The sequence below is a fragment of the Alligator mississippiensis genome, chromosome 2, assembly GCF_030867095.1.
Source record: "Alligator mississippiensis isolate rAllMis1 chromosome 2, rAllMis1, whole genome shotgun sequence".
Taxonomy (NCBI): domain Eukaryota; kingdom Metazoa; phylum Chordata; order Crocodylia; family Alligatoridae; genus Alligator; species Alligator mississippiensis.
Window position 1 is genome coordinate 83,234,434 of NC_081825.1, and position 243,793 is coordinate 83,478,226.

Below are 243,793 nucleotides of genomic sequence, written 5' to 3' on the forward strand. Positions count from 1 at the left end.
CTGTGCAGTAACTCTAGGTACATGCATTTAGTTACTATTTTATTAAGGAAGTACTAAACTAAGTGCAAAGTATCTAAGGCAGACAAGGTTCTTTAGGTAAGTGTGATATCTTTTATTAGACCAACTAAATAGTGGGAAAAATTGTTCTTTGAAAGTGTAGACATGCCCACTGTGCATGTAATATTTAGCATAATTTTACCCAGCTAAACTTTATTTTATGTGAAGGTAATCCTAACTGGTGCTGCTTTCTCAAGTTGGACATTTTGGAGAGAAGATTATTGAGAGAGAAGGAGGAAGAACAGCATGGGGGAGCAGGCAAGAGACGATGCATGATGTTGTTACCTCTTGAATTGAGAAGGCATGAGAGGCAGATGGAAGTCATGCAGATGTCATTCCAGATAAACTAGGGAAGAGAAAAGCACAGAAAAAAAATGATATGCTCCTCTAAACTGCAATCATTAAAGGAAGAACATTCATATTAATTTAGAAAGTTAGGGATGCTTAATTGAACTTATTGAAGTCCATGGGGGTTTTTTTCAGATTTTGGGAAATTGTTTAATAAATGAAGTGATCTACATAAAATCTCATTTACAGTTTGTAATTGTAGATTGATTGTGGTCTAAAGAATTAATTTCCATACAGTCTTCATGGCAATGTTTAACAAGATTGTTAGCTCTTCCTGCTTAGGTCTTTCCCAACCTGTGTGTTAAGAATGCAATATGTTGCTCTTTAAATGAGTAATACTGCAACAATGGGACTAATATAGTTGCTGCAGGCTTACTTCATAAAAACTTTATGATTAGCAGAGGATTTGTATCAGAGGTCAAGATTAAAACAGGAATGTTCTGCATTTGTGAAGTTGTACTCCCAAAGCAAAAGTATATAAAGCGTTTAGTGATTTGTGAGGGCACCAAGCATCCAACTTCATTGTTTTTTAAACACTTGTAAACATTTTCTTGCATACAAAATAATGTGCCTCTAAGGATCTTTAAAAGAATCTGACTGTTAGCAGGAAATTACATCAGTTTATCTAGGTATGCCTTCATGGTGGGGCTCCAGGTCAGTACTTCACTTCTAATACATTCCTAGATGTAGCATGATCAATAATTCACAGGAGCAAAATGCTAAAATTTAAAATGTGCTTGTTTCTGAACAGAAGGGATAGAGAAGAGAAGGTTTAAGGTACTATCTCTGGTCTATTGCATGGTATTTGGCAATAGCAGAAATTTGTGTGTGGCTTAACATGGCAGAATTTACTTCCATTTTAAGTGTCTAATGTCTGTGCATACTGATCCTTGCTGTGCAGTTTGGTCTAACCCTGGGTAATTCTGAACCATGCCATATAACAGAAGGACAGGAAATTAAGGGTTGAATACAGGTGAAACCAAGTAGCAAGCAGCTACTTTTGCCTAACTAGTAAGGGTGTGCAAAGCTTCAGTAGCTGATTTGATTCAGAGGAGATTTGGCCTGATTCAAGAGCCAAATCTCCAAATCCTAATTGAATCAGGAGACCAAGTAAAAGCTCCGAATCAATTTGAAGCATCCGAATCGATTCAGAAAAGCTTTGGGAAAAGATTTGGCCATAGACTAAACAGGCAGCTGACAGCTATATCCAGCTGGTAAGTCTTTTGGGGTTGGGGGAGGGAAGGGGTGTGGGGGAGAGAGGGATTGGGGCTGGAACAAGCTGCTCAGCCAGTTGGGGGGGGGGGTGTTACTCAGGGCAGGAGGTGGCAGGATGTGTGCACAGCTTGCTCTAGGTGGAAGGGGGCAAGCAGAGGCATGGCATAGCCCCTGCTCCCAGTGCTGCTGTGACCACATCTTGCACCCTCCGTGCTGGCTGGCAAGTGGTGGCAGGGCAGAGCCCCTGCTCCCAGTGCTGATGCAGGTGCAGCAACTGGAGCAAGCTGAGCTTGCATCGCACTCTTCCCCCACACCCATGTCAGCCAGGCAAGCAGCAGCAGGGCAGAGCCCCCGCAGCTCTCCCCCTCACCAGGCCAGAGGCAGGCACAGCCAGAAGCTGTCCTGCCTGGCCCCCATCCCCTGCCCAGCCCCAGCCTCCCAGCACTTAAAAAAAACACCAAAACAACCAAAAAACCCTGCACTCGCCAGATCTGGCAGCAGGGATCAGGGCTTCTGAGGGCTCATGGCAGAGTCCCCCCCCATGCAGCATGCAGCAGTGGGGGTCAGCAGGGATCCCCCTCCCTTGCTTGGCACCTGTCCCATGGCACAGGTGCAGTGCACCTCGGCAGGGTGCCATGCACTGCCTGGGAGGTTGGGCTGCTGGGGCTGAGCAATGCCAGGCTCCAGCTGACACATGGAGCTGCCTCCGGTCCCAGGCAAATCAAACCTGGGAGCTGGGGCAGCTTCATGTGTCAGCCAGAGCCCAGCAGAGCTCAACCCCAGTGGCCCCAGCTCCCAGACAGTGCACAGTGCCCTGCTAATCAGCACTGCACCCACACCATGGGGCAGCTGCCGCACAGGTGCCAGGTGGGAGGGGGGGCTATCCCCGCTGCCCCTCTCTGCCCTGCACTGCACAGGGGCTCTGGCACCAGTGCCCAGAGGCCCTAATCCCTGCTGCTGCAGCTGGTGGGTGTGGGGCTTTTTAAGTGCTAGGAGGCTGGGTCCAGGCGGGGCAGCCCTGGACACTTCTGCAGCTCTCCCCGGCCGATCCGAATCACTGAATCTCTCTGTATCGGCACCGAATCTTCCAAAGCTGATTCAGCCAAATCAATTCAGGACAGTGATCCAAATCTCTGAATCAAACCACTGTCCTCTGAATTGGCCGAATCTCAATCTAATACTTCCCTATTTGCATAGGCATACTAACTAGGCTAGGTAGTGTGATCTTTTTGTAGGACACGAGACTATAGTCTAGACATTGCTACTCAGATTTGTAGCAACTTTCAGCCTCTCGTTTGTTACACAATGGCATTTACAAAACAAACTGTTGAACTTCAGCTCAACCAGTGTGCTTTACCAGGTGATCAATCAGTAGAGGCAAAAAAAAAATGTACTATAATGGAACATTCACATTAAGGGCACCACAAGCTGATGGGAGTGCGATGATATCCTTTTCAGGGTGATGCAGTAAAACTGTTAGGTGTGCAAATGCCTACATATTCACAAGGTAAACCCAGAAATTTCAGATAGGAATCCATAATTTCAAAAACGCTTCTGACCGACTGTGGGTTGTCACCTGCTCCCCCTGCCCCGAGTTCTTTGCAACAGGAAGGCTGTTATTTTTCTTCAGTCAAAAACAGTGAAAGCTAAGAGCTGGCACTTCCCAAGGAATGTTTGAGTCTTAATGTTGAGAACCACTGACAACCCATTGTTCCATTTTTATTGGACATGTACTGGAATGAACTGGTAGTAAGCAATGTTCAAACATAAATCAGGTTAGGCCATTCTGTTTCATGTTACTATTTGCATAGCATTACATTGCTTCTCAACAATTTTATCTGATGGCAAATTTGCAAAATCACATGTACACAAAACCTAATTTGAACCCAATGTGGAAATGTAAATTGATAAATATGTAAATGTAAACAAAAGAATGCAAAAATTGTGTGCAAGTTAACATTTATTTAACGAATATGTACTAAAACCTGCTCACGTACAGTGTACCTGACATTTCAAATCATGGAGGACTGAACCAATTCTTCTGGCAGTCATTCACTCACAAAGGCAAAGGTGTTGATTGAGCTGTGCAAGCTACCATAACAGTGAAGAAGAAATGTGTGTGACTTTAGCTCTCCCCTCTCAGTTATTTAGAAGCCTACCTCTGCTTCAAATTCTGGCCTGTAACTGTGTTCTTAAGTAGGCACCTAATTAATTCTTCTTAAATAAATTACCTTGTTTTGAGCAGTGGGTTGGAGTAGATGACCTCTAGAGGTCCCTTTTAACTTTATTTGTCTGTGTTACTATAAAAAAAAAAAAAATGAGGGTTCACTTCCTCCTTCTAAATTAAAGGAAGCAGAAGAGGAGGTAGTGGTCCTGTCACCAATGCCTTACTTATTTGTATAAAGCCTTTTTGGCAGGTATGGCACAATAGCCCCACACCCTCTATCGTGTGTGCTGCTCCGATCCCCTTCTCCTGCCCAATGTGCTTCTCTGCTTTCTGGTCTGTCTTGTGCTTCCTGCACGATTTGCTGCTCTGCTTTCTACCCTATCTACTGTTGTGCTGACTGCGATCTGCTACAACACACACACGTCGCCTGTGCCACCTTGGCCACTTACGGCTATCCCTGGCTCAGAGCACTCATCCACAGTGTGAGACACTTGGGCTCAATGCCTTCTTTGAACTAAGGGGAATCAAACCACATTTCCCTCTTCCTGGTAAAGTGCCTTTACCACCAGATTAAATTGGCAACTTTGGTGATATCCTCTACCTCTCTTGAAACTGTGATACTGCATGAAAGAAATCACAATTCATTGAACCAGAGAGTGTATGCACAAGTGTGAGCAGGACTTTGTAGCCTATTGTTCAGAGCACCTGCCTTTCATACAACTAAGAGTGTGAGACTGGTTCACCTTCTTATACCCACACTTCAGCGTTTTGTCTGCTGCCTTTTGGTCATTACATTTTGGGATTTGACACCAGAATAAAAAAATATGGACACGCAAGTCTGTGTACTGTATTTTTTCTTTGTTCAGAGATCTTTTCAGTGCAGTTTTTAGTTTAGTATTTTTAGTTCATTTATCCCATAAGATTATTTTAATTCTTTGGGATTTTATAGAGGGCAATTATAATTACTAACTTATACTTAGCGGGGAAAGCTTTTTTGTAAAATCAAACCTGGAAATGTGTATCAGACTTATGCAAGGTAAACTTGCAATAAAAAAATACTGTAATTTGAACCAACTTCAAGCAAAGATGAAAATTTGTTTGTGAACTTTATTCACTATTATGCCTGAGTGTCTCTCCTTTGTAGTAAGCTATACACAAACCATAGTGGATTTCTTTATAAATATGTGTTCTCTCTTCAGATTTGTCATCAATCTGAGACAGAAATCCTGCACTAATGTGCTCCTGCAAAAGTTGTACATCACCAGAAGTCAAAACAATTGGAAGGAACTTCAATACATTCTTAAATTTGCAATTTTAAAAGCACTGCAGCTTGTAATACCATGATTAGTAATAAAACTTCATGCAGAATTGTCAATAAATGCAGCCTTTGGAGCCAGAGAAGTTTCACATTCCAGACCAAATTGAAACTCCACAAGGCAGCTTTCCCAAACCTCCTTGCTATATGCTTATGAGATGTGGATGATGTACCTCACCATATGTAAAAGCTGGATTGTTTCTATCTGGTTATCTAGGTTGTCTCAGCTTATTTTAAGAGTACATTCAAGGTATATGACACTGACCTCCATTACAGGGAATAGCTCATGAGACAGGACAGTATGGTGATAGCAAACCCCCCAGTTGTTGGCATGAAGGACTGTCCTGTTCCATGACAAAAGCTGGTGAAAAAACATGACTTGCCCAGAAGGGCGAGACCATTTATGTATTTATGAAATGGTCCCTTGAGCAGGAATAAGATCTACATTTCCACTTTCTGAGCGGAGTGCCTTAACCACTAGACTTGAGTCACGGTCGCTTTATCTTCTCTCTCGAGCTTAATTAATCCTACATACTTTTTTGCAAGATAGCAGCTATGACACCTGGGGGTTGGGAAGAATGCCCCCCACTTCAAAACACCCTGGGGTTGGCGTACTCTTCCGCAAGGTGAAAGATGGGTCTGATCCCCTCTCAGGCTGAGGAGACAAATCTGGGACTCTTATTTAATTTTTATTTTTTTATTTTTTTTTAATGAAGGGATGGAATCACCATGACAATCTCTAAACAAAAGTGGTGATCACAGCTGCATTTTTATGCAGGGCCTGATCTTTTCTATCAAGTTGGACCCTTTCTCCTCTCACTCCCTGCCCCCTGAAAACCGTAGACTGAAGAGGGATGCCAAGACTGAGCAGCCCAGTTGGGCTGAGCTGTGAGATGGAACTGAGACAGCTGCTCAGCCCTGCCAGCTCTGTGATGCTCAGAAGTGGAATTGTACCCACCTAGTGGAGTTTTAATCCACCCTGGTTAAAAACTTAACCTCCTCCAGGTTTGAGGTGGAGTTGAGGGGGGTGCACTATTGGACACAGGTGCCTAAATTCCTGGTAAGTTCCATTTTAGGCAACTAAATCCTTATCTGGGTTTGGCCTTTGGTTTGTCTCAGTTCTCTGTGTGTAGTGTGGGTTAAATGGCGTCTCCCCACCTCACAAGGTACTACTGTAATATCTATTACCAAGCCGTAAATAACTTTTCTCTGACACATGAAGATGCTATATATATGTAAACCATACACAGGTGACTCGCATGTATCTTACATTTGCTTTATTTTTTTTAATTGGTTTCAAAATTACTACTTCTCCCAAGTCTCTGTGGGGTTTCAATCTCCAGTCTCCTTGGCAATATGCTTACCTGCTTCACCTTATACTTGGCTAACTCTCCCTTCCCGCCAATAAATTGGTTTGCAAAGTGTTTCCAAGCATTAGAATCAGCTACTGGAATGTACAGAGGGGAATAACTGTGGTGCCTGGAGTTAGTGATAGTAAAAAGTGAAGCAGCAATTAACCAAACTCTGAATGTTCAGAACATGGAAACTGACTTCCACAGTTCACTAACTATGGTGCTTTTAAGCTTCCTTATGCAGTCACAGGGTGGCAGCATAAACTTGGGGAAAAAACCTGCACTAAAGGAATTGGTAACAGTCCACTACTTAATTGTAAACATCATGTGGCAGGAATCCTGTGTAGATATTTAGTAATGAACACTGCCATCCTTCCCCAGGGCACTATATATTAATGTTAAATACTAACATGCTACTGTTGTGCTGGAACTTTGGAAGGGCTTTAAACCCACATGCTTCAAAGCCAGAAGGTGTGCTCTGCATTTCAGCTGTGTGTGTATCCAGCCTCAGAAAGTCCGAGCCTCAGAAAGACTTGTTAAGCTACTAAAACTATAAAAAGTTGTTTCAATGTATAGACATTTAAAGTAATTTGTGATAGTCCTAAACTAATGTTTCAGAGGTACTGGAGGCAAACACTTCAGCTGCTGAGCTTTTGAGCTGCTTAATTTTTTCTTCAAGGTGTTTTTAATCCAAAATAAAAGTTGTTCACTAACTACATCCTACTGCCCAGCCTTAGAGTTTAAAACTCATTGGAGTAGGTATCTGGATGCATTCTGGCCCTTTTTGCAATACCTAAGCAACAAAAAGCAGCCAGATTGTACCTTGATACAACGGAAATTTTGTCTGGGTCAGTGAAATGGCCCAAGACTGCTGTAGCCCTTCTCCAATCAGTTGTGCCCAAAGTGAGCAGTGTCAGGTGTGCAGCTGAATCATGATGTGGTCCTGTTCTGTTCAAAATGACTTATGCTCCCTTAGGGACAATAGCCAGCTAGTGGAAATTAAAGTGCTACTCTAAACTGTACTGAGCACAAGCTGGTGCAGATGTGCTCAGAGCATAAGGGAGTCATAACCAGATCCCTGATAGCCCTGCATTTTTGCTGCACTCAGCAGAAAATCCTGGCCAAGTAGACAAACTAGAGTATGTGATCTGAATTTTCCCTAGTTTGCAACTTCAGGCAAAATACATTGAAATCTGTCTCCATCTTAATGTCATTTCAAATCTCAGGCTCTTTGTTTAGGAATGGCATTCTTTCATTCCCCCTCTCATCACTGAGGAAAAGATTGCATTACATTTTGGTTTATTCTAGCTAGAACCACTTTGAATGGACTTGTTACCAGTACATAGAATTGATATTATGATAAACAGTAGCCTTGGAAACAAATGTGATAAGGCAGTGTGCAGGAATGGATTGAAATGGGAGAGCAGAGAAGGCTGAGAAAACTTTGCGAGACAAACAGCAGCAACTCAGGAGCAATTAACTGGATCTTTATAAAGTAGATCCATACTAATTTGACTGCTACTAAAGTGCCAGATTCTCATCTTGTATAAACCAGTATACAGCTCCTGGCTCATTAATATATTGCTGCATTTGGTTCTGCCTGTACATTTGGGCTACAGCAACTCTACTGATAAAGATGTCTAGAAGATTAGTAATAGATTACATGTGGCTTGTTTGCCATATCACTTTATTGTAGCATGCATGCAACTAATTAGCGTAGTTCCTTCCTAGCATCTGGCACTGTGTTATAAACATTCCACTGACGTTAGTACTGAAAGCCATTAACAACTTAAGAAAATGGAGAAGGGATGGAAACTGCTTTCAACAAGTTGTATATAAACTACTGAGCCTAAAATGACTTGGGTCTGCACTGTTTTACAGTCTTGCTTTCCACACTGGGGCAACGTGAATGAAAGTCTCTAAAGGTGGAAAATTATACTTCGCCATAACATGAGTTTGAACTTACATTTAAGATTTTTCTACATTCTCAATTTAGAACTTGACTGTTAGCAGTTTCCAAATACCACACACACACACACAGTATGTACGCTCAGACCCACTAATGTGAGCAAACACATTCTTCAACTTACAAAATTGTTTCCACATTAATGAACTACCTATGATTTGATTCTTAGCCTACAACAAAAGGTAAAATTGTCAAATGTTCCTCCCACTCCCACCCCCTTCTAACAAACCCAGATCTGACCAGTGGTGATAGAAATCCCTCTGAAATACAGTTTAACTGGTTGGATTTATTTTCTTCCTGCATGGGCACCAATGCTTAAAAATTTGCTTCTGGGTATTTGGCCTAATGGTCAGATTTTCTTGAGGCAATGATTATGGCAAAGCAATGTGAAACAGATTTACAGTGCTTTTCATATGGAGGGGCTCCTCGTCTATTAACTTCTGTCTCCTGCATATGACAGCGGTAGGATGTTTCTACCATTGGCAATTGTTACACATCCACAATGACAATGCAATGGAGAGAACTACTGCAGTAAGGAATCATGCAGTGAGTGGCTTTATTCAAAACCAATCTAATTCAAGTAGGGCGTGGGACTGCCTGCATGCTATTAAGCGAGAAATTTTGTATGACCCCACAATGTGTCATATACATGCTGGGTGGCAGGAGCGGGGGTAGCAGTGGTTATTGTAGTTAAGGTCTTAATGTACTTGCTTCTCTAGTGTAGTTAAAGTCTTAATATACTTGCATAAGAATCTCACTAGGAGTTTATTTTTGCTTTCAATTGTTGGTAAGTGTATTATGCTGTTAAAAGTTAGTGCTCTGTGTTAGCTCTGTGATTACTTTATAAAATCTCAGTAATGTTACATCAGTCATAAATGATGGCTTTTTCACACAGATTTATATCTGGATTATGAAACCAGCCAAATCTCTTCAGCACTATATCAGGTTCACATTTTTTCAGGTATGTTTTGGAAAGCTGGCCATGCCATTGAGGCAGAACTGGGGACTAAAAGCAGGGGATCTCATTTCTAGGCCCTTTCTGCATGCTTTCTGCCAGATCAAGTGTTCCTCCACAACTCCCACTGCTGTCAATGGATATTTCAGGTGCCCAGCATCTTTTGAAACTTGGGCGATCAAACTCTTGGTGCCCTACGTGCAAAATGAAGAAAAATCATACTTCCTACGTTTTTGCAATTTGCCTTGTGTCGTGACTTAAGTTCCTTAGATAGATATTGCAGAAGTCCCAGCTATTTTTTTTTTTTTTTACAAGAGAGATTTTCAAGCAAACCAGGATAAAGTGTGTTTTAAGGATCTCAGATTTGTAGGTGAAAATAGATTTCTAAACGCATATGCTTTCTGTGACTCAAGCTCTACTGCTAATGGGGAATAGAATTAGTCAACCAAAAGAAAAAAGAACGTGAAGTGAAACAGCAGGAGGGAGCCAACCCTCCATCTTCCGCCCCCACTTCTTCGCTTGCAGTCTCTCACTCTCCCTTTCTAATGCAAGCTAGGGGAACAGTAAGTGACAGCCCTCATCAGCTGAAGAAAAACATAAAAAATAGCAGCAGGGAGGCCTAAGTTTCAACCTCTCTCCCCATTCCCTGCTCAGGAAAACATAAATGCCCTTTTGATGCATCCCATGGGAAGCATGCTTTGTGCTTTAAGCAATTTTAAAATGACGTTAGCATTTGCCAGATAAATACAGAAAATGACATTAAAACAGCGTTTTTCTGACTTAACCTCCAAAAGCCAGCAAGAGTCTGAGTTAAGGTTCCCACAGCACCTATAACATGCTAAGCCCCTTTTGGACAGCCACTGCAGCAGCACACATGAGTTTGTGTCACAGGAATTGTAATAAGCAGCCTCAGGGTTCTTCAGAATCCTGCAGAATCCTTTTGAAACTGAAAATAAAAGCACCGAAAATAAATTACAGCCTGTCCCTTTATTATTGTCCGGGAGGTCTAGTGTTTCCACTAAAACTACCATGTGTAGTGTTATGTAATTCTATTTATGGTAAAAACACTGGATCTGGTTGTTCAAATTCCTGTGAAAATAAGAAGGGAAGTCGCTGAAAGTAATGATATACCTGTTTCCTCTTTCTTCCTTTTGTTTGGCTGGCTTATCCCTGAGTGATCACGGTATGGTAGGGGAATAATGTCTTGTTTGTAAGCTAGCACCTGTTACTTCTTTTGATTCTAATGGTCAAATCAAGAGGGGAAGGATTATCCAGGGTAGTAGTTCTCAAACTTTTCCATACTGTTATCCTCCAACAAAGACAACTCTGACATTTAAGGAAGGGTGGTGGTCATACCTTCTCCCACCCCCAGATATTTAAGAACTTACATTCTAATGCAGTGGTTCTCAACCCTTTTAGACTCAAGGCACCCCCCAAAAAGTGCCAGCTTTTAATTTTCACGCAATTTTTGGCTACAGAAAAACAATAGAGCAATTCTTCTGTTGCAAAGAACTCATAAGGCCCAAACAGGTCAGAATGTTTTTAATGCTATGGATTCTTATTTGAAATCTCTGGGTTCATCTTGTCACTCACATTTGCACACCTAACAGTGCTAACATCGCATGGCCCCCTGCAGCCCCTGAAAATTTCTCAAGGTACCCCTGAGTGCTGTAGCACACTGGTTGCAAATCACTGTTCTAATGGCTAGAGAATAAGACTAGACATGGAAGGCTTGGAGTCAATCCTCCTATGCAACTTGGATATATCACTTAATATACATTGTGTCTAATTTTCTCAGGTGTAAAATAAAGATAATCCTTTCCTACCTCATAATGGTTGGATAATCAAATACTAAGGTGATGAGAGCCACCTCTAGAAGTTAGCTAGAAATTAAATGTTCTGAGCAAAAGGCTTACAAAATACTGTTTATTTAGTCATCTATAAAAAGTAATTCCAGGCACTTTAAGGGATATCTTCACACTGGACTTAATATTAAGTGAGACAGGACATGTCTACATATGCAATTACTGTGTCTGAATAAACTCTGGCACAATTTGAGCCAGTGTAAACTAATCCAGACATCACTGTCTATGTGTGTGTGTTTAAACGCAGTAATTTACTCTGGGGTGGGCAAAATGCAGCCCAGGAGCCGGATGCAGCCCACCAGGCCATTCTATCCAGCCCACGGAGCCCCTAAAGAATGTAGAAAATTAATATTCATCTGTTCTGAGCTGCCTGTCATGTGGCCTTCAATGGCTCCCTAAAACTCAGTAAGCGGCCCTCTGCCCAAAATAATTGCCTGCCCCTGCATTGGATGGTACTTGTGTCTGATGGGGCTATCTGATAGAGCAGTAAATTAGTCTACACTGGCCTAATTGCTGTGCATGGTTAGATGGTGACACTTTGCTGTGCAGAAAATTAGTTTATTGTGCAGTAAAGTGTGCATGTAGATCTGCCCAGTTTATTGTGCAGATGTGGAAATGTCCCATGTTTTCCCAGTTTTTGTTTTTACATTTATAAAATGTACATGCTCTCCAAATCTGTTTCAGTTGCTGCAACTCTACCCACTTGCCTGGTATGCCACATCCCTTTCCCCATTTTTATCTTTATAGAATATATATTCTTGACCGAAACTATGTTTTCCTGCATATCTGAATAGATCTTTCACAAATGTAATATAAATAAAGAAATAACATACTGCTGGATCTAGGTTGAAATAAAACCCGTGCGGAGAGATCCAGTACCAGGTATGTGGGAGTGTAAGTGAGATGACACGAATTTACCACCGTAATGTTCTGGCAATACTAAGATGGCTCCAGTACCAAGATGCTAGACATCTCCAAGTATTCATCCTGTGTCTGAGTAATATGAATGTCTCTATTTGAAAGCTCAAGTTCCATACTATATGAGAAGTGTAGTTCCCTTTTCTGATGCACCCATCTATTAAATTAGGCAGTCACAAGCAACTTCAGAAATGAAGGGGCAAGATGAGGATAAGAATTACTCCCTAGTTACTTTTTTCATCCTTAAGATAGTATGGTTCCCTCAGGCACCAAGATATAAAGGGGATTCAGCTTCTATCTAGCTCCGCATATCACTTACAAGACTTCAGACAGAATAATGCTACTGATCTGGTCATTCTTACCTTCCATATTAGCAAATGCCAGAAATGATGCAGTGGAGAGTGAATCCCACCTGAGCCTCCCCTAAGATGTTTCCTCACCTGTACCCAAGACTGAAGAACCAGAAGCTAATGAAGTATGCATTAATATCTCATGCAGGGTCTCCTCACTGCTGAAGGTGTATTCCAAGGGGACACATGCACCCTTCAAATAGTTTGATTCTGCGGAAACACCATAACATTTAGAGCTGTGCGAAATTTCAGGAGCTGTTTCATTTTGGAGGTGTTTCAGCTTGTTTCAGCACCCAAAACACTGAATCCAAAACTAAATGGAAGGCTCTGAAACATCTCTGAAACGAAACAAAACCATCTGAAACATTTTGGAATATTTTGGAGGTGCCTCCTGGGAATGGTCCGGCACAGCCCTGCAGTCCTCCTTTTAAAGTGCCAGGAGGGTTTCTCCCATGGTTCCCCCCACCAGGTCTGAGGCAGACACAGCTGGAGGAGCTGCAGGAGAAGCCCCTGTGGCTGCCCTGTCCGGCCCCAGCCTCTTGGCAAAAAAGAAAAAAAAAAAACCCGTCTGGCTGCAGGAGCAGCGATCGGGACCTCTGAGAGCTTGTAACTCACTGTCTAGGAGCTGGGGAGGCTCCATCTGTTAGCCAGAGTCTGGCACCGCTCAGCCCCAGCAGCCCCAGCTTCTGGGCAGCCTGCAGCCCCCTGCCAAGACATGCTGCACCTATGCAATGTGATGGCTGCCATGTGGGTGCCAGGCTAGGGGGCAATCCCTGCTGCCCTGTGCTGCATGGGAGGGAAGGGGGGGGGGGGCTCCACCATGAGCCCTCAGAGGCCCTGACCACTGCTGCTGCAGCCAGTGAGTTGTTTGTTTGTTTTTAAAGCGGGGCTTTTTTTTCTGTGCGCCAAGAAGTTGGGGCCAGGCAGGGGAGGGGGCTGGGCAGGGCAGCCATGGGGGCTTCTCCTGCTGCTCCCCCTGGTGGGGCAGAGGCAAGCCTGCCAGAGGAGCCAAAGGAGAACCTGCAGCCGCCTGGCTGTGTCCGTCTTTCCCCAGCTGATCCAAATCTTCGAATCGGTGTCAAAACTCCAAAACAGATTCAGCCGAATCGAAACAACACTGATCTGAAACACCAAAATGAATCCGTGTCCTCCGAAACGGCTGAATCCAAAACTGAAATGAAACGGCTGTTTTGCGTGGCCCTGTGCGGCTGAGATGTTTGAAAACTCAATTATCAATGTGTTGATAATTGCATTGTCAAAGACCTCATCACTACACAGTTTTAGGAGGAAAATACCATATTCCAAGTCACAGAATCATAGAAAATTAGGGTTGAAGGGACCTCAGGAGGTCATCTAGTCCAACCCTGTGCTCAAAGCAGGACTGTCCCCAACTAGATCATCCCAGCAAAAGCTTTATCTAGCTGAGTCTTCAAAACCTCCAAGGATGGAGAGTCTACAACCTCTCTGGGTAACATGTTCCAGTATTTTACTACCCTCCTAGCAAGAAAATTCTTCCTGATATCTATCGTAAACTTCCCTTGCTGCAACTTGATATTGTTCCTCCTTGTTCTGGCATCTGCCACCACAGAACAGTCTAGCTCCATCCTCTTTCGAACCCCCCTTCAGGTAGTTGAAAGCTGCTATTAAATCCTACCTCGGTCTTCTCTTCTCTAAACTAAATAAGTCCAGTCACCTCAGCCTGTCCTCATAACTTATGTCACATGCCCCAGCCCTCTCACCATTTTCATTACCTTCCGCTGTACTCTCTCCAATTTCTCCATATCCTTTCTGTAGTGGGGGGCCCAAAACTGAACACAGTACTCCAGATGTGGCCTCAGCAGTGCTGAATAGAGGGGAATAATCACTTCCCTTGACCTACTAGCAACACACCTACCAATGCAGCCCAGTATGCTATTAGCCTTTTTTGTAACAAGGCACACTACTGGCTCATATTCTGCTTATTGTCCACTGTAATAAGCCTTTTACAGAAACTAAGAACTGGCTTAGCATTCTTTTAACAACAAAAAAAAGTTGAAGTTTTCTCTTTTCCTTCCCTAACTCCCTGCAAGTCTCTTCCTGCAACAACTGTGACTTGGGCTAGGGACAGATATTACACATAAACTGGTTTAAGTAATCAGAAACTGGTTTAAGCCTGTAACAGACCAGACATTCAGTGCACATAAACCAGTTTCAAAATGGCCAAAACCAGTTTGAGATAAACCTGGCTGAATATAGTATCAGACTTAACTGATTTGGCTCAAACCAGTTTATGCAATGTTTCACCCAGACCCCTTTCTGATTTAAGTTAAACCAGACTCCCCCAGTATCCCAACATGCTCTCTGGGCTGGGTTGGGCAGGGCTCTCTGCTCCAGCTGCAGGGTAGACTGTGCCCCTCTGCTCTCTAGCCCAGCCCTAGTGGAGACACTGGCCAGCATGGCCTCATTAAAGCAAAGTGGGCAGAGAGGTGGTTAATTTTTTCCTCCTTCCCCTCTTCCCCCATCCCAGCTGGGGTCAGCCTGTTTGCCGGGGAACAGAGGGGAGGGGGCTGCAGTGGTGGCTCTTGGAGCTGGCAGAGCCTGACTGCAGGGAAGGGATGGAGGGAGGAATTAACCCTTCTCCCTGCCTCTTCACCTTAACAGGCCCCATACTGGGTTGGTTGTCCCACAGGGTGGGGAGGGGAACTCTGTTCTGTGCTGGTGGGGACTCTTTCCCCTCCAGGACGGGGACTCTGTGTGGTCCCAGATGGGGGCTCTTCCTCTTCCTCCCTTTCTCCCCCACCGCCATGGGGCTGGGAGTGGGGGCTCCATGCGATGCTGCCTGGCCCCAGAGCGGGGGGTGGGTGGGCAGGAGGAGGCTCTCTCTATGCTGGGGGGGAACTCTTTCCCCTCCTCCTCCTTCCCCCGAAGGGGCAGCAGGAGCATGGAGGTCAGCTGGGCAGGGTGTGTGTGTGAGGGTGCGGGGTGTAGGGATGCCCACACACTCCCCTTATGGCATGCAGCCCCCACTGCCTGGCAGCAGCAGCAGGCAGGGAGGTCAGGGTAGTCATGCCCAGTGCAGGTGTGGCTCCAGCCTGCACTGCGCTTAGGGGGTGGGAGCAGAGCCTGCCTTATCGCTGGGGCTCTACTCCCCATGCCTGCAGCTCCACCACTCGCAGCAGGGGAAGCCCCACACTGGAGCCTGCTGCCTCTCCTGCTCCCTGCTGCCTGCGCAGGTCCCTGCACTGCTGGGAGTGGAGGGAGCCCCACCCGCTGCTTCCCTGGAGAGTCCAGCATGGGGCTCCCCTCTGCAAGTGCGGAGCTGCAGGCATGTGGCATGGAGCCCTGGGGATAGAAGCAGCCGGGTAGGCTGTGCAGGGCTGCACTCCTCGCACCCAGCACAGTGCTGGCTGTCTCTATCGCAGGGGCTCTGTGCAGCACACTTGTAGGTCCACACTTGCAGAGGGAACATCCCGCACTGGACTCCGCAGGGGAGCAGAGGGCAGCAGGGAGCAGGGGAGGCAGCCTCACAGAGCCCCACTCCCCACCCTACCACAGGGAGGGGAGAAGGAGGGAAAAGAACCCCCCCCCCAGCACTGAACAGGGACCCCCTTCTGGCCCCATGATGGTGGGAGAGAGGGAGGCAGGGGAAGAGTTCCCCTCTGGGGCTGGGCAGCCCTGTGTCCCCAGATTGCTCCCAGCTGTGAGGGAGCTGCTTGGGGGGGGGGGGGGGCAATGCCCCCCTCCTCAGCTCAGCTCCCCAGCGGAAGAGAGGGCTGCTCTAGCACCCCCAGGGTCCTGGCTTGAGCCACTGCAGGCATGTGTCTGCATTTCCTGAATAGAAAGGGAATGTCTATCCACTTGGAAACTGATTCACTCTCTGCAGGTTAAACTAATCTGCAAAGATTGAATCATTCAGGCTTGGGTTTTTTGAATGTCTGTCCCTAGCCACAAAGTTAAAATTCTATAATGGCTTGTAATAACCCAGATACTTGTGTAGGACTTGCTATAAGCAACATTCAAGCATAGTATGGAGAAAGATACCCTATCAGCATTTTATGGTACTATATAGCTTAACAGTTATCTCACACAAGCAAGATCTGTTGAATATGACATGCATATATATATAAAATTAAGATGAGACATGGACTTTGGAACAGATCTAATCTTCTTGCATGATGTTTTAATCCATCAACTAAAGTATTTGAAGATATATGCATATGGGTTAAGATGGGAAGTTAGATGACCTAAAGGAGGGGTTGTCAACCAGGGGTACGCGTATCCCTGGGGGTACTTGGGAAGGCCCTAAGGGATATGCGTGGGTGGGCAAGGATGGAGCACTGCCGCCCATCACGCCACACTGCCACCTCCTAGGACCAGGGCCAGGGTGGGGTGTGGCGAGGGCAGCAACAGCTCTCTGTGGGCTGCATGGGCGTTGCCTGGCCAGCCGGATGCGAGGGGAGGGGGAAGCTCACATGCAGCAGTCACCACTGCCACCCCCTCCTCCCCCACTGCCATTGCTCCGCATCTGGCTGTGTCCACCACCCCGCCCCCATCCAGCCGCCATGGGTACACTTATTTAAAAAGCTTGAAAACCCTGACCTAATGTGATCTGATTTACTGAAAGTACTGGGATAGTAAAACCCTGATACTGAACATTGTTGCTAGACAGAAGGCAAAAAGCACTAATGCCTTGTATGCTGTGTAGTCATTGATGTATATGCACCCAGGATTCATACAGTAATAGCCCTCAGAATTGTTAAGGGTATTATGTGGGTTAAAAACACTCTCCTTTGTTAGGGACCATGGTATTTTTTCTGAGCTTCCTTTGTGCTGGAAGCGGCTTCATACAAGGAAGGTAAATGCCAAGTCACCTTTTGCAGGTCAGACACTGAGGAAACCCTTGGGGTTTCCCTGAGTGTGAAGAGTAGTGGATGAGAGGAGAAACTGCACAATAAAGTGTTTTAAAGACTTATCATGAGTTTTGTGTGATTTCTGGAGAGAGATGCAGCTTTACTGCAGTTGGTTTATGCGAGAGAGCAGCTGAGCTTTACATGTTGTTTCTTCAAAGGGAGTTGTCTGATTGCAACTTATTACCATGTCCTTCCAAGGAAATGGGATTTGTGTATCCTTCACATGCAGAAGATACCAAGTTCTGATTTTTGCTCCAAAGATAAAACTCACCTGTCGTGTTCCAAAACATGCTACTGTTTGGGAAAGGATAGCACAGTTATCACTATTTAGTCTCTTTATGATGCCAACATAATGTCACTCATCCAAGTACAAGAACTCACTACCTAATGGAGGAGAGTTGTTAGGCAACAAGAAGCCTCTTTATTTATGCCTTCCTGTCCAGTATCATAGTTTAAATCTAGACAGTAAAACAAATGGTTGGGGGGAAGCCCAGCTTAACAGCTCCTTTGTACCCATGTCAGAGACTTTGCACTCCCTTAAAGTATTATAGAAAATTGATTTGGAAGCCATGTGAAAGGCACTTTGTGCTAGGGACAGTCCAAACTAAAAGTCTGTTATTACAGCTATAAATCTTTAATATCTTTATCCCATGCACACACATCTTGTTTATGGCAATGCACCTGGCCTCAAACTTTTGTTTTAATTTTACAGCCTCCATGTTTTAAACATCTAACAGGCTATTCTTTAATACCACATCAAATCATACTTCTGTTTAATCCTTCACGAGCACTATAAATTATCACCAAAGCATAAGATTTTTAATGCATATACAGTACAAATGTATAAGTCCACCTTCATGTCAGCATATAACAGCAGCTCATAGCAGCAACTGGTCCATCAATATACGAACACAATCCTCCCCCATAAATCTCTCTAATTCCAGGAAATAAGAGAACACAAATTAATAAAATGTCTAATGCCATAATCACCTCAGCATTTTTGCCTGGACAAAATAAAGAGCTAAAACTGGTTGCCAGCAGCATATAAAAAACGTATGTGTACCTTTCTTCTACACTCCTGCAGGCTCTCATACACAATAACAGACGAGTGACAGCATGACTCTGTGGTATAGAATGTGAGAAAGCCTTATGAGTATGTCACTACTGTAGGCTGAGACTGCAGCTTGTGTAAGCACAGCCTACTTAGCTTTAACTAGCTTGATTAGGTGCTGGTAGCAGTTTAACCACAGCAGCACAGAACACAGCACAAGCTGCAAATCTTACTGCTGAGATGCCAGGTAAGTCATCAGGAAGTTAGCCAATACTGAGTCCTGTGCTACAGTGGCTAAGATGCCAGCTGCACCAAAGCTAACTGGTTAAGCTGAAGTCACAGCAGTTACTGCAGCATAGACATAGCTGGAAAAGCGATTATCTGACACGATCTTCTGAAATCTCTTTAATGAGAAAGGAATTAAATCACTGAAGAGCATACTTATCCACTCCCACCAGGGACCACAGAAGAACTGGCCATACTTCATCATACATGCCTTTGAAAGTAGCTGATGTACATTCAATTATATCAGTATGGGCACCCAGGGTGAAATTCTATTTTATTGAAGTCAGTGGGAGTTTTGCCTGACCTTTAGCTATCAGAAGGAGATCATTTCCATTGTATTATGAGGAATCATTTTGCAAAGAAATTACTTTGTCTATGCATGACTGAGGTTACATAGGCAGTTTCATTTTAACAAAAATATTACCTGAATGATACAGAAAAAAGATGTGTAACCTAAAACATAAAATATTTTTTATTTTAATATAATCATATTCAGTTCAGAGCACTGTTAAAGCAAGCTCAGGCTTGAACCTACAATGAAGAAATTCAGACTTATGTCTCCTCTAAGACTCTAACCCTTTGCATGGAAGCATTGTGATAGGACCTGAAGCCTTTCGTTACAACTTCTGAACGCTACGGCTATGGGTCATGCACTGTGCAGGCTGTGGGCATCCAGACCTCCTGTTGCATGGGCTACAGCCAGCCTCCTGCTTCCCCAAGATCTTCTGGGCCCCCCCAGGTTGTGCTGCCTTACCTTCAGGGGCAGAGGCAAAAAGCAGAAGCAGGAGGAGGGACCAAGAGGCCTGAGTTCTCAGCAGCAATAGCAGGAGTGATAGGGGGAGAGGGGCCCAGGAGTCAGTGGGCTGCCGGTTGGACAGCCCCGTGATACATGATTGTATTACAGAGAAAGTGTGACATACTATCATGCAAATGACAAACTTGGCTTTGAGTCACAACTGTGGTCTCAGATATTTTACCTAGAATTCCCTATTAAAATTAGTTTTACTCATTTTTGGTTCCTTGGACCTGGGTCTCTCTTATCCATTGCTCATGAATCTTAATATACTGATTCCTCATTTGGTCTTTCCATACACATTGTCTGTCCTTTTACCAGGATTGTGAGATCACCCTTTACATATTAAAGTGAAGTTCAAACTTGTTTTGTCTTGTGCATTGTATACTTCCAAATGACAGTACATTTCACAAGCTTTTCAAGTTAACAAGGAGAAAGGTGTTCTGGACTGTCATAATCTTTTTCTATTTTGTTCCTCTCTCATACTCACTACTCTTCAGCTCATCCTTTTTCCAAGATCTCTTTCAGCTACACATTTTCTGAAACTTATACTATTGGTCCTTCCATCCATATAAACTGCTATAGATTCACTTAATCATATTGCTTCACTTGCATCAGTTAAGTAACATCCTATTATGAATATTGGACCATTTCATTTACTTTATGCAATTTTCCAACTCTACATAAGACTTCATTGCCTCCTTTAATTTTCTGAAGAGCAAATTCTTGGAGGACAAAGATTTGACAGATCCTATTACAAAGCAATTGTAATCTTTCAAAAACAGGAGACAGATGGTATATATTGGAAAAGGAAGAACGTCTGCATATGGATACTAACTTCTGAAATGCAATTTAGTAAATGGAAAGAAATCTGTCTGTGTAAAATATTATTTTCATGGAGATTAAAAAAGTTTAATAGAATTTAAAAGCAGTCCAACTTCATATTTCTACAATTTGAACAACTAGAGGGTAATACCTACCTTCTGCTTTTATTGCTGGGTTCCTATTGCTTCCCTGAGTTATATAGGCTTACAGTGCTATAATAGTCTAGTTAAGCAGGCATGCAATTGCTTCTTTAATAGATTGGTGCCATGTCCTAACTGGTCAGATATCAGAATGAAGTAGTTAGCCATGGTAGTCTGAAATCAGACAGAAAGCAGGATAGATATGCACCTTACAGACTTAACTAAATAAGAGAGATATATAGCAAAAGCTCTTGTGAACTCAGGTTCACTTCATCGGATGCTATGAAAGGACATCATAGAGCAATATATAAAGTGGAGTGAGAGATTTTAATATAAAAGGTGGGAAAAAGGGAAGGAGAGGAGAGAAGAACAGTGCTGGAAGAAGCAAACATGCAAAAAATCCATAGGAACAAAGGCATCACAAAAACTAATCCAGGTAATGGAATAGTACTACATAATCCCTGTTTAAGCCATACCTAACACAAACCAGTCTTAGTTCCACAATTTTCTTGTTCTATAATTTTCCATTCAAACTAGTTTTTAGAATTTTGCTGTATGAGCAAATCACTCATTCTACACACTGCTCTGTGTTGTCCTTTCTAACTGAATCTGATGAAGTGAATTTGAAGTTCATGAAACTTTGTGTCACACCCCCCCCCCCCCCTTAGTTAGTCAATAGGTTTCATATATAAGAATAACAAAGACAGGAAGGGAGGAGTGCTTTCCTTGTTAAATGTTTGTTGCATGTGAATTTTTAGGATAATTATTGAGACTAAATCATGCATAAATACTATGGGCCAAATTCTGCTCTTACCTATATTGGTGTCAACTGAGATTATTTCCACTGATTCTAACAATTCTAAATCAACCAATTTATCCAACAGAGGGCAGCGCTGTACACAAACACATACTATTAGCTTATCGTGTATATTGTTTTAAAAATCAATTTCTGTGCAATAACTTGTGCTCATTAATACATTTTTTATGACAGCTCTTAAGCATAAGGCTTCTGTAGTTTTAGTTAGTATACCATGATATACTACTACTTTAAAAACTTAGTTCGAAAGTGAGTAGCCCAACATTCTTTATCATCATTCCCAATTATTTCTGAATATTCACCTTACTTCTCTAGAAAGCTTCCCTAAACGTAAATATCCTTGCTGCATTAATGGATATGCCAAAAATCCATATAAAATAAATTGCGTTCGTTATAAAACCATTGTATGATGGTAGTATTCAACCTTGAAGTGAGCTTTTGAGAAAAAGTGATGGATGATAATGAAATTGAATTACAAAATGGACGTTTACTTATGGAATACAGAATAGAAGTCAATATTTTAATTTCTTGGTGATCCTCCTCATTCTTAGTAGTGCTGGTTGTACAGCAGGATGTAGCACTGCTTTGAGAGAGAGAGTATTCCTCGATGCACATTGTGTTTATCTAGTCAACTTCATGCCATTGTATTATTTATATTGTGGTGTTACCTAGGAACCCCAGTCACGGAGAAGGACTCTATTGTTGGACTAATTGTATAAAACAAGGGTTAGTGAATTGTTTGTTTTTAAGAAACTGCATATATTTACACTGTTTCATAACAAAAGAATCAATTTAAGATTTGGTGGCTATTTAATATTGCATTGCATATTCAGGAATACAACAGGAAGCATTGTGTTGTTTTCAGTCATGTCAACATTAGGTAACTATTCTGTAAAAGGCAATTTCAGAAATAAAATACATAGTATTTTTAGGCTGTAACTCCAGGAACCTGATTTACAAAAAATATATGTAAATAAATTTAACATTCCACTAGAACCCAATAAAACAACAAAAACATAGGTTAATATCCCAAATCTAGACACAGCAGGACAGCTCTTTGCATCAAGATGAGAGAGACTATTTTTCACTAAAAATCTACTGGATTATACCACCACTTTCATTCTCCTTCCAATTGCATCCCTGCTAAAAAGAGGCTCCTCATCAATATTTGCTGTTTTCTTCTGTGGCTTGATTTAAATGAGGTTTAAAGTTTGTTTCCTCCTTTATAATTTATGCTCAGGGACAGATACATTTTACAGGTTTTCTGCAAAACCACCACTTAGCATTCTAAGTCTCAAGGTGTTTTTAAAGTGTATGAATGTCAGAGAATACACATTATACAGAAGGTTTCTGGGATTACTTAATTGAATAACACTAATAAATAATTCTGTTTCCTTTCCTCATCTTGACAGCCAGAGCCAAAGGGGATTAACTCTTTGTGTTACACTTGTCCTTATCCAGGTTGGCTCAAAAAGATAAAGAAGAAACAGAATCTAACTATATCAGCTGGTGCCATCAATGTCCCTTCTGTCTCAAACCCTTCCCGCTGATTCCCTCTCCTTATTATTTATCTATATGGGTTCTTACAAGGCTGTCATCAGTATCTTGAGTGCCTTCCAGTAGTCTAGTCTGTCCTATGAGAACGTATGATTTGAATGCATGTCTCATCTTCACTTTTCAGAGACAAGGTATGTGCAGTATAGGATCTTGTCTGGATTTTTTAGCATACCAGTTATGTGTTTATGGTAACGGAGCAATTCTTAACCTGGGTGTCAGGGCAGTCTGGTGTGCTGTGAGATCCTCTGAAGGGTGCCCTGAGGTTTAAGGGGGTAAGCAAAGAAGTGCAAGCTCAGGCTTGTCCCTGCCTGGCCTCTGTGTAAGGAGGCGAGCACTGTAATATATGTTAGTTTTTGGAATTGGGTGCTGCTTAATTCACAAAGTAATGGAAGGGAAGTGGGGGTTGGAGGCCAAAAAAGTTGAGAAACACTGTGCTAGAGAAAGCAGGTCACCGAAATCTGCTGTGGTTTTGGAGCAGGAGGTTGCGAGGTGTGCAATGGTTCTCAGGTCCTGAAGAAATGCATTTTGCAGGTTTTGGACTATTCCCCCCAGAAAGCTCCCTCCTGATCTGCATCATACGGAGGGAGGTTCATGGGGCGAGCGCAGTGACTCTCAACCGGGGCTCAGGAAATCTTGGGGTGCCCCCCCCGCTCGTGTGAAGGGTGCCCCGAGGCATGAGGAGGTAAGAGAGGTGTTATTAGGAGACAAGCTGATAGACTATGCAGCTAAGCACAGGCTCCTTCCCCATCCCCACTGCCCGGCCCCTCTGCAAGGAAGCAAACCCTGTCACGCAGAAGCCTGTTTTGGAAATGGGGTGCCACCCAATTCATAGAAGTTATGGAGGAGGACCCAGTCGAAGGAGGGGGCCTTGCGCGTGAGAAGGGGGTCTGGAGTCCAAGGAGGGGGGCTCGAGTATGAGAGGTGAGTCTCGAGTCCAAGCTGCACGGCCTCAAGCCCGGGGGCTGCCCTTCAACCCGGGCAGCCTGGAGGGCGGGGCGGGGCCTTCCCGCTCGGGCGGCCCCAGCTCGGGGGGAGGCGGGGGCGCCCCTCGGCCCGGCCCAGCCCGGCCCGGCCGCTCGTCGGGGCGTTGCGCTGCGCTGAGCTGCGGTGCCGCCTTCCGCGTCAGCCCATCGCGGCGGGAGGGAGCGAGCGAGCGAGGCAGGCAGGGACCGAGGCAGCGGCTGGCGGCGGCGGCTCCTCCCGGGAACAAAGGGGGCAGCGCGGCGGCGACGATGGTGAGGCGACTTCCCCCCCTTCCCTCCCCGGCGGCAGGAGGCGGCGCCCGCCCCTGCCCCGGGCACCGCGCCCCCGGCTCTGCAAACCCTCCCGGGGCGCGCCCTGCACACGCGTGTGTCCTGCTTGGGGCCGGCGGGGCTGGCGCCTCTCGGCAACCGCCCCCCCCGCGCGCCCACACACACACACACACACACACACACACACACACGTAGGTACACAAGACACAGACACACAAACATGTGGAGACACACTGATACACACACCCTGATGCACCCCCCTGATACACACACACATACAAGACACAGGTACACAAACATGTAGCTACACACACACATTACACAGGCGTGTCTTCCTCCAGGGTCTGATCTCCAAGTACTTTCCAGTGCAACCCCCCCCCATTGCCAGCCCCCGTCTTCCTCCCTGTAGCCCCCCCACCCCATGAACTCTAGCCAAGCCCCAGTTACAAGGTGCCACCCTGGGGGGGGAGGGAGGAGGTTCAAGCAGCCCTACATGAAGCCCCCCTTCCCCATCCCTGAGCATCAGGGGCTGCTGGCTATCTGCTCCCAGCTTGCCCCTCAAAAGGTGTCCGTGGCATGCGCCTGTAATCTCTGGTTGTGGATACGTTATCTGCACCCTCAGTAAGGGATGCTGAGAGAAATAAGTGGCTCTTGCCTGTTGAGCAGCCTTGATCTGACTTCCTGCCGAATGTTTTCTTTTTCCTTTTTCCCAGCAGCTTGCTGTATAAATTAAACTGGTTGAATCCCGCCTTTGCTTCTGTTAATGGCTGCATTGCCTTCGTGTTCCACTGGTTATATTCCAGTAGTAGATCTGCCATCAGATGATGTTGGTAATAGTTCTGTGGTATTTCTGGAATATATTACCAGCCTTATGATATATTGTCTTGCTTAATGAAGAAATGAACTTTAAGGCTTGTGAATGAGTGGCTGCTTTCCATAATAAAATGCAAGATGTGCTCCATTTCTGCTTCCCTGAAGCTCTGTGAGTTAGCTTGTATAAGATCTAATTCTGTAGTGTATTAATGTTGCTAGCTCTGTTGTTCTCAACTTCCTTAGACTCAAGGCACCCCTCCGAAGGTGCCAGCTTTTAGTCTTCTCTGTTGTTTTTTTTACTACAGAAAAAATACTAGAACGATTCTTCTGTTGCCTTTCAGAGTCCCAATGGGGAAGCAATTTTTTGATGCTATGAATTCCAATTTAAAATTTCTGGGTTTATCTTGTGAATCAACTTTGGACACTGTACACTGCTAATATTGTGTGGCACCCTGCATCACCCTGGAAAGGATCTCAAAGCATACCAGGGTGTGGTGTCACCCTGATTAAGAATCACTGTTCTAGCTACTTTCTGTGGGACCTTGCTGTTAAAGAGAATAGCTTGCAGGTTTGAAGTCGTATTTTGGTTCCTTTTTCATTTCAAGGGGTTAATTGCTAATTTGAAACAAACTGTAAGCTACACACATTTATTTATTAATCTTGTTTTCCGTATTTAATTCTTTATTAATCTGCTCTACAAAGGATAACATCTTAAACTCTAAAATGGCCTAAGAAAACCTGGAGCTTGTTAGAACTGAAAAGCAGACAGAACTGCAGTTTAAAAAAACCCTTATTGTTCCTGTAGATCCTCAGGGTTGAGCTAAGCAGCTGAGTAATGCAGATAAGACAGGCACTGTAGTGACCAGTGGTGTTGTGTGTTTTATTGCTTTTCATAAATCTTGAAATTTACAGGAAACTTTCCGTTATAATAATTTAATCTACAAACTAAATGCCTAAATACCTTTAGGGATTTGGGTTGAATTAGACTTGAAATCTCTCAATTTATTATGCTTCTCCATGCAGTATTTTTTCAGAGGAAATACTTTTGTTGATTTTTAAGAGCTAATTATTTTTTCTAGATTATTAATGCTTTACTCCTTTTCTTTTTTTCCCCAAGACTTTCAGGGGAGAGTCTGAAGAGGCATGGACGTAACCTGATACCCTTGAAGTGCTCAGAACAGAGATGAATTTTGTCAAGGCTTGTTTTTGCTGAAATAGATGAAAAATGGATGAATCAGCTTTGTTGGATTTGTTGGAGTGTCCTGTTTGCTTAGAACGTCTTGATGCTTCTGCAAAAGTCTTGCCTTGCCAACACACCTTTTGCAAACGCTGCTTGCTTGGCATTGTGAGTTCTCGAAATGAGCTTCGATGCCCAGAGTGCAGGACTTTAGTGGACTGCAGTGTTGATGAACTTCCTAGCAATATTTTGCTGGTTAGACTACTGGATGGCATCAAACAGAGACCCCGAAAACCTGGTACTGGTGGTGGGACTGGTGGCACAAATTCATTAAGAGTCCAGAGCAATGCTGTTGTTAATTGTGGTTCAAAGGACCCACAGGGCTCTCAAGTTGGACAGCAGCAGAGAGTACAAGCACGGAGTCCCCCTGTTAGGGTAAGTATCCACTGTAAATGATAAGACATAGTTTCAGGTATCCATCTATGTCTCCAAAACAGTTGCTTCACAAGAAAAGTAATCAAATGTTTACACTGAACAAACAAAAAGCTTGGAGCAGCTGTTGGAAATTTCTGAAGGAAAAATATTTATCAGTTTTCATAAATATACTGTACTGGGTTTAGAATTCATAAATTTGTCTTGCTGGTTATTGGTAAAAATGTTAAAAAAATAGTATGCATGACATCTGTTGAAAATCAAATTTGTTTAATTTAAAATAGTTGAGAGAGGAGAGAACCAACACAACTGTAATATTACCATTGATTCTGAAGAGGAAATGAAATAACTTAAAGACCACTGGTATGAAATGATTAAATAACTGTTAATTGTAAACACTCTTGTGAAGAATATTTAAAATTGTTCTCCACTTGATAACTGCAACATTGGAAATTTTGTTCTAGGTTGTTGATTTTTCTTTTAAGAATTGTTACCAAAATTACAATATTATGCAACTCATATAGTGGATATTAAATACCCAGCCCCATTAAAGGGGTTGTTAAATAGGAGTTTTCCTATTTTTCCCTAAAATTGTATAGTTTGATTTTTTTTTTTTTTTTAAACCTTATTTCAAATTAGGTATGTGGTCTCAGCGTTTTTTCTCTCTTTTTTTTTTTTAGTATTTTAATGTATTGGCTGTTTTTTTCCCTCCGATTGTTTTGCCTTCAAATTTTATTAATGTCTTTAAAAAATACAAATTTTTAATTTTAATGTTCAGTGTAGTACGCTGAATTAGCAAACCTATTAGATATTTGCAGGTGTTGCATTCAGGGTCTTTTATTTATGTTACTCTATGCTGGTAGAGAATGTCCATCTGCCACCCGATACTGAAGTTTGAGATTGTTTTGTATTTATAAAGTCTATGCCCTGAGAGTTAAACATTAGCTTGCATTTTTGCCTCTGTTTTTTCTTGGCATTTGTTCAGATTGTAGGATTTTTCATGCCTTATAATCAAGACTTCAATAGCTTAATTTATTACTATTTCTCCTAGAACTAGTAATTGAGAAGAATGTTTTATGAGATGCCTGACCTAGCTCCACTTTATCTAATGACAGGGCAGATTAGCGTCTTTGAAAAAGTTTTGTTGCGTGTTTAATGTTGCTTTTACATTCAGAGCTTCTGGGTATGAACTGAAATTGTCTTAATGATTTAAGTGCCATACCTGTTCTGAAAAATGCACTGTATTTTGAGAAATGGCCTCAGGAATTTGGAGAAGACTGTTTAAGTGTTCATTCTGTATATCTTTTCTTTACCTTAGGTACATTTTCTACAGTATGACCATTGGTTTTCTTTGCAGCCAGGGGAGGAATCAGTGCCTTGCACTGATTAGGTTTAAATAATTACTGCTTACCTGATATTTCTCAAATCAATTTAGGTGTGCCTCTGAAGGCAATCTGCCTTATGTTGTAATATTTACACTACAGTTTTCTGTAGAACAGAAAATAATGCATTATAGCATTCTCTTGTACTGTGTTTCATGACCTCTGTGTAATATTGCCCATAAAAAGTAGATAAATTGGTGTGAGTAGAAAACCAAGAGGATATTGCATTTTTACATCAAATTTGAAGTTTAAACAACATTGCGAAAAAAACTACAGCAGTTTCAGAAATAAACATAATCTTTTTCATTATCTTGAAAATGTACTATGATTTCTAAGCAGCTACCAAAAATCTTCCATTGCAAAAATGCAAAGTATCAGGATATTTCATTACACATCATCTGTTAGTCTTTTCTAAATCTTTGCACTTGTAAGAGAGTGCCCATTTTTCAGAAAAGTTAGAGGCTTATAGTGCATTGATGTACTGTGATTTTTTTCATAGCTTTCTGAAGATTTATTGCAAGTGCAACTGAAGTTTAATATTAGATATTCTCCTCTTTTATATTCTTAGACTGAAATGTTCTGCAATACCCTGATATTGTGCAATGTTTGTTTCACATGTTGCACAGACCAGAAAGTGATAACATATGGAATGTTGCTTCAATTTATTAGTTATGTTTTACCATGTGCCATTTGAATTGTGACCATGTGGTTCCCTCACGCAGTTAACTGATGTTGAAAGAACATTAGTGGCAGACTTGAGCACTTACAATATACTGCACACATCTTGTTTCCCTAGTATTAAGGTTGTCTGGTTGACATAATGTAGATGTTCTCATTCAGCTTGGGGAAAAGAAAGTTTGACCTGCAATCTTTCACCCATCTCTGCTAGTCTAGACTCCTTTTTGAGCTGAGAGGAAATACCTAACCCCCCTCCCCCCCCCCCCCACAACAACAACAAAAACCAAAAAAAACCCACCAAACAAAAAACAGGTGCTTATTCTGGGAAGGAAGCAACTCCCTAGGATTTTTTTCTTTTTTTAATTAAAAGTACAATGAGCAAGAGACAGGAAAATGAAATAGTTTGTGTAGCAGAATGCAGTAAGTCTTTCTTAAAATACTGGAATAAGTTATACTCACTGATGGTTGGTGATGAAAGAGTAATTTTTCTAGATTAGTGCTAGAATCAGACTTCTTGAGCTGTGGAATTTTTCTAAGGGGCAGCTAATAAATGAATATTGCTGTTACATTAAGTGAAGTAAACCTAGATGAGAGCTGTCAAGTCACAAACATTCTGCTTATACCCTAAAGAAATACTAAACCAGTAAATATCTTCTTTTTTTAGAAGATGCAATAATTTGCAGGAAAGGTTAATGCATCATATGCTGTTGCATGAGTTCCTGAACTAAGTCATTGATGTTAGAATTGCTATCCCTACTGTTATACTGCAGTGTGCACTGCCTTTTACATGTATACATGAAAACACCATCTAATAAGCAAAAAAGAGCATGTCCCCATGTGCTGAAAATTATGTTTGTATTGTGAAGGTTGTAGTGTAGTTGGAGGCTGGCATACTTGTTTAAGAAGTCTCTCTGCAGTTTTATGGGTGGGTTTATGTTCATCTCGGATCTGAAACTAAGATTTCAGTTGTACATAATAAATGTCTTTGTTATAGTCCTTTAAAAATTATTTAGAAAACTATCCACAAAAATACTTCAGCAGCAGCTGAAAGAAACTAGAGATGTGTCTTAATCTCTTGACAAAGGAATATAAATAGTTGTTTTTTACTTTCTGTAATTTATCTTTCTTGAATTTGTGCACTTATAATTCATCACCCAGTTGCATGCTATTTTTTTCCCCATATTTTCATGGTGTTTCTGGTTTGAACCATTCCTGTGAGAGCATGCCGTGCACAGCTTAGCTGGATATACAGTTTAACTTCATGTATTTAAAGCAGTGGTTTCCAGACCTTTAAAATTCAAGCCCCGCTCCCTCTTATTAGACTCAAGGTCCTTCTCCATAACTCTTGAGAACTGAGCAGCACCCTGTTTCAAAAACTATTTTCTTTAATTACAGTACTAACCTCCTTGCAGAATAGCCAGACAGTGGGGGTAGGAGAATGTCCAGGCAGGGAAAGCCTGAGCCTGTCCTTATCTGCTTAACTTCATACTTATCACACGTCCCTTATCTCCTTAGACTTTCTAAGGGTCTTGTGACAACCTGGTTGAGAATCACTGGTTGAAAGATAATGTCATCTCTCAAACATCCTGAAGCTGGCTTAGACATCAAGACTTAAAACAAACAAAAAATATAAGTTTTTTTTAGGATTCATATTTTCAAACTCTTCTTTGCAAACAGGAAGCTTAGAAACTTATTTTGAAAAATGAAAGCTAAGATTCTCATCTGATTCAGGTTCTGGGACTTGAAGAAAAATACTAAATATCGCAGGATTTGGAACATCTAGCATATAACTCTTTCTTGAACTGATGTTTGTGGTCTATTTCTAGCATATTATATATATCCCATGCCTTTGAACAATATTTACCAGGCAGTCAATAGAAGAGGTCTTGACTGTATTTAAATATATATGGATATCTGGTTGACAGTGTAAGACCTCTAGCGGTAATGATATCCATATTATGGAGAAAAGGGACAAGGACCATAATGAGGACTAGTAGGGAAAAATGTTATTGGAGTTACTTGAATTAGTTGTATTACATTACATTCTTGAAACTTATTTTTCTCTAATGCTTCAGGTGTTTGCAGAAGCTTTTTGAAATAGAGCAGAAAGAACACACATGGTCATAGAAATGCCTTTTTTTGTTCCATGAAATTATGTTCAGGTTTAGCTGAATTATGAAGTAAAGATCAGATTTTTTTCCTTCTCACTTGCATTCTTAAGGAAAATAATAATGTAATGCATTATAAAGTGCTGAGCCAATACCACCACCAAAACTAGTAGTTCATGGTACATGGGAATGTCTGGGAGAGACAGAAGCAGTGACAGGAGAGGAGAGCGCATTCAGGCTCCCCCTTCCAACCATCTCCTATGGACTTAATGTTGTATGGTCCATCACCTTATTCCCTTTGGTGAGGCTACCATAAAGGCCAGAAGCTCCTCCATATTCTAAAAGGTGAGGAAGAAAGAATTGGACCAGCTGGACTCCCCTGACCATTAGCTTGACTTAGGACTTGACACTAACAGCCAATTTCCTTTTGCCTTCTGAACCCTGGGGATATCAACTTTCTCATGCTTCCAGTTAATACATCTAGTCCTGTGGTAGATGTCTGACCTGATGGTTCAGAAGTCAAACCCTAATGATGATACATGATTCTGAAAGGGGAAGATTGCAGTTATATGAAATAAACATCTTTGTTTTAGTCCTTTAACAATTATCTAGAAAATTATCCACAAAAAGACATCAATGATTAAGGCTCCAAAGTCAAGTGCTTGAAATTAGGCAATGTCAGATTTTCAGTTGTCTATACAACTTTAATTTTGGCAGATTGTATGTGTTTTAATGTAGTCTTCCCTTAAAAAGGTCACAGGCTATTTTCCTCCCGGGGACCTCTGTGTCATTTAGTGTACATTTTGAATTTGCAAGGAGGCAGAATTAAGGTGGCACAGATGATCATAAATTAGGAAATGCTTGCAGGGGCTCAGTACTGCAGATTAACTTTTTAATTTTTGTTCTGTATAGTTCCTTAAACTGTTTTTGTGAGGTGGTGTGTCTGATGCTGTGATTTAAAAAGGCTGGGACAGAGAGGCAAGTTAACATTCAGGAATGAATGCAGATCTGTGGAAGCTCTATGGGCCATATACATATGCTGTTTTTTCTGCCTTGCATACTTTTATATCTACTAAATGCTGTTTTTTCACATAAGGTTTCTGGCTATGTAATTTCAAGTTTTGAGGTTGAGGAAAGTAACATTTTAACTATTTCTGTATAACAGTTTTGTATCTTGTTTGATAGGACTTCAGTGGAAATGGTATCTCTAGTAGGAAAACTAATTGTCTCTTGCATTGCAACTTCTAAATAATTTACTGTAAGCAAGGCAAAAGAGGAAGAATAATTTTGGCACTTGAACACTAGATTGGGATTCAAAACATCTAGGTTCAACTCCTGGCTCTGCCATAGACTGCCTTTTATAAGTTTGCACAAAGTCTTTCAAGTTCCTTTGTGCCTCTGTTTCCCATCTGCAAACAGGAACAATAATACTTCCTTTGTTTGACTCTCTATTTAAATTGGATGCTCTTTAGAGTAGGGATTGCCTCTTACTTTGCAAATATGCATAGTGCTTCCTGCAATGGAGCTCCAATATCAATTTGGGCCACTAGATACTACCATAGTAGAAGCCCTGTTACACACTTTTTATGGTCAAATTAAATCTCAGTGTGATTTGCTGATTGTGTTAGGGAACTCTTGATAGTATGTTTCATGTGACAAGGATGGTCCTGTGGCTGGTGTTAAATTGTTGGAGGGATTTCACATTGCTTTTGGACAATTAGTAGTAAATAAGATCAATAAAAGAAGAGCCAGAGACTTTTTCTTCTTTTTTAATGTCTGGAATCTAGTACTTCATTATCCTTTGCTAAAGAAATATCTGTCTGACTGGAACATTAGTGTGGTATTGATATGCTTTAAAAATTAATAGAGCAAATATATACTGTGAATGATGCTACTAGTTCAGGAAGGTTTTATTCATATTAACTGCATGCTAGCACTACTTTTGAAATAAGATTAATAATTGGTGTAAACCATTCATAGAGACGATAATTAAGTTTTGTATGTGACTTTAAAATGTATAATGATGTCAAAATGAAGACAGTTTTGTTTGAAAATAACAAACTATGTATGTGATGATAAAAAATGCTACATGCTATTTCCTGTTGATAAATTGTTCTTTTATGTATCATTGGAAAGATACTCCTGCCTGAAAAAAACACATTTTAATAACCATCTTCACTGCAGTATTTCTAGTATGCCTTACTGTTTTTTTTTTCTCATTTTCGTCTTCTTTGAAACAGGAAATAGTTTAGTCTGAAATGGAATAGTACTTTTTTTTAAAGGCGAGTGTAATAAATTGGCAAGCGTGGCACAGGTTTCTGTTCTACAGATAAACTTTGGTTATTTAGAAAATGTACAGTCAATACAAAAAAGAAATGTTAAATGTGACTGTTTAAACATTTTGGGGGGGTGGGGGCAGTTGTTAAAGTAGGTTTTCTTTTATTACCATAAAACTTAGGCATCATTAGAAATGCTTGGATAGACAGACTAGTAAAACATCAGTCAATGAAGTTATTGAGCCAGTGTAATTTGTGTGCAGTGTCTAGCCTTTTCTTGTTGTTTGTTACTTTTTTATTTTATATTTATATGCAGTAGGGAGAAACAGCTACAAAAGTAAACAGATAAGTAAAATTGGGGCCACTTGGGACCTCTTCTCAGACCAACCCAGAACAGTGCAGGGGAGACCTCCTACCACCATATCTAGTAAACTAGGACCCAGGCAGAGCCTCTCCTTTCCTCTTTACCCCTGGCATGCAGCCTTGGGGAAAAACTGCAAAAAAGAGCCAGCTGGAAATCTTCAGACAATAAAGCAGCTGCAGAAATGGGCATCTTTATACAGTCAAAGAACTTTCTATCATTTTAACTGAACTTCCTCTGCATGGGCTGATTTGTTTACTCTAAAAATCTTATTCTCCCTTCTTCAGCTTCACATCACAAAAGCTTGTCTCACCCAGTTTCTTGCTGCCCTTATCTGATGGCCTTGGCACCCAAGACTATCCCATGGTTTATCTGTTCCCAGAACAAGACCATGATCCAGCTGACAGATGAGTAACATCCTACTGATGCCCTCCTCCTCCTCTCTAGTTGTGAGGTTTCCCCAGGCACTTCACAACTGCATGGCTTCTAAGACTTCCAAGAGGGTAGACACTGCTCTTTCTATCCCCGTGGAAAAAGTAAAGGATTTAACTCACAAACTATAGACATTCCTAACTTGGCCTCAATGTGGGGAGAAAGTGTTTTAGCCCAGAGGCTTCCAACCCCTGAACTGCGGCTGGGTACCAGGATTCGAAGGGTTTGCTTCCGGTCCACAGGAGGGTTGGCTGCCAGACCGGAAGTCCAGAAGTGACCAGTTGGCTGTGGAGCGGCAGCCAACCCTTTTTCACATCAAGTATAAAAAAAGGGTTGGCTGCCGCACTGCAGTATACCAGTCACTTCTGGACTGCAGTTTGCCGGTCCGCAGCCACTTCCAGTCTGTGGTCTAAAAAGGTTGGGATCCACTGTTTTAGCCTATAAACAAGGCAGTTATGGCAAGTTGGCAAACATTCTGTCAATGGCAGTCTGCAGAGTCAAGTAAAGTAGACAAGAAATACCAACTCTCCTCTCCTGGGACAGATTAATTTTGCACATAAGATGTGTCTGACCTGGTCATCTCTGAGGCTCCTGCAGCAGTAATAGAGAGGATGCAAGTATGAAATAGATGGCAATAACCACTCAGGCACCAAACTGGATCTTTGTAAGATGGAGCTTTGTATGTTTATAGGTGAACTCCGCTAGAGCTCAAGCAGCACTTGCATATCCAGGCTAGACATCTAGAAATAGTCAACTTGAAGCTCTGTCGACACATTTACATTTTTTGCAACTCTTGAAGCCTCTAGATTAGAGGCTGTATTCAATAAGCTGTTACTTCAGTTGCTAGTCTCCTCCTTCCACCTCCAAATGGGCTGGTCATTGCTTTGAAGTTACTTGCAGTAGAATGTGCAGCACCGTACTTAGACTCCTGGTGGCCTTAGGTGAACTTATAATTTTGTCCCTTCATCAGAGATAATCACGATAATACTAATAAAACTTACCATTTTGGGGCCCCCTTTCTGTCCCGGCCCCGGGCAGCTACCCGGTTCGCCCATGCCTGTGTCCGGCCCTGAGAGTTTGGAAATGGACAGTCACTTGAAGTAGAAGACCCAGGTGCTTACCTTTCTCTTTAAGATTTGTTGTCTGTTTGTACATTGTATGACCCGCCCCCACACCTCCATCCTCAGTTTAGAGGAAACTGAAGTCTAGTAGGCGTGCTTTACTCCTTTCTCCCAAGTGTGTGGCCAAGAATTGAGGCATGATGTATACTGGTCAGATGCAACCAGTTAGACATGTAAGTTTGTGTCCATGAGGTGTATGTACATCCACAGTGGCTGTACATACCAGCACTATGGCTTAAAGAATTTCAACTATTCAACATGAGTAATTTTTTGTAAGGTTCTCCTATGAAGAAAAATCAAATATATCTGCTCTCTGTGACAAAACGCAGATATCTTTAAAAAAGGATTTATTAATTATAATTTCTCAGGAAGGTTATAGAAGCTGGAGTACTGTCTAGGCCTACTATTTGAGCATACTCGATTCTAAATAGTAACCTTGAAATACAGTAGAATAGGGATGTCGAACACATGGCCTGCAGGCCAGATCCAGCCCATGGAACCTTTTCAGTCAGTCTACAGGGTTCCCAGAGGCACCAGGAATTCAGGGATGGGACTGGCAGGTTGGGTTTGCTGCCAGGTTCCCAGCTAAGAAGCTCCCCTGGGGATGTATGTTGCTGATGGGGCAGGGGAAACTATGGCTGTGTTAACCCCCACACTGCTACTGGGTCAGTTCTGCCTGGGAAGCTCCATGTGGTTCAGATTTGGCCCTTGAGGAGCCCTGCTGTCTGGATCTAGCTCGGAGGCACAGATGGGTTTGACACCTCTGCTGTAGAGCATAAAAAAAGGCACTGTTCCACGTACCCAAACAGCTTATGACTGTAGCATACATTGTGTTGTTAGAAGTCAGATTATTTTGGAAATATTAATACTTTTAGAAATATTTAAGTGAAGTAATTCTTTTTCCAGTCCTGTGTTCCCTATCTGCTATACTTGTTACTATCCATAGTAGAGATACTTGCATAGTCCAAAAATTGAACCAGTATGCACCTGCAGCTGTTTCCAAAACAGCCATAAGTCTTTTTAAATTAAAGGATTAATAATATTGATTGCAAAAGTGCTGGTAACCTAAAAGGTTGAATATATCTTTAAAAATATGGGGCTGGGTATGTTTTGATACACTAGCTCTGATAGGAAGTGTGTTTAAGTTTGCCCTTTGCACCTTCCAAATGCATGTGATTCTTCAGACAGTTCAGGGACAATATGTTGGATTCATTGCTCATGTACATTTATGAAGTATTGTTTTATAATTTCCAACTGGGAATATATTTGTTGAACATAAATACATTTTGATCAAAGGTCAACATTTGAATAATATTCAGGATAAAATTAATACATTGATTTTTCTTTTTGTGTTTGAGATTCTCATGTTGCAGATTTTTTTATTTTTTTTCATCAGCAGCTAAAAATAAATAAAGAACAGCAAAGCCCAGGATAGTAATGATTTCCATTGGACTGCAGATACTTGAAGCATTCAAGAGCATTGAAGCAGTTTTCTGAACCTGTGTTGTTCCTTTGTAAGGGAAATCACCTTTGTTCCATGTCACTGATTCATTTCTTACAGGTGAGGTCACCATACTCTGCTCTGATTGTGTTTTCTGTTCAGCATAAAAAAAACCCATGCCACACCCTTCAGGTCCCATTTCTCGCAGTCTCCTAAAGAGGTTCAAAATGTACCTGTGCATTAACAGTTTTTTCAAAGACTAAAACCAGGTTTTTAGAGGTTTTGTGAACCATGAATTGACAAAAGAGAGTATGCCTCTGTGAAATACTTTGCTGTAGGACAAAAGAACTATTCAGTCCTATGAGACTTAAGTTACTGAAATAAAGGGAAAGAAGCTGGTCATCTTGTTTGAGTAAAGCTGTAAGAGCATCAATAGTTAAATAATTTGAAACAATAGTTCTCAGTTATTCGTCATCATATGCTAACTTGATTGCTTAGGTGTTAATATGGAGTATAATCCCCTTTATACTATAAGATTTAGAAAAGCTGAAAAATTTAGACTGCATTGTAAAGATTTTTATAAGTCAAGGAAGTCTAAAAACTATCAGATGAGTATCTGACTTGGCATATGTAGGGCATAGCTGTTCTAGAAGTGTTTTTAAATAATCACAGGAAAGACAAAGGCAATGCCTCTGAATGTAAATGAGGCATTTGCATTAGATCCTTGAATTAAAAAAAAAAATAACTCCAACTATTGGACAACCTTCATACTTTCTTTCTGTGTTGATTTAAACAAAAGCCCATAATATCACACGCTTTCTCTTTCTCTCTTTCTTGCTTGCACTAGATATATCTAGCTATCTAGACAGCTGTAAAGACCTATCTTTAAAGTAGCTTATTAAGGTCTATCCATACCAATAGAGTTAAGCTATTTTGAAAAGATTCTTGATGATAGGATAGGTAAAGATTCTGGTCCTTAACTAATGACTTAGTGGGCATGTCTGCATGTGCATATTAATGCACTTGAATAAACTCCAGAACTTATCTTCACATGCACCCGGGACCTCAGCACCTTGAACTGGGCCCAAACAGCCCTAGCAGGCAGGGGGCCCAGAGGGTCAGCCTGCTAGCCAAGGGCTGCTGCCCTTGGCTTAATGTGATGGGCAGAGGCTGGCTGGAGTAAGAAGATGCTTCAGTATGGGGCTAGCCGGTAGACAGCCCCTGCACTGAAGCACCCTCATGCTCCAGCCAGGCAGTGCATCTTCTACATGTGCACTGCTGTGGAGTTTTTTACTGTGGATAGTACTATCCTGCTGTGGAGTTAAATGAGTTTGTTCCAGCCTAATAGGGGCACATGTGCAGATATGTGACATTTACTGTGCATCTAATTAGGCTACTGTGCAGTAAACTTCTTGTGTAGACATGCCTGGTAGGTATGCTGTTAAAAGTTTTGTGTTATAGAAGTGGCATTTTTTCAGAAAAAGACATGCGATCTATCGTCTAACCATTTGTAGTCACTAGAAGGTATCCTTTGAAATACAACTTGGGTAAAAGTAAGATGCTTCTAAACCTAAGAAATAAAACAAAGTTCAGAGTGTTTACCTGAAACATGTACTTGAAAATGTAGAAGTGATATTTTCTAAATGTTTTTTTTTTAAAGATGGATGCATACTTTTCAGTGTTTATGCTTTTCACTTTATGGATTTCTCTATCAGTTGAATGTGAAAACAATATAAACTGGTGTTTGTAATATAGATGAGGTATTATATAAGAAATATAGGGCCTAACTCACCTAGACTGCATTAGTGTATGTACAGTCCCCTACCATGTCCAAGGAAGACACCCTGTTTTCACTGTTGTCCTCACTGGATATTCTCCTATTAGGGGAAGGTTAGCTTTAATTTACAATTAGTAGTCCATGGCAGCTGTGCCAGTGGAGACTGCCTGGAGGCGCACGGTAAATTGGGGGTGGCCAACCTGTGGCACGCGCACATGCTACAACCTGGCTTTTGGTGATGATGTCTCTCCCAGCAGTGATGCACCATCAGAGACTTGAGTCCCCTGCCTCCATTCTGGTATACCTCAGTGCAAACTATTAGATATGCATCTTGGGAGCAGGGATCAGAGTGGCACTCAGGGAGGGTGGGGGCTTAACTTATGGCACACCTGCCAAAAAGGCTGGTCACTACTGTTTTTAGGCACTTTCATTCTAACCAGTCCCCACCAAGTCTCTGGATTGTTTAGTCTGTCTGTGGGTCTTTGAAGTGTGGGAACGTCGGGGAGGTGGTTCTAGATTCTGAGCAATACTAATGGTTCCTTCACCCATCTCCTCTGAGTTTATCCTGGTTGAGGTCCAGTGTCCAGGTTTTTGCTGATGGAATCCAATGATGAATAGAGCTTGTAATTTGTACCATCAGTGTCTTCTTATGGTCTCAGTGTTTCTCTATGTAATGGTGGAGGGGTTTTATTCATTGACTCTTCATATTAGCATAGCATAGCCCTGTCATGTATAAGAAGCCTGTTGTGCTAGGTGCTGTACCAACACAGAACACAATGATACAGAGAAGGCAGTCCAAGCATAAGATGAGACAACAGGTTAAAACAGACTGAGAGGGGAGTACCACAGTAAATGGTGAGATGGAGAAATACAAGCAAACAGTGAGAAAGTATTAGTCAATGAAAGCTTTTACATTTTTATTGTAGGCAACACAACACACCAAAGGACATTTTAAGGAGGATTTAGAAGTAAATAATGAAATAGCTCTGTGGGTGTTTATAGGGCACTTCACACAAGTGTGAAGGATAATGTAAGAGAAAGCACGAAGTTGCTCCTTTGCAAATTTAAAAATGGGTGGTGGAGGTCAGTATCATGGGCCAGTCAGATGTGGGAACTAATATTTTGAGAGTAAATTGAAGAGGGAAGTTGGATAGGGATAGGCTATGAAGGAAGATGAAAGTGAAGACCTTACTGTGTTTGAAATAAAATGGAGTGTCATTCTAAAGATGTAAAAAGAGGAATGACATGGTCAAAGCAATCAGCAAGGAGCATGGGTGCACCTTTGAAAGCAACAGCATGAATAGGTCTGAGCACAGCAAGGTTGCTTTTTTCAAAGTCCCCAGGAAGGATGTTGCCGTAATCAAGATGAGAGCTTGGACAAGAATTTTAGTAGTATGGATCAATAGGAAAGTTCATATCTTAGAAGTATTATGCACAAGAGTCTATAAGCCTTTAGGATTAGCCTGGATGTGAAGACATAGGAAGAGGTCTAAGCTGAAGGTGATGTCAATATTTGGCTCTGAGTGATGGGATTGTGTTGCTGAGAAAATAAATTGGTTTGAGGTGTGGTAGGGGGAGGATAGGAAAGTAAATTTAGAGCTCTGTCATAGGCATGTTAACCTTGAGGTGATGGCTAGGCCTCTATGAGATGATATTATTCAAGCTGAGATGGTTACTTTTGGATAAAAGAAATGGGTGTGGGGTAAAGAGGTAGCTCTTGTAAATCAACATAGAGATGGTTGGATTTGTTTTTGTAGATGGTACTATCCAAAGATAGGGTATAGAGGGGGAAGAGGGGCCAGAGACCAAAAGATAGATTGACAGGAAGAGGATCCTTCAACGAACATGAAGTCCTAAGATTCAGGTTAGGAGAGAACAGTGTTGTGGAAATCAAGGGAGGAGAAAATTTGAAGAAGAGCATGGTTGATGTGTTGAAGGCATTTGATAAGTCAAGGAGGATGAGGATGGAGTACTGGTTCTGAGCTTTGATTAGGAAGACATAACTAAACACTTTTGCATGGCCAGGATCTGTGGAGTGCAAGTTGGAGAGGATCAAGTAAAACTAGAAGAGAGGAACTCCAAATAGCCATTATGAACATTTCATTGAAATAACAGAGATGAAAGGGAGAAGCAAGTGGGGTCAAGACTTTTGTAGATTGGGTAGACTAAAGCATACTTGCCTTGCATGCGAAAGAGCCAGAAAAGAGTAAGGGAGAGCATGCCAGTTGGTGTAAGGAAGAGCAGGACCCACTGAGTCAAATGGGAAGCATTAGAGAAAGAGAGCAGGTGAGAAACTTTTCATGACTGTAACAGAAGAGGAGGAGTTAAGGGGAGGGGTCAATTGCTTCTTGCGCAGGAAAACTGAAGGCAGGATGTGTGAAAGATTGGCAGGTGAGGAGGGGATTGCCAAGATTTGAAATCAGAAAGAAAGTTGAAGGGGAGCAGTTGAGTAAGTGACAGATGATAACAACATGGGTTAACTGTTGTTAAGTCATACTTGATGTAGATTTGTCATGTATATTTAATAGTGCAGTATGCTCTATTACTTGTTACCTTTCAAATAGTATCTAATGTTCTGTGTGGTTTTGGACATCCAAAGTATTTTGTTTTCAAGGTAGAAAAAGTTCTATGGCAGTTTTATCATCCTGTTCTACTTATTCAGCAGTTTTGTCACCATGCTTTCACATTTGCATGCATCACAGACTTTCTTTTACATGTGCTGTTCTTCATAAACAAGGATCTAAATGGTCTTTTGGGTTTGCTGGAAGATGTCACAGCTTTACAGACTGTGTTCTTTTGAACCTATTCTACATGTTAGTAAAATGAATGGGGGTAGCTAGCAGCTTCTGTAAGCATGATTGCAGGGTATTTTCAGTGAAGTTCTAGTTTCTCACTTCCATGAGATACTCTGTAGGAGAGCTATCATTCTAAGATTCAGTTTCCAAAGAGTGTATTTTGTGTTCAATAAGGTAAATTGCACATACATTAAATTTATACGTTTTTATAACAACAATGTAAATCTTTGAATATAGTTACATACTTGTATCTGCTACTGAACATGCGATTGCATAATGGATTGCTAAATTAGTTCAAAATTTTACATGCAAATTAAGACTTTCAAAAGGTTCAGCAAGGTTTGTTTGCTCAAATTGCACAGTACTAATAATTGCACTTGTTCTTATATTTATGCCTAAACTTATGCTATGAAAATGTTTTTAAGCAATGTTTCTCTCTTTTCTACTGTAGTCTGTCCACCAGGAAGAGCATCTATTTTTATTTCTAACTCTTGTTATATATTATCCATTTAGTGAAGCAAACACATTTTTCTTTCATTACATTAGATTTAAAACTGGTTGTTTTTCACAAAAAATGGCAAACAGATAAGTGTTAGGTATAATATTAACTCCCTGATACCTTACCATCAAAAAGAAAACCTGGATGAGAAAAGCTAGATGAATTTTTGTTATCCTCCAAAACCCCTCTGTAGAGTTGATAAACATTTCCCTTTATGAATCCAGTGGTTTTTACTTTAGACTGGTCTAAAACATGAAATATGTTAAATAATTCATCTAGGATGCTGTTAAACTTGTGCTGATTCTTGGAATTGTCATTATCATTTGATTATGACATTTACATAAACAGCACTTCATGTGGTTCACACTTCCCGGTTTTGCTGTATAAGGATCTGAGAACAAGTGAAAGAGCTCTTCTTATGACTGAAGGGCACTCGGGAAATATTTGAATTTTTTTCTTTTTTTTAAAATAGCAAGAATTTGTACATGCAAATTTAGAGTAAAAATTTCAAAGGCCCGCAAGTTTCCTTTTCAAAGTGATACTGTATTGACCCAAACCCAAAACAACTCTTGAATAATTAGATTCTATATATGAAAAATTATAAATTTGTTACAGTCTTCTATATATTGGAAGGCTGTCTTAAATTTGTCCCTCCACCACTGTGGCATGAAAGGTAGTGGCAGGGGAGCAAGCAGTGGGGAAGCAGTAGTGGCTTGGCAGGCAGCTTGCCCCCCTCCCCCAACTCTCTTTTCCCCCCTCTCTTTCTCTCTGTAACACCAATTTTGCACTTAAGGGCTGTATCCAGACGTGGAGATGTGTGGTTTGTGGTGCCAAAAGCCTCTTGGTGGCAAATTTGCAGAGTGGGGCTAAAATTTGCTACTAGGATTTCCCAGTAGCAAAAAACAAACAAACCCCAAAACAAAAAATCCCCAACAAGTGTGTGTCAGCACACATGGAGGCCAGGCTGTCCAGTACAATGTTCTGGCTGCTGGCCAGGCCTCTGTGCTGCCTGCCGTGCCCCTACTGCTCCAGGCCACCGGTGAAGACTGCTGGGGCCAGCACCGGTGCTGGCCCCAGCCTTAAGCTGTCCCTGGCTGAAGAGCTTGGAGGAGCTGGGCAAGGGTAAGTTTGCCCATTGTGGTACAACTTGTCCTGCAACAAAAGGCATGTACAGGGGCATGCACTGTTAATTTGCGATGCTGCAAATTAATTTGCGATGCTGGGAGTGCACACCCCTGTATGTCTAGCCATGGCCAAGAGGGATCATTTGAATTTGTGTCATTTTGAGGCTCAAACCTGTGAGCAGATCTACACAGACATCAGCTCTGTTCTGGAGTGCTATTGACTTCATTACAGTACAAAGGTGCAGTTTCTTTAGTTGGGAGGACTGGAGTCAAAGTTTGTTTATTGCTTGTAATACTGGCAGGGTAGATTTGATTTAAATCAAATAGATTTTTAAATCATGGTTTAAATCACTGGTCAGGAAGCATTGATTTAATCATTGTTTTCAACAAAAAGGGCATTCTTGTTTGATATACTCTATTCATTTAACTTCTTTAAACTTTGCACTTCTAGAGAGAGGTAAGGGCTTGACTCTACACAAACTTGCAGAGAGATAAGAAGGCTGATCAGGTCTGTAATCTTTCATCTTCATATACTGCTGTTAATAAGGATGTTACCTCTGGAGACACAAATCCACAGTTTGAGAACTGAAACTGAGCATCACAGAGATGCTTAATGGGATCTTCTAGACTGAGCACTGACTTCCATTGGGTAGAGGGGGTTTCTTTAATCTTTACTAATCTATAGAGGAGCCTCTGAGAACCCCATAAGATTGGCCCCCCAATATAGTCCATGGCCTGTTGTGACCTACTTATAAAACTTTTCTAAAAAAGTTACACGAATATATTGTCTCAAATAGTATATACAGTAAAAGCTCTGTTATCCGGCATCCCCTGGGAATGGGGGATGCCGGATAACAAAATATGCTAGTTAATTGAGTGGCCTGAACAGGCATCTTTGCCTGTTCAGGCTGCCGCTTATCCAGCCGTGTCTGGGGCATCGCTGCCCCTCCCGTGGCATCGCCGCCCCTCCTGTGGGCCCTGTGGGCCTTGCGTTACAGGGAGGGGGGGCCCCACACAGCCTGCTATGCCCCAGGCCATGGGGGCTCAGCAGTGCAGGCTTAGCCCCCATGTGAAGTGTTTGCCATGGTGGGCACTTCTGGTTTCACTTTACCTTACAAGCCGGGATGCAGGTTAATAGAGCATGCTGGCTTGTAAGGTGCCGATTAACAGAACTTTTACTGTAATTAGAAGTTATAATCCCTATTCCATGATGATATCTTTGAGCTTTAATGTATCTTAAATTAAAACTATCATTATATAGGTTTACTATCTTTATATAGTTCATTTGTTTACAAAAGTATCTTAAAAAATACAATTAAATAACAAAAAATCTGATTTAAAAAACCTGATTTTTTAATTTTTTTTAACTAAAAAAAAAAAAGAAATTGTTGATTTTTACCCACCCTGAATACTAGTGGATCAAACAGGGACAAAGATTAGGCATGTGTTACATTTGTAAAATATTTCTATTTAGTTCCTTCTTTGTGGCCTTTAAAAAACAATAAAAAACACTTGCCTTTATTAAGAAATAGCTTGTAGGAAGTGGAAAACAAAGTATTATAACTATACTTCTAAAGCAAACTCGAGACAGTCTTTACAAATGTATTGATTGATTCAGCATGTTAATTAAATATCCAATCATGCTGGAAAAAACATTTTCGTGCTTAAGCAGATGACCATGCCCTCAAGCCTGGATATTTATTGCTATCTCATTTAGCAGCACTAAAAGATTGTTAAAAAAAAATCACCTACTTTATATGTTGAAGTATATGCAACAGAACTTGGGTGCCATTCCTTGAAATCAAGTTTCTGCTGTCTTCAGAAACATCAGGTTGATGAGAACAACAGCAGGAGATGAGCTGAAATCACGCTGGTTCTATTATCCACCACTTTGAGCATAAATACATGTATTTAAAAACACCACCTGAGAGTTCTTCTTTTTCTCTGGGAAAGCAGCATTCATAGATGAATGCTAGAGTGAAGGTTATGGAACTATTGGTAAAATATATCTTAGTGAAAACCCACTGTATTTTAGGAATGACAGACCATCAAACTTCAGTTATAGAGATCAAGGAGTTCAAGTGGAAGTGTCATCGCTCACATTGCAGTACAGTAGTTTTATGTGCAGTCTTAACCACTGCTAAATTAGGTGTTCAGCTGCTGCCAAAGTTGTGGTTTCCTTTACAGTTTAAGGCCATTGATTCTTATAAAGGTAAATGAACATGGAAATTTTAGTAGCAGTATTTGATGAATGAACTGGCATATAATTTATACTGAATTTTAAAAAAGATATTTTGATTTTTTTCATTCAGCATGTTAGATTTTATGGGTAGAAATCTATCCAAGGTGGTGGTCTTACATACATACCCATTGTGTTTATATTTTTCAAAGTCTTGTAATTTTAGAAACAAATTTAATTTTCCAGTTGTCCATCAAAGTTAGGTCTGGAAGTTCTGAGGTCATACGGCTAGATGGTTATGATGGCTGCCATCAGTCACAGACCTTGGTAAAGTTGATTAGTGTACTGGACACCCTTCATTTATCACCCACCATGACAGAGCTTGAGCAGAAACTAAGCTACATGGACTGCAGGAACCAATTGCAAATACTAGGGAAGGGCAACTAATTGGCTGCAGCTGTGCATAGAACAGGGGTGGGCAAAATGAGGCCTGGGGGCCAGCTGTGTCCTGCCAGGCGATTGTATCTGGCCCACAGGGCCCCTAAAAATTTTAGAAAATTAATATTAATCTGCCCTGGGCTGCCTGTCATGCGGCCCTTGATGGCTTGATGAAATTCAGTAAGTGGCCCTCTGCCCAAAATAATTGCCCACCCCTGGCATAGAGGCTGAAAGAAGAGAGAGCCAGTAGACCGGAATTGAGCCTGGCTCTGAAAGGTAGAGGAGACAGAACTTCTTGAGGACACAACTTGTTGGTAGGGCAGGCTTGGCAAATGCATGTAAGGAAGCTGTCTACTGTAATTGCTCTTACTTTTTTCAGAAAAATAGGATTTTTTATTTATTCTTTGCAAGTAAATAGGTTTACACCAAAGAATTACCTGACTATTTTTAGTATTTCCTTCTTTTAATGGGAACAAAATAGCATGTTAAATAGGTACTTTGCCTCGGTCTTTCATCAGCCCCATGGGACGCCTGTGCCCACTACAGGGCCGGGAAGTCCGGGTGAGGGTGATCCCCTGCCCTCCATTAATGCTGACTTTGTGAAGGAACATATTGAGAAGCTGGATACCTTCAAGTCAGCCGGCCCTGACAATCTTCACCCCAGGGTACTCAAGGAGCTGGCGAGCATCATAGCCCATGGAGCGCGGATCTTTGAAAACTCTTGGCGCTCTGGTGTAGTGCCCGAAGACTGGAAGAAGGCCAACGTGGTGCCTATCTTCAAGAAAGGGAGGAAAGTGGATCCGGCTAACTATAGGCCCATCAGCCTGACTTCTATCCCGGGGAAGATCTTAGAAAAGTTTATTAAGGAGGCCATCCTTAATGGACTGGCCAACGCCAACATCTTAAGGGATAGCCAGCACGGGTTTGTTGTGGGTAGGTCTTGCTTGACCAATCTCATTTCCTTCTACGACCAGGTGACCTATCACCTGGACAAGGGAGATGAGATTGATGTCATATATCTTGACTTCAAAAAAGCCTTCGATCTGGTGTCCCATGATCGTCTCTTGGAGAAACTGGCCAATTGTCGCCTTGGGTCCCCCACGATCCACTGGCTGGAAAATTGACTCCGGGGTCGGACCCAGAGGGTAGTAATTGATGGAAGTCACTCATCATGGTGTCCTGTGACCAGTGGGGTCCCCCAGGGCTCTGTCCTTGGACCCATACTGTTCAACATCTTCATTAACGATGTGGACACTGGAGTCAGAAGCGGACTGGCCAAGTTCGCCGATGACACCAAACTTTGGGGCAAAGCATCCATGCCAGAAGACAGGCGGGTGATCCGGGCTGACCTGGACAGGCTCAGCAAGTGGGCGGATGAGAATCTGATGGTGTTCAACGCCGATAAATGCAAGGTTCTTCACCTTGGGAAGAGAAACCCGCAGCATCTTTATAGGCTCGGCAGTGCTATGTTGGTTAGCACTATGGAAGAAAGAGACTTGGGGGTCATCATTGACCACAAGATGAACATGAGCCTGCAATGCGATGCTGCGGCTAGTAAAGCGACCAAAACGCTGGCTTGCATCCATAGATGCTTCTCAAGCAAATCCCGGGACGTCATTCTCCCCCTGTACTCGGCCTTAGTGAGGCCACAGCTGGAGTACTGCGTCCAGTTTTGGGCTCCACAATTCAAAAAGGATGTGGAGAAGCTTGAGAGAGTCCAGAGAAGAGCCACGTGCATGATCAGGGGTCAGGGAAGCAGACCCTACGATGACAGGCTGAGAGCCCTGGGGCTCTTTAGCCTGGAAAAGCGCAGGCTCTGGGGTGATCTGCTGGCCACCTACAAGTTTATCAGGGGTGACCACCAGTATCTGGGGGAATGTTTGTTCACCAGAGCGCCCCAAGGGATGACGAGGTCGAATGGTCACAAACTACTACAAGATCGTTTCAGGCTGGACATAAGGAGAAATTTCTTTACTGTCCGAGCCCCCAAGGTCTGGAACAGCCTGCCGCCGGAGGTTGTTCAAGCACCTTCATTGAACACCTTCAAGATGAAACTGGATGCTTATCTTGCTGGGATCCTATGACCCCAGCTGACATCCTGCCCTTTGGGCGGGGGGCTGGACTCGATGATCTTCTGAGGTCTCTTCCAGCCCTAATGTCTATGAAATCTATGAAATGTTATCAAATACTGGCTAATAATGCAGGCCAGGGGGCAGCTATACTCTAAACTGCATTCAAGCTCCTCCCCTTTTTTTGGTCATTTTTAATTGTTTTCAAAAGGTACCAGAATTATAGCAATGAAGTTGAAATAGTTTTTCAAATTCAAATGCCCACTCCAACTAGTGTACTCCAACTTTGTTCTGGGAAAAGCACCTTTCAAATGTAATTCAGTCTCCATTCAGTTTTCTCTCTGCTGAGAAGGGTTCAAGTTATGATGGTGGTTTCATCATGTCAGCTAACTGCCTACAAGTAATACAAAATACTATACATTTTTCTCAGATCACCAAACAGCAGCAGTAGAAACAAACTGATAGTTTTGCTTATTATTTGATAAAGTCCAGGTTCATAAGGATCTAGATGTTTGGTTCCATTTTATAGTTAAAACATCTTTATGCCCTCTTTCTCCCCTGTGTTTAGTACAATTTGAATCAAACTGTAGATTTAACTACTTCTGTATATGTCCTGATAGTTTTGAATGTTCATGAGAAGTAACTAATTTTTAAACCATTATTTATGGGAGTAGTAATAATCGGTAAAATGTATTTTCCTTTCTTTCTAGAGAGGAAAAACAACTATTTAAAAAAATTGTATCACATCTAAGTTATGCTCTTTGGACTGAGAAATATTGGGATTCATCCCCAGGGGAAAGGTTCCTACTTTAACTTCATTTTGGTTTTAACTCTCATTCCAGATGACCTTAAGAGAAACTGAAATTTGCCAGCTTTAAACCAAACTGAAAGTGACCATATGGAAAATTTTGCAGCAGTTAAATTCAATTGGGAATAGAATAGTTAAATTGTTGCAACATTCTTGTACTAATGAGTTGCTCCTTTACTTTTGATACAGATCTCCTATACTGCAGTCTTCACTGTTAAATTACAAAATAACATTTTCATATATGTTAAAAAATGTCCTACATACATATGAATGTGTTTTAATATCACCAGGAAAGAGAGAAATGCTATTTATAATTTACAGACAAGGTTCTTTGGATGAATATAATTTACTGCATAATGACGTAAAAAATCCCTTGATTTAGAATCATGTACATGAAAAACGCTTAACTATTATGTGCTTGGTGGGTGCGTGAACTTTTCTAATTGTTTGATTAAAGCAATATTAACTTGTACATCATTCTCTCCAGTAACATGATCATCAATTGCATTGTTTGTTTTTCAAAAAGAGTACTGTATGCTTCTGACCAGATAGAGTTAGTGGTATTCAGACCTCTCTGAACTAGTAGACAGAGAAAGAACAGCTTATTATTGCAGGGATTTATTATATAAATTTGAAGATGTTTGACTCATTTCTTGATATTTTTTGAGGAAGAAAACATGCTGAGGCTGGTTAAAAAAATGTTAGATCTCCATTTCCTCTAATCCTTCTCCTACCTGTGTACCTTTCATTCTATTACTATATTCACCTATACCCTGACATGTTATATTAAGTGGTATTTTCTCTTTTGCAATTTTGACAAATTGTAGATTTATCCAAGGTCTGGCCAAGGTATAGGCAGGTCTTCATGCTGCATTGATTAAGGCATACTAGTATCTGTAACCATGAAGCACAATGTGGCAGCATTGAAGGTGGGCTGCCTTTGGTTCTCCATCCTGTTGACCAGGTAACCTCTAACAGATGAATCAAATAGGGGCAGCTTCCATGTGAATCCTGAATAAATCTTGAACTCAAGCCTTTAGATCCATAATGAAATGCTTTAACTACTCTTTCATCACATCCTCTATAGTGCAGGTCAGCAACTATGACTCACAGGTTGTATTTGGCCCAGGTAGCCATTTGATCCAGTCCTCACATGTGGGGCTGCAGCACCTGCCTGCCAATGTCTCCTTGCCTTGGGTTAGAGGTGAGCAGACATTGGGAGGCAGGTGCTATGATCCCGTTGCCACTGTCACCACTTCTCCCAAAGGCTGCATAGGGAAAGTGCCTAGCACTGCTGTTTTTTCCCACCGTGGCCCAGGTAGTATCCACAGCTGATGCTTTTCACTGCAGCAGCAGGCTTCAGTACCATTTTTTTCCCCATGCCACCAGGAGGACAGGCACTGGTTGTGGACAGGTGATACTGGACTATACCTTCCCTTAAAGTAGCGCTTCCCAAACTGACAGATTGTGCACCACCAATTTAAAACTATACAACCTTAGGTACCACCAGCAATTTTTTTCAGTTCATCCTTAAGTACAACCGGCGAATTTTTGTCATATATAGTAATTACAATAAATCTGTTAATGCGTACCACTGACAGGTTGTCTGCATGCCATTGGTGGTACCCGTACTACACATTGGGATTCATTGCCTTAAAGGACACACATGGGAAAATTACAGCCTGATATATGTATAATGGGAAAAAGCGAGAGGAGGAGGATGGCTAAATGTGAAAAGTATCGGTGTAAACACAGATGTGCAGTGTTCAGAGCTGCTTTTGTTTGTGAGACTTAACATTTACCATGAAGGTAGTACTAATACTTAGTAACTGAGGACATGCTCTGTTTTTCAGACTTAAAAATCAAATAAATGAATGAGTGCATAATAATTTATATAATAAGAACACGTGATCCCCAGCTTGCTTCTGTAAATGAGATTTTTAAAGGAAAGATGTCAGGCTGTGCTGCTGTAAATATTGTACATTTGTATTCCTCTTGTCTTAGAGAGCGCACCTGTAGGAACCTAGTGTCAAATCTGAATTTTCAGCTAAATGCCAGAAATACTAAATAATTTAGTTTTATATCCTCTAGTCGCCAGATACTTGGAGGACACAGTTTGCAGGTCTGGACACCGGATCTCATGTTGAATGCAGGGGTTGTACATAGTCATATGCTGTAGTATTGCCCCTTCCCCCCCCCCTTTTTTTTTAAAACAAACAAAAATAAAAAAGGAAATTAGAAAAATGAAAACTATACAAATGTAACAATTATGGTATCATATGAATTTTAACTTACCTGTATTAAATACTTGGGTTAAGGCATAAAAACCCCACATACAATGCAGGGAACAATTTATATTCTAGGGGATTGGTATACAATTATTCTGGCAGCTATCACTTTACATGTACTAAGGTACATGTGTGTGCTATCTTAACTTAAATGTTGCACTAGCTTCTTTTGTATATGTATTTTATCATGTTCTTTTTATTTGTACAAATGACTCCTTGAGTGGGTTACTTGACATTTATATTTCTTTATGTCTTCTAAAGTGCTAGGGGAGACATTTTGTCCTTTCATAGCCACAGCAGTTTGTGAACTCACGGTGGTGTTTCTGTTTGCTTTGCTGGTGGCAATGATTTTGTTGCAATAACAGTGTTTGGATTTGTTGAATTCTAAGCACTAAGTAGAGTGTACAGAAAATACTGGTTGGCTTGACATTTTGTGATATAGAGTCTATTCAAGAATAATTACCAGTATTATAGCAACTTCCAGTAAAGCTGCATTTACAGTGACAAAATTGTTTGAAGCGTTGGTGTAGTGGTCCCGTTGGGGTGAGTAATGGCAGATGCATGGCACTGTTGTAGGCTGGCCACTGGTATTTTTATCATAGTGCCATCTCTCTATGGCCAGGGCAGATTTAGACTGACAGTGTTAAAAATGTTGACAGCTGGTCTATACTAAACTTTCCCACTGTTTTTCATGCTGGTGGAGTTGTGTAATTGTGACTGCTCTCATAATGTGTCTGGAAAAGGACAGATTTACTGACCTTTTTGGGCACACCCTGAACAGCCCTTTAGTTGGCTGGGTTCCTGAACAGGACTACAGGAATGCTCCCCAGATCAGAGGTAGGTAACTTTTTTCAGCTATAAGCCTTACCCCAGTTAGAGATAGGCAGACACGCTGGTACCCTGTCACTGCCTCTGCTCATCTCCCTGTTGGCATGGGGAAAGCAACTGCAGTTGGCATTTGTACCCATGGCAGCTTAGGGAAAGTACCTGCAGAAGGTGTTCCCCATCACCAAAGCCCACATCTTCAAGCCACATCCAAAGGTTCTATGAGCTGGATCCAGCCTGTGGGTTGTAGGTTGCTGACCCCTGCCCTAGACAATGAAGGGATGGAAAAGAGTTGTGGGTTGGTAGCTGAGATCATGTTGAATTAATCATACAGTGATTCTGAAACGTAATTATACTTGTGTGCCTGGGACCTGAGGTAGTTATTTTTTTAAATTATTTTGTCTTTTTTTCCCTTATGATGTGCATTATGATATCTTCTCTTGTTTTTTGAGAAGATGGTTCAGATTTCCTGTCAGGACTTTAGCCTATAGGTCAACCCTATTAACTTTTCAGTCTTCTATCAACCTGGTGCTTGTGTTACATAGGCAGACAAGGTTCCTTGGGTGAATCTGATCTCTTTTATTAGACCAACCCAAATAGTTGGAAAATAATTATTAAGCAAGCTTTCAGGTTCAAAAACCCTTTGTCAGGCTAAGGGTTTTTGAACCCGAAAGCTTGCTTAATAATTATTTTCCAACTATTTGGGTTGCTTTAATAAAAGAGATCAGATTCACCCAAGGAACCTTGTCTGCCTATGTCCTTAGACCAACACGGCTACAACCTACACCCCTGTGTTACATAGGACACAGAATGTGGCTTTCAAGGGTTGGGCTTCTTGTGGTCTGTCAGTGAAAAGCAAACGTTAGCTGGGTAGTGGTCAAAGGGTAGCTCATGTGTGTACCAAAAAAAGTTCTCCTCATTTTGCTGCATGGACGGTGATGTGTTGCAACAGTGGATGGGGATTAGAAATACAAGGACAAATTGGTGGCAATAATGAAGAAAAAATCTGAAGATTACATGAAGACTACAAAGAATACTGTTAATACTAACTGCTCCTGGATTCAGTGTTTGTGTGTATAAAGACAGGGTGCATGTGGAAAACATAAAAATAAACCAAACAACTTTTGTAATGAACAATTAGTGTTCTTTAAGAAATGTCATAATATAGTTTCAAAGTGGGTGTGAAGACTGGATGCCATTCAGTTTCTTGTGTAGAAGAGCAGTTTGTGCAGCCAAAGGGAAATAATTGGTTTCAGGAAAAGGCTTTGAAAAAAATCTTTAACAGGGACAGGAATGGAAGTAACTGGTATATAAGCTATATTCCTTAAACCGATCCTAATTTTAAAAATATTGTCAAAACTAACTTTTACTACTTAAAATATTTTCCTAAAAAAGATTATAAATCCACTGGGATTGACTATTTAGTAGGATTTCCCATAGATTTTGCTTTTATTGGGTTTGTACAAGTAAAATATTGGAATAGTTAGGTTGTCCTTGAAATGGGATTCATAAAACAGTATAAAATGAGCTAAGGAAACAGTGGGACATTTCTGTGGATGATTTCTGTAATAACAAATAGCATCTAGCAGAATGTATCTTAGTTCATTACTGGGAGTCCTAGATGCTACAAAAAATTATATAAAAATCAGGTTAGATACAGAGTTGTGTTTTATGGTTTATTTCGCTCTTCCATTAAAAATTATTTAAAAGTAAAAATAGAGCTTTGAAAATACACTCTGACTGTATTGTTTCTAAAGAATGTGGTAATCTTACTTTGTCAGTTAACCTAAAGTGTTGCTGAGATTAAGTAGGAGGAACTGTTAATAAATAAATGCAAATTCAGAGTTTGAGAATACATGTAGATATAATGATAAACTTGTTAATTTAAAAACTGAAACCGTGCTCTGCACCTCCATTTATTTGAATCTAGCGTGCATGTTCAGTGTAGTCTGTGTAGGAATTACTGTTAAGGATGAGCACTTAATGTACATGTTTATTAAGAAAATTAGCATTTCCATTGCAGCCAGAGACGACCTGAGCAGGTTACAGGCCCAGGGCAAATCAGCCCACGTGGGGCCCTGTCCCTACTCTGACCCCAGACCTGAAGAAGCTGCCAGGATGGGGGAGGGTAGCAAGCAGCTGGATGTAGAGACCAGCTCTGCGCCGCTGCTGCTCTGCCCGGCTCTGCGGGGCCCCGCAAAGCACGAGGCCTACGGTGGTCGCCCCGAGTCGCCTCCCCCTAGGTACGTCCCTGATTGCAGCAGAAGGAAGCAGACTGGAGTTACCATACTCACTGTTACAGAGCACCTCTTCCTGGAAAGACCTGACATTACAGCTTCTTCCTCAAACCCCCTGTGATCTGGATTGTGGCATTACATTGAGGTTCTTCTCTCATTCAGAGTACCAAGAGTCATTTAGGGCTAGATCCACAAAGGAACTTGGGCACTGAGATGCCCAGTTTTGCAAAACCTAACTTTTAGCTGCCTGGTGCCTGGCACCTGGTACTGAGCAGAGAACCACCTAAACCAGTGGTCTCCAATCTTTTTAAAGTACAAGATCGCTTTTTCAATTAATGAGCAACCCAGGATCTACTTGAGCTGCACCCCCTGCCTGCCCGGTGGCAGGACACACGTGGCATTGTGCCACTCCCAGGGCAGCTGCAGCAGGGTTCAGGGCTCAGAGACCAGTAGTGCACAGTGGCAGCTGCCTCTGTCCCACACACAGATTGGGGGGGCATGTGCCCCCTGGGCCTCTGCTGGGGTGTGTGCAGTGGTGAGAGCCGCCCCTCCCCCCCACGCCCCTGGACAAGCTACCCAGTCTCCGATTGTCTCACCACCCAGGGGGAAGGGTATATGATGGGTGGGGGACAGTGATGTGCCTCTGCCCCTTACTACCAACCCACAGCTCCCTGCCCCCCCATCCTTGCTGGCATCTACCCCACACTCCCAACCCACAGCCACCTTCCCCTCCCCCCCCCCAGTGCTGCCGGTGCCCTGCATTCCTGATCCGCAGCCCCCTGCCCCTTCCAGTCCTGCCAGTGCCCCTCACTCCCAACCTGCAACCCTGCCCTCACAGCCCTACTGTCCATGCAGTGTGCATGTACACACGTGCGCACAGACAAACAATCTGTCTCTTACCTGGGAGAAGTTTGCCGGGGCCCATGCACAGACCACATGACCCCTGACAGCCAGTTACCTTGCCTGCTGCTCCCAGCCCAAAGCAGCCAGCCTGGAAAAGCAGAGGCAAAGCAAAAACCTGGGCATTTGCTCACATTTCAAAAACCTGCCAGGACACGAGAACAAGGGAACAAAAAAGAGAACATGTCCGGAAAAACCTGGACGTGTGGTAATCCTACACATGCACGTGCTCACTTAGCTCCCCCCAGACTGAGACTGACTGTCAGAGGCTCCACGATTGACCAGTTGATCGTGATCTACCAGTTGATGGCTACTGACCTAAACTAACCAGTAGGAAATGCTGAGAAGGACATGCTTTCAAACCTTCCCTTTTTGCCAAGTTAGGTGCCTAACTCAGTTGCAGGCAAGTTCCTATGTTAGGTTACAGTTCATAACCCCAAACCTTCTCCTGCTGTTGGGTATCTAAGTCACTTTTTTAAAAAATGGCTGGAGGAGGAGTGGGAGCAATTGGTGGTAGTGCATTCATTTTCCTTATATCTGATAGATGTAAGATTTCAACATGTACTCAGGATGTGGGAGAAAAGTGTAAAATGGCCTTGCCTAGGAGGGTTCAAATCTACATCACCTCCAGGGAGAGTGCTGGCTATATGGCAGGGGAGTGAGGGGTGGTGAGAAGAGAGGAACAAGCACAATCCTTCCCCCCTGCCCCCCCTCAAGGAATTTAGGAATCTATGAATGAATCTTCAGCCTCACTAGATAGGTGGGACATAGTAACAAATGCATCTGTTGCTACTTCATTAGTTTCACGGCTGTAATCAATCAGGTCAGCTGTCCAACTAAGATCCTTTGGCTGGCCATGACCTGTGGACAGTTTCTAGCTTGAGCCAGGTTCGTGGCCCCCCCACCTGTTGGACTTTCTCATTCTGAAGTCCAGCAACCCATGGAAGGAAGGATGGCTAAGTAAATAACCACAGTCCCTCATTTAAATTGGCCTGATGGTTTTAAATCATCATGAAAGCAGGATTAACTTTAGATACATATGTGAATATCACAGTTAAGTGTTATTTTAACACCTAACTCTGAAGAATGTGACAGATCATACAGACAGATTTGTATAGTTTCTAGTATGATGCAGTTGTAATAGACTTAAGATACTAAAATAGCAACTGTAGTTAACTTGACACAACAAAGCAACTCATAAGTAGAGCAAGTTCTTCTTGACCCTCTTTAGATCCACCACTGTATTGTAATGCAGTAGTTAGCAAACCACTTATGCGCTAAGGAGATCTTTCCTGATGGGGTGATTAAAACTTCTTTTGTTGGACATAAAAAGACATTTTCTGCTCTCTACTTTTAAAACCATCTGGAATCTCTTTCATGAGTGTAATTTTTCAAAGAACAAATTATAAAATTAATTACTGCACTATAAGGGTATTTAATAGATTAATTTGTATTTTTTAAGTGACAGTAGTAAATGTGGTTTGCTGGTTGGGGAAGCAAAAGTAAGGATAGGCTGCCAACATTCTGGCTGAGCGACTACAGTTGTTTCTGGCTATCTTGCTATGTCAAATCTAATCTTTTAGTCACGTCACTTGGATTGTATTTCTAGATGGCAGTGCTTAAAATCAGCACTAAGTGATTTCTCATTTTATTCTTTAAAATAGATGAAGTTGTCAAATTTTCTTGCACAAATAACATTTAAACTAAAGAATTATAATAGGAAAAAAGTAGTTATCTGCATGGCCTTTAAATTATCAACTGTATTAAGTTTAGAAATTACTTGTAGAGGACCCTTTTTGTACTGTCTGGTAATACAAAACAATACAGGTTTCCCTCCTTTTATGTGGGTTCTGTATGTGCGAGTTTGCTCTTATGCAATGACCCTTTTCATACCAAAAATTCGTTATATTCAAGGCAATTAGACCAACAAGATTTTTGCAATCTTGCAGTCTTGTTGGTCTCATAAAAGATATCGTCTCTACTACGAATCCTGATTGTCTTTTCCTTTAGACCAATATGGCTAAAACCTGGATACCTGATTTATATGCAAGATAAATTCACTACTTTGTGATTGGTGTAGTGGAAACCCTCAGTCAGCAGCTTTGTGCATTGCATTTTGGTAGTGACATGCACCAAAGTATAGTTTCCTGTGTGGATCCTTGCTCCTGGCTTGTTATCTGCAACATGTGTTTCTGTAGTTGCCATCCCCATTATGGTAACATTCACCACCACCCTGTGCTTGTGTGTACTGTCTCCAGTTGGTGAGTACCAAAATTGTCTTGTAAAAGTGGTAGAAATGGGTCTGGGGGTCAGTACAGTTGAGGTCTTGGAATGTATTTGTTACGTTGTAAAATGGGTTCCCTTTATGCAAATTTGAGTTATGCACCGTTTTCCAGGAATGCATGCACAGCATAGATTCATAGATGTTAGGGTCGGAAGGGACCTCAATAGATCATCAAGTCCGACCCCCTGCATAGGCAGGAAAGAGTGCTGGGTCTAGATGACCCCAGCTAGATGCATATCCAACCTCCTCTTGAAGACCCGCAGGGTAGGGGAGAGCACCACCTCCCTTGGGAGCCCGTTCCAGACCTTGGCCACTCTAACTGTGAAGAAGTTCTTCCTAATGTCCAGTCTAAATCTGCTCTCTGCTAGCTTATGGCCATTATTTCTTGTAACCCCCGGGGGCGCCATGGTGAATAAAACCTCACCAATTCCCTTCTGTGCCCCCGTGATGAACTTATAGGCAGCCGCAAGGTCGCCTCTCAACCTTCTCTTGTGGAGGCTGAAAAGGCCCAGGTTCTCTAGTCTCTCCTCGTAGGGCTTGGTCTGCAAGCCCTTAACCATACGAGTGGCCCTTCTCTGGACCCTTTCCAGGTTATCCGCATCCTTCTTGAAGTGCGGTGCCCAGAATTGCACGCAGTACTCCAACTGCGGTCTGACCAGTGCCCGATAGAGGGGAAGTATCACCTCCTTGAATCTATTCGTCATGCATCTGCTGATGCACGATAAAGTGCCATTGGCTTTTCTGATGGCTTCGTCACACTGCCGACTCAAGTTCATCTTAGAGTCCACTAGGACTCCAAGATCCCTTTCCACTTCCGTGCCACCCAGCAGGTCATTTCCTAGGCAGTAGGTATGCTGGACATTTTTCCTCCCTAGGTGCAGCACTTTGCATTTCTCCTTATTGAACTGCATTCTGTTGTTTTCTGCCCACTTGTCCAACCTGTCCAGGTCTGCTTGCAGCTGTTCCCTGCCCTCCAGCGTGTCCACTTCTCCCCATAGCTTTGTGTCATCCGCATACTTGGACAGAGTACACTTCACTCCCTCGTCCAAGTCACTGATGAAGACATTGAAGAGTATCGGTCCAAGGACCGAGCCCTGCGGGACCCCACTGCCCACACCCTTCCAGGTCAAAACCGACCCATCCACCACGACTCTCTGGGTGCGACCCTTCAGCCAATTCGCCACCCACCAGACTGTGTAGTCATCCACGTCGCAGCCCCTTAACTTGTTCACCAGTATGGGGTGGGGTACCTTATCGAAGGCCTTCCTGAAGTCTAAGTATATGACATCCACCCCTCCTCCTGTATCCAGGTGTTTTGTAACCTGGTCATAAAAAGAGACTAGATTAGTCAGGCACGATCTGCCTGCTATGAACCCGTGCTGGTTTCCCCTCCACATAATTTGTCCTGCCGGGCTCTCACAAATGTGAGCCTTGATAATTTTTTCAAAGACTTTGCCAGGGATGGAGGTGAGACTGACTGGCCTATAGTTGCCCAGGTCCTCCTTCCTCCCCTTCTTGAAAATGGGGACCACATTGGCCCTTTTCCAGTCCTCCAGGACTTGGCCCGTGCACCACGAGCATTCAGATATTCTTGCCAGTGGCTGTGCAATGATGTCGGCCAGTGCCTTCAGTACCTTCGCATGGAGCTCATCCGGGCCTGCTGACTTAAAGGCATCCAGTTCTTCCAAGAGACTCTGCACCATCTCAGGGTCTACGCATGGAAGTCTGGCGCCTTGCTGCTGCCTCTCTACAACCCCAGTGAGAGACTTGTCATGCCCCTCTCTTAGGAACGCTGAGGCAAAGAACTCGTTGAGGAGTTCAGCCTTGTCCCCCCTGTCCGTCACCTGGGCCTTCCTTTTACTCCCTATATATCTAAAGAACAATTTCTTGTTGTCCTTTACTTGGGATGCCATCCTCAGCTCCATGGTAGCTTTGGCCCATCTAACTGCCTCCCTACAAGCGCGAGCAGAGGAGGTATATTCGTCTTTGGTGATCTCTCCCTGTTTCCACTTTTTATGTGCTCCCCTTTTGGCCCTTAGGCTGCCCTGGATTTCTCTGGTCAGCCAAGGAAGCCTCCTGGCCCCTTTCCCTCTTTTTTCTCGCATCAGGATCATCTCCCTTTGTGCCCGAAGGATCATTTCTTTAAGGCACAGCCACCCTTCTTGGGCTCCCATCACTTCAAAACTCCTACTCTGCAGTGCGTCCTTGACTAATCGCCTGAGTTCATTGAAATCAGCTTTCCTAAAGTCTAGCACTTTCACCCTACTAGTTACCTTACCCACTCGTCGTCTTATGAAGAATTCTATTATTAGGTGATCACTGTCCCCCAGATGGCTACCGATCTGTAGGTCCCCTACCATGTCATCCCCCGTTGCCAATACCAGATCCAGTAAGGCATTCCCTCTAGTGGGACCGTGTACCTCCTGTGTCAGGTGGAGGTCCTGTACACAGGTTAGTAACCTGCGTGAACAGTGGGACTTTGCCATCTGCGTCTCCCAGCAGATGTCTGGGTAGTTTAGGTCCCCCATGACTACCGCCTCTTTAGCTTTTATGGTCTCCGAGAGCTGCCTCAGGAGCCCCGAATCTAGTTCTTCCCCTTGGTGTGGGGGTCTGTAGCAGACCCCTACCACCAAATCCCTTTCTCCTTGCCCCTCATGTAACCTAACCCACAATCCTTCTACTTCCTCATCCTTTGATTCTGTCTTGATGAGGGTCGATGTATATTGCTCATTGACATAGAGCGCAACCCCTCCCCCTTTCTTCCTCGCCCTGTCCTTTCTGTACAGCCTATAACCCTCAATATGTACTGCCCAGTCGTGGGATGAATCCCACCAGGTCTCTGTTAGCCCTACTAGGTCTTAGGTGTTTTCTGCAAGCAGGAGCGCTAGTTCATCCTGCTTGTTCCCCATGCTCCTAGCATTAGTATGTAGGCACTTGAGCCCTGTGACTGGTGCCTTTGCTGCCGCCCCCCCCGCTCCAAATCCCAAGGGGCCCCTTATTTCTTACCTTCATGTTGCTTACCTGTGCTGTACTGCTGGCCGCCCCATGGCTTGCAGGTTCCCAATGTTCTCCTTCATAAGCGAGGGAAACCTTATTTGATAACATATTTTTGGCACAAAGATGTTCTTCACCTGGATGGATTCCCTCAGTCTCTTTACAAAGGTTGTAAGGGAGAATACCCTCATGAATCAGAATATTTTATGTCTGGGGGGAGTAGTAACAGAAATATAGAATACTTTGGATTCTAAACTGATATGAAAATATAAGTATGATAGCAATAGTTCTTCTAGATGGTGAGCTTATTTGCAGCTGTCAATCCCCAGCTTTTCATATGGTATCTATTAGCAGCAGTTCTTATATGGCATCACTGATGCACTTTTTATTATGTCCAGTGATACATACATATGAAGACATTTCTAAATTAAGTGGATGTAATTAGCATTAGTTTTCTAGTGCCGTTACATAGGAAATTGAGTCATTGCTGACAAGTTAAGCATTGAACACATCGGACAAAAACTGTGAGTGATTTTTGAGTTTCTTTGGGTCTTTTTCCTGGGGTAGAAAGACCTAATCTTTTCTCTGTCATCTTCTAAGGAAATCAGGGATTCCAGATGTTTTGAGTAGCAGGCAAATTATGTACAAGAAAGATTAGGAAAAAAAGTATTAAGTCTTAATTTTTAATATGCCAAAGTAAATATTTCACACACTGTAGAAATGAAGGCTGAAAATCTTGATTGGATAAGTCCACTTTTTACTGTGCAGTTTCTGTACAAAACTGTTGAGAAGATATGCTGGTGTATCTACGATTTAACACAACATATTTTTCTCCAGTTAGAGAAACTAGAAGCTTTACTAATATGGTAGGGGGCTAGCACTATATTATTCAATTAAGATCAAAGCCAAAAACTAATATAACTATTGGAATGTATACTAATTTTCTATACATAAAGTTAAAAAAGCACAACCATCTGGGCAAAAAGTAGTCAAAGGATATTATATCATTAGTCCTGTAGTCATTATAGTTGGATGTACATTTCTTATTTAGATTCATAATACAAAGTGTAACTGACTTGAGTGTCTTGACAGTGCCTCCAGTACCTCACTTGTCAGTCATGTCTACACTTGATTTAATATTACTACACCTGAGTTAAGGTTTCTGGCTAGAGCTAAAAACAGTCTGCAGGGTTGTAACAGAGCCATTCTGAGTAACTTCTCTTTTCTATCAGACAGCAACATTTCAGAAGAAAAGATAGTTTGAATAGTGCAACATCAACACTGTTAAAAAGGATAGTGTCATTAACACCTGTGGAGTGGAGAGAGATTAACAGGAATTAGGAAGGTGATAATGATCCATGAAGTCAATTGGCTCTTTCATCACTTCTGAATAGCAATGTCTTTGCCCCTCCCAGGCAGTTGGTTTTAAAGTTTGTCTAGAACATTAATCAAAAGGGAGTGCAACTGCCAGGATCCACCCCTGAGAAGATATGATGAGGCCTTATTTTCCCCGTAATTCATTTACTTTTTTCATTTTATTTCTTATAGGATAGAACCCTTTTAAGATTAATTTGAATCAACAAGTGAGAAGTTAACAGTCTAGGTTCTCAACCTTTTTAGGCTTAAGACAACCCACATTAGACTCAAGGTACTCTAAGAGAGTGGTTCCCAACCTTTTTGATACTGCCAACTGGCAACTGTTTCAAAGAATTTTGGCAGACGAGGCATAGAAACAATCTAATTTACATATTTAAATTTAACTTTTATGTGGGGTGGGGTGTTGTGAGGATTGGAGGCAGTTCTCTTCTCTGTTGGTCACAACTTCATTGCCCCTTTTTGCAGAAGCAGTCTTTCCAAAAAAATAATTCATTGAAGTTTGCTCGATCATCTCTTAACTATTGCGTTTGATACGGAAGTGACTAGCCACCATTACTGCGGGCCAATTTCAAAAGCTAAAGTCACGGTCATTGGCCAAGTGAAGACATTGTCGCCCAGCCAGTCAGCATGGTGTGGGTGTGGCTTGATCATAGACTGTTGCTAGCAGTGGTTAAAACTCATGCCACGACCTGGCAGTCAACCCTTCATGGCCCGGTACCGGGCTGCGGTTTGTTGGTTGGGAACTTCTGGTCTAAGAAAATGCCAGCTCTTAGCTTTCACGCATGTTTAGTCTATGGAAAAATAATAGAGCAATTCTTCTTTTGGAGAGAATTCAGAAAGACTGCAATAGGTCAGAATATTTTTGACACTAAGGATTCCTATTTGAAATCTCTAGGATTATCTTATGAATGACAAAATTAGTATTAGTACTGTTAGGTTTGTACACCTAACAGTACTAGTATTGTGTGTCACCCCACAGCACCCTTAAAAGGATCTCTTGATACCCCAGGGTGCTGCTGCATGCTGGTCGAGAAACACTGGTCTAGGGTAAAAGGAATGGTGCAAAGAAGTCATAAATGTAGAGATATATAATTTTTTTTTATAGAAATGACAGCTAGCAGTTGGGGAAACCTTTCATAGCTTAGATGACCTTACAAGCACATGGCCCAAGCTGTCACAGCTCAAGAATGAATAGCACCAAGTGATCTTTTCTCTGGTTTCTTTCTAGGCACTCTTCTGAAGTGTCAGGACTCTACAGGAGGCAAGGATTTCTTACGGTGATATCTTCTATTGGAACAACTGCATAGTTAGGATAGAGTTAGCAAGCTTTCGAATGGAAGACAGGGCAGAGTTGTGCTTCATAGACTGACTAACTCATTCAGAGAGTGATTTAGTCGGAGGGTATTTTTACATGTGCTCCAGGAGTAGAGGGGTGTTTTAATTAGAGTGGTTCCGAGAGCAGCATCTCGTGTATTGGCATCTCCACGCTTCAAAATATGGTGTGGGTGCTTTAACTAAAGCTTGTTGAATAAGTTTTAGTTAAAGTGCCCTTGCCATCATTTTGAAGCATGTGGATGCTGATACACAAGACGCAGAGGCTGCTGGAACATGTGAATTAGCACGCTGCAGCAGGCTTGATTAATCGAGTCTGCTCCAAGGTGCTGTAATTACAGCACACTGGAGCAGCCTCCCAGCACATCTGCAAACACCCTAAGATACCATTGTGTCCTGTGTTGTGTTGGAAAGCTTGTCTAACTCTATCCCAACTATGCAGTTAGTCCAATAAAAGATATTACCCTAAGAAATCCTAGTCTCTCATAATTTCTGGACCATCACAGCTACAACATTACTCTCACATTACCAAGGCTCTACAATTCACTGTTTGTACAACAGAAATAATTAGCTAGCCTTGTTAGTCTGAAGTCAGGCAGAAGGCAAGGCAGAGTGGTTCCTTATAGACTAACTCATTCAGTGGCACAAGATTTCATAAGCAATAGCCCACATCTGACAGAGTCGGCTGTCACTTGTGAAATCTTACAGATGAGTCATGGGCAACTGGTGCCGCCTTAGTCGGGGGGCACATGCCCCCCAGTGACCAGTCAGTGACCGGGGTGGGGAAGGGTTCCCCTGTGGCCAGTCTCACTGCGGTCACTTTCGGAAGTGGCTGCGGCCGGCGCTTGCAGGGGAGGCACTGGCACTCCCGCCTGCCCCCCATGCCTGTCACCTAAGCAGCAAATGCGGCTGGTCAGGGGGTGCACCAGTGTCTCCAGGGGGTGCACGTGCACCCCCATAAACCCTACATGTTGCCACTGAGGTGAGTTATTCTCTAAGGTGTTGTACTGTCTTGCCTTCTGCCTGTTTTCAGAATGGCAGCCCTCAGCTACACTAACCAGACTGGTGCTTCCTGTCATACTGTCCCATTTAGAGCATGAGCTGTGTCTTTAGGTAACTTTGTACAGTAGTCCCTTTCAAATACAATTGTCAGGTAACCACTTTTATTACCTTATTTTCTTTCTAGATAGAATCATAGCTGAGAAAGGGGGGAGCAGCACCACTGTTTCAAATCTTGTTATCTCCACAGGTCCCACTCTTAATGGCACCTGCAAGCCAGTTCCCTTCAGGAGCCTGTGACTAGCTGCTGGTTAAAGTGATTCAGAATTTTTTCTTTGAGGCAAACTTACTTAGTCACCCTGGGCTATCAGGAAAATTTTTAAAGCCACTAAAATAGTGATTCCCAAAGAGTGGATGCGTCATGAAAGTAATGGGAGTGTGCCTATGTGAGAAGGTAAATACTCTCCTTCTTTCTGGCACATGTTGCCTGCCCAAGCTACTCCAGCAGAGCCTGGGGCAGCTCCTCTGGAGACTGCTGCCACTGTCACAACTGCTGCTGCTGCTGCCTTCCCCGCCCCCAGGCAATGCCTGTATTAGTCCCCCCTATGCTCCCAGCTGCACACTCTTCTGGGAGCAGGCAGAGACACAGGTGAAGCTATGCTTTATAGTCTGGTGCATCCACTTTACTCCTCCCATGCTCCTGGGGCCAGTAGGAGTGGCCATAGGGATTGTTGCTGGTGTGTGAGACACTGGAGGAGCAGCCTCAGCAGTCGGGCTGCCCTTACACCTTGAGGTATAGAGCAGGGGTTGGAAAGGGACAAACAGTAGAAAGAGCAGGGCACAGCAGGGTGAGATCCTCCCTGTCACCCTTAAGTAGCACCAGCTAGATCAATGATTTTCAATTTATTAATTTTTTAGCCTCAAGAGCCTCCTCCATATCTTCAATATTTAGATTTATCTCAGTGATTTTCAAACGAGTTACCATGAAATTCAGAAAAAGTTATGGAGTTGTTTTTTTTTAAACAGTATATCTCAGCATTGATATGATTTCTTCTATAAGGGGAATGGAATATGTTTTTGTTTGTAGGGGGAGAGGACCATATATACACGCACCCATCTTCTTGGGTATAAAAGTGAAGTGTGCTGCCAGTTTTAATCCAGAAAAAGTGTGCTCCAGGTGCACTAAAACTAGCCTGACCATAAGGAAATCTGGAACACTGCCCCACCCGTCGCTTTCCCAAGTCAGTGGCGGTGTTTCAGGCAGAGGCTGTGGGGAGGTGGCATGGTGCGCTGAGTAGGTGGGCAGCAATGCCTGCCTGGTGCACTGTGATGCTCTGCATTGCTGTACCTCCCTGTCAGACTGCACCCTGTGCCCCTTTTTTTTCCAGGATGCTCATTTTAATTCTCACCAACCAGCTGAGACTGGCCTCTGAAATCCAGGACTGCTTGGGCTAAAGCAGAATGTATGGTCACCCTAACTAAAGCCCATGTGTTGCAGACCTTCATTAAAACTCTAACTTTTCCTTGCAGATTTAGTAGAGTTCCATAGCACTTGGATAGCCCCACATTTAGCTTGGGTGTGACAGTTTCCTCTGCTGCAACCTCTGTCTCTTCAGCTTCTCTCTCCGTCTTTTCTGGAGAGCTGCCAACAACTCTTGTGTGACCATTTTTAATTGCTGAGTGTCCTTTTGTCCTTAGGCTTTTGACTTTGGCAAACTAACTGTATAACTTTGCATGGTGCCTGGAAATAGGATCTTCCCAATTAACGGACCAGCCATTTTTTTCATTATTCCTTTTTTTTCCTTTTCTTTTTTTTTTTAAACTGGTAGCATCTTTTTTATTAAGCAGGTAAACTAAAGCACCCATCATCTAAATAACAAGTAAAGCATATATTTCCCCTGTTTACCACAAAACCTCTATGCCATTTGTAGAGAACTTGTGTTACCTTCAGTTCTCTCCAGGTAGAATCCAGCATAAGAGATTACATACATCTCTGGGGACTCGAGAAATCTGTTTCTGGCTCTACAGCAAACATCTTGTGTGACTGGATGATTTGTTCAATTCTTCTGTCTCGGTTAAAGGTGATGCGTTGAGGATGGGGGAGGGGCATGTGTCCCTCCTGAGATTGGCTCTCTCTGGTCAGGGAGTTGGGGCACTGAGTGAAGTGCTGGCCAGTGCACGCCCCCCCCCCCCTCTGAGTTTGGTGGTGGCTGGTGAGTGGGTGCACCAAGAGAAGCGCCAGCCCCCCAGACTCTGGAGGCACCAATTGCTCATGGTCTCAGTTCACCTTCTGTAAATGAGGCTAATGCTTTCCTGTCTCACATGGGTGTTACAAATATAAGTTTGTTAATTTGTGAGGCACTTGGATCTTATAGTGATGACAGCAGAAAAGTTTAAATAAAAAGAAAAATTAAATTTAATTTTATTTCCTTAAGGTGAATGGCTATGCGAACAGATTTTGAATAGTGTAACCAATAAGCTCCCTCGAAGTCACTTACGTACCATGAATTTTGAAGTGCACAATTCCAGACACAAATATCTAACTAAAGGTTTTAAGTCATAGGAAAGTATTTATCTTTGTAATGTGAGCTGTCCATGAACAAATAAGCTAGTCTTCAGTAATGTGGTTTTGATATGAACACTTTTTGTTTCTTGCTTACTATACTATACAATTTGGGGGTTTGTATAGAGTTAGCAGAGGTAAATATGCAGTCAGTGATTATTTTATTGCGTATACTAGAGGTCTTCTGGAGAATACATTCATTATTACAATCAGTTGTTCTGACTCTATTGCATCTGGTGCCAAATACTTTATAACATGGTTCTAGTTGATGTCAAAGTATTAAATGATCTAATGACTGTTTTGGTTTAATGTCCATGTTAGCACTGTAGATCTTTGTATTGGATTATTGTCAAAGAATAGGAATTCAGTATTCCGCAGCAGTCTGCATAGATTTTCTTAACAGAAGAAAGAAATGCCATTATTGTGCTAACTCATGATGAGACAGTGATATTTTTGTTGGAGGAGAAGAGGTGAATGTGGTATTTTTTTAGTATCTGCATATGAATTCTGTTGGTTGTCTTCAGCATAAAACACTCTTGAATGTATTTCATTTAGATTGTGTGTCTATATTAAATCCATTATTTTTCTCCTCACAAAATCCTCTGTAATGCATTGAAAGCTTGATAGAATTGTCTGTAATTTCCACAGTCAGACCTGTCTTCTTTCTTGAAGATTGTCACAATCATGGCATCTCTGAGGTCATCTGGGATTTCCTCATCATTCCAGATCTTTAAGATAAGGGCATGGAGCTTCCTTTCCCCCCTGCTTGGAAGATTTCCGCAGGGATTTCTTCTGCTCCAGGTGCCTTGTTGTTCTTCATCAGCTTGATGGCTTCCTCACGTCATCAAGGGTTGCAGGGATTCTGAGATTGTCTTTGACTGGATGTTGCAGGAGTCTTTATTGGGAAGGTCTTCAGGATGCTCCTTCCAATGGGCATTGATGGGTCCTCTTTCCTTGATCAGTTCTTCTCCATCCTTAGATCTCAAGGGTGTGGTCCCTGAGTGCTTGGACTTTGGTGGCTGTAAAGAAACCATGCATATTGTGGATGTCAGTGAGATGGTGGATCTCCTTCGCATTGTCTTCTCACCTTCTGTTCTTTATATTGTAGCTCCTCCTTTGGACCTCTGCTTTGGCCTGTTGGTGAATCAGTTTCTTTTGCTTGAAGTTGGTGTCGTTCTGCCAAGCACAAAAGGCCTTGCACTTGTGGTCAGTCAACTCTTGGATCTCCTGGTCATTCTCATCAAACCAATCTTGATGGATTCTCTACCAGAAAACAAGTGTCTATTTACAGGTCCTTATGACGGTGGATTTAAACGTACCCCAAGCGCTGCTGACATTCTCTCCCATTGTTGTTGATTGGAATTTGCCAGTTTTTCATTGAGGCACTAGTGGAATGAATATGTGTTACCTGATTGGGTCCTTAAGTCCTTCAGTGTTTACCTTCCATTGGCATTGCTTCTCTTGCAGCTGTCATTTGGGAGCCAGTTTGAGTGACATAACCAAGAGGATGAGTTGGTGATTGGTTCAGCAGTCATCGGCTCCTAGCATAGCTCAAGTGATAAGAACATCTTCCAGATTCCAGGCATGACTAATGGCATAGTCAATCAAGTGCCAATGCTTAGATCACAGGTGTTGCCATGTCTTTAACTGTTTTTTTGGTGGAACAGGGTGTTGATGATGATGACTCCTTGATGGCCTTGCTGTCCACCACAGGAAAGATTATTGCAAGAACCCCCCTGAAGCTTCTCTTTCCACTTGCTGAAGAGCTCCTCCCAGAATCTCCATGTTGGTTTGCAGCATGAAGAAGCACAACTGATATGATCTTCACCACTCTCCAGCAGCAAAAGAAATGCCAGGAACAACATAAGCCTCTCTATATGGCCTTCTTTGACCTCGTGGAAGCCTTTGACTGTCATCTGAGAAATACTCTGGAGGATCCTTCTGAGGTACAATTGCCCACTGAAGTGTATCACCATTCTTTGCTTGCTCCATGACTGTATCCGAGCAGTGGTTCTAAGTAACAGGTCTTTCACAGATCCCTTGGAGTTTGCGACTGGAGTTAAGCAAGGCTGCGTCATCACTCTTAATGCTCTTCTCAGTGTTCTTTACCAAAATGCTACGTCTGACAACCAATGGGCTTTCAGTTGGAGTGGAGCTAAACCACCACATGGATGGCAAGCTGTTTAATTTCAGCCAACTCATAGCCAAAACCAAGACTACCCTGACCTTAATCACCAAGATCCAGTAGGCTGATGATGCTGTTCTTACTCAGAAGCAGATCTTCAGGCAATCATCAACATCTTTACCAAGGCATACAAGAACACTAAGGTCCTCCATCAACAAGCTCTTAATGAGCAGTCCCCAGCTCTAGTAATTCAGATTTATCATGAGTCCCAGAGAATGTTAAATATTTCCTATACCTTGGAAGCCATCTCTTGCAGAAGGCTGACATAGATGGAGAAATCCAACATCGCCACAAATGTGCAAGTGTAGCCTTTGGACGACTGATGAAATGGGTATTTGAAGATTGCAACATCAGATTCAAAACCAAACTCATGGTTTATCAAGCAGTCGTGATCACTACCTTACCTTACTGTATGGAGCTAAGATGTGGACAACATACAGGAGTTGTAATTGGCTTATGCTATACATACATCAGTCCATATCCATTTTTTTTTCCCATCTAGTGCCACACATTCTGGTCCTTCCTTTTTCATGTCCTTGCATGACTAGGTATTTTAGCAGAATCTGCAGATTTGCTAGAATTGGACACCGTGTGCCTTAGAACCCACACTACCCCAGCCCCCACATGCTCTGGTTAGAGTCTGTTTTGCATTGTCTTTTCTTTCCGAAGCAGTGAAAGAATAGTAAATTGGGAGATAAATAGCTCCCCTGCCATTGTGCTATAGCAAAAGGAAGCCCAGAGGTATGTTTTGATAAAGTATCATAAGTACAAAGTTACAAAATGGCAGTCATCAGAGACTACAGTAGCTTAGAAACTATAGTGAATTAAGTTGAAATCAAAACTACAGTAATTTTGATGAACCAAGGCTGGAAGACGGAAGAAATGAGAAATGCTAAATACAGGCAACCCCTGCTTAGCGCTTTTAATTGGTTCCAGAAAAACTGAGCGTTAAGCAGAACCATGTTAAGCAAAACCCATTTCCCCATAGGAATGAAAGTAAATAGAAATACAGTAAAAGTTCTGTTATCCAGCATCTTACAAGCCAGCATGCTCCACTAACCAGCATGCCGGCTTGTAAGATAAAGTGAAACCGGAAGTGCCCACTGTTTCTCCAAGCCCCCATGGCTCGGGGCAAAGCAGCCAGCTCTGCCGAGCCCCCATGGCCCAGGGGCATAACAGGCTGTGTGGGGCTGTGTAGGACCCGCCTCCATGTCCTGCAGGGCCCACAGGGCCCCGTGGGAGGGACGGCAATGCCACGGGAGGGGCAGAGGGTCGCCCCAGATGCAGTGTGAGAAGCGGTGGCCGGGGCTGCTCAATTAACCGGCATATTTTGTTATCTGGCATCCCCCATTCCTGGGGGATGCCAGATAACAGAGCTTTTACTGTAATTGTTTACCGCTGCTTCTCAACGCTGCTTCTTTGCTGTCACCGCCTCTCTAGCCCCATGTGCCAGCGTGCACCCGCGCTCCTGCTGCCCTGCTCTGGGCCTCTACCGGCTTGGGCACCAGTGCAGGCCCTGCACTCATACTCACCCTCCCACTTGCTGCTTCTCACCACCGCTGCCTCTCCCACCCCCCTGCCTGCCCCTGACTGCTCCAGCCCTATGTGCCAGCCCAGGCACCAGCACTCCTGTTGCCCCGCTCTGGGCACAAGCCCCTGCCAGCATGGCCCCAGGCACTGGTGCTCCTGCCACCCTGCCCTGGGTGCAACCCCCGCTTGCTGCCACTCACCCCACTTGCTGCTGCCACCACCACTGCTTCTCCCCACCCACCCTGCCTTCTCCTTGCTGATTCCAATGAGCGCTATAGTGAAACTGGCTGAGCTCTCAGTGAAATCTGGTATCAATTTTAAATGGGCGCTGTAGCGTTAACCAAAACCGCATTAAGAGGGGTTTGCCTGTAAAGTTATGATGTGTCCAGTGTAGTCCAACAGTCTTAGGTCATGTGCAAGCATTAAGTTTCTACTGGAATAATGAACATCTGTATATTTCCCTTCCTTGATTCATAGTATTTTATACAAAAAAGATAATGTGATTGGGAACCAGGAATAGTTGAGTGGTGGGGTAGTGCTCCCTGTGCCTTCCCAAAACCAAGGTCCTTAGACCAGGGATCCCAAGGGCCTGTGGGCACAGGCTCTGTACGTGCTGTGCTGGGGGGAGTTTCTCCCCCATACAGAACTTCAAAGCTAACACTGCAGCCCTGCACATGGGGATGTGGGTGTCTAGCTCCTGTTTGAGGCCTTAGTGTTGAGGAGCTAGCTCCCACATAGTTTCTTATAGTGTTAGAGAATCAATTTTAAACTAAGAATATCACTGGCTTTTCTGTCACCATCTTTCATATTTTCTCTTGACAATAGAACAGCACCTTTGGGAGAAAGATGAAGTGATAATCAGCTGACTGGTGGGACAGGGGGCATTCTCTCAGTTTAACCCACATGGGGGATACCCAGGTCAAGATGAGCCATGGGGAAATAATGCCCCTCCTCCCCTTCCTCACACACAGCCCTTATGTCACCCCAGTTCAGTGCAGGGGGCTGAAGGCAGAGGCACTGGGACTTGAAGTGAACCATGGTGATCTGGGGCTGTGCAAGGGGGAACATGGATTGCACCAGCAGTTGAACAGTTGGAGGACTTTTTCAGAGTGCTCAAGCAGTGGGGATTGCCACTGCCTTCAAGCACCAACAGCAGGGTCCCCACAAGCCTTCCTGACACATCCATATCATGGGGTGAACGCTCTCCATCCCCCCCTCTCTCCACCTTGGAGGGATGGAGAGCAGAGGATTGAGAGATACTGGTGGTCCTTGGGGTCCCAAGAGATGTGTGCAGCTGTCAAGGCTGGTGCAGGAAAACACGGGAGAGAGATCTTCCTATGTTGGGAGTGCTCTCATTGTTGTGGTAGAGCTGGTTCTCTTCCAGGAAAAAACCCTTGATTGGCTATGCCAGGAGAAAGGCATTTCTCCTGACACAAATATAATGCCTGTCCATAGGCAGAGATTAGCACTTGTTCATTTGCACTGTGTTCTGATGAAACGTAAAATGGAATGAACAGGAATTAAATGGGATATGAATTATACATGCTGATGTTCTTTTCTTATATGACTTTTCATATAGTGGAATAAATGGAAAAATGGTCTCTTCTCAAGAGTTTGCAGTGTTGTATTAGAAAAGTTGTGTGAGGCAGCAAAAGCACTGAAGTCAGGAAATAATGAAGTTGTGGTTACGTTTCTACCCAGCTTTAACTCTGTCCATAGTCATGCAATATTTCTTTGATAATACTGTGCAAATGGTTACTCTTCAAATGTGCATAGCATTTGTATTTCATTCTACTTTATTATTAATAGTCCATTAATCCTTTGTAATGGTATGTAATGTATCATTACAGGGCACATAACAGATTAAGACCTTTAGATGTAAGCATGATACAATACATAATAGATGAGAGCCAAATTTTTGTGAAAGCCGGAGTTGTCCAATTGGCAGCCCATGGACCACATCCAGCTGAAGAGGGGTTAACATCCAGCCTGTGGGCTCCTACCCAGTTACCACTCCCCACCCTTCCCCCCCTGCCCCTGCTATGGTGACCAGGGTTTCTGGGGCAGGGCAGCATGTCAGGAGTTGGCCTAGTGAGCCTGCTCTTATGCAGTGGTGGCAGTGGTGGGAGCTTGCATCGTCTGTGCAGTGGGGAAATTTGTGTTGCGTATGGAGTGGCAACAGGGAGGAAGATCGTGGTCATATTAGCCATGCAGTGGTGGCACTTGCAGTGCCTGTGGAGCTGGGATTCCAGGCAGCTGGCTCCAGTATGTGACCCAGGGCCCGCACCTCATGCAGCATGTGGCCCTTAGCTGCTCAGAAGCTGGACAGCCCTGGGATAAACCTAACCTCATTTCCTAATTTTGTTTTTCTAATGCTTAGTCCTATAAATGTAATATTTTAATATATGTTTTTGGATGACAGTTCTCAAATTGTGTGGATTTTAATATAAAGAAAAAATTAGTGAAAAAAAGACAAACTTGCAAAAATGTGGTTAGCACCATATTAAAAGCGATCTAATGTAAGGGTCAGTAATTCTTTCCGGTGGTGAAATGCTAGGACCTGGACCTCCTCCACTGCTTCTCCCTGATGCCTAGTTGTGGCATGGCACAGGGAGAGCTCCCCTCTATCAAAACCTGTGGGAAATAGCATCTTCTCAATGACTGCCTTTGCCATTTTTCTCCTAATTCCCTTGATTTATTTTTAACTCATAGTGTCCGTTCTATGAAGCAGGTAAACTGGGGCAATTAAAAACAAGTAAAGCGTATACTTTACTTGTTATTAATTGCTTCAATTTCTAGAGAAAAATTTGGCTAATATCTCTTACACACTTTGCAAAGTGTACAGGATGAAGTGCTTGTACTTTACTAAGTCTGCAGGAGAGAATGATCTTCCTTAAGGTATACACAATTTTAATATAGAACTGCTAGTTCTCTCCCCTTATTGAGTGTGCTCTTTTTGTTAGCATGCACATATAGAACAGTCTTCCTAAGCTGAATATTTTTGCGTTTAATAAAAACACCATGCAGAATGTGCTGAATGCAGTTTTCAGTGTCCAGGGCTCAATGAAATCCAACCTGGTTTCCCCCAGAATACTCATAGGCACCTTTCCTCAGTGATGAGGACTGTTCTAATGATGAATACCAACTTTCTCGACCAAGTTTCTTTAAGCTAAGGTTTTAACCCAGTTGCTTTAATCCATTCAAGATTTGTATTTTTTTGTACTTAGGAGTTGAATGATGTACATGTGTGTTCAAATTTATCCCCTGAGCCCCAGAAAAATCACTTTTATTTTGGACCATGCTTGGAAAAAATCACCAAAAAAGGTGAAAGCCACAAAGAAAAGTGAGTGAAATATGGAAAAGCAGTTGCAACAGAGCTAGACCAGCTGTGACTGTTGTCTCCTAGCATAGCCCATGCCATGTAGCCCATCATATGTACTATCGTTTGTATCTTGATATAAACTTTTTAAAGTACATATGCTGATAGTTTCTCAGGGCAGATGCCTTGAATATTTTCTTATGAAATCGTAAATCAAATTTTGATTAAAATGGTCCTTATTTAGATTTTTAAACTATAATTTTAGATTTGGAGATAGAACACAGTAGTTGTGGCACTTTTGCTGGTGTGGTTGCTGTGGAAACCATGTCCTGAAAGTGGTTTCAAATTGTGATAGCAGTATGGGGGAACAGCAGGTTAATTGTCTAGTATTATTCATCTTAGAGGCCCACTATGCTATTCAGATGGGTACCTTGAGATGCTGTTCTGAGTTCTAACCACAGAGTCTCAAAAAATAACAAATGCAAGGAAATGTCCTATCTTTTTTTAACCTTTTAATCATATCCTGCTGCTTAAAATTTATGAAGGCTGGGCTGGGCTCACCTGAAGTACTAATTCTTAGCATCTTCCATTAATCTTATTAGGTGTTATGAATGTTTTAATAAATCAGGAACAAGAACAATGTTTTGAGTTGTCATATGCAAGCTTTGCTACAGAAAACCTCCCTGTGAAATAAGTGCTTTGGCATCAAAAGACCAATCTTGAGTGTGTTTGAAGTCGTGTTTTATTTAAGTTTGTTTGGTACATGGGACACCAGAAACAAACTGTTACGAGAGAGCTTTGATAATTAATTAAATCAGAGTTTCCAATTAAGGGGAAGGGCACAATCGTATCCCTCAGGGTATTCACTGCTTGGTCACAGCGCCGCCCTGGGATGATTAGGGATAATTTATGTAAACAAATGATTGAGGTTTAGGCTTGAATAAACTGAAACAAATCAATGGTTTATTAAGAAAAATATCCACCTACAATAACAAGCTAAAAGAGACTAAAATACTATATATATTACAAAGCTAATAAATCACTATATACACCAAACTATTAATAACAAGCTAAAGTATTATACATACACAATTCACAAAGGAGGGTTGGTTTATTCCAGAAATCTCACTTTTCTGCTTCCTTACATGTAATATACTCATGACACTCATGTCATCTTTGTACACTTATTAATTCCAATAACAGTGAACATGATATACAGTAGGGCTGTGCCAAGCTTCGGTTGCTAATTCGATTTGGAGGAGATTCAGCTCAATTTGGCGGCCGAATCTCTGAATCCGAATCGAATCAGGTGACCCATTAATCTTTCCGAGTTGAATTGGAAGCCTCCAAATCAATTCGGAGAGATTTGACAATTCAGCCATAGACACAGCTCTATATGGGGTTTTTTTCTACATACCTTGAGGTTCCAGGTGCGGCTCATGCATGCTGAGATGATGGGGCAGATGGAGCGTCCCACAGGAGCATGGGGGGTCCCCCACACAATTGGCGGCAGACCCGTAAGTGGACCAGAAGTATTTCTAGTCCACTTCTGGGTCTGCCACGGAGCATGCGGGGAACCCCCATCCCGCCCCCCGGCTTGATGACTGGTGCCTCCTGGGTCTGGGGGGGCACCCAGGGTCCACCTGTGGCTGGATCGCTGAGCTGGGGGGTTGTGGGGGGACAACCGCCGAGTGCATGGGGTGCTCCATCTGTCCCACCATCTCAGCATTCACGAGCTGCGCCTGGTACTTCGAGGTATGTAGAAACAACATATAAAGCTGTGTCTATGGCCAAATCACTGATTCTCTGAATCGGCATTGAATCTTCAGATTCAGATTCGGCTGAATCGAATTGGGACAGCGATCCGAATAAGCAAATTGAATCGGTGTCCCCTGAATCAGACTGAATCCAAATCCGAATCAAATACTGCCTGCTTGGCACACCCCTAATACACAGGGAGATGCAACTGGCAATACAAATACTCTTCCTCCCAGAGAAACACAAATACAATCTGTCATAACCCACAGATTAAATGTATGTTTTGTAATTTGTAGACTTAGTAACATTTTCTGGTACTCCCAAGCTTGCCAGGTGTGTTCAGTGGGCTCACTTGATATCTACAATGCCAATCCTGAAGCTAATGATTTCTTTTAACAGATTGAAATTTTAACATTTAACCATAGTGGAATTGTGTAGAATGACACCAATTTTTTATTTACACATGCTACTAAAATAGTGTGTTCTTCCAAAAGAGTAACCCACTTTAGTCTATGAATAAGGTAAACAGAAGTTAGTTTCTTGGCACAACTTCCTGAATCTAGCTACCATATGTATTATTGTTTGTTCGTTTGTATTTCAGAGTAATGCCAGAGACTGTGTTGTTAGCCATTTAGAACAGACACAATCCTTATTCCGAGCAGTTTATTGATGAAAAAACCTGTATTAGCTGTGTGCAGATGTTGTAGTTGAATAGATTAACTGGGAGTGAAATAAGAATAAATCAGAGTGGTCAGAACCACTACTTTTTTATTGTGAATTCTAAGTATTATACTGCCAAAGGGCAGTTCTTGGGCTTGCATAAACCTTATCCACCTTTAATTCTCTGAAAGTATATGGCAGAGGAAAAAAATAATCTCCACATGAGATGAAAAATAGAGGTTGGTTTTGTTAATTTGTTTTCAGGTAAAGACAGCCACATCTTATAATCAGTAACAGAATTTGTGAAATGTAATGTTATTCAAAAGAAGTGCAGTCTTCCTTGATCTTCATGCCTGAAGGATTAAAGCTAGTCAGCAAGGGAGGATGTAGCTCCCACACACTGTTTAAACTTTATTAGTTCAAGGATACAGGTCTATAATAGATAATTGAGTCTTTAATTCGAAGCCTACAATGTAAAGATAGTGTTTTTTATGTTCTTAGTCTCCAAAACTAACAATGGCTTCAAAGACAGTGAAGTATATTTAATGTCATAAAACTGCAACATTTTCTGAGAAGGATAAGTTGTAGAATAGCATGTTACTCTACCGCTGATAGTTTAGCTATAGAGGCAGTATGTGCTGTTTGTTAGCCTTATGCTGCTTCTACTTTTAAAGTGGCTTTTGCTTTAGCTTCATACTTCTACCTGCAACAGTTTAACGTCATGTCAAGATTTTGTGCATGTGTTTTGTGTATTTGTAAGTTTTATAATTATTTGAATGAATGGAAACATTACTCCTCTTTTATTTTACCAATCTGTTGGGGAAAGTGAGAGGAGACTGAGAAGGTGTGTATGTGAAATTATTAAACTAAACAAGTGCTGGGGAGGCACAAGAGAAAACCAATTCTTTTTAGATACAACAGAGATACACTGTTAAGGAAAATAGGACAGTTAGCACTAAATTTACAGAATTCATTTTTGTTCTTGTTTTTAAAAAATACTAAAATCTGGTGGGAACACATCTTGCTCTCCTCAACAGCAGGCACAGGCTAGCACAGTTACTTGAGAGTGAATTAGTTGAATAGTCAAAAGCATGCTGTGGCTGGCATTTGTCCTATTAAACAGTATTGAAAGAAGCAGGAAAGAAAAAGGATAGAGAAGAAAAAATGCTAATGTCAATCTACCAGTTTCCCTAAAATATTTTTGAAGAGAGTTTGAAAAGAAGAGCATCAGTTTTCTGCAGCACGGAGTTTTGCATGGTGTGGAAATAACTTCAGTAGGGTATATACATATTGTGTATCTAATGTACACATAATAGTACAACATAATAGTAATGTTTTATTATTTCTAATCATATGCAGCAGTGAAATTTTTATCTTCAAAAGGAGACTAGACAGTTACCACACTGGGGTCACTTGACCAGTTGTCTTTTCCTGCCTAGTGCAGGGGGACTGGACCCGATGATATGCAAGGTCCCTTTCAGCCCCTAACAATCTATGAATCTATGAAATATCAGGCCTTTGGAGCCAGTGAAATATAAATAGAAAGAAAAGAAAAACAAAGATGTCATTTATTTACTAGCATGAAACTCAAGGGGGGGAAGGGACTATCTGGTGAGCTAAAGAAGAAGGGAAGAAAGCAGTTCTCTTAAGGGACACTGCTTCACAGAAAACAAATGCTCTCTTGACTGTCCCTTCAGTGACTCATGATCCAGATCAACTAGAAACCTGACTTTTTTCTGTTGCATTTTGTTTGTTTTAAATTGCATCTTGTTTGCTGAGTTAACTTTTTTTTGTGTTTATGTTCTCTGACAGCAAGCAAAGTATGACAATGTACACAGCCTTATCTTGCTAGTAGTATATTTTGTGTATTCTTTTCCCATTAAAATGGATTTAGTTTTTATTCTCTTGATAGATAGGCTATGCCAAATGGTTATTTTTATATACTTCAATGCACGTGCCTCTATTTGATATATATTTTTTAAGAGTTCAGGTTCAGAATGTTTCTATATTGTGCCTTCCATATTTTTTGGCATTTTAAAAACTCATAAATATTGAAATTTGAGATACTGTAGTAATCTTGTGATGTCTTCAGTTTGTCTTATTCACCTCACCTCTTTACTACTCATGGAACAGAAGTTATGATCATAGTAAGTGACTTATGTAGAAGCTGTGCATCACAACTGGGATTTTGGCCCACTTTTTCCATTCTGCGTACTTCCCTTTAACAAATTAATTATCCCCCACCATTGGTAGTGGGCTTTGTGTCTGAGTTGTGTAAATAGTTGTGGACATAATTGTGTCTAACAAGGATGATAGAAGGCTGATGGCCACTGGCAGTTACAATTAAAGTCTCAGTGTACGGTCTGCTGTATATACTTGTGAAAATTATAAGTTGTTGGTATTTAAGTCATTCAGAAGTTAAAATTTACAAACAAATTAGGTTACTATGTGACACCATACTGGGGAATTGTTGATTTAAGAAGAAATGCTACCATTTCTACCATTGGCTCAGGTACATTAATTAGTATTCAGGGTGCTGGGACCCCTGTGAAACTTACTCTGTACTCTAGATTAGGTTTTCACAAGTAGTTTAGCAGTGGTGGAAATAGTTTGTGCAAATTCTCTAGCATAGACAGACTTTTTAAGCAAATCAATAGTTTCTGTGCAAAGTAGGTTGTTTATGTGGCATTTCATATATTCTTTGTCACCTTCATGCCATCTCTCCCATGAAAATACCTGTCGAACGATTAAAAAAATTAATCACAAGATTAAAAAAACCAGTTGCGATTAATCGCAATTTTAATCGCATTGTTAGTAATAGAATTGCAATTTATTATAACAATTTTTGGATGTACACACACACACCCTAGACAGTCCCCAAGACCTGGTCCTCCAATCCGGCCCCCCGCCCCCCGCCACCATTTACTGAGTCTACTGAGTCCAGCTGCTGAGTCTACTCCTGGGGGGGTGTGGAGGGGGGTGTCCTGGCAGCAGTGAGGAGGGGAGGGGGCTGCTTTTCCACCAGCACCACCAGTGATTAACATGCATTAAAAAAATTAACTCAAAAACAAATTAACACATTAATTGTGCGTGTTAAATGCAAAAAATTGACAGCCCTAATTGAAACACGATGGAGAACTGGATAAAGGAAATATTTTCTCTTACTGTTCAAATCTTATTGTAACATGATATATTGTCTTATTTGTATTACTGGCTTTGTAGACCACTAGTTCACTATTTGGTAGGTTTATGGTCAAAAGTGTTTCTGGATTAGCTGAAGTAAGAAATCAACAGTGTGAAATGTTCAAAGTCAATGAATACTTGTCTTTGAGCATCCTCAGAAATGTTAACTTCTTTTCTTTTCTTTTTTAGAGATAATATTTTCTTTTTAAAAGAATAGGACAAGAGTAGCCAGAGAAAATAAGGCAATACTGAGTTGAAATGTTACAAAAAGGATGAATAGCATTCTTAAGGGAAACAAAGTAGGAGGGAGAGCAAAGGTCATTTAAACACTGGACAGTAACAACTATTATCTTTGGGAAAATGAAGGCCAACAAAAGAGCGTATTTTTTCTAAGGAGTCTTTATGTCTGTAATGAGCAAATCTAGAAAAAACAAAACAAAATCTAAGTCCATTAAAATTCGCAGTGAGCTTTCTTAATATACGCACAGCTGTTAACATGTCTGGTGTTAAATCTGCATAATTCATTCATGAGGATAAGCACACACTGTAATAACTATATACTGAAGTTTGTATAGGGTTTCAGATTACCCACTATTCTGAGGGTTCAAAATGAAGAGCTAAATCTTCTCTAGTTAAAACATTGAAGGACTTACTCGTCCTGTTGTATCCACGAGATGCTTGCTATGCAGCTAGCAAAGTAACCCTTCTTGTGACCATGAAGAATTATTTTTTTAGTTTTCCCATCAAATTATAATAGAGCATGTCATGCTTGGAGTTAAGCAATGTAATAATGATATTTGTTCCTTTAGCAGTGCATGTTCTGCCTGAGCTCTAATATTATAATACATGTCCCAAAGCTTAATTTTATTTTGATTTATATGTTTGCTATACATATAAATATATGGAATTTAAGTATGAACCTTTTGAATTTATATCTACATGTGAGCAGTGAAATCCTTGTGTTTAGAAGGTTTTAAACAAAACCAAGACTTGATCCTCTTTCTTTATCCCCTTTCTAATTCATAGATTCATAGATGTTAGGGTCGGAAGGGACCTCAATAGATCATCGAGTCCGACCCCCTGCATAAGCAGGAAAGAGTGCTGGGTCTAGATGATCCCAGCTAGATACTCATCTAACCTCCTCTTGAAGACCCCCAGGGTAGGGGAGAGCACCACCTCCCTTGGGAGCCCGTTCCAGACCTTGGCCACTCTAACTGTGAAGAAGTTCTTCCTAATGTCCAGTCTAAATCTGCTCTCTGCTAGCTTGTGGCCATTGTTTCTTGTAACCCCCGGGGGCGCCTTGGTGAATAAATACTCACCAATTCCCTTCTGTGCCCCCGTGATGAACTTATAGGCAGCCACAAGGTCGCCTCTCAACCTTTTCTTGCAGAGGCTGAAAAGGTGCAGTTTCTCTAGTCTCTCCTCATAGCGCTTGGTCTGCAGGCCCTTGACCATATGAGTTGCCCTTCTCTGGACTCTCTCCAGGTTATCTGCATCCTTCTTGAAGTGTGGCGCCCAGAATTGCACGCAGTACTCCAACTGCGGTCTGACCAGCGCCCTATAGAGGGGAAGTATCACCTCCCTGGACCTATTCGTCATGCATCTGCTGATGCACGATAAAGTGCCATTGGCTTTTCTGATGGCTTCGTCACACTGCCGGCTCATGTTCACCTTGGAGTCCACTAGGACTCCAAGATCCCTTTCCACCTCTGTGCCATCCAGCAGGTCATTCCCTAGGCTGTAGGTGTGCTGGACATTTTTCCTCCCTAGGTGCAGCACTTTGCATTTCTCCTTGTTGAACTGCATTCTGTTGTTTTCTGCCCACTTGTCCAACCTATCCAGGTCTGCCTGCAGCTGTTCCCTGCCCTCCGGCGTGTCCACTTCTCCCCATAGCTTTGTGTCATCTGCAAACTTGGACAGAGTACATTTGACTCCCTCGTCCAAGTCACTGATGAAGACATTAAAGAGTATCGGTCCAAGGACCAAGCCCTGCGGGACCCCACTGCCCACACCCTTCCAGGTCGAGACCGACCCATCCACCACGACTCTTTGGGTGCGACCCTCTAGCCAATTCGCCACCCACCGGACTGTGCAGTCATCCACATCACAGCCTCTTAACTTGTTCACCAGTATGGGGTGGGATACCGTATCGAAGGCCTTCCTGAAATCTAAGTATATGACATCCACCCCTCCTCCTGTGTCCAGGCGTTTCGTAACCTGGTCATAGAAGGAGACTAGATTGGTCAGGCACGATCTGCCTGCCACAAACCCGTGCTGGTTTCCCCTCAGCATAATTTGCCCTGCCGGGCTCTCACAAATGTGAGCCTTGATAATTTTTTCAAAGACTTTACCAAGGATGGTGGTGAGACTGACTGGCCTACAGTTGCCCGGGTCCTCCTTCCTCCCCTTCTTGAAAATGGGGACCACGTTAGCCCTTTTCCAATCCTCTGGGACTTGGCCCGTGCGCCACGAGCGTTCGAATATTCCCGCCAGTGGCTCTGCAATGATGTCGGCCAGTGCCTTCAGCACCCTCGGATGGAGCTCATCTGGGCCTGCCGACTTAAAGGCATCCAGTTCTTCCAAGTGACTCTGCACCACCTCAGGATCTACGTATGGAATTCTGGCGCCTTGCTGCTGCCTCTCTACATGACTTATATATAATTTTATATATATATAACTTTTTAAGACCAAAAATCGGACAGGGTTATGTTATTAGTTGCAATAGCCCAAATTATATATTCAATTCAATTAACTGTAATTTATGCCTTGATGTAATTTCTGTTAAAAATTTTATATATATAATAATATATATAAAACTTGTATATATAAAGTTTTCTAATGATCATGAAATGCACAAAAATACTTTTATTTAAGCGAATACTTTGTATTCTCTATATGACATTGCCAGTAGCTTAAAAAGTAGAAACACTTAATGTATGTATAACTATTTTTAGAGCAAAGTTCATTATTTAAAATAGTAATTTTCAAGTGGAAGTTATTCATTTACTATCACAATAGCTGTTTCACAAAAGCACCTAACAGTTTTTCTTATTTCATGACAAATCTGACATTTTTTGAGTAACAGAAGCCCAGTTACTTCTATGAATTATACATCTGGTGATAATTTTGATTTGTAATTCATAGATCCTTTGAAATGCTAATATATAAACAGTATATACTAAAATAGCTAGGCTGACAGGCATTAACTTTCCCATTATAGTTGCCAGCATCAGGAATACTCTAATCCTAAATGTGAGTCAGACTTCTGAGTGCTCTGAAGGTGCATCTCTACCCTGTCTTCAGAACGCATGGTCAGAATTTGAAGATACTGGATTTGATTAATCTAAACAGTCCATTTAATGGAGCCATTTCCTTATGTAATATTAAATGTTTATACTTGTTTCCATAATCATCTGTTGGTCTTTCAGTACAGGAAAATTAATTTGAGCAACAGAATTGTTTAATATTGTTTATCTATGAACAGAACTGTGGAGAATGAGGAAACAAGCTGGAGACTGACTGGCTAACCAGCAGCTCTGGAGAAAAGGTCTTGGGGGTTACAGTGGACAGTTAGCTGAATATGAGCCAGCAGTGTGCCTTTGTTGCAAAGAAGGATAATACTGGCATACTGGGCTGCATTAGTATGAGTGTTGCTAGAAGATCATGGGAAGTGATTATTCCTCTGTTTGGCACTTGTTAAGCCATATTTGGAGTACTGTTTCCAGTTTTTGGCCCCCCACTACAGGAAGGATGTGGACAAACTGTAGAGACTGCAGCAGAGGGCAACAAAAATGGTTAGAGGGGACATGACTTGCGAGGAGGTTGCAGGAACTGGGCTTATTTGGTTTAAAGACTGAGGGGAGAATTAATACCAGCCTTCAACTACCTGGAGGGTGGTTACATAGAGAATGGAGCTGGACTGTTCTCAGTGGTGGCAAATGACAGAAAAAGGAGCAATGATCTCAGGTTGCAGCAATGGAGGTTTAGGTTAGATATTAAGACCTTTCTTGTTTTTATTGTTTGTTGCCTGCCCTGTGAATGAATAATTTTTTGTTTTGAAGAGGTTGATTGTTTCAATTACTTTGATCAGTTCACTAGTCATAAACCCTTTTCCTCCAGGTAATATTTCAAGTATTAAATATAGTTAAGCCTGTTGGATAAATAGGGTAGCTACAATCTAGATCTACTCCCTTAAGAGTGAAAGCTCCACAAAAAAATTTGAGAAGTATTCCAAAAGGATACTTTTGAGATGCAGTAAAAAAGGTCTAAATAATAGATCACACTTTAACCATTACTATGTGGGTGGAGCTAGCAGCAGTGCCCCATCACAATAATATCTGAGTTATCTTAGTTACAGACTTTTAACACCCATCATCTTCCCTTACTAATTAGTATGTGGAGAAGAAATTCATTCTCTTTGTAGACAGGGCTGTATTTGGTTCAGTAACAGCTATTTGTTAATTTTGGTACAGTATTCTATATGAAGTTCTGATAGTGTAAGCAAGTATCTCTTGCCTATACCCAAGTCCAATAGTAAAATTGGCATATGGTTGACCAGAAAACGCAGCCTTGACACCTTCTTTAACAAAAGTGAAAGGATTAGTTGAGGTTTAACACACAGACGAACCCAACAAGACAAGGGCCAATGCCTGCAGAGTGTCTATGAGATACTTGCAGTCTATCATGCCTTCTCCCAGTCCAGGGACAGGGTGTCAAAAGTCAGACGCCATCTATACACACCATACGAAGGTCGTAGAGGCACCAAATGGAGGTGCTCAAGGATTGTCCATTCTAGGACAGCATAAGTCTGGTCAGAATGGTTCATATGCTTCAGCAAGGAGGTCTTTACCACAACCTTGGAGCTCATACTGCAGAAACATAGTTGGGCAAAAGTTCCTCAGACCCACTTTGACAGCTGGCAAAGTACAGGCCTCCTGCAAAAAGGTGGCTCAGTGTGTTTTTCTTTGACTTAACTCAAATGGTGGTGATCTGTTCCATGGATATTGCAGAATGTGTGGTGAAACTTCAGGCAGCCCATCAGTGCCTGGAAATTTGTTGAAGGGCGTCAGACAGAGGTCTTCCATGAACTCAGCCAGAGTGAGAAGTAGCTAGTTGTGGTTTCCCACCATAAAGACTCCCTGTTGGCGTCATTCAGATCTAAACAGAAAAGGTCAGCATAAAAAGCCCTTGTCCTTTCTTGCAATCTGCTCTAAATCTGTAAAAGATCAGCCAAAGACAGGTGACCTGCTTTCTGATCGGGGTACAATACAAGTGGGATTTATGGTTCATATCAAAAGGGAGCTAGGTGTTTGACCAAACAAAGGTGCCCTGAGCTGGTTGATTGTTAAATGCCCAGGTCTCATCTCACTTCTCCTAACACTCTCTGCAGATCAGTGTGTACCTGGAACATGCAGCCAGGTACCTCCCCAGCTCTATAAGCTCCTCCTCCAACAGCCCAATGTCACCTGTCTGCCAACTGTCATCCTCAGGTATAGCCATGGTAGAAGAGCCAGACAAGGTTTATATTCACATCTCATCTCAGAGTGGTGGGAAGGGCCTACCTTTGCATCAGATTGTCATCCAGGAAAGTGGCTGACCTAATGTTGGAGGTGTGGACTCACAAAATATTCAGGCAAGAGATCAAGCAAGGAATGACACAACAGAGCTGCCTCCATGGTGATGTAGGTAAAGAAAGTGGCTTTGTCCAGGTGGTGGCAGATGTCCACTAAGGAACAATGCTTCATGAACTCCTAGGGTGTATCTGTGGCTGCTAAATATCTCTCCTTCCTGCCACGGCCCTTTGCATTCAGGTTCCTGTCCAGGACCAGACAGATAGAAGCTGCTGAAGAAAGTGCATTCCTGCTTATGGAAGCATACCTGCAGAGGGCCCAGCATAAGAGTATGGATGTTGACAAGTTCAGGGAAAGCAGGGTTGCCACAATACTAGAGGATTCAGAGTTAGCTAAAACATAAAACATACTCCTCAACTACAACTGTGATCTGTAGTCACTGAGCAGGTTGGTATGAATCTGCTTCATGACTGGAGTACCCCTTCTACCACACTTAAAGAATCTAGCACCTGCAGAGTTCACCCAACAGAATGTTGATGTTAGGAGATGCTGTAATGGTAGAATTCATGGGGATTTGGGAGGTTCCTGTTGCTGTTGACAGCACTGCCTATACACACAGAATTACACAGCATCTTGTATCCCATGTGATGTTGAGCAGGGAGCAGAAGCATGCCATCTCTTGGGGCCTCTCCTTCCCCAACAAAGTCCTCATTCTGGAGCAGAGCTGCGAACCTGTGGCACAGTGCCATGGGTAGCCAAGACAAGCAGCACAACAGTGAATAGGGCAGGAAGCAGAGCAGGAAATGAGGTAGAGTGCCAGGCTACAGCCTAGACCCTGGGGCCTTCGTGAATAGCCCTTCCCCCTGGCCAGCCACTGTACAGCTAGTCACTGGGGCTGGTCCAAGCTGTCCTGAAGCCTCCATTAAGGTCTAGCCCTTCCCCACCCCCTCCCTGGCACCAGAGTGGCCAGCCAGGATCAGCTGACTCCAGTTTCCCAGTATAAGCTCCTCACCCAGAACAGGAAGCGTCAGGGCAACAGGGCTAAATGTGATTCCAGACTGCCCTGCTGTTCCCTCTGGTTTTGCTCTGACTCTGTTTTCTGCTTCATCTCCTGGCTTCTTGACAGAGCTTGCTCTCTGACTCTGCTCTCTGCCTGATCCCCCAGCTTCCTGACTTGGCCTGTTCTTAGACCCTGTTCTTGTACTGGCCTCCTGGCTTCCTGACCCAGCTTGTCCTTGGAATCTGCTCGTTCTTCCTGACCCTGGTCAGCACCTCAATCCCTGAGCAGACCCAGACCTGGCCACCTCCAACCCAACATGACACAAAGATCACAGGAAACACAAAACAGGGCAGGAGATAGGGCAAAGAGCACAGAGTAGGGAGCAGAAAGCAGAGCAGCAAATTGGGCAGAGGAAGGAGATTGGGGTGGCATTTGGGGAGGGTGGCGGTGCCAATTTGTGGCATGCCCACCAAAAATGTTGTTCCCTCATCCCCAGATTGGAGGATGAGATCAGAGTTCCCTCATCAATTAAGCAAACTTCGTTTTCTACCTGGAGCCTTGTGGCTCATCCTGTGACACAGCTGGGGCTAAAGGTACTCAACCAAGACTCCTGAGTGTCATCATCCTCTAGCTGGCCTTCAGCAACACGCTAACAGCCTGCTGGTAGGGGCATGGTTGCCCCTCCCTCAGTAGTGACTGATTCTCAGCGCACTGCCACCCATTCTTCAGTTTGTCTCATCCCCTGATAGTGGCAGGAAAATACAAATAAATAGTGCTTGAGGAAGTAAGGCATGAGCAAGTTTGAGGAAATGAGAGGTAGCAATAGAGGGGGTCCAGGATCCATTTGGATACAGCACTGTACTTCAGGGACAGGTTGCCTCTTACTGTTGCCAGGCTCAATTGCCTCAAGGACTTGATGCTAGTCTCATTGCCAAGAGGTTTTATTGCTACTTGAAGAGGCTCTCAAGCTGCCTTTGGGATAGAATGACCTCCTTCCCCCACCCCACCCCACCCCCAACCCTACCAAAGAAAGGGCACCCTACAAGGAATAGCATCTAGTTGCTCGCTGCTGGCTATCATGTCATTAGGCTTAGTGGCCTTCACCTCAGTGCTGCCTGCAGCTGGGCAGGGGACATCCTGACGGCAGAAGTGGGGATATTCCACTGACAGCGAGCTGGAGCAGGTCCAATACTTCCCTAGTCAAGGTGGGGAAGGGATCTCAATTATAGAAAGGGTGGAAGAAGGCAGCAGTGGTGGATGGTTGCATAGGCAGTCTTAATCCTGGCATTTACTAACTTTGCATAATATACTTTGGGATATTAGTGTTCTTTTTCCATAGTTTTGTGTGTACTATACCTTATTTTAGGCATGGAAGTGATGAAGGGAGGGGTTAGTTAATTGTTCTGTTTTATGTCTACGATTTAAATTGTTCTTTCTGGTTAACTTTCTGATTTTGTTTGTTTATCCCTTTCTCATTGGGTTCTGCATCTCAGATGCTATCTTAACACTGGAAGTGTATTACCAACATAATATTATTTGTTTTCCCCCGTCCTCAAACAGAGAAGAGCTTCTTATGCTATTACTTATTCATCTCTTGTATCTGGATGGACTGAAGTTTCACCAAGGACTCTCTTCTTGGTTATTTTTCCTTCTTTTTATAAAGGGCTACCCAGTCTAAAGCACAGTCTAGCCAGTTGTCTGGTACACTGAGATCCGGAAACTTGTCATTCCAACTCATTTCAATTAGTGGAACAAATTACTCTGTGATCTGTATTTGATTCTGTAGCCAAGTTTCTGATCTGTGATTAGTAGATTGGCTCAGTAATGCTTATTAATGGCTCTGTTTTTCTCAAGTTGAAGAGAACAAAATAAAACTGAATGTCTTTGGATTCTAATCTTGGTTTTTCTGTTATAATGGCTGTTGTCACCAGCTCTCCTCCAACGTATAAAAGTGAAATATATTCTCTTTCCATCCCCCAGCTTACCTAAATTGGATCTAAATTTTGCAAAAGCCCAATCACTGCAGATCCCAACATCCAGGTTTGTTCAGGTGTTGATCACAATCTGACAGGCATGTCTGTCAGTGCTGTATTTTAATCAACCAGAAGAGGAATTGCTGATTGACACACAGCATTTCTTTTGCCACAGGGCACATTGCTGTGGATCTACAGCATCCCTACTCTCTCACTAGTAAAGGCAAGAAACTGGAATAGAGAGGAATGGTTTTGCTAGCTTTTGGAAGAGATTAATTTATAAATGGAACATATTAATGTCCAATTGTTGTTTTATTTGGGTAATTAATATATTTAAACTTGCAAAAAACCTGATTTATTTTTAACTTTAAATGGAATTCATAGATTTAAACAGGGGATGTTTTCTTACAAGAGAATTTAATTCCCCTAGTTAAGTCTACCCAATCATGAAGCAGAAGTAATTTCCCAAAACCAAAATGATGATAAGTTTGAACAAATACCTAAAATGAATAAAGTTCCAAAGGAGGCCAGTGATCAAATGGCCCTTGCAGAATGGTCTTTGCCTCTTGTTGGAATACATGAAGTGTTGAACATACCTACTTCCTCCTTAAAAAATAACTTGTCAGGCAGTATAGAAAATATTAGATTTGAAGGTTAAACTGCTATTTTTAGACTTACGTTAGATAATTGCCTTTTTTCTAGTATATTGCCCTTCTGGAAATTACATCAGAATGGGACATAAAGGGAAAACATTTTTATTAAATGATGATAGAAATACTGAGTTTGCAAGTATTTTAAGAGGAACGTGACATTTGAAGATGTTGGGAACTGTTAACTTAATCTGTAGACATGTTGACTATGAAAGGTAGCCATCTCCAGGGGAAAAAGATGGAAAACAATTAAATAGTTTGTATACGTATTCGTGGGGATTGCATATGTCATGTCTTGTAGTTCAATATATATCTGACATCTATCTAAAGAAGGTGGGAAAGATCTTATTGTCTGAGATAATTTGTCTTTATAGACCTTTTAATCTTTTTTTTTAAAGGATGTATAGACATGAATGCCTTTCATTCTGAATTTCAAAGGACAAACTTCTATTTTTAAATTGCCACGTTGAAGCTTGCCAGAAAATCTTGTTTGATCTGTGTACACCTGAATAAACAATGGAAGTAGAAAATTAGGCAGTGTATTGGTTAACTTGAGCTGTAGGGGATATTTAGGGATCTTTTTTAGTATTCACATTCCAAAAAATGCTGTTTGGAATCCCATTTTTTCTTTAGTTTTTCTTTATTTTTATTAATATTTTATTAAAGGATTAGAGATTAGAACATTTACTGTTATCTATCAATCAGTGAGATATCACTTGGGGCCCTAAATTAAGGATTTTTCAACATTTAAATTCTTATTTTTAGTTAGAAGCTTAACTTGGCTTTAGAATTCTTTGCTTGAGGCCAATGCATAGCATTCATCCCAGCAGCTTTTAGTAGCCACATCTTATATTTCTTTAAATAAAACCTCAAAAATGTTGTTTCAGAGAGAGAATTGAAAAAAATTGTTAATAATTCTAAAGCAAGTTGCTTAATACATTCCCTATACCTAATTGTTTTTTGAAAAATCAAAATCAAAACTTCAGTATAATTTTAAACAATGACTCAGTAGCCATTTTGAAAAATTAAAAAGGAAATGCTATAATTTTAGCAACACTTTTTTTTTTCTATTTAAAACTATGGATTTTGGTGACTGAATTCAGTGGGAGTAGCAGGAAATGGGCTCTAAATGATTTTGTGTATGGGTACTTTTAAAGAGGGAAGTTGGAGAAGGAAGTACTCAGTTTTCAGAAGAACTTAAGTATATGGATTTTCTATGTATATTATATACATTTATTGACATAATAGAACCTGACAGTTTAGGAAAAGCCATTACCATCTGTATAGTAATTTTAGCAAGTGAACTTGCTACATGTACTCTGTATTCATGTGGACCAAATAGATCATAACTCAGAAGAAGTGTTAGTAGTGACAGGTGAATGATTCACAAGTCTAGAAGTCTTAAGACATACCTGTAAAATATGTGATCGACCGTAGCAGTTGTGGTATAGAGACTAAACTGCATATAATAGCCTTGTTTGGTAACTGGACAATTGCCCAGTATGTGGGCAGTCCTTCAACCTCAAGCTTATTCCAACCCCTGTCATGCTATACTGACTACGTCCTGTTTGTTTTCAAGGGTGGTGTTGAAGGCAAGGCCCTGTGAATAATAATAGAAAGAGCCTCGGGGTGAAGTGACACATTAAAATTAGCTCATGTTAAAATCATGTCAAATGTGAGTGATCACATGTTCAAGCTTGTTAACTAGTGCTGAGTGCCCTCTAGGCCTTTTAAAGTTACATCACTTGAGGCAAAGATTATCTTTGGGCTGTGCTAGGCAGTTTGATTTAGCTTAACTTCTAAATGTTCCCTGGAGATAAAAAGACAAACAAATGATTAATTTGCAGTCCTCTAGTATCTCAGAGGCACTGCTCCCAGGTGGACTATCTATCCTTCTGGACTCTGATGCCCCGGCAAGCATAGGCCGGACAGCAGAGCAGCAGCTACTGAGTGAGCAAAGAAGGGAAGCAAGGGAGAAGGGAGAGGAGCTGCTGGGTTGCAAGGTGAATCAGGGGAGAGAAGAAGTGGGGAGGGGAGCTGTTGGGTTGTAGAGGGGCCTGGCAGGACATACACACATACCCCCAGTATATGTTTGTGTGCACACACACATGTATGCACACGTGTACACACACACACTCCAGCACACAATCAGCAAGGTGTGCATGTTAGAAACCACAGTAAATATTACCATGCAACTGCCAGAACATGTTCTAACTTTAATATCTCACTGATTTAACATGTGCTAAATGTCCTGTCTCCCTGTGACAAGGCCCTAACTAATTGGTTACTACATAACTGAGGGATCATCTCCCAGCTCTCAACTCTTATAATTTAGAGGCATTTCCAAATTTGGAACTTTTATTACACTGATGGCTGTGAAAGCTTGGAACAGAACCCAGTCTTACCCCAGCCACTGCAAAAAATGCAAGACGGTGGCTAGGGTAAGACTGGGTTGTGGTGACAAGTCTGCCACAAAGAAAATGAAACTCCGCTAATGGCTGCAACCCATTAGGCATAGAGAAAGAGGAGCTTGCGGTACCCAATTCCAGACCCATGCAATAAGATAACAGTTATGATAACAGCCCTCAACCTTTTACTATTTATATAGTCATTTAGTTATTTATTTTAGTTTCATAGATTCATAGATGTTAGGGTCGGAAGGGACCTCAATAGATCATCGAGTCCGACCCCCTGCATAAGCAGGAAATAGTGCTGGGTCTAGATGACCCCAGCTAGATGCTCATCTAACCTCCTCTTGAAGACCCCCAGGGTAGGGGAGAGCACCACCTCCCTTGGGAGCCCGTTCCAGACTCTGGCCACTCGAACTGTGAAGAAGTTCTTCCTAATGTCCAATCTAAATCTGCTGTCTGCTAGTTTGTGGCCATTGTTTCTTGTAACCCCTGGGGGCGCCTTGGTGAGTAAAACCTCACCAATTCCCTTCTGTGCCCCCGTGATGAACTTATAGGCAGCCACAAGGTCGCCTCTCAACCTTCTCTTGCAGAGGCTGAAAAGATCCAGTTTCTCTAGTCTCTCCTCGTAGGGCTTGGTCTGCAAGCCCTTAACCATACGAGTGGCCCTTCTCTGGACCCTTTCCAGGTTATCCGCATCCCTCTTGAATTGCGGCGCCCAGAATTGCACGCAGTACTCCAACTGCGGTCTGACCAGCGCCCGATAGAGGGGAAGTATCACCTCCTTGGACCTATTCGTCATGCATCTGCTGATGCACGATAAAGTGCCATTGGCTTTTTTGATGGCTTCGTCACACTGCCGACTCATGTTCATCTTGGAGTCCACTAGGACTCCAAGATCCCTTTCCACTTCCATGCTACCCAGCAGGTCATTCCCTAGGCTGTAGGTGTGCTGGACATTCTTCCTCCCTAGGTGCAGCACTTTGCATTTCTCCTTGTTGAACTGCATTCTGTTGTTTTCTGTCCGCTTGTCCAACTTGTCCAGATCTGCTTGCAGCTGTTCCCTGCCCTCCGGCATGTCCACATCTCCCCATAGCTTTGTGTCATCTGCAAACTTGGACAGAGTACACCTCACTCCCTCGTCCAAGTCACTGATGAAGACATTAAAGAGTATCGGTCCAAGGACCGAGCCCTGCGGGACCCCACTGTGCACACCCTTCCAGGTCGAAACCGACGCATCCACCACGACTCTCTGGGTGTGACCCTCCAGCCAATTCGCCACCCACCGGACTGTGTAGTCATCCAAGTCACAGCCTCTTAACTTGTTCACCAGTATGGGGTGGGATACCGTATCGAAGGCCTTCCTGAAGTCTAAGTATATGACATCCACCCCTCCTCCTGTGTCCAGGCGTTTTGTAACCTGGTCATAAAAAGAGACTAGATTGGTCAGGCACGATCTGCCTGCCACAAACCCGTGCTGATTTCCCCTCAGCATAATTTGCCCTGCCAGGCTCTCACAAATGTGAGCCTTGATAATTTTTTCAAAGACTTTGCCAAGGATGGAGGTGAGACTGACAGGTCTATAGTTGCCCGGGTCCTCCTTCCTCCCCTTTTTGAAAATGGGGACCACGTTAGCCCTTTTCCAGTCCTCCGGGACTTGGCCTGTGCGCCACGAGCTTTCAAATATTCCCGCCAGTGGCTCTGCAATGATGTCAGCCAGTGCCTTCAGCACCCTTGGATGGAGCTCATCCGGGCCTGCCGACGTAAAGGCATCCAGTTCTTCCAAATGACTCTGCACCATTTCAGGGTCTACGCATGGAAGTCTGGCGCCTTGCTGCTGCCTCTCTACAACCCCAGTGAGAGACTTGTCATGCCCCTCACTTAGGAACACTGAGGCAAAGAACTCGTTGAGGAGTTCAGCCTTGTCCCCCCTGTCCGTCACCAATTGTTTCTGCCCATTTAGTAGGGGTCCTATTCATCCCTGGGCCTTCCTTTTACTCCCTATATGTCTAAAAAACAATTTCTTGTTGTCTTTTACTTGGGTTGCCATCCTCAGCTCCATGGTAGCTTTGGCCCGTCTAACTGCCTCCCTACAAGCACGAGCAGAGGAGGTATATTCATCTTTGGTGATCTCTCCCTGTTTCCACTTTTTATGTGCTCCCCTTTTGTCCCTTAGGCTGCTCTGGATTTCTCTGGTCAGCCAGGGAAGCCTCCTGGCCCCTTTCCCTCTTTTGCCTCGCTTGGGGATCGTCTTGCATTGTGCCCGAAGGATCGTTTCCTTAAGGCACAGCCACCCTTCTTGGGCTTCCATCTCTTCAAATCTCCTACTCTGCAGTGTGTCCTTGACTAATCGCCTGAGTTCATTGAAATCAGCTTTCCTAAAGTCTGGCACTTTCACCCTACTAGTTACCTTACCCACTCGCCGTCTTATGGTGAATTCTATTATTAGGTGATCACTGTCCCCCAGATGGCTACCGATCTGGAGGTCCGCTACCATGTCATCTCCCGTTGCCAATACCAGATCCAGTATGGCATTCCCCCTAGTGGGACCGTGTACCTCCTGAGTCAGGTGGAGGTCCTGTACACAGGTTAGAAACCTGCGTGAGCGGTGGGACTTTGCTGTCTGTGACTCCCAACAGATGTCCGGGTAGTTTAGGTCCCCCATGACTACCGCCTCTTTAGCTTTTATGGTCTCCGAGATTTGCCTCAGGAGCCCCGAATCTCTTTCTTCCCCTTGATGTGGGGGTCTGTAGCAGACCCCTACCACCAAATCCCTTTCTCCTTGCCCCCCCACGTAGCCTAACCCACAATCCCTCTATTTCCTTATCCTTGGATTCCGTCTTGATGAGGGTTGATGTATAATGCTCACTGACATAGAGCGCAGCCCCTCCCCCTTTCTTCCCCATCCTGTCTTTTCTGTAGTTATTTAATTATTATTACCACTATTTTTTGAGTTGGTCTAATAAAAGATATTAGCTTTACCCAAAGAAACTTGTCTGCCCGTGTCCTTAGACCAACACTGCTACAACCTACACCCCTTAACCTTCTACCGCACCCAAGCATAAAAAATAAGTGATGGTTAAAAATTACTGGCAGAGACCTGACACATTCATTACATGTATATAACAAGACTCAGGGATCAAGCTAGAAAGCCAGATGGCCTAGAGAGAAACTACAAATGACATATCTGTCCAAAGTTTTACGGATGTCTAAATATTTATTATGCTAAACCAGTATATTGTCTTGAAACTCACAGCTATTGTATCTAGTGGCCTCTGATCTTCACTATCTTCATAAGCCATTTGATGCAGCTATTTAGGCTCCATTGTTAAAATAACTATGGAAAGATAATCTCTGATCAACTTCCTAATGGTATCTCATTCAATCAATACCCATCCTATTTGATTCCAGACTGATCAAAAGCTTGCAGAAGCAAAACAAACACATGCACAGGATACAATTGTAATATGTTATTTCTGTCTTTGTCTGCTTTGTTTGGACCTTGATTAACCAGCTATTAAGAGGGAATGCTTTGAAGCTATACAATTAAAACAGTATAAAAAGCAAGACAACAGAACTGCCAGCAAGGTGTGCAGTCCAGGGAAGATCAAGAAGCCATCCTGCACCCAGCGCACAACTGAAGGACCCACGCTCTGTGAAAGCTGTACAAGAACCACTTCCTACCTGCTTGGGTAAAAATCTCTTGCAGCTAAAATAACACAAGGACTGTAATAGCTCATTTATTGAATATTAAGAAAGAGTCTTTTCTTTTTCTGTCATTTCATTTTATAGCTTGTTTGTAGTTATTAAAGCAAGACTTTCTGCTATTAATCAACCAAGTATTGTGTCAGATCTTAAAGCGCTAGGTTTAAAAATCCAGTTTCAAAGTGCAGCAACTCTGTCTTCCCTCTCAACAATACCTACAAAAATCAATAAACCGAAAATCCATTAATACTCATCTGCAGAGGAGACGTTGCTACCATATCACTGAAGTAGTCTTTACCAGTTACTTTCCTATTTGCCTTTTTCTGCAGCTGTTTGTTTTATTTATTTATGCATTTATAGGCTTTCCTTCCCACCAAAAGCTCAGTGCAGTTTACAGTAAGAGAAACAGAACAACTTAGCAAGTCACCATAAGTCTTTCAGAAGGTTTCACTTTCTTCTCAGATTGACACTGGAGGAGCTTGCTTGTTGGTGATCTGGTTCTTTTTCTGTTGCCAGTGCCAAGGTAGAAATTGTTGGTTGAGAACAGTCCATGTCAACTCCTTCTTTCAAGAGCTCTCTGGGAGTGCTTGCAGATGCCAGTAATTGTGTCAACATGTCCCCATGTCTGTTTAAACCAGGTGTGACTGGATTCGCTAGGCACTTGATAGTACCCTGCTGATCCCATGTATTTGAGGTGTAGTTCCTTAGACTTACTCCATCACCAGATTTTAGTACTAGATGTTCCTGAGCTTCTCTTTCGAAATACCATTTTTGTTTCTGCTTCTGAATTTCTTTTGTCTCTCTGAGAGCATCATTATCCTGACCTTTTCGTAAATTGTCACAGATTGGTACGTTAGAACACATCAGTCGACCCGTTAATAGCTGGGCTGGTGACCGGCCATTTGCTATGCATCTACTGTGATACACCAATAACATTTTCACAAAATCACTCCCACTGTCATACAATTTCTTCAGTATATTTTTTATGTTCTGAACAGACTGTTCCACAAGGCCGTTTGTCTGGGGATAATTAGGGCTTGATGTACTATGCTGAAAGTCCCAATCCTCAGCAAGGTAAAGGGATTATAAAAAGCCAGAGTTTCCTTCCCCACAGTATGCAAGAAGATTAAGGATTTGACTTTATCATTTTTATCTTCTTCCTCTATGTTTGCTAGGTGCCACTTAAACCTTTCTCTGAATGCCCTTCAGTTCTGTGCTCTATTGCCCAATGACAGAAGGGCAGATGGAGGTTGCAATGCTTCTATGATTAATTGGCAGACAAGATTTTTTGAATAAATGTGATATAATTTATTAGACCAACTAAATAGTTGGACAAATTGTTCTTTGCAAGCCTTTGGGCACAGACGCCCTTCTTCAGGCATAGGGAGAGTCTGGTGGTGTTTGTGTGCTCTCCCGGGTTGGAATAGAAGCCAATATGGAAAGTGCAGGTTAACTGTCCTTATATTTGACGCCACTGGTTTAAATAAATGGCCCATGGGCCAGATCTAGTCCACAGAACTGTTTCATTCAGCCTGCCAGTAGTTTGGCAAGCTAATGGAAGATGGGGCTGGGGTTAGTGGGGTGTGGCTTGCCTCTTTTGGCCCCAGTGAACATAGCTTTCAGCAATGGGAAATGAGTGAGGGCAGTGCAGATGTAACCTTTGCTTACCCTGCAGCTTCTGGAGCCCTTGCCCCCACTGGCCCCAGACTGCCACTCCCTGAACCCAGATCTGCACTGCCACCTTAACCCACACCCATACTGCTGCCACCGGACCTGCCTCAACTGCTGCAGATCTGGCCCAAGAAGCCCCCAGATTCAGATCTGGGAACCCGCTACAGTCCAGATCTGGCCTGGAGCTTGGGGTGCATTTAACACTGCTGATTTAAACTGTACAGCGGTGTGTATCATTTACAGAAGTCTCCATCCTTCCATGTGGCTGTGTTGCTCCACTTGCTTTCAATTTCCAACTTGTTTTTCAGTTTGGAACTCAGTTCATTCAAGTTCTTTCCCATTCACCGCTGCTGACATCATATCGTGATTGTGGGGTTCTGTAAACATATGCATAGATGAATGAGAAAAACTAAATAGCAAGCTTAGATTGTGGAGTAGTAGGCTAACCTCAGCTGACCCTTTGTGTCTAAGGGTGTTGTTACATTTTAAAATTTGCACGTTAACTCTAAGGAATGTTGTTAGATGGTACTAAAGTTAGCATGTGCTGCGAGCAGTCACACATTAAGGGTTAATATCCCCTCTAATGTGCCCAGCTCTGTCTTGCTGCTAGAAGCTTAGTGAGCAGGGATATGGTATGGAGCTACAAAGTCTGCCCAATGGCTGCCTGGCTCTCCAGTGGCTCCCTTCCCACCTCCCCCCACCATATCATGGCTTTCCACTCACCCATAGTGGCTCAGTTTTCCCTGGCTTTCTGTTAGTCCAGGGTAGTAGTGTTCTGGATGGCAGATTGTCTATGTTTGCAGGGGGGGGTTGCAAGCAATGCATCCTGGGGTACGGGAAGACCATAAATTGTTGGTATTGCCCCCATGGAGCAGACTCACATTTCTCCAACATGAGCTGCCTAACACCAGCTGTAAATAATCTTTGTCTGATGAGGCATTACTTTGAGACACTCAGAAGACACTTGGCTTGTCTTTCTCTACCTTACCACACAGATGCTTCTGTCTTAAGGGTATTTAACACTTGGGAAAAGTAACGTCTAATAATACCTTAACTAAAAAACTGGTTACTGCTTAACTGAGGGGCTATCTCCTAATATCCAGCTCTTCTAAAATAGGGAGTGTCTGTAAATTATAACTTTTATGTCTACAGGTCTTATGTAATGAGATCTAGCTGCAGAATATATTTAAATTTTTAAAGTTCAGATACTTTAGAGATGTCAGTTCGGTAACTTTGAGTTTTTTAAACAGGAAAATTGTTTTCTTCTTGGTCTTCTAGAAGCCTCCACTTTTTCAAAATTCCTGCCTAGGCATATGCGTTGAAGGTCTGGGTGACCTCTCGTGCATACACCATGATCTGGAAGGACTGACAGTTGCCAAACTAACCATTCTTCCAGCAGCTGGACACAAAAAAAAAAAAAAAAAAAAAGTTTGGCTTGATACCAACTATGGAAGTGTTCATCCCCAATGGGATTTTTTTCAGAAAGTCGTGATCAGATGCAGGGACTATAATTCAAGCTGTTTAGAAGGTTACTATTACTGTTCACTACTACAAAGATACACTACAAATGAGCTAGTATGAAATAAATAGGTTGGTATTTCTAAAACAGCATCTAAAATATTCTTTTAAATATTATCCTAGCTTACTATGTGTAAAGAATTTCTGAGTTAATTTGGATTATTTTGATTGATACTTCTACTGTATTCTCTCATGGCGGACCTCTTTTCTGTAGTGCAGTACAGTTGAGGTTCGTGTTAATTCTTAAACTTGTGGAAGAGTTTCATGTTGTTGGGTACATAATTGGTCTGTCAGCATTTTCTGACAGTTTTGCAATGCAGCTATCAAATTGCAACTAACATGAGAGGAGCTATCCAGAAATGTTTTTCTGGAAATGTTTTTTATGAATTACATTCTACATTTTACACAGAAGGTTGCATCTGGTGAAACTAGAATTATAGAAACCAAAATGTACTTCCTCCTCTGTCTAAAAAAGCTTTGCTCTGACTCAGGGATGTCACAATCATGTTGCATCCTGGGCCAGGTCTGGACTGTGGGGCTCCTTACAAGCCAGTTTCAGCCTGGGGTACATGGCGGTGGCAGCTTTGGAATAGGGCATGCAGTGGCTCCAGTATGGGGCAGTAATAGCAGCTGGAGTCATGGCAGTGACAATTGGCGAAGTGGCTGGAGGACAAATGGGGCTCACCCTCCTGCCACTGATCATCAAGTCCATTGGGGCCACAGGAGCCCAAATTCTGTGGCAAGCCATGCTGCCAATTTCCAGTGGCCTGTTGGTAGCCTGGCAGTCCAGATTGATTAGCTCTACAGGCTGTATGTTTGACACCCCTGCTCTGGCTGGTTAGGACTCTATTCATAAAAGCTATTTACACCTCACTTATTTTTACTGGCACAAGATAGTTTAAATGAATTCCTAGAAATTTATTTCTTAGGACTTTTTTTTTTTAAGGCTATTATTATTTGGCTGGGAGGGTACAGAGGGGGTATTCCTCCATATCTCAGCCACTGAGCTTGTAGGATGTCTCAGTAATTCCATTGGAAAAGTTAACTACAAGTGACATGTTACTAAACTGCTTGAGCAATACAAGAAGCATGTACTTGTGAAATTAGCATAGTGGAATAAACTCTGCTGCAGTTCATGATAGATATAATTGCTGCTGGGTGCAGCCTTTACATGTGTGCCTGGGGCCTCAGCATGTTGAGTCAGGTCAGCGCAGCCCTTGCTGGGAGGAGTCTCAGGGGGTCAGCCTGCCAGCCCAGAGCTACTCCAACCCAGCTCAGCATGCTGTGGAGGGCCTAGCTGGGGCAAAAGGGTGCTACAGTGTGGGGTTGGCTGGCAGGCAGCCCCCGAATTGTATCACCCTCCTGCTGCAGCCAGCTGTGGTCATCGTTTATGCATATGTTGTGGCGCCGTAGGATAGTACTTGTGTTAGTCAGTACTATTCTACAGCATAGTTAATTAGTTTATTTTGGCCTAATAGCCCTGCATGTGTAAAAGGTGACACTTTACTGTGGAGCTAATTAATCAGCTCCCCCAGTAAAGTGCATGTAGATGTTCCCACAGCCACCAAAAGATAGGCAAAAAAGGAGCATGCATTTAACACTTCCAGTTGGAAGCTTGGCATAAAATAATATTGATGAAAAGGGTACTGAAGAAATCATCTTGCCAAGTTTGGGTACTCCTGCATAAAGCTAGTCATTTAGTATTCTCCTATGGAAGTTTAAACTAAGTTTAATCTGTTAAATTAGCTTTAAAAGCAGCAGGAGAGTTAAATTTTAAGATCTGAATTTGCCAATATGTTCAGTTTCTTTCTCTAATCTGATGAGTTTGTACTTGCTAAAGCTTGGTGTCTAATTTGTGGATGATTAATGAGAAGCACTTAATTGAATGTCTTTACTGTGTAGGAGCTTTGAAAAAGGGGAATGCTGTAATACTGTACATTTTTGTAGTTTTGACTTTAAATTTTAGTATATCGGCTATATATATTAGGGCCTAACCAAAACAGACAGAATAGACGAAACATTACTTGCTAATTTAGCATTAATGGAGAAAATGTGAAAAGAATTCATGCTTTAGAAGCAATTTTATTTTTGTCCTACAGAGGCCTGGGGTAATCTTAATTTTACTTCATTTTACAAACCTGTGAAACAGGGAATTAAGAACCAATATTAAATAATTGAATACAATTCTGTTCCAAACAAAGTCTTCTGTTGCTTAATCCTTCATTTGATGCATTTGAACATGAGCTGCAGTGGCTGTTCTTCCACATTTAAAGCTTTGTCAAGTTGAAAAATTGTGTCTGGAGGGCATGAGTTTATGCTTCTGTACTCCCCTTTCAGTTTGAGAAGCCTAAGGGATAAGTTCCAGAGAACCACAAAGACATAGTCTCATACTGAAGACCTTCCAGAATTACAAAATGAACATTTCTCCGTTTTGAGTCTTGTCAAAGAAAATTACACTTGTGCTCCTTTCTCACTTGAATTAAATCAGTATAGAATTTGAGATGGTTTCAAGCTTAATAATAGTGTGTTCGTGTTTTCCTATAGAAGAGGTAGAAGACGCCTTTAAATTATGTGTTCGAGCATGGTTTGCTCATTTACACCTTCAGCTCAGGTACTGGTAGTTACTAACGTAGGGTCTGCAGTATTATCAACCCCAACTGCTCAAAAATCACCAGGGTCATAAAATCACATGTTTAAGCTTTTGAAGTCCTTTTTATTTGCTGTCTGCATTCTGCACCACCAAATGTAGTGTATTTGCACTAAATTTCCAGCATTATTCCACATTCACAAGTGCTTTTTCAGTGCTTAGATTGATGTATGCATGTAACTTGAAAGCATAGGGCTTTAATATGCATACTAGATATGGCAGAAGCCTCAAAAAATCACTAGAGTGGACACCATTGTGTCTACATCAGGAAAAACCTGCTTGCATTTGCACCAGTATAACCATATTTGTTTGAAAGTCTGAAATACAGATAAACCGCAGAACTGCAAAACAGAATTTCCACGAGCATGACTTACTCTGGTAGTTTACCAAATAATATGCACCATTTTAATGACACTTTCAAATAGATCATGTACAGGTACATGGGGGATTTACAAGAAGCAATGGCTAGAAGATGAATATGGACAAATTCACATTAACAGTGATGCAGAGATTGTTAACAGCAAGACTGATTAACCACAGTAGGCAAATACCAAGGGAAGTGATAGATTCTTCATCTCTTAATGTCTTCAAGTCTTTTTGGAGGATACAGTATAAACAAGGCTGGCCTAGTAAACTTCCCTAAGCTGTTTTGGAGGAGGGAAGCACAGACATTAACTAAATAATAAATAAATACATTTAATAGCCTGTGGTGTACAGGAGGTCAGGCTGGATGATTTAATGGTGCTGTTGGGCCTTTGACTGTGAATCTAGGAAGACACAATATGGACAACGTCTGCTTTACTTAAGAGAACAACCTCATAAATAAATCTCATTGAAAAAATGTGAACATACTGTAGCTGTAGATAAGAGGATTACATTCCCTCCCAAGGGGGCACACAGCTGTGTAAATAAATACCTTTGTCAGTTGTCTAATTACAAAGGATGTTTTTATGCTAGGAATGTGAAGCGGCCAAGTTGCATCTTTTGACTTCAAAGATAATAAAATAAAATGAAGAGAGTGGAGAAGTCTTGAAAATAAAAATGAGGGAAGTCTGCAAGGGGCTGGCCAAAGAAAAAGTGAGCCACTGACACCCATGCTGGGCCTCAGAGAGGCTGCTCTGCTGATGAGAAATGGTGAAAGCACCTGAGGGATTGGATTACCCTCTGCATTCTTAGATGTAAGTGAATACTTGTGTAAGCTATTAATGCCCAAGTTTGTGTTTTATTTAGGTTTATTTTTATATAAAGTTGGGTGCATTTTATATCTGTTTTGCCTGCTTGTTTTTTTCTCTAATGACTGTTTTAAATTAGAAGTGTTGTGGTCCTTTAATGTTTTGAGGGAATTTCCACACTTACTGCAGCAGAAACAAATGACCCTCTTTGTTTTGATTGAAGGTGTTAGGAGAAGCTATTTAAAATATATATCATATAATCCTTATGACCCTTGTCTGCTCTTAACCTACCTGAATGCTAGGAACTAAACCAAAGGAAGCTAAGGTAGAAGGCAGATCAGGCACCTTAGAGAGGTGTGAGCTTTTCTAGGCAACAGGCAGGGAAGCTGTCAATGGGAAAAAAAGGAAAGAATAATTGTAAAGATAAGTTCCTAGAGTGGGCAAAAGTGTGTGTGCAAAAGGGGAGAGGGGTCTTTCAATTGGGGAATCTCCATTGGGCTCAGTCCTGGTTAGACTACTTAACCTTTCCCCAGGTTGAACCTAGGATCAAAAGGGCAGCCTAAATCTCCAGGATCTGCTTCTGAAACCTGACTTCAGACTAGTTCAGCTAATTTCCTCTCTGTACTCAAAGATACTGAAAATGAAAAAGGGGTTCAGGAGTAGCCAGCGACCAGCCAAGGTATTAGTGAAAGCTGACAGGCAGGGAAGGAGGTATATGCAGAGACAGAAGGGGCATGCTGCCTCCAGGTCAGTCTGTTACCGTCTGTTTCTCCTTGCTTGAGGCAAGGTTAGCTGGGGAGAGGGAAAGCTGTCAAGAAAAAAAAATAAAATGTAAGCCAGATCCATTCATGAAGGTTTCCTGTTGTTTTTTATACTTTGCTTTATATGCTTTATACCTCAAAAAATGAATAGATAATTCTTTGGATTCAGGACATCAGTTTAATGCCACTGCTAACTTATGCTGTCACAGGTCATCTAGTCCAACCCTGTGCTCAAAGCAGGACCATCCCCAACTAGATCATCCCAGCCATGGCTTGGTCTAGCTAGGTTTTAAACACCTCCAAGGATGGAGAGTGTATAACCTCTCTGGATAACCTGTTCTAGTATTTTACCACCCTCCTAGTTTTTTCCTAATATCTAACTTAACCTTCCCTTACTGCAACTTGAGACAATTGCTTCTTGTTCTGGCATCTGCCACCACTGAGAACAGTCTAGCTCCATCCTCTTTGGAACCCCCATTCAGGTAGTTGAAGGCTGCTATTAAATCCCGCCTCACTCTTCTCTTCTCCAAATTCTCATTTCTCCAAATTCTCTTCATTTTGTAATTAACATAAATAAACCCAGTTCCCTCAGCCTCTCCTCATAAGTAATGTCCCCCAGCCCCCTCACCATTTTTATTGCCTTCTGCTGGACTCTCCAATTTGTCCACATCCTTTCTGTAATGAGGGGCCCAAAACTGAACACAGTACTTCAGATATGGCCTCAGCAGTGCTGAACAGAAGGGAATAATCACTTCCTTCAATATGCTGGTAACATTCCTACTATTGCAGCCTAGGATGCTATTAGCTTTCTTACCAGCAAGGGCATACTGTTGGTTCATATTCAGCTTACTGTCTTCTGTAACCCCTAAGTCTTTTTTTGTAGAGCTGCTGCTTAGCCAGTTGGTCCCCAGCCTGTAACAGTGCATGGGATTGTTCCTTCCAATGTGAAGGACTTTGTACTTGTCCTTACTGAACTTAGTGAAATTTCTTTTGGTCCAATGCTCCAATCTGTTGAGGTCTCTAAATCTTAGCTCTACCCTCCATTGTATCTACTACTCCACCTAGCTTGGTGTCATCTGCAAACTTGCTAAGGTTGCACTCTATCCCATTTTCCAGGTCATTGATGAAGATACTGAACACAGCCAACCCCAGGAATAACCCCTGGGGCACTCCACTTGATACCAGCTACCAACTAGTTTGAGCCATTGATTACTACCCTTTGAGCCCAATGATCCAGCCATTTTTTTTTTATGCACCATACAGTCCATTCCAGCCTGTACTTCCTCAGCTTGCTTGCAAGAATGCTGTGGGAGACCATATCAAAAGCCTTGCTGAAGTCAAGGTATATCGCATCCACTGGTCTTCCCACATCCATAGAGCCAGTCATTCTCATCATAGAAGGCCATCAGGTTGGTCAGGCATGACTTGTGCTTGGTGAATCCATGCTAACTGTTCCTAATCAAATTCTTCTGCGACTGCTTAGAAATGGATTCCTTGAGGACCTGCTCCATGGTCTTTACAGGGACTGAAGTGAGTCTTTAGTTCCCTGGATCCTCCTTCTTCCCTTTCTTAAAGATGGGTGCTATATATGCCCTTTTTCAGTCATCTGGGACCTCTCCCAATCGTGATTTTTCAAAGATGATGGCCCATGGCTCTGCAATCACATTGGCCAACTTCCTCAGGATTCTCGGGTGCATCCCATCTGGCTCCATGGATTTGAACACATCCAGCTTTTCTAAATAATAACTAACCTGTTCTTTTGACACTGTTGGCTGCTTACCTCTTCCCCAATTACCCGAATACAAGATAACTTTGAATTTAAGATGACACTCCCAATAATTAGATTCTATATATGGATTTAAAAAAAAATTATAATTTTCCAGGTATAAAATCTAATTATTGGAGGGTTGTCTTAAATTTGTTTCCCCCCACCATGATAGCACCAGGGAAAACAGAAGCTGGGGTGGGGGGTTGGTCAGGCTTTCCCCATCACTTGTCCCCCCCCATCCCCCCCGCCCTGCTAGTCTGCCCCCCCCCCGGAGGTGCCTGTGCCTTTGCCCCCACTCCTGCCCCCTGTATCCTCTGTCCTTTCCCCACCCCCAGTTTACTGTCTAATGCAGCTCCATTCCCTCCTGCATACGGAGCATATGCAAGCTCCAGCCCCTACCCAGCCATGCTGCAGCATCCCTAGGCTGGAGCTGTGCTACTGCTGATTGGATAAAATAAATTAAAAATGAGGAATATAAAGTTGGCTCTTCGAATAAATGCTTAGGATATAGTTTTTTTCCTCACTTACTGCTAATGTCACCTGCCTGTGAAGGTGCTTATGCAAGAGCTTACCAAGGAGTCTCTAGACATAAGTGAAAGGGGCTAGGGACAAAAGTTACACATAAACCGGTTTAAGTAAGTAGTAGGGCAAATGGTGGCACCAGGTCTCAGAGGTGTGGCCATAGCCCCCCAGTTCCCCCTAGCATGCCAGCACTGTTTGCCCTACACAATCTGCTACAGCTCTGCCTGCCTCACTACTGCCTGCAATGCAGCCCCCCCACCAGGAAGAGGCTTGCGCTCCTGGGACACCATCACAGGGGCTGCTGCCCCATCAGAGTCCCTCCCTCCTCACTGCTCCAGTGGCAAGGGCATGGCCAGAGGCTGGCTGACATGGCCCCCTTAAGCAAAGGGGACAGGGAGGGGGTTTATTTCCCCCCTCCCTCTGGCATCTGGCGAAGGGGGCAGGGAGGGGACTTATTCCACCTCTTGCCCTGAGCAGGGAGTGATTGGTGGTGGAGGCAGCAGTTGGGGCTAGTAGACCCTGGCTGCAGTCCCCTGGTGGCAGAGGGGGGAATAAACAACCTCCTTACTTGCTTTGCTTCATGGGGCCAACCCGGTGGTACCTGGCCATACCTCCACCCCTGCTGCTGCAGCAGCAGAGGGGGAGTGCCAGGCAGACCCTAGCTCAGGTTCATGCTGGTGAGACAGGGAGGGGGGAAATAAACCCCTTCCTGGACTCTTCATTTGAGGCTACTGCAGGGGCTAGCCATGCCCTCCTCTTGCTCCAGGTGTCAAAACCCTGTGCTAATGGAGTAACAGAATTTCAACGCGTGTGTGTGTGTGTGTGTGTGTGTGTGTGTGTGTGTGTGTGTGTGTGTGAGAGAGAGAGAGAGAGAGAGAGAGAGAGAGAGAGAGAGAGAGAGAGATTGATCTGCTACCGAGTCAGACTCTCTGCTCTCTCAAGCAATGAATATTTCCATCCATGCTACGTACTGAATCCCTTACTTCTTGAAGAGTTGTGTCCTACCATGCCCTACCATCTGTCCCATCTCAAACAGCTGATTACAGTTTTTTTCTTGCAAAGACTACAAGCACCATAGCATGCTGCCAGAAGTTATTTGTCTCTCATCTCTCTACACGAAGTGCCTGCCACTGTTACTGGAGCCAAATCATATGCATACGTTAAATGCTGTAGTGTAACCACTGTTAAATAAATACATGCCATCCAAATGGAACAAACCAGGGCATTCATTAGTAATACTTGAGTGTGCTTAAATATGTCCCTACCTCGCAACGGATGGTTTCCTGACCCCCTGAATCCATGCTTCTATATTCACAAAGCTGCACAGTTAAGGATACTTTCCTATAAAACCTACTGCAGGATCATATTTGCCCAAGCCATCCCAGTGAGAAGAAAGTATGCCTGCATTATGTTAATTTATGTTTCATTTTACAAAAACATTCTCTTCTGAAGGATCATCTGCAGTAAGGTAAAAAGACTCCTTTAGGGGAGAGTAACTATTTTTTGTTATTGTTGTATAATTATACAGAAACTATAATCATCTGTTCCCAGAAAAGCAGACTCCTGATTAAACCATTTTGCCATAATACTCCTTGAGCATGATCTGCAGCAGTTAGATTTCATTTTTAAGGCTATACCGTATTTATTTGCATGTGACACACATCTTTCCCCCAAAATCAGCTCTCCAAAATTGGGGTGCGTGTCTTAAGTGGGCAGGCTGATTTTTTTCCACTGGAATGTAAGCCAGGAGGGACAGAAGCAAGTACTATGCTAAAATGCTGTTAAAATGACTGCCCCTTATCTATGGCTTCAGTAAACAGAAAGCGGGGAGTCCTGTGTAAACCCTTTCATAGTTGCTAAGGTATCTGGTGCCTGAAGCAGCAGTTGGGCTGGCTGAGTCCAAGTGACTTGCTGCATGCACTCTATAGTATCTGGATGTGGCTTGTGGTATGGAAACAACATTTTATTATTTACAGAAACTTATAAAAAGGACAACTTATGGTAAAGAAATGACAGTCTTGCCTTTGCAAGGGTCTGGCCTTATTGACCCATGTATCACAGTCAGCCACAACTCCAGAAACATTTATTTGGCCTACTTTCTGCCTTCTAAAAACAGTGTCTTATTTGGGAGCTTGTTGTATGTGAGAAAGGTAACTTTTCTTCTGCAGTATGAACAAAGAAAAGGTGAATATCAATAGATATTTATGAAGAAGTTAATACAAAGTGAAGAAAATACAAAGTAAATTTGACGTCATTTTTAAACTGTTGGAATAAGAAAAAAGGTAATTGTTAGTTCAAGTGGATCAGAGAACAAATGTCTCATTTGTGCCTTTGTAACAGTCAAGTAAAAGAAAGTTGCCGCCACCGCCTTATTCAAGGATATAGTTGAAAATAAAAGCATGTTATATTTGAGTAAATATTTTTTCAATAGAATGTAGAAATTTGTAAATATAAATTTTGGTTCTTCTGAGCATAAGAATGTAAATCTTGCATTTCTGATTGAATTTATTTTATAGGCTATCAGGGGTGTACTTGGTAGCCATGCTGGCCTGAGACAAAAAGACGTACAAAAAACTAGAACTCTTGGTTCCAAAATGATACCTTTTATTAGATCAACTGGAAAATGTCAAGAAAATTGTCCTTTTCTGCAAGCTTTTGAGATCAAAGTCCCTTCGTCAGGCTCTGGGAAAAGTGTAGATGGTGCAAGATGGTAAAAAGTCCCCATAGGTAGGAGACTTCCATCTTCAGCTCTCTCTGTGCAAAAATGAAGTTTATTTCCTACCTGTGGGGACTTTTTACCATCTTATACCATCTACACTTTTCCCAGAGCCTGACAAAGGGACTTTGATCCCGAAAGCTTGCAGAAAAGGACAATTTTCTTGTCATTTTCCAGTTGGTCTAATAAAAGGTATCATTTTGGAACCAAGAGTTCTAGTTTTTTGTATGTCCTTTTATAGACTATAACTTTCTTATCTTGCTGGAGTTGAGATAAGCAGAAGAACTGTGGGAGGGAGGAAAAACCTATAGGAGAATTTGTCTGATAAAATGCTAGAGATAGTAGTAATTGGTCATTTAAAGTAAAAAAGAAATGGCCTCATACATTGCAAGACCTTCAATTTTTTAAGAAGAAACTCTTTTGCAGGTGACTTGAAAAACCCAAATACTGTATAGGAATTAATGTCTACCATTTTTAACCAATTTAGATATGGTAAAAAAGTTTGTTGGGCTAATCAAAAAAAAAATCCAGATAATCTATAAACAGAATTAATCTGTGCTAGGACTGTAAGTTAGTTATCTGCTTCTTTAAGTATTATTTTCTTTAAGGAATAACTAGAGAGTTGGTGAAAGACTGTTTATTTGAGTAGTTAAAATGCATCTAGTTTAGGTAGGTATCTTCCAGTATTTATGGTAACTAGCTATTTAGCCAGTGTGAACAATACAAGTGAACTAACCTTTTAGGGCCCTGTTAGACATTCAGATAAAGGCATGATAGGATCTGATGCACAATCCACACAGTCAGGCCTCCTGCCATGATACAGATGCATGGCAGGAGGTGTGATTGTGGGATCCAGCATCAGATACAATCAGGTGGAGCCTGGGATTGCAGTTTTGGACACCCTCAGCACCAGGAAGTAGTAAGCTCCCGCAGCTGGGAGTCCCACAGCTGACAAGATATGCAGCTGCAGCAATGCGTTAGGTGCTGCTGTGGGACTTGCAAGCATAACAATCCCTGGGACACTGCCATAGCTTCAAGCCCCATCAGCTGCAAGACTCGCAGCCACAGCAGCGCATGCTGCACCCCACATATAGGAGCCCTATCAGCTGATGGGGCTCCCAGCCACAAAGGAGCATTTGGTCACATTTCAATTAATGGCATGATAAGAACAAGCCACAAAGTTATTCCACATTTTTTGTGGAATAATTTTGGCTTATTACTTGTTTTGTCATGCCTTTAATTTCATAGATTCATAGATTTTTATAGACATTAGGGCTGGAAGGAACCTCGGAAGATCATCGAGTCCAGCCCCCTGCCCCAGGAGCAGGAAGTCAGCTGCGGTCACAGGATCCCAGCAAGATAAATGTCCAATTGACTCTTAAAGGAGTCCAGAGTAGGTGCTTGCACCACCTGTGGTGGCAATCTGTTCCAGGCCTTGGCGGCTCGAACTGTAAAGAAGTTCTTCCTTGTGTCCAGCCTGAAACAGTCTTGGAGAAGTTTGTGACCATTTGACCTTGTCATCCTATGGGGTGCTCTGGTAAATAGACGTTCCCCCAGATCCTGATGTTCACTCCTTATATACTTGTAGGCAGCCACCAGGCCCCCCCTGAGCCTGTGCTTTTCCAGGCTGAAGAGTCGCATAGCTTTTAGCCTCTCATCATAAGGCCTGTTTTCCTGCCCTCTGATCATGTGCATGGTTCTCCTCTGGACTCTCTCAAGCTTCTCCCCATCCTTTTTAAATTGTGGAGCCCAGAATTGGATACAGTATTCCAGCTGTGGCCTCACCAAGGCTGAATACAGCAGGAAAATGACATCCTAGGATTTGCTAGAGAAACATCTATGGATGCAAGCCAGAGTTTTGCTCACTTTGCCGGCTGCAACATCACATTGGTGGCTTATATTCATCTTGTGGTCAATCATGACCCCCAAGTCCCTTTTGGCCGTGGTGCTAGCAAGCGTAGCACTGCCGAACCTATAAGCATACTGCGTTTTTTTCTTCCCCAAGTAGAGTACCTTGCATTTTTCGGTGTTGAAGGCCATCAGGTTTTCATCCACCCATTTTCTGAGCCTGTCAAGGTTGGCCTAGATCACCATCCTGTCCTCGGGCGTGGACGCTTTACCCCAAAGTTTGGTGTCATCAGCGAACTTGGCCAGTCCACTTCTGACACCAATGTCCACATCGTTAATGAAGATGTTGAAAAGAATAGGCCCAAGGACGGAGCCTTGGGGAACCCCACTGGTCACGGCATACCACAATGATTGACTTCCATCAACTACCACTCTCTGGGTCCGACCTCGAAGCCAGTTCCCCAGCCAGCAGACTGTGATGTAGCCGAGGCCGCAGTTGGCCAGTTTTTCTATAAGATGATCATAGGATACCAGATTGAAAGCTTTTTTAAAGTTGAGATATATGATGTCATTATCTTCTCCCTTGTCCAGGTGATATGTCACCTGGTCATAGGAGGAGATGAGATTGGTCAGGCAAGACCTACTCGCAACAAACCTGTGCTGGCTATCCCTCAGGAAATTGCCTTCAGCCAGTTTGTCAAGAATGGTCTTTTTGATGATTTTCTCTAAGATCATCCCCGGGATAGAGGTCAGGCTGATAGGCCTGTAGTTCCCTGGATCTACTTTCCTCCCTTTCTTGAAGATGGGCACCACATTGCCCTTCTTCCAATCTTCAGGCACTTCACCCCAGCGCCACAAGTTCTCAAAGATCCGTGCCAGTGGCCAAGCTATGATGCTTGCCAGCTCCTTCAGTACCCTGGGGTGTAAGCTGTCTGGGCCAGCTGACTTGAAGGTGTCCAGACTGTCAAGGTGTTTCTTCACATGGTCAACTTTGATGAAGGATAACAGTCTCTCTTGCTCTGGGTGTCCCGTACTGCATTGAGCAGGGCTGTCTCTTGGGGGTGGTGAAAAACCGATGCAAAATACCTGTTAAGCAGGTTGGCCTTTTCCTGGGCGTTGGTTGTTAGTTGACCCATATGGTTTAGCAGGGATCCAACGTTACCCTTGCTTTTCCTCTGGCTCCCCACATATCTAAAAAAGGACTTTTTATTGTCCTTGATATGTGTAGCCAGCTGCAGTTCAGGCGCAGCCTTGGCTTTCCTGGTTTGCTCGCTACAGGTCCAGACCAGTGCAGAGTATTCCTCCTTTGGGGTGGATCCAGCCTTTCATCCTTTATAGGACTTTCTTTTTAGATGCAGGAGGTCCACTAGTTCCCTACAGAGCCAAGGGGGCTGCTGTGCCCTTTTGCTGCCTTTCCTCCGAGATGGGATAGATATTGCTTGAGCTTCCAGGATCACTCCCTTGAGTAACAACCAGTCTTCTTGAACTCCCCTCCTCTTTGGGTCATGGTCCCTTAGGGCCTTGCCAACAAGCCTCCTGAGCTTGTCAAAGTCAGCTTTCCTGAAGTCAAGGACTTCTGCTTTACTGACTGACATGCCTGCTTTACGGAGGATGGTGAAGGTGATCAGCTCATGGTCACCATCTCCCAGCTTCCCTTCTGTCATTAGGCTGGTGATTAAGTCATCCCAGGTTGCCAGTACCAGGTCGAGCAGCTCTTTGCCTCTCGTTGGTCCATAGACTTCTTGAGTCAGATAGAGCTCATCCATGCACATGAAAAGCTTTGTGACCGTTCACGTATGGCCGAGTGCTCTTCCTACGAGATGTCAAGGTAGTTGAAATCTCCCAAGACAATCCTAGCCCTACCCTCCAGCCATACCCTGTTACTTGTAATTAGCATAAAAGTCATGGAATATGTTTCTAAATAGGCATTACTTTGCTGAGGGAGTTATACAAAAAGGGAAATTAAAACCCCCAGTTGACGTGGTTGTGTGTTTGTCGTATTTAATGTATTTAATAAAAAAATAGGATTATATAGATTTTAGTAAATTAATAGGATATTAGTTTCTCTCTCTCTCTGTCTCTCCCCCTTTTACTTTCAAGTATTTTAATTGTCCTTGGAGGGAGGTCAGGAAAAATTATTTTCCTTAAAAAAATTAAAAATTATTTATAATAATTTATAATAATTATGTTCTAATTATTATTATAATTAGAGAAATTATTTTGCCTTTTTTTTTCACCTGGATTTCTGAGATTTTTTTTAATTAATATGTTTTAGCCACCTTCTGGCACAAAGGCAATAAAACATTTCCCCTCTCCTTTTTTGACTATGGTATTTAAAGAGTCTATGTGTTAAAAGTGGTAGAGGACTCCAGTGGGAAGATCATCCTTATAGCATTATGCGGCGAAAAAGGGGGAAAGGGGCCAAGAGGCTTTCTTGGCTGACCAGAGAAATCCAGAGCGGCTTACGGGCAAAAAGGGGGGCATATAAAAAGTGGAAACGGGGAGAGATTACTAAAGAGGAGTATACCTCCTCTGCTCGCGCTTGTAGGGAGGCAGTTAGACAGGCCAAAGCTACCATGGAGCTGAGGATGGCATCCCAAGTTAGGGATAACAAAAAATTGTTTTTTAGATATATAGGGAGTAAAAGGAAGGCCCAGGGTGGAATAGGACCTCTACTAAATGGGCATAAACAATTGGTGATGGACAGGGGGGACAAGGCTGAACTCTTCAATGAGTTCTTTGCCTCAGTGTTCCTAAGCGAGGGGCAAGACAAGTCTCTCACTGGGATTGTAGAGCGGCAGCAGCAGGGTGCCAGACTACCAAGCGTAGACCCTGAGATGGTGCAGAGGCACTTGGAGGAACTGGATCCGTTTAAGTCGGCAGGCCCGGAGCTCAGAGCTCCATCCGAGGGTACTGAAGGCACTGGCTGATGTCATTGCACAGCCGCTGGCGGGAATATTTGAACACTCGCGCATGGGTCAGGTCCCGGAGGACTGGAAATGGGCCAATGTGGTCCCCATTTTCAAGAAGGGGAGGAAGGAGGACCCAGGCAACTATAGGCCAGTCAGTCTCACCTCCATCCTAGGCAAAGTCTTTGAAAAAATTATCAAGGCTCACATATGCGAGAGCCCGGCAGGAAAAATTATGCTGAGGGGAAACCAGCACGGGTTCGTAGCAGGTAGATCATGCCTGACTAATCTAGTCTCTTTTTATGACCAGGTTACAAAACACCTGGACACAGGAGTAGGGGTTGACGTTGTTTACTTAGACTTCAGGAAGGCCTTCAATACGGTATCCCACCCCATACTGGTGAACAAGTTAAGAGGCTGTGACTTGGATGACTACACAGTCCGGTGGGTGGCGAATTGGCTAGAGGGTCGTACCCAGAGAGTCGTAGTGGATTGGGTCGGTATCGACTGGAAGGGAGTGGGCAGTGGGGTCCTGCAGGGCTCAGTCCTTGGACCAATACCCTTCAATGTCTTCATCAGTGACTTGGACGAGGGAGTGAAGTGTACTCTGTCCAAGTTTGCAGATGACACAAAACTGTGGGACGAAGTGGACACGCTGGAGGGCAGGGAACAACTACAAGCAGACCTGGACAGGTTGGACATATGGGCATAAAACAACAGAATGCAGTTCAACAAGGAGAAATGCAAAGTGCTGCACCTAGGGAGGAAAAATGTCCGGCATACCTACTGCCTAGGAAATTACCTGCTTGGAGGCATAGAAGCAGAACGGGATCTTGGAGTCCTAATGGACTCCAAGATGAACATGAGTCGTCAGTGTGACGAAGTCATCAGAAAAGCTAATGGCACTTTATCGTGCGTCAGCAGATGCATGACGAACAGAGCCAAGGAGGTGATAATTCCCCTCTATCTGGCGCTGGTCAGACCGCAGTTGGAATACTGCATGCAATTTTGGGCGCCGCACTTCAAGAGGGATGTGGATAACCTGGAGAGGGTCCAGAGAAGGGCCACTCGTATGGTTAAGGGCTTGCAGGCCAAGCCCTATGAGGAGAGACTAGGGCACCTGGACCTCTTCAGCCTCCGCAAGAGAAGGTTGAGAGGCGACCTTGTGGCTGCCTATAAGTTCATCATGGGGGCACAGAAGGGAATTGGTGAGGCTTTACTCACCAAGGCACCCCTGGGGATTACAAGAAATAATGGCCATAAGCTAGCAGAGAGCAGATTTAGACTAGACATTAGGAAGAACTTCTTCACAAGAGTGGCCAAGGTCTAGAACGGGCTCCCAAGGGAGGCGGTGCTCTCCCCTACCCTGAGGGTCTTCAAGAGGAGGTTGGATAGGCATCTAGCTGGGGTCATCTAGACCCAGCACTCTTTCCTGCCTATGCAGGGTGTCGGACTGGATGATCTATTGAGGTCCCTTCCGACCCTAACATCTATGAATCTATGAATTACACACCTGAGACACCGTGGAGTGCTTTGAGTACAGTTTAGTTGTGTTCTCATACTTGTGTTCCATGCTCAAACTTCTGAATGTGTGAAAGATTTATCAAAATGACTGAAATATTATGTACTGATTTATGTTTCAATATGTAGTATTAGATCCAAGTCTGCTTCAATAATCACACCTTCCAGAAAAAGACTTATCTTAGGCTGGCTATTTGTCTATAGTGTGATAGTTTTACAGCCTGGCTGTTGTACATGTGAGGTTTAAATTCAGCTTCTCACTACACAAGAGGTAAATGTTAATATACCAGTCTTCTGTGCTCAGCTAGCCCTTTGTTATTATATATGGTAGAGAAAATACATAATTCAGTTAGGATTAGTTGCCTTTTGAAAAGGCCAACCAGCTGCTGCAAGTAGAGTACCACAAAATGTGTTCAAAGAAAATTTTCATTTCAGGAAGTCTTTCACTTTGAGGCCTGGAGAGTTCAAAGAACAAGTAAAATAAATAGCAAATGGAGCTTGTCATTTACTCTGCACACATAGGATACATATGTTTGTGTATACAGTAGTGACAGCTAAAATTAGCACCTTTTTCTTTCTGCAAAAGTCAAGAGGATTTTTCAAGCTCTGTGTATTAGTGTAAAATTTATCTTGGATCCAAAGAGACTCCAAGGCAGGGAGGGGGAGCCATCCTACACCCACACTCTCCATAGCTCTTGGCCCCTTACATACATTTGGTGAGGAAAGAAGGGGACCCCTCCCAACCACACACACATCCTCCAGCTATCACCACCCAGATCATGTTACTTCTAGGCTCCTGCAAGCGTTCCAAGAAAAGGAGGCGTTCCTGGTCTCCAGCTTGAATCAGCAGGAGCTTTCCTGCTGTGTTGCTAGGAAACTCCTTCTGAAAGAGCCTGGCAGAGTTTTCATGTGACTGGGTCCAAGCTGAGTGCATGCAAATGCTGGTTTGATGCTAGTGTGTGAAACAGAATGAGCTCGTTAATAAAATAGTGACTGCACAAAAGAGGAAGAGCAAATAGACATCCCCCCCTTATGTTACAGAAATGTCAGGAATTACTTATGATAACACAAAATTTTGTCTATCAAATCCAGACAGAAGCACAGTTTTATTTTAAGTTGTCAATATCCTTTTGATTTCAGTTGTTGCAGTTTGATTTCAGTTGCCTTTTGGGGCAATAAAATAATTCAAAGTTAATGGAAAAATAAATCCTGTCATTTTCAAGTTCTCTAAGTAAAATGTTGTGCCTGTCCTTTAAAGAAATACTGCAACTTCCTCTTTTGCAGGCATCTCCTCTGCCCTTCTTGCCCCACCCTCACTAGCAATCTAAGGAGATTAACAAAGCATTTTCACTCCCCTTTTACCAAGTCACAACTCTTCACAGTCCTTTACTGGCTTCCTCACACTTTCTGTGTCGTGCTCAGACTTTACATCTTCACCTTCACAGCTCAGTGGGAGTGTGTCCTTGGCTACGATGTGTCTCGCTGCCTTCCTGGTCCTTTGTTTCATCTTCCATTCCACCCACGCTTCTGCCTCTTATCTTTGTACTTTTTTCCATACATGGAAAACCTACACCTGGGACCTCTCTCTCTCCTTTTGCATATCAGCTGAACACCCTTTGTTTCAAATCATTCCTTACAAAATTCATTTTTTCATGAAGTTGATTGGTGCTAATCTTCCAAAGAAGAATAGGCTTCAGAAAGTCACGGTGCTGCACTGCTTACATCTTTTGCATTATTCTATGATAAGCCCATCTGCTCTTTTTTTTTCTGTTTTTAGAATGACAGCTCCTTGAAGCAGGAGCAGGACCTGCTTTTGTTTATTTAACATGAAGCCCAAATCAGTGCTTAATTAGTAAGTCAAATGTTCTGTGTCTCTGTATTGTGACCTCACTGAGAGTGCAGGTTGTATTAAGAACACTTATAATAAATAATTTAAATTTAAACAAATAAAGAAAATAGTAGTTTCTGTTCTGTGTTTAAAACTCAGGTTCCAGAGAGGTAGTTTTAATAATGGTTTATTAAAGGAATTGTTTTGTTTCCAAACATTAATAGTCCATGCTGTATGGATCTAATAGCCAGATGAAGAAAGATGATGGAGGTTGTACGTTGTCTATATGTTAATACTTATTCTTACCACTGTTCCTGTGTGGTACCTTGCTGTGTACTCTATTGATAATTTCATATTAATCATATCGCCTCTTCTGGAACATGGAATCACTTTCTCCAGATCGCAGGGTGCATACCATATTCATTGCTTTCCTGTATGTTCATCAAGCCACCACATATTTTTGCAGCTATTTTCACCAGCTGTTACATGAAATAGGAGTCAGCCATGCAGAATATATTCCATCTGATTTCATGTGGGACAGGCAGTTTAAGCCTGGGTGCATGAGGAAGACCCACCAGGCAGGCATCCTGAGATATTTTTTAGTACTGTCAGGAGCTTCAGTACACTCAAGCTAGTCTCCTATGTCTAACTACAGCCAGTTCAGTGACTCAAAAGAAGGGCTAAGAAATATACTTTTTCCTGGCCTCTGCATATCATGGCTAAGTACAGACAGTCAAAAAGCCTGAGGCTGAATTGATTCAGCCTTTGCAGGTTAGTTTAAACTGCAGAGATTAAACTGAGAAACAACTGGACAGACATTTACTTTTGATTCAGGAAATGCAGCCACATGCCTGCAGTGACTCAAGTCAGATGCTGGGGGGTGCTAGAGCATGGATCTCTAGCATATAGCCAGCATGGGCTGTATCTTTGCTTTCTCTTCCTGCTGCTCCTGAGGTCTCTCAGATCTGCAGTCCAGAATCACAGCAGCAGGACTCTGCGGGGTAGCTTACTGCTTCCTCTTCTTGCTTCCAGGTGCTTCTGGGATTTGTAGTCTACAGTCACAGCGAGCAGTGAGTTTCAATAAGTTTAGCAGGGCAGGACAGCTCTGTACTTGGGGGAGGATGGGGTTTGCTTGGGGGGACAGTCCAGGCCTCCCTTTCCCCCCTCTCCCCCAACCAACCCTTTTCTGCTGGAGCAGACAGCACATCCCAGCCCAAGGCTGCAAAACATGCTAGGATGCTTTGGGACTCTGATTTAAATTAAACCAGGAAGGAATCTGGGACAGAAGTTTCATAAACCAGTTTGACCCAAATATGATACTACATTAAGTCTGATACTACATTCAACCAGGTTTATCTTTAACCAATTTCAGGCATTTTGAAACTGGTTTATGTGCACTGAACTTCTGTTCTGTTACAGGTTTAAACCAGTTTTTGATCACTGTAACCAATTTATGTGTAACTTCTGTCCCTAGCTCAAGAGTTGCGGTGCATGGGATTTTCAGACACTTTCTGCATACATAACCAACTCACATGGTAATCAGATTCCCTCTTAACAACCCTCATGGGAATACCAAAAAGCCTCATCCCACATTGTGCTTACTGCTCCAGAGATACCTCTCTCCTATCTTCCTCTCACTTTCATAAACTTATCAAGCTCTCTCTTGAAGCCATTCACCTTTCTTGTTACCACTGCTTTAAAGAACATTCTGAAACTTCAGTTCTGATAATTGAGAAAATTTTTTATTTCCAGTGTATTTTTTGTGACTAGTTTGTATCCATTTGATCTTGTAGCAACATTGCATTTTCATTTAAATAGCCCTTTTCCTTCCCTGATATTTACCTTCGGAACATATTTATAAGGAATAATCATATCATCCCTGAGCCTGGTTTGTTTGGCTTTTTGCTAAACCTGATCTCCTTTCATAGAATAGGCTCTATATTCCCCTTATCCATCCTAGTAGTTAGTCTCTACACCTGTTCCAGTTTGAAATATGAACCTTGATACCTTTTATGAACCTTGGTATGCAGTATTCTAAATGGAGTCTAACTAATGACTTGCACAATAATACAAATACTTCCCTGTCTGTACTAAAAATACCTTTGGTAACACACTTGAAAATTGCATTGCAGAATTTAGCAGGATATTCCTGTGATTATCCAATACATCCAGGTCCCTTCCTTCTTCCATCACCTCTATGACAGTGGTTTTCAACCTTTTTTCATTTGTGGGCCTCTAAAAAATTTTGAATGGAGGTGCAGACCCCTTTGAATTGTAAGTGTGGGTATTCACATACTTTCGATGGATCATAGTCATCTTTCATGGATTCCTTAGCCATAGTCTGCAGACCCCCAGGGATTTGCGGACCACAGGTTGAAAATCACTGCTCTGAGTTTTAATGCAAATATACTTTCCTGCTGAAAAGAATTTCTGTGTAAAAAGATCTTAGCTCCACCCAACATATCTTCTGGGGTTGGTTTTATATTCTTATGAGCTTCACAAGATATACAGTATAAAAGATTATCAAAGCAAAAGGTTGCTATAATGAGCAATGTCTCATGAAATTTTTCAGAGGCACCAAAAAGAGTTTGGAGTCTAGCTCCCTTTGGCTTTCCCATTCATAATCAAGGAGACTAGAGCACCCACCTCACTTTTGTGCCTTTGAAGATATACGGTATGTAGAACTTTGATTTTTCAGTCAAGTGGTGGTCTCTGTCAGATTGGGCAGGCAGATTCAATTTTTCCAGATTGCGGCAGGGATAATGAGATAAAATATTGTGGGACATGTGATGCTACTGTAGTTTCCTCTCTATATTTTTCCCTCTTTTTACTTCATATTTGGAGTGTTTTTCCAGCTGATTTTAGCAAAAGCTTTCTATATCTCACAAGGATGTAGTAGTAGATGATTGTGGCTCATTGGCAGGATAGCCAGCTGTTATGGTCTCTCAAAGTAAATTCATCTCTTTGTTTTCAAGTGATCAAAAATTCAGTTATTTTGTAGAAAGTAATTCTGTAAAAAGGTGCTACTCCAATTTTCTATGACACGTATTGTTTGGATTTTCATGTAGCAAATTCTGAAATGTATTTTTGTTCCCACATGTTCTTACTGGCTAACTTTGAATTCAAAACCTAATTTGTAGTACAGCTTTTTCATGCTTTTATTTGGAAAGCTAACATTAGTATCGTGAGATCAGGAAGGGTGAAGCTCCAATAAGGTTTTCCATGCATATGAAGGTGACAGGGACAAAGAGGACAGTATAGGGCTTTTGCAAACTGATACTTTCAACTTGTTTAGAAAGACGAGGAGAATTTATCTCAGAACCTCAAGCTGCTGATAATCCTGCCTTTTGAAGTGTTTCTTGACTGTGAAGTCACTTCCTTTCACTAGCAGGGAAAAGGAGTCCAACTTGGTGTTTACAATATCTAGGGAGTCTCTGAACACACACAGTGATGTTCCTTTGGTGCTGCTATTGACAACTAAGTTAACTGGCCACACGGTGTATGGTAATCAAATCCATAGAAGCAGGTGGTCACAGAAATCAGTGAATATTGACCTCTGTCAGATGGTGTTTATTTTTTGTAACCCTCTCCTATATTGTGATTGGAGCCAGGCAATCAAGTTCAACCTCTAAAGTGGTGCATGTGATGTAGGTTATCAGCAGGGATCTGGGTTTTCCGGTTCCCACGGGAAAACGGAGAAAAATGAGAACTTTTCCCTTTACCAGAGGGAAAATTGGATTTCTCATTTTAGCGGAGAAAACCATGGATTTTGCAGTTTTGCAAAGAGCTCTCTGCAGGCTGGCAGAGTTCCAGCCTGCGAGGGGTGGGAGGGAATGGGAGGAGGGCAGTCAAGTGGGGTGCGGATGTGCATGTGTATGCACATGGCCTCTAGGCAACCTGGAGAGCAGCTCCCGCAGTAAGTCTGGGGGGCCAGGGGAGATTGAGCCCCCATAGGGAGGGCAGGAAGGGGCTTGGCAGGAACTGAGGCTAGGGCTGCTGCCCAACCGGGCGTTATATGGGGCTTCGGGCCCGGGGCTGCTCTGTGCAGCTGCAGGGCTCCGGTGGGGAGCGGGATGGGGCCGTGGGTGGCTTGTCTGGGAGATGGGGAGGGGTGAAGCCAGCTCCCTGCTGCTGTGAACACTCCCAGGGTGGAGTTGGGGGAACCCGTGGCCCCCCAGATCTGTGCCCAGGGCAGGGCCAGGTGTGGGCTTCCTACCCTGCTTCCCTTCCCTGGGGCCTTTGCAGCCTAACAGGTGTGACCTGGTGCCATGGGGAACAGAGGTGCTGTGTGGAGAAGCTACTTGCCTCTGTGGCCCTGGTGACGCATCCCCTGCCCATGTGGCTGCAGTGAGGGGCACAAACCCATGCTGCTGCCCCTACTGTGTACACAGGGGATGCATCACCAGAGCAGTGTAGAGCTCACAGCAGCAAGCAACTTCCCTATGTGGCCCTGCGGTGCTAGGTCGCACCTGCTGGGCTGTGGAGGCCTGGGGGAAGGCAGCAGAATGGGGATCCCCTGCCCTGTGCACTGAGCTGGGGGGCACGGGTACCCTCTGACCCCCTAGGAGTGTGCGCAGCAGCGGGGAGCCTCACTCCTGAGCCCACAGCAGGCAGACAGGCAGCAGGGTGGGGAGCCAGGCTTTGCTCTGCTGCAGCAGCCACCGCCTACTACTAGGGGCAGGGGGCTGTGAACCCAGGTCCCTGGCCGGAAAGCTGGGGGCCCCCTCCAGCAGGGTAGGGGAATGTGGGTGGGGGGCGAGGGGCACCAGCAGCGGTGTGGGGTGGAGTGAGGGGCACCAGCAGGGCTGCGGGGGGACTGTGGGTGTGGGGAGTGAGAGGCGCAAACAGGCCCAGGGGGCTGTGCAGGGGGAGTGAGGGACCTTTTATTTTAATCACAGATTTTTTGGGTTTTATCAGAGAATTTGTGATCTTTTATCAGGGAAAATCAGGATCCCTGGTTATCGGGAGCAATAGTTGATGCATGCATATAGAAATGTACCAGTTTCTTTGACAAATAAGAGGTTAGCTGGTAGAAGAGAAGCTCAGCAGAGTTAGTTTTAATTCAGACTGAGGCTGTTTCTGAATTAAATCATTAGAAACACATAGGCTGAACTTCGATTTTAATTCAGACTGAGGCTGTTTCTGAATTAAATCATTAGAAATACATAAGCTGAACTTCAGATGTAGGGTCTATGTAACATTTGCACTGTTTGGAATCGCAATTGTTCCAATTCTCTGAAAATCTAGTCAACATGTTATCTAGACTAGATATCATTTTGATCACAATACAAGTTTGTGTTTGGATAAAATTAGTCTAGGACTGTGGGGGTCAACCTTTTTGGCAGGCCTGACACAAATTAGCCTTGCATACGCTCTGAGTGCCACTTTTATCCCTTTCCTTTCTTGACTTGCTGCTCTGCTTCTGGTCCCTGCCACTGACCTCCCTAATCTGCCATGTGCCAAACAGAAGCTTCTCATGGTACTTGTACCATAGGTTGGGCTCCCCTTGGTTTAGGGTTTTGAGCAACCTCTTGCCAGATTCTGCAGTAATTTGCATCTTATGTCAAGGCGTCTCCACTTTCTGTTCAATAACTACTTTGCTTGTTAAAAGAACCCTTCTCTTAAAAACAGTGACTGTAAACCACGCAGTGCCCTAAAGAAATATGTGCATGTACAGACTCTTATACCTTTAACTAGAGCTGATTAGACAATATATGGGGAAGGGAGGAATTCACAAAACTTTTTTTCCACTTTTTGTCAAATTTTGTTTGCACTTAAATGTTATGACTTACTATGCTTAGGACAAGGAATGCTCATCATTTACCATTTAAAACGATATTAACTTTGATTACGTTTATTTCTTCCACACCCTTGTAAACTTAAAGGTCCAACAAAGGCCCCCAAAATTAGTGGGGAGGGGGCATTCCTCTGCAGTCAAGAGCCTATGTCACTTCATTTAAGTTAATGGACCTATTCCAAGTTATACCAGGTGAGAATCTAGCTCTAAATATATTTATCTTCCTTTTAATATATTAAAAAGAACTTTAGCCTTCTACCTACCTCTAGGCATCTAATGATTCTGAAGAGCCCATCAGAAAGTTCTCATAATATAGCTAAATACAGAAAATTGGCCCAGACAAGAAAATGGTTCTAGTTAGAGATAATAAATAATGCCCCAGTTAAGCTGGTCTGCCTTTGAACAAAACTGCCTCTCTTTGAACTGTTTAAAAGATAAGCAATATTAATGTAGAAAGCCAACTGTAAACTTCCTTTTTGGTGGCTTATTGGGAACATTTGCATCTGGAACTCAAAAGAAGGTATTGAGAGACTTAAAATGCAAATGCTCTGTAAGATGGTTTGAATACAGTACATAGAACAGATGGCAGTGAATTTATTGTTTAGAGTAATGAGAAACTTTCAGGAAGGACAGACTATTCACATATACTAATACAGACAACTTCAACAAAAAAAATTGCTTTTATGATATTTTCTCAGAAACTATATCTTAAAATACTTGAGAATTAAATACAGTAATAGAAAGAGTAGTGATGGGGATAGAAAATTAAATTAGGGTGATCAAATGGATTTAAAATGGAGATTTAAAATGAGGTGATGGAGCTGATATGATACATAAATACAAGATATCTGTTCCAGATAGGTAGAGCTACAAAATAGAAGATTCTGCTGAGAACCTGGAAAAGGGCAGAAGGAAAATGAGTCAAGGCCACAAACTGTATAGGAGAGGAAAACGAGAGTTAAGTTAGATTAATTTTATGGGGACTGAAATATAAAAAAAAAAATTTGGAACTGGAATATGAAATGGGAAGTTGGTGCAATTTTTTGAAGTTGAGGGTGACACGGTCACATTTAGTACATGTGAAAAACATGCGGCACATGCTGAATTGTTAAGACTTCAGGTGGTCATAAAAAAGGGAAATAGAATCACCAAAGAGAAGGGGACCTTACATTATACAGTCATCAGAGGCACTGGTGTATTGCTAGGCAGAATTGCATATCTAGGAGAAGAGAGAGGAAAAAGTTCAGTCAAGGGTCAGTTCAAGGTTACAGAGTGTGGAGGGAAATGGAAAATATTAGTCAAAAAGGGAACTGAATAAAGAGATGGAGGAGAGGTAAGGATGCTTGAAAGAAGCAATGTTGTCTTTCACACATTTTGTAGGAGGAGCTATAAATGAACTTTCAGATTTACCTGGCAAAGACAAAGGCTGCATAGGAAAGAATTTTAAGGCCAGCTATAAAAAGTGGGTCAGTATAGTTATAATTGCAAGCTCTCCTTTTGTAGATCTTATACCAGCATGGGTTCTCCAAATAGCAAAAGTATTTTTGTAATGTTGTTTGAGGTTGGAAGGTTGTCTGTTAGTCAGGACAAGCTTGTCCCCCATGGCTTTCTTGAGGTAGTTGTGATTTTCCTGGACAGGTTGGAGGTCATTTATGTGTCCAAGGTGTAGATTAAGAACATAAGAGCAGCAATTTACTGGGTCAGAACGTAGGTCCATCTTTTCCATATCCTGTTTTACATAGCAGACACCCCAACACCTGCACTTTTTGCCAAGAGATAGAGAACTTGGCCCATTGGCCCATACCTCAACTATGCCAGGTTGCATCCCTTTTTTCGCCTCCTCCAGAATCTCTTGCTGAGGTTCTGTCTGCACTCTCTTCTCCCTGTGCCTTTTCTTTTGTGCACTCCCCACCCATCATCCCACCAAGCCCCAGGACCTCCTAGCCCACCTCCTCTTGGCTCTGGCCAAGCTGGCCATCTACAAGACCAGAAAGGAGGTTCTGGCTGGGGCTGTCTTCCCTCTTACTAGTCCGTTCATGCCTCTAAGCAGTGTTTCATTGGTCGACATCCAGAGGCTCCCTTTAATCATTTAGGGAGCAGTGGACCCTGGCCAGTGTGCTGTGCTCAGTGTCCCCTTCTGAATTCCTTGTTATTAACCTGTAACCCTCACTCCCATTCTTGTTTTCTTTTTTATTTGTCCCAAGAACTCTTTTGCTGTGTGCTCGGTGGCCTCTTTTTTAAGGGGGTCTTCTAGTTTTACATGGTCTAGACTCATGTTCCTTTAATAGGGCTGTGTCACACAGTGTCAGAGAGTTCATGCTGAAAGGGGGAGTGAACAGGTTACAAGAAGAGAGAATTTGTTGTCCTCATCAGGGCTTGGTTTTGTAGCAGCTTGGAGAGGGGTCTAAGTCTGTTGTATGAATATTTGTGGTTATGGGATTGCATTTTAAGTGTAGGAATCTCTGCTTCATATCCCTCAGGTGTGCATCCTGATCAATGGGGATCAGAGCAAATATGGTTGTAACATAGAGCTTGGTTGTAGAACTTAAAAAAAATACTATTAATGTATAGCTTGGCGATAGTAAATCTTGTGTGCTTAGAATGAAAGCTGGTGGCATGGAAGTAGCTGTGGAAGTGGGGTGGTTTTGATTTTGAGGGTTGTTGTAATTGAGGATTTTTAGAGACAATGCCATTATTGGTAAAGGTTCATGAATATCACAGATCAAGGGGACCAAAATGTATAGTTTTAAAAGGGATTTTCTCTTGTGAGGGTGGGGAAGATGCTTGTGAGAACCAGACTGATGTAAATGCCTGTGGGGAGTCTGAAGAAGTTAGCCCTGCCCAGTCTTATCGACAGAGGGTTTAGATGCATATGTAGTTTGTTTTAAAATCCTTTTTCATCTAAGTACCTTATTCCTAGTGGGCCCACCTACATGTTCATGCATCATAGTTACTGTGCATTCAGTTTAATACTTGGTTAACCAAGTACTAAATCAATACATGGTAACACATGCTACTGTGCAGTAGCACCTGCATTCAGGTTTTTAGTGACATACTGCACAGTAGCCTAATACTACTGCGCAGTATTGTATTAGCGCTGTTTTTGCCCAGTACGTTACTGGGATGTTGTATTAGGCTACTATACAGTTAGTGTCTCTTGTAGACGTGTCCGCTGTGAATAAGTTACTTAGAATAAGGTTTCTGAAGAAGTTAGTCTCTTAAGGTGCCATCCTGCTCTGACTTTGGCCACAAACAGACATTCTGGGTGTGTCTACATGAAATGTTTACTGTAGAGTACAAATAATTAGCTTCACAGTACATTTCTCAGCATCTACACATTCAGGGCTATTAGGCTGGAGAAAACTAATAAACTCCGCAGCAGGGTAGTACTTGTAAATACAAGTACAATTCTACTGCAGAGCTTTTTACTCTGCACCAGCGCACATGTAGATGCTGATGCACCTGGCTGGGGCACAAGCTGCTTGCCAGCTAGCGCAACAGTGAAGCACCCTCATGCCCCAGCCAGCCCCTCCACAGCACATTGAGCCAGATCAGAGCAGGCTGACCACCCCCCTCTCTTCCCAGGACCCCTGCCAGCCAGGGCTGCTCTGACCCAGCTCGGCATGCTGCAGTCCCAGGTGTATGTTCAAATGTTGCTCCTGGGAGCAATAAACTCTAGCACAGTAAGCACCAGAGTTTATTGCTGCAAATTAATTGCATGTGTAGATACGCCCTCTGTTTCACCTGGGAGAGATGCTGCTCAGGATTTTACTCCCAGAGCAGAAATGGCTGCTCCAGAGAACAAACATATAACCTGAGAGCAACCAGGATTAAATTGCTCCCAGGAGAGTTTCTTCAAGAAGAGCATATGTCTGTACACAATTCCTTTTGAGAGATGCTACAGCACAGTCCTGTAGCATCCCAGGGTGCTTTGCTTCCCCATCCCTCCCACTGTGTCACTTGGGCAGGACTCTATTACTCTAGTCAAGCAGGAAGCAGAACATGCCCCTTCACAATTGTGCTGCAGAGAGACACAGACTAACTTTGAGCATTCTGGGTCACCCAATCAGGGCTGGCCTGTTCATTACTGCTGTATGTCTCCAGGCAGACTGGGGAGCCTGCAGATCATGGTGAGATGTGTGCACAGGGGCCCCCTTGCTGCTTAATGTCATCACTATAAGATCTCTGCTCTTCTGGAGCCCAGTATTTAAATGTCTGTTCAGGGGTCTCCAAGTAAGATTTTCTACCAGAAAAACAAACTGGGGAGAATTTTCCCAGATTATTTGAACATGGGTACACAGCCTTCAGACTAGCGGTTAACTGCCTCTCCCTACTGTGAATATAAACAGTGCTGTGGTTTTACGAAGACTATCTGGTCGATATATGTACCACTAATCATACAGTACTGAAGGGAAATGCCACAGGTTTCCAAAATCAGTCAAATCTGCTAGGTAAACATAGTTGACACACCAGTAGCATAACGGGTGGGTGAGCAGGGCACCCAGGTGCTGATAAGAGAGAGTGCAAGAACAGTGGAGGCTGCTGCTGCCGGCCTAATCACTGCTGCCTGTCAGGGCACAAAAGTTGCTTGTTACTCCTCTGATACCTATGGCGCTGTTGCCCAGGTGCTAATCTAAGGGTGGGAGAATATTAGAATTCCTCCTCAGGAAAAATAAAGGCAGGACACTTTGAGTGACCATAAAGGGGACAGAGGTTCTGTTATGCTTGTAACAGCATTGTTTTTACACCAACTTTTTCTGATGTAGCTTATGCTGCTTTCCCAAGTGATATAAAGTGTCCTGGCTTGAAAACCCAGTTGTTTTGCTAATATAACTACAGATATGCTAGGGCTTTAGTCCATATAAGAATGAAATGTTTAACTGATGCTGCTCCTGGCAAAGGTTTCTATGGAAGACCTTCCCTAAAGGGTCTAAAGATGCATCGTGTTACATGTTGTTGGTTTTAAAAGGGTATATAGAGATAAAAGTAGCAATAACATAAATCTAAATGTGATAAGTGAACCCTGTAGGTCTTTGTAGTCAAAATGTTTGGGCTTGGAGAGGAAGTCTCTGCTAGATTGATTTTGCTATTCTTAGCTAATATCTCTAGCACAGTGGTTTTCAACCTTTTTTCACTTGTGGACCCCTACAAAATTTCAAAGGTGCAGACCCCTTTGGGAATTTCAAATATAGGTGCAGACCCCTTTGAATTTTAAGTGTAGGTTTTCACATACTGTTGATTGATCATAGTAGTCTTTCACAGAACCCTTAGCCATAGTCTGCGGACCCCTAGGGGACCCCTGCAGACCACAGGTCGAAGACCACTGCTCTAGCACATACACACTCATGCAGGTGGTTGCTTTTTATATTGTAACGTTTCTATGTGTTTTTTTGTGTTGCCATAGATTCCCCCTCTCGCCTTTTCTTTAACCTTTTATTTAAGAACTCTTACACTCTTGGTTAAAAGCAGTTACAATAGTTAGTAAAATAAGCTGCATGATTAGACATCCCAATGATGTTGCTTAAAAATATGAGGAAATAAAAAATCTGTGTTGGTTACAGTATCTTTTAAAAATATTTTAAATCATTTGCCAGGGAAGTTTTTTGTTTGTTTGTTTTGGTGGCTTCTCATAAAGCTGGCAGGGTTAAATGGCAGCTGCAGACTGATGGGTAGACAGCACAGAGCTTTTTATTTTTTTTTTTTCTTTTTTCTTTTTTTCCTTAAGCCTTCCTTTCATGTTTAGCCAAGTGAAAGACTCAGAGTGAAATGTAAACTCTGGCTCAGCAGATCTTCAGGGTCCTTTAGCCCGATGAACAGCCTCTGAGAGTTTAAGGGTGGGAGGCAGAAGTTGGGAAAGCCTGTTAAAGGCAAAGCCAAAAAGGCCCCAGCCGAGACATGACTCTCAGATCATTCAGATGGGAGGAATGTGGAGGTAGTGCCCTGGTGGGCTCTTGATATATTACACCCAAAAGAATAGTGCTGTGCAATCAAAACCAATTGTTCTGAATTTATCCTTTAGATGTTACAGAAGAAAAAGGCATTTGCTTTATTTCTCTTCCGAGTCGTTTAACCATTTATCCTTAATCATTGGCTCTCTGAGTGAGAACAAGTGCTTGGTTCATTGAACATTGTTCTTTTTAAAATTATAGACTGGAATCTTTTGTTTAATGTGGGAAATAACCTTTTGAAAAACTTGACATACGGACTGGTCTCTCAGTCTTTTAGAGTTTCGCTAAAAAGTGACGTCATACAAAAATATAGCCAGATGCTTGGATGTTGGATTGTGGGTCAGCTTGCATTAGTCTGTGATGCACAAGATGTTACACAGTTAGTAGTTCCAATATCTGGCTCGATCAACTTGATGATGTTAAATTAATGGGTCTATTGCAGTCATTGTGACATGATTTCAGCACAACTGCTGTTGTTTAAAGAAAGAAAAAATTGTTATTGTACCTGTACTGTAACAAATTTTAGAAGCACTCTTCAGTAAAGGGTATAGACAGCATTTTTAACAGGGAGGATGCTTGAGTTCATGCAAATAGAATAGATCTTGAATATTGTTTTTACCCTAACTACTGTGTCGGGGTCATTCCCTGATATCTGATCTGTTTAACCCAGGGAGATTATGGTCGTTTGGTGGTCTCAGCTCCTCAAAGTCCCGCTCTTTTCTTCTTGCCTCTGGGGTATTAGTTCTTGTTCATCAGCATCAGGCTGAAGGTCTCTCCTGATGCAGAATCTGGCACCATCCTTCCTTGGATGGGAAACAGCTCAGCAAATAGGATTTCTTCTTTTTGTGAAGGAGAATTCTGTGCATCTGGGTAGAGCTCACTTGGCAGTACTTCTGCTCTTTCTGCAGCCAGGCTGGTTGTTTTCTTCCTTCTTACAAATGCTACTACTGATCCTTTCCATCCGTCTTTATTTAAGAGAATTTCTGATTCCATCTCTCCAGGGAAACCTGGGATTGATTCAGACAGCTGCCACTCTGCTGAGTATGATTCCCAGGACCTCCTAGATCTATTCTCTTTTTGCCTCTGACACCACCCACACCTTTGTTCAGTACATGCAACTTCTGCACTTGTCATAGGCCTAATCTTTACAAAGTTTTGTCAGTTCACATGCAAAGCTCCAGTAGAACCCTTCTTTCTGCTGAGAGAGATGGATTTCCCCTGCAGAGTGGATTTAGGCTTCTGCCACCAATCAGGAGAAGGAACATGTAGGCACTCCTGTGCCTACATTGGCTGCAGCAGTCCCTCCATCTTTTGGTGTCTTCTCAAGTGCATTGTGTGGATGGGCTTGTGCAGACTCTGGGTATGAACACACATTCATTTCTAGCAGTGGACATTTCTGAAAATACCTGCCACTAGAAGTCTTTTTGGAAGAGGGAGTAAGACAGGTGTTCAGTCTGCGGCCGCCCTCTCTTCCCTGATCTCTTCACCTTCCCTGGACCAGGGTGATCCCAGTTTGTGGAGGACCTGGGGAGCAGTGGCTGCTCCATTCCTCCCAGTCCTCAGGGGCAATGGTGTGGCAGGGAAAGACTACCTGTGCCTTCATCAGACCAGGGACCCCCAGAATGTTGCTCTTCTCCTCCGCTTTTGGTCTTGGTTTCTGACACTACTCATCTGGGGAAGAGATAGGGAGCTTTAGTAGCTGCCCCACTCCCCTCACAGACTGGCTTAAGACAGGATTGGAGCAGCGTACCTCAGACCAGGAGGGGAGTAGAGCAGTGTACAGGCATTAATTATTGAGAGAGAAGCTCCCTTGCAGGGGGGATATTCTAGGTTGAAGATCTCCTGCAGGTGGCATGTTTCCTGCAGGAGAAATTGCATGAATGCTTGTATGCTCCTCACTTCTACCATAAGAACAGCAATTCTCTCAGTAGAAATATAATGCCTCTACATGGCCTCTGATATCAGTCCCATCGTGCCTGCAGATCAAAGGGCTCCCAGCTGCCATCTTACTTGTAATCTTTTCCTTTTCTGCGATTGGGGTTGAGGGGCATCTGAGGGACAATATATACAAAATGTGAAAGCTTTTGTTTTGTAGTGTAACCAACAGATTGGGTATCTGCTGTTTCTGTTTCTCATTCTGCCACATGCAAGGCATAGTGTCTGTAAAAGCAAGAGGCCACCTACCTGAGTACTTGCCAAAGAGTATTGCACATGTGGTTTTTTTCTACACTCCTGCTTTCCTTACTGAGTGAGAAAAAAACCAAATGTATTTTCAAGATGTTAAAATGAATTCAGTTAAAACTTGGCTATTTAAAAAGAGGATATAACACTTCCAGCCCCAAAGTGAATTAGTTTCTTCTGGTTTTGGTAGTTGTATGCTATCCCTGCCAGTGCATGTGACAAAAAACAAAGGCCAGTTACCTGATCCTGTTGACATTTTAAGACCCTTCCTCATTCAGGACTTAAGTCTTTTTGTAGGTGGAAAACAGTCATTTTTTTCACTTTGGGTTCATTATTTTGAAGCTAGCGACAGTGCACTTCAAGGCTAGGGACAGAAATTACACACAAACCAGTATAAGTAATCAGAAACCAGTTCAGATATGTAACACAACACAAGTTCAGTACACATGCATTGCTTTCAAAATGGCCAAAGCTGTTTTAAGATAACTCAGGATGGATATAGTGTCAAACTTAACTGATTTAGGTTAAATCGGTTTATTGAAGTTCTGTCCCAGATCCCCTCCAGATTCAAATTAACTCACAGTTCCACAGCATCCCAGGATGCTTTGCACCTCCCCTGGCAAGTTCCCCCCTTGCAACAGAGAGGCACCCCTTGACTTCTGGCTGAATGTGACACATTTCTGGAATCAAAAGTGAATGTCTATTCCTTTGCTTATTGGTTCAATTTATGCAGATTAGACTAACCTGTGAAGATGGAATTGATTCAGCCTTGAGCTTTTTGAATGTCTGTACTTAGCCCAGAAGACCACAAAGGATGTTAGTGACATGTCAGATGTTCACGTATGCATTGCATTCATGCAAAACTGAAGATGCAGAACAAATCCATAGATTGCATTGTATTGTGGGTAAGGCCCTTGTCTGTGCCTAGGCTCAGTTCTCTCTGAGCCACAGGCTTTTTCTGTGACCTCAGATTTAGGGACAAGACTAACTTTCTCTGATCTCCTCTTCGTCTTTGTAATATGGAAATAAAATTTTATTTTTCTCATCTTTTGTCTTGTCTTCAGGTCAAGGAGTGTATTTTACTGGATATTTGTAATATAGAGGGTATATTTTAGACATGATATTTTTCTAGTTGTACTATGATGTTGAAAATTCCTTATGGAATGTATGAGCATATGGATTAAACTATACCAATTTCAGGCTCTTTCCATAGAGAAATTTGCATCATGCAAGTGCCTAATGGGGATACGCTGCACTGATATAAAATGCAGTTTATTACAGTGTGTTTTATTGGTATCTGGTAGGATTAATTAGTGTGGGAGTGAGCCCCACATTATATGGATCAGTGTATCTCTATTGAAGGTTTGTTCTGGTATAACTTAATGTGCTTATGCAGATGTGAATTTTCAAAGTGTACACAGGCCTTCAAGAAATGATGGCTTAGCATGTGGATGAGTCACTTGAAGTCAAGTGGCAATAACATGAGCTCTTAATTATCACAAGTCTAAAAATCTGTTGTGGAACACCCGGCACGTAGTTCATTTAAATGAAAATATTTGCTCTCTGTGCAATGTAGCAAGAGAGACTTCTCCCACGGTGAGGTAACCTTACATTACAAATCCAAGAAATGTGACAGAATTGTCACCTAACTTAAAAATAGTTTAAGAAATGGAAAGGCTGAGATCAAAAGCAGAATATATGGATTCGTTTCTCAAGCTCACGTATACATGGTGCAGAACAGGTTCAGGGAGTCAACAAGCAGAAGCTACCTTGAGGATTTTGTAATGAATTTTACTTATCTTCTTTCTAAAGTTCCTTAGTAACACAATGGGAAACTTTTTATGTGCCTAGTAGTTGTTCAATAATGTGGTGTTTTGTATAATTGATTTGATTTTTATTTTGCCTTTGCTTCATAGATTTCAAAGACATTAGGGCTGGAAGGGATCTTGTGAGATCATCTTTCCATTATGAATAGTTTCACATAGATGCTATATTGGTTGACTGCGTTGCTTCAAGAAAATTTGCTTTGGCATGCTTCTTGAGCAGATATTAAGAACAACTTTGTTAGTTGTTGCTTGGAATGTGCCAGTGTGTGCTTGAATCCTAGTCCCAACGTGCCTCAGGACTCCTTTTTTTTAACACATAAATGAAAAACAGTTGCACCTACCACTGTGGTTTAAATGTAGGTCTCATCTGAAGTTCCATATTGTCTTAGGAGAGAACAGGATGAGTTGACAGAAGTCTGATAGTGGACAAATATAGGAAGATTTTGGACTTGCTTGGATGGGGAAGCTCATAATTGGGAAAGCAGTAGAGTTTTCAGATAAAGTTTTCAGCCATTCAAGTTTTCCAGCTATAGCTCTCAACTATAGCTTGGTGTGATTGAGTTAATACATACTCAGAAATATAATCTTTTATTATATTGTGCATGCCAGTGAATTTGTGATTTCATCTATTCAAGTATCATAGATTTGTATTTTGCTTAGAAAAAAAGTGTCATGTTACAAAAACATACTTATTGAAGTTCTTCATGTTACATAGATTGAACATTGCATGTGTTGTGAAAGGGAAAATGAATCCATATCGAAGTCATAATTGCTATGTGAATTCATCCAAAAGAAGAAGATCCAGCTGCAGGGTATAGAATATAATGTTAAGCGTTCTGTTAAGTGCTGGATAGATCCACATTACTTGACTACAAAAGAAAAGTACTTGATTTTTTTTTTTATTCTGGCCAAATTAAGTAGTTATAGTCCTTGGAAGCTTAGTATTATTTCTCCCTTTAAGTACTGATTCACTGTAAGCTGCCTCTCTGTTGAATCCTTGCAAGAAAGAAAAATAATTTCTGTCTTACCCTTTTTGTTCAAGTATGTGATGAGGATTTTTTACTGCATTATTCTAAAGCCTATAAACATTTTCTGCTTAATTTTGTGTATTAAAATTCTGTTATACTCACTGGTATAAACCTTGGGATTAAATTTAATATATATAATATTATTTTGCATTTAATGCTTTTCATCCCTAGACATCAAAGCCCATTTCAAATGTTATGAAAGCACAATGCAAAACTCATTCTGATATTTTTGTTTTTTAGGGTGTACCTCAATTACCATGTGCCAAAGCATTATATAACTATGAAGGAAAAGAACCTGGAGATCTTAAATTCAGTAAAGGTGACATCATCATTTTGCGTCGGCAAGTGGATGAAAATTGGTATCATGGAGAAGTCAATGGTGTCCATGGCTTTTTTCCTACCAACTTTGTTCAGATTATTAAACCTTTACCTCAACCTCCGCCTCAGTGCAAAGCACTTTATGATTTTGAAGTGAAAGACAAGGAAGCAGACAAAGACTGTTTACCATTTTCAAAGGTAAAAACATTTAGAAATGATTTTTTTAAGAAAAAAAATTGTATGAATAATTGTTTAGTGACTTAGAATGTAAGACTTTTCTGAAAGTGACTTAAAAAGTAAGACTTTTCTAAAAGTCCTATCTATATATTCTTCTGTAATTCTGATATGCCCACAACAGGCCAAAACATGGAAGTTCATGTAGTATTTCTTCAATATTCAATCAGTTCTGTCCATCTCAACTAGACCTGTTTCCCATCCAGAGATTTCACCGTTGCATTTGAGAGTCTAGTTTTCTTAATTATTGTAATAAGCACGCTGAATTTGAGAGAGAGATTGAAATGTAAATAAAAATCATATTCTCTCTGAAGGAAACCTTTTTTTATTTACTTGCCAAGTTTTCATTTTTTGCAGATTATTTTTAGTACTGACTTTGAGCCCTGTCACACACATGAGTAAAATTGCTTTTTGCAAAATAGTAAGTTCTTTTTTTTCACTTCTATTTCATTCCTTTTCTGTCTCACAAGGCATGAAATTATATGAAGCTTTAATAGAAATATTAGGATTATGAAGAGCATTCTTAATGACACTTTTAACCATAGCTTGGAGCTGTTTTCTTTTGTTCTCTTCACATTTATAAGATATGTTAACTTTGCAAGATTACACAAATCTACAAGATCTAACGTGAAATAATCAGATTTCTTTATTGCCTTCAGCTATTAAATGTAGAAAGGGTGACTGAAATTATAAAAGCAGGAGACCCTAAGCATTCAACTCTCCCTGAGCAAATCAGTGCAGCTACATGTGAACAGATAATGGCTTTTACTGAACAAAATATTAACGCTCACAAGGGTGATCTGTATTAGCTTACATATGCAGCTTTGATTTTTAAGTTGTGTATGCAGTCTAGAATTTTCTTAATCTTTTGTTTTACATAAATGCACATAAATGTTTCCTAACATTTTTACTCATGCAATGAAATATAAATGAATGATGTTTCTGGGACAATCAATAAATATAAAGAGCAAGTAATATGTTCCTAATATAAAGTTCTTGCAACCAGGCTTAAAACTCAGTGGGTATGCTAATGGAACTGATGTCAATTATGCTTTCAAATTTTTCTAGTGTTCTTGCCTAAATAGAAAAGTAACTGCTAGGAATAGAGTAAAACAAGTCATCTGACAGATAAAAAGAGTTTGCAATTCAGTTCTGTCTAACTGGGGACACAAAAGGGGACTGAAGGAAAGCAATAGACTTGGCACAGCAGGCAGTCTGTTACTCAGAAGCCCAAATGCCACTTCTTGGGCTGTTTGCAGGACTCCCCAATAGTTTTTTTTCTAGTCATGGTGAACTATTTAATTCCAAAAGCTACAGGTTCGCATTGTGAAGTGCCTGCTATAGAATTCTTTTCCATGTACTCCCTTGTGTTGTGGAGAGAAATTAAATGAGGAACTTAATTAGAGTTAAGAGACATAATCATTTCATGTTTGTACAGGATGATGTTCTGACTGTGATTCGCCGAGTTGATGAAAACTGGGCTGAAGGAATGCTGGCTGACAAGATAGGAATATTCCCTATTTCATATGTTGAGGTGAGTAAAGCATAGCTATAATGCTTTAGGAGTAATTATTTCAGTTTATTTAGTGTCTTTCGAAAATCCTGAAAGGTGAAAATAATGTTAAAATGTGCACAAAAACGTTAAGGTATACCTAAAACATAAACAGTTTTCGTTTACATTGTTATGACACATAGGTGCATGAATTGAGTAATCTCATGGCTTTAAAAATCAGTGTTCTTTCCTTACCCTTTCTCTCCATACTGTCTTATTACCTAAGTTCATTATACTGCATATAGTGTTAGATTATATGTTCTTTAAGACGGGAACATCATTTTTATGTTTATACTAGGAAGTACCTGGTCCATCTCATTAGACACTTCCAGCTAAACAATAAGCTCTCACTTCCTAATGCTTCACTACAATAAAGTAAATGAGAACAACCTGAGGGAGGGTAAATTAGGCATTTCAGACTAAGGAAGACAAGGTTAAGGTACACCTGAGCCTACTAGCCCATAGGGCTAGCATGGTTAGGACATAAGATCATAGGAAATTAGGGTTGGGAAGGACTTCAGGAAGTTATCTAGTCCAGCCCCCTGCTTAAGGCAGGATCAGTGCAACTAAACCATCTCTGCTAAGTATCTTTCTGACACACTCTTGAAAATTTCCAGAGATAGATTCCACAACTTTTCTAGGTAGCCTGTTCCAGTGCTTCACCACCCTGCGTCAAAAATGTCCTCCTCCTCTCCATCCTAAACGTCTTCTTCTATAGTTTGAGGCCATTGCTCCTAGTCCTGTTCCCTGCTGCCACAAAGAAAAGTCTGTCCCCTTGCTCTCTGTAATCACCCTTCAGGTATATGAAAACTGTTATCAAATCCCCCCTCAGTCTTCTCTTCCCCAGGTGAAATAACCCTTGTTTTTCCCAGTCTTTCCTCATAAATCATGTCTCTCAGGCCTCTTATAATTTTTGTTGCTCTGTTCTGGCCTCTTTCCAATCTGTCCACATCCTTCTTGAAGTGTGGGGCCCAAAATGGAAGAGAGTACTTCAGGTAAGGCCTCACTATTGCTAAATAGAGCAGAAGAATCACTTCCCTTGATATGAAGGGAAGAATCACTTCCCTTAATACAGCCTGGGATGCTGTTGGTCTTTTTTGCAACAAGAGCACACTGTTAGCTCATATTCAGCTTGTACTCCATTGTATGCCAGTCATTCCTCAGTCTGTATTTGTCCATAGTTTTTCTGCCCCAAATGCAAGATTTTTTACTTGTCGTTAAATTTCATCCGCATGATTGTGGACCATTTTCCCAGTCTGTCCAGGTCATTCTGGATCCTAACCTTATCCTCCACAGCTCCTGCAGCTGTACCCAACTTGGTGTCCTCTGATAATTTGTTAAGTGTCTAATTAAGTCTGGTTATCTTAAATGACTAGGTATCCATTTACAGCTAGGTTAGTGAAGGGGGCAGCCCTTTGGCACAAGTAAGGAGTGAGGCTCAAATCCATAGCTCAGGATATGTAGCAAAAAACCCGAAATTTTTTTCTACCACAGCTATACTATAGCTGAAGCAGGGGAATGATTTTCAGAGATGCAGAACTTTAGAACAGCTTGCTGCCTCCTCTTTAGACCAAGCTGCAGATACTTAAATGCCTCTGATATGATGTGCCTCTGATATGATGTGATTATACAAAGAAGGACATTGTGTTTCAGGTTGATAGGTTCCAAACAGTTCAGGGTCCTCATATGTCAAAGCCATCACCTTCTGTTCCACCCAGAAAGTAACAGGCAGCTAATACAAACTATAGTCATCCACCCTGGCAATCTTCAAAAAACATCTTGACGCCTATCTTGCTGGGGTCATTTGATCCCAGCAGTCTTTCCTGCTCACGTACAGTGGGGCTGGACCCGATGATCTGTAAGGTCCCTTCCAGCCCCTAACTATGAAATTCTGGAACTATGGAAAATTAACATCACAATAATAGTTGCTCACATTACAAAAGTGCCTGGAGTCTCAGCTGATGTTAGGATCCTATTGTGCTGTAACTAGCACAGATGCATAGTAAAATGTACTTGTTACCCTGAAAAGTTTGCATCAAAATAGAAAACAAAAGTTTGGAGAAGGAAAAGGTTTTTTTTCCCCCAGATTACAGATGTAGAAATGAGAGTGAGGCAGATTAAGTGATGTGCCCAAGGCCATGGGGATGTCTGAGTCCCTGGCAATACTGTTTCCTATCCTTCCAGCTCCATGCATGAAACATTGCTTACTTTTATTTTATCTGTAAATGATTTTTTCACTTTACATGCATCCATGAACTCAGCTTCTCAGAACCCTCTTTCCCCCTAAGTTAGGATAGCGTTACTTCCATTTTATGAACACACTGATTGTGCAAGCTAAGTAATTTGCATTATGTTACTCAGAAAAGATGGAAGCACCATGACTAGAACGTGATCTCTGAAATCTGAGTCCACAGGAAAGTTAACAAGACTCTCTGTTTTGTGGTAGTTGAAGTTCTGAATGGTTTTAACTTGTCCCTAAGTTTTACTCTGATTTTGAGATAAAGTAACATCCAAAAAAGTTCTCACCCTCTTACAAATAAGAAATGGAAAATCACCTTTGCCAGAGCTGTCACCTATACATGACTGTAAATTTCTAACTCACCATTTCTGAGTGTTTGTATATTCCCTGCCATTTGTTTTATATTTGTTCTCAGTCCTGGCTTCAAATAAAGGATAGGGCTGTTTTTAACTTGATACTGTTTTAAGCCTGCCTGCATTTATTTTGGAAGATGCATCCTTCAGCCTCATCCTCGTGAGGTCTTTTCTCTAATTTCATTAACCTTCTACCATCACATGCTGCTCAACAGGTAAAAGTCATTGTGATGGCTTTTATCTCTTAAAATTTTGTTCCACCTATCCCTTAACCAACCTCCAAAGGTAATTAAAATTTCCCTCTCTAGTAGAGTTTCTATATTGATATATTTTAACCCTTTTATTAATTACACCCTGGTATTTCTCAGCTTTTAAAAAAATCTTGTCTTTTTTCCTAATATTTGTTTTATTATAACTACATGGTACCATGAGGGAGCTTTAGATAAGTTTCATGCTATTACTGTTAAAGGGAAAGGGAATTTGAAAGGGAATGTTTCCTTATAGACAGTTACAGAAGGGATTCTCAGTTCAAGTATAAGATGTCATTGTTACTAAAAGGAAGGTTAGGTAAGTACTGGTGCTGCATATACAAGACACAAGAGTTCCTGGTTTTGTCACTGATAAAAGTGAAATTATTTAGTGCGTGAGGGTGTTTATATAGTATTAGATTTGTCCAAGGGCCATAGCAGAAGTGCTTATGGCATGGCCCTGCCAGATTCGAACAAATCTGTAAATTATGCTAAATACTTTGTCACAAGGTACTGAAAGGAAAGGAAAATTTGTCCTGAAAAAATTATTAAATCAGACGTTCTTGTTGAACAGTTAACATGTGCCTCATGGTTGTCAATTACAGTTTACTTTATTCTGACTTTTTTTGTTGTTGATTCCAAGTTCATTCAAACCTTATACCAGATACCCCAAATTATTATTCAAAAAGGTTTACTCTTAGAAGCAGTGTTGTGCAATGAATAAAATAATTAGTCATTAAATAAATTTTATTGTTAAATTTCTGAGACAAAAGGCAAGTTGAAGATACTATAATGTCCTGACTTTATTGAAGTTTTCTCAAAAAATCTTCAATTTGTCTCTTTTAGTTTAGCCACCAATATTCTGCCAGATTCCAGTCCCATGGTAGTGAGATGAACTAAGTACAGATAGTCAAAAAGTTCAATTCCATCTTCACAAGTTAGTCTAAGATGCATAAATTGAACCGATAAGCAAGTGAACAGACATTCACTTTTGATTCTGGAAATGCAGCCACATTCAGCCATAGGCCAGAAGCCAGAGGGTATTAGAGCACGCCTTTCTGCTTGACTGGAGCAGATAGCTTGGGTCAAGGCTAGTCCACTCACCCTGCGAGGGGGGAACTTGCAGGGGGAGGGGAGGAGTGCAAAGCATCCTGGAATGCTGTGGGACTATGAGTTAACTTGAATCTGGAGGGGATCTGGGACAGAAGTTCAATAAATGATTTAACCTAAATCAGTTAAGTCTGACACTACATCCATCCAGGTTTATCTTAAACCAGTTCTGGCCATTTTGAAAGCAATGTATGTGTACTGAACTTTTGTTGTGTTACAGATCTGAACTGGTTTCTGGTTACTTATACTGGTTTTATGTGTAATTTCTGTCCCTAGCCATGGGAACCAAAGGGGCTTGGTATATGAGAGCAGGTATGGCCTGTGGTTTGGCCTGTGGTATTTACCGCACTGACCTGGAATAGATGCTGTAATAAGTAACATGACATGTGGTGAGCCTTTGGATCTTGAGACTGTACCTTCCATTTCATCATCTATGTCCTTAATGAAGATATTAAACAGTATTGGATTGAGAACATAGCTTGTCCCCACAGCTTGACACCTCCTTCCAGTTATACTTCAAACTATTGATGACAAGCATAATGTTCCAATCAGTTTCGCACCCATCTTAGAGTAGTTTCATCTTAATTGTCTTTCCATAGCTTATGAGGTGGTCATGGGAGGCAAGTCTCAAAGTCTTTCTGTAATTTCCTGGGTCGTCCTCATTCCATTTTTAAAGCTGGGCACTGTGTTTTCCCTTTCTGCCATCCTTTGGCACTTCAGTTGATAGCTTTGATTTCTCAAACCTAATAGCCAGTGCTAGTCCCTTTACCTCAGCCAATTCCGTGAGTACTCAGGAATGAATCTCATTCATCTCTGCTAACTTAAAAACATCAAATTTGTCTAAATAATCTCTAACCTGTTCTTTCCCTCTTGATGATCTCCTCCTGAAGCCTTGCTGCCAACTATGCCTGTCATCTGATAGGAAATGTTTTTTATGAAGACGAAATTTAAAAGAACACAATAAAGGCATTAAATACTTCAGCTTTCCCTTCACCCTTCATTATTAGATTCCCCTCCCCATTCACTAAGGGACCTTCATTAGAAGTAACAGGAAGACCAAGGAAAGTATATCTATAGAATGCTTTTTTTTTTTTTTGCCTTTTATGTCTATTGCTAGCTGTCCCTTAGTTTCTAGGTTCTGGTTTTGGCATTATGATCTCTCCCAGCCACTGCAGTGCTGCTGCTTTTAGTACTTCTTAAGGGGAAAAAATCCTTCTCCTCCCCTTAAACTTCTGGGGTAAGTACAGACAATCGGAAAGCCCAAGGCTGAATCGATTCAGTCTTTGCAGGTTAGTTTAAGCTGCAGAGATTAAACTGAGACACAGCTGGACAAACATTCACTTTTGATTCAGGAAATGCAGCCACATGCCTGCAGTGGCTCAGGCCAAAAGCTGGGAGGGAGCTAGAGCACAGCGCTCTGGCACATAGGCAGCAATAGGTTGTATGTTTGCATGGGGAAAGGGGTGTTTAACCCTCCTCCCTGGCCAGCCGGGGGTTGCCTGGGGGAGCGGGGGCAGTCCCCTGCCTTTCCCACTCTCCCCCTAACCCTTCTGTGCTGGAGCAGACAGCACAGCGTAGCCCAGGGCTGGAAAGCATGCTGGGATGCTGGGGGACTGTGATTTAACTTGAAAGAGGAAGGGGTCTGAAACAGAAGTTTCATAAACCAGTTTGACCCAAATCAGTTAAGTCTGATACTACATTCAGCCAGGTTTATCTTAAACCAGTTTCAGCCATTTTGAAACTGGTTTATGTGTACTGAGCTTCTGTTCTGTTACAGGTTTAAACCAGTTTCTGATGACTTAAACTGGTTTATGTGTAACTTCTGTCCCTAGCCCTGGTAACTCAGCAAGCAAATACTAAAAAAAGGCCACTGAAATACAGATAGGGAAACTCCACGTACTGACTTGCAGTCAAAGCCCTTGTCGCTCGCTCTTTGTGTCACTGGGACACTTCGATTAAACATTCAGAATTAAGCCAGTGATAGAAAAGTAGGGAGTGAACACATTCTGTGAGTTTATAATTGGCTCTGTCATAAGCTGTTAAATTACTTACCTATAGAGAAATATCTCTGTGAGATCATTTCTTGTCTCAAAGAAATCCTTTCCAATCTTAACCTTGTATGTAGAAAAAAAAATTGCTGCTTGCTACAAAGACAGGCTTGTCAGCACCAGTGAGCTCTGGCTTTCTGAATGTTAGAGTCATTTAAATTGTCGAATAATCGATACAGATCTTGACTACTGAAGCCAAGTACTCTGGCAGACATTATATTTACTGTGCAATTAATGTGTTAATGTGTTACATGCCACATGTTCAGCCAGTTTATGGTGTGATAAAGCAGCAAACCAGCCACCAAGATATTCCACTTTAAAGGGTGGCTGGTTTGCATCATGCTTTAATTTGACTCTGTGGCATATTTGGCCTTTGGCTACACAGTGCAGATCTAGGTGTAGTACATATGTTGGGAAGTTGAGAGCTGCATGGTGCAGGCCTTGTGGACTGTCAAGTTGAAAAGGTGTTGCAGAAATCATGGTATTAAGTACTAGTGCTTGATACTAGGTTTCCCACATGCTGTGTGTGTGGAATTTAGATCTGAATCAGGGACACGATTCTTCAGATTTGCGCAGCCAAATCAATATCTGCCAAGAGCCTGTTTTTTACCATTCTGCACATTAAAAATTGCTAACTTAATTTCTTGAGTATTGAAGAAAATACAAGTTCTAGACTTAAAAGGAATTTTATATTCAGTTTCTCAACATTATTTTTGCATCTTAATTGTAAGAACTATGTCTTTGGAAGATTAATCAGAGATTCAGTCAAGGCTTCTAGGTATTCATAGTTTTGAGTGCAATATAAATATGTAGAAAAACTTCAAATTACATTTTTTTTAACCATTAGCAAAGTTGATATGCATCTTTTGCAGTTTTAAAAGGTCTTCATATCATTGCCAATAGCTCAGCATTCTTAAATAATACCTAGGAAAGTACAGTGAGTTCATGTAATAGAGGTGAAAGCTTTTGAGGGGGAAAAATACAATGAGCACTTATAATAAAAGCAAAAGCTTTTGAGGAAAGGCTTTCAATTAAAATATATAAAAAATAAAAACATTATTTTCAAATTTGTGAAATGTGCAGGACTTATTTTCATATCTGCAGTGAAAAGAATGCAGTGAAGACATCATTGTAATAAACCATCTACCATAGACTTTTAATAAGTGAATCCTTACCAGATGTACAACACGGTGATATTTTATTATCTGTGCAATTGAAATGTTTCTTTTGGTACAGTTTTAAGAAGTTGGTCGTCATTTGTAGTATTGCATCCATCAGACCATTTGCCAGTTTAAGCAAGCTGAATTCAAGGTTACAACAAAATTAGATTCCTTAATAGCCCTCTTCCTGTCCAAAAAAAATTTTTTTGAACATAAAAATTTAAATTGATCCCATATCTGTTAAGGGGATTGGATTCCTGGAAGCTTTGTTGTGTGTGTTATTTTTCAATCTTATGTTTACTAGATTTTCTCACTTTACCATCGTTAGGTAAAATAATCTAATTATAGCATTGAGAAAAATCAGGTTCATGTAGTGATACTGAATCAAGAACAGGAGACTCAAACCTTTTAATATAAGCTTATCTTCACTTGTTTTGTCAGCCAGAGCTAACATAAGTCTGTAACAGAAAAAATGTATGCAAAAAATGAATGTTTTGCATTTCTTTCATAAAGAGAACATTGAATGTTTTTAGTGGAAAGTCATAATATGGTGCATGTCAATGAATGCTTTGAAAATTAATGTTTTTATTGCTTTCAAAAAGAGAATATCAGATGTCTTCAATAGAAATTGTAATGTGGTGTGTGTCAGATCTGTGTGAAGAGCAATAATTTTAAACCAACTTAATTTCCTTTATAGTGAAAACGTCTAAATAGCACAACCTTTATAAAATAGCTCAATACAACACAAACCAGCTTACACTAGGAAGATGATCTGTTTCTGAAAATTAATATAAAAATAGATCCACTAAGACCTGTAACCCATTTGAGTTCTGGAAGTGATTGCCCTCCTGGTGGACTGGGGCAATTTATTTCCATCATTCTTTGTAGCCAATTGTAGGCAGATCAGGGCTTCAAAGCCCTCTTCTTGTTCTTCTTGTCTCATGTACCAGCACTACAAAACTTTTTTCTAAGGTCAGATTCTGCTCTGAATATCAGAACATCTTGCATCTTGATGTAAAGGGTAGTAAAATTCAACCCAACAACTGGAACGTCTATAATCATTCTGTTGATAACGAAGGAGGTAGAACAGAATCTAGCTCCCTCTATTTCAGTTCAGGTAGTTATGTGAGTGAAAAAGGTTCAGATTCATTAAAAAAAAATCTGTGCCTCATCAATGTTGTGGAAACATGAATGTGTGTAGTACTAAAAAGCTTTGCAGTTTTTCTTTGCTTATTATAGCTAGCACTAGTGAACTATACTAATTGGTAGTCCTTGAAGGATTCTTGGACATATGAGTCACTGTATATGAGCTTTCCATTTCTTGTCCCAAGGAAGAAGTGAGCAGCTTTGCTCTGCAACTTGCAGTCTTCAGGTCTTTTTCGAAAGAAGGCCAATAACCAGTGTGTTCCATTGTTTAGCCATTTTTGCACTTCTGTGGTTGTTTCCCTACAGAAGAGAGCTTAGCTGATTCTTTATACTTGACTAAACTTGGTTCAGTCTTTAAAAGCATGCCACAGTCTTTCTGTAATGTGTTGTTCCCTCTGTATAGAGTAAGCAGATCCTGCAGGCACTAATGGTTTCAGGGGGTAAACAAACATAATTAAGTGAAACAGGTGCCCAAGGGAGCTTTTAGCAGTGATTTTGGAGACTTGTAAATAATTTCTTCACTCTTTCTAATTACTGTTCACCAGTAGGGGATTTTTGTTTTTATAAATTATTTTCTTGCTGTATTCTGTGGTTATCAAAGAACAAAACCTTAATTACATAACCTGAAGATAGGATGTGGATTCAAGAAGAATATAAACAGTTGATGCCATTATGTAAAATATATTTTGCTAGGATGTGTCTGTTTTGTTAATGTTGTGAGGGATTTTAATCTAAAATGAAAATAAAATGGCTGATCATATAAAAATCTACAGTATGTTTAATCTTCACGGTGCCTGACTACCTTTCTACTCTGCTGGATAGGACTCTGACAATTCAAGTGTCAGAGCAATCTTCCTCAGCTATTTGAATTTATATACATATTTGCTTTGTGCTCTCCTGCTTTCATATCTGGAAGCTAATCAGCTTACCATTTTGTAATAAATTTGCATTTTGTAATAAAAAGTCAGCTTAACATCTTAAAAGTACATTTTTAGTCCTTTTATAAAATGTCTAATTTTGACACTAGAAAGAAATACCAGGGGGTCAAAAGTTCATTGGCAGAACTCCATATAAAACCATCGTGGTTAGGTCCTTTCTACCCTTGAACACAAATTATAGTAAGTTATTTCTGGTGTTTTCCACAGCAGTAACTTTTGTAAGTCATAATTTGTGTCTCAGGGTAGCATCAAGAAAAGCTTTAATGCACTTTGGTCTTAGGGGGGTATTTTCCTTCTGTATTATTTAACGTGGTGCCCTTTTTGTCACCCATCTTGCCTTCTCTATAATATTTTGCACACTGAAGCTACAGTCATCTTTTGCCACCTTGTACCGATTATGTCTTACTTTTTCAATCCCTTCACTTGCTCCTTCTTTCTATTGCACTGAATTTCAAGCTTTTTGTCCTCTTCTTCAAGTCCTCTTGTATCGCTGCATTTTCCTACGTATCTGCTTCTGTCTTTTCTCGTGATAACTGTCCACTATTCCAGCTTTGACTCTCCTTTGTCTTTTTTCCACAACTGTTTTGTTCCCCACACACACTCCATAGGATTTTATCTATTTCTTTCTCAACTGATTCTTCAACTCTTACTTAAAACACTTAGAATACTACAAAGACAATCTGAAATTTGTGAGTTAATACCAGTGACATAGAAAGGGTTTGTACACATGTGCAAGTACACAATATTATGACAGCTATCCTTTTATACTGCCTTATGTATACTACTTGCCATCTTAAATTGGAAGCTACTCAGGAAGTCGGCTGCCTCTCTGTGTACAGCATGTAATTCACCATGAGGGCTATCAGAATACAGATAACGAAATTGGTTTGTAGAGCAGTTTTGGCTAAACAGAGTATCGTTTAAAACTTTTTGTAAGCATTACAGGAATCTCATAACTCCCAGGAAGATGGTTAAGGTAAATAGAAGAAAGATTATGTTGAGATGTAGAAACAATGACTCCCATCTTTTCTCCTTGCTTATTCTTCAGGAAAAAGGTTCTTCCCCCCTGTAATTGGCTACAAACTAGTTCCCCAAGTAAAGATTAGTCATACTCTGTAATAGGCATTAGTATTAATATGAATTAACATGTTTAAAGATGCATTTGCATTCTATTTATACGTGTGCTTTATCTCATGAATGAATGTGATTGCTTATGCTGACTACATACAGTAGTTTTGAACTATAAATAGACCTTCCTGGCAGTTAATAATATGATTTTAAGAAAAATAAAATGTAAAACTTTTCTTTAGTGTTATTTCCTGACTTTCAGACCATTTAAATGCCCAGAATTCTGTATTTCTTTAGTGAAGAAATGGCATTTAGTTGCCAATTTATTATAGTGTAATTTGTTCCAGTGGATAGGATATCCATAAAAAGATGTTATAGATGAGTTAAAATGAAAAGTATGTTTCTTGTTAATGCTGCTAAAGAAACCCAGAAGAGAGGTAAAGATGCTTTAAGATGAATGGCTGCAACAGCTTCCCAAGAGTCTTCTTCTGATCTAGACAAAGATCAAATGATTTAAAGTGGAATGGGCATTCAGGAAGATTAGAGCTATAGATTCATGTACTAAAATGTCAGAAGGAACCATTGTGATCATTTACTGACCTCTTACATAACCCAAGTGAAAGACCTCTTTGTGTTGATGCTTGTTTAAAATAGAACACACCTTTTAGAAAAATGTCCCCTTCTGACTTACAAATTGCCCATCATGGAAAATTCACCACAGTTCTTGGTAAAATCCATTGAGGCTGTAGTGAAAGACTTGCAGAAATCCTTCTGGATTCCAAACCTCTGAGTTTATTTCCTAATTATGAAAGAAAAGGGTGAGTACTGTTTTCACTATCTGTACTCAAGTGCTTACCTTTTTTTCTTGCTACTAAAGATTTCTAAAATAATTTCTTAATGTATTGATTTTTTTTTCAGTTTAACACAGCAGCCAAGCAGCTGATAGAGTTGGATAAGCCCTCAGGTTCTGCTGTAGACTCTGGAGAAGGTACCTCAGGGGCAGCCCACAACAATTCAGTACAAAAGCACACTGATACCAAGAAGAACACAAAAAAACGACATTCCTTTACCTCCCTTACCATGTCCAATAAGTCCTCACAGTCTTCTCAGAATCGTCACTCAATGGAAATTAGTCCTCCTGTCCTCATCAGCTCCAGCAACCCTACTGCAGCAGCCCGTATAAGTGAACTAACAGGCCTTTCCTGCAGTGCCCCCTCTCAGGTATTTTACCAGAAATTAAATATATATTACACATTTTACAGATCCTTACTTTATTTTGTCATAATAGAGAGGATTTAAAAGCACGTGGTATCCTGTTAAGAGTGTGTGTAGAGACACTTTTCACTTAGTTTATATTCCAAATTTTGTTTTTGTACTCACAAGTTCTTTTGCAGTGTGAGTACAAGTATTTTCTTAATTATAAGTTCAGTGAACGATTTTGTAATTCAGATATGCTTCTGAAGTGCTATAAAACAAAGAAAAGAAAACTCCCACCATGTTTGTTGTAATAGATGAAAACCTAGAAACTAAACTATTTTGTTTAATTTTTGTAGCCCAATTTGAATACAATGCTGAAACTAAATAACATACCTAGGAAAAGGATTTAACTTCAGGAATTCTTTAAGTGTTTACAAGCCTACATGCCATTTCTGATGGTTAAGATGAAAATTATGCAGACAGTGCAGTAGTGAACATTTAAAAATGTTGGGAGAATTATACATGGAGTTTTCAGACCAATGTATTTCATTTACATTTCTTTGCGTGCTTACCACCATTTCAAGAAAAATAAACATTGGTAAAATATGTTTTTCCTTCTTAGTTCTTATTTAGTGTTTCTGAAAGCTCATTTCTGTTTCATATAAAGCCTAAAATCAGCAAGGTAGTTACAAATATGCAATACCAGTTACGAACTGAAACTCATAGGTACTTGCTGCAGTTGCAATTGGTGGTACAGCAGAATGCTAGTGGTATGACCTTGAGTTGTGCTATTGTACCATGGCAATCTGTTTTTACAAGAACTACTTAAAATTGACATCAGTCTTTTTTTGACAGGTTCATATCAGTACCACAGGGCTAATTGTAACCCCACCCCCTAGCAGTCCGGTTACAACTGGGCCTTCATTTACCTTCCCATCAGAGGTCACCTACCAAGCTGCTCTTGGCGTAAGTAGCATTTAACAAAACTGAAGCTCCCTTTGTTTCCATTGTCATTCTCTTTTCTGCGACTGGCAAGCTAGTTTGAAACTTTTGACTTGTTTGTAATTACATGTGTGATAGGCAGTAACACATGCTGAACAATGGCAAAAATTTTGGCACTAAGGATCCTTAATGGCAACCTGTCTTCCAGTTCCATCTGTGAATATATTACAACTTTTGCTAATTTGTTTCAATAGTTAAATACCTTTACTGTTAAAAATGTGGATTATTTCAAGTCCCAGTCATTAATTTTTTACACCTTTTATACCTTGATTGAAACACTTTTCATTATCAGATTTCTGTTCCTGTGTGTAGGTATTTAGGTAGCAATCAAATCACTCCTAAACTAGATTCTGCTCCTTAAGCCTACGGTGAAAGATATGTTTTCCAACACTTCAGTAATTCTGCCTGCTCTTTTTTGAATTCTCCCTTAGTGGTTGGGTTTTTTGTTTTGTTTTGTGGGGGTTGAAGTATAAAGCTCAGAACTGAGCACAGTATTCCAGTAGCAATCACACCAGTGTAAAATGCAAGGATAGTATAACCTCCCTATTCCAACACAGTAATCCGTTGTATATAACCCTAAGGACTGCATTAGCCCTTTTGGTCTGGATGTTGCATTGAGAGTTCATGTCTAGCCACCAAGATCTTCTTCAGAGTTGCTGCTTCTCATGATAGACTCTCTCATCCAGTAAATAAGGCCTTGATTCTTTGTCCCTAGATGTATGACTTAATTTCTGGCCATCTTGAAATGTATGCTATAGGTTTATAATTAGTTTACCAAGTTCTCTCTCTTTCTCTCACTCTTTTCAGGAGCTTATCCTCTTTGTTTACCATTCCTTCTACATTTATGTCATCTCAAATATTATTAGTAAGAATAATATATTTTATTTTATTCTATGCAGGTTCTTACACAACATCTTTCATACTGATATCTTGGTGCTTTCCATTAGTGCAATAATAAAACAACTAATATTTGTCACACAATAAAACGGCTAATATTTGTCCTCACATCTTCTCCCCAAAGAAGTCTGTGTACTGGAGTCTCATTTGGTTTGGAATTTTTAAAAATATATAGGCCTATGTTACAATATGTTAAAGCAGGCAAGCTCAAAGATATGTGGCTTGCACTTAAATTGGAAGATGATGAAGTTTGTGATGGTCTCTCATTCCTAAGGAATTTACTTCTACAGTGCTTAGCCAGCTCCCAAGAAAGGTCTTTCCTTCACAGACAGTCTTTAACTTTGTAAAAAGTCCTGTTGGATAAAGGAGCAAAGTTGTCTGCCACAGTTGTCATTCTGGAGCTTGCCAATCCTTTACATACCCTGGACCCAGGACATCGAACATTTCAAACTCATATTTATTATTCTGCAATAAATTGACCGGTGTACAAAAGTCCAAGGTTCATGATAACTTGTGTTGCTGAGAAAGCCTGCTGCAGTGTTCTGTACCAGTTGGAGTTTCCTAAGTGCTAAGGCTTTTGTCCCTAGATATATTTTATTGCTATAGTCAAGCCAAATGGCTTGATTAACTGAGTTCAGGTCATTGTTCACCAAGATGGGATATAGTCTTGAAGTCGACTGGAGATGGTAGATGTTGCAATACGAAATCTTAGCATAAATGTAGAATCGTGCAACACTTCTGAACTATGGACTGAATTAGTCATCTATGGATGTCTACATTTTGTGCAGTGGCAGACCAGTTAAAATGTCTTGCAAGGCAAGAACTTGAGACTCACTCCAGACTCATGCCAAAGGCAGCTTTTAGCTGACACAGCTGTAAATGGCTATGTTGTAATTCAGGATAGGAAATTCAAAGGTGTCTGATGCTAGCCACATTAGTCCTTAGCATGCCTAGGCTCAGAAAGACCTTTGATCTTCAATACAAGGAAACTGAAACAGCTGTTTGGAATGCTTTCTTTTGTCCACTGCTATCACCTCTGTCTTGCTCAAGTGCAGTGGGGTCATTCTTAAAATATTAAATAGAATGGAGCTGGGACCGACCATAATACCCAAATGCACCAAATAGGAAACAGATCCCTACTTAGTGTTAGATTTTGAGGGGTATTAATTAGCCAGCTTGTAATATAAGCCAGGTTGATTTTCTGTAGTTCCTCTTTCTTAATCACAATGTTTTAAGGTACCAAATCAAAAGCCTTATTCTAACAACACTATAAATTTCACCCACCAAATATAATTAAAAAAATATCAAGTTTGTTTTTGAAAGGTCTTATTTTCCATAAGCCTATATTAATTGTCCATAGTCTGTACTACGTTCTTGCTTTGTGTATCAACTATTATTTTACCAGGCTCATAAGCTTTATGATTAGTCATATTATCCCATTTTAATCATTTTAATTATTGGAGTGGGAAGTTTTCTTTCAGTCCCCTTAAATTTCCCTAGTAGTTCAGGACTTAGTAAAAATAAACCTTTACACTCCAGAGCGCTCATTGGTCAACTCTTAAAAAATTTTTCAGTTCCAGTCACTCAGGACTCCTGACTTAAGGAGGGTGAATTTCAGTAGTTTTGTCTTGAGACTGTTTTGAGACTGATGCATTTAGATGCCCCCTTGTTATGGAAGACAATGCTAATCAGCATAGACAACCCAATAGTGGTTATCTAGTTTAGACATTAAATAGCATCTAGTATATTTTCTCTGAATGAATTCAGTTTTCTCCTTGATGAACAGAAAAAATATGGTCTCTAAGAGCAGCTTTGTTCTTTCTATATATACAAATTAAAGGCAGATGATTCTTGTATTCTTTGCCACAGGTTAAATTAGATGCAATATATTTTAGCGGATGCACTCTACAGTCATAGTGAACAAGTAGTTCCTTGTTAATTCCCCCATGTTATATCTTCTTCTCTTATATATATATAGTAGTTTGCTAGACACATCCTGTTCCAGGTGGCTATATTATACTTGCATAAGGTAGAATTTTTATCCATAAATTATACTGATGCATTCTGGACTGACCAGTCTGGCAGTACTCTCTTGGGATCATAATTATTACTGATATCTATAGATCCTTCTTGACATTTGTCTCTTGTTACAACTTAGCCATTGTTGACCACATGGGTGTGTCTACACCTGCTATTAATGAGCATGAATAAATGCTGGAGCTTATTGCTTCAGAGTTTATTGCTCCTGGACGCCACATCTGCACATGCACCCAGACAAACAGCACATTGAGCCAGGTCGGAGCAGTCCCTGCTGGCAGGAGGTCTGGGGGGTCAGCCTGCCAGCCCAGGGCTGCTCTCCCCAGCTCATTGTGCTGCAGAGGGGTTAGCTGGGGCATGAGGGTACTTTCAGTGCAGGGCTAGCCAACAGGTAGCCCCTGCACTGAAGCACCCGCGTGCTCCAGCTAGGTGGGGCAGTGTCTACATGTGTGCAAGCAAATTAGTTTATTCTGACTTAATAGGGGCACACATGTAGATGTGCAACATTTACTGTGCGGCTGATTAGTCAGTTGCTCAGTAAACATCTCATGTAGATGCATCAAGTGGGAACTATTGCACTGACTTTTCAAGATTCTTCCTTTAACATTTATTTGGCATTCCTGAACACTGTGGGAAGTCAGACATAGCAGGGAGGTACCTGGAATCATTTGCATCAGAATTTTGCCTCCTTTGATTGATGTTTCTGCCTATCAAACATGCCACAACCATAAACAACCCAGTAATTTCAGCCTGGTGTTTTTTCAGCTCTGCTATGTAAAAGTGGTAGCTCTTATTTTAGCTATGGATTGACTGTGCTGGTACAAATGCCAGTCCATTTGATACAGCTCTTTTTTATCTTATTCTGAATTGGACTGAGGAGAGAGAGAAAGGAAGAGGAACTGAAAAGAGGCAAAATGGGATTCCTAGTAAACTTCTAAGTAAAAAGAGGGTATCTTATCCACAAAGAATCTCTGAAGGTATATATCTATCCTAATCTCTGAAGACTAATGAAGGAAAAAACTATTGTCCTGGTTCTTCCTCTAAGGAGGATGTTTTTAGGAAGGATGTTATGACCCCTCTTGTGTTTGAGTTATTGAGCAAATGGTTTCTGGACAGGTCTGAGGGATTTCTGGAGACAAGGATCCCATGGATCTTGTAGGTACACCTAAGTATAAGACCATTTTATGGTTGAGAGGTTGCATCCCTATTTGGAGGGTAATGAATGCATATAATGATTCTTATTTTCTTCACAGTATTTTTGGCATTCGTCAGAACAGCATCCATTACAACAAAAGTTCTGTGAGAAGTGTAGTTTAAAGCTTGGAACTAATGTCGGTACGCATAGGAGTTAGAAATAAGTGTTTTTTATATTGCAGTATTGGTTGGCTACATGACTAGTGAACTGCTGTACTGCTGGGGAAAACTTGGTTTGATATTTATGAGACTGAGATCACTGCTTCTGAAAGCTTAATTAAAATATTTTCAAGAAGTTGCCTGCAGTTCTCCTTCACTGTAAAAAAAAATACCTTTATATATTATAATTTGTATGGCATACATTTTAGTGGTTAAATAACTTGGCATTTTGCTTTTCTAAAGATCTTTAAAGAAAATGCATGTAGTAAACCAAGTGATTTTGGGGAGGAAAGAGATGATTTGGATTAGTAGAGTTAGAGCTCCTTTGAGAAGGAGTAAGAGAAATATATGTATTGGCTTATAGTCATCCTGAAGGCAGGGTAGAGATGCACCTCACAGACTAAGTAAATAAGGTATATAGAAAACATATGGTTTTGTGAACTCAAGTTCACTGCATCAGATGCTCAAGTTCACAAAAGCTTATGCTTTCTATATACATTATTAAGCTAGCTTGTGGGCGTGTCTACATGAGATGCTTTACTGCACAGTAGACTAATCTTCTGTGTAGTAAAGCGTCACCATCTACATGCATGCACCATTTACCGTACAGTAAATTAGTCTACTGTGCAGTTAGCTATTACCTGTAAATACAGGTAGTTAACTAACTAACGCACGTGTAGATGCTGACTAACAGCAAATTTGTTCCTGGTCAGGCCCAACACCAGGGGGCGACAGGGGATAGGGAGCTCCCCCAGTCCTGGCATTGCTCAGCTCCTGGCTCCCCACAGATGCTGGGAGCCAAGCAGCACTGGGACTGGAGAGCTCTCTGATTCCCTGCACAGCTGGGGGCTGTCTGGGAGCTGTGCTGCTTCTGGGGCAGCTCCCAACCAGCCCCCAGCTACATGGGGAAGCCCCATTGGGCACGGGGCTTGTCCCTATGTGTATGGGACCAGAAGAATTCTGCGGTAGCAGCTGGCTTTCAGTGCCATGCATGTCAGGACCCCTCCTGATGTGCACAGGGCCAGGAGACAGATGCTGCTGCAACCAGCAGAGCTCTCCTGGCCCCATGTGCATTGGGACCAGCCCCATGTTCCCTGCCAGCCCCCAGGCTAGTACCCAAGGAGATCCTGAATCTCCCTGTGGCTGTTGCAGGGGGCCAGAGTAGAGTAGGAGCAACCCTGTACTGGGCTGCACCCATTGGAAGCAGATTTGCTCCCAGCAGAGAACATGTTTAGACATACTCCCAGGGAAGGCTTTCTGCACGGTATTTTACTGTGCAGTAAGCCTTTATAGCATTAATATCCCATGCAGATGCACCCTGTAAGGTGCATATCTACCCTGCCTTCTGCCTAACTTCAGACTTACACAGCTAACTATCTCTTTATCTTCATCCTGCCTTCAGTTGCTGTAAAAGACTGAAATTATAATGATGAGTTTGGGTAGATTCTGTGTCTGCTCAGAAATGGCATGGCAGGTTTCCATCCTAGTTGCACAGCTGTACATATGAGCCTGCCTGGAGCATTATCACAAGGCATACCATGCTTTTAGTGTCCTGATGGCACTTAGTTCTGTACCTTCCTCACAGTCCACCAGCCAGTTCACTAGTATAAATAACTTTGCAGGAGAGGGTTTAAATAAGTGCTAACTGTCTGGGATTTAATCTAGATAAAATGAAGATAATTTTGGTAGGTTCAGAGACATAATCAGAAGAAATGATGTGAGATTATATCAGTGTGGCTGCTCTTACTTGTTCAGGGTCAAAGTTCAGGAATGTTTTTAGACTTAAGCCATAATTACTTAACCCTCTGGGCATAATGCTAGCTTCCTGTTTTCTTCAGCCTTTGTTGGATGTGATGAGGGATGGCAAAGATTTGTTTGTTTGTTTGTTTGACTTTGCTCTCATATCTCTCCTTATTTGGTGTTTAACCTGATACTCAATATTGAGTTGATTCAGGTGAAGCAGTAGCTTTACCTTTGAATTTTAATAATAAATTAGGGTGTCTTGAGCACAGGCACAGGAGGAGTTGCTATTGGGATTTTTCAAGCTTAAACAAATAAAGAATCAGTTTCACTATTTTGAGGCAGAATAAGGTGTGTGGTATTTATTTGTGCTTGAAAGCTCACAGCTGCTTGTCAAGATTTTTTTTATGTCTTTTAAATGCTAGTGTCAGCATTTGGGAGTACATTCTGTAGCTGAAGAATCATTAAGCAGTTTGCAGAAAACTTTAATTTTTCACTTTCCATTTCATTAGATAAACGGTCCTATTTAACCAGCACAAGTGGTTTTACTAAATAACTTATTTTTGCACATGTCCTTTTGTGAAACATTCAATACAGAAGCTGTCAAACTTGGCTTGAACTGGAAACAGATTTGTCTCTCAGTATCTGCAAACGAGATGGCTGTATGCCAGAATTTCTGAAACCTTGGCTAAAGCATTAAAATCTAGTTGATTAAGTTGTAGCAATGCAATCTGTGGAGTATTTGGTGTCTACAGCCCATCAGGTATTTTGTTTAGCCTTCTAGATTCTTGCCAAGTGTTAACATGTTTAATTGGGCTATAGCTCATTCCAGCTTTCATCTCAATAGTACTAGGTATGGTGAAAGTGGGCAGCAGCATGAAAACCTGAATAAAATTGAACAGAATAGTTATTGTGAGCTGTATTTTAACTAGTTAAAAATTCTCCTTATGAGACACACATCCAGGTAAAACGCATCCTGTGTAGGATATACATTTTATAAGTGTACACTGATTCTGCCTGGGTATTGTGTGTGAATGTATGTTGTAAGATTCAAGGGACTAAAAAGAGGGCAGGCAAGAGGGAGCATAGATAGTGTTTTGTGCACTTACTTGAGGGGAGTGAAGATCTGGATTTTTGGTTCTTGCTCCTTCCTGCACAGACCCAATTTCTACAGGAGTGATGTAAAGTGCCATACTTAGCCTTGCCAACAGCCTGGTGGTTAGGGCAATCTCTGGAGAGGTAGCTTGAGATATCAGGTTGAGGAAGGCCTGTGTTTTAAAAGACAATGCTAAATCCTGCTCAATTCTTTGTAATCTGTCATAATATAATTCCAGACTGGGGATCCCAAGGAGATGGAGGTGCTCACCTATGGCACTGAGTTTAGTGCCTGCATACTGGAGGGGAGGGATTTCAGACATTCTTCTGTGCTTAGCAGTTATTTTTGCAAAACCTTGCCTGCTCTCAGATGCTCACTCGCCTGGTGGGTTTTCTTAATCATCATTCTGAGTTGTCAGACTCTCCCCATGCACTCTTTTCCATCCTGGGGGTGGGGGTGGTGCCTAAATGTTAGGTGTTTAGTGCCTAACCTGTAGGTGCCTAAATCCTTTATTGGCTCTTCCCCTTGGTCCAATGTAATCAGAAAATTATAAAGCAGGTTTGATAGTTTTAATACACAATGCCAACCCATTTCTAAAACTTTTTTTTTTGATGTCCTGGTCTAGAATTGATATTGATACTGTCTGATGGTGAATTGTTGCTTTAATCAAATCACACAATTACATCGTTCTTGGAGGATCATATATGCAGGGTTGCCAACTGTCCTTAAGTTTATGGACAGTCCATAAAAAAAAGGGGCTAAAAGTGCTTGTCCTTAAAGTCTGAGGGGAAAAAATGGAGCTGTCCATAAAAAATTAAGCAACAACTTGGTTGAAGATCCATCATCAGAATGAGGCTGGGTGCAACATAAGGAGCAGAGCAGTGGCACCGTGTGTTTGAGTGGGAATGTAACACCCCAAAGGGAAGTTAGGGCTTTTGTGGTCCATGGGAGCTTCCATAGCCCCCACACCCCCAGCCTTATGCAGCTGCTGCATCCTGTTGGGCTCAAAGATAGGCAGGGCTGTGTGGACCCCTGCAGTCTGAGGTACAGGGTGGGGCAGGGAGGGGGCAATGCAGCCAGGATGGAGCTACAGACCTGGGAGGGGGAGAAAGGATGGGTGGAGATCTGTGTCAAGACAGGGAGAGCAGGGTCAGCAGAAGTAAAATTGGGGGCTGGGCAGGGCTGGGAGCAGCACAGTGCAGGGTATAGTTGCGAGTATCAGGTGCGTGGGGGTGAGCAGGGAACCCCTGTGGTGGGGGCAGCACAATGTAAAACTATTGCTACAGTCAAGTAAGACTGTTAAAAGTTGGTGCTGAACTCCTGCATTTGAATCTGGCCCTTGTTACTGCTATCCAGGGCCTGGCAGAAGAATTGCCTGTTTACGTTATGTAAAACAATTGTCAGTAAAAACATATATGTCAGTAAAAAAAGTTTGGTTATCAGTAAAAAGCTTGCACATTGTCAGTTTAAAAAACAATAATTCTTTGGTTGGCAACCCTGCATATACACTCTCTGTCTGGGGTATAGTTTGCCCTGTAACAAGGTATTCTGTCCCTTTAAGGAGGATGAGTCAGTCCTGTTAAGGAAGTCCAGGTGTGGGGCATTTGGGTAAGCAGCAAGCTTTAAAAGTTCCCAGACAAAGGCAAAAATAGGAGGAAGCAAGCTGTGAAGAGAACAGCTTTCTGCAAGGAGAGGCTGAGGCAAAAGGGTGCCCCCTCCTAGTGTCCAGGACAAGACAGGATTTTGTTTTGTTTGTTTCTTTAAGCACTGAGTATTGCTTTAGGGAGCTGGCTGAGGACTCCTCAGGGAGAAAACTTTCCTACAAAAGCCTCCTACAAGGCTTAGGGACCTGTTTACATACCTGTTTGGAAGTCATGAGTTTGTATATAATCAAAAGCTTTCAATAAAAATAAGATGGAACCATTTCACGGCTTGCCTTCCTACTCAGACTGTGATTACATATTTTGGAGAAATACATTGTCCTTATACTGCAGTTACAAGTTACGGTGATCTGTGACTATTTCTGGCAGATTTTAAACACTATGATCAAACAAGTCATTACTGTAGACTGGAAGTGTGAGACTGCGTTTTATGAAGCTGTCTTTTTATTAGCACATAGACTGAATGTCGTAGAGTGATTAGCTGTGGTATGCAATTGTGTGAATTTTCGTTGAGAAGAATTGAATTATTGTTTGGAAGAATTGAAAAGAAAAACTTGAGAAAACTAGCTGATCAGGGAGAAAAATGCTAATTGAAAGGTATTTTAATTATAAATGTCATAGTAGTGATAAGTATTTATGTGTTCATGTACCGGAATGAACAGGCATCAGGCATCAGAAATTTGTTCATGAATTAGAAACTTGTGTTATAGTAGGGCAGGGGTGGCCAACCTGTAGCACAAGTATCATGGGCAACCTCTGTGTGGGGCACTTGGCAGATCAGGAAGGAGCATGCAGAACAGCGGCAGATAGGGCAAAGAGCAAAAACCAGAATAATAGACCAGGCAGGAAGCAAAAAGCAGAGCAGCAGATTGGTCAGGGGAAGGGAATTAGGGCATGTAGCTTAATTTGTGGCATCCCTGCCAAAAATGATGGCCCCCACTGCCATGAAGCATGATGTGTAAAAACAGTTTATGCTTTCTTTATCACCTTTTTCTAATTCAGTTCTTGCGTGCTGAAGTTCAAAGATTTGGTGGGGGGGAGAAAAAATGAAAGGCAGCCCCCCTTTGTGAGCCCATGTTCCCAGGAGTGTGAGTAAATAGGGTCCTAAAGAATTATCTAAGGTTTTAAAGATCAGAAAGTTACAATTTCTCCATTGATTTTTCAAAAGGAATGGAATCCTGTAGGCAGAACCCCCTTACTGCCTGGAAAGGAACTGTGGCTTTTTCTGGTGTGCTTGTTAAAGATTACCAATTGTGATAATACTGAATTTCAAAGCTGGCACTTTTAAATGAAAGAATAAGTGAAAGTGGCAACAATAGCACAGTGACTATGGTCTGATATTGTTCTTGCTTTTTGTAGCCCACATATCAAAGGGAATTTTCTCCAGGAGGGGTGGTTTTGGGTGCAGTGAATTGTTGTATATTGTGTGTCAGTCTAATGTTGCAAAAACAACCACGGATTGAAGTCTGTTCAAGAGTAGGATGTAAAACCCTCCCCCATGGGTTTTATTTAAGAATTCTCATAAAAATATTGTTTGTTATAATTAGAAACAACACTTTCAGCTTCTCCTGCACTGGGAAATTGCTTGTCTGTTTGCTTAAGTGGCTGTCATGACGTCAAGATCTTTAATTGGAAAAGGAGGGGGGTAGAAGAGGGAGAAACCACATTGTCCAGCTATATCTTTCCAACAGATGGTAGAGTTCTGTGCTTGCTCAACTCGCTTACTGTTAAAGATCTTTTTTTGGTATCTTAACATACTGTACATTTTGCAGCTTATTAAACAAGACCAACACCACTTGTTCTTATTTTTCTTTTAATCCTAGAATATAAATCCCCCTCTTCCGCCACCTCCTCTTTTGTCTGCTACAGTCATTGCTTCAACATCTTCAGGGCCACCTTCTGCAGGACTGGTACAAAGGCCTGTGTCTGGATCAGCTGACCAAACAACACATTTACGGCCACAGACTCGACCAAGTGTGTAAGTAAAATTGAAATTTGTTACCAGTTACAGTAAGTTTAAGGGAGAAGAAAAAACATGGAATAAATCAAGTCCTTTAAGAGATGACTTGGAACATGTGATCAGCTAGCCTGAATCCTGCTCACACACAGAAAGAACATCTAACTAGGAAACAAAAAAAATTGTGTTGGTAGGTAGGTAATCTCCTCTAGCTTCATGCTCACGGTTATTTTCAGCTTAAGTAAATATAATAGGATGTTGCTGTGTTGTGTTACATGAATACACTACATATAGGGTATATTTATTGTGGGGGGAGTGAATGCACTTCTCTTTTCCCCGAGTTCAGGATGAGAACTATTTGACTCAAGAGTGGCAGAGTCCCGAATGAATTGTTCAATATCTTCCATTATGAATGGAATGAAAGGACCATCCCACACAGAATAATTTATGTCAGAGCACAGAAAACACCATTTTATTTGCCATGTTATATAAGCATGTCCTCATCAGGCTGCTTGTCCAGGTTGCAAATGCAGTTCAGCTGAGGATTCTACAGTTCAGCTAATTAGTGGGTGGCAGGTTGGCATGAAACTGCTAGTTACTGTTATGTCTTCACACTTGCATAACAAGTGAATATGAGCAATCCTTCTGAGTGCAAATATTTTATCTCTAATGTGCTCCTGATGACACCTGCCTTCCTGAACATGTAATTGTGTGTGTTTTGGAAAAGATTAAGGATGTGAGAAAGAAACAACTTGGAAGTGGCTGAAACATCTGAAGGGACCCTGGAATAATGCAAATCCCTCTCTATTTATTCTGCATCAGGCCAGCCTGGAACTTCTGTTGAGTGTCTTCTTTTTCTTTTCCTTCCCAGCAGATTTCTCTCATTCTCTGATAGAAAGTTCCCACCCACCCCTTTTGCAGGTACATCTTAGAATCCTTTGCATCAGTTTCTTTGGATAGGGTCAAGTGTTCAGTTCCAGCACTGGAAATTTGCAGCTGAAAAAAGGGGTGAGAGGGGGGTGTACAAGTAATCTTCCTCATTGGAAGAAGGGCTCTCATTTTTTAATGGAAGAGCCAATTCTTTTCTGCAAAAACTGCATGAATGGCTGTATGCTCTCTTTTTGTGCTGGGAAAAATGCACAAACTCCTGTCCACAGCCTTTGACACTACTACAGATGAATTGTTGTTGCAGAGAATTCTACAGAGCAATTAATCCAGTTCCTTGTTTGTGCCAGTTACTCTTGCCAAGATATTTTAAGGGTTTGCTATATGGGGTTACTCAGGAAAGCTGACAAATTAACTAAAGCTGTGAAGTTACTGCATGTCAGTTAAAGCACATTAAGCTGCCTCTGCCCAGGGGTTTAATGTACTTGAACTTCCGTGCATTAACTTCACACCTTTAGTTATTTTGTCCTTATCTTTTTGATTGTCTCTGTGTAGGCTGTTCACAAGTCATGTCCATTCTGAAGTCTTTTGTTCTCCATGTGTTATTTCCTTAGATTGACTTTCTGTAGTTGTGCCTCTGAAGCACCATTGCAGATATTGTAAAGGATGCTGAGCCTTCAATATAGGCACCCAACTGAGCATAACTTAGTAAAGATTCTGGAGTAAAAATTTTGCAGGTGTGGGACTGCTGAGCAGGAAGGAACAGCAAAGGGTTGATGATATAGAAGACAGGAGGAACAAAAAAATACTGTCTTCCCTTGCAGTCAGTGGACAAAGGGCCAATTCTGCCCAAATAGAGAAGGTTTTGTAAAGCCTGCATTTCCCTGGGAGGGAAAGGCAAATGAGGGGAAAGAGAGAGCAGAAAGATCGGTTGACTTTCCAGTTCATGAAAAGATGAGCTCTATTTTGAAAAAGGAAGCACTGGAGAGTTCTGCACAGGAAGGACTGTTGAATTTTTTTTTTTTTTTTTTTAGGAAACGCTTTCCATTGTTTATAGATGTTATTTTCCACATGTCTAATATAAACATGCATTTTAAAGTTAAAAAATGCTTTGAACGTAATTTTAAACTATTGCAGGGCACTGAACACTGAAATGGCAGTAAGAAATTCTACCTTAATGAAAAATGCCTGTGCCAGTGCTAGCACAGAATTGTAGAGCCTTCTCAGTTTTATTTTTATAGTTAAAAAGTGAAGCTTGGAATTCGTAAAGAACTTCTTATTTAAAAAGAAAAACAGAGAAGGAGAGGAGATGTTGACCTCCCACCATGACTCCTGAGTTACTGCACTATGCTGTTACTTATGCTGGAAAAGAAGTATTTGAAAAGTGAAACAGCAGCCACTCAGTCAGTCCACTGACCTCAACTACCAGCAAGGTGACATGTCTCCCTGCAGTGTTTTAATTGTGCAGGAGGGTCCCAATTTTCCTGCTTAAAAAGAAAAAAAGTTAAATCAGAAGTATTTGACTTGTTTTTAATCTGGTCTTTTATTCCTAAGTGTAAATTTTTTCAGAAAGGAGGAACTGCCATGAGACAACAATGGAGAAGAATGTAAAAGCCAAAAAGCCCACAGAAAAACACTATAGTTAATGAACAAAAAATTAAGTATTGACAATTATTTTTTATTTTGATGTAACTTATTTTTAATAGGATGCTCAGTTTTCCTTGTTGGTGAACTTGTTTTAAAATTCAGGAGTCATATTTTCCTTTATATTACTTTTAGCAATTGCAGAAAAATGTGATGGCATGCCCTTCTCTGGAATGGACACTTCTTATATTTGTGATATGCCAACACTTTATCGTTTCTACCATGCTTTACTTGTTTCTCTTCATGCTGAACTCTCAGCCATCCAGAAGAGTGAAAGTGATTTTGTTCCTGCATATTTAACTATTATATATGGAAAGTTGCTTGCTTTCCTTTCTTCCAGATATATTGCTATATACCCATACACTCCCCGCAAAGAAGACGAACTGGAACTGCGAAAGGGGGAGATGTTTTTAGTGTTTGAACGTTGCCAGGATGGCTGGTTCAAAGGAACATCCATGCATACAAGCAAGATTGGGGTTTTCCCTGGAAATTATGTGGCACCAGTCACAAGGTATGATTTCTTTTATACAGAACTCTGAATAATTGAACTTCTAGTTGCTCACTATTATCGTTTTGTTACACTTAATCCTAAAATCAGGCGATGATATGAAAAACAATACTTTTTACTGAAGAGTAGTTGCTGGGTTTTTAAAAATATATACTGTAGCAAAAGGTGTGTTAATTTTTTGCAGGACAGTGACAAGTGCTTCCCAGGCAAAAGTCCCCGTATCCACTTCTGGCCAGACAGGACGAGTGGTAACCATGGTCAGCCCTTCTGCAGCTAGTGGACCATCACAGAAACTTCAGGGCAATGGTGTGGCAGCGAATTCCAGTGTGGTGCCAACTGCTGTGGTTTCTGCGGCACACATCCAAACAAGCCCACAAACCAAGGTTCTTATGCATATGACAGGTCAAATGACAGTCAACCAGGCTCGCAATGCTGTTAGAACAGGTAAAAAAACACTAGTGCTTGATACTGAATGTAGTCCATCTGTGAACCTGACAGACACAAGTGGTCAGAGGCAGATACTGTGGATTGACTTTTTAACAGAACCAGAACATTTCTAAAACTTTAATACACCTGTCTGGAATGGCTGGATCACTTACTGTTCTCACACAAATGAAATGCAGAAATATCAGTCCAACTCATCAGTCCATGTTGTTGCACAGTCTAGACCAGGTCTTGTCTCTCTCAAACTTCCTCACAGAAATGTTTAGATTACTCAGAGGTAGATAATGTTTGTTCAAGTGAGAGCTGCAAAAATATTCATGTCATTTAGCAGCAGTTCCTTTCCTAAACAAAAGAGAAGTTCTCTGGCTCCTTCTCTACTCCCCTACTTGGAGAGTTGTATTAGATCTCTGAATCTTGGTTGGGGGAGAGCTAACTGTTATAGTGTTGCTGTGGTCTGCCCAAATTGGGCATATGAGAAAGAGGGGAACTAGGAAAGCAAATGCTGGTAGGTTTGAATCCATGATTTTGAAAACGTGTCTCCACAGGTAGCCTCAAAATATCATTAGCTTCTGAAACATTAGAGCAGCTAGGCATTTGGTACAAATGTCAGCCAACCTCTGAAAAGTTGCCACCATCTTGACCTTAAGATTCACAATGCTGAGGAAGGGAGGCTGTGCTCTATTGGAATGACTGTGTTCTGGTTTAGTTTATTTGCTAGGTGATATGTCTGCATTGAAAACTATAGTGTTATGTAGATATGCCTGATTTAGCTTGGATACTGAAAGTACTGTAGCCCTGTAAACATAGGCTGTGTGGCTGAAAATAAGGCTAAATGAGTCCATCTTCAAGGAACTCCATGCTGTTGCAGCTAGACTGCTTCTGGCTCTCAAGGTAACTTAGATATCATGACACTATCTTGCCATTTGTAGTTTAGGAATACTCAGCATTTCAGGTACATCTTTGCTAGATGTCGCGTTATCATTCTTCCTATACAGTTTCTGATGTCAGCCAGCACAGTGGTAGTAGATTGCCAGGTTTGGACTAGTTCTTTTATGTTCCTATCTGATCACCTGAGATGCTCTGTCATTTCACCCAGATGTACTAGTATAGTGATCTGGGTTGGAAGCTGGGTGGTGGGAAGGAAGGTGTGTGGTTTTAATTCTTTTTATAACACAGTAACTGAGATGTGTACATGCCTTGGGAAATGATACTTCCCCTCACATTTCTTCCCTTTATCCTAGTTGCAGTACACAGCCAAGAAAGACCAACAGCAGCAGTGATGCCAATACAAGCTCAAAGTTCAACATGTCTTATCCCTACAGCTGTGATCATCCCCCACCATTCTGTTGCTCCCCAGCAGCTCCAGCCTCAGCTCCCAAACACTGCTGCTTATGTCACTGCTGTGAACATGAACCGGGCAAATGTTCCACTGGCTTGTGCAACTGCTTCTTTAAACTCTCCCAGTGTCGCTTCTGCATCTCTAGATGGAGACATGAGTGGGAGAACTGGAACTGTTCACCCTGGGGCTCCTTCTTCTCCTGAAAATGCTTTAGCAGTTGGTGGGAACCCTGCAGTCAGTAAACCTGATGGAAAGGTAGGCATGGTTTTTTATTTACCTCCCAGGTAGCATCTCACTGCTGTCATGTGCACTTCCTAAGTAGGCTCAGAGTCATCTCTCTGTATTCTCTAAGGGTAACAAAACACTAGGGTTTTGCAGGAGATTCTGCAAGTCAGATATTCAATTATGTGGCTGTAATTTTGGATGAGAACATTCTTGACTCTGAAAACAAAATACATCTTTGTGGATGCTGCATGTTGGGTTGCTCTTTGTGTGGGATAGACTGGGCTACCCATGCTAATGACAGCAAAATTAGAAAGGTCGGCTGTGCATGTCAGAGGGTTAAGAAGCTCTGCTGTTGGACTTGTACATATTCCATTCATCTCTTTCTGAAGCTGCAGTTTGACTCCTGAATGCTTCAGAAACAAGTGTGATCACTAACTCTGTATCAGTGGACTTCTTTAAACTGGTAGGCAGGTCTGTAGGCATAAGTTTATGGGACCATGTATTGCACAAGTGAAGAAAGTGAAATGAATATTTAAGTACCCCCGCCAGGGTACGCTTACTAAAAAGGGGGCTGCCAGGGGTACACTTACTTTAAAAGGTTGAAAACCCCTGTGTTAAACCATTTGCTCAGGGAATGGGAGACCCAGGTTCTCAAGGCCTCTCCTCACCCAAAGTGGGTTTGAACCTGCATCTCCTACTTTTCAGCACAGCATCTAAACAATGAGGCTGTGGATTAGGCAGGACCAAGATCACCCTCCACCACTACCTATTGAAGGTAATTCACTGTGCAGCCAACAGGAGAGAGATGTAGGGTGGAAGAAGAGCAAGCCAGAGGGAGCCTTGTTCTGTTAGATTAATACTGCACTGGAAGGGAAGGGGGCCTGGGACCTGGTTCCTATACCTGTCTCCAATGGTGCTTCCACAATTTGCATTAAATTGTCATTGGATAAAGCAGATAGCAGTTGAATAACTTCTGCTTCAATAAGGGTAGCAGCCAGGCCAGATCCCAGGACCTCATCTCTTCCAGGGCAGCACTTACTTCACTGAGCCATGTCTTTTGCTCTTGTCCATTTGGCCATCTCCAACAAGGTCTGGAGTTGGACATTACTATGGGCAATGGTTACCCCATGGCATGGTTATGAAGGGCATTTTGCTGGGAGATAGGAGGTACAGTCTTAAACCCCCTCTAGGTCAGCAGGGCTTGGAATCCGGGTCTCCTCCCTGAGCCCTAGCCACTAGGCCAGTGATTCTCCACCAGGTTCTGCACAATATTAGTAGGTAGGTTGCAAATATCTATGTACAATGTGCAAGATAAAGCCAGAGATTTCAAACAGGAATCCATGGCTAGGGATCTCTGTAAATTATGCCAGAAGTACCCCCTACAGCAGCTCCTTTAATGCTTTTTATTTTGCTGCTTGCCATTCCTCCCACCTCTGATTGGCAGAGGGGCTCTACCAGCTGGGTCGTTTGCTGCTAATCACTGGGGAAGTGAAAACCACAGCATATTTAAAACCAATTGGGTTGGTGTGGGTAGGGGGCGGCGAAATGAAAAACATTAAAGGAACCGTTGTAGGGGGTACTTCCGGCGTGATTTACAGAGAAACCTTTCCAGGGTGTCAAAACAGTCCTGCCCTGTTGTGGTTTTTCTGAGTTCTTTGCAACAATGGAATTGCTCTATTATTTTTCCATAGCCAAAAAACAAGCAAAAGCTGAGAGCTGGCATTTTCCAGGGGGCACTTTGAGTCAAAGCTGAGAACCACAGCACTATATTATTAGACTAAAAGGTGGAAGGGTCTTCCTTGTACTCTTCCCACCAATTTGTTATGTTTCTTTTTGCAACTAACAGTTCAGGGACTTGCATTTGGTTTATGTACTGTCCCAGTAGAGTTGTATTGCAATGGAGTATATGTGACTGAAGTGGATCCCTTTTGAGCATGCTCAGAAGGGTAAAGTGAGTTGTGCAAGAGGGGGTGAGAGCTAAAATCTGCATAAGTGGGCCAAAAGCTAGTTACACAGCTAACTACAGCTGTGTAAATGGTGTTTACCTGGCTACAGGGAAGTTGGATTTGAGTTTTTTTTCTTTCCCCTCTGTTAGGCAGAAAGGAGTTTATTCCTGCCTAACAGATCTTCCCATTAGACTATTTTAAAGAAAAAAATCTAAATTTTCCCTTAGGTTGTAGTATAATTGTGATTTTAAATCCCCTTTGATAGCGTCCTCTAACTCCCAGATATTTGTTCATCAAGTACATGTAGACATATATCTTCCCTCTGGTCACTCCTTATCCAAGCTGCACATATGTTGTTGTTTTAATTTTTCCCTACAGGCTCTCTTCTACCTTTTAATCACTTTTGTTGCATACCTTTAAGTTGAGATGCCAGGGGCTGTACATTCACGTAATGACTTTGGTTGCCGCCAACTGAAGTTAGATTGACATTTTTTAGGTGGTGTTTTTTGACCATCTGCTTTTTCCAGGGGCGCGGAGTTAATGAGGCTAATATTTAGAGTATGTTCATTTCTCAAGATTCATTCTTCTTCTCTGTTCAATTGATAGCAGTTCATACAGGATAGGTTTTTCTTGATGTTATAATTTTTTTAATTTATTGGCAGTATTGGAAATGGGATGAAGAATTTTTCATTCTCAGTTCATCAGTTCCATTTCAGACCAGCCCAGGACTAAATCTTTCATTGCTTTTGCTTGATTGGTTCTGTGGTTTAATAGCTTATTTCTGTCTTCAGGGCTTACAATCTGGCACCTCTCATAAGCAATAAACTTACTCGGTCAAAGGGTTTGTGTAAGAAGCGCCCTTTAAAATTTGAAAATGTACAAAGGCCACTTAAGAATATGTCTCTTTAGGCTGAGAAATAGTCTTCAGGGGATCCTGCCTGAACAGGCAAAAAGCATGTTTACAATTCTCCTCTGTAGCAGGGCAACAAAATTTAAACAATTTCCCCATTGGCAAATTTTTGCTGTACCGTTCAAATCCTTACTTGTCTGCCTGCATGTGTGTGGGAGTGTGGGGAGTGGTCGAAGGTGGATAGATAAGAGACTTCTTAATCAAATCAAAGGCTCCAGGGCAAAAAGCCCTCCTTTCTCCGTTTGAGATGAATCTGTGTTCATTTCCAGAGAAGGCACCCCTATAACCAAAACCTCAAGTCTCTCATGGCTATCACTCAATGTGTCCCAACATGCTCTGTTCACCCTCTTACCTACTTTGTGGACTACAGTAGTTGACCTTAAAGGCAGTCTTCATGGCTGGGCTCTCTCTCCATTATATGAAGGAGTGTAGCCCATTTACAGTCCTGCTGATTGTAACTAGATTGTACACATGTAGCCTTGCAGCACAGGTGGGTTTTTTTTATTATAATTTTTAAAATATACATTATTACCACTGTCTTGCTACAGAAGTTAGGAAGAGATTTCATTCTCTCACTATATTTGCTTTATTAAATGAGAATTACATATTGGACTGCTTGGCTTATTTAATATAAATGATGCTTTGTGGAGGTCTGACTTATCCATCCTTGTTTACTTAATTCTCTGAGATCAAAATGGCCATTCATCCAAAGCTCTTTGTCTGCCAAGTAACCTCTGTTTTAAAATGAATGTAATTTAGACTTTTTGTTTTACAGAAGGAAAAGAAAGGGTTGCTGAAGCTGCTGTCTGGAGCATCTACCAAACGCAAGCCCCGACTGTCACCTCCATCGTCACCAACGATGGAGGTTGAACAAGCCACTGCAGAGCTGGCCCTCCAGGGTGCAGTAGGGCCTGAAATTCCACCAGTTGTCAGCCATGGCAAAGCTGGGTCCTGTCCTATGGACAGTGAAGTCTCTGCAGCCATGCTAGCCCAGGAGACTCTTCATCGGAAACCAAGCTGCTTGGATCCTAGCATTCCTATAGCTCCTCCCCCACGGCAGCCATGCTCATCACTGGGACCGGTCCTGAATGAATCTAGGCCTGTTGTTTGTGAAAGGTAAATGACCTCATGCAGCCAGACGGAGGCAAACTTGCATGATTTCTCATCCAGTCAGGTTCATTAGTGATTCTACATAGTTAATCAGAATTTTATGTTTTGACAAAAACGAGAAAAAAAGTTGACAGTTTCTGGGTTCTTCCCCTGACCTTGGATTTTGACCAGGTAAAGAGCTAGTTAGACTGTTTTTAATTTAGGGGAAAAATCTAACTAACTTTTTAATAGTAAAAGATTTCTAATAGAATGACTGAAATGTTTAGGTTCATCTACCACTAGCAGTATTTATACTTGTATACTACTTTGATGTTTAGGGACCACCTTAAATCTCAGTTTTGTGTTTTTCATGGAACTTGTGATTTGGGGCAGTTTCTGCGAAACGCACCATTCCCTGTGATTTTTGATGGAATCACTGGAAAAAAAACTTACTGAAAATAAAATTTTGACTCCGCAGTGGGAGCCAGCAGTTTTCATGGCTGCTGGCACACAGAAAGGGAGCCAGATGGGGACCACCCTCTCTTCCCTCTCACCACTGATTGGCCGAGAAGGTGACCAATTATGTGGCCCTGCCCCTCTCTGCCAATCAGTGACAAGGGGTGGAACTGCATGAATTGCAGCCCTCTCAGCCAATCAGCAGTGAGGGGTAGGGCCACCGTTGAGACCCCTTGGCCATTCAGCAGCATTGGAGGAAGCATAACTGCAAAAAAACCCACTAAAATGATGGCAGGTGCCACTGCGATCAGCCCACAAAATCCCTCGCCTGCCTCCTCGATTTCAGTATGTCCCTACTTATGTTACAGACAGTGGGGTAAATAAGTGCTCAAATATTATGGTGGTAGTCACAGTACAAAAAGCTACAGTACAGGTCCCTGACTTATATACATACTTTACTTAACATAGCATGAGCTGACCATTGATTTGTGTGGGATTATTAATAGTGTGTAAATTTGGCTACATGTATGTCTTTGCTGGATAAAGTCCTTATCTGTGAATAGATGTTAAATGTGATTACTTATTAGGGGCTAGGGTTCCTTTGTGATGCCTCTTTTTGAACAAGCTGTATTATTGTGAGAGAGGTTAGACAAGCTTTTGGGCACAGACTACTCTTCCTTGGGCCTATACATTGCCCTGTTGTTGTACTACTATAGTCCTTGTACAGGTTTCCCTGATTTTACCTATCCACTCTGGGCAATGAACATATGTTGTGATCTAGATTTTGAAGCTCCTGGCCAGTTGCTTTGAAGCATTGTCATTCTTTTCTTTGTGGTTGCCCCTAGTTTTCCACTTCCATGCTCTGAGTGCTAAGCAATGCCTATGAAACAAGTAGGGCTTTTCCCAACATTAGGATATTATCTGTTTCTATTATTGTCATGGTGTTTGGGCCAGTAGGATGAAACAGCAAGTGAGGGTCAAGATTCTTTTTCCCCTCAAACACTAGTACTTAGTTGTTGGTTTTATGACATGCAGGACCAAATGAGTATAACTGCAATTTTTGTCTTGATAAATATTTAAAGAAACAAACAAATGGTTTGATGCACACTCCAAAGGTGCTAAACAGTGTTGGGAAGAATTAATTCATGTTTGGGAAGAATTAATTCATGTTTGAATTCATTAATTCATGTCTCAGCGTATAGAGTTTTTTCATCTTAATTCGATAGTGCAATTAAATTTATGTAAGAACACTCCTGTCTCTTCAAGAGAGCTGCATTGGTTATACTAAAAATTGTATGCATTGAGTGTCAGGCATTATTAAAGTACCCACTTATGTGTTCTGGTTTCTGTCTTGATCACACAATATTTGTGATGAAATAAGTTTTCATAAGCAACAGCCTATGTCTCTGACCTAGTCTATCAGGTGCTACTCTCCCCTGTCTTCTGCCAATATTTTTAAAGTCCTGATAATTGTTTCTGCACAATATATGTCCATAAAAAAATCTATTTCCTGCTTAATTTTAAAGAGAAGAGATTGCATTTTGCTCTTACAAAATAAATACATGTTGAAATATATTTAAAATATCACTTTTTAAGTCTAATTTCTTATAAATTTACATGCACCAGTAATATATTTTAAAACTTTTAATGGGAAAATAACATTACATTCAGTCTGACATGTCGAACACATTTTTAATGGGCCTAAATGACTCTATACAAAGTAGGCTTTTCAAATACCTCATTGTCATGACATGTCCTCTGTACTCAGAATTCATGGAAAACATGACTAAACAGTTTCCATTAATCTTTATATTAAGTAACATTTTTAGAAAGATACTATGATCTAGGATGATAGGAAAGTAGGTTGGGGGGACCTCATAAGGCCATCTAGTCCATCCTCCTGCTCAAGGCAGGATCATCCTTGACTAAACTATGCCAGCCAACTGTCCATCTAACATACTCTTGAAAATTTCCAGGGATGGAGATTTGACAGCTTTCAAAAGTAGCCTGTTTCAGTGCTTGACTGCCCTCCATAGCCAGAAAGTCCTTCCTAGTCTCCAACCTAAATTTAATCCTGTGCACTCTAATTATTTAGTTGTGTAAGAATTGATATCAGAGAGGACTGCTACCACACCTTGTCTCTCCAAGGCATCTAAAATCTTGCATCAAATACTATTGAATGGAGTTTCAGTTTTTATTCTGTGATTCACTAGGCACATCTACACATGCATTAATACACCGTTGTTGCTGCGCATTACGTTTAGGACCTGTAATAACAGGTACTAACTCAATGCATAGTACCAGTGCTACTGTGCAGTAGCGCCAGCACAGTCTTTTATTGACACTAATGCACAATAGATTAATTCTACTCTAGATTGGTGTATTAGCATGGCTTTTGTCATGTCATGCTAATGCGTAGTAGAATTAGTCTACTGTGCATTTAGCATCTCCTGTAGACATGCCCACTGTGTCTCTTCTGTGAAGGGTTAATTCTCTCTGTGGACTTGGAGGCTGTTATAGTTGCATATTTTCATTTCTTTCAGCCAGGGTGCTTGGCCTGTATTTCATAACACTTATCACTTACCTTGTACTTGAAGTCTTCATAGTACTTTACAAGAAATAATTCAACCTCATTGAGCTCATTTTGCATTAGATAAATTGGTATACTATAAGGAGGACTGGGTGACTGGAAGGGACCAAACTGATAACAGTAAATTTGCTTGATGAAAAGAAAAAAAAATATTGAGAAAACAAAAATGTAATAAACAGTGAAATATCCTGCAAGGTTGTACATTTCACTGATAGCCACAATTCCAATTGCAGGCCACAATGGAGAAACCATATGCTGCCCCAGGCTTTATTGTAAAATTTGTAAAAGTAACGTGGCACAGAGCAACCAAAGTCCCATTGACTTTCAGTGCGAGTTAGGCTCTTAAGTGCTTTCCTCACTTTTGAAAACCACTTGAAAATGTTACCAGTTTATGTGATAATTAAATTTTTTCAGTAGCCATAGCTTCCTTAAAGGTACAGGAATGAATTTGCACTCTAAATCCACCATTTGCTGTTCACTAAGATCATGTACCATATTTACTTGAATCCAAGACGAGGGTTTTTTTCCCCATTTAACCTGGGGAGAATAGTCCTTCATCTTGGGAACAAGACTGGAGCTGCAGCAGCCACCTGCCTCCCCACTCCCTCTGCCTCCCCCTATAACCTCAGTCCCCCTGGGCTAGAGCTGCTGTTACTGGCTGAGCTGGGGCTGGAACAAGCACGTGCTCCATGCCCCAGGCTGGAGTGCGGCCAGAGCTTGCCAGATCCAGAATGAGAGTACGCAGGGTGGTGGAGGGCCTGATACCGGGGAGGGAAGAGGCCAGGAGGTATACTCTATAGACAGCGGAAGGGAGGGGCTAATGGGGCTTAACCCCCCCAAATGTGGGGCAGTGGTAGGGCCACAAGGCACCCTGGCTGAGGGCTTCCAGTGGCTGCAGCAGGGGTGGGGAGGGAGTTGGACTGGGGCTAGGGGAGGGGCAGGAACTGCACAGCTGGCTGGGTGGGGACTGAGCTGTGAGTGGCTCCTCCGCGAGGCACGGCTCCTGCTGCTATACCCTGGGAAGCATGGGGGGCGCGTGCACCTGGATCTATGCAGGACAGGGCAGGCTGCCACTGTGAGCTGGGGCTAGGGCTGCAGCGGCTCTGGGAGGAGGCTGTTGGGGGGGGGGTGGTGCAGCCACCCCAAAATTCACCATAACCCACCCGACCCCTGTCCCAGTATCACTGCCGCCCACCTCAAACGCAACCCAGACCACAGTGGCAGCCTGCCCTGCACTGCACAGATCTGGGGGCACGTGCCCCCCATGGCTCCCAGGATGCATGCAGCAGTGGGAGCTGCCACCCCACTCCTTGCACCCCCTGGACAAGCCATGGTTTCATCCCCCGTTTGAATTGGGGCAGGCGTGGAAATCCTGGGGGCTCCGGTCCAGCAGTGCAGCCGAGGCTGGCCCCTCTCCGGTCCCTGGCTCCAGGCCCCCCCAGGCAATGTGGGGCCAGGGCTGCTGCAGGGAGGCAGCCAGGGCTGGGGGGTGGCAGATTTGTTGGTGTGGGGGGCACCAGGCATCAACCCCAGGATCGGGGGAAGGGGCAACTGCGCAGGTGCAGGCCCTGGCGCCAATCCGGGGACCGGTTCAGCTCAGCTCCCTCCAGATTCCTGCCCAGTCCCCACCCCAGCCACTCCTTTACTTCTCCCCTGCCTCCCCCCCAGCAGTTTCCCCTCCCCCTGCCCCTTCCCCTGCAGACTTTCCTGCCTGGGGGGGGTGGGCTGCACGTGCACATGCGCATGTGCGCTCAGCCCCTGCCAAAATTTTTCTCCCTCTGCCTATGGTGTGCTCATAAGGAAGGTAAGTGCCTGCAGGGGGAGCAGGCAGCAAGGGAGTAAAGTGGGGGAGTGAAGGGGCAGAGGTTGGACTGCTTGATTTCCCCACCACTGGCTCCTTACTGCTTTCCCCTCTACTGCCTTCTCCACTGCCTGCCCCCATCACTGCTTTCACTGCTGTAATGCAAGGGAACAAATTTAAGATAACCTTCCAATAATTAGATATTGTTACATGGAAAATTATAAAACTTTACAAATTCTCCATGTATAGAATCTAATCATTGGGGGTCCATCTTAAAATCAGAGTAATCTTGGATTTGCGTCAGAATGGTATTTTTGTGATACTAGAGAAGACTTTTCCAACCACTCTCTCAAATCCAGTCAGCCTTGCCTTCCACAGGGTTGTAAGCAACTTCTTTATCAGTCTTAGCCTGGGAAGGAGCCCTATTACAGATGTTCTGCCTGGGAATCCTCAAAATGACAAATTAACTTCCATTTTTACTCCCTTCTCCCACCTGCCCAGGTCAGTAGTACCCACCTCTATACATATCTTTATTTTACAGTTTGCGAAACTATAGTGGGAAATTTAAAGCATTTTAGCTAAGCCAGGGTATGACAGGTTGGATTAAAAGTCAGAAGGTCTCTTAGTGAAGTGCTTTTTTTAGATCATGCTGCATCGTTGACCACAGGCTTCGCAGTGGGTGCATCTACACACGCAGTTAACATGAAGCAGTAAACTCTGGCGAATATAGTGCTGGAGTTTATTGCTCGCGGGCCATTTGCAGGTGTGCTGGGGACCACAGCAGGTTACACTGGTCTGGAGCAGCCCCAGCTGGCGGAGTGCCCAAGCCTGCTCTGCTTCCCAGCCCAGGGCTGCTCTGACTCGACTCAATGTGCTGTGGAGGGGCTGGCTGGGACACGAGGGTGCCCCAGTGCGGGGCTAGCCATCAGGCAGCTTCTGCACTGAAGCACCCTTTTGCCCAAGTCAGCCCCTTCAGCATCTACATATGCATTGCTGTGGAGTAGAAGACTCCAAAGGAGAATACTTGTATTTACAAGTACGAATCTGCTGCTGAGCTAATTACCTTCTTCCCTCCTAACAGCCCTGCACGTATAGATGTGAGATGTTTATTGTGGAGCTAATTAGACAACTCCGCAGTAAACATCTTGTGTAGACGCACCTAGCGTGTGTTAAATTGCCTTTGCTCATACTCAGTCAGTTTTTAAGGCAGGGACTGAGGCTTGAGTTCACTGCCACTGTCTTATGCTGTTGTTTCTATCAAAATAATACAGTGCCTTCAGGCCCTATTCTCATACAGACAGAATTGCCAACAAAATAAAGATAGAATCCCCCTGCTGCTTTAGCCAGGTTTTTTCCAGAGAAGCTGGCTACCCTAATAGAAACTACGTTAGGCTTTTTAACAAATATAAAGAGAACATTATTTAATCGGGTTTTAAAAATTGCTTAACTGTGTTTTCTACAACAGGTAAAGGGAGAATTTCAATGCAAACCATTTTTTATAGGAAGAATGGGTTCAGTGAGTTTTTAAAGGTTTATGGGAAGCATACAGTACTGTAAAGGGAAACCTCCCTTTCCCCACAATGATGATAAAAACCTGATATTGAGCTTAAATGCACATCACTGCAAGTCCTAAATTATAATACAAGCAAATGCTTTCATCCAGTCACAGTGCAGGACAGCAGTAATTTTGTTCTTGATTAAAGTGGTTCTCATAATTTTATCCACCACACAAATGACTGCATGACATCAACTTCCTGGTTATACAAAGTGACCTTCTTGGGTAAGTGTTCACCAGGAGTGGAGAAATGGATCTGGTAGCACCAAAAGCCTCAAAAGGGTCCAGCATCCATAGCCAAGAAATTAACCTGAGGACAAATTGGAGAAGGTTGCTCATCCAGAAAACTGGATGAGCTATGACAAATAATGCTAGAATTGAGATTTAGGCCTCAGTCAGAATTAAAAGCAGGGCTTATTAAATTTGTATGACTTTAATTGATGTCATTATAGAAATATAATTTTTGTTCTTCTAGTGTTCCTTAACTACTATTTGCTGTATGTGAAAAGGCATGGATTTTCTCCATTTAGAGATCAGATTACTGATTCATAAAACGGAACAAAGAGAGGCACTCATAAAATTGCCTCAAAATCAGTTACTTTTCAGTAGGAAGTAATCCTACTGTTTTATGGCCAGTGAAAGGCAGGGAAGTATAAAATAAGAAGAAAACAGAAAAAGCACAAGAAAGGGCTGCTTTTCCTACACTATTTACCCCATAGATTTATAATATGATTCAGAATATATCAGCTTTGTAAATGAAAAGATGGCCAAAAAGGTGAAGACAAAAAAAATTCATAAAAGAAAAGTTCATGAGAACTGTGGGATGCATTGGTGCTTTGAAGGGTATTGAGGGGAAAAAGTGACAAGTAATGTGGATCTTTTATGAAGGTTAAAAGTTTTTCATCATTGATTACAGAGAACAAGGAGGGTAAGGTACAATTTTAGGAGTTTCCCTGCTTGGCTTAGAAAATAAGAAAGAAAGGAATTGTAACATAGAATGGGTTTGGCGTAGGTAAGGGGTGTTGTTCAGTGGGCAAATGTAATTAGTTCCCCAAACCAAATGACCAAGTTCCAGAATTCTAATAAAAAGAGAATAAATTAAAACACAGTGGAGTTTTTTAACTCTGCATTTGAAGCAAGCTAATGTAACAGCCATAATTGAAAAAGTGACCCCGGAAGACTGAGGGAAACACAGGTCTGTAAGTCCAGCTTCATATTGGGGGAATATTTAGAATTATTGAACACAGAAATGTTCAAATAGATTTGAGCAAACATGCTTTCCAAAGGGGATGTGACACTTAACAAAAAGCATAATTAATTACTTCAAGGAGCTAAAGCAGTCAACTTAATGTACTTGGACATCACAAAGTCTTTAAAGTTAACAAGTGTATTGAAATACAACATTTATTGTGAAAGTGCTTGGTTACACAGCTGTTTAGGAGAGTGACTACAGGACATCCATGTGGTTTTATGGTGATTCTCAACTTGGTTCTACATAATCAAGTTGAAGAGGGGGAATATATAAAAATCATATGAAGTTGTGAGGCAGGTCATTACATAAAAAGAGAGGCTTGATTCTAATGAACACTGACAGACAGATGTCTTACTCAATTTAGGATGCAGAGTACCACATTTTCTTGTATAACGCACACTTCCAAGTAAGATGCATTATGTTTTTAGAAGGCAGGATGTAGAAGAAATTATTTTTTCCAGAGTTGTGGTCAACTGTGTGACATGATGTAACTCTTTCTGGAAACATAGAATATCAAGGGAGTGTGGCACCCCAGGAGGCAGTCGAGATGAGGCAGCAGCAACTTCCTGGTGCAGCAGAACAGCAACAAAGCTAGGCACCAGACCCTTGCAAGAGCAGTAGCAAGACTGTCACTAATTCACTATCTCTTCACTAATAGTTCTTTAGATAAGTTCCTGAAACAGAATATTTCCACCACACCACAAGCCTCATCAAGATATTACAGACCACATGCAGCAGCTCACTTGCCCTGACTCAATTGCTCTTTCATACACAGGCTACAGCCAAGAGCTACAGCTGTGGTGTTACACGGGACTCTATCCCTTCTGCTTGTTGGGCAAGAGACAAGTGGCTGCCACCTTAGGAGCCATTGGAGTATAGTGTGTGCATATTTGTATTCCAGCTAAGAAAAATCAGCTTCCCCTCTTTTAAGACACACAGCCTAATTTTGGCAGGGGGGAAAGATTTCTGTGAATATGAGAATAAATTGGGTAATATATCCATTTAAAACAAAAGGAATAGCATATACTATCTTAGGCACTAGATTATAAGATGGATGTCAGAGTATCTGGCAATATACAGAGCAGCAAAGGCAGGTAGTCTAAAGCAAAGATGAGGGAATTCAAAGTATAAGGAGAGCCTGGGAAAGTCATTTTTCAGAGACTGACAGTTTAAAGGAGTAGAGAAAGTGAATATTTGCAAAGCTGTAACAGGCTTACGGACCAGATATCAAAAATTGAACTAGAGAAAGAACAGGAAGATTTCTTTGTGCTCAGGTTACAGTTTTTTACACGGCTTTGGAAGCTGCAACAGAGATCATTCTAAGTTGAACAAATGTTTATAGGGAAGTGTAGTACTGGGTCCAAACAGAAGGGATGCAGGTGCCTTGACTGGGATCCATTTTTCAGTAGTTTTCTTTTGAATATGATTCAGCTGGTACTGTGTGTATATGCATAAGGCACTGGTTTAGTCTGAGCTTAAACACAAAGCTATTTAACAATTAGTTCATTGCCAGTGTAAATGAAAGAATGTATCAATACCAAGCATGGCCAGGGGTGATGCTAGATCTTTTCTGGCTTTTGACTTTTTCCTTGACAAACAAATAGCCTTTCTGTTGAACTCCATGACCTGAGCAGAGCCTGCTATGTCTTGCCAAGTAGTCCAGAGGTTATATCATAGTCCGTTATAGAAATGTATCCATAAACAGACATTTTCTTCTTATGTCCTAAGTCAAGACTTGATGCCAGGTTGCCAGAAGTGAAAGTTAGCCTGGTAAATATCAGCCTTTATGAAACTTCGGCTTAAGTGTCCCTGGCAATCTTGCTTTATTAGAGTTTCTATTATAAGCCTAACTTGTAAGGGGAGTATAATTTAGCAGTAAAATTGTGCTTGAGCTACAAACAGGGAGTGTTTGGTTATAGCCAGAGTACCATATTATCTCATGTATATTATATATATAATATATATTATATTCTCATCAGAATATAATGCACCCTGTTTTTGAAAAGGCAGCATGAGGAAAAAGAAATTTTGTCTTGGTTAAGTGATTGAGCAGCAGCAGTTAAGAAACTACTGAGCCTGTTGCCAGCCCCACACATTTGTCCCTGATCTAACATGCTGGAGCCATGTGTCAAGTGATCTGACATGCTGGGTCTGGGCCCATGTATCAGGTTTGGCTGCAGACTGACTCTGTGCACCTGTCTGATCTGGGGCTGGGGCCACAGCCTGACCCTGCATACTGGATTCAACCCTATGCACTAGGTCTGGGGTTGTGCTTTAGGTTCAACCATGAGATGATCCTACATGCCAGGTCCAGAGCTCTCCAGTAGGTCTGGGTGGGGACTGGCCATGTCAGCTGGCTGGAGGGCTCCCCAGGGCTCTGGAAATTTGGAATCAGGGGAGTAGTGGCAGCATTAATTGTTGTGGCTCCCAGACCTGCAACGATTATCACTGTCACTGCTTTAGCCTGCAACCAAATTTCTGGACCTCTGGGGATTTATCTCTCTCATATATAATGTGCAACCCAATTTCCCTGAGCTGGTTTGGAGGGAAAATGTGTGTTTTATGCAAGTAAATATGGTGCTTCTTTTTCCAACATGTAATCAAGTAAATCCACAAAGTTCTAAAGGAACCATTCTAGGTCTAATAACTCAGAGGTGGCTCTGATTCATACATCAGTAGGTATATAGAATTTGACAAGTGATTCATTCTCATCGCTTCTCGGCCTCTTGTTGGCTCAGATCAAGTGTAGTTCCTGATCTGTACCACCCCTTTTTTTAAAGGAATAACATTTTTCCAAGAGACCTTGAAAAAAATCTAACTTATTGTGTTGGCACACTTCTCTGAAGATTCTGATTTTGTTGTACATATTTAGTTTTTGTTTTACTTTACCCTTTAAAAAGGTAAAATGGGCTAAAAGAGCATTTGTGTAAAGGGAACCTGTTTTGCATGCAGATAGTGGATGCAAAATTAGCCACTGTGAATTGGGTACTAAACAAAATAAGGTGAGTTACAACTAGCATGTCAATGTTTACTCTGAATTTCTCAGCATTTTCTGTTTTAGTTAAGAGGCAGTATCTTTTATTGGACCAATGTTAGAGTTGAGAGAGCTGTTGGACAAGCTTGTCTGTTGCTGTTTACAGAAACTGCTGTGCCTTAACCATCTGACCACTATAGGCTGTGGGATTCAGGTGGACCTTTTTAGCTCCCAAAATGTACAAGGTACTGTCTAAATCAGGGTTTCTCAACCCTAGAGGACAGGTAGAATGCGAAGGCCCTCTAGGTGGGACTCGGGTCACGGCAGCGAAACTGGAAGTGCCATGGTGGGCCAATGGGGGACCACCCCCCACCCCATCCCAACCAGTAGGACCAGGATTTTTTGACCTTACGTAGGTGGGACGTAAGGTGCAAAAGGTTGAGAACCGCTAGTCTAAATAAAAATAGCAGCATGCCCTCATCCTGAAAATGGTTTCTAGAAAGGCAGACAAAAATACAAGTTCTACATTAAATGCTTTTCAGGTAGTGTTGGGTTTTTTTTGAGGGGGGTTCTGTTTTTTTTTTTTTTCATGCTTTGTTTGCTTATTTGTTTAAAATATGCACTATATTAAGCAGTGGGGAAATTAAGTAGAATGGCTGCTGTGCACACATTAGGATTGGTTACTGTTGATTTACTCTAGGTGGAAGTAAACAGCACATTTATACCAAAAATATGTTTACATTTTGTTCCCATTGCTTGCCACAATCGTATAAATCTTTACAGGGGAAAGATTACATTGAAAGATTCTATGATAAAAGACATCCTGTATACACGTGACTTGGATTTCTTTATTACTGTTGTTTTGTCTCCAAGATGAGATTTATTTTTTATTTGTTTGCTCAGTTTCAGGCAGTTTCCTCTTCTGATAAGTTGTAAGAAATATAGGACTTTTTTTCTAAATTTCGCAAGCCCTAAACTAAAAACCCTAAACTAAAATGCGTTTTTTATTGTACAGATACAGGGTTGTGGTTTCCTATCCTCCTCAGAGTGAAGCAGAACTTGAACTTAAAGAAGGGGACATAGTTTTTGTACACAAAAAACGTGAGGATGGCTGGTTCAAAGGCACACTGCAACGAAATGGAAAAACAGGCCTTTTCCCTGGCAGCTTTGTAGAAAACATCTGAAAAGATTCAATTCACCTTATTTGAAATGTACTACACTACAAAATAGCACAAATGTTTTAGCAGTAAGAGTGCCATCATGGAAAACATTCAAATGACTAATATAAACAAAATCCCGTGCGTTTCTCCAGTGTCCTATAGCACAATTCTACCAGCGAACAAGGAAGATGAAGGCATCAGCTGGTTTTATCACTTTGGATCTTAAGTGTAATGCGTGCCTTGTCCTGTCTGACTTATTATACTGAGAAACTTTTTTTCAAGTATGTTACACAAATGAACAATTGTTTACAAGGCTGTAACTAATTTATTCCTGTTTTTTTTTTAAACTTGAATTTTGTGTAGTAGCTAAATCCTTGTGATTATGATTTTAACAAATTATTAATTTATGAAATGATAGTTAAGGGGAAGCTGGATTCTCTCCTTATCAGCAAGCAATTATCTCAGCTATAGCCTCCAATTTATACGCTAGATTTCTTTCCCTCTCCCCATCCCCAGCTGTGTACAACAATGGAGTGAGTCTTTGTTTTATGGCATAACATTGAGTTGTGGTGGTGGTGGTGGTGGTGTGGTGTCAAATAGAAATTTGCAAACTGGGAAAAATGGAATTGTGTGTTTTGTTCTTAGAACAGAAAATATCAGTTGTTCTCAAGTCTAGTTCTACTCCTTAATAAATTACCCAAGCAAGCTAGCATTTCTGGGAGGCAAAGGCATAATAGTGCAACTGAATAAACTTCAGCAGTCTCAAGAATGGATAGGAAGAAACTAAGAGGATGCCTGTAGCTTCTGTTTGTTCAAGAATTTGACTTAACAATGCTTAACTCTATCTGGGGCTAGTTTGCCGGGCATTTTGCACTCTCAGGATATAACTGAGATAAGAATGTTAAAGCCCAACATTACAGCAAATGATATCTGGGAACCACTTGTAGTTTGATAATTTGAAAATCTGAAGTAAAATTCAAGTTGTATTCAGTGTCCAAAAATGCCTAATAAATGTAATTTGCTTCATTTTCTTTTCAATATGATCTGCATGACCAAGAGATGTTTAAAATGTTTGAGCAATAGTGGTGGTAAGTGATGCACTTGTGTTAAAGTAAAAGGCTGTACAAGACACTGTGAAAACTTTACTAATTTTTTAACCATTGCTACTTTGGTACGTTCTGACTTCATCATTGTCTTGCATGTGTTACTGAATGTTCACAGTAATATCATCTGTGCATGATTTACATTTTTCATTCCAGTTTCCTGTTGTGGGTTATTTTGATCCAAAAGTTTCCCACAGCAGAGGATGTCAAGGATACTGGAATCCTCGTATTGTCAAAAAGCCACTGACCAAGACTAGTGAGCGACTCCCCTCAACACAGTAGGTGTCCAGTGTTAAGAGCCATTCATAAAATATTTTTACATCCTCCCAGCTGATAGAGACAAGGAATGAGGCCTGCAAGAATTGTGTTACTCTGTCACAGTTCTGTTTGAAATTTGATACTGGTGGATACATGGTATACAGCTGTGACAGGATCCAGCTTAGCTTGTCTTTTTATATTGTTACCCAATTACAGCAGCTTCACTGTTGCCACTTGTGAAATGCTGAGCAGCCTCAACTCCCATCAAAATGATAGGAAGCTGAGAATGCTTAGCACCTCACAGGAGAGGTGGCCACAGTACACAGAGAGAAGGGATACAGCAGCTGGCAACAAGTTAAACCATTGTCATAATTTTCTGATTAAAATGCAACTGAGATTTTTATTTTTAAGAATTGCAAATGGAAAAAAATGATAAACATTAACTGAAAGGAATTTCTTGCAATATCAGGTAGTGTCACGATGGTCTTAAAGAATAAAATATATATCTATAAATATATATAGTTGGAGATAACATCACTCCTAAGTTAACAATCTGAAACACTGTACAATTCAGCTCTTGTGCTTTTAAATGTTTTGAAATGGTTTACTTGAATATTCATGTAATATATAAAGTTTTGTTAAATGAATTTTAGTTAGAAGCTGGTGTCAGCTTTCATCAATATAAATTGACACTAGTGTGTCATAATATTCTCATTTTGGGAAATAAGTGCATTTTATATTAAAGACTACTAAAGGTTAATTTTTTCTATATTCTCCATATTTTAAACTTACGTGACTAAGGTACCTCTATTAATAGGCTTTCATGTTGTAAAGTCAGTTTAAAAATCAGCTGTTAGTACAATAGCTCTGTTAGATGGGATACATTTTCTATTGATTTTTTTTTTTTAACAGTAATGTTTTGTAACAAGGGCTTGTTACACACCAGTGCAACAATGATGAAAAATGAAGTTTATCATGCCTTTTTGTGATCTTTTTAGGGTTAATTTTTGGTTTTTGGCTTGGGAGTAATTCAATGTAAACACAGACAAACCCTGTGCATTTGTTTTGTGTAATTCCATAAAGAAATTTTGTAAAATAGTTTATGTCTATCTTTGAGGTCTGGTAAATGTTAAGTGTTTGATTTACTATATTAAGTTCCCATTCCTAATAAATATTTTCATAGCAAACAGCTTAAGTGCAAGTTGTGTGCACAAATTCAATATAAAGTATTTGTAACAAGTTTACAAATAAAACTAACAAAACAATTTCAGAATTCACAGAAGGATATGTGCTTATAATGAAAAAATGCTTCAAATGTCATGCAGTGCATCGCAAAGAGACTTTTTTCAGACAGAATATAATGCAGTGGTAGCAGTGAGGCTAGATGACCTGACTGATCTTTTCTGAGAATAACTTTACTGCAAGAAGGCTGATTTCCATGCCAATCTGATCAGGCCCAATTTAAATAAGTTTAGATGAGCCTGTCAGTGTATCCTCAGGTATATGCAAGTTGTAAAATGCCTTCCCTGGAGGAAAAAGCATCTGACATATTTGGATTATCACCTTCAGATTGTAGCTGCAGGGATACTTTTAAATTCTGTTGCAAAAATTATCAAAAACCATAAGAGAAGAGGCAGCTAAAATTGTTCTGTGTACTGTGAATGAGGGATGTGTTCCAGCATTTGCTCTATTTTTAGAAGCACTTGGAAAAATGATGCACCTAAAACATGCTGCGATAAACAGGACTTTGAATGGCTTGGAATGGATTTACCAGCACTGCATTATTAAAGAGGAGTGAATGTTTACAGAACGAGAGCAGTATTAATCACTGGCGTAAGTAGGTATGACTCCATTGAAATCAGGGCCTCCCCCCCAGTGAATTAAGGGGTACCTTGTTGTGACCTCTTGTACCTGTACCTATTTCTGTGTTCCCCTGTAGTTATTCCCCCCTCAGTTTTGCAAGTACATATGTTACATGCTGTTTTGTTCTTTGGGCATTGAAGACATACAGGTAGCTACAGGCATGGGGTGGGACTTCAACCCATATTTAATAGGTACGGCAAATTCTTGTTTACACAAATTGTGTCTACAATGCAAAATGCACTATAAACTGATAAAAAAAAGTGTTGTTTGCTCTTCATGACAGGGAGAAAAATATGTTTTTAATGGAGAAAGGAACATAGCTTTGAAGACACATTTAGGGAAAGAGAGAAGAAATGAGTAGGGAACAAAGAGAAGCTGGGATGGTGTTGAGGAGACATGGTAGCAATAGATACCAAAATGGGACTCCAGCTTTAGGGATGACTTGATGGTTGAAAGAGAAGGGTACAGGCAGGGAGACATCCTATTTTGATATGCATTTCTTTGAACCAAAGTCTAGTATAAACTGACTAGCTGGCTGTGGTACATTGTACCATGTCATAGTTGCCCTATGTGCAATGGTCTGCCTGCACTTCTGCAATACCTTTCACTGCAGCAAAGTCTTTATTGCACACTGCAACTCTCTGATACTTTGTATACTCTCATACAGAATAGCATCAGGGTGGCCACACTGCCTTATCTCTTATCAGGCAGTTCACTTTGACTTTATTCATGAAGAATGCCTGGCTTATCCTTGCAGGTTTTTCTGAGTGCTGCTCTGAGATATAAGCACATTGCTTCTCATTTAATTACTGTGAGCCATATGAGAGCTATAATACATATGGCATACACTTAATGTCTGTTTGTTCTTTGCTTTGGAACCAAGTTAATTGAGAGATTTCTATTTCTTTTTGTAATATAAAATTGCTTTGCTTTAGAAATGTGGTGTTCATTTCTTTCACCTTTTCTCCTAGTGATAAATTGCTGTAGATCTGCACAATATTTGCATAATTTGCACATGAGAGGCACACTGCCCCACAGACTGAATAAGCCAAGCCAGCTGGAATATACAGGAAGCAGGCACACAATAGGGTTCACATGGTTTTAGTGCTTTCACTGAGTACAAACTACACCTTCTTTATTTTTTTTAATAAAGGGAAATGGGAAGTAATTCTTAATTTATGCCATCAAACCAGAACGTGGAATTAGGCATTACAATGGGTGAAAATACATACTGAATTTTTCTTCCCTGTTACAGCTGGAACAAAAGCAAGTCCCTGTTGCGTAATATGACTCTGAGAGCACATCTGGTGAGCTAGTGCTTAATAAATCTCTGACTTTGTTTCTTATGCAAATGAAAATTCAAGCCTTCTTTCAGGTACTTTCTTTTCTACTTTTATAGATGTTATAGGAGAGAAAAAGAGGGTGTAATATAACATCACTTTCCTGAACCAGTTTCTACCAAAATTAAATACAAAAAGTAATTTCAATTAATGCACATTCAGAGATTCCCTTAACACCAGAAAAGCGTTGTCTGTTCTAGGTTTCATTCATAAGGTCATATCTTGGCATTGCATTCCCTGCTTAATGGAAGATCACATGCTGTTTGCAGAGCTCTTTGTGTGATACAGACATAGCGTATCAGTTTGAGGATAAAATGTAGATCTCAGCCCTTTGTCTTCCTCTTGCTGTGAGTTAGTTAAAACCTTGATGTTACTTAGAAATGTGATTTATTTGTGTGTGGGGGGGTGTAATTTCCTTTGTCAGTATTCATGAGGGTTTTAAAAATAATTGACTATGATAGTTTATAAGGAAAAATTGTGTCTTTATGCGTCTTTGGTCCCATCTAGAAGGAACAACATCTGCAGCTGTTCCTCACTCAGAAGAATCACTCCCCTGCTCCTGTAGAATTTCATGGTCTCTTAGGAGCCAAAATTTTAAGTTGTGCCTTGTCCATTAGGCTCCAACGTCATACAAGATGACTTGTTTTTCACAGGATGGTTTCTGTCCTATAGCCTGTAAGTAGCTTTCCACTGCTAAGTCTTAAATCTATCTCATCAACTCACATCCCTGTCTTGTTTTATTTATTTCATGATGTCTAATAGCAGCCTCTTACAAGTGGAATAAAAAACATTTCCCAGCTTGTAAGTAAATCCATAGATAATAGCAGGCAGGTCTAGGGGCTCATTTATGCAAAATCTCCCTGCAAAAAAAATTCAGCACCTTCTTGTGTGAGTTTTTGTCTGCCTTCAGCATTTTCCCTGCTGGAGCACTTGCAAGCATAGACTTGTATAGTTTAAGTGGCTCAACACCTACAACTACTTTCTATGGGACTGGGCCCAAACAGTTTTAGAATTCTCCCTTAGCCTATCAAGCTGTGTAGATACATTTTTAGGGGGAAAAAATTATCTTTTGCTCCAGCCTCCAAACATTAACGCGCACATCAAACTACGCTTACTAGTTGTAATACTGTTAAATCTAAAGCCTGACTGCATTTTGCAAGAGCAGCCACAATATAAAATGGGTGGATGGCTGACACAGTTCTGACAAAGAAAAAAAAGCCGAACTGAATGAATTTAGCTGATGCACTATAGAACTATATTGTTGGTGCACGATAGAGAGCTTTGTTCTGTACATTAGCAGTTTGGAATCAGCACATGATGTAGTATCTTTACAACTTACTTTAAGAAAGGCCAAGTTTATTTTATTCCAGTGAGACTCTACCTGTGCTAGTTGCCACATCCCTAGGCAAGATCTGTCTGTTGGACACTATAACAGAACTGGGCCCCAGGGCCATGGCATCCCCTGGGAGGGAAATGGCAACTGCTGGCTCTGGCTCTAAGGTACCTTCCCTTTAATGTTCACCTTCACATAAATGATTGTTTGGGTTTTTTTAAAAGGAAAGCTACCTGTGGGTTTTAGAGTAAGCCCCAGTCCTCCAGCAGATCCTTGCTCTGAATCCTGCTGGCCTCAAATCTTGTCCTTACACAAGATGGGCCTCCCTAGCTCAAATGTGCCTCCAGGACACCCAAGGCATTTTTACGTGTGGTCCCAATGTGGCGCTGGGCGCTTTTAATTAGCAAGCTGTGCTAATGAAAAATGCCCGTGTGTCACGGGTATATCAGCGGTGTAGCACATCCCCATGCTGAGAAAATGGTGGTGGGGTGCTTTGAACTATAGCACATAAAACGTGTTTTATTTCAAAGCACACTGCTGCCATTTTCTCAGTGCAGAGACGTGCTGCGCTGCTGATGCACGTGATGCATGAGGCTGCCAGAGCACATTAATTCATGTACTCCAGCAGACTTAATTGAGTCTGCTCTGACGTGCTGGATTTCGAGCGCATCAGAGCAGGCTCCTTTCATGTGTATAAGTGCTCCCATTGCCTTATGGGCTATTCTTGGCCTCTGAACCTCTCCTACAGCTGTGCCCATGTCTTGCAGGTGTTAAGTTGTTTCTTACGTGGGGCACTTTGCCCCAAGCCACTACCAGGCCACCTCAGGCCTTTACTCCCTTGTCAGCATCTCAGTCTTCCTGACCTCCGCCCATTTCCTCTGGGTGTGCCCTTGGTTTTCTCCGTTTAAAAATAGAAAATTCTGATATAAAAATCTCAAATTCTCTGATTTAATCCCCCAAAATGCATTTTTCCACGGTTAAAATGAAACACCAATATTTATAGATATCAGCTAAACACAAAGTTTTATTCATATATTTACAATTTTAAAGTAATTTGGAAGCCTACCACTGCCTCAATCATGCTAATTAAATAAATTCTAAATACCTATACCTTTTGGTGTTTGATTTGGGGTTTTTTATCATGGAAAATCAGACCTTCCCCTGCCCACTTTGCTCACCAGGATGTGGGTCCAGCTGCATCTGTCCCTCTCCCTTGCTCTGTGGAGCTGAGTAGCCCTGATACGCCGGTGCCCTGCCTATGCCCCAAGCCACAGCCCCTCCCCCAGCCCTGCTGTTGCCCCTTGCTCTTGACTGGCAGCCTTCTGGCCCCACTGGTGGCCCTCACTCCCAACCCACAGTTCCCCATGCCCCCAGCCCTGCTGGTGGGGGCCCCCAGCTGCCAGAGCTACAGGGCCAGAGACCCAGGTCTGCAGCCCCATGCCCCGCAGCAGTGCCCAAGCCCTGGCTGCCACCCATGGGAGGTGGCGGCTGCTGCAGCCAGAGTAGACAGCAGAGCCTGGCTCCCCCTCCCCTACCAGCGGCATGGCTGGAGCACAGCCTGTGGGCAGGGGTGGATGAAGGCTGGCCGCTGTGGGCTCGAGGCTTCCCACCCTGCTGCCCTCCCCCTGGGGAGTCTCAGCAGCCCAGCAGGTGAGACCCAGTGTAGAAGGGCAGAGTGGAGTGGGGCTGTGGTACCACCACCAGGAGCCCCATGCTGCCATGCCGAGGCACTCCTTGCCCACCCTGCAGCAATGAGGGTCACAACTCCATGCTACCGCCCCTGCTACTGCTGGGCAGACAAGGGGTGCCTCGCCCAGCTGGTGTGGGCTCCCAGTGGTGGAACTGAACTTCCCTGCCTTGCTCTTCTGCATCGGGTCCTTCCCACTGGACCACAGAGGCCCCAGGGTGGGAAGCCTCAAGCCTGCAGCAGCAAGCCCACATCTACCCTGCTCCATGCAAAAATCTGGGGGGCATGTGCCCTGCCATGCCCCCCCTGGGAGTGTGCACGGGGCGGGGAAACAGCCACCCCCCACCTCTAGCTCCATCCTGCTCCCTGCCCAAGCCCTGCAGCTGCACATTCCTACCTGAGCTCCCCCAGCCCTGTCCAACTTCCTCCCTCCCTCCCTCACTATGGGGGCCTCAATCCCCTCCCCCCCAAGACTTACCTACATGTAGCTGCTCTCCATGCTGCCTGGCTGCCATGTGCATGCATGTGTGTGCACATGGTGCCCCCTGCCTGATTGCCCCCCTCCTGCTCCCCCCATCCCCTTGAAGGCTGGAACTCTGCCAGCCTGCAAGGGGAAACCTACTGGTTTCCCACGTTTTTCTTCTTTAAAGAAGAAAATCTATGTTTTTCTCCTTAAAATGAGGAAATTCTCATGTTACTGTGTTTTTCCACGGCAAACAGAAAACCTGGATCTATGCTGATGACCTACCTGCTATAACAGAGCTCATCTGTCTGCAGCCTTTTTTTCCTGGGCCGACTCCCTGACTGCCCCTGCTGCATTTTACGACTCTGCCTCCCTCCCTTAGGATGAGTTACCTTTCCATGGTTATCTTCTCTGCCTTACACCCTGGGCTGTCTACTGGCAGCCATTTCATTAGCAGCTAGCTTGTTTCCTAGATGGCAGTCCTTCCTGATTTAGCTCAGCCTGGTGCTCTTTCCTCTTAAAGTAACAGGAGCCTTCTGGCTTCCTGTTACAGATGTTCATTAGTTTATTTTGGGGTGTGGGTCAGCTCTCGGCCTGGGTGCCACATCATCCAGCCTGAAGGTCTCTTCACAGGTCTATGCAATTGCCTCTCCCCTGCTGCCAAATTGCTGGAACTATACGGAGCCTCACAGGCCAGACAGCGTGGCCCTGCACATTAGATCACACACGTACACAAAGTGGTGCAGGGCCCAATCCTGGCATGCAGGAACAATGCAGGGCCTGATTTTGGTGCTCGGGATTGATGCAGCTCATAGACTGGCTCCACCCCAGTCATCTGGCCTGCAGGGCCAAGAGGTGGAGCACTCCTGGTAAATGTCATTGAGGATCAAGCTTCTGTAGTTTAGTTACATGCTTACCACAACATAAAAGCAGAGAGAATGCAATGTAAAGAGATCTAGGAAAAAAGTCTGTGTTTAAGCTTGGATACAACTCAGGTGGTTTTAAAAAATTTGATTGACCTGTGTGGGTGGGTGTTCTAGTTCAAAGAAACTAACTAAACAATATGTGCAGGACTAGTTCAGGTTTTCAAGCCTTCTCCCACCACCCTCTCTCATCCCTGAACAATAGGAGCCACTACTGCAACAGGCCACAATTTCTCTGTTTCAGCAGCAATTATGCCAATAGTGATGGTGCTATGTAAGCCAAAACTGTGGTTTATGAGCCCTATGCTAACACTCCAAGTCCGTTCACTCAGTGTTTTAGCTGTCATTCATGTAATGTCTGTTAGAAAAAACAAAATTATGGGACCTCCTGCTTGATTCAAAGTCTGCTGTGGATGGATTCTCCCACATTTTCAGTCTGGTTTTGGGACCTATGGAGCAGGGAAAGGTGGGGGAAGAGGGAGAAAGAGGTAAGTCAGACATGCTATTTGCTCTTCTGCTTCCTGGAGCATTTCCGCCACTTCTGCAAATGGTTGCTATAAAAATGGCTCCAGGTGCCAAGAATGACCTCAGGAGCAGGTAACGAGTCACAGGGACATCCAGAAAGCATTAGCAGAGGGGATGGCAGATGGGGGCATCAAGGGACAGAGTGGAGTATAAGAGTCACCATTGTGGAGAAGGGGGAAAGCATAGGGTATGCTGGAAAACAGGAGGGGAAAGAGCAGATTCTGGGGCCTGACTAGAGCAGGTCCTGGGAATGACAACAAGGAGATACTGTGGGGGTTGGAGAGGGAGCTTATTAGCTTACTGTGGTGACAGGTGCAGAGATCTTGCCTCCAGCATGATTCTCAGATCCTATGCCCAGTTTTGGTTTGAAATATGGTCTTGTCACATCAAAGTGACCTTGTTCTGAAATAAGAACTGCCCTTCAAATCATTTTTATTTCTTTTATGCTAATTGACATATACAGCATGCTTTTAATAGAATCCCACGTCAAAGAAAATCTCCCAACATTTTAAGTAATCTCAACCTTTTTGCACAGAACTTCTACTTCCCTGCTATGAGATCACTGTATCTTGTGTTAGCCATGTCACTGTTTCTAACACTAAACAAACCTATTTTCAAAGTTCATGTATGTTAACCCTCAAGATAAAACATGAATACACTCGCCTAGTTAAACATCCATGGGTAATGTCAGGGCTTTTCAAATAAATGCTGTACCCACCTCCATTCCTGGAATTTAGCTTAAATATCTGAAATGTGTAAATGTCTTCTCTTCCTCAGCCTACCCTCCCAGAATGGCTTTTTTTCCTCTCCACTGTCAGTTGCAAGTTTGAAGTTTAACCTAAGGAAAAAAATTAGCATAATTCTCAGTCTGTATAATTACTCTTCACAAATACACACTGGGAAAATACTGGCTAGGTTGCACTACTGCAGAAAAATGACCTGAGGGTTACAGTGAACCATAAATATGACCCAACAGTGTGCTCCTATTGCAGAAAAAGGCCAGCAGCAGACTGGGTTGGATTAACAAAAGAATCACTCCCCCTGATTTGAACATGATGCTTACATGGTACTCAGCATTGGTGAGGGCTCACCTGGAGTACTCTGTCCAGTTTTGTGCCCCGCACTTCAAGAAGTTTGTGAACAAACTAAAGGAAGTCCAGCAGAGAGTGTAAAAAATTATTAGAGGTCTGGAAAACCTGATTTACGAGGAAAGGTGGAAAGAACTAGGATTGTTTAATCTGACGAAGAGAAGACTGAAGGGGGATTTGATAATAGTCTTCAAATACTTGAAGGGGAATTATAAATATAATGGACAATATAAAGACTTTTCCCTGTGGCTGTAGAGGACAGAACTTGGATCAATGGTCTCAAGTTGCAGTAGAGAAAATGTAGGTTCGATATTAGGAAGTATTTCCTACTGTGAGGGTGGTTAAGCATTGGGACAGCCTACCCAGAGGAGTTGTGGAATTGCTGTCCTTGGAAATTCTCAAAAGCAGGTCAGACAGAGACTTGAGTGGGATGGTATAGCAGGGATGATCCAGCTTGAAGCAGGGATCCAACCCTATTATTACGATTCCTAGATTTTTGTACTCAGTTACTTTCTGGATGTAAAAAATATATGGAGAACTTAATTTTTGAAAGTTTCTAATAAGGAGGGGACTAATAACAAATGGTGTGGGACAACAAGAAGGGCACAGACTGTGGAGGAAGTTGTCAAAGCTGGAAATAGATCTTCAACTTGTGGGACCTGCACTAAGCCCAGGTCAACCAAAAGACTGAGGTTGAGACACCAAAGTCCAAGTCTGAGCCAGTCAATGAGCAATCTGAGTGTACACAAAGACAGCATAATGTTCAGCACAGCACACAGCAAGTACAGCCATGTTAAATTAAGAAGTTTTACATGATACTCAAATAGAGCATTTGCACAGAAAGAAGATCAAGAAACTGTGTCTTCCTCAGACCAAAGTTTCCCTCCCAAAATCTACATTATCTCCCCTCTCAGGAGAATATCCAGTCAGCAGCCTGAAAGCTATTTTGAGTGGCGGGGGCTTTCCACTATTCCTATTGAAGCTCTGCCATTGCGCAGTGAAGAATTCAGGCTCCACTGGGTCAGAAAGAGCAGGACTCTTTAGCTATTACTAGGGAGACAATGTGAAATCTAGGACAGTGCCCCCTGTTAGTGACCTGTTGTTTTCTTCACAGTTGTGAACAATCCTTTTTTTAATGCTCACTCCACTAACTAAGCTAACCTATTAGGGCAGTTTTGCTGTCTGCTAGGGCTTCCTATTTCATAGCTCCTGCTGCTCTCCCTCCCCGTCCCATGCCCTGGATGCTTGTTTTAATTTTCACTGGCTGGCCTGGACCAGCCTACAAAACCCAGGACTGTTCTGGCCAATCTGGGATGTATGGTCACCCTAGCTATTACTATTACAGCACTTTTTAATAGAAAGGCAAACTTCGTTCTGGTCCAAGCTCGTGGATTTTACATTCCCCAGCTATTGGAAATAGGAGCAGAGACTATTGGTTGGTTTGAATACACCATAGGTGGGCCCAGGGCTCCCACTTCATGATGAAGTTTTCTGACTATGATATGAATTGTGAGCACTACTACCACCTTTTAAGAAGAAAAAAAAAAAATGGGGCAGGCATCTCATCCCAAAAAAAGAAGAAATGGAGTTGTGGTTAAGGGATTCAGGCCTGCAGGGAGGTTATTGCAGTTGTCTCTCCTCCCTCATCAGCATATTGCTGAGTGCAAATCCTGTTCTGAGTCACTTACATCTACCCCACACTAATCTAACTGTGGATTCCTCTTCTGGAAATTTGGCACAATGAGGCTAAGCATTTTACATCTGAAGTGCCTTGGCAGATAGTCCCGAATTTCCAGAAATGGCCATTTTACAGTGCCTTGGTTTTTGAGCTCCCAACCTGAAATATTTAGGGCCTAGATTTTTAGAAGCGCTGAATATTCACAGTTTACACATTAAGACAGCAAGTTATGGGTGCTTGGCTCACCTCTGTAGCTCTCACATATTTCCAAGAGCATGCAAAAGTAGTAGCCACCAGAAGCATAACCTGGGAGGTGGAGGGGCAGGGTACTAGCAAATGGCACTTTAAATTAATCTATTGTGCAGTAATTGCTGCACATGTGTAAACAGTGACATTTTACTGTGCATTAGATTAGTCTAATGCTCAGTAAAGTGCAAGTGTAGACATGCCCACTAAACGTCTTATGTAGACGAGCCTACTGCTCAGCTGACCTATTAACTGTGCAGTAAACATCTTGTCTATTAGGGCACATGAACCTAATAAATTCCACAGCAGGCTAGTACCTGTAAATACAAGTACTACCCTGCTGTAACCAGCATACATGTAGATGTAGCCCTGGCTGGTTGGAGCACAGAGTGCCTCAGTGCAGGGCTAGCCAGCAGACAGCCCTGGTCTATGGCACCCTGCACCCCAGGCAGCTGGGATGCAGCACAGGGAGATGGGAGCTCCCTGGTATCCACATGCCTCAGCAGGGGCTCCATAGCATGCGGGGATCAGAGAGCAGGCAGCCTTGGGCTGCCTGATCCCCCATTTCCATGTGCCTCAGCTCTGAGGCTCCTCTGCAGAGCCCTCGCACTGAGGCACACAGACAAGGAAGCCCAGGGCTTACTGCTTCCTTGTCTAGAGGTGCGCCCAGGATCAAACACTACATAGCAATTTGCTCCACAGTTTATTCCTGCGCATTAATTACACATGTAGATGCACCTACTGACAGTCAGATTTGTGCCTGTAAAAGCTTGAGCTGATTTGCTAGTCATAATACTGAAAAAGAGATAAAGGAGTTGTGTAGAACACCTGACTAGACATTAAATGCAGGGAAAGAAACCCTTACTGTATCTAATGCACAAGGTAGAAAAACTTCAGGAAGTAACTGCACACATCTTTAAAGTCATGTTGACTCTAATGAGCACAGTGTGAGAGTCAATGCATATGTAACTAGAGCTCAGCATTTCCTGTTCCCTCAGCTTTATTTATTTTTCTCTCTAAATGCAAGTGGAAAAGGATAGAAAATTGGTTCTTGCTTACTCTGCCGCTTACATTTAGTTAATTTAAAGGACTCTCATTAAACCTGCTCCTCAAGCTACCGAATTAAAGTGAGTACATTTGGAACTAGCTTGCAAAATTTCCTGGTAGTACATACTTTCAAATACAGGCTGTCCAGCTGCATTATGCAGCCATATTCATTTCTAATAATACCAAGCATCACTCTCTAGTGCTGACATTAGGTTTCCTCTTAAGCCACAGTACCATGAGCCCAATCCTACTGCCTTCAACACTGTATGGTCATTTAAACTTACACTGCTTTACAAGCTGCATTAAAATATAAGTGTTTAAATGTAGTGAATGCATAGGGTGGAGGAAGCGGCCTATACCCAAGGTTGGAGAGTGGAAATTTTGGCTAGTTGCAGTAGGAAAAACATGCATTTGTGTTAGAAGAAAAGTGTAATAGAATCTTTGATGTCCCTGCAATTTATACATAATCTCTATTGATAAAGTCGTAGCAAAAGAGTTACCTAACCTATGTGGACTTTGATTTCACTACCTTTAAAAGATGAAGGATCGCATAGGCATTTTGATACCAAAAATTCCAGATACTCCAAACACAATTCCACTGACTGTGAAAATTAGGCTGGATTGCACCTGCCTCCCAATATTGGGGGGGGGAATCCCATCCATTCCTACAAGAGTAAATATGTACAAGAAATTAACTGGTAAGAATATGTACAAGAAATAAATATGTACAAGAAATAAACTGAGGTAAACTTCATACTAGGGCCTATGTAGGGACATTTAGGGTCGTGTTATGCTTCTCTTTAAGGAATATTTTCCCTGCTAGCATAGAGAAGGCAGCAGATCAAAGGTAATGGTATTTAGCTGTACCCAGTAACATATGGGAGACTTGGTCACTTTTCAATCAAAACCAGACATTTGCAGGTCCACAATTGCAGAGTGGGATCAAGTTTGCTAACAGCTGCTAGGCTAGCACAGAGCTGTCCTGTGGTTAGTTACTGCATTATTTTCTCATGGTATATCTATGCACATTTGGGAGAGGAGATGAGTCAGCAGCTGAAGCACTTTAAAGTGGTGACCAACTCTGTTTTCCCCAACAATGAGGGACGTGCCCTAGGTCAGATTTCTTATTTCAGCTGGATGAAATTGTCAGGAGAACTGAAGAACTGGAGCTCTAAAATGTTTACATTAAAACAAAAGTTGAAAGGGTTTTATTTGTTTCTTCCCCTACTCCTCCCTTTGGTACCAGGCAATTTTGGTCTCTCAAATAAAAAAAGGAATAGGAAAAGCTTCCAATTTATTACTCCTTATCAAAGGTTATCATTTGTGACTATATTCAATTTTTAGATCGCTAGCACTAGGCCTTAAAAACCCCCCCAACCCAACAACAACAACAAAAACCCAAAACATTTTGCCCTGGAGGTTATTTAAAGCATCTGAATTCACTAATTCATGAATCATTAGTGGCCTGTAGGCAACATCCAGTGGAACTTCCATATAAGGGTCAAATGAGCAAGTTGCCTTCAGTCAGACAATATAAGTAAACTCTTGTTTCAGGCTATCTGAAGCCAGCCTTCTGTAGGAGCCTTTCCTCTGTGCACAGAGTTAAATAATTTAAGACTTTAACAAAAGGGAATAGAGCAATCATTCTAGCTGCACCCTAAATAGTATGAGGTGGGGTTTGTGTCTAGACACATTCCTAACTGTTGAATTGATGGTTTAGCCCAAAGGGTGTTATAGAAAAAATCCAGATTAGGATTACTAAAAAGCATGTTTACTTCCTGCTCTAAATGTCTCTAGTAACCAAAAATCAAATGGATTTGAGGTGACTGGATCAGTGAATAGGGCTAGATGTTGTTTTGGCAGGCATGACCACATTGCAGTCTAGAGACAGGAAGTGTATATAGCATAGCATATAAACTGACTATAATATCTAGACATGTCCAGGGAGAGTACTTCCTGCTTCCGAACATAAAGATAATGTTTACTGTTTGGCCCTAACCAAATTATAACTATTCTTTTGTGAGGGAATAGGGTTAGAATGGTCACAAAAATCTTAGTAGATCTGGTTTAGCCTATGCTGCACGCTACAGCCATGCTCTTTTTTTTTTTCAGCTAGACAAAGACAGTGAGCTAACATTCAGTTGACCCAATAACAGATAGATGCCAAGATTTAAAATTCTGTAGCTATAATTTCTCAGCTATAATCTGCAACACACTATCACCCAGCTAAAGGCATTCCACTTTCCAACAAAGAAGAATAATGTAAACCCAGAGGGATCAATGGGAAGAAGCAAGACAATTAATGCAAGAAAATCCATTAAATTTATGTATAATTCCTTAACCATAGGTTTTGCTTATGGTGCTGGACAAATCCCTCTGACTGTGTCTTCATTAAGATTTAGGGTTTCCCTCAAGCCTGTGTCTGCCGACTACCTCCAGTGACCAACCCCACGCTCAACCCACAATAGTTCTTCTGTATGAAGTCCATCAGTAACAATCCTACAATTCCTTGTTCCAGACTTTTAGCCCTTCTGAACCCTCCACTGCCCATAGAGTCAAGCACAGAAGAGACAAGTATTCTGAAGATTTATTTCTAGATGGGCTCTAATCATTCAAATTGGAAGCACAATGCAAACAGCTTTGACATAAGATAGAGTAAGATAAAGGGGAGAGGTATCCACGTGACTCTAACTGCCTGATGACCCCACTCAAAGTCTACTCCCCACATAGTATAGATATACCCTGCATGCATCAGTTACCCATCTGTAAGAGGGCTATAATACATCTTCTTCCCTCTTTTAGCTACACTGGCGATGTGTAAGGGGTCCTGAGATCAGTTGTGCACCCCCTTGGAAGCGCACTTTTGGTTTTGCACCCCCGCCTCCCCTCCCCAGGTTGGCAATCAGTTGCTGGGGACCCCCACCCCGTTGGCAATCTGGTGCCCCCCCAGACTTGGGAGGCACCAGTCGCCCATGTTTAAATGTACTAATAGTTCTCTGGTACTCACATACTTTGCTGGGAGGGCAGCTATAGTGGGTTGCCATCGGAGGTCCTCTCCCACCAGGCTTTTTCTCCCCAAGGATTTCTCAGCAATCCCCAGTAATAAAGTCTTTTAAACTGGCTGGTCTTTTCTCCCTTGGGAATCTCTCAGCATGTTCCAGTAATATTCAACCTCTTAACAAATAAAGCAATGAAGTTAGTAGACAAAGGAAGTCTTGTTGTCTTGAACACTGAAAGGGTTTCCCGATGCCTCCAGCCTTCCCCCTCATAGCCTAGGAGTCTCCCATTCCAGTACTTTTCTTCCCCACCTCTCTCTTGTTCTGCCTGCTGGGATTTTTGACTCCCAGCAAATCACTCCCTCAGTAGCCTTCACACAGCTGAAGCCCCTCAGGAAGGCTGGCTGCCTCCTTTTAAGGCAGGGGTGGGCAAAAAAATGGACAGCAGGCTAGATTTGGCCTGCCAACTGATTCTATCTGGCCCACAGCACATCCCACAGCCCCACCTAGCTCAGACATGGGGGTAGCCCATCATAGGAACTGGTGCCCATTGCAGGTGCAGGTAGGGAATGGATCATGGCTCTGCCTCAGGCTCCAGTCCCACACTGTCACCACCCCACAGTCCTGTCCCTGGCCCTGCCCACTCATCCTGCTCCTGGATGCTGTTCCTCTCCACCTGTGCCCCCATCCCATCTGTCCAGCCAAGCATGCCCTGCTTGCAGAGGTCCCAGGCCAGTCTCCATGAAGATCACACCCACCTGCTCCATCTGGCATCCCTACTGGGGGATACACGGCAGATGGGCCTGGGGTTGGATGGGATCATTTGGCATTTCCCCAGCCCCTTCCCGCACCAGGCGGTGTAAACCAACATGATAGAGGGCTGAGGCCGAGTCACCATCCCCTCCCCCAACAGCTCACCAGAACTCCTGAAGTGGCTCTCCAGCCCACATAACTGTCCACACTTGTCTTAAGGGGACAGGGAACCCTGTTACAGGGGCCACAGAAGGAACTATGCAAGTAACTGTGTCTGGGGCCCTCATGTATTGTTGACCAACAGGAATGAAACTGCACTTTATCCAGTTTCTCCTTTCACATCTTCCAGTGCAGTGAATTCTCTTTAGCATGTAGAATGACCTGCTCTTCGAATCAGCAGGTAGGATATGTTGATATAGTGGTGATGATAAATAACTACAGTAAAACTCCTGTTTTTCCTGAATATTAGCCAAAACCATTGCTGAAAAGTTCTGAGGGCTAGTTGTGCCAAGCACAAGAATCACTTAAGAGGCACTGAGTAGCTTCTCCCCCCTCACGCTGTAGTTTATCGTTAGCAAATGCTGACAGAGGTTTCCAGATTTTTTGATAGCTATATCTATATTTGTGGAAATTGCTATTTGTGCATATTTCTACCTTCTCTGTTTCATTAAAAAAAACCCTAAATTTAATCAAATGCTTTTATAAAAACTAAATAAAATTGCATTTCCATGAAACATTTAATTCTAATTTTATCATAGAAAAAAAAACCTGACCAGCTATTATGGTGCTGTTATTTACTCACTATTAATTGCTGCTAATGTGCCTGGCATAGGCAACGCATAGGGAGGGCATGAGGAGACATGTGCCCCCCCCCGAGAGTGCTGGTGCCTGCCCTAACAGCAAGCACTCTGGCTGGTAGGGGGGCATGGAGAGTGCTAGTGCCTCCCCTGAGCCCCCGGAAGTGCCGCCAGCATGCTTGGTGACCCCCCCCAGTTGCCACCTGGCCGCTAGGGAACAAACCCCCCCACATCACCAGTTGGCTGCTGGAGGACCCTCCTCCCCTCCCCAGTTGCTGCCTGGCTGCTGGGGGACCCCCCCACCTTGATTGCTGGCTGGCCACTGGAGGACCACCCTCTCCCCAATCATGCCCTGCTGGTGGCCCCCAGACTCAGAAGGCACCAGTCACCCATGGTGCCCAGTGATGTGAAAGTCTCACAAATTGATATATCTGCATTGCAGTGTTCAGTGGATTTCTTACCTGTCATGAGAGAGACTCTGGGTTAAATTCCTAGCCAATTAAACCCTTTCCATACAACCTTGTCATAAACAAATTGAAGGAATGTAGGAAAGATAAAATTACCTACAAGGTAGGCAGATAATGGGCTCAGTATCCCCAAGCAAAAGGATAGTCATCAATGTATGAATGTTGGAAAAACTGAAGGCTTTGAGTAAGATTCTACAGGGATGTGTCCTATGTCCTGTGCTAATAATTTGGATGCTGGAATGGAGCAAACTTTCAGATAATGAAAAGCTGGAGGGGCCTGCAAGCACACTGCAGAGTAGGAGTAGAATTCAAAAGGATCTTGATAGTTGGGTTGTAGACAACAGGGTAGGATTCAGTTTGGACAAATGTGATACACCTAGGGACGAATAGTCAAAAGTGCAAATACAGGATGAGTGAGAACTGGCTGGGTGACAGCATTGCAGAGAAGGACTGAGGCGCCTGCTGGTTCACAGACAGAGCATGCATCTGATGTAGCTGTGAAAAAAAACGTGGTTTTGGGCTGCATCAGCAAGAACATTAGGTGCAAGACATAGAAGACGATAGTGCTACTCTACTTGGCATTGCCTAGACTTCATCTAGAGGAGGAGTCAGCAACATATAGCCCACAGGCTGGATTTGGCGCATGGAATGCATGGAACCAAAAGGGTTTGCCTGTGTCCACACCCATGTCAAGGCTGGATAATGAAGACCTACACTGGGGCCAGGCACCTACCAGCTGTACCCATATTACTGCTACTACTCCCTGCCCTCACCCCACGTCTGGCATGGATGCAGCTTCCAGCCAGCACGGAGCTGAGCTAGAGCTGTGCAACTTCCAGCTGTACCTACACACTGCTGCTGGGAGGTGGCAGGGTGGTGGGGTGGGCAGAAACAGGGGCAGCATGGATGCAGCTAACAGCTGCCCAGCCCCTGCACAGCTCCTCACCAAGGATCTCCAAGGTAACAATAGGTTTAACAATATTCAACAGCTTGTAGTGTTGGCTGGAATATAGTGGTACTGATTTTCCCCCATTTCATTTTGTAACATAGAATATAAACTTCGGTGGGTGAAATAAAAAAACCCATAAACAAAAGGAGTCTTTAATCAATGTAATTAATGTCTTGATTGTAACTTCTGGTTGCTTTATTTTTATAATTAATCATAATTAGTGACAGTATGTTTAGGATTAATTCAAATGAGACCTAACTTTAGCCCTCTCCTTCCAAAAATGTAAATTGTTTAGGCCTCCTGCTGACATGAACTGGATATTCTTAAATTCTGATTCAAGAATGCTTTAAAATGTGCTTAAGTGTTTTACTCAGTAGAGATAGATTTAGCAGCTTAAGCATGTGCTTTGCTCATTTAGAGCCTTTGTTCCCACGGAAGCCAGTAAACACAGTCCTAGGAATAAAGCAGTGTGAAGAACCAGCATTTAAAATTGCAGCTGTTGATTCACATCAGCTAGTTTCAGCAATGAATATAGGGGTATTAAATGCAAAAATAATTCTGGAGGTAAATATGGCAGGTGGAAGGAAGTTTGTGGGATGCTATCCTTGCTTGAATTGGAGGTGCTATGCAAAGGCAAGATATTAACAATCAGCAACAGGTGTTTAAAATCAATTCCATTAAGACTATGACCTAGGTACCAATATGAGACTGCACAATACTTTGAAGAGCTCAGTGAGTGACTTGAATGTTTTCCATCTTCTATTAACAGTCACTAAATTTACCTAATCCCCTTCCCAAAACACCAAGCCAGGCCTATTCATAACTCAGGCCCCAATTCCTCAGAGTGCTTGTGAGGGGGCAACCTGCAGCATGGGTGCCACAATTGGCATGGACAGCCTCTGTGTATGGCATGTGACAGATCATTGCCCTGGGGAGGACAGGCAGCACAGCGGCAGGTAGAGCAAGAAGCAGAAAGCAGGGCAGATCAAACAGGATGGATTGAAGAGAAAGAGAGCTAATATGCTGAGCAGAAAGCAGGGCAGCATATCTGACAAGAAGGGGATTGGAGTGGCATTCAGGCAGGGTGCAGAGCTAACTTGTGGCAACCCTGCCAAAAAGGTGGCCTTGACTGCTTTAGACAAAACATTTACCTACTTTAGAAGGGGAGAGGAAGTTTTTGCTTGGGAACAGGCACCAGCTGTTACAATGTGACTTTCATCTGTGCACTCCTGTAGCAATGCAAGCATAGCAAAATCGCAGTATTGCATCTGTTTCATTCAGGGTTAAAGGAACAGCATATTAGCTCATGTGTTTAACTGTAGGAGCATACAGATGTAATGGTTGGATCATAACAGCTTACAGTATCCTTTAATACAAGTATAACCAATACAGCTGCCTACAACCCTTGTTCTACTAATGCATAAGTATCTTGCTGAGTCAAGATCTAATGTTGCGCCCTGGACTGTGTGAAAGCAAAAGCAAAGTCTTCAGCAGGGTTTCCAAACCATTCTGTTTGCTGACACAGAAAAAGCAAGCAGAAGGCCTGACTTGCATACCTCCACTAAAAGCAAATTCAGGGCCAAGCCCTTTGGTTAGTGTAATGTGTCTGGCCAGCACAGCATGCACATCCCGCTAAATGCTGTATTTGACTGGTTCCAGAAAATCCTGGCAACACTGGACAATAAATTTGATCAGCTTTTGCCTGTCCAAGGTTAATCATGTGGTGTCTCATGTCGCTAGGGCTGGAAAGCTGTTGGCATCTGTGGTGGGAAATTTATAGGCTCAGGACAGGAGGTAACAACAGAGAACAAGGCAGCAGTTGCTAGCTCTGCGAGCAAAAGAAATAGAATAGTTTGGTATAAGCTAGATGTTGGAAGAACAAATTTGGTGTAAAAATGTGTGATTGCATGTACCTGCTGCCCACAGGAAGGTGGCAGAACAGCCGTGTAGAGGTTAACAGAAAAGGAGATTCCAGCAGTCTCACTGTGGCTGGTTAACAGAATTTTGCAGGACAGACATAAGCTATGAAGAAATGTATATATGTAATACTACATGTGACAGCAAAGCTGAAGCCCCCAGTCCTGGCTGGGCTGCAATGCTACTCCCTGTTTGTGAGCCCAGTCTCAAGCCTTCATTCATAGGCACGTGGGTGTGGAAGCAGTGGACTGTCATTGAGCCCACTGGACTCCCTCTCTCTTTCTCTCTCCATCCCTCCCAGCGCTTGGGCAGTGGGGAGAGGAGTATAATGGGATGCATTGAGGAGTGAGAGGTTCAGACATTACATGTGGTGGTGTTACAGAGAAGTCCCTGTTTCACCCAGGAACATTTTAGGAGCACTTGTGCCATTTTTAAGGTGCTAAAGGCTCGGTGGACACCCTCAGCTGTACACCTGCAATTTTTGTAATCCTAAAGAGTGTATATAGTGTTACAAATACAGGATCTCATTGAACTCTCATAGGAACTCATAAAACTGCTACCATCCTTTTTTCTCAGAAGTCATAATAATGTGCCCTTTCCTTCTCTCCAAAAACCCAGGAAAGAAGCTGCGTCACCACCCAAGTAAGGAGGTGAGTAATTCTTCAAATCCAAAAGGGAAAAATCTTGTACTGCAGACTAAAGAAATATGATTGATATAATTAAAACTTTTGTCATATGGGACTTAGCCACATATTTGGATTTGCTATAGGAAGTTGAGGACAGCTTTGAGAATTTGAGTTCAGGCCTGGGGGAACCTTAAGCAGTTTTTCTATGATTGTGATTTCCTTTCGTAAGTCAACCACCAAAGTGCTTGGAATCACATGTGCCCGCCCATCTCTGACAAGTGACATTACCTGACTGGTTCAAGGATCCTGGCCTGAAATGGATTTGTTGCCGTCCTTTGAAAAACATAACAAGAGAGCCCTCAGGACCTCCTCAGCAACAATGAAACTCCATCCCTGAAGAGGGAAGGGAAAGGCAGGGACTTGGTTCCAAAGTCTGAAGACATTTAAATACCTCTGTTTAAAAAATACTTGTTCAACCTCTGAATTGTAGTTCTTGTTGTGGACAAGGGTTTTAGATAGGCCAGCCAACCATGTGAGTACATGAGTTTGGTAAACAGCTTTCCCAAAGGACCAGAGGTGACAAAATAGAAAGTATGTTATTTTCTTTTCCTTCTTTCATTGTCCAAGGGAGTCAGAGGAATAAGGCTGGTGCTGCTGGATATGTGTGTGCACATATATGGTCCTCTACATTCTCATTGCTGTGGTCATAGGGGATGCAAGGGTGTGTGTTACTCCTCTTCCACCTTTCCTATGTGGCAAGGAAGGGAGCCTGGCTTTCAGGGAAGCAAGGTTGCTCATCTCTGCCCCTCTCTAGGGGCAGAGAGTGGGCAGTCATGAAATGTATTCTTCTGCTCCCTTTCCTCATAGAGGTTATGGAAGGGGCTGGGACCACAGAAGCAAGTCCCATGCCTGGAAGGACTAGAAGTAGGGTGACCATACATCCCAGTTTGGCCAGGACAGTCCTGGCCAGCCAGTGAAAATTAAACTGAGTGTCGTGGGTGCAAGGTGTAGGGCAGGGAGGTGGAGCAACATAAGCTGTGAAATAGGAAGCCATAGCAAAGAGCAAAATTGTTCTAAAATAGGTTAGCTTGCTGAGTGGAATGGCCATTAAAAAGGGAGATGATCTGTTAACACCTGTGAAGTAAAGATCAATGTAATTAATGGGCCATTGACTACCTTAGCTGCCTGAATGGTAATACCAGAGCTGTACCACCTCACCCCACCCCTGCCTCTGCCTGCAGCAGTGCCACTGACTCAGTGGCAGTTTCCCAGATTTCACATTGTCCCATATGGTCACTGTAACTAGAAGTACTATCATTCTTCTAGCAGAGCCTAGACAGCACTGGAAAAGATACAGGTTCTGGCGCTCTCCTAAATCAGCAACGGGAGATGGCCTAATTGCCTAATAGTGCAGGCTACAAGGTGCAGCTAAAACAGACCTCCAAAAGCCTGTTTCTGAGTGACCATAGAAAGAGCCTCTGCAGACATGACACCTATCCTAGTCGGCAAAGGAAAGAAACCAATTTAACACATCCAGCTGAAGCAGATCAGATTAAACAGAGAGCACAAGTCTGGAAGACATTATAAAAGGAGGTCTTAAATTAGATAATCCAAACATACACAGCTTTAGCTTATAGTGGGTGCATCTACATGTGCGATGAATGTGCATGAATAACCTCTGGAGCTTGTTGCTCAGAAGTTTATTGCTCCTGGATGCACTGTTTGAACAAGCGCCTAGACTGTAGCATGTTGAGCTGGGTCAGAGAAGCCCTGGCTGGCAGGGGGCCCAGGAAGTTAGCCTGCCAGCCTGGGGCTGTGCCCCCTGGCCCAGATAGCCAACATGTGTGTTGCTGCGGAGTAAAAGGGTGGAAGCTCCTGCCCCATTGCACAGGGCTCTGGCTTCAGCTCTTGGCCACCTTCCACCCACTTGGCTGCCCACACTTCCTCGCGGCCCAGAGCAAAGCAGTAGGAACAGGAGGAGGAGCTGCCACTGGAGGCAAGGAGAGTGGAGCAGCACCCAGGTGGCTGCAGCTTCACTGAGACCAGCCCCACTGAAAGCTGTGTCTTCTAGCCAGGGTCAGGCCAGCAGGCGTGGGCTGGAGCATGGCACGGGCTTCCCTGGGTGGGAGTGGCTGGGGCTCAACCCCACACAGAGTGCCATGGAGGCAGCTGTGAACTGCACTGCCCAGGCAAACTCTGCTGCATGCACCCCCTGCCCCTCCCTTCACCCCCGGCCAGCTCCCAGGACCTAGCACCCAGGCAGCCCTGTCCCTCACACAGCATGCCCCCCTCTACACCCTTCGCACAGGGCAAGGGCCACCCCTTAATACAGGTATATAAAGCATATATGAAAGATAAAGTAAAATTTAAGTAACAATACCACTATACAAGATACGTTTGCCCAATGAAATTATAGAACTGGACTGTTGTATGGTAATGTTCCTCTGCTATACATAGAAGCAGACTTGCAGACCAGTGCCAAAATACTGAGATTAATAAAGAAAATACTATGGTGTATTTTTGTTTTCGACAAAATAGACGATCTAGTAATAGTTGGTAACAGTTAATGTTGGCAACACTTGTGACTCCTATGCTTGTTTAAAGATCTTGAGATTTATGCTTATTTCTGCAATGCCATTGGTGGAACGGGTTTTATGTCCTGCTTTTTTCTGTCTTCTTGATGTTATCGTCACATGAATCTCTGTGTGACTGATTTGCACATAGCAACTGATGTTCATTAAAAACAGTTACCAGCAATCCCTTGTCTCTGGTCCAGATAAATATGCCAGTATAGAAGGTGCACAATGATGCCATATCCAATCCATGGGTTCTCTCATCCCTCAGGGAGGAGTTTTGGTTGTTTGTTTGTTTTTTATCAGAAACAGGACGACCTTCTTGTTAGCACAAGAGATTTATAAGCTCAGAAGCATTTTGTTGTAGAACCTCCTGCTGAGTTGCAAAATTCCAGATGTCAAAAAACAAGGGCGCAAGAACAATTATGTTTGCTTACACAATCTCTTTATTGACTGGTTTGTCTTTTTAATCCTCATATTTGCATGTTGCTGTTGTGGAAGGTTTAGAAAGAGCAAACAGCTTCCCTTCCTGTGGCTAAATCCTGAAGTCACTGGAACTCTAGAGGATGTGGCATCTGGATATAGCATCTCAGTAGAATGAATGGGCTACACATAAGTTATGTGCTTTGTTGCTAAAAATAGTTCTTTTTGAGGAAAACAGACATGCTGTATTCCTTTAATGTCAGTCTGTAAAGTAAACCCTGCATCATTATTTACAAAGGGAAAAATTAATTCATACCTGCTTGAAAGCTTCAAGAGTCTCCTGACTTAATGGGAGTAGGACTGGGTATGATTATTTCCAGCCTGGTTTAACTTCTCACTTTTATTTTATTATGCCACATTGTCCCCTGGGCATGTTTTCTGGGTGTTTGCAACTCATGCTTTTCTGTATTACACAATAACCATTGCACCAGGTAAGTACAGCTGATTTACATATTTTAGGTCAAAAAGTCATTTACATGATTTGACAGTAAGCAGTATTGAAAACAAGTATTTTTGTCAATCTTTTAAAATATGTTTGGGGGTGTGTTTGCTTTTCGATGAAAAAGCAGAAATTCATATTTGGGGTGTTGACTGAAAAAAATAAGTTTGTCTTTTTTTAAACTGAAAATTATTGCACAAAAGCTTAAAATTCTTGCCAAAGCCTTTTTTTTTTTTTTTTTTTTTTAAATGGAATGCTTTTTTACTGTGTAGATGTTGGGGGGGGGGGGGTTTGTTGAAAAATGCACAATGTTTTGACAAAAATTAGAACAAAAATTAGAAAACCAAATAGCCCGTGAAAAGAATTGGCCTCTGTGACCAAATATATTGATGAAATCTCATAAAAGGTCCAGAAGCCCTAAAGATATTGTAGTTTAAGGCTCTCGTCCAGCATTCACACTGCGAGTACACTGCTGCATCCCTATGCAATATTACTCACTTAAGTGAAGCTCTATGTGACCACAGAAGTGTTGCCATGAAAGCGGAGCTGCAGCATCAGGGACGTTCATGAACCAGTCGGATAGATATTTTTCCTAGGGAAAAATGGAGAATTGATGTGGAGCCAGATTAAATAACTTAAATGATCAGGTAGTGTTAGATTGTTGTAGCTGTGATGATCCAGGAATTATATGAGAGGCAGGGATTCTTTTGGGTGATATCCTTTTTTGGACCAACTGTATAGCTAGGATAAAGTTAGACAAGGGATCTAAAGAAGATAGCTTTGCATTTGGAAGCTTGTCTAACTTTATCCCAACTATGCAGTTGGTTCAATAAAAGAACGCATAAAAAAAACACCCTTGGAACACACAGGATTAGGGAAAACCATGATTAAAACCCCATCTCTAGAGTCCCAGCCCACACAACTTTTATCTTGATTTCCTCAGTATTTTGTCCCTCTGACATGCTCTTCCTTCATCCCGTTCCATAATCACTGTTTCCTCATCCTCACTTGTGTTGCATGGAAACTTTAGTCCGTATGGTCTTGGAACAGGAGCTTTGTTTTCCTTTGTCTCCTGTGAAGTTTCTTTCACACTCTTGGCAGCAGAAATTAAATGATAAAAATAAAATGTATTTCTAATTCTAACCACTTTCTTCTTCCCTCGTTTACTCTATAAATAAAATTAATCTTAAAAATGTAGAAGTGATGTTAGCCTACTAATCATTCTTATTTTTTTGGTAGCTCTAAAGAGAGTTTAGGATCCAGATGGCATGCCATATTTTTCAAAACATGTCAAAGCACATGACAGACAAATGTCTCGTGTTGACAGGAGATCCTCATTGAGGTGTCTGTAAAGCAAATGTGTTACTTGTTACTATTAGAGCAGACTAATCACTTATGAAAGGATGTCTCAGACTCTGAGTAGTGATTTGATTAAGCAAACATGGATTAATTTTGTGTATGTAAACATTGCACATGCTAAAGGAAGAGCAGAAATATTCAGCAGGTCTCACAGAATTTGGCTGAAGGCAATTATGGCTTAGTGAGAACTGTATCCAAGATGCAGGGATGATGATGCCGTGTTCAATGAAAGCTATTGCAGGTGCTAGCAAGACTTAACATTATTATGGGAAAAGTTAAGGTAGTGGATGACTCAGGGTATCTGAATTTTGGTTTAGTTTTTCAGGATAACATAGGCCTGGTTGAGACTAAGAGGCATTACCATTTGATGGCTGTTTGCTAGCCTGTACGAAATGAGTTTAGCGGCCTTGGTGGAAAGGCATCCATGTATTACCATATATGGTACTAATTAGCAACTGTGGTGAATTGGCTTATGTCTGAAGAATGAATGGAGACTAAAAAACCCTTCTGTCCTTACAGATAGTCAGGACTGAGGCATAAAGGCAGAGCCATGTAGAAAATCTTGCAGTGTGGCTACTTGTTTTATGACTGCTTTGCCAAATGGACATCCATGAAGATTTAATACACAAGTGCTAAAATTCATAGTGTGGGGGAAACAGGAAAGCAATCCGGAAAGAGAGAAACAAAAATAAGTTAATTTCCCCCTCCCCACCAATTTGTCCTGCTCTTTTTGAAGTTAGTCAGTAATTTTTCTGTTAAATTAAATGGGAGTGTAAGGCCCATGTCAATTTGATTATAAACCAACCTCAGGGTAATTTAGAACTGCATTGTAGCTCATAGATTAAAGAATTACTCATAAATCCACAGTGATTTTGTAAAAACAAACTCACTCCCCTCAAATGAAACATTTTAATAAACCTACCTTCTTCATAGAAGCTTGCCAGAATAGTAATCAAACTGTTATACAGTTTTAGGATGCCAGACTCGTGCTATTCACTGTTACAACCTTGATTTATAGAAACTAATTTGTACTGCTTCTCTTTTACTGGCCTTTAGCATATAGGGTTTGCATATAAACTGACTCATTACTGAAGAAGTCAGTGGGACCAAGTAGGTTAAAGCACTGCAGAAAAATACTGTACAGGGAACAAGATGGGATTGTATTCATCGGTGCTTCTACACCAAAGAGAACATAAAATGCAGAAGCCATGGAGCTTTCTGTACTGTGGAACAGTCTGTAAGCAGTGATGCATAAAACGGTCTCAAAACAGCCCAGTTTCAGCAAGGAAGTAAAGAGCCTGTTTGCAAGTTATGCAGCTAGTTATTTTGTTAGTTCTTCCTAAACGGTGCTTGATGATAACATACAGACATTGAGACTGTTTTCTAAAACTACAAGGCTAGGTACAGATGTTGCACACAAACAGGTATAAGTGATCGGGATATGGTCTAAACCTGTAACAGAACACAAGTTCAGCACACATAGATCGGTTTTAAAATGGGGGAACCTGATCTAAGATACACTTGGCTGGATGTAGTATTAGACTTAATTGGTTTAGGTTAGAGCAGTATATCACACTTCTGTCCCAGATCCCATACTGAATCACCTTAGTTTGCTGTTCTCTGGCATCCCAGGCACCCCTTGCAGGGTGGCATGCTAACCTCAGCTAGTGCTACTCTGCTCCAGGCCAGTCCTGCCCCCAGGTTGTCAGCGACAGGAGTCAGAAAGGCAGGAGTCTCTTGATTGTGTGGGTGGGGGAACAGAGCCCTCGCACACACAGCCCTGGCCCTGAGCCAGCACAGTAGGGGGGGGCACGTGGTGGGGGGGCTCTGTTCTTCCCCCCTCTCTCCCACCCCAGCCCAAATCTCCTGACAGCTGCATCCAGGAGCTGGTTTGGAGCCAGGCTATCCACCACGCTGGGAAATAGGGGTGGGGAGGTAGGGAGCAAGAGAATAAATAGAGGACATAAAGGTGTTGGGTTTCGTATCAGAGGACAGAGGACCAGAAAACCGGAACGTCCTCTATGATGGCCACCTTAGCTCTGATTCCCCCTCCACAACCCCGTTCCCAGCATGGCAGAGAGGTGCGTAGCTCTGAGCCGTGGCTCCATTCCCCCCACTCCCACCCAGCTGTGCAGGCAGGAGGGAGAGACTCCAAGCGGTGGCTCCTGGCTGCGGCTGTCTGCCAGTCTATGAACCAGCAGGGAGAGGGGAGGGCTGGGGGTAGGAAAACGGAGCAGGTCCCACACTGCTGGCTCAGGGCTGGGCCTGTTCAGCCTGGGGCTCCATTCCCTCAACCCCATTGCCGGGTCTTGCTGACAGCTGCAGGCTGGGTCACCTCCAGACTCGAGCCAGGATAACTGGGGGCCCCTGCTAGGGTGGGCGGGGCTCCATTCCTCCCACCACCTGCTGCTGCTAACCAACAGCTGGCCGGGGAGAGGGGCTGCGCTGGGCAATCTGGAGTGGCTAGCTGTTCTGCTGGACTTGGACTTCTTCGGCAGCCTGCTGGGAGATTTGTGAGAGTGCTCCAGCTTGCTGACCTCAGCCAGTGCAGGCCACCACCATCCCCCTTAACTCCTAAGGGCAAATGTGAGTTCTGTTCGCTCCCAAACTGATCTAGCCGTGAAAGTTACTTGGGCTTTTTGAACCTCTGTACCTAGCATGTCTTCTAGCTACAGGAAATATTATAGCTCATCTATACCCTTTCCCAGATAATCCTGTTTTATTAGGAGATGGACATAATGTCCCATGTCACATTTTGTGTTCATAATATTGGGCAACAAAGGCAAATATCTGACATGCAGGCCATGCTTTAAGGAGAATCTTGTTTCATTTGACTTCCATAGAATTTAATCAGGATATTTCCAATGGAGCGACAGTTTTTTCTCACCCCATCCTCATTCCTCACTGGTAAGATGGAGAGTTTGACCTCCCCCTCTCCTGCTCCCAAAACTTTAGGCATGCGGAATCAAGAGAAATGGAAAGACTGATAACTCAAGAAAAGGAAGGGCAACACAATTAACCAGTTTGGGCTTTCAGTTCTAAGTGAAGTGTATGGGATTTCTGGCCACGCTTTGTGGAAACCAAACCCACTGAACTTACCATGATAGAGACACGCTGGCACACGTCAGAAATTCTGGGACCAGGCACCAACTATATTGTATACATTTGAGGTGAGACTGGGGAATTGCAGTGAACATGTGGAAAGTTTTAGGGCTCTGAGAGAGAGTTAGTGGCAGCTTGCAGTTAAAGACGGATTGTTTTGTTCAGTCCCAAACTGAAAATAAACACAACAAAACAAACTTCATTTTGAATTGGCTCCAAGATCTTTCATTTTGTTTTTAACCTTTTCTAAAACAACAAAATGAGGTTATTTTGAAGCAAAACATCAGTTTGAACATAGACATAAGGAAGTTACGATTTTTTTTCCGCCAAAGTTTCTCCCTCTCCCCAAATTCATAAAGGATTTTGGTATCCCTGAAACAGCATTTTTGGTAATGTACTAGTTGATAAAAAAAAACCCCAATCACTCCCCTCTAATCTTAGGACAGGAAGTTTATGTTAGCAGAAAGGAGTAACAAATAGATTTTGCACGTATCTGATGCAAGAGCAGAGATCAGAAGCATGGAGAATATTGACTTTGCTGAAGGGAACTGGGCTTTGATAGACTGATTTACAGGAGGAAGGAGATGGGGAATCTGGTTGCAAGTGTCAGGGGATAATCAACCATTGGAGGGAAATAAGGGCTTTTAATGATTGGATGAAAGGTTTTTGCAATACAGAAGCTGTATGTTTTATAGATGTGATAATATAATAAATAGTAAACATAGGCTGTGAATTAAATGGTGCCTTCAGTAACCAAGCAATGTGATACATTAGACAGGTGAAGAATAAAAAGGAAACATTATCTTAGAGCACATATATTCATCTACATCTCTCTTTGCTGCAACAGCCTCAAAACAGGTTCCTGCAGTATGCTGCCAACCGTATAACACCTTGATTAAGTGTCTGTTTATTCAAGTGGATGTTCCACAGGATATTGTGGCTGGATCGCATGCTTGTGCTGGCTGAGTCACGTGACTTTAGATCTATCCTTCAGCGCATTCGCTATGAATGCACCACAGCTACTGACAAATAGGATTTTAGCATTTATGGTGCACCAAAAATGTGCAAGAATACAATATGCTAAACTCTGCCCCTCTGAAGGGAGGAAAGAGAGGGGGATGATTCAATTACCTGTTTTTCAATTAAATTAATGAAGGCAGCTACATGAGGCCCATGGGCGAGGGCAAGTGTCTTTGGGCTACTTCTAGTGTTACTTAAGTCAGTCCAATTCTCTGTAGGGAAAGCCTGATACGCCTTTTTAAAAGATCTAGAAAACAGACTTGACTTCCCTGCAAATAGAAGCCAGCATTTAAAAATGTAAAATACCTTAAGCAGTTGAAGATCAAATGGATTCATTCAGTATTTAAGATATTAATATTCATCCCTAGTACAATTCTTTGACTACAATGGATTTATCCCAGGAATTAAATCAGCCTATTGTTGAAATTCCTCCAAAGTGAGGTGTGTGTTTTTATATAAGCAGTCATTACCTAAGCTGAAATAATCTAGACAGGGCAATAGTTTAACATCTTTGAAAAGAGTTATCATTTTTGATAAGTCCCCAAAGGGAGCATGTTCACTATGATAGATAAATTAAAAACTGATGCGAGCGATCATCTAAAAATGTCACTTCTCATCTTTAACAGCCTACTTCCTACCTCATTAAGCTAGTTGACTGCATATATTTAGACAATTATTATCATGATTTACTGCTCTAATGCTCAATCATTAGCAGGAAAAACAACAATAAGGGCTTCTGTCTCCCACAGGGAGATGATGAAGTTGTCAGCTGCTCAGTTAAATACAAGAGCAGAGTGAAAACGACAGCAAAGTATTTCTGCTGCTGTTAGAAGATGAGATATAAAACTAGATTTATTTGGGACAATCTGATAGAGAAAATTGAATCTTAGGAACTGAGTTCTCTGAAAGCTTTCCAAGTGTTACTGTATATGATTCAGACTGCAAAAATGGATAACAGCTGGAAAAAAATGCCTTTGACATTTTTCTATAATACTGGTAAAGATAAAGGAGATGAGTGGTCTGTGAGACATGAGTGATTGTCACTATTATCCCTATCACAGTTACTATTTATTAAGGATCCCACTCAGCAGTCATCACTCTGACAAATCACCCACTGAAGTTCTGCCAAAGTAAAAAGCCCTGAAAAGGCCTTTGTGCAGTTAGGAGTCAACCTTACCAGCATGGGAGTAGTCCTAAAATAAGGCATCTCACTGAGGTCAATGGGCACCTGTACTGGCACTCCAGGCTTGCGGGGGGAGGGAGGGAGGAAGGGGTTTTAATTAGAGTGGCTCTCAGGACCCTTACACTCATGCCCCCCACTTTTATAACCCATTACTAGGTTTTACTGGAAGACTTGCATTGAAATTTTGAATATTATATAAACTGGGTAACATCCTGCCTTTTGGAAGGCAGAGGGCAACTAGGTAATAAAAAGCCCACTGATTATGCTACATATGTGCTTTGGTATTTACTTAATTTTTTTCTTTCATGACCTATTTTATTATATTCTTAAACATATAAATGTGTGCTAATCAGAACATTGCCAGAAACAGCACATCAAATTATATGTAAGATTTAATTCAGAAAAAGTAATCGTGTTTATCCTAAGGGAAACAATAAATAATATACTCTAGGCAGGCAATACTCCATAGTTACTTTGTGCTTAAAGAAAGAAGTGGTGACAGTTAATAAAGTCACAGCCAGCCCTGGATGCAGTAAAATGCATTGTATAACCAGCTGTGCATCAGAGCAATGAGCAGAAATGCTAAATCATGCCAATTCTGATTTCAATAATCTACTTTGCTGATAGATTAAAAATACAGCTTTGCATTAGGAAGTATAGATCTCCAGTAGGCTGAGTCAAAGGGCATATAGAGAGCAATGCTCCAGAGATGACCACAGTATCTGTGAAGATCCAGTGTCTAAGATTGAGATTAGCAACATGATAGGGCAGGAGTTTGATGACATTAGTTGTCAGTACTTTAGAAAAGGAAGGATGGAGATGTGGGCTACTGTGCACAGCCTAAGAGCTTTGTTTTTCTATGAGTATATCCACATGTTCAATTAACACACCTTAAGGTTACTGTGCATTAAAATAAGGTGCAGTAAACTGCACCTGGGGACACTTCTACACATGCACCTTCATCAGGAGCATCCAGACATGCATGGACCTGGGGACAACTAGCAACAGCACACCTTGCACTGCAGCTACTTGTCACCAGGGAACGCCTGTGCCATGCATGCTTTGGTGTGCAGAAAGTTGCCCTGGGTGCACTAGGGGAGGCTGAGGCCACACTGTTCTGGCCCCAGCACCCTTACTTGGGGGCCTCCTGGGGCCGCAGCTGTGGCAATACTGCTGCGCAGAGCCTGGCTGACAGCGGAGCGTGGCTCCGGGAGGCCCAGCTTTGCTTTTCAGCAGCACAGTGTGGGCTGCCCCATTTTTTATCTGTGGTTTGTTTTTTTTTGACCCCTGGATATTCAGGGGTCAAAAAAACCTGTGGAAAAAAACACGGTGCAGCACACACTCAGGCAGCATGCCCTTGCAGCACTGTCCCGTACATTTATTTTTAGCAGTTACTTCGCTGTAGCGGAGTGCTATACTCAGAGAGCGTACTGCTACAGCAACATAGCATCACGTGTAGCACCTTATACCAAGTAGTTCAAATGTGCTGATGGTCTCTGCAATATAAGAGTGATTTTCTAGGTATGGAGTGAAAGGTAGACAACTATTTTCTAAATGTTGTTAGAGGCTGGTCAACTTTTATATTGCAAGTTTATCCTAGGTCTTATTTATTTATTCTTAATTCAGGAGAAAAGGACTAAATTATTCCATCATGATTACTCAGACCCATCTGCTATAGGTAGAAGTAAAGTACCCAATGGTCTAGCTTTAATAAACTGAAAAACAAAAGATTTTTTGAGCCAGTCCTCAGTCACTTCTAAAGCTTCTTTCAAAACTGCAGCTTCCCAATGTCTTTTGCTTTGTAGTAGCTATGACTACCTCAAAAGAAGGTACTGAAAAGCCATTTTTATAAACAAAATCATCAGCAAGCCATAAGCCATCTAGCTGCAGTATTACAGAACCACACTCATTCAGAATGCTTCTGTAGAGCTCTAAGACTTTATGGTCCCAGGTGTTTTATTGTGATGTACTAAATATGTCTAAACATCATCCTCATTTTTAAATGTATGTTATCTGCAGGAGGTGCTGAGTGAGATATGTCCTTTTAGTTTTTGTCCATGTTACCTGTTTCAAAATCTGCATGCAAGTTACCAGAAGAAAGATGATGAGGGCTGTGTGTAGCTCCCTCTGCTGTCCATAAAGGATGTTTCTCTGTATCCAAGGAACCTCATTGATTAAAGCAAGGAGTTTCCGTCAGAGAAGCTGAATGGCTGCCTCCGTACTGTTCAGTCTCTGAAGGCTCAGGCCTGATGGTGAAAGTTGAATGCTTATCCCCATGTGGCAGCACAGTGTTCAAAAATAGGGTATTACAGATCAAGAGCAGCACAGAAATTCCAAGGAAGGTTGAAAGTACATTTTTAATTTGCTTCTGTGTGTTTGAATGCAGAATAAATGGGGTGAGAATGATCACTGGTTGCATTCCCCTCCAATGATCAGCAGGCAGACAGCAGCTACATTACCTCTTCTAGGTATAATAAGGTACATATTAAAAGGAGTTTCAGAAATACCTTCTTGAATTGTGAGGTGAAGGCACATAACAGCAAGATATCTTTATGGTTTATTTTTCTTTGTTTTAAAAAGCACATTAAATCTCCAGCTGATAGCATTAGAAGTTAAAACTTCTATTTAGAAGAAATAGACAGAGATAAGAAGGAAAAGTTGGAACTTTCTCATCAACGTACCTTAACTTACTGGATGAAAGAGTTTGATTTCCATGGGCTACTCTGCTAAGGGTGTGAATGAATACCAGTAGTACTATGGAAATCTGTCCAGACAGAACTAGATGGACCCTTACACCTATTTGGCATAGGCTTCCAATTGCTTTGTTTCTTTGGAAGTAAAAGCCTCTCCTAAAAGCACTGAGGATGGTTCTTTAAAGGAAAATACACAGAAAAATTGTTTACTGAGAAGGGAGTGGGGGTGGGAAACCCAGCCCAGGAGTACATTCGGGTAGGCCTGGCAAGGGGCACAACAGCCCTTGCCAGGCTTCCCTCCCCCCTGCCCCCACTTGCTGCTCCAGCAGCAGGAGCAGCGGACTTGGCCAGACACAATAGCCTGAAGGGAAAGGAGGGGGTGTGTTAATCCTCCCTTCCTCTGGCACGGGACAGGGGACAGATGACAATAAAGCTGTGAAGGGATGGGACAGGTGCTCTGGTGAATGGTGGGAGGCAACCATGTGCCCAGGCAGCTCAGGGCAGGTGGCTACAAGGGCCAAAACAGGACTGCAGAGTCCTGGGGAGTGGCTGGTGGCTGCCTGGGCAGCTGGGGCCAGGTGGCAGGGTAGAAGGGAGACTTGGCCACCAGCAGGCGTGGGGTGGGGGGGGCAGGCTGGTGCCGGGAGGAAGTACCAGGGTAGGGGCCAGGGCTACTAGTGGACCTCAGGGGTTGCTGGGAGCCTGGCCCTAGGGCCAGCTGAGCCTGCAGCACCAGGGCATAGGTGAGCCCTGTTTCCTGTGTGGCCCCAATTGGGGCACATCCCTTTCGCTGTTTGGCCCCACAGCTGAGCCCTGAAGCAGGGAGCCCTGCCCCACCCAGGAGCCACAGGACGAGCGCATCAGGCTGTGACTGGGGAAGCTGAGGCCTGACATCAGGAAACTCCTACTCCCTGGGAGGGAAGCAATGTGCTGCACCGGTCCCAGCAGGCTGGGAACTGTGTCCTTGCAGGGCTCTGGGGCCCAGCCCCACAGAGCCTTGCTCAGGATGGTGCAGCTGGGGGCAGCCCTGGTTGGAATGGGGACTGTACTAGCCACCTCTGACATCCCTTCCAGCCCCAGTCTTTTATGAGGCTGAGGGTGGTGCTGGCTTGGGGATGGGAGAAGACAGTGGGCAGGGACCAGGGCCAGGCCCAGGGTAGAGCAGTGCTGAGCCAGGGGATGTTCACCAACCCTGCCCTGCCTGAACCAGGAGCTGAAGACAAGTATGTCCCTCAGCCCCTGCAGCTGTGCCTGGATCTGCCTCCCACCTCCTTCCCCTAGACTTGCCCCCAGCTCTACTCTGGGATCAGGGCAGGGTGGGCCATAGCAGCTTTGCATGGGGAGGCGGGGACAGCCCAGGAGCTGGGGCCTGCGGGGTGGAGGGCCTCTGGGCCATGCAGGGCTGGGCTGCAGGAGCATGTGGCACCACAGCTGTCTAGAGGCCAGGCTGCAGAGGCCACTTGCAGGAGGCGGAGGGCTGGCTCCTGCTTAGCCAGCATGTGTCCAGGCACTGGGCAGCAGCTCCAGCCCTGGCTGGCAGGGAGTGTTGCCTGGAGGCAGGCCTGTCTGTCTAGGGAAGAGCCTGGCCATGGCCCTCCCCCCCACCTCCTGCCACTGCAGAAGGGAAGGGAGGGCTGCTTTACCGCCCGTGGCACCCAGTGGTTAAACCACTACACGTTCCTCAGGTGCCCTGCTGTGGCCTCTGCACCCTTCCCTATCAGCTATGCCCAAATCACTGGTTGAAACAGTAACAAAGGAGTAAGCCTTCTGGCTAACAAACTGAATCCCCTTCTGGGTCCACACAAAACCAGTAGATGCCTACCTGCATAACAAGGCTTCCCCTTACCCCAGGTAATACTCCCCTGTAGGACAGCAGCATTTTGTTTCCTCAAAACAGCCCCAGTGCCACCTAGGAACTCTCTTGCATTTCCCTCTACTCTAGAGCTCTTGCCTCTACAGCCTCCAGGGCCACACTTCACTTCCCTGCTCAGGGTCTGTGTTTATATATGTATCTGGCCCTGCCCCCCCCCCCCCCCCCCCCCCGAACCTCCTGGCAGGTGCATCCTTGATTTGCCACAGGTGTTTCCTGATTCAGCTTGCCAGCTCAACCCCAGGATGATTTATTCTTGCTGGCAGAGATGACCGTAGCAGGGTGCAGGGCCCAGCCTGTGTGGAGCCTGGACGTGGTAGCGGCAGTGGGGTTGAAGGGTTTGGTGAGCGGCTGGACGCGAAGTCAGCCCGGCTCCACCAGGCTTCCCAAAGCGCGGGGCCTGAGGCAGTTGCCCCAGTTCTTCCCCCCTAGGGACAGCCCTGGCTGCTGGTCTCTTCTGTGCTCTTATCTTGCTTCCAATGCAGGGCTCTACCTCATGGTGCTAGTGCAGTAGTGTTAGTTTTGCGGTAAGTGCTTGTATCTGGTAAATCCCAAGTACCTGTTCCCTGGCAGCTCATAATGAGCAGCTTTCCCCACTTGAGGCTTTCTCTGCTGCTCCTTCACCCTTAAAGTAAAAGGAGCCTTCAGCTCTCTGTTACACACTCTTAGAAAACAGTGGAAAATAATTAATACACATGATTTGGACAGCCAGGAGACAAGGAAAAGACTTCATTACCAATTAAGAAGAAAAGGATGACAATACGTCCACTTGTGTGCAGGGTAGATCCAGAGGTGTTGCAGTGACATGGGACTTTAGAGCTGCTTGAAAGAAGGAACTCAGAGCAAACCCTGTGCCAACCAGCTGGTGAGATCATAGAGCGCACAGCTCTGGCAGGAGCTGCACTGACATGCTGATGAGCTCCAAGAGCTCATTGGCATTCACAATCACAGCAAAGGGTTGTGGCTAGACCGCTTTCAGCTGTTTGGCACGTGTGCAATGAGCTCTCTTCACTGTATATACACCACACAGCCGAAGCAGGTGTGGCTGCACTCCTGTCCCCGCAATTCTGTATTTCCCAATGCTTCAGTGTGTCTGAATCAGCATGGTTAAGAAAAGTTAGCAAATGGCAAAATACTGTGTGTTTTCTCCTCCTCCACAAAAATATTTTTTTCCTGAGTAGGAACACAAAGAACGTGTCTTCATGTCACCCTACAGTGATGTTGCTACTGCACTGTGCTTTAAAAGGTAATTCCAAAAGGAAGCACTAAAGCCCAGCACAGTAACTGCCTGTACTGCACCGTACATGTAGTGCAGTTATTTTTAGCCACTACTTCACCGTAGCGGTGTGCAGTAATGGGGGGAGCACACCACTATGGTGAGGTAGCTGCCAGTCATGTGTTGAAGCACGCAATCACTACGTTGCTGTAGCATGTCATTACACTCACCGTAGCACATTGCTATGGCAACACAGCATGACATGTAAACGCACCTAAGTTGTCCAAAAGGAGAAAAGAATTAAGGGCTATATATGAGAAGGGACATTGGTGGTGTAACAACTTTTTGGTGCACTGCTCCCTGTGACAATTCATGTAATGAATTGGGAACTTGAGGCTGTGAAGTGAACTGGGTGCCAAAGAATGGGATTCACAAAAGTAAAAAAAAACTGAGTAGGTAGGTAGCTGCTAGGACATGTGGAGAAGAGGGGTTGGGAGGTAGGCCTTGGCCCTTCCAAGACAGTTAGGCATATAGCTGTTGTGTGGAGGAACTAAGGCCTTACTACGGGATAAATGGAATGGACAGACATACATGTATCCTGTCAGACAGCCTTTTCTCAAGCTCTTTTGTGTAATCCCCAGATCTAGTAGGCTCTGGGAATCTCTGTAGGATCAACCCAAGCCCAAAAGACAAGATTAGAGGAGGAATGCCTAGTTTGAATGCCCACCTACTTATATAGCTCTGGTGGTAATCTTACATGGTTTTGTGTATACCTGCTGACAGAAGCTATGGTGCCAGTGGATTTGAAGCATCTACTGGATTATGTGGCAGAAGAGGCTTGAGGGTTTCTGATGCTTGAATACTTGATTTAGGTACTTAAAGTAACATTTAGGTACCTAAGTCCCTTTGTAGCAATAGCCTGAAGTCATATAGACTACTAGAGGTCAGGGTTTTTCAGTCTTTTTTAAGGGAGTTGTACCCCTTCTGGTGGGTACCCCTTCTGGATGCAGTCTTTTTGGAGAACCTAGTGCAGTCAGGTACAATAAAAGACCATTAGATTATTTTCCTATTTGTATGTTGTCAACAGGTTCCTAATTCTTTTCTGCAACATCACATACGGAACTATGAGGTTAGTTTGCTTGTAATTCCATAATTGTTGTAAAGTAGACCTAGGAACACTCAATGTTAATCTAATTGAATGATTCTTAACTAGGGTGGCTTTAGATTAAGGTGGGCAAAATATAGCCCACGGGCTGGATGCAGCCCGCCAGCGCATTCTATCCGGCCCATGGGGCCTTTAAAAATTTTAGAAAATTAATTTATATCTGCCTTTGGCCGCCTGGCAAAGATGACAGGTGGACAGCGGCAGCACGACCCAGCGGGAGCCTGTGGCTGCACAACAAGGCTAGTCCAGCTCAACCCCAGCCCCCCCCCCCCCCCCCACCTTACTACCCTTAGCCCCCAACCAGAAGCCTCTGCAGCTTCTGGCCCTGTGCCCCTGGGGCTGTTCCCCCTTCCTCCGTCTGAGTGGAAAATAAGGTACGATTGGAGGGAGGGAGTGGCTGGAAGTGGTAGTTGCAGGGAGTGGTAGGGGCTGCATGGAGCAGCACGGTGGCAGGGGCCCATGGGGAGTAGCGGGACCCACGTGGTGTGCAGCAGGCGGCAGAGCCACAGCAGGCAATGGAGTCACACTGGTCCCTGGCGGGCAGCTGGGCTGCGGCAGGCTCCAGCAGGCAGCACAGTGGGCCCCGACGGGTGGCAGAGCCACGGCCGGGCCCCAGCTGGTGGTGAGGCTGCAGTGGCCCCTGGGAGGCAGCAGAGCCACGGGCAGGTGGCAGAGTCGTAGCTGGGCCTCAGCGAGTGGCGGGAGCCAGTGGGCGGCAGAGCCGCAGCGGGACCCAGTAGGCAGCCGAGCCCCAGTGGGCAGCGTGGCCACGGCAGTCCCTGACAGGCAGCAGAGCTGCAGCTGTGCCCCAGTGGGCAGTGGGGAGGTGGCGGGCCCCAGGATGTGGCAGAGCCACAGCAGGAGGCGGGCCCCGGTGGGTGGCAGAACCGCAGCTGGGCCCCAGCGGGCCCCACCAGGCAGCAGAGCCACTGTGGGTGGCGGCACAGGTGCAGTGGGCCCCAGTAGGCAGCATAACCACAGGGGGCTCTGGCAGATGGTGGAGCCATGGTGAGTGGCAGGGTTGCAGCAGGTGGCAGAGTCACAAAGGTGCTGCAGTAGGCAACGCAGGGAAAGGTGGTGGCGGGCAGAAACATGGAGCCTGTGCAAGTGCCCTGGGACTGGCAGAGACCCAGGGTGGGGTTGTAGAAATACAGAGCCTGGGCATAGGGTCTGTTTGGCTACATCATGAGGCTCACATGCAGTGTGTTAGAGCTGCACAGCCTGGCCCTGACTTTCTCTCTCAGCACACACCCAATCATCATACCTACACCTCACTGCATGTGTGTGCATGCACACAGTCTCCCTAACCACACTGCCACTTATACCCCCTTGCTGCCCACACAACACACACAGTGGGACTGTATTTTAAGCTATTATGCAGCCACTTCTAGATACACTTTTTGTAAACACACAAATCAGAAGAAAAATATTTAAAAATAAAATTAAAATAGGTTATAGTAAATGTTTTGTGTGTGTGTGCGCGCGCGTGTGCACACATACATAGCTTATTCACTGTTTCCAGATCACAGCACCCTTTCTCCCAAATGGAGTACTTCCAGGGCAAGGGGAGGGACTTCCAATGGCAAAGGTCAGGGGATAGGAGGTGGGACTTCCAGTCCCAATATAGTGTCGTGGAAACACACACAGAGTACTTTTGGGTCAGGTCAGCAGAAGCTTTTATTCAAAAGAAACTACAGCTGTAGGGGGAGTTCCAAAGTGACATGGATTTCCCAAGCACTTGGAAGGGGTCCCCCCCCCCCCAAGAGCAAAATCAGGAGGCTTATATACTTTTTAACAGTCGCTTACAACTCACGTGATCATATAGTGAAATTAGCATGAAAAGCGGCTATAATATTACTTCATTATTTCTTTGCTGTTATCAGGATGGGAATTATGGGGGAGATAGGGTTAGTTCACAAACCTCCTTCTTGCACCTGGAAATCTACTTTGTACATACTTTTTTTTTTTTTTCTACCTTCAAGGCCGCGGTGAGCGAAGCATTTGCAGAAGAGTTACAAAGAACAAACACTTGCCCTTATCTGTTCTACTGTACCGAGCCAGCAATTCTACACAAAGCGGTTATGTCATCTTATAACTAAAATAATCAAAGTTTAAGGCATATATTTTTTCTGATTCCACAATAGCAACCAGGAGTGGGGCAACTGTCAAGGGGTGGGGTTATCCATGTGGCCCTCAACAGCTTCCCAAAACTTGCCTTCAAGTTGCTGCTCAGTTACAGTCCTGACAGACTCCTCTAAACCCTGTCGGTTGTTGGACCCCTCACTGGGACCCACACTCAGGAGGTGCCTTATGGTAATCCCAACCCTTATGGGCTAGATGTGTGGCTCCAACACCTCCCCTTTGTCACATCCTATGCCTCGCAAGTGGTATTTAAACATTATCCCTATTTTGATGAGGCCTCAATCTAACTCAGCCTCCTGTCATCACTGGGCCGCTGGCCTTTCTCTGCACCCTCTCTGGCACTGTGGCTCTACACCATAGTGTGCCCCCTATGAGGCCTCCTCCTCCCTAGTAGCCTCAGCCTGGTCCACCGATATGAAAACAACAACATAAATATGAGCCCCTGGACAATAACATAATACAAGTAATGCAAGCCACACACTGCCTCTTTAAAACCCCAAACTGCTTCTTGAGTATTGAGTGCCTCCCAGCCTTGGTTACCATGTAGACTTCTGGAACCTCAATAGCCCTGTAAACAGTTTACCTGGCACCCACAGTATTTCTGGGTAGTTCATCCCTGCAGGAGCTCCTTCCCCTGACAGCTTGCCAGAGAACTCACCTCTGCTGGCCTCAGCCCTAGGGATTATATGTGCCCAGGGCCCTGACTCCTTACCGGTCACCTGACTGGGTGCAGGTGCAGGCTAATTCCCCCATTAGCCTGCTGCCTAGGCAACCTGCAGCTGTGGAGCTTAGTTGTCTAGCTCCTCAGCTCTCTAGCCAGGTGGCTCCTGCCCTTAAAGGAGCAGGCACACCTCACTGCCCTGCGACGGTGCCTCGGCATGGGGGCTCTGCTATGCAGCACCTATGCTGAGGCATGTGGAGATGAAAGGGCAGCCAGCACAGGGCTGCCTGTTCCCTGTCTTTGTGCGCTATGAAGCCCCTGCACTGAAGCACGTGGAGATGGGAGAGCAGGCAACCCAGGGCTTCTCCATAGCTGGCTGGGGCACAGGGTGCCTCAATTAGGGCACAGTACACTAATTTACTCCAGTGTAGGATAGTCCCATCAGGCACAAATATTATCCTATGCCACAGTAAATAACTGTGATTAAACGGACATTTAAACTGGGGTAGGCAACATTTTTTGGCTGGAGTGCCAAAAATCCCCGCAATGTCTATCTTGGAAGGTGCCAGAGTGCCGGCATGCCAGAAAAACAAAACGAGGGCGGGGGGTACATGGTAGGATGCACTGCATATTAGTATAGTTAATAATCATAAATGTTGCCCTTTTTTATGGTAAATAACAGATTTTCTAAAAATTGTAAACCTGGCGACAATAGATAAAACTTCTGATACTCCCTTTGATCTTGTGTATTTGTTTTGTGCGGGTCCCCCCACAACAGGCCCCCAGCCCTGCTTGTGCCCCTTGCCCTCCACCCAAAGCCCCTGTGCCAGCCCTGCTCATGCCCCCTGCCCCCCAGCACAGGCTCTGTGGCTATCAGCAGCTACCCAGAACTTGGGCTGCCTGCAGCCGGAAGGCTAAAAACAGCTGCTGTCTCCCCGGCTGCCTCCCAGCTCCAGACCTGGCCCCAGGCTCCAGGGAGGCAGCAGCAGATGCCGGCAATGCTCCCTGCTGTGCTGCACTCCCCACTGCTTCTATGGAGCATTGTGTGGAACCTGGTGTGGCAGGGCACAGCGGGGAGGGTGGCCACAGAAAGCTGCCTGCCGCTCTGAGCTCCCCGCTGCCGTGGCCACCCTTTTCCTTGCAGGCAGGGGCAGCAGCAAGGGGCAGAACCCTTCATGCTGCCTACACTGCTCCCATGCACACAGGGGAAGTGTGACCAGGGCAGTGTAGAGCTTGCAGCAGCAGGCAGCTTCCCTGTGTGGCCCCTCTGTGAGCTGCCACTGTCACACATGCTGTGCTCCCAGCCCTGCTGCCCTCTCCTGGGTTGTAACCCTCGCTGCTGCCCCCACCTGCAGGGGAAGTGTAGCCAGGGCAGCAGGGAGCTCGGAGCAGCAGGCAGCTTTCTGCACCCCCAACCCTTCCCGCTGTGCCCTGCTGCACTGGGTTCCACATGCTACTCTGCAAAAGCAGCGGGGAGTGCAGCAGAGCAGGGAGCATTGCTGGCATCTGCTGCCTCCCCGGAGCCTGGGGCCAGGAGACAGCTGGGGATGGGGCCAGGAGACAGAAGCTGTTTGCAGCCTCCCGGCTGCAGCCAGCCTAGGCTCTGTAGCTATCAGAAGCTACAAAGAACCTGGGCTGCTGTTGGCTGCAGCCGGGAGGCTGCAAACAGCTGCTGCCTCCCTGGCCCGGCCTCGGCCCCGGCCCCAGCGCGTGCTGAGGAAAATGGCTTCATGTGCCATGCTCAGCACATGTGAGCCAACCCCTGATGTTGACAGTGACACAGATGCAAACTGCAAGCCAGCAGGGGACCAGAGCAAGGCCAGGAGTGTCCTTGGCTTAAACTGCACCACCTAGGCTCAATTTGCTCCTGTCACTGGGAGTACATTCAGACTCTGGGTCTGGATTAGTTTACTCTGGCACAAATTACCTAGAGTAAATTTAGTCACATTAATTGCATGTATAGATGAACCCAGTCAGCTTCTCTTCTACAAAAATGTTAGCCAGTTATCCTTCAGTGCCTCCACATTAGTTGTTTAGATGTAGTCATGTATTACCAAATACTTTAAACATGTAGCTTAAATAACAAAGATATCACAGTCATCAAGGCCTGCAAGGATCATAGGGAGAAAGGTTGATATAACTTTTAGAAATATCTGCCTACTCTGTGGAGACTAAGTGAGCCTTGATCACATATCTAATTTTAAATAAGCAATTGCTGCAGTCTTCTCTGAACTTTGGGAAAGAACATTTTGCATTGTTGTTTGGTTCATCAAATATGATTCACACCTTTAAATGTCAAAAAATGCTGAGGGACTCCTGCTTTTAATTTTTCAGCAGAGTTCCAATGTGTACAGAGAAGACCAAATTTTCTGGCCTTCTTAAGGCACTCCAGAAGTTCTATTTGTATTGCCTTTTGTGATGAGAAACAGTCACAGAAAACTATTAAGTCCCAATTATTAACATGTCATTTTCACATGATTTCAGCTTGCTTGTAGCACATCATGGGGCCCATAAGTATTGTCCCTTGAGTCAACTAGCTTCAGCCAATTAGCCATATCACTTCCCGGTAGGGACTGATTCTTTCCCCAAGTGCTGCTTTGCTCCTATTTCACTTGAACAAAAGGTCCATATCCTCCCCCTTGTGAACACACTAACTCCTTACAGAACAAGTGTATGGTAGATTCATAGATTGTTAGGGGTTAGAAGGGACCTTGTAGATCATCGGGTCCAGTCCCCCTGCACTAGGCAGGAAAAGACAACTGGGGTTAAGTGACCCCAGCAAGGTGACTGTCCAGTCTCCTTTTGAAGATTTCCAGGGTAGGTGACCGCATCACCACCGGAGGGAGTTTATTCCACAGTCTGGACACCCTGACTGTGAAGGAGTTTTTCCTGGAATTGAGCCTGAAGCAGCCTTCCAGAAATTTGTATACATTGCTCCTGGTCTTTCCCAGGGGTGCCCTGGTGAACAGCTGATCACCGAGTTCTTGATGTATTCCACTGATGTAGTGGTAAGCCACTACCAAGTCTCCTCTCAGCCTTCTCTTCTCCAGGCTGAAGAGGCCCAAGTCCCTCAGCCTCTCCTTGTATGGCTTGTCGTGCAAGTCCCTGATCATATGGGTGGCTCTTCTCTGGACCCTCTCAAGTTTTTCCATGTCCTTGTTGAAGTGCAGCACCCAGAACTGGATGCAGTAGAGACTATTCTGAGACCAAAGACCTTTGTACACACCACAAAATTGGCCTTCAAAGTGGCTTAAATGCCCTTTTGCACCGCTTTAATGGCATTGCTGTTTGCATGCTCAGCAGTGTATTCAACTTTAAATGACTTTGTTACATAGCAAGATAAAACACCTCCGAGACTTGCAATTTGAATCTGTTTTAGTTTGCCACCTAACAAAGTTCAACAGTGCATGGGGTGCTGGAAGCTGACAGGCTTGGGGCTTGGTAGGCTTCCAGCGCCCCATGCGCTGTTCCCGCTACCTTCTTTTGCCGCCAGCACACCCAAGCACCCTCCTGCTGCCTTGCTGCTCTGCCCTAGGGGAAAGCCGTTTCTGGGCAGTCCCAGGCAGCAGAGACGGTGCTGGAGTTTATCTGCCTCTCCTGTGGCGGGGGGAGGGGCCTGCTGCCAGGTCATGTAACTCCCTGAGCTGTGGGGGACCTCAGTGCTTTCCTCTGCAGTGGCAGGGCCCCCCAGGCGGCACCTGCCCACTGACACCTGGCCTTGGCAGTCCTGGGGGGCGCTACAGCCATGGAGGGAAGCACTAGGCCCTGCACAGCTCAGGGTTGTGTGACCCAGCAGCAGCCCATACAGGCAGGCAGGCAGGCTCCCCTGAAGGAAAAAAAAAAAGGGGTGAGGAGCCTGATCTTTTTTTTTTTCTTTTTCCTCTCCAGAACCTGCCTGCCTGCCTGAGCTGCACGGGGGCCTGATGCTTCCCTCTGTGGCTGTGGGGGGGGAGGGGCAGTACTTCCCTCTGTGGCTGTGGCACCACCCAGGATCGCCTGGCCCAGGTTCCAGTGGGTGGGTGCTGCCTGTGGGGGTGCTGCTGCAGCCATGTAGGGGAGCACTGGCCCCTCAACAGCCATGGAGGGAAGCACCGGGCCCCAGTGCAGCTCAGGGACCTCTTGGGTCACCAACAGTTCACCCCCCTCCACTGCTGGAGAGGCAGGTAAAGATTGGGTCCCCACCTTTGTGTACATGCCACGGGGGTTTAGCTCAGTTTAATTCTCCCTAAACTGAAATGGTGAGTTTTTAAAACCCACTGTTTCAATTTAGGAGAACTAAACCGAATTAAACCCCCATGGCGTGTACAAGCAGCCCAAATGTCAGCTCTCTATGCATTTATACTACGTTCATCCCTGTGATCTCTAGGTTTTTGGAGAATTACGTGGACAGAATGTCATAGATCCAAAAATCTTATTTGCTACACTTAAAATAGAACCAGCCTAAAAAAGAAACTTGCTTGCTGGAAGAAACTTGTTTTGCATAATACTTTTTGTTTTTGTTAACAATATCTGGACTCCATACACAAACAAGTTTCTTCTTAGATTCGAGAAAATGACCAGTTTAAAATGTCTGTATGCTAAAATCTGTAACTTAATTGCCAAATCTACTCCTTGATACCCTGGAAGCACTTAAGATGTGAAATCCTGACTGATATAGTTAAAAGTAAAAGCAGTAACTTTAGCATAGCACATTTCCACTGAGCTCATAACTCCAGGGCATTTATGTCACTTGGAACTTGATGACAGCTTTGAATACTTTATCAGTCCAAAGATTTTAGAAAGCATACCGTGTGTGTAAACAGTAACAGGTTTCTAAACCTGAATTGTTTCTCAGCTGAAGGCATTGATGCAACATTTCAGACAAAAGGCAAGAAAACAAAACATAGTAGGTAGGCCCAAACAAAAAAAACTTGACAGTTTTTCAGTGGAAAGCTGGTCATGAAGTGATGCAGTAAGAGAGAAACCATCAAAGCCAGATCTGGACACTGTCATATGGGACAGTTTATCTTTTATACCTAGGAATAACACTATCTCTGCCAGTTTAAATCAGGAACAGAAAAACAGCATCATTTAAAATATCTGTTAACTGATTAATAAAATGTAGACAATATAGTTGGTAAAATTCACAGCTTTATGCTGACTATAAACACATATCTGGTCTACTCTTTACCAAGTTTTGCTGGGCTTTTTAAGATGCGTGAATTTTTTTATTTGCATGATTAAGTTTAGTGTCAATACCGTTATGCCAATAAACCGGGTATGGATGCATCTGACTAAGTATGTCCCACATGGGCCCTTTTCTTCCAAGCGTAGGTGTGTCTGCACTAGGAAAAGGGCTGCTGCTAGGTATGTCAGCATGGCTCAAGGAGGAAAACTTGCAGAGTTTTAGCCAAGATCTAAAGTCGCTTTAAACTCGAGGCTAGACTCAAAGCAGCCCTCAGAAAATGCCAGGGTGGTTTGCACTTGCCTTTCGACCACAGAAAAGGCCTAAAGGGATGCTTCTGGTGCAACGAGCTCCAGGCAGGACGCTTCTGACACTGCGGCTCCCTCTCGGAAACCTCTGGGCTTGTCCTGCGCCTCCTCGTGTTGGACCCCTGGCCGGGCTGACAGCAGCCTAGCGAAAAGCCGCGCGCACACCCGCCTCGCGTCACCCCGGGGACGGGCCAGGCTCCCCGCTCGCGGCCCGACGGACCCGCCCCTTCCCTGCCCTCCGTCCAGGGGCCGCTGGGAGCCCGGGCCGCGGGAGCAGGGAGGCGCTGCTGGACTTCCAGCAGGGAGGCGTGCGAAGACCACGCCGTGCCTACAGCTCCCAGCATGCCCCGCGGCAGCCATTGGGCGGTGGCGCGGCCTGGCCGCGCGGCATGCCGGGACGGGTAGTTCTAGACCCCACCCCGCCCCGGGCACTCGCTAGGAGGTGAGGGGCCGCGGGGGTGGCACAGCTCTGCGCGGTGCCTATGGCCACTGATGGCCCGCGCCAGACCGAGGCTGGGAGGGTGGCGGGTAGAGATTGGCCGAGCTCTACTGCCCCCTGGCACAGCGCGAGAAGCTTCCAATCTCCCCCCTCGCGCGCTCGGCGTTAATGCGCTGCGCATGCCCCAGCCGGATGGCGCGTGTGGTGCAGCGCTTTGGCCTTGGGGGAGCGGGGCGCAATGGCTTGAGTGCCTGGGAGGGGCCCTGAGGCCGAGGCTGGAACGACTTTTGCTACCCGGGAGCTTTGCACCGGTCTTGCACCAGCCTTTTGGAGGTGACTAGTGCCCAGGCTGGGGGCTGCTTAGGTAGCCAACCTGTGGTCCCCTGCCCCTGGCGTTGGAAGGCAGGGCTTGGCTTGGCTTGGAAATGTTTGCTTGGATGTTCTGAGCCACGAGTCCCGATTGGTGCCCCCCTGTTGGCGCCTTTTCATGATGTTCCTATCTGCGTCATTTAAAATTAAAAGATCATTAATAGTGATTGCAGCAGTCTTGATGTGCCAGAGTAGCAGTGCCTATGCTTTTCGGCCCGCAAGCCAAATAAGTGGTGCCAGGCTGTGGGCCCAATCTGGTCCTGGCCTTGTATCGGGGTTTGGAAACGTGGCAGCAGGGGAGCAGCGTTAATTGCTACCTCTTCCCCCCACCGCCAACTTTCTGGACCCATGGGGAGACCCATGGGCTAGGGGTTGAGCACCTCTAATTATATGTTTTTATCAGCAAGACCAAAATACTAGCACAGTTATGTGACTGGACGATACGAATTCACATAGTTGAATGAATCTACTGTTCACCATATAGTAATAGATAATAGTGTTTAATTTAGTTCAGCACAGCTGAAGCATTAATGTAGGTTTTTCTTTCAATGCTGTTAATGCTGCAAAGTGCCAAGCGTCCTTTCACTGACTTCACTGAGAACAGAGGGTGCTTGGTACCCTGGAGAGTTAGGCTTAAAGTATATAGTTCTAGTCATTGCTGTTTGGATTGACTTGCTGTTTGTGAATTATTCTTTGGAGATGGCCAAAGTTTGTGCCATTTTTGGAGGATCCCGAGGAATTGGAAAAGGTGTTGCACAGCTGCTGGTACAGAAAGGATACCGCTTGGCTATTATTGCTAGAAATTTGGAAGTAGCCCAAACCACAGCAGATCACCTGGGAGGTACGTATGTCCGCTTTGTTGCTATTTTATTTGCATGTTCTCCAGTGTTTAGGTAACCTGTAAGAACAGTAAATAGTATACCTAAATTGAACACTTTCCCAAAGTCAGATAGTGGTAAAAGGTAGAGCCACTGTTTCAGAAGTAATGAATACATAGATGGACAGTTTGTTTGTTCACGTTGCTTCAGATTGTAAGTGCTTGATCCATTTTTTTCAAAAAGGCCAATGGGAATGTATCAGTTAACTTCACCGGAAGCAAGGTAGTCCACTTATTAAATTTTGGATAGCTGTGTTCAAAGGAAATGTCCTGTGTATTTTCTGTATCCATTGTGTAATGCATTTAAATTATATTTTGAAATACCACTCACAGGGTTAGCATCAGCTAAAGGGAGCCAGTTTTCAAGAAGCAAAATATGGGGCACAATCTTAGATGCTTCCAAGTTTTCCGGTACTAAAAGTAAAGTAGTTCATGCTACTTGTGAAGTAGTTTATCCTACTTCTAGGTCCTTTTTTTGTGGCTGCCATAATTCAGTACTGGGGATAGGCTTATTAGGTCATTGGCAATGTGGAATTAATTGCCTGGCTAGGATGGACTGCTGAGTAAGTGCAGTTATAGTGCTTCTGGGTTGGGAGGTAGCAGCAGTACCAGGCAGTGTTGTGCTGTGTCATCTCAATGGCTACAGTGGGAACAGGAGCGGAAATTTACCCGTTCCAGGGTTCCCTGCAAAAGTTTGGCAATAAGTCCCTACTCTTCTCTATCACATGCATCCTAATAGTAGCCATGAAACTTATGGCTGTGAGTCAGTTTCACATGTAACCCAGGTGCAGGGCCACCATTGAACTGTGAGATCCTAGGGTGCCCAGTATCCAGTGACCTTGCCCAACCCTAGTGGCTGCAGCAGGTTCTTCAAGAAGAGGGCCTCCCTGTACAGAGGATGAGCCTTGCAAACAGGGTTAACTGTATACAGGATTTAATTATATACAATATCAATGACAAATAATCAAATAGGTTTAACTCATAAAGGCTATTAAAGAGAACATAAAATACACACCCACAACCCCGGTAATGACAGTCACTACATGTAACCTTTCCTTTGAATACGCATAACCTAAAAGGAGAATACTAATCACAGATGGATATTAAGGCACCAACATTGAACCAATTGAGTCACAGACTTATAGGCTTGCCCCTAGTTATGTAAATATCCAATCAATAACTTTTATACACAAGGATGAATATAGTTTCATAGTTGGTAGGATCAGAAGGGACCTGAGCAGATCATCAAGTCCGACCCCCTGCCATGGCAGGAAAAAGTACTGGGGTCAAATGACCCTGGCAAGGTATTCGTCTAACCTCCTCTTAAAGACCCCCAGGGTAGGAGCCAGCACCACTTCGCTTGGAAGTTGGTTCCAGATCCTACCTGCCCTGACTGTGAAGTAGCGCCTCCTGATGTCTAGTCTTAATCTACCCTCTGCTAGCTTGTGACCGTTATTTCTAGTCACTCCTGGTAGTGTTTGGGGGAACAGGGACTCCCACAATGCCTGCTGGTTCTCTCTGATTAGTTTGTAAACGGCCACTAGATCCCCCCTCAGCCTTCTCTTGTGGAGGCTGAACAGGTTCAGGTCCCTTAGCCTCTCCTCGTAGGGCCTGCCCTGCTGGCCCCTGATCATGTGAGTGGCCCTCCTCTGGACCCGTTCCAAGTTGTCCACATCCCTCCTGAAGTGCGGTGCCCAGAACTGGATGCAGTACTCCAACTGTGGCCTGACCAATGTCGCATAGAGGGGGAGGATCACCTCCTTGGACCTGCTTGAGATGCATCTGTGGATTCATGACAAGGTGCGGTTGGCCTTCCTGACTGTGTCCCCACACTGCTGGCCCATGTTCATTTTGGCATTAATAATGACTCCAAGATCCTTATCTACCTCTGCACTGACAAGAAAGGAGTTCCCCAGCCTGTAGGTATGCTGCTGGTTCTTCCTCCCCAGGTGCAGCACCTTGCACTTGTCAGTGTTGAAACCCATCCTGTTCTCATCTGCCCACCCTTGTAACCTGTCTAGGTCCAATTGCAGCCTGTTCCTCCCTTCTAGTGTGCCCACTTCCCCCCACATCTTAGTGTCGTCAGCAAATTTGAACAGGGTGCTTTTTACTCCTTCGTCCAAGTCACTGATGAAGATGTTGAACAGCATGGGTCTGAGGACCGAGCCCTGTGGGACCCCACTGCCCATATCCCTCCAGGTCAAAAATGACCTGTCCACCACCACTCTCTGGGAGCGGCCCTCCAGCCAGTTAGTGACCCATTTGACTGTATAGGTGTCGATGCCACAGTCCCCTAGTTTTTTAATGAGAATGGGGTGAGAAACAGTGTCGAAGGCCTTCCTAAAGTCCAGAAGGACTACGTCCACTGCTACACCTGCATCTAAGGATTTTGTGACCTGGTCATAGAAGGCCACCAGGTTGGTCTGACAGGACCTGCCTCTAATGAACCTGTGTTGGTTGCCCATAAGCGTAACCTCCCCTGCTGGCCCGTCGTGGACATGCGCCAGGATAATTCTCTCAAAAAAGCTTACCCAGGATCGAGGTAAGACTAACTGGCCTATAGTTTCCTGGGTCCTCCTTCCTTCCTTTTTTGAAAATGGGGACCACATTGGCCCTTTTCCAGTCCTCTGGCACCACACCAGAGCACCACGAGTGCTCATAAAGCCGTGCCAGGTGTCCTGCAATGACCTCTGCTAATTCCCTCAGTACTTGGGGTGGAGATTGTCAGGACCAGCTGATTTAAATACGTCCAGCCCCTCCAGAAGTTCCCTGACTAGATCCTCACTGACCCTAGGCTCGGGTGCGCCTCCCCTGGGGCCTGAGGGGGTCCTGGGGGCAGGCTGGTCCGGACCCTGCTCAGAAAAATGGAGGCAAAGAAATTGTTAAATAGGTTAGCTTTGTCGTTTGGCGTGATGACCAGATTTCCTAGCGTGTCTTGCAGAGGCCCCACGTTACCTGATACCTTCTTTTTGCCCCCTATGTATTTAAAAAAGGGCTTCATGTTGTCCTTGATCCGGGTAGCTCCCAGTCCCATCTCCACCTTGGCCTTCCTGACCGCCCCTCTGCAGCCCCAAGCAACTGAGGTAGTCCTCCCTGGTGATGGCCCCTCCCTTCCATTAGGTGTACGCCTCCCTTTTAGCTAGGAGACGTTCCCGTGTGCTTTTGGTGAGCCATGGGGGCTTTTGTGCCCTCTTGCCCCCTTTGCTCCGTGTTGGGATTACCTCCCTTTGGGCTTGGAGGATCATTTCCTTAAGGAACGACCACTCTTCTTGGAGATCCGCCTCCACTCCCCTCCAGGACCTCAGTACCTCTCCGACTATTCTTACCTCATTGAAGTCCACCCTCCCGAAGTCCAGGTCTGCTGCTTTGCTGCAGGCTTTTGCCACCTTGCACTGGATGGTGAATTCCAGCAGGCGATGATCGCTGTCGCCTGGGTGGTTGAGCACACGCAGCCCCAATGTGATGGCTCTCTGCACACTTAACAGCCTGGGGCAATGCCTTGAGAGGAATAGCCACTTCTTTGCCCTTCTCACTGGAGCATGGGCAGGACCTCTTTGCTTTGGGTCCCTCTGTGTTTGCTTCAGGTGTCACGCTGCCAGCATCGCTCTCTCACTGGCGTTTCTGCAATGCACTTCTCTCCCCCTGATCTGCAGCCCCTGACACAGCGGGCACAGGGTCTGGGCTGCTGGCTTAGGCAGTCACCCTGGCCAGTACCCATATACCCCACCAGGCAATGGGGAGAGCCTTGTCCTGGCTTTCTACATGATGCCTCCCTCTAGGTAAGTAGAGTTCTAGTGTCCTCTAAACCCTGCCTTTCCCCACCACGAACCAGGTGTCTGCTCTGGCTCTCTGCGGCCTGTGTCCCACCTCCTTTAACCCCATACGCAGGTGGACCAGACCTGTCTTCCTCCAGTTCCTCCTGCTCAGTGCACACTCACCCTGTGCAGGGCTTGTGGGCTCCTTTCCTGTTAGGGCCCAGCACAGCTTTCCTCACGTTGTCTCTCAAGGTGCAGCCTTCCCATGCTGCTGCCCAGCTGTGCTCTTCATGAGACACTCCCTCTTTAGGTTATCACAACCTTGCTGCTTGTTGTACACAATTGCTCAAGCAATGGAGCCCCTGACCAATTTGGGCCCGTGCAGTTTCATAATTTGCAGTAACCTACTGCAGTCCTATTCAGTTGGTGACCCATGGGCCAGATGCAGCCTACGAGGGGTTAATGAATGGGCCATGGGCTCCCTGCGTGGCCACCATTCCTTCCATTGCTTAAGCCTCTGTAGTGGTAGCAGCCAGGGTTTCTGGGGCAGGGCAGCATGATAGCTTGCAGCCCACATGACAGAGACAGCTTGGGAGCTCGAGGGGGAATTTGTGCTGCTTTCGTAGCAGAAGTGGAGGGGCTTACCCGTATAATAGTAGCAGCAGCAGGAGGGAGGCCCTCACCCTTACGGTGGTGGAAGCAGGGGAGCTTATACAGCAGCAGTAGAGGTATGGGGGGGACCCTATCCGTGGGTTGGTGGCAGTGATGGGGGCTTATATGGCAGTAAGGGAAGAGGGGGCATGCAGTAGAGATTCTGGGGAGCCTATGGCTTGCAACCTGTGGTCTTTGTCCTAGGCCCGGTGACCTTGGCTGCTCTGAAGTTGGACAGCCCTGATCTAGTGTTACCTCTGCTACTGATCTGGGACCAGTTTTTAAATGTTGGGATTAAACTGGAAGTCCTCAGGGACACTTGGGCACAACTGTAAAATTTGGGATTGTCCTAGAAATTTGGGACAGTTGGCCACTTAAGTATTGATTGGAAAGAAAAAAAGATTTTGGGACTTGAAAGTAACCCAAAGTATGTGAATTCCAAACTGTATACAAGAGCCATCTGCTTCTCTTTCTCTCTATAGCTTTAATATTTATAATAATAATGTTGTACATCTCAGAGCACTTTGAAAAAGGAAGTGCTAACAAACATTAAATAATATTTGCATCACTCCTATGGGAAAGATAAGTATGTGTTACAGGCCCTATTTTACAGATGAGTAACTGAGACGAAGGGAACTGTGTGAGGTCATGTAAGTTGGTGACAGGGTTGGCATTAAAACTCAGCAGTTTTTGGCTTCTAGCCAGCCAAGACCTTGGACCACTTTACCCCATACTGACCTCCAAACTTGAAAAGAGACAGAAATACAACTCAACGTATGTTTGGAGTAATTAGTCAGCTACTTGGAGAACATCTGTTCTTACTATTGAGTTTTTTTTAATTCTTAAGAGCATTTATAAATGATACAAGATCATTTATCATCACTGTGATGTTATTTTATTTCAATACAGCAGGTCACCTGGCACTTAGCTGTGATGTAGCCAAAGAACAAGATGTCCAAAATACATTTGAAGAGATGGAGAGGAATTTAGGTCCTATTAATTACTTGGTTAATGCAGCTGGGATCAACAGGTTAGCTTTATATTGTAAATAACTGTAGATCATGCATTTTTCTTGAAAGGTACTAAATATTAAAGAGCAATTGAAAATTTAATAAACCTGGTGTTTATATCAATTAAGAATGAATTGAAGTGTATCTGAAAATACTGGTAATGTTTGCAGATATTTTATTTTCAAAGGAAGTGAAACTTCAATAGAAGAAGATATAATTAGTTGTTTCTGTAGCTTTTCTTTGGAGCCCAAGGTAAACTAATTCTCTTGAAATTATTTTTGGCAGCCTTCTGTGTTTGGATATTGTTCGCAAGTATGGATCATAATTTTTTATAATTGTGAGTAATTCTTGCAACGTTATCAAGAGCTGTACTGGTGGTACATGCAGGACCAAATTCACCTCTGAAACAACTCCATTTTAGTCATTGAAATTTCATCAGGGGTGGATGGTATCAGTTGGGAGTAGTCACTGACAGTTTCCTTTTTTGGCAGAGATGGCTTATTATTGAGAACTAAGACCGAAGACATGATATCTCAAATTCACACCAACCTCTTGGGTACAATGTTGACTTGCAAAGCTGCTGTGAGAAGCATGATTCAACGGCAAGGAGGTGCTATTGTTAACATAGGTGAGTTGTCACCGTACGCGAGTTGAAGGTAGCTAATTATATTCAAGATATTTTGGGGCACAGAAAACTAAAGGCCTGAACAGATGTTGTATCTGTAGTGCTTCGGGTATCTCAAAAGGTCTTAAAAGTAAAGACACAAAAGATCTGAACAGTCACAGAAACTGTCTTGGTCTATAAAATTTCACGTTAAAAGGTAAACCTAGTAAGTAAGAATGCAAAAACTTATATATTTGAAGGAAATGATAAGCAGTGTAGTGAAATTAATTTATTTTTTCTGTCAGTGTACAGTTGCTTTTAAAAAGGTGTGTAGAACAAACATAATACATTTCTCTGTGTGGGGCAAAAATTATTTAAAAAAAACTAAAACATTTTTACCATATTCACTTGTATGTGACATTCAGTCTTTCCCCTCCCAAAATTGGGGTGCATGTCTTAAATAGAGAAGCTGTTTTTTCTTCCCTGGAATCAAAGAAGGGAGGAAAGAAGCAAGCAGACACTGTGCTAAATTGGTTGCCGCTTCTCTCTGGGGCAGTAAGCAGCATGGGAAGCATCCAGTGCCAACTCTTAGAGCTGTGGATGAGGCAGTAACTTTTGGCTGAGGGTGAGTGAGCTGCATGCAGTCTCATGATGAGGCTACATCATGATTTATTTATGGGAATTTATGTAAAGAACTATTTACAGCAAAGTAGTGACAGTCTTGTTGCTACTCTTGAAAGGGTGTGAGGCTCAACCTTTTTGAAGTCTTGTCACATAAAGTTCTTGTGGCCTTACACAAACTTTCTCCTGGGATGCCACACTTCCTGAACACTCTGGCCGTGTCCACACAAGTGGGAACGTGCGGTTTGCAGGGCCTCAAAGCTGTTTTGAGAGTCTGTAAAACATGCACAGCACATATGGATCCATTTGCAGAGCTGCATATTTGCAGCGTGATGGCAAAATTAGATACTGGGAAATCCACATATCTAAAAAAGCTGCTGGAAAAAAGGTGGCATGGCCTGCAGTGTGTGCCACCCAAAACTGGAGCCTGGCTGGCCAGAACCATGCTGCAGCAGCCAGCCAGGCTCTCTGTGCCCAGCTCGCCACCACTGCAGCTGTGTGAGGCTCCCAGGACCACAAGTAAGGCTGCTGGGGCCAGCCCAGTTGCTGGTCCCAGCATCCCGTACCCGACCCAGGGCAATTTGCCATGCACCAGCGTGCACATGCAGGGCCACTGCTATTTGTCTCAGAGGAAATGCAGGTTCCTGATCATGGAGATGTGCCCTCTGTGTTTTCAGGAAGACTTATTTCAAGTCATAGAGTGTACCTTGACTCTGGGACTTTTTCCCCAAAAAACAACTTGCATGTCTTATTTGTGGGCATGTAATATGCAAGAAAATATGGTAACATCAGAAAATTAGCAGGAAGATTTAATGGCAGATGTAATGCTTTACATTTTTCTTTAAAAATTTGACTAAGTTTCAGGTTGGCAGAGTCCCATTAAAATCCAGAAGTAAAATGTGCCTTCTTATGAAAACCTGAAAAAGTATTCCTGTTTTCATTTGTGCCTTAGGTTTTTATTTCCAGTCATAATTCTCAATCCTGCACATTTTGAACTTGCAAGTAATTGTGCATTTTATTATTCTTGTTGAACTACTAGAACATTCATTTTAGTCTTTCCCTTGTGAGCATGTTTTCCCTTTTGTAACTTTTCTAGCAGCCTCTGAATGTAGCCTCAGCCCATGTCAGTAGTACATAATAAGTTTTTATTGTAAAACATTTTTTCTGAGAACTTCATCAAGTTGTATAAACTGTTTCTACAACCAAAACTACCAAGTTGTTGTTTTTTTGTAAGGTGCTTGTAATTGGAATCATGATAGAGATGTATGGGATTTCTTGTTGGTCCAGGGGTGATGATAGTCAAACAGTTGTGCTTCAGATCTCTTGTTATAAAGTGCTCGTGCATATTTATATGTGTTTGCATATATGAATTGATTTCTCATAGTTCAGGGAAGACTAATGTCCTCATCACTGCCCTCACTGGTAAGTTAACATGCAGTTCTCAAGCTGATTTTCATTGGTTTATGTTTAATCTTAATTGAAATGCCAATATTTAGAACCAGTACAATACATCTGCTATAAAGAATTTAATTAACCTGTCATTTGGTCTCCTTTTGCTCCTTTCTTTATTTCAGGAAGTATTGTTGGACTCAAGGGCAATTCTGGTCAGAGTGTATACAGTGCCAGTAAAGCAGGATTAGTTGGATTTTCACGCTCTCTTGCTAAAGAAGTAGCAAGAAAGAAAATTCGAGTCAACATGGTTGCTCCAGGTTAGTTTATGATTAAGTTACTAAACTTCTGAATGTGACTTTTGATTACTTTAGTTACTGATCAGCAGGCCTAGAATGCAGTGAAATACTGTATGCTTACTATACTCTAAAAACAAAAGACTAGCTACAAATGCACACTAAGATACTAGTGGATAGCAGATCTTCAGTTACTTTTTTATTAAAAACAATATATTTTACATAGTTATGTTTTCCTAAGAAAACACTCTGAAAATGTCTGTTTCTGTTTATAAACCTGTGCCTGCATCCTTCCTGAATCTCAAGAATAAAATGGAAGGAAAGTAGAGCCAGAAAGCAAAAGGTCATCTGGTCCAGCTTCCTCCTCAAGACAGATCATCCCTAACTAAACTATCTCTGCCGTGTGACTGTCTAACCTGCTTTTGAAAATTTCCAAGGATGGAGATTCCACAACTTCTCTATGTACCCTGTTTCAGTGCTTGACCACCCTCATAGAAAGTTCCTCCTAATCTTTAGCCTAAATTTTCCCTGCTGCAGCTTGAGGTCATTGCTTCTAGTCCTGTCCCCTACAGCCAAAGAGAATGGAGATAAACTTTTCTCTGTATAATCAGCCTTCAAGTAATTTGAAGACTGTAACCAAACCCAAGAACTAGGCTAAATAATCCTAGTTCTTTTGGCCTTTGTGTCCAAAGGCATTTTTAACTATATAGTTAGTCCAATAAAAGATACAACAGAAAAGATCTTGCCTATAGTACATTTCCTGGATGATCTCAGCTACGTCGACACTCCAACCTTTCCTGCTCAGTCAGTTTTTACATCAAAGATAAACTTTGAGATAAATATTTTTTCCACTTGAGTATCTAATTCAATTTTGTTTTCTTACCCTCTCTCTGCTTTTGTGGACTAATCTAAATGTAAAAAAAAATTCTAAGAAGTACTGTGTGAGGAAGAATTTCTGTATACAGTAGGTCTTTTCAGTGCAGATCATTCCTTAGATGTCTTCCACTTGTATGTAGTTTTTTTTTTTTTTTTTTTAAATCAAATTCAGTCTTAAATAGGAGAGGAGACAATGTATACAGTGAGCATGTCTACACAAGATGCTTAACTGCGCGGTAAGCATGTGTGTCTACATGTGCACATGCTTACTCCTCAGTAAACCTTGCTAATTGCGAGTAATTAGTTTTGATTAGTAACTGTGCATTAGCACTCATGTAGTCAACTGATTGGGAGCAGATCTGCTCCTGGTCAGTCATTCACCATGAGGTGAGAGATTTCTCCTTGTCCCCGGGAGCTACCTGCTGTCAGGGCAGGCTCTGCCACTGTATCCTGGGCAGGAACTTTGTCCCACTGCCCCGGCAGCAGGGTGGTCCCAGTTCCCTGCTCCGAGATTGTAACTGGGGAGCGGAGGCTGGGAAATCATTATCTCCCAGTGCCAGCTCTGTGGTTGCGAGACTGGTGTTGGGAGACCCCTTATCTCCTAGCACCAGCTCTGCAGTTGTGGAGTTGGTGCTGGGAGATGAAGGGTCTCCTGGCACGGGACCTGTGGTCCCAGAGCTGGTGCTGGGAGATAAGGATTTTCCAATGCCGGTCCTGTGGCTGCAGAACTGGTGATGGGAGGTAAGGATCTCCCAACGCTGGCCCTGTGACTGTGGAGCTGGGTGGGGAACATGTTGGGGAGCTTGTTCCCCCCTCAACTCTGTGAGCACAGAGTTGGGTAGGGAATAAGCTGGGGAGCTTTTTTCCTGCCCAGCTCCGTGCTTGCAAAGCTGAGCAGGGAACCAGCTGGCAGATTGTTCCTCACCCAGCTCTCTGCTCTTGGAGTTGAGCAGTGAACAGGCTCCCCAGCTTGTTCCCTTCCCAGCTTCATGCTTGCAGAGGTGAGTGGGGAACAGGTGAGGTGGAGGCTGAGATCTGTCCTGGTCTGGAGCAGGTCTCAGGCCCATGTCTCGATTGAGTGATCAAGGCACAGTATTTGGAAAGAGCTGCAGGGTAGGGGCAGGTCCCAGCTGAGCCAGATTAGCAGCTAGCTTGGGGCATGGGGAATGAGGCTGGGACCTGCTTCTGACCAGGACAGATCCCAGCTCCTGCCCTGCCTGCGGGATGGAGGATGTGGAACAAGCTGGGGATCTTGTTCACCATTCAGCTCTGTGAGCATGAAGCTGGGTGTGGAACAGGCTGCTGAGCTTGTTCCCTGCTCAGCTCTGTGAGTGCGGAACTGGGCAGGGGACAAGGTCCCCAGTTTGTTCCCCACCCAGCTCCATGCTTATGCAGCTGAGCGGGGAACAAGGTCCCCAGCTCTCCTTTGCTTGACTTTGCTATTTCAGCTCATGGCCGCTTCTCTGGAACATGCTTTCTGCTCCATGCTGTCAGCTTCCCTCAGGTTTGGCTACTTAAATGACTCCTCCACAGTCAGAAATACCTGCTCCTGAATGTATCAAGTTCTAAGTTTTTAAAAACAAGTCTTGAGACAGGTTTCTCTGTTCTCTCTTTTGGCAGCCCATTTTTGAAATCTTACCTCTCCTGAAAACAGAGAAAGAACTGTTTTTACCTAGATTATCTAGTGTAATGTGCATTATTAAATGTTTTTTTAAAACAGTAGAGTCACTAAGGATTTTCCATAGCAAGCATATAGGTATCCTTTCTGTCCCTTTAGTATAATAAGAGTCTCCGTGGAAATAAATTAGCTCCTTGAAATCAAGTAGATAATACAGAAGAGGGTTGAAAAAAAGTAACATTTAATTATCTTAAAAATGAAATGGACATTTTCTTTATTCTTTGTAGAAATGCTATAGTACCTGCCTGGATTATTCGTAACACTTGGTAGAGTATTATACTTTTAATGTGAAAAGTATTTCATAACATGTATGCTAGCATTTCTTCTGTTATTACTGAGAGTGCTAAACCAATTTCAGAAGAAGTCTGACTATATAATGTCCTAATAACTTTTTACTCACTTGGAACATTTAGCTAGTGGCCTGTTTTATTACGCTGATTCAAACATGAAAGTATGTATCGGTCACCATTCACATTTATGAATGAAGACCCCATTCATACTCCAGGTACGCTAGCTATTCTTGAATTCTTTAAAAAGCAATGGCATCAATTCCATGGGTACACTTGGTGACTGTTATGGTCTCTAATCTTGTACCTTGGCCATTGCATTTGAAAACTATTTTACTGTCAGTTTTATAGACTGAGACAGACCAGGAAGCATTTTGTGGAAAAGTTCCACAAGATATTTTATTCCTACTGACTGCAGAACACTTTTGAGTTTGCATCTCGAATTGTGCAGCTTGTTAGTATTGCACTTCAGAGTCATCATTGAATATAAGAATAAATCTTGATATGAGAATTTTAAAACCAAATATCATGATCAGAAGTAGAAATGTCTCTAATAGGTACACTGATACAGCATTCAGTTCTTGTATCTCATGACGTGTCCCAGCTGACTCATGAATAAAGAGGAGAAAAGCACATGCTTTTATACTTCATCAGCATAGGGCTTACTTTCCATTTAGTGAGTGGTAAAATCTAGTCTACATTTCTAACGGTAACACAAACTTACAATTCACTCTGTTATTCCATATTTCTCATTAGGTAGAAAAGGATATCATTCCTACAGAATCAGATGAGCATATTTTAATTTAAAAGGAGTCTGAAATATGACCTCTACATTTTTATTTGAAAATGATACTTCAATATTTCAATAAAAACTGTTTAAAAAGGAGGACAGGGGGTATTATTTCAGTCTAGAAACCAGTGTGTTTCATAAATATTGGTTTTGATTGGATCTGCTTTTGATATTAGCCTGTTTTTCTTTGTAAACAGTCTTATGTCATTGGAAGCCTGTATAGTCTTAATTATATAAGGCCTATCAAATGTATATTGGTAATCTTTAATGCAGCTGGAGATGTGTGCATGTAAGCACATACACACACATACACATATTGTATTTATACTGTATATGTAAAAATATACATTGAGCTGTCCTTGGGCTCAAGTGTTCTCAACTCTCCTACTATGATAGACTTCTACAGGTTTTGTTTTAACACTTGCATTTAATTATGTCCTCAAAAATTTCTTTTTTTTAGGCTTTGTTCGCACAGTTATGACTGCCCATTTGAAAGAAGAACAGATGACAAAGACTATTCCTCTTGGAAGATTTGGAGAGCCTCATGAAGTTGCACAAGCTGTTATCTTTCTTCTAGAGTCTCCTTATGTTACAGGACATATTCTATTTGTAGATGGAGGTTTGCAACTTCTGGCTTAAATGTCACAACAGTCTGTATAAAATGACCAAAGTAAAGGGAAAACTGAACTTGGCTGATGAAAAATGAGGAGTGTAATTGAGTGAGTACTTTGAGTTGGTGCTCTTTAATCAAGAACATAAAGTAATTTTTGATAAGTGAAGTAATAAACTGGTTTAGGGTTTCGGATTTATAAAGCCACATGAACTATTCTCATATAGCTGAAGCCTGCAGCTATAACACTAATTTAGAAAATGTGTGGTAAGGTACACCATAGAGTACTTTTATTCTCTGGAGGTTGGGAATGGAACTGTTCTAAATAACAGTTTGAAATTAATGATATAGCTTTCTAAGTCCAAATTTTTATTACTGTTGAAGTTTTACATTTGGGATGTGAGTTATGCTCTGAATGAGCTTGTTTGAGCATGTTTACTAGTCAGTAATTGTGATTGCTCTTTTGACCAGATATTTCCAGGTAATAGAATATTAAACTGCCCAGCAGGGAGGAAATCATGAACCTTGTATTTTTATACTCCTATCAAATATTCTATGATAAGAACTATATCATGCAGTTTTTTGTAATAAATTGAAAGGGTTCCGTTTATTTCTTGTTTGCAGCCAAGATAATGAATCTAAACATTTTGTAGTTCCCCAGCATAATCGGAATGTTCTCAAGGGATTTTAGTGATATGCACTAAATTGAGGATTGGCTTTGTGTAAAATAAAAGATAATACTCAATGAGCATGTGAAAAACCCCTTGAAATTCTTGCATGCTCAGTTCAGCTAGGCTATGTAAGTTGGCCTCTGATTTTTGAATGTGGAATAATGTATCTGTGTATATTTAAATTTAATTTGATTTAAAGCAACTTCTGAGGAGTGAGTTATAATTATGTTACACTTGTTTTCCCCTTACTGAAATATAATCAAATATTTGACATTGGGCCTTTCACTTTTTTTCCTGTAAATGGTCTATTTTCTTTTGAGAAAACAAAACATATGTGGTATTGAAATGAATGATGGAACAAGTAAACAATGTTTCTTTTTCAAAACAAAAGACAGATGAGTTCTGAGTCTGAGATTTACATTTCCTTTGTTCCTGGCATAGAGATTGAAGTGACTTAGAATTTCTTTTGCTAAAGAAGAGATTTCTTGGAAGGTACTTTTAAAAGCTTCAGAAATAGTGTGACTTTTTTTTATTTGAACCACATATTCCAAGGTATTTCATTTTCAAGCCAGGGAAAAGTGCAGCTCTCAAGGGTGTGGATGTTAGCCGCCTGCAGATAAGTAATGAGAAACAATCCATTTGCAATCCATCCACATTTATATTCAAGGATTTTGAAGCCATATTCACTTCTGACTCTAGAACATTGCTTGATGGTCTGACTAGAATTATTAACGTGTTTGCTCCTATTCCTTTTTGGAGAAATGGAAATGAATGGTGGGTATGTCTGCATGAGATACTTTACTGCGTGTTAGACTAATGTGCTGTGAAGTGCCACTGTCTGCATGTGTGTGTCAATTGTGCATTAAATGAGTTTAATGTGCCACCTGCTAGTACCAATACATACAGATACTAGAAAAACAGCACGTTAAGTAGTGTGCCAAAGTGCAATTGTTTCATAGATTCATAGATGTTAGGGTCGGAAGGGACCTCAGTAGATCATCGAGTCCAACCCCCTGCATAAGCAGAAAAGAGTGCTGGGTCTAGATGACCCCAGCTAGATACTCATCTAACCTCCTCTTGAAGACCCCCAGGGTAGGGGAGAGCACCACCTCCCTTGGGAGCCCGTTCCAGACCTTGGCCACTCGAACTGTGAAGAAGTTCTTCCTAATGTCCAATCTAAATCTGCTCCCTGCTAGCTTGTGGCCATTGTTTCTTGTAACCCCCGGGGGCGCCTTGGTGAATAAATACTCACCAATTCCCTTCTGTGCCCCCGTGATGAACTTATAGGCAGCCACAAGGTCGCCTCTCAACCTTCTTTTGCAGAGGCTGAAAAGATGCAATTTCTCTAGTCTCTCCTCGTAGGGCTTGGTCTGCAGGCCCTTGACCATACGAGTGGCCCTTCTCTGGACCCTCTCCAGGTTATCCGCATCCTTCTTGAAGTGTGGTGCCCAGAATTGCACGCAGTACTCCAACTGTGGTCTGACCAGTGCCCGATAGAGGGGAAGTATCACCTCCTTGGACCTATTCGTCATGCATCTGCTGATGCACGATAAAGTGCCATTGGCTTTTCTGATGGCTTCGTCACACTGCCGAGTCATGTTCATCTTGGAGTCCACTAGGACTCCAAGATCCCTTTCCACTTCCGTGCCACCCAGCAGGTCATTTCCTAGGCTGTAGGTGTGCTGGACATTTTTCCTCCCTAGGTGCAGCGCTTTGCATTTCTCCTTGTTGAACTTCATTCTGTTGTTTTCTGCCCACTTGTCCAAGCTGTCCAGGTCTGCCTGCAGCTGTTCCCTGCCCTCCGGCGTGTCCACATCTCCCCATAGCTTTGTGTCATCTGCAAACTTGGACAGAGTACATTTCACTCCCTCGTCCAAGTCACTGATGAAGACATTAAAGAGTACCGGTCCAAGGACCGAGCCCTGCGGGACCCCACTGCCCACACCCTTCCAGGTCGAAACCGACCCATCTACCACGACTCTCTGGGTGTGACCCACCAGCCAATTCGCCACCCACCGGAATGTGTAGTCATCCAAGTCACAGCCTCTTAACTTGTTCACCAGTATGGGGTGGGATACCGTATCGAAGGCCTTCCAGAAGTCTAAGTATACGACATCCACCCCTCCTCCTGTGTCCAGGCGTTTCGTAACCTGGTCATAAAAAGAGACTAGGGAACCAGCAGCGGGAAGGAAAGGAGGCAGCACACGTGTGTCCCGCACGCACGTGTGCCCTTCTTACCAACCAACTGACCGGAGGTGGCGGCGGCAGCAGCAACAACAGAGGAATCAGCAGCGGGGGCAGCAGCAGCTGATCCCCTGAAGGTAAGTGGGGCGGAGGGACCCGGCGCAGCTGAGCCGGATCCGGAGGGGAAGCCCCCCGGGTCCCATATAGCTGAGCCGGTAGGGAGCCGCGCTCCCGAGCCGCGCGGCGCGAACAGAGCGCGCAAACAGGCGAGCTCTGTGGGAGCACGCCGGCGTTTGCGCAGGCGTTCGCGCCGGAGGGCGGGTCAGGAGGGCCAGGAGTGGGACTCCTGTAGGGGTAGGGCGTAGACACTGCGCAGGTCTACAAACAGCAGCTTGTAGAATGGTGTCTACGAGGAGTACTGTTAGGGCCTCTGCCCAGGGGGACAAGGCTACCAGGGGCAGGTCTGATGCCTCCACCCAGACCGAGCCCATGGGGGAGCCGGTGTCCCCCTACCTCCTGGCCTGTGGGGTATCCCCAGCAGGGCCGGGGGGAGCAGAGATTGGGGGCCCCCACACCTGTCCAGCAGGTGCCCGTCTTAGGGCCCTGGAGGCGCAGGTGAGGGAGCTCCGGGAGGAGGTTAGCAGGCTGAGGGGGATCAGGGAGGCGGAGGATGAAATTGATAGTTATTTTCTTTCCCTGCAGGCCCAGGCACCAAAGGAAGAAGCACCCCGGGGAATACCCTCCACAGCAGAGTGGCAGACGGTCACAGCCAGGACCGGAGCGGCACGCAGTGAACCGGTACCAGCTTCTCCAGTCCGACTGGTGAACAGGTACGAGGCCCTGGCGACCCTGCAGGAGATGGAAGGGGAGGAGGACACCCTTGGGCAAGAAGAAACACTACGTTCTTCACACCCCAAACAGATCAAGAGATCCACGATGACCCAGAGGAGGAGGCGACGAGTGCTCGTCATAGGAGACTCCATCCTGAGAGGTACGGAAGGACCTATCTGTCGCCAGGACCCCTCGGCACGAGAGGTATGCTGCCTCCCTGGAGCAAAGATTCGGGATGTGACGGAGGTAATCCAGGCCAGGGTCAAGCCCACCGATTATTACCCCATGGTCCTAGTCCATGTGGGTACTAATGATGCGGCCAGGAGAACCCCCGATCACTTGATGGCGGACTACTGTGCTCTGGGCGGCGTGCTGAAGGAGTTCGGTGCCCAGGTGGTTTTCTCTTCCATCCTACCAGTGACCGGACGAGGAAGACGGCAGGAGAACTGCATCAGAGAGACCAACTGGCGGCTTCGGCAGTGGTGTCTCGAGGCAGGCTTCGGCTTCCTGGACCATGACCCGCACATCACGACGAGGGACATGCTCAGCTGGGATGGGCTTCACCTGTCCCCCAAAGGTAAGCGTGTGTTTTCTTCTAGGTTGGCGGATCTCCTCCGGCGGGCTTTAAACTAGGCTCGTCGGGGGGAGGGGAGTACGAGGGCAGGGGTAACTGTGGACCACCAAACCATGTGGCACCCACAAGGACAGCCCAGCCTGAAGAAGGAGAACATTGGGAACCTGAAAGCCATGGGGAGGCCAGCACAACAGAACAGGTAAGGAACAAGAAGGTAAGAAACAATGGGCCCCATGGGACTGGGAGCGGGGGGGCAGCAAAGGCGCCAGTCGCAGGGCTCAAG

At 42.9% G+C, this 243,793-nt stretch overlaps 2 protein-coding genes across 4 annotated transcripts; both read left to right on the forward strand.

The window, feature by feature from the left end:
• The first annotated feature begins 23,921 nt into the window (after positions 1 to 23,921).
• On the forward strand, positions 23,922 to 180,111 carry SH3RF1 (SH3 domain containing ring finger 1). Its single transcript, XM_014594095.3, has 12 exons — positions 23,922 to 24,100; positions 26,049 to 26,543; positions 131,670 to 131,945; positions 133,420 to 133,515; positions 144,762 to 145,064; positions 145,896 to 146,006; positions 156,650 to 156,804; positions 159,653 to 159,823; positions 160,005 to 160,264; positions 161,506 to 161,858; positions 165,460 to 165,800; positions 177,417 to 180,111. Exons 2-12 carry the CDS (start codon positions 26,157 to 26,159, stop codon positions 177,583 to 177,585), a joined length of 2,622 nt encoding a protein of 873 aa, XP_014449581.1. The 5' UTR covers positions 23,922 to 24,100; positions 26,049 to 26,156; the 3' UTR covers positions 177,586 to 180,111.
• Positions 180,112 to 206,943: 26,832 nt separating this feature from the next.
• On the forward strand, positions 206,944 to 240,192 carry CBR4 (carbonyl reductase 4). Of its 3 annotated transcripts, none has more exons than XM_019481411.2 (6): positions 206,944 to 207,060; positions 226,506 to 226,647; positions 231,999 to 232,119; positions 232,591 to 232,727; positions 234,899 to 235,033; positions 239,101 to 240,192. In XM_019481411.2, exons 2-6 carry the CDS (start codon positions 226,506 to 226,508, stop codon positions 239,277 to 239,279), a joined length of 714 nt encoding a protein of 237 aa, XP_019336956.1. In that variant the 5' UTR covers positions 206,944 to 207,060; the 3' UTR covers positions 239,280 to 240,192. The 3 variants fall into 3 exon arrangements, with proteins under 3 accessions (XP_019336956.1, XP_019336955.1, XP_006275413.1); XM_019481410.2 differs by lacking the exon at positions 206,944 to 207,060 and adding an exon at positions 225,294 to 225,440; XM_006275351.4 differs by lacking the exon at positions 206,944 to 207,060 and adding an exon at positions 225,512 to 225,770.
• Positions 240,193 to 243,793: the final 3,601 nt, after the last annotated feature.

Excerpts from the sequence above, each read along its gene's own strand:
- SH3RF1 (XM_014594095.3), top strand. The coding sequence starts at position 26,157 with ATGGATGAATCAGCTTTGTTGGATTTGTTGGAGTGTCCTGTTTGCTTA. Across the intron at positions 156,805-159,652 it reads CCACAGACTCGACCAAGTGT|ATATATTGCTATATACCCAT; the intron begins GTAAGTAAAATT and ends CCTTTCTTCCAG. Across the intron at positions 160,265-161,505 it reads TCGCAATGCTGTTAGAACAG|TTGCAGTACACAGCCAAGAA; the intron begins GTAAAAAAACAC and ends CCTTTATCCTAG.
- CBR4 (XM_019481411.2), top strand. The coding sequence starts at position 226,506 with ATGGCCAAAGTTTGTGCCATTTTTGGAGGATCCCGAGGAATTGGAAAA. Across the intron at positions 226,648-231,998 it reads CACAGCAGATCACCTGGGAG|CAGGTCACCTGGCACTTAGC; the intron begins GTACGTATGTCC and ends ATTTCAATACAG. Across the intron at positions 232,120-232,590 it reads AATGCAGCTGGGATCAACAG|AGATGGCTTATTATTGAGAA; the intron begins GTTAGCTTTATA and ends CTTTTTTGGCAG.